At 45.5% G+C, this 282,974-nt stretch overlaps 2 protein-coding genes and 1 pseudogene across 16 annotated transcripts; 1 reads left to right on the top strand and 2 right to left on the bottom strand.

The window, feature by feature from the left end:
• Window positions 1-1,261: 1,261 nt before the first annotated feature.
• TRAF3 (TNF receptor associated factor 3) lies at window positions 1,262-122,467 on the bottom strand. Of its 10 annotated transcripts, XM_089908224.1 has the most exons (14): window positions 116,612-116,814; window positions 74,931-75,054; window positions 56,340-56,463; window positions 37,513-37,644; window positions 35,076-35,321; window positions 33,355-33,406; window positions 30,396-30,500; window positions 29,615-29,782; window positions 22,478-22,558; window positions 19,725-19,799; window positions 17,990-18,082; window positions 13,614-13,754; window positions 7,526-7,700; window positions 1,262-6,754 (listed from the first exon to the last, which is right to left on the bottom strand). In XM_089908224.1, exons 5-14 carry the CDS (start codon window positions 35,318-35,320, stop codon window positions 6,183-6,185), a joined length of 1,707 nt encoding a protein of 568 aa, XP_089764350.1. In that variant the 5' UTR covers window position 35,321; window positions 37,513-37,644; window positions 56,340-56,463; window positions 74,931-75,054; window positions 116,612-116,814; the 3' UTR covers window positions 1,262-6,182. The 10 variants fall into 10 exon arrangements, with proteins under 10 accessions (XP_089764350.1, XP_022431739.1, XP_089764344.1 ...); XM_022576031.3 differs by lacking the exons at window positions 37,513-37,644; window positions 116,612-116,814 and adding an exon at window positions 122,248-122,467; XM_089908218.1 differs by lacking the exon at window positions 37,513-37,644.
• Window positions 122,468-161,717: 39,250 nt separating this feature from the next.
• Window positions 161,718-282,191, bottom strand: RCOR1 (REST corepressor 1). Of its 6 annotated transcripts, none has more exons than XR_002644866.3 (14): window positions 281,639-282,191; window positions 281,504-281,563; window positions 204,956-205,039; window positions 186,638-186,690; window positions 185,012-185,173; window positions 183,891-184,009; window positions 181,442-181,520; window positions 177,673-177,867; window positions 171,987-172,034; window positions 171,364-171,441; window positions 171,080-171,137; window positions 170,223-170,452; window positions 163,439-166,519; window positions 161,718-161,986 (listed from the first exon to the last, which is right to left on the bottom strand). XR_002644866.3 is itself a non-coding variant. In XM_022576035.3 (13 exons), exons 1-13 carry the CDS (start codon window positions 281,922-281,924, stop codon window positions 166,478-166,480), a joined length of 1,494 nt encoding a protein of 497 aa, XP_022431743.1. In that variant the 5' UTR covers window positions 281,925-282,191; the 3' UTR covers window positions 161,718-166,477. The 6 variants fall into 6 exon arrangements, 4 of the variants coding, with proteins under 4 accessions (XP_022431743.1, XP_022431745.1, XP_089764354.1 ...); XR_016392281.1 differs by having other exon boundaries at window positions 161,718-165,827; window positions 166,141-166,519; XM_022576035.3 differs by having other exon boundaries at window positions 161,718-166,519.
• LOC115802900 (ribosome biogenesis protein NSA2 homolog pseudogene) lies at window positions 258,486-259,432 on the top strand (annotated as a pseudogene).
• Window positions 282,192-282,974: the final 783 nt, after the last annotated feature.

Here is a 282,974-nt window from a genome sequence, read left to right as displayed (position 1 = left end):
TCCGGCTTCCGAAATCCCAGCTGAGCGGCCCCTCCGGGGGTGCTGGAGACCCCACGGACACGGCCCCGCGCGCTGCCCGCCCACGGCGCCGTCCACACTGCGCGCTGCCACCCGCCAGGGGCTCCAGCTTCAGGGCTGAGGGCCCCCCAGGGGCCTCACTCAGCACCCGTGGTGGCATCAGGCCCGAGGTGGGGCGCCAGGCCTGAGCGCCCAGGGAGGAGGGTGGAGCGCAAGGGGTGTGTGGACTTGGGACGCCCCCCAGACGGAGGGACTGAATGTGGCCCCCTCTCTGGCAGCTCCTGTGTGTGGGGACCCCGTGTAGGAAGAGCTGGGGGCCACGGGCTCCCCTGCAGGGCTCCGGGTGCGGGGTGGGCAGGAACACTTGAGCCCCTGGGGCCCGGGCAGCACCCCTGGGCCAGGCCCTGAGCCCCTGGGTGGGAGCAGCCTTGGGGGCTGGTTCCTGCGCTGCCCCTTCCTGCTGCCCGGTGGGCACACGGGGAGGCCCGGGCCGCAAGCCGTGACTTAGAGAAGGGGTGAGGCCGAGCACGGGCTTCGGGGGCTGCGGCGGCGATACGTGGAGGACCAGGGCGAGTGGGGGAAGGGCTGAGCGGTCACCAGGGCCTTCGCGCTGCCTCGCGGTGCTGGAAAGCAGCCCGCACACCTGGTGATTCGGGGGAACACCGTGGGAGACGCAGGGCTTCCTGCTCCGGGGCCTGACCGCCCGGGGAGACCGGCCCGCTGGTGCTGAGCCGGGCAGGCGCCTATTGGCCCTGTGCCCCCAGTGTCCCCACTGCGGGTGGCTGCGTGGAAGGCGCCGCCTGGAGGCCCCACAACCACCCGCGGTGTCAGCACTGGCGGGGCTCACAGCCAGCCCCCTGGTTTCAGGAAGGAGGTAGACGCTGTCTTTCCCCTGACACGCGAGGAAACCGAGGCTCAAAGAGCTCAAAGTCCCATAGCTGATAAAGTGGCGGAAATGGGACAGGATCTCCGGGAGGATGAGGGCCCCCTGGCTTGCTCTGGACCAAGCCATGGACTTGAGCACAGCTGCTAGGTGCACAGGCCCCGGGGACCCCCTCAAGGTAAAGCCACCGCCTGAAGGGAAGGTCAGGAAGCCACGGCAGGACCGGTGGCACCCTCTGCAGGGGCCGGTGCAGAAAACGTGCACGCAGAGCCCAGGACAGTGACCGCAGGAGGGAGGGGCCCCCTCACGGGGCCCTGGGCCGCGCCTGGGCCTATGAGTCAGTGTGAGAGAAACCAAGACTCCTAGTCAGATTTATTTTCCTCTAATCAGACAGTTTAGCATTTCAAAGTTTTGCATTCTACACTCTTACAAACTTTAGTTATTAGCATCAGAAACACAAAAACGTTGCAAGACCTCCAAACACAAATAAATACCAAATAAAACCACACACAGTATACAGTAAACAAAAATATCAAACATAATAATGCTACCAGGAAGTCAGCCATGTTGCTAACCCACAGTAACAACATGAGTATTGCTGGGCAATAACTTACACTGTCCTTTTGTGTTTTTTTCTTAGAAGAGCAGAAGAACACGGGACGTGAATCACTGGTCACAATCACTTGGACTGTCGAGATGGGTCCTCACAGCGAGCGGTTATACAGATGCAATTTTTAAAACAGGCAGGTTAAAAATAGAGAGTCAAATGAGAGATTGGCCTTCTTTGGTCTTTGTTTTGGGTAAGAGAACTGAACGCAGAGGGTGCCATCAGAGAAAGAATCGATTCTGGAAATGCGACACAACTGTCTGCGTGGATTTACACACTTCCTTTACCACAGAGGTTATTCTACAGAGAATTCTTATAGAAATCCTTGAGAATCATGCCAGCGTTTGTGTTTACCGATTAAGTCGTTGAGTTTGCTGTGGAAGTTATCTCACTGGTCTAAGGGGACTGAGTTACGACCCGATCACCACGAACCGCAGGAGTGGTGCAGCCGTCCTGGACTCCACCTCTCTCTCGTCGTGAGTTCACAAGACAGACTCTAGACACAGCAGCAGTGGCAGAAATGAAATGCGAGCACTGCTTGGTGCCACTCGGGCCTCCGCAAACGGCACCAACCACCTGTGGCCTGGGTCACCCGAGGCCAGCAGAAAACGCCCCGGACGCCTCCAGGTCTGCGCCCTGCCCCCGCTGCGCCGGGGCCCTGGTGACAAGCAGCACCGCCCGACAGACAGCAGAGACGAACAACCGGGTCACCTGCCCTCGCTGGAGCCTCACGCCGACCTTGTCTGACCCGACCCTAGTGGACACGTTGTACTTTGGAAAAAACACAACTATCAAGATTTGCAAACAGAAGGCAGAACCATGGTCTTGGGCTGAGGAGGAGATTGGGTGACAGACCCCCCCCTTCATGTCACAGATGCAAAGGAACTCCCGGAATTCCCCCCAGCTCTCCTCGGCGGCCTGATCAGTAAAGATCTAGACTAGAAGTTAGAAAATAGTATTCTACGGCTCCGCCTGAGCCCTTTCCAGCACTGATAATCACTGCAAGCGAGGGATACGTTTTGGAGAGCAGAGGTGTGGGCAAGAGGCCCCACGAGGAATCTCATCTCCTGCCCAAGCCCGTGAAGACAGGCAGGGATGCTGGGGCCGGAGAGGTCTGCGTCCGGCACGGGATGATGGGCACTCCTCCACGTGCAGGCGGGAAGAAGGAGTGGGCCTGGACGGCTGGAGGGGCCAGCGCGCCCCCCAGGCTGCACTCGGGGTCCTGCCTCTCCCCCCACCCCCTCGGGGCCCTGCTGTGCCTAAGGGTTCGTCCAGCCGCCCTTTCCTCTGCCTGAAGTTGCCCCACGGGCTGCAGGATGCCGGGCCCACCGCGGGCGACCACCCCCATGACGCGGAGGGTCGACAGGGACGCGCGGCCCTGGGCGGCTGGGGACGCTGCAGGAGACGAGCTGCTGGGGAGAGGCTGCGCCGTCCTGGCCGGCGTCTGAGGGGACTGGTGGAGTCGGCCACCAGGACAGGGAGGTGACGGGCGGGGGCAGGAGGGCCGCCTGGCCGAGAGCCTGGCCTCAGCTGGCGGCTGCGCTCTGGGGCGGAGCCGGGGGGGGGGGCGGGGCCGGCGGCCCTTCTCGACGGCCGCTCGGCGACCGCGCCTGACTCACTCTTGGGGGCTGGTGCCACCCTCTCGTGTGACAGGTCTTGGAGCAATTTACCCGTCTCCTCTGCGTCACCACAAACCTGGGAAACTGAGAGCCCCAACCTGTAAAAAGAGGCCCAGGTGAGCCGCCCGGGCTGCTCCAGCCCCAGAGCCTGGCATTCGCTGGCGCCGCCGGCCCGACACCCTGGCCCCCCACCCCTGACCAGAGACCTGCAGGCAGGCAGACCCGGCCGGTCTTCATTTCCAGGACAGGCGACGACGGGGAAGCAGGGGCGCTAACCCTGCACGGGACTCGGCGTCGGTTCCTCTACGGCACCGGAGCGGTTTTGTTCTGTGCGGAATTTGTCACTCTCGGTACACGGGAAAAGTGCGTCCACACGCCGTGTCCGACACCATCACTTGTCGCTGTGGCCCTGGTGGCGGGAGGGCCCGCAGGCACCAGGGAGGCACGCGACCCGCTACCACCAACCGTCACCGAGCCACGGCCTGAGGCTCCCGCCGCGTCCCAGCCTCCCGCCGGGGGACAGTGAAGCTGGGTCTCTTGGGCTCCTGGGTGGCGGCCAGGGGCCTGGCATCTTGCACCGGGAGGAGCTGCTGGAAAAGTCCCCCCACCAAGGGACGGATGCTTCTGGGGCGCTGCCAGCGGCCCGCCCCCAACAGGATTCCAACCCAGGGGAGGGAAAGGATTTTTTTTTTTTTTTTTTTTTACCAGACCGAGATGTTGCTTATCCTGAATTTGTTAACATCGCCCATACTTTCCGTGAAGGGGAGGAAGTCCCTGTTGGTAACCCCTGGCCTCGGGAGAGCCATCTGAGGCCGGGTGGGGCCTGCCGGGCAGCCTCCCTCCCCTGGGTCTCCAGGGCAGAACCGGGCCCAGGCCTGGAGGAGGTCTGGGCACTTGGGGGGAACAGTGGTCCCACAGCACCTGCAGGAGGGCCCTCCTCTGTGAGCGGGGACACACAACTCCTTACTGGGCAGAACCGATGACACTGATTCGCCCTCAAAGCAATTCTGGGGTCAGGGGATGGGAAAGAAAAAGAGACGAAGACAACTGAGCATCTTAACTGCCGAAGGGCAGGGCAGGTGCTTGGAACCCGTGAGGTCACTTATGGAAGCCTGGGACGGCGGTGGCCAGGAGGTGCTTCCAGCAGGCACTGGGGCGAAGGCACACCCAGGGCGGAGGGCAGCACCAGAGACACGGGGGCCACCGGGCACCACCCCGCCGTCCCCCGCGTGGCCGTGGCCACGGGGAGCCCGGAGGCAGGCAGTCTGAGGTGCGCGGCCCAGCTGGCCAATCGTGGGCGCGTCTTTTGGATGAGTGGCACAGATGCGGCGGTTCACACACATTGGTTTTGCCTAAGAAGCACCCGTCACGTGTAGCACCCATCAGTGGTAAGAGCACCCATGGAGCGTGGTGCATAGCAGGGGGCACAGGAGCAGGGCCCCGCTCTGTCACAGTTGGACCATTGAGAGAAGGTAAACGGGGGTGAGAAATGCCGCCCGGACAGGCGCAGGCTGGGGCCGAAGACCCCAGGGCCACCCTTCCCAAGAGAGGGGCGGGCCCCAGGACGCCTGTGGATCAGCCTGGGCGGCCCCCGGGGAGCAGTCTCTGGGATGCTCAGAGGGCCCCGCGGCGGGTGGTGTGAGCACCCGCAGCCCGGGGACGCAGAGGCGCAGCTCCTGCCCTGTCCCTGCCTGCGTGTGGACTGCGCGGCTCGCTTTTGGGGCCTAGAGATTTGGAATCTGTGATAATGAAGCAGTGGAGGCTCCAGAAGCCGACGAGGGGGCCCGGCTTCCTCAGCAGGTACAGGGCTGTCTGAGGGCCCTCGAAGAGGCAAAAGGTCTAGTGATCAAGAGAAAGGTCTGGCTGAACTATCACCTTCTGGAATTACAGTGAACACAAAGCTGGGGTCGAGAAGCAGCATGTCACATCTAAGGCACATGTACAGTATGCCACCATCTCTACACAAACGCTGTTAACAAATGCAGCAACATGACAGGATGAAGAAACACATCTGCTGTGGCCTCCTTCAAGCACAAGTCACCTGCCCACCCCCGGACACTGGACACGGAAGGTCGGTGTTGTCAGCAATAGAGAGCTTGTCTGAACACGTGGGGCAGAATTTTAAAAACCTACAGGATTTTGTTTAGAACTCCAAAGTTCAACTAATGCCCTATTTTAGGGTGAAAACAATTATAAATCTGAAAATGATGCACAGCATCCATGAGCAATTTTCCTTTCATAATAACTTTGAAGTAGTGTCATTAACTACAACAGATATTGCAGGTTTACATTTCTAACGAGAAATAACAACAGACTGAATATTCTCTTTCCTATCACAAGTGATAACCAGTGTTTGATATTTTACATTTTCTTCCAAGAAATATCAGTCTATCAACGTTTTAAAATGAAATGTTTGCAGTAACAATTATCTTAGAACTTTAAATTAAAAAACGATTCTGAATTTAGAGACTTTCAAAAAAGACCCAGGTGCACTTCAGGGTCTTCTGACAGAGTACTGAAGCAGGGGCCAGATGAGGCCTTAAAACAGACAACAGGCTAAGTTCGAAACAGGACTGCACTCTTGAATCTTAGAATGAATATAGCAGAACTGCATGATGATTTCATAAATTCTCCTTTTACTTAACATGCTGACATGTCCAGCTATCCCCAGGTATGTGCATGTGTGTGTGTGTGTGTGTGTGTGTGTTCTTTTTTTGGTGTTTAAGGAAGAAAAATCATGGTTCTTTTCTTTAGCATATATGTTTTCCACCTTAATTAACTAGATCTTTAAAAATGAAAACGAAAACCTTCTCTGACAGCAGTATTTCTCTCGTCGAAGGATAAATAATTCTTCCAAGTGAAGTGTTGCTAGTCTATTAGAAAACGTGGTGTGTGTGTCCTGACGCGTGGCTCCTCCCGCCGGCCCGCGGCCACCTTCTGCCGCTTCCTCCGTTCCACAAGGTCCTTTTCTGGGCGTGAGGACCTCGGTGGAGACGGCCGGTTCAAACCCCCCAGAGGAGTTGCCTTCTGCTCAATCCGCCTCCCCAGAGACTCGTCAGGGGTCTGGCAGGTCCGAAGTATCCACTATGACTTTGATAAAAATGGTATCATCTTTAATGTACGTCCCGTTTTCCAGCACAGTCTGCGCCACGAAGACTGGGCAGCCGGAAGCGATGTTCATCTCGCCGGTGGGCTTCTTGAAGCTGCTGCTGTTGGGGTCCGGCTTGAAAGCGTCCCCCAAGTGTCGCCGGGAGGACCCCTGGTCCATCAGCATGAGCGTCACCTTCTGCTTGAACGGCCAGGGAAGGAGGGCGTCGTATTCTCCGCGCATGATGACGAAGAACAGCGACAGGTGCGTCCCCTTGCCCATGCCATCCCCGTTCAGGTAGACCCTGGCGCACATCTTGTAGCCGAAATAGCCGGTGTAGAAAGGCTGGCTGTAGAGGGACAGGGTCTTCCCCATGACGGCCTCCTGCTTCCGCCGCTTGTAATCCCGGATCTTCCAGATCAGCACACCGTTGTAGCTGGCGGTCTCCAGGACCTGGAACCGCAGGTCCATGTCGGCCAGGCGGATGTCGTGGACACTCAGCATCTGGTCGTGCCGGCTCAGCTGGGACTCCAGCAGGCCTGCGGCGGGCGGGAGAGATGGGCGCGGAGACACATGACTATCACAGGGGCTGGAGAAGCCGATCCCCACCAGCATCCGAGCAGAAGAGCCCAAACTCACTGCGGCTGCTGGGGGGTGGTTCATGCCCCGTGGAGGACCGGAAACGCAGGCCTCGGGATCCACAGCCTGCTGAGAGGCGACAGCCTGGGCTGCCTGCCCTCTGGCTCATGGCCCCTGCCTCCAGCCCCCACGCTCCGGGTAAGCTGTGCCCTATGAGGGCTTAAGCTGCTCCTCCCCCCCCCCCCCAACTCCACGTCCTTGGCTGGCTGGATCCAGCCCCACGTGCATCACGGTCATCCTTGTTCTTTCCCCCATTAATCCTCCTCGTGCAGATATATTCAGAATACTCGCTCAGCCCTTGAAGCAGCGGCCCCGGTGGCTTCTAGGTATCGGACACGCTGCTGGGCTCGCCGGGTCCCCTGCTGCCTCTGGTCACCTTCTGTCCCCCAGGCCTTCAGGAGCGGGTCTGGAGCACCCGACCCGCAGGCCGCCCCACGCCCACTCTGCCACGCAGGCCTCACTGCACGGAGGGGAGCGTCTGGGCCCCTGCTGTGGGCATCTCGGTAGGAAGCCAGCTGCCCCGGCAGGCGGCGCATCAGAAGCACCGGCCGTGACTGGACGGCGCCGGCCTAAGGCAGCACGCGCCTCGCCTACCCCAGCTCTGGCCTGGGGCCCCGGGACCCGGCCAGGCTCCCCTGTCCCGGGGCCTCCCGGACCCGCACGGCTCTCACCTGTGTTCCGAGCCGCCTGCCCCGCACTCTTGTCCACACTCTCCAGCTCGGTCACCCGGCTCTGGAGCGACTCCACGCTGCTCTTCATGCTGCCTGCCTCCTCCCAGCTCTGCCGGAAGGGGCGGATCTCCTTGTCGAGCTCCTTCAGTTTCTCCGCTTGGCTGTCTATTACTCGCTTCCACATCAAAGGTGTGAAAAAGGTAAAATACAGTTAGAGCTCGCTGCCAGCGCTGCGCCACTACCATCAGCCGCCCGCTGGTCAGGAACAGGGAGCCCGCATCAGCCCTCACAGGGCATCTTACCTTAGACCCACGGGCATCTCGGGGGACACAGGGACCCAGGCCCCTAGTTCCAGGAGGGCACCGAGGCCTCACCCACCAAGTGCAGGGCATGCGGCTCCCCCATCCCTCTGTCCTAGCGTCTCAGCTCAGGACCTGGAGTCACTCATCGGCCCCGTCTGAAGGCCTCCATCCCCTGCAGGGTCCAGCGACCAGCAGAGGCCAAACTATGTGGGCCTCCAGGGCTAGAGGGGCTGCCCTGTTTCTGTGGCGCAAAGAGCGCTCAGAACCCCGGCTGGGTCCCAGAAGAGAGAGCTGCCACCACACTGCCACCTGGCTCCAGAGACCTGGCTTCCAGCACAGGGCTGGCAGCAGGACAGGGCCCTGGAGACAGGTCCTCGGGGCCCCGGGTGAAGCCAAGGGGCCAGTGCCTATTGGCGGGGTGGGTGGGGGTCTGTTCCCACTGGGGCAGAGCAACCCTGCTGACAAACACGTGGCTGTCGACAGCGAGGCTTGATTTAAATAATTCAGAAACCCCCTTTTCCAGAAGCACATGACCAGCACGTCTGTAACAGTAACTGGAGGGGTGAGCCTGGCGTGCCAGCCATGGCTGCCCAGTTTGTCTGCAGGACTGGCCTGCCCACTTGTTAGGTGAAGCCAGGGACCCAAAGAGTTTTCACTTCTAAAAAGAATTTGCATTTTTGAAATAAAGCTCCTGAAGGCTGGGTGGTTCAGTCCCTGAAGCTGTGGAGTGGCTGGGCCGCCCTTGAGGCTGAGGCCACACAGGGGAGAGCCCCGGGGACCTGCCGAGCTCACTTCTCCTTTTGGGAGACTATTTTTAAACATCGAGGTTTCAGCACCTTTGCTGGCTCTTAATAACCGTGAAGGAACAAACATGTAGGCTTGGGTTACTTTTTCTGGGTAAAAATACAGTGTTAATCTTCTTCTTCTTTCCAAGAAACCCTGATATTGGCTAACATTTAAAAAGTAAAGAGGATTTCTCTAAAGAACACTTCTTTCTACACCGATACCACTTTATTTTAAAATATATATGGTGAGAAGCATAGTTCACAAAGTCTATTTTCTGGGGACAATCCTATTGACATGAATGAACGCCCATACCCATAATGAACAGCTGTAATTTTTCTCCTGTCCTCTACCTACTCAGGTGACAAAATGACAAACTAGGCTGATGTGGGTACTAGTGAGAATAAGAGGGGAGTTAATGGAAACCTAAACAATCAGTGGCAGTTCCTTGGTGGACCTCGTTGTAAACCATGAGGACAAGCTGCTCATCACTTCCAAGCCCCCCTCCCCAGCCCCGGGACTGGTGGCGCACACAGGACAGTGGCACGAACGCATGAGGCGCTCTCGAGAGGGAGCAGAGCCGTGGCGTCTGAAATGACAGCAAGGACCCCAACTACAAACCAGGAACATGGAGTCAGCAGGCGGGTGGCGGGCAGGAGGGAAGATGGGAGCGAGCACACATGTACATACACACACACACACACACACACACACAGACAAGGCCCAACCACTGTTTAAAAGGCACTCCTCACACAGCAAGGGAAAATGTGCTATTTTCAAACAGACCCTTCATTTGCAGAAAGGGTATGAGGTCAAAGCAGAATGCTGACCCAAACTAAGCTTTCTCTGTAAGATGCAGCAAACATGGTGTCATTCTTGAAGAGCAGTCTACACTCAGCCCCTGCAGTGTTTCTATAAAAAACAAATCTTAAATGCAGGTGAGGATTTTACTAGAAAAAAGGACTCAGGAGCTGAGAGAAACAGCACAGATCACACACTATGTGAATAAACCCTGATCAGGAGACCTGCTCACAGAGCATCAGTCTATCGGTCTCATGCTCGTGCACTTAGGGCTTAAATCGCCGTCTGTCACTTGGCACCATCTGGTCACCGAGCCGATGTGGGTGGGACTCCTGGGCCCAGCAAGGGGCCCGTGGACAGAGCGCTCTCGCTCCAGCCCGGCAGAGCCACTGACTGTGGGAGCGCCCGGGAGTACAGCTCCTGCTAACAATGCAACACGGGAATGAAGCTCACATCTAGGCTTTTTTTTTTTTTTTTTTTTTACATTTTTCTTTTAAGTTTATTTATTTTACTTATTTATTTTTGGCTGCGTTGGGTCTTTGTTGCTGTGTGCCGGTTTTCTCTAGTTGCGGCGAGCGGGGGCTACTCTTGGTTCTGGTGCGCGGGCTTCTCATTGTGGTGTCTTCTTTTTTTTTTTGCGGTATGCAGGCCTCTCACTGTTGTGGCCTCTCCTGTTGTGGAGCACAGGCTCCGGATGCACAGGCTCAGCGGCCATGGCTCACGGGCCCAGCCGCTCTGCGGCGTGCGGGATCCTCCCGGACCGGGGCACGAACCCACGTCCCCTGCATCGGCAGGCGGACTCCCAACACCACTGTGCCACCAGGGAAGCCCAGTGGTGTCTTCTTTTTTTTTAAAATAAATTAATTTACTTATTTTTAGCTGTGTCGGGTCTTTGTTGCTGTACGCGGGCTTTCTCTAGCTGCGGTGAGTGGGGTCTACTCTTCGTTGCAGTGCACGGGCTTCTCATTGCGGTGGCTTCTCTTGTTGCGGAGCACGGGCTCTAGGCACGCGGGCTCAGCAGTTGTGGCTCACGGGCTTAGTTGCTCCACGGCATGTGGGATCTTCCCGGACCAGGGCTCGAACCCGTGTCCCCTGCATTGGCAGGAGGATTCTTAACCACTGCACCACCAGGGAAGCCCTAGGCTGCCTTTTTAAATTGAGAAAAAAGGGACTTCCCTGGTGGTCCAGTGGTTAAGACTCCGCGCTTCCACTGCAGGGGGCACAGGTTCAATCCCTGGTCGGGGAACTAAGATCCCACGTGCTGCACGGCATGGCCAAAAAAAAAAAAGTTCTTTACAAAGTAAAATATTAAGAAACTACCCTTCCACGGCTGGCAAAAGCTAACCCACTCTTAAGTTCCACTTCCTTTGCACAACTCTGACTGCATCCCATCAGCCCTATCTGGGGCCGTCAGGAGCTCTGCACTCTGTGTGGACTCCTGTACAAGCCTGTCTTCAGGATTTAGGGTCGACTGGAGACTCAGACAAGGGAGGAGGTGACACAGAGAGGGATAGGTCTGTCACCATCCAGGTGGTCCAATGCACAGGGTGGGGAAGGCTCCCTGGAGAAGGTGGCATTTACAGTGCCGTCTGAGGCGCCTGAGGAAGTGGGGAGGGAAGGTCCATTCTGCCGCGGAGAGAGTGGCAAAGGCGGCAGTGAGGAACAGCGGCCAGTCACGGTGGCGGTGTCCTGAGCCACTGTACAGCGCTCAGGTAAACTGTCCTCCAGCAGCTGGAATTTCTAGGGCGAGGACCGAGGGGCAGGTCTGAGCCAGGCTCTGCTGAAATGGGGGATTGGCGGGGGGAGGTCGGGAGGGATGGGAGGGAGAGCCCCACCCAGAGCCGGCATCTCCAGCCCCAGCCCGCAGGGCCGCCATCAATGTTCACTCAGAGGCGGATGGTCCAGGCCGCCTCTCAGAGCTGGCAACCATAGTGACGAACATTACCGACCCTGAGATCATCCAGGGGACGCGGTTCCATGTAAACCATCGGGAAACGGTCAGCCGTCCGGAGGGGTTTCCAGCCCGTCAGCCCCTGCTCCTGACCTCTGTCCCTCTCTTGGAATGCAGCCTACTTTCCTCCGTGCCTGCCTTCCAAGGAGGAGGAGAAGAGCGCCGGCGCGGGTCACCGCCGCCTGCAGACATGGCACTGCTCAGCCTTCACCTCCCCGGGCTCCGCAGCTTGGAGCTGGATCTCTCTGACTTAGATCTCAGTGGTTTCTTCAATCGTGGAAGTTTTAAAACGTGAATCACTCACAGTGGAATGATTAAATTAAAGTAAATTCCAGCTTTTCATGCTGGAAGTGGGGAACGGAGGAGAGGAATGCATATAAAATCTCCAAGGTGTCGGGCGAGTGCATCCATGACCTCATTATGGACACTCTCATTTTTTTTGGTTATAAATGACCCCACTACTACATATATACAACGGAATACTACTCAGCCATAAAAAAGAATGAAATAATGCCATTTGTAGCAACACGGATGCAACTAGAGATTATCATACTAAGTGAAGTCAGAAAGAGAAAGACAAATACCATATGATACCACTTATCTGTGGAATCTAAAATATGACACAAACAAACATATCCACGAAACAGAAACAGACTCACAGACATAGAGAGCAGACTGGTGGTTGCCAAGGGGTAGGGGATGGGGGAGGGATGGACTGGGAGGTTGGGGTTAGTAGTTGCAAACCATTGTATACAGGATGGATAAACAAGGTCCTCCTGTAGAGCACAGGGAACTATATTCAGGATCCTGTGATCAACCATATGGAAAAGGCTATGAAGAAGAATGTGTGCGTGTATAACTGAGTCACTTTGCTGTACAGCAGCAATTGACACAACACTGTAAATCAACTCTACTTCAATTAAAAAAACGTTTGGAAACCACTACCTTAAAATAAGAATTAAATATAAGAAAAAACAACCACCCACTACTTCCAAAACCTTTGGAAACCACTACTTAAAATAAGAATTAAATATAAGGAAAAACAACAACCCACTGCTTACTCATTCTTCCTTCTGCTGTCAATATGCCGTAACAAGTGGCTCTCTAGCATAACATAATTTCCTCGGCCTTTCCACGCACCGCTCTGAGCCCTGGCCACCCTGCGCACAGCTGGACCTGCTTACCGGATGGCGGCATAGGCCTCTGTCCGGACACGCTGACCAGCACCTCCGAGGCCTCGGCAAAACGCCACAGACTTCCCGTAGGAGGCTTGTGGTGTTTTACGTGACACTGTACTTTTCTGACTTGCTTCAATACTTATGACTTGTATCTTTTCTACTACAATCTACTGGTTCATTGTGTTTTTCCTTGTCTCGGGACAACCACAGAGTTTAATACAAATGAAGTTAATTTAATAAATCCCTATGCAGTTCAAGGCACTATAACTAATAACATTAAAATGGGAGGAAAGACGATCTCAAAGATGCCGTGACTCTGAGCTGTTAGAAGTATTTTCTCTTCCAGATAATTTAGGGAGACACTGTAAGTACAAGCACTGAAAGACCCTTTCGGCAACATGTGACTCTCCCACGGGTGTGTGTGACACACACCAGAATTACCATCACCAAGGTACACTCTGCGTAAGCTGATGTGAAGACAGTGTCTAGAAGGATAATCTATATAACAAGCACCTAATGGAAGCCTGTGCTGGTAACAGAAACGAGCAGCCACATTGTCATCAGGCTTATTTATACACCACCTTTTTCGGGAGCAGCAAAGGTTTATGTGTTTATTTTGGAGGTACCTGTGGTTCACGGTGGTGAAATAAGGTGACTGTGTACGTGCATCGCTAGAAGATTCAGAACAAAATAGTTTGGCTTCAGTTCACTTTAGGAAGTGAAACTTTACACATAACTACTCACGAACAATATGAAATCTTAAATAATAATAATAAAACAGCTAATTTTTAGAAACGCAGGCTTTGAGTCTTATTTCACCAACAATGAACCAAAGGCACAGAGGAGAGGTGATGGGGCTGGACCCCGGGAAAAGGCGAGAGGAGAGGTGCCTACAGCCTCCCAGGTCGGCCCACAAACCCAGGCCACCTTCCCTGAGTTTCACTTAAGCGAGAGAAACAAGTTGCCTTGTTCGACAAAGGTCAGGGCTTTTGCTCAAATATCTCCCTGAGAAAGTCTTGGAGGGAAACGCAGATGCGTTCCCTTTTATCCAGACATAATCTTAAACTTCTTACCTGTAAATGAAGTATTTTGGATTCATTATTTCGAAGCATTTCCTTTTGTCTCTCAATTTCAATTTCAAAGCTGCATATCTGGTTGTGCAAACTCTGTATGCTCTTGTTTTTTTCTACGCTTTCATTCTGCAGCAAGGAAACCTGAAAAAGAAAGTCTTCAATTAAGCAAACAAAAAGTGATTTTAATATCAATTTATAACAATTATAATAATGGTAATTAAATGTTTACAATACAGGCCTTCTATCAGTTCAATGAAGGAGTTCCAGGAAAAAAAAAAAAAATCCCTTCACACAGGAAATGGGAGTCCTGGTAGTTTAACAGGGATCCTACAACTGCATTTCTCAGAATCTCTCCCAAGGATCAAATAAGATGAGGCAAACTGCAGCAAGGGCTGAATTTCAGAATGGATGCTTTTTAAAGTTTTTGCTGAAAACTAATAAATCTTTTATCAGAGTGGCTTTCAAACTTGGACAAGGAAACATAGTAGGAAACACATCCTTACACCCCACCTCTTCTGCACAGACACTTGTGTACGTGTGCATATCCCTAAAAACAGGGATCTCAAAACCACATCTGCCCTGATCACAGTGCACCCGGATATTTTCTCTTTTACTCTATTTTACTTTTGAAAATGCTAGCTGCAACCCACTAAATTATTTCACGCCCACCAGTGGGCCATACACACCCTTTGAAAAGCTCTCTGAACGGAACGAGGGAGCATGATGGGGACAGTCTCGCGCGCTGCAGTGAGTCCTGGGGCCAGCCTCCCAGCCTCCCCGCCCCCGCCACAGAGGAGCTGCCGACTGGGGGTGCCAGGAAGGGTCTGCTGGGGGGTGCCATTCCCAGCAGGGAACCCACCTTTGAGTTTTTCAAAGTTCCTTTCTGAAAAATAATTGGCTCCCAAGAGCCAATTTACACTGGTCTTACAAGCCCCAGGGTGAGGAGTTCAAGGGCGATCCTACCAGGCTTCTTTCTCACAGTGTTTCTACGAGGGGCATTTTGGTCCCTGGAAAGGTTCCCTCCGCCAACAGCTGTGTCCACGCGCAGATGCGGCCGCCACCCTGGAAGACGCGGAGCTCCGAGACGGATCGGAACAGGTCTACTCGCAGGTGCCTCTCTAACACCTCCAGCACCTGAGGACGGTCTGGCCGTGGGGATGGCCCACAGGCATCTCAGGACACATCTGGGTTCCTGACCTTGTCCCCTCTGAAGAACAACGAGCCTAAAGTGAGGCGTCCTTACGTTACTCAGTCTGCTCGGCAGGCAGCACCTCTGGGCGCTGTCTCAGTCTATTTTATTTATAACCAATGTATTTATGAAGGAATACAGAACTTGCAAGATATACTTCGCTCTCCTAGGATTTCACTCAGCACAAACAGACTTTCCTCCCTAAACTACACTGTCTCACAGGCCCACGACCTCCTCCAAGTGATCAGCCTGCAGCGCCCAGACTGGGGCACGGGCAGCAGGCAGCGGCATTTTTGTTTCTTCTGAAATTACAATTCACTCACTCCCATCTGTCAAAGATGGACACAATTCCCAGGCTCCTGATTCTCACACCCCAAAGAAGAAATATCATGCACACAGGCCAACCTTTCTGATAAAAATCTCAGTAATGTCTCCAAAACCAATGGCGATTTTTTCTGCAGCAAATCAAGCTACCTGAGGATGACGGAAATATCTCACACTGATGATCACACATCATGCCGCATCCAACTCTTAACTTCTTAATTTAGGGACTGCCCTTAGACTGACGTTTTATTTATTTACACATTTTAATCAAGGATCCCAGCCCCTGGGTGCCTGCAGACCCCTGCTTTCACCAGTCTACCAGGTATAGGAAAGTCTACCTGGCAGGAGTGTTTCCAAGAAGCACAGTGTGGCACCCACACAGCAGATGAAAACAGGGGCCCCCTCATCCTTCCTGAGACCCTCCTCACCAGGAACATCCTCCACCCCAGCCTGTTTTGGTGGGCACTCCACACTTCCCTTTGATTTAAGCTTTCCTAAAACATAAGATGGGTGTTTTTAAGCCTGGATTTTACAAAAAGTTTTTCTTTAGTTTGACTGTGAATATAATAATCAGTGTTTCTGAATCAACTCAGACGTTCTATTTTCTAGTATAGATGAACAAAATAACTCAGGAGATTCCAACTGACTAATTCTATGATGAGAAATAAATTCCCATTTTAAGAAAATACAAGTATCTCCATTCATTGTCCAGGTTTTGCTCTTGGGCCCAGTGAAGAGAAGCCAGCTTCTCATGAACACAAGCAAGGATGCGCAGGGCGGAGGCCCGGATGACCTGAGCAGTGGGCACGGAGTCAGGGAGAGGCTCACGCTCCAGCAAAACCAAGAGGACAGACGTTTCAAATGTATCAGCATCAACTCGGCCCCCTCTCAGCCGGTGTACAGAGGGAGAAGCTCTGGGGAGGGGTGATGGCTGTGCGGCTGTGTCCCAGAGCTTCCAGCGATGCAATGCGGATGCTCTGAGGGGGACAAGTGTGGAGGTAGCAGGGAAGGAGGATGCAAGTGACAGGATGACCCCCGCGTGCCCCACGGCGATGGCCCTGAGGACGACCGTCCTGAGAGCTGAGCGCACGGCAGCCCAGCCCCGCTCAATGGTTATATAACTAGCACAGCTGGAATAACCAATTCACTTTACATGAAAGGAAGAACCTTTCAGATAAACGAGGAGCCGTATCTGTGAGAGACCAAAAGCCCTGAGATCTATGCCTATAATTAAAAAAGGCAGAAACAATGCATTCTTCAAAAAGAGGGGAAAAAAAGATCCATAGGTAAACTGTCACTGAACTCAGAGCAAATATGTGCTCCTGGGAAAAGCGTAAATGATTCATGTAACAGATTTTATTTCACTGATAAACAGAAGGCTTCTCCTGCCCCACGTGTGTACACACAGCACGCAAACCCTTTCATTGGTTCTCATCTCCAGCTTAAGCATTTATATTAAAAAAACTATTTTATGTCAGATTTAATAAACATCTTTTGATTTGAAACTTTAGACTCTTTTAAGTACATTTACATTTTAAATTGCTTGGATTTAATACTCAAAAGAAGATATTCAAATCTTTACAAACCTTTAGAAAGCAAACATCAACACCCTGGCTGCACCCTAGTGTCCTCCCACTGCCAGTTCTCAACACATGTTTGTTGAATATCAAATTAATTTCTTATTTGTGTACATAAGCCACAAGCCACAGTGGGAGATCCTATAGCCTCCTTCTCTATCAAGTCTTGGAGGTTTTCATCTTTTCCTCAGGTAAGAAGGCCCGGAGGGCTGAGCACCACAGGACAAGCTCCCCAGGAAGGAGTGCTACCTGGGCGGGGGCCTGCTAAGGAGTCCAGACCCCACAGCTGGGGCCCCTCGAGGAGACACCCAGGAGAGCAGGTGTGTCCGGGAAGGGGCTGCGTGGTCCCCCAACACCCATGGTCAACAGTCACACTCGCGATGTGCAATTGTCCTCTCCTCGTCTCCAAGAAGACAGAGGGTGGTAAAGCAGGTGACACTGGTGACCTTCCAGATCGGGGGTCGGCAGGCTTTTTCTGTAAAGAGCCAGAGAACAGTTTTTGGGGCTGTGCGGGCCGTACAGTTTCTATCTCTGCTCATCCATGCTGCCGTCCTGGTGCAAAGCAGCCACGGATAATACGAAAATGAGTGTGTGTGGCCGTGTTCCAATAAAGCTTTATTTACAAAAAGAGGGGGTGCGGGGTGGACGGGGGTTGGAAGTGACAATCCCTGTCCTAGATCAATTCTAAGAGAAGCACAATGTGTTTTGTTTTTTTTTTTTTAAAAAAAGCACTTCATAGCTGCTTGGCAATTAAAAAACAAACAGCAAGGACTTCCCTGGTGGCACAGTAGTTGAGAATCCGCCTGCCTATGCAGGGAACACAGGTTCGAGCCCTGATCCGGGAGGATCCCACATGCTGTGGAGCAACTAAGCCCGTGCGCTACAACTACTGAGTCTGCGCTCTGGAGCCCGCGAGCCACAACTACTGAGCCCACGTGCCACAACTACTGAAGCCCACGCACCTAGAGCCCGTGCTCCCCAACAAGAGAAACCACCGCAATGAGAAGCCTGCTCACAGCAATGAAGACCCAATGCCGTCAAAACTAAAAATAAATAAGTAAATAAATTTATAAACAAACAAACAAAAAACCCAAAGAGCAAGCGAACAAAACCACACAGCTTCATTTATAAACTCAAGATCACTTGAAGAGAATTTACTTTTTTGACACTCTTGATGCTGTTTCTTTTATGCAAAATCCATTACTAACTATAAACAAGGTTTTCTTCTTTAAATAATTTGAAGAAAGTATTAAAAACCAACAAAAGCAGGAGGCGGTGCGTCGTACCTTTTTCTCTAGAGAGTTGCTCCATTCTTTGAGTAAGTTGACATGCTGCACCGCGGAGCTGGCCTCGTGGGCCTTAATCTGCTGGTTTGTCCCCTGCGAGAATAAAGAGGCAACGCGTTACCCAACCTCACTCCGCCGAAGTCAGAGAGACTCATAGCCGACCTCAATCCAGCACTACACGAGGCGGGGGTGACTTATTCATGGACGGTTCACAGGGGATGTCCAGCCTCAGGAGGGCTCAGTGGCCCCTGATCTACTGTGTGCAGGTGAGGAGGCTGTTTCGAGAAGAACGGAGCAGCTCAAAGCCGAGACACTGCGAATTCTACAACAACTATCTCGAGGCCGTGAGCTTCACTCCTCAAGCTTCTTATCAAGGGCCTTCTTACCTACGTTTCATACTGGTAACATCAAGAAACTAAATTTTAGATATATCGTTTTTGTTCCCTAAAATTTTTTTGCGTTAAAATATAAATGGAAAATGTTTAGACACCTGCAAGTCATAGCTAGAAGCTGCTATAATAGCCTAGCGAATATGTAATCAAAGTAAGATTCTAAATGGTTTATTAAAGTATTAACTTACCAGTGAAATACACTGTATTACTGTTCCTAACTGTCCTATGTATACTTAGAAAGTTACATACAGAACATAAACAACCTACAGAGTACATAAGATGCAGACCATCTTAGAGTCAGCAATAAGCGTGGGAAACAGTACCTCAGATATTTAACAAAGTAATTGGTGTAAGAATGTAATTTGTTTTGAAACTGGAATATTTAAAAGCCACAGAAAGCATTTTAATGATCTCCAAAACATATACTCTGTACATAGAATAGTCATATATATATGTTGATATAAGTATTGCTATATATAAACATATATATATACATACACAGAATGAATGATATATATGTACATACGACATAACAGTGGTGAGGGCTCAGTCTCATAAGAGACTGAAGCAAAGGGAAAGCTACAGTCATTCTTACTCTCAAGGCTTTTTACTTTCTAAGAAAATACTGAGATGCCAATATCTCTGTATTGATTTCACAATAATGTATTGATAATACATAAAAATCAAATACAAAATACTTTAATTAGAGTATATACTGCCCTTTGATAGTTCTAAGGTCAAGATATACATTTAAATGAAAACTAGTTCAAATTCACTAGCCATCTCAGATGTGTTAAAAAAACAGAAACAAAAACAAAAACCCAGGAACAGCTTTCTCACGGCCCAGGTGTGGCAGTGGCAGAGACCTCCTCTCCACATGGCCCTCCGGGCACGTGCATGTGGCGTGCACATGGAATGCACTCTGGACACACGCACGTGCGATCCTCACAACTGTGCACTGCTGCACACACTGCCGAAACCACGTCCAGTTTGCCAGTGACTTACATTCAAGTAACAGCTCAAATTCCATAACTATCTACCTAGACACCCCACCGAATGTCAGTCCTGCTTGTCCCATTCACTAACTGGTTTTGAATGTAATCGTTCTCCTAATGCATTAACTCCCCCTCAGCACAGGTGTCTACCTCAAGTCTCACGACACCCCCGGCCTGGAAAGCGAGCACCCACGTCCGCTGCACGTGGCTTTCGTCACCCGTGCGGCAGGTGACTCAGTTCCGTGGCAAAACTGAAAGCCCAGAGCTTGCATGTTAAAATGTTAATAGAAAAACTTTCTCTCATGGTGGAATGTCAGTGACTGGGAAGGACAAATGTCGGATACTGACCTGAAAAACGCAGCCATAGCGCTTAAAACTACAGGTGCTGGGGGCATTGACACACTCTGACAAGTGTGCACTCAACTGCAACGGGAAAGAGACGTGAGTTGTGGCACGAACGTTTGCATGAAAATGTTCAAACATATCAAGGGCACAGATAGCATCTGGGTTGTACTATTACGAATGGTGTTTATCAGCTACAGGTGTGTATATAGCATCTGCTTCCTGGACTTATATGCAGTAAATATACAGTATCATCACGTGTATACACATATATACACCAATATACAGAAATACATTTACGGTAACATTTCTTAAACTTGCAGTTTCTTTAGAACAAGTTGTTTTGCGACATGCTGTCTGCAGTGCCAGAATTTTAAAAAGAAAGGAAAAAAAACATAAACTGAAATGCACATTTAAAGACTATAAACAAAAATTGCATGAAACACAAAAAATAGAAAGCATTCAGGATGCAACTGGGTCACACACCTAATATACAGTACACAAAAATAAATATCTTTCCAAAGCAAGCTTACACAATGTACCATTACTCTCAGTACTTCTGAAAAGACTTTCTTCCCTCTGTAATGGCCAGAAATTCAAGTAGCTTTTCAAAGACCTCTAAGGTCATTCTAACAACATGAATCTTACGATGGTTACCTCCAGTTCATGGAGGACGATTAGGAGGGGCTGGGAGAGGATAACTCCCCTTGCAAGGAAAAACCCCTGTGTTCAGCTTAAATGTCAGCAAATCATCAAATAAAAACCACCTACGGTGCCCCCTCAAGAGTAAAGGGAATTGAAATATCTACATTTTAAAGACACAGTGTTTTGTGTTAGGCTAATACAATTTAAGGACAATTTCTTTCTTTACTGAAGAAATTCTCATCAGGAAACTCTAGGGATAGATCTTCTTTATAGAAAGCGATCAGACCCTGAATTGGGAGAGTGGCCAGTGAGCGTGGCGCACAGCGGCCCCGGGAACGCGCTTCCCTGCGAGCCAGCGCACACGCACTCCCGGAGGCTCGCGGGATGTGTCACTCCGGTGGGTGCAGGCGGCTTCTCCACCTTCTCCTCCTGTCCTCCAGGACAAAGACATTCCTCTCCCTTCAGGTCAGTATTGAGGACAAGAGTGAGCGGCTCACAGGACGGCCCTCCCGCCTGAGGGACCCACCTGACCACGGCCAAGGCCAGCCCTGCGGAAGGTCTGAGCCAGGGCGGGGTCGTGGTGGCCGCAGAGGCTCTGGCCTGCAACTGGAGGAAAGCACCCCAAGGGTACATTGCAGGTGACGGGCGCAGAAACCCAAAAGGACACCGTGTGCGTAGTAACATCAGTTTGAAAATTTTAAAACATATTCTTTCAGTGCCATCAATACAATCGTGAATCTAACCAGTTAACACTCCTAATGTTAAAATCAGGGTCATATCGAGTTTGACACTATTTTCAGTGCACTAACTGAAAGGGCTGTACTTTTTTCAAACTGGCTTTATCATCATTAATCTCAGAGCCCTACAGAATTTACCAGAGCTTGGGGATAAAAGCAAGAATCATCTGTAAACCAATAGCACCTTTCACCAGAAACCCAAGATAAATGCAGGCTTAAAGTTTTTTTTTTTTTTTTTAGGTTTAAAGATTTTTAAAAATAAAAATAACTTAGAGGCAAAATGGAGGCAGCTTTTGCCCCGAATATAGACAGCCCTGAGTGAGTAAAAATTTAGGAAGGTATATAAAACCCAGGAAATTATTTCAACAATACAGACTCTTCATACATTCACTTTAACAGAGGGACTTTCCAGTTGTGGAAACAATCTACGTGCGTTTCCCTGCCGCTCCCAGAGGCACGTTCAGGGGCCCAGAGACCACCGTCGCCAGTCCAGACCCTGCCCTTGCCCAGCAGAGTCAACGTCCAGGGAGGGTGCACCTCAGTGAGAGTGGCCTTCGGCCCACACGGGTCCTCTCGCTGTCATGGACGTGAGAGACTGAGCTCCCCTCCCCCATATCCAGGTGTAAAATTCCAGGCTGTTGAAAAGGCTGAGGTGAGCAGGCTCCTCAGATCAGAGAACCCAGGACCAAGGGAATCGGGCGTGGGGACCGGGGTGGGGGGTGGGGCACGCACCCACCGAGCCCATAGGAGCCCCAGACGGTTCCCAGAACACCGACCAGAGCGGGGGTCCAGGTCAGGATCAGATGCGAAAACATTAAGAATCCTTGGAATTGTTCCTTCTGGATATATCCTGATCAAAATGAGGTTACTGCAAAATCTACACTTGCCTTAAAGCAAGTGTGCCCGAGGGTAGCGTGATGTGCACAGCCTCTGGGGGAGGCTGCCCAGGTGCCTTCCCAGCGGCCCCTGAAGTGTGGGCACCACCCCTGCACCCACTTGGCCCCCAGCACAGGTCCTGTACAGCATGTGTGGCCTAAGTGGTTCAGGAGTATTTCTAAGTTAACTGATTTCCTTGAGATAATCTTAGAGTGACTCCTAGTTTACAGATTTAAACCTAAAAAGTGTCACCTTTGCTCGCATTGTAGATATTCCCATTTTCTCAATTCTTAATATTTTGCTCTGACTTTACCACTTTGTAGCTTTTAATTGTTTGTTTCTGAAATATCTGACTTCCAAAAACAGCATGAGGGTTTTCATTGTTTTTGTACTGTAAGTATCACTATCACAACCTGTGAAAACCGCTGACCTCGGCTTTAAGGGAGGAGCGGGGTCCTGAAGGATCCCCAGCTCCTGCACAGGCCCGGCCACGCCCCTTACCTCGCTCCTCAGAAGGGTCTGGACACTGCACTTATGAGGGCAGGACACCACCACGCAGGGACACTCGGTGTCTTCGTGTTTCTGAAGGAGAAAGAGAGAGTGTTGCCAACTCTGAAACACAGTCCACCTTCCCTCAGATCCCACCAGCGTTCCCAGCATCCCCACAATGACCCAAGGGAAGCCCTCTGCTCATGGTCATGTCCTTGAGTCACAAGACTCACATCACACTTGGATGGGTCGCTACGTTACACAAGTTTGAGTGCCGAAAAGAATGCATCTCCCAAGAGCTACTCAGATATGACTGGTCGGGGCCACTCATGGGAGCACAGCCCACCGGAGGGGCATCCTCACGGCAGCTTCCCTCTAGCTGTGTCCCCTCTGCTGATGCTTCCCTGACACCTGCGCCCAGGTAGGCTGGGCCTTGGCCTCCCTCACACAGCAGGTGGATGGCAGGGCCCAGCCTCTGCTGGTTGGAGAGAAGGACAGTTCTCCTCTGGCTTCTCAGTTTGGGGTCTGGAAATGATGCTTCTCAAGAGCCTGAAAACAATGTGATCTACTGGGTATTTAAATTACTGTCCTGATAGCTGATCTTCCTTTAGTGCGTGGTAAACGTGGATAAATTTTGGTGTAGCCCTTCTCTGGATGGCACAGATTTCAACACAGAGCCTGGATGACGGTGACTGTTCAACTCGGTGCCCCAGGCACCTGCTGGGCACCTGTCCGGTACACCTGTCCACAAGTGAAGCGCAGGCAAGAGCTCCCACGAGGAGAGCAAACCCAAGGCTCTGGAGAGCACCTCCAGACACATGACAAAGGGCCGCTGGAGGGAGACCGACACAGGCAGAGCCAGACCTGCCACGTAACACAACCGTGGGAGGCCAGGCTCCCGGAGGTGGCATCCCTCGGCAAGAAGAGAATGTGGCGGGTTTTCCTCCGAGGCCCTGGGACACTCCCAGTTCTCCTGGCTGGGCCTCCAGTTAGGCCGCTGTTGAGGTGTGTCTGGGGCAGCGCTGGCTGCCAGGCCGTCTGACCCTGCAGGCATGCAGGTCGAGGACACGGCGCCCGAGAGGACACTCCTCTCCTCCGGGGAGGCCTGGAGCCAGGTGCAACACCATCTGAAGTCCCTCGTCTGGACCAGCGCCCTGCGGGCTGTGCAGCGCGGAGAAGACACCTGGACGCGGCCGCTCTGCTCCGGGGCCTGGTCCCCAGAGGCCTGCAGGGCCCGCGGTGGGCGAGCCCACGGCTGTCCCGAACTCAGCAAAAATCACCTGACTGGACTGAGCCTGACCAGCACCTCCCAAGAGGGGGCCCCCGACGGATGCCTGGCCGCGCTCAGAATCCCTAAGAGTTCCCAGGTGCCATCACGCCTTTCAGGGGGAAACCTCGGCCAAACAGCTTCTCTCTGCCTCACCTGTAAGAGGGGGCGTGACCAGCCCTCCCTCAGAGGGCATCTGTGAGGACAGAATCCGTCACGGGCCCGGAGAACTAACGTGGCCGACACTCCACGGACGCCACGCCTCCCTCCTGAGCCTGCCCTCGACCCCGCCTTCATTCACCAGGCCAGGCCTGCCCTGGGTGTCAGGGGTGGCCTGACCAGGACAAACAGATAATCACCACTGCGGCAGGGAGGCCGGGAGCGAGCAGCGGGGGTGGTGGCCTGGGACGGCGCTCTGAGGAAGAACCAGGGGTGGGGGCAGTGTACCGGGGAGGGCAGAGCAGGGGGTAGCAGGGGGTGAGGCTGGGGGCCCGCAGGCCACTCCCATCAATAGCTTTGTGTATCTTCGCAGATCTGTGCAAGGACGTCCAAATGACGAATGTCTAGAAATGGGCTTCTTTACCCTTCTTTCAAAGGGTAGAGCATTTAAAATGGGATTTGGGGGCTTCCCTGGTGGCGCAGTGGTTGAGAGTCCGCCTGCCGATGCAGGGGACACGGGTTCGTGCCCCGGTCCGGGAAGATCCCACAGGCCGCGGAGCGGCTGGGCCCGTGAGCCATGGCCGCTGAGCCTGCACGTCCGGAGCCTGTGCTCCGCAACGGGAGAGGCCACAGCAGTGAGAGGCCCGCGTACCACAAAAAAACAAAAACAAAACAAAGGGATTTGGAGGGGTATTGCCAGCCTACCCTCCAATCAGCCTACACAAGCCCACCCTCACTGCAGTGAGAACGCACGGCCCCAATCGAATTCTATCAAACTTTCCCATCGCTGACAGTGACAGGTGAAAAACAATGAGTATGATTTGCAATTCTTTAATGATGTGTAGTTATTAGTATGTTTTTTATGTTAACCATTTATATTTCCCGTGAATTGCCTTTCATAGCTTTTGTCCACTGCAGTGGGTTGAACAGTGACCCCTGAAGTTCATGTCCCCCCGGAACCTCAGAACGTGACCCCGTTTAGGAAAGAGGGTCTCTGCAGATGTAACGAGTTAAGAGGCCACCCTGGATTAGGCTGGGCCCTGAACCTAGTGACACTGTCCATGTAAGAGGAGAAGACGTACAGCAGGAAGACTGCCATGGGGACATGCAGGCAGAGGTCGGAACGGTGCAGCCGCAAGTCTGGGAGCCCAAGGACTGCAACCCCCAGGAGGTGGGGAGGTGAAGGAGGGGTCTTCTCTAGAGCCTCTAGAGGGGCATGGCCCTGAGGCAACCCTGGATCCACACTTCTGCCTCTAGGACTGTGAGGGAACAAATTTCTGTTGTTTTAGGCCACCAACTTTGTGGTACTCTGTTATGACAGCCAAACAAAGATAATACACCTGTTTTCCAAAAAAAAAAAAAAAACCTGTTAATCTGTCGATATGTAAGAACTCTTCGCATATTAATGAAATTTGTCCTGCCTGTCAAAGCAAATGTGACTTTGATACACACACAGAACGGATATCACGCGTGTGTGGGCCATAAAGCATAAGTGCATAGTGAGCACCCACCAGGGACAAGGATGTAACCAACGCCCATCACCTGCAGGCTCCTCTTCTGCCTCGCCCCCGCCTTCTCCGACTAAAACCACAAGGCTGAATCTGCGCTTTTACTTCCTTTGCTTAAAAAAAGGTTTCATTACACGTGTATGTGTAACAGGTAAGATACTGTTTCGTCTTGACTGCTTTTGAATTTTGTTAACACGGAATTCCGCCTTTCGACCCTTCTGCGACCTGGCTCAACACCACGCTCCTCGGGCGGGCGAATCCACGAGTCGCATAAGTGGACTCGTGGATTCCACTGTCGCTGCTGTCATACAACCTTCCCTGCTGTGCACACTGTCCACGGGGTCCGCTACAAGTGATGTGTCTGTTCTCCAGCAGAGGGACGTTTGGATCGTTCCCAGATCCCTCTGCTCCTCTGGTTATGCTTGACATACTCTCTGCAGTGCATGTGCGACAGTTTCTCTTAAACATCTAGGAGAGGGACTGCTAGTTGAGAACATGAGTTTTCAACCTAATAAAATACTGCCACGTGTTTGCCAAAGTGGCTGTACCTGTACGTTACAGTACACAGTCGACCCTTGAACCCGGGTATGAACTGCGTGAGCCGACGTACACGCGGATTTTCTTCACTAGGTGTGCACTGCGGCACTACGCGACCCACGGTCGGCTGACGCTGTGGACGCGGGACCTCGGCTAGGAGGGCTGACTGTAACGTTATACTCGTGTTCGAGACTGCTCGGAGAGTCTGCGCCCAGCCCCTGTGTCATCCAAGGGCCAAATGTATACACGTTCCCATAAAACGAGATCTTTACAATTCTTGACTGTTCACAAATTAACAGAACTGTTTAAAGAGAATGATATTCGATAATTTCTGGGCTAAATGGAAAAGAAGAGATTTTTTCCTGACACTTTAAATTCTGCTATTAGATTAAACAAAACAACTTGAAAATAGCTGCCGGTACCATGGTTTAAAGATAGAAAAGAAATGCTCACATGAACTGCAACGGTCCAGAGGATCAGTGCGTTTTTTGATTTTTTTTGATGGGAACCATTTTTAAAGTCTGTGTTGAATTTTTTTTTAAAATTTATTTATTTTTGGCTGCATTGGGTCTTCATTGCTGCATGTGGGCTTTCTCTAGTTGCGGTGAGCAGGGGCTACACTTCATTGCGGTGCAAGGGCTTCTCACTGCGGTGGCTTCTCTTGTTGTGGAGCATGGGCTCTTGGTGCACGGGCTTCAGTAGTTGTGGCTCTCGGGCTCTAGAGCTCAGGCTCAGTAGTTGTGGCGCACGGGCTTAGTTGCTCCGTGGCATGTGGGATCTTCCCGGACCAGGGCTTGACCCCGTGTCCCCTGCATTAGCAGGCGGATTCTTAACCACTGTGCCACCAGGGAAGCCCTCTGTGTTGAATTTTGCCACAGCATTGCCTCTGTCTTCTGCTCTGGCCCCTTGGCCGCGAGGCCTGCGGGATCCTAGCTCCCCAACCAGGGACTGAACCGCACCTCCTGCGCTGGAAAGGCGAAGTCCCTGGAGTCTCGGCGCTTTATCAACCTACATTTTATCAACACTTGATATATCTGTCACACCACAAAATGCAGGACAGGGAGGAAAGTCAGGATGAACTGGGGCTTCAGGCCTAAGTTAAGCAACGGCTCTTTTTAAAAATAACCTTAAGGCCTGAGAGGATGAGACTGTGAGGGTTGAAAGAACAAGACTTGGGAGCCAGATCCCACCACTGCTAACAGGGCGGGGGCCCGGGGGGAGTCTTGGCCGCTTCCAGGTGGGTGAGCAAGGGCGGATGGGTGTGGCCGCCTGCCAGCGCCGAGGGCCCCAGGAGCCGGCGGCTGGTGCACAAGCAGCGAGCCCACGCAGGGCGCCTCTCACAGTTATCACAGGTGGACAGAAAGTAACATCTGCCCCAAGACATGCTGCAGCGTCAACACTGATAAAACAGTTTTAAAAGTTTTCATCACAAAAGCATAGTAAGATTTAATTTAATTTGCACAACTCAGGTCCCAAACTGGTAATTACCACTTTGTGCCTCTGCACCTGCTGTGTCTCTCTCTCCTGTTTGCAGTCAACAGATTGAAGACCCAGATCAGAGCAAACGCCACCTCCTCTCCAAAGCCCTCCTGGACCCTATCAGGCCATGTTTAACTGTCTCTTCCCGTACCACCATGTACATAATTGTATATCTGACTGTCTCCCCTACCAGACCGTGAAAGGAAGGGGAGAGACTGCAATCTACTTTTGTGTGTCCTGAGCAACTAGCTCAGGGTCTGGCGCCCAAGAGCAGTCAACAAACATTTCATGGCTCCATGTGTGATGCCGTTATTCCAAAACCAACCTCTTTAAGCCTCGGCTGGAGCCCAGAGCTGGTTACTCATAGGCTGTTTAACTGACATGCTTACAATTCTTTCTCAGATGAAAATTAATTCCTGGATTCTATCCTGCAAATAAAGGTAATTGATTTTGGGCAAGAAGCAAAGTGTAACTTTGATAGCAACATAGTAACGTGTAATGTCAGGAGTATTGCTCGTTGGGTGCACCGTCTCATTCACTTGAATTTAATTGCTGAAGAAATGAGAAACACTACTGCTAGTTTTCAAAGGGGAGGGCACAGCTGTTAAAGGTTACTAGTAACTGGAAACGACAAGAGAATCATACAGGGAACAGATTTCACGACGGAAGAATCCCAGGCAAAGGAAAATTATACAAGGTAAGGTAAAACGGAGACTGTAGAATACATCTCATTTCATACAGAATAACACAGAAAATTTCCTAAATTTTGGTCAAAGTACTCCCGAATATCCACCAGGAATTCGACTGTGGCCCTCACGCCTGGCTGCTCTGCCACGGTCCCCCCCCATCTGGTGACCCACCAGTCGCCATCCTGCCTCGGCCGGCAGCCAATTCCCAGCCCCTCCAAGCCCAGCCTCTCAGCAGCACCCGCGCCACACACCCTGCAGCTCCGCCTGCCTCTGGGACGTCACTCTCCTGACCCTTCCACGCCGGCCACGCCTTTGCTGGGCGACCTCCCCCTCTTAGTATGCTGTAAGCATCACGTGCCCCAGGCCTCTGTCCTCCGACTCTGGCCCTTCTCTCTACTCGCTCCAGTCCCAGAGCTGCAAGTACCACCTATTTACACATACCTACGGCCCAGACCACTCCCTATCCCCCCGAAAGCCTCCTCTCTTCCCCTGAGCCCCACTTCGGTAGGACACTCCGGTTGGTCCAGCTGCTCTAGTTACAAACGCTGGGCATCCTCCAAGCTCATACTCCATACTCGAGCCATCGGCTAATCCCACTGGCTCTGCGTTAACTATGACCGCATCTGTCCCTTGCTCAAGGCAGCCCCCCCGTCAACTTCGCACCTCGCCTCTGCTCTGTGCAAGGGGAAATCTACCTGCTGAGTCTGCTCCATCTTGGAGCCTGAGCCCCCCCGCTGCTGCTCCCTCTGCCCCAGTGCTCTTCCTGCATCGTCCTGACTGCCTCAGAAGGGCCCGCCCTGATCACCCCTCCTCCCCTGTTACCAGTTTGTCTTCATAGTACTTATGATCTCGTCCCACTGGAAGAGGAGGGTCACCACTGAACCTGCAGCTCCTAGAACAGTGCCCAGCACACAGTAGGTATGCAGTAAATACGTATTCAACAAACAGACAAATATCTGAGGGTCTCTACACCACTGGCTCTTTTTAAAGTTTGTCCTCCATCCCAACACCTGTTTCTCTTTGATTTACATATAAGTGATCGGGTTCTAACATGCGCACAATATAAAACCGTGCCAAAATAATGGAGGCGTGAAAACATTTTAAATTCTCATCTCTCTCCAGGAGAGACCGCTGCACTTCAATACTGCAGGATAAATTACCCTGCTGAAGTGATGGTTATGTCACAGAGCCGTAAAATGATTAAGCAATCCAACAAGATTTTAGAGGCTATTCCCTGGCACAAGTGAAAAATTCTACCTTTTTTGAATAATCGGTCTTCATTTTTTGGGCACCCCAAATGGCAGTCAATCTAGGCAATGGAAAATTAATTGCATAAATCAAAATGGGCAAAACAAATGAAGCTTAACTCTGAAATAAAGTCAGATGAAAATTGCTATTTACCCCTATCTTTTCTCTTTATTTCTGTTAGAATAGTCATTTAACAAGCTATCCTGCGGACAAACGACATCTGGATGGAGTAGAAGGTGGGTGAGACAAGAAAACACCGCACCTGCAGCGTTATCATCGGGACCTGGCTTCTGCAGTGGCCGCACGTGGCCTCACGGTATTTACAGGCCTTGTCCACGTGGTCACGCAGGTCCTTCCTCAGCACCTTCTCTTTGCAGTCGGCACGGACACACAAAAGTTCCTCAAACTGGCAATCATTCTTCAAATGCACCTGTGAGACAATTCAAAGTTCTTAATCGGCAAAACTCAAATCTGAAATACCAAATTCTAGCCTCTATGCAATTAAATCCCACAAAAATGTTTCTATCTGCTGCTAGATCAGCTTTTCACAGAGAAGAGTGACAAATGTATCTAGAGACACTGAATTTCATGTTCCATTTAATGATTACTCAAACTATATTGCTTTTGAAGAATTAAGTCAATTAACTTTTCTTCCTGGATAAATAAATGGTTATCTGCTAAGGACTTTGTTTTATCCCAATTCAAATATCTTTCCAGGATAAAATATGATACTAATCAGAAAAACATAAGAAGTTACGTGGAATTTCATGGTTATAAAAAGGAGAAGGTTTTAATGGGCCTTCTACAGTCAAAATTCAATTCAGATTTTTCTACTCTAAATAGGGTGGGGTGTTCAAAAACCAACTGACAATTCTGCCTATGATGTCATTAAAAATAACATTTCATACCTAAATGGCTCTGACTGCTTTCATAGTTGGTTGTGTCTGAAAGATTAATGCAGACATGATCTTAAGGGGCCACATCGTACTGACCAGGGACTCGTATTTCTGGATGTAAAGCCGACACATCACATCCCCACTTACCAGCAGGTGCCCCAGTGCTAACTGCTCTGCACAGCCTCTGCCTTCGTTCCTACAGTATATCTGAAGGGCCAGAATCTCTCTCTTGCAGCAATTATCCTTAAACACCTGAAATTGAAAGTTAGCTATTTTAGAGGATTAATATTTCTTAATCTCCACATGCTGCTACTTTAGACAAGGCAAAACCACTGTAAAAATACCATGAGAACATCCCTTAAGTGGGCCTCAGAAAGCATTAAGAACTATTTTAATCTAAGTAGAATGAAGGAGCCACCCCCACTAAGGGACACAATTTAAATAATAAAACCTTAACTACCACCTTTTATTAAATAAACCAAAAGTAAGCAAGTTATACGGAACAACTGAAGATCACTTTGGAGCAGCACACATTTTGGATTAACTCTGACACACTCAAGACGAGGACACACCAGGACCAAGTTCACATCTGGATCCTGGAGATTTCAGGCACCAGCACTGCCGCAGGTGGGACCTCCCACCAAGGGACCAGGGCAGAGCCCGCTACAACTTGATGCCTTTGTAGATCCTTGCCAGAGAAAGAGAGAAACTACTGTAAAAGATAATATTTTGCAGATGGTTTGTAAAACATTTATTTTGGTTCTTGCTCCTAAGGTTATGTCACTAATAACTCATTTTTCACCAAGAAGAAAGCATTAGCCTGCTACGTAAGAAACATTTTTAAAATTTTTATTTATTTATTTATTATTTATGGCTGTGTTGGGTCTTCGTTTCTGTGCAAGGGCTTTCTCTAGTTGTGGCAAGCAGGGGCCAGTCTTCATTGTGGTGCGCGGGCCTCTGGCTATCGCGGCCTCTCTTGTTGCAGAGCACAGGCTCCAGACGCGCAGGCTCAGTAATTGTGGCTCACGGGCCCAGTTGCTCCGGGGCATGTGGGATCCTCCCAGACCAGGGCTCGAACCTGTGTCCCCTGCATTGGCAGGCAGACTCTCAACCACTGCGCCACCAACGAAGCCCAAGAAACTTTAAAAATATATGTTGCAAAGACTGCGGTTAATCCAATAATGAAAATGTTTCCCTTTGAAAATGAAAACCTCCCTTTAATTTCATTTTTCCCTTGGAAAACAAATACTCTCACTCCTTCTAACAACACAAGCTACACCGTCCTCCTCCTCAGGCATTTCTAAGAAACGCCCACACGCTGACACAGTAACAGGGGGAACAGGGAGCTCAATAGGCCCTTCTAGACTCCACAAGAAAAGAAATAGAAACAACAGCTGTTAAGAGTTAAAAATAAACTAATTTGGAGTCAAATCTAATCTTTTGTAAACACGACTTTTTAAAAAAGGTCATAATTTTAGATATTAAAGTAAACAGAACAGGTATTTTTAACCAGTAATAAATAAGCTTCCTTTCTGTGCCATTAAGTTCCTTTCCTTTTTTTTTTTTTTTTTTTTTTTCTCCTTTGGCTATGCCTCACAGCTTGTGGGATCTTAGTTCCCCAACCAGGGATCGAACCTGGGTCCACGGCAGTGAAAGCACCAAGTCTTAACCAATGGACTGCCAGGGAATTCCCTAAGTTTCTTAAATCATTTACCTTTAGGGAGAAAAAACATAGAATGAAAATATCAGAATAATAAAAGTACAGAATTTTAGAACTGAAAAAGATCTAGTATCATTACTACAACTGTCCCATTTTACAGATGGGGAAGTGGAGGCCCCAGGGTGGCCACTATCCTCAGTGACCCGCCGAGGGGTTGATCTCGGTCTCCCGGGGCCCAACCAACCCCACATTTTCCCACGAGGATCCATGGCTTCAGTCAGTCTCATTTATGATTCTTCAACAAATCTAGTAATTCTTCTTCAGCTAGCAATGCCATTGAAAAATAAGGATAATAACTCCGAATAATGAAATGAGACACTAAAAAGTTCATCTTAGCCCATTGTTTCAACCTTTTCTCCTGGTCACATTGGTTAGATACATGTTAACAAGTTAACAGGTTGCCATGTTAAGACAAGAGGTAGAACTGAGTGATTTGTTTTTCTTAAAAACAACCCCTTCCAAGCTAAGTGAAGTCTTTAGTGGCAGGTAAATGCTAAGGAAGAACAGGTACACGGACGTTCGGCCAATTCTGTCTCTGAACCGCCCAGAGCAGGTGACACCAGATGCCCCGTCCTGGCAGCCCACGGGCACCTGTCACCAGCAACCCTCGAATCACCACACTCACCTGTGCTGCTTAACAACAAGGCCATGCGAAAAGCCCAGAGTGAGAATTTTACTGTACAATTTAATGACCTACATTTAAAAAACTGTTCGGTTCATTCATCAAAATTTCAGAACCACATATTTTTATTGATATTTTAAGTACTTCAAGAACGAGTCGTTTCAAACTAGAAGTGTGCCTGGCAGGGCCTGGCAGGGCCCGGATGGCCACAGGGATGGGTGACAAGGGCTCAGGGCCCACGGTTCGAAGCTGGTGGGCACCCAGGGCCCCCGCGTGCTCATCTGCAGGACCCTCGTGAGCCTTTCCTGGCACCTCAGCCACGTGGGGGAGGGAAGGGCTGAACTCTCACACGTGTCTTAATGACTTCGAGACGCTGCCTGGGGGCAGGGAGGGAGCAAATCCAATGGAACCCCTCAGACTAGCACTGCTTGAAGGTAGAGCGCAGGCATCTGGGATAAAGACCCGAGACGACAGTGCACATCTCTGCACTTTACTTACTCCTCACCCACCTGGGGGTCTTGGGAAGTGAACCCATTACCGACACAGGTGAGGAGACAGGCTCGGGGGTCACGCGGCTGGGGACCTGCCCAGCAGATCTGCCCCGTCCGTCCCGGTGCTTACATGACACAGTCCCCTGTCTCGACCCTGCTCCATCAGCTGTCAACTCAGAGAAACTCGGAACCAGGGCACTGGATGCAAACTACGCAGGAGGCACTACCCAGCGCAAAACGGTGACAAAATAATTTATTAAAAACCAAGAATACCTTGTCTTTGCTGATGCCTTCTCGACACGCAGTGCATTTCGGGCTGGAGGAGCTGAGGGGAAACACACAGTAAATGTGTTAGAGTGAAAGCCACCTTCTCATCTGAACCCACTGGATACGGTGAACTGTTCACTTTAGGGTCACATGTCTGCCATGCGAAGCTCAGAGCAGCCACCAGAGCTTCAGGATGCCCCAGCGAACTTGGTTTAAATACGGTTTAAATAGGAGAAAAGGGTTAAAATTCTTCTTTTAATAGTAATTTTTCATAAGGAAGTTTTTAAGCAGAACAGCCTAGATCAGTCCCTCTTGGAAAGTCCCTTTCAATTAAAGGTGAGATTTTATTTCAGAAACCAAAAGCAGCTCTCTGTGAAGGGGCTCTTCAGCTGAGTGTCCACAGCCATCGGGAAAGCCTCTGAACGGTTCTGCTCTATAAGCACAGTCAGGGCTTTCTCCACAGGCTATTTCCTTCACAGTGTACTGAAAGGATGATGCAATTCCGTGGACTTGAACAGTGTGGGGATTTAAAGCTGACCCTGTCTAAAGAAACCACTGGTCTCCTACATTATTCTTGTCCCCAAACTCAGGACATCAGCCACTGCTCCCACGCTGCCCTGTTTTGGACTTGATTCTCACCCCATCCCGGGCCTGGAAACCACCTCCTAGAGATTAAAAATAAAAACTAATTTTGAGCGCTCCCTACTGCCAGGGCCCCTAAAGGCGCCAGGAGTCCAGGCCAGGGAGCAGGAGCAGAGGCTTCAGGAGCAGGGGGCAGGTGGGCACGAGTGCACTGGGGCCCTGCGGAGGGGCAGGAGGGCCGAGGGTCAGTGCAGGAGGAAATTAACGCATTTTAAAATAAAAGCTCACTCATTCAGCCTACGTTAATATGGAGCTTGCGCCAAACTGTTTTAATCATGGGGATCTTTTCACACCCTTAGACCCTGGGGCTGAGTGGCATCTGGGCGGGATCCCCTGACACCTGCAGAACACAGAACAGGAGGAGCTCAAGAAGCAAAGAAGGGCCGAAACCAGGAGAGCAACAGCCCCCGGCCGCTTCCGCGGCGCCAGAGTGCAGGGAAATCAGGTGCTCTGAGCCTGCTCTGCCATCACTAAGCTCCAACCAAGAGTTATTTTACCCACTCAGCTGGCGAAGCTGAGTTCACTGTTGGGGATGAGTGGATAAGCGCACGGTGGGAAGTACCCAAAGGAGGGTGCCGGGAGAGAGGCTGCGCTCAGTGGTGGGTCTAGAGGAGCAGCGGGCAGCCTTGCCGGCCCTTGTCCGCTGCCGGGGACCCAGGCTGAGCACAGTGCCTGGCACCCCGCTCAGGAAATAACTGTGGGATGAACGAAGGTGCTCTCTCAGCCAACGTTAGCTCTGCTGTAAAACTCCAGCCTCTCTGACGCCCGTGATTCTAAATGGCATCAATGCCCAGCTGACAGGCCCGTGAGGGCTGCTGCGGGCTCCCTGACACTCACTGGATTCGGCCTGGCCCATCCCTCCCATCGCCCTGTCCCCCAATCCCAGCCCCCAGGCGCTCACCCCAAAGGGCCCCACCGTCATTTGCAGATGGGATGTCTCCTCCCCATACCGTGAGCGCCTCCAGCAAAACTTGGCCACGCAGATGGAGACCCGGGCACCAGGGCCGAGACCTCGCTGGAGAAGCTGGGGAGGGGCTCCCTGAGTCTGCGGGCCGGGCCCCGGTCCCCTGCGCTGGGGCACCCACCTGAGCAGGGCGCCCATGCAGGTCTCGCAGAAGCGGTGTCCGCACTCGGTCTGCTTGGGGTTGCAGAGCACCAGGCGGCACTTCTCACACTTGTACTTGTCCTCCACGGCCTTCACGAAGCGCTCCTTGTAGCCCCCCTGCTCGGGGACCAGGACGGCAGGCCCGGCGCCGCGGTCGGGGTGCAGCTTCAGTGGGGGGTTGGCTGGCAGGGTGCCGGCTGCGTCCAGCTTTTTACTCGGCTCCATCCTGCGGGGCGCGGGGGGGGGGCATCCATCAGAGACACACGCCGGGAGGCACAGGGTGCTGACGGGAGGCCCGGGAGAGCCAGTGCGAGCGCTCTCCTTCAGCCTCGAGGACACACGGGTGCCCCTTCCAGCCTCCAGCACCTGACGGAGCAGGACGCCGCCATCAGACACACCTCCCACCCAAGCACCTGCTACAAGGTACAAACTGCATTATCAAGGCTCTTTAACTTAAAACACAGATGATACTCTGCCGTAACTTTAAATTCTATGCATCATTCTGATGGCGTGGCTGGAGCCGCAGCTGCTCTCAGCCAATTTCATTTCCTTGTGAGCCTCGCTGCGCTGCCAGGTGATACGACCCGACCCAGGGCAGTGTCACCGTGGAGCCCAAGGCCGGACCCGCTCCTCTCACCAGCGATGGCACCTCCCTCGGGGTCCTTCGCACTCTGCCCGCCCAAGGGGCGGCACCCGCCCAGGCCCCTGCACCGAGCCTACGCCCGGCAGCCTTGGGAGGTGCTTCCTGGGTCTGTGGGGACCCCGTGCCCGGGGTGGGCCGGTGGAGGGGACACCGGGCTGGGTCTCCATGCCCTCTGCCTTCTGGGAGCGCACAGGTGGCTGGTCCCCACCTGCGAGTCCCCGTCGCCAGGCAAAGTAGGAGGTGCCTGGAGACCAGCCACAAAGACCCCAGGCCCAGCAGCCTCGGCAGCAGCGCATCTGGTGGCCCTGCAGAGAAGGCTCTTTCACAGCTCACCAGGCCTCTCAAGACTGCGCTGTGCTTCTGCTCAATTCATCTATTTCTGCTGCTGACAAAAATAAGGGCCAAATTCTTTCTCCTCACAAGGTTGTGGGCATCCGCCCGCGTCCCCACCCTGCCCTCCTCAGCCTGAGGCTCCTCGCCAGCCGGGCCCGGCCGGGCCGGGCCGCAGACTCGGGTTCTGCGGGAACCAGGGCGCACCCCACCCTAGACCCCAGGGTGCCCAGGCGGGCTGCGGGCAGAGCCCAGCTCCCCCAGCCTCATTCCTCACGCCACCTCTTCCTGCCTCTCCCTGGGGCTGTGGGAACGAACGTTTCGTAGCTGGGATGTGTAGGAACCACTCAGGCAGCAGTACATGTGACACGTAAATGACCTGGTGTTTCAGCCACACTTGGGTTACTTTTAACAAAATAGCACAGTATCGTGCAAAGTGTGGGAGCCTCCTATGAAATCTATTTGTGAAACCAAAACAAAGAAGATTTCAAAATGACCCCAAAAGGCCAGCAACCCTTTGCTCACCAACTTGTTGATTAGAATCCTGTTCATCAAGATGCTAAGTAGGAAGGTGACCGTCAGGGAAAAGGGTCAACCAGGAGCCGATCTGCTGCCACTGGCCGCCCCCCCGCCCTTCTGCAGAGGCTGACCCTGGCTCCACAGCTCCCCGCCGGGAACGCCCCTCCCACCTCCTCAGGGAGGCCCACCCTGGTCAGCCCACACACCCCACCCCTTGGTCCGTCCTCCTAAGACTGCTCGTTTATGGTTTATTCACTGCCTATCTCCCTGTGGCAGGACGCAAGCTCCCCAGCAACGTGGGTTTGGATCTGTTCTGTTGACTGACAAACACCAGGCACCCAGAATCGCTAGTGTCTGATGGGTATTAGGTTCTCATCTTTTCTCAACTCAAAAATACACATTTGTTGAGTTAACAAATAGAGGGAAAGGTGAGGTCTGAGCCACTCATACCAAACTGTGTTTCTGTGAAACCAGAAAAAAAAAAAAACAAAAAAACACAGGAAAAGAAAACTCTTCAGATTTCACATCTGATCTCATAGCTTCATATCTTGAAAACCCTTGCTTAGATTATAAGCTACTTGCAACTTTGGTTCAGTATTTTATCCTATAGTGCGTAAAGAAGCCGTGTGTTCAATAAAGTTTTTAGTGAGAAATGTTTGATTCTTTGGAGGTGAATTCCTAGTTCAAATATGAGAGACAATTACCCCAAGATCAAGTTAATGACAAATAATAAATGTTCCTTTACCTATAACATGTCATACTCTGTATAGACAAATGAAGAATATAGTTTTAGATCCTTGGTTTTATAGGCTGCTTAAGATAAGCGAACGGATGCAAGCATCCGAAGAACATAAGGAGAACGTCACAGCAGCCTGTCCTGAAAGGCAGAGCACAGCCTGCGGCCAGCAGGTGTGCCAGGACTCACCTGGAATGTGAGGCGCTGACGTGGGTAGCTCTGCAGCGGGCCCCAGGGGCCTCTCACAGTCCTGCTCAGGGTCCCGCATCCTGGCCCACGCACGGCCCACTCCTGAGCTAAGCTGCTGGCTGGAGAACGAGCCTTTGGGGAAGGAGGGAAAGAGGCCCTACAGTGCTTAGACAGCACGAACAAGAAAAATACCAGACCTCCTTTACCTAATATTCACAAGTAAGGACGGAGAAAACTATCTAAACGTGAAGTGTCCAGAATAGGCAAATCCACAGAGACACAAAGTAGATGCACGGTTGCCAGGGGCTGGGGGGAGTCGGTGCATCTACGAATGGGAACAGGGCTTCTTGGGGTGATCAAAGTGTTCCGGAATTGGATACTGGGGATGACGGCACATTCTGTGAATATACTAGAAACCACTGAACTGGACACTTTAAAGGGGTGAATTTTACGGTATGTGAATTATATTTCAATTTAAAATCTAACCAAGAATATTACCAAGTAACTGTTTAAGATGGGTACCATTTGGGTTTGGTTAATCCGTGACATTTATACATAGTGTCATACACTTTAAAATGTAAGACTAAAACCAAAAGTGGATATGCCTGATGCTGTGGGCAGTGCCTGACACATGAGGGGACAGTAAGATTTCTTTGTAACAACAGCACCCGCTCACAGAGAAAACAACAACTAGACGTGGGGGTAACGTGTAAAGAGTAAGTACCAGATTCCGGGACTGCAACCACCCAGAGGCAGACGCTCCCCTGGGTGTTCGGTGCGACTGTGCAGATGTCCAAAAACAGCAAATGCACACAGAGGAAAACGTGTCTCTACACAAGCTGTGCTGCACATGCAAACTAACCTACAGCTTTTCTTTCGTCACCTACAGTGTGTCCTGGGCACTTTTCCACATCAGCATGTAAAGATGCACCTCGTTATCGTGAAGGGCTGCACAGCACTCCACTGCGTGGTTTACCACCTCTACTCATGGCGAGCTAGGCTGGGTTTGGTTTATATTATAAACAAACTGCAGTGAGCACTCCTGAATGCATCTTTGTACATTTAGGCAAGCACACAGCGCAACCCAACTGCTGGGTCAAAGATGATGTGCGTTTTAAAATACATAATCACTGCTCGGGATTTCCCTGGTGGTGCAGTGGTTAAGAATCCGCCTGCAGAATCCGCCTGCAGGGAACACGGGTTTGAGTCCTGGTCCGGGAAGATCCCGCATGCCACAGAGCAACAAAGTCTGTGCGCCACAACTACTGAGCCTGCGCTCTAGAGCCTGCGAACCACAACTACTGAGCCTGCATGCTGCAACTACTGAAGCCCACGTGCCTAGAGCCCGTGCTCTGCAACAAGAGAAGCCACCGCAATGAGAAGCCCGTTCGCCGCAACTAGAGAAAGCCCGCGCACAGCAACAAAGACCCAACGCAGCCAAAAATAAATTAATTAAAGAAGTGTATATATATATATATATATATATATATATATATATATATACACACATATATATAAAATCACTACCAAACATCTTTCTAAAAAGGCTGTCCATTGTATACTTCCTCCAATGGTTAGTAAACTAATAAACATTATTTTAGAGGACAGTAGCTCATTTCACTCAAACACTGATGCTCCCGACTTTGTTTCGGCCACAGCCGGGTTTTCTGGAGGGCACTGCTGGCCTTGTTGGTGAGCACATCTCAGGTTCTTCTGCAGAGCTGTCGGCAGGCACCGCCATGCCACGCTGGAGGGCACAGCCGCCGGCCTCCTCCACGAGTGGGAGAGCCCTTCGTCAGGTGAGCAACTCTGCAGAGGTTTGCCAAGCCAACCACACTTTATTTCAACAGATAGCCGGGCACCTACAACACACACAGCTCTGTGCCTCGCGTGCAGGGCACGGGGATGAAGGAGACTGTCCCACCCTTAGAGGCCTCTGCGGGAGTCGTGAGGAAGGTGAGCACTCCAGGGTTAAAAGGTACGAGCGGCGGCAGACGCCGAGAAACGCCACCTGAGAGGTTACAAAGGGCTGCGGACCTTCAAAACAGGAGGCTAGCACCTCTGTTTGGGGGAGATGGGGGGTTTCCTGAGTGGGATTTGTGGTATGATTCCAATTCTAGCAGAGGAGGAGAGAAGGAGGGCAGGCAGACACAGCACCGTTAGCTGGTTGTGGAGGGGAACCGGGAACGGGGGGCTCTGGGGAAGGAGCCGGACAGGCAGGGCATCCAGCCCTGAGGGGTCTGGGTGGGAAGGACGGCCTGGTGCCCCTTCCCTGAGGCAGGTCCTTGGGCACAGCTTTTGTCCTCTGGGCCTCACTTTTTCTGTCCCCGTGAAAAAGTGAAAAAGAATTACTACCCCTAATTCTCATGGCATTACCAGGCGTCACTGATATATATTATACAGAGGATCCCTCTACAAACTCTGCGGCACTATACAGAGAAGATACACTCTCCTCCAGCTGGGGTCAGGAAGTCTGATGGGATCGCGCTGTTTCCTCATCTTAGACAGCTCAAAGCCTCTTTGAAAAGCCCCTTCTCAGCAATTAGGCGAGAAAAAAAGAAATAAATGGCATCCAGATTGGAAAGGAAGAAGTAAAACTATTTCTATTTTCAGATGACGTAATCTTGTGTATAGAACACACTAAGGAATCAACCAAAACCAAGCTGAACTAATAAACTTGTTCAGCAAGGTCGCAGAATACAGGATCAATATATAAAAACCAGCTCTATTGCTAGACACTAGCAATGAACAATCCAAAAATAAAATTAAGAAAATCCATTTAAAAGAGCACCAAAAAGAATAAAATATCTAGCAATAAATGTGACCAAAGAAGGGCACGATGTGTACTCTGGAAATCATAAAACGTTGTTGAAGACATTAAAGATGTAAATAACGGAAAGATACCCCATGTTTACGGACTGGAAGACTTAACATACTACTCGCACTGATCTACAGATTCATCTCAACCCCTATCAAAATCCTAGCTGGTTTTTTTTTTTTCTTGCAGAAATTAATAAGCTAAACCTAAAATTCATATGGAAGTACAAGAGCCCCAGAACAGAAAAAACAGTCTTGAAAAAGAAGAACAAAGTTGGAGGACTCACACTTCCTTATTTCAAAACTTACTACAAATTAATCGGGATACTATGGTACTGGAAGTAAGGACAGATATACGGCCAATGAAACAGAACTGAGAGTCTAGAGAGAAACGCTTACACTTATGGTCAACTGATTTCTGAGCAGGGCGCTGAGGCTGTGGACGGGGAAGGAAGAGGATGCGCAGGACAAAGCAGGCTCCACTCCTAGCCGTCCTTCTCACAGCTCGTTCAGTCTGTGCTGGCGGCCACCGCCCACCAGCTGCCGAGACTCCTCCCTCCTCCCTCCTCCCTCCTCCCTCCTCCCTCCCAGGTGATCAACTCAGCAGAGCTCGGGGACAGAAAGTACCGCTTCATGGAGCACAGGCTGGGGGGATCTAAGACCTCCCTGGCTGATATCCTTCCCTGCCTTTCAAAAAATGCACTATGTGATATCTGACACATAAAAGAGATTATGTGCAATATACATGCAAGGTAAGAATACAACAGCAAAACCCCAGAGCCCACTGCCCATTTAACGGTCACCGTCGACCTGTGTGCTCCTTCCTCAGCTGCCCTCCTGCCTCTCTCCAAAAGTAAATATCAGCCTGAACTTCGTATTTATAATCTTCTTACTAGCATATATTTTTCTTCTTAAACAACATACTTTTGCCCGTTTCTAACCCCATAAAAATGATATACCATATGTAGTCCTCTGCCATCAGTATTACATCTACCCATGTTTGCTGTGTATAGTAGACATACTTCATTCATTTTCACCGCAGTATAATATTCCATGATGTACTTATCTATTTTCTTACCACACTGCTTCCAGTTTTTGCTATTATGGACAGTGTGTTCTGAGGCTCTCATCGCATCTAAGTTTCCCTAGACCAGGGGATTGGGGTTCAGCAACTATAACCTATGGGTCAAAGATACTCAGTAGCCTATTTTTGTTAGGCCCTTGAGCTTAAAATGCTTTTTAGATTTTTAAAGAGTCGAACAAACAAATGAAACAAAGGCAGCTGTGTGACAAGACTGTGCGCTGCCCACAAAGCCTAGAACGTTTACCACCTTGCCCTTTACAGAAGGAATCTGCCAGTCTCTGCCCCGAACTCTACGTCTAGAGTGCAGAGGAACAGCTGGTTAGCAAGGTGCAGGCGCGGCCAATTTACAAGCTTCTCTTAACCCACACCCTCCCTCACCAACACTGGGTATCATCAGACATCTTAATTTCTGCCAACCTAGCAGGTACGATGGTCCCTTTTCTTCCTTACTCTGATTAATTAAATAGGTTTAGCATCTTTTTGTACACTCATGGGCCACTCGTGATTTTCCTTCTGTTGAAATGCCTGATTGCGTCTCTTTTGCACTATTTAATTGGGTTATTGGTCTTTTAAAATATTGATTTGTAGGCGTTATTCATATGTTCTGACTGCTAATCTTTTGTTAGTTATATGTATATGTTTTTCCCCTAGGTTGTGTCTTGACTTTATTTATGTATTTTAATGAAGAGAAATTCTTAATTTTAATGTAGTCAAATGTATCCTTTTAAAGGATAATCTTTATCTGTATCTCGGCCTTTTAAAAATATTCAGATTAGCTCATGGGTGAGGTGATGCTGATGAAAAAGGGATGACCTAGTATACAGGAAACCAAAATAGAAAACAGCTCTGATTCCACCACAGAATTATTTTCAAAAGAAGGATATTCTGCTCAAATAAAAGTAGCAAATGTGCCACCAACTATGTCAAATAGACTCATATCGCTCAAGGAAAAAAATATTCTTCCTAAACAAAAGATTATTCAAGACAGAGATGGACCCGAGCAGGGCCCAGTGGGCAGGCCTGGGCCCACGCCCTTCTGTATCAGTGAGGCGCTGATGTGGGCCTTAGCTGGACCGAGGAAAGCAGGGGCTTGACTCCTTGGTAGGTGCCAGGACTGGTGGACGAATGAACACTCTCAGGTTTACCGACAATCCCAGACTCTGCCAGCGATCAAGGTCACTACAAGAAGTCAGTTCTGATTTGAAGTGTAAGAATCACCTAATCATCTCCTGAAACAACTAAGGCGACAGGAACAATGTCTTAAAATAACACAATTACCCACCTATTGTGTCCTGAGGAAGAGGGAGTTCTGGATTTAGGAAAACCACCTTTGGAGGCAGATTTTTCACAATCAGCTCAGAGGAAGACAACAGTGAGCACTGCTATAGTTGGATGCTGATGGGGTGTATCACCTTAAGACCACATACAAAGTCATGCAGAAGGACAACCACTGAGGTGAATCTGCTTCAGATGTCCTCCCATCTATGCAACAGGGAGGGTGAAAACCTCAAGATCAGCAAGGGAAACAAAATTTCTATCCGCAGGACCAAAGTTTTCAACATCAACCAGGGAGGACACAATTTTTACTAGAATGCCCTCCAACCAACAGGCACACAAACCTTAATAATAATTTAGTTTATCCTTCATACTGTTTACCTTTGTAAGCCGTCGTACTTCCTTTTAGAAATCAGGTGGGGTGTACATAAATTAGGCAAACTCAAAATTGGTCACAACGTTAAGAACAGACTAGTGGACTGCCCTGGTGGCGCAGTGGTTAAGAATCCGCCTGCCAATGCAGGGCACATGGTTTGATCCCTGGCCAGGAAGATCCCACATGCCGTGGAGCAACTAAGCCCGCGAGCCACAGCTACTGAGCCCACGTGCCACAACTACTGAAGCCTGTGCGCCTAGAGCCCGTGCTCCATAACAAGAGAAGCCACTGCAATGAGAAGCCAGTGCACTGCAATAAAGAGTAGCCCCCGCTCGCCACAACTAGAGAAAGCCCGCGTGCAGCAATGAAGACCCAATGCAGCCAAAAAATAAATTAAAAAAAAAAGAACAGACTAGTGAGTGATGTCAGTGAAAAGGGCTCAGTAAGGAATTCCAAAAGTCCATCCTTCAATAAAAGCAAGAAAAAAGCTGGCAAAGTCTGTCAGAAACAACTTTTGTGGAACTCTAAAGACTAACCAAAAGCTTGCAACATTCAGAGGAACACTTAATCAAGCGAAGCCTTGGCAAGAACAAGTGAGCTCTGTGGCATTTTACCTTACCCTGGTCCCATCCCCCAAGAGGTAGTGGCCTGGAAGATAAAAGCCTGCAATCCCAGTACAGGTACTTGGTGGGGGGCTGGGGGTGGGTGGGTGGAGCAGAACAGATCTCATTTGCAAAGGATTTCAGTCGTAGGTTATGACCTGTCTGGTGGCTCCCAAGAAGACCAGCTCAAATGGCTTGCCTTCACTTCACCGAACTCAGGACTCTCCCAGTGCTGAGGCAGCTACTGGTAGGGGGCAGGGGGTGTATACTGAAAACCTCTACAGACAAATGTATTAGCTGCTGATGCCTGGGGCAACCAGTCACAGCTGAGGCAAATGATAGAGAAACCAACAGGCTGACAGGAAATGCCGGGAAATAAGGGCTTTGAGAAGCACCAGCATGTTCCTGGGGTTCTAAAAGGCCAAGCACATGCCCAGGGCTGTGTGCACACTCAGGGAAGGCCTGAGAAGACTCTAAGGTCTCACCCCTGGCTGACCTTCAGGTTCCGCACAAGCAGGAAGTGAATGCTAAGGCAAAGCTGTCCACTGCCTGGCCGAGTGCTGAAAACATACCCCAATACTCATACAGACCCTGTCTGAAGAGACTCAGAGATAACTCTGGTTCCAGGCACTTAAGGAAATCTCTTGTCTGATTACTAGCTGACTACTATACTATTACAAAATTAGGTCAAAGAAGTTATTATGCAAACAATAACAAGCAGCAACAAATACTGGGGAGAATCTAATTTCCAGATTTGCCGTATTATACTATTCAACATGTCCATTTTCAACAAGAAAACTACAAGTCAGGCAAAGAAATAAGGAAGTGTGGCCCAGGAAAAAAAGCAAGTATCAGGAACTGTGTAGGAGGAAACCCAGACATTAGACTTACAAAGACTTTGAATCATTGATTTTATGTGAGTTCAAAGAGATAAAGGAAACTTTGTCCAAAGAAGTAAAAGAAACCATCAGGGACTTCCCTGGTGGCGCAATGGATAAGACTCTGCACTCCCAATGCCCAGGTTTGACCCCACATGCATGCTGTAACTAAGAGTTTGCATGCCACAACTAGGGAGCCCACAAGCCGCAACTAAGGAGCCCACGTGCTGCAACTAAGGAGCTGGTGAGCTGCAACTAACGGGCCCACCTGCCACTATGAAGACCTGGCACAACCAAATAAATAAATAAATAAATATTTTTTTAGAAATTAAAAAAAAAAAAAGAAACCCATCAGAACAATGTCTCATGAAATAGAAAATATCAATAAAGAGAAAAATTTAAAAGGAACCAAATGGAGATTCTAGAGTTGAAAAGCACAATAAAAGAAATGAAAAATTCAATAAAGGGGCTCAACAGGAGAACCAAGCAGGCAGAAGAAAGAATTAGAGAACCTGAAGGCAGGTCAATTGAGATTTCAAGATAAGACAGTTGAGTTTATCCAGTCTAAGTAACAGAAGGAAAAAATAATAAAGAAAAATGAAAGGAGCTTTAAAGACCTGTGGGGCAACATCAATCATACCAACATATACATTATGGTAGTCCCAGAAAGGAGAGGAGGGAGAGAAAAAGGTGGAAAGAATACTTTAAAAGGTAATGGACAAAAATTTCCCATATTCGATGAAAAATGTTAATCTGCACATCCAGGAAGCTCAACAAACTCCACGCAGGATAAACTCCAAGAGATCTACACTAATGCACATTAGAATTGAATGGATGGAAGACAGAAAGAATTCTGAAAGCAGCAAGAGAAGTGACTCCTTACATAAAAGAATTTCCTCAATAAGATTAACAGTTGATACCTTATCAGAAACCATGGAGGACAGAAGACAATGGGATGATATATTTGAAGGGCTGAAAGAAAAAAAAATCCATTAAGGATCCTCTATCCAACAAAACTACGTTTCAAAAATGAAGGAGAGGGGCTTCCCTGGTGGCGCAGTGGTTGAGAGTCCGCCTGCCGATGCAGGGGACACGGGTTCGTGCCCCGGTCCGGGAACATCCCACATGCCGCAGAGCGGCTGGGCCCGTAAGCCATGGCCGCTGAGCCTGTGCATCCGGAGCCTGTGCTCCGCAACGGGAGAGGCCACAACAGTGAGAGGCCCGTGTACCACAAAAAAAAAAAAAATGAAGGAGACTCTCAACAAAATACTAGAAAACTAAACCCCAAAGCATATTAAATGTATTATACACCACAGCCAAGTGAGATTTGTCCAGGGAAGCAAGAGTGGTTTAATATAAGAAAAATCAATCAATGTAATATACCACAGAAATAGAGCAAGGGGAAAAAACTACATGATCATCTCAATTGGCGTAGAAAAAACATGTGACAAAACCAAACTCCCTTTCATTATAAAAACCCTTAGAAAACTAGGAATAAAAAGGAACTTCCTTGACATGATAAAGGATATCTATGAAAAACCCACCACATTTAATGGTGAAAGACTGAAGGCTTTTGCACTAAGATCAGGAAGAAGGGAAGGATGCATGCTTTCACCACTGCTATTTAATATTATACTCTGAAAGTTCTATTCAGAGCAATTAGGCAAGAAAAATAAATAAAGGCATCCAAATTAGAAAGAAGGAAATAAAACCATCTCTGTTCATGGATGATATGATCCTGGATTTAGAAAATCCCAAAGAATTCTCAAGAAAAGAAACTAGAACTAATAAATGAATTCATCAAAGTTGCAGGGTACAAAGACCAACAAAGAAACATCATTTGTGTTTCTATACAACAGGAACAAACAATCTGAAAAGTAAAGTTAAAAAGCAATTCCATACACAATAGCATCCAAACGAATAAATTACCTAGGAATAAATTTAACCAACAAGGGGAAATATGTGTTCACAATTGCTGAAAGAAATTAAAGAACACACCATTAAATGGCAAGATACTTGTTTGTTCCAAAACAAATCTATGTACATGGATTGGAAGATAATATTATTATGATGGCAATACTACTTGTGATGGTTAATTTTTTATGTCAACTTCTCTGGGCCACAGGGTGCCTAGATATTTGGTCAAGCATTATTCTGGATGTTTCTGTGAGAGTGCTGGATGAGATTAACATTTAAATTGGTAGACTAAGTAAAGCAGATTGCCCTCCCTAATGTGGGTGAGCCTCCTATTCAGTCAAAGGCCTGAATAGGAACAGAACAAAAAGGCTGACCCTCTCTCAAGTAAGGAAGATTCTTTCTGCCTGTCTTCAAACTGAGACACTGGCTTTTTTCCTGCCTTCAAACTCAAACTGATGTCAGCTCTTCCTGGATCTTGAGCCTGGCTTTTGGATAGGAACTATGCCTTTGTCTCGCTTGGTTTCAGGCCTTCAGACTCAGAATGGAACTAAGCCACTGGGTCTCCTGGTTGCCAACTTACTCTGCATATCTTGGGACTTGCCTGTCTCCATAATTGTGTGAGACCCAATTCCTTATAATAAATATGTCTACACACACACACACACACACACACACACACACACACACAAACACCCCTTATTGGTTCTGTTTCTCTGGAGAACGCTAACTAATATAGTACACAAAGCAATCTACAGATTCAGTGCAATCCCTATTAAAATTCCAGTGGCCTTCCTTTTACAGAAGTGAAAAACCTGATCCTAAAATTCACAAGGAACTGCAAAAGGGACCCCAAAGAGCAAAACAGTATTGAAAAAGAAAAAGAAAGTTGAATGACTCACACTTCTCAAACTTACTGCTTCAAAACTGCCTACAAAATGACAGTAATCAAAACAGTGTAATATTAGCATAAGGACAGGCATGTGGACCAATGGAATAGAACTGAGAGTCCAGAAGTAAACCCATACATCTATGGCCAAATGATTTTTGACAAGGATGTCAAGGCCATTTAGTTGGAAAAAAATAGTCTTTGAAACAACTGGGTAACCGGGCAGAAGAATGAACTTGGACCCCTATCTCACTCCATACACACAAACTAACTCAAAATGGATGAACGACTAAAATGTAAGAGCTAACACCCTAAAACTCTTAGAAGAAAACATAGGGGTAAATTTGAATGATGCTGAATTTGGCAAAGGATTTTTAGATATGACACCAAAAGCACAAGCAACAGAGAAAAAGTAAGATAAAAGTGGCCTCACCAAACTTGAAAACTTTTGTACATAAAAGGACACTATTAAGAATGAGAAAAGGGGCTTCCCTCATGGCACAGCGGTTAAGAATCCGCCTGCCAATGCAGGGGACACGGGTTCGATCCCTGGTCTGGGAAGACCCCACTGCCATGGAGCAGCTAAGCCCGAGCGCCACAACTACTGAGCCTGCGCTCTAGAGACCATGAGCCACAACTACTGAAACCACGAGCCTCAGCTACTGAAGCCCACGTGCCTAGAGCCCACGCTCCGCAAGAAGAGAAGCCACGACAATGAGAAGCCCGCGCACCAAAATGAAGAGTAGCCCCCGCTCACTGCAACTGGAGAAAGCCCATGCGCAGCAACGAAGACCCAATGTAGCCAAAAATAAATAAAACAAATTAAAAAAAAAAATTTTTAAGAATGAGAAAAGACAACCAAAAAAATGGGAGAAAATCTCCGCAAATTACATATCTGATAGGGGTCTAGTAGCCAGAATACACAAAGAACTCTGACAGCTCAACAACAATTAAAAAATGGGCAAATGATGTGAATAAACATTTCTCCAAGGAAAACACAGAAATAGCCAATAAGCACACGAAAAGATGTTTAACGTCATCCGTCACTAGGGAAATACAAATCAAAACCACAGTGAGTTACCACTTCAAGCCCACCAGGATGGGTATAATTTTTTTAAAAAAAGGTAAAATAAGAATTGGTGAGGATGTGGAGAAACTGGAACCTTATATATTGCTGGTGGAAACAAAATGGTTCAGTTTTTGTGGAAAACATTTTCGCAGTTCCTCAAAAAGTTAAACATGAAATTACCATATGACCCAGCAATTCCACTCTTAGGTATATACCCAAAAGAACTGAAAACAGGTACTCAAACCATACCCACACACATGGTTACAGTAGTACCATTCACAATACTCAAAAGACAGAAACAACCCAAATGTCCATCAACAGATGAATGGGTAAACAAAATATGAGATAAATATTACTCAGCCATAAAAAGAAATGAAGTGATGATAGAGGCTATAACATGGATGAACGTGGAAAACATTATGCTAAGTGAAAGATGTCAGAAACAAAAGGACACATACTGTATGACTCCATTTATCTGAAATATACAGAATAGGTAAATCCATAGAGACAGAAAGCAGCTTGGCGGCTGTCCAGGGGATAAGGAGAAGGACAATGAGGACTGCCTGCTCAATGGGTAAGGGGTTTCCTTTTGAGGAATGAGAACGTTTGGGACCATAGAGAGGTTGTGATTATACAACACTGTGAATGTACTATACGCCACTGAATTGTTCACTCTGAAATGGTTAATTTGGGACTTCCCTGGCGGTCCAGTGGTTAAGACTTTGCCTTCCGATGCAGGGGGTGAGGGTTCGATCCCCCTGGTCGGGGAGCTAAGACCCCACATCCCTCATGGCCAAAAAACCAAAACGTAAAACAGAAGTAATATTGTAACAAATTCAATAAAGACTTTTTAAAAATGGTCCACATCAAAAAATATTTAAAATGGTTAATTTTATGTTCTGTCAATTTTATGTCAATTTAAAAAATTACTATTAAAAAAACTGAGCATCATGAGATACTACTTCACAGCTATCAGGATGGCTGTGATTTAAAAAAATGGAAAATTACGTGCTGGTGAGGATATGAAGAAATTGGAACCCTCAAACATTTCTGAACATAAAATGTTCATCATCCATAGAAAACAATTTGGCAGTTCCTCAGAAAGCTAAACACAGAGTTACCATATGACCCAGCAATTCTCCTCTTGCGTATAAACCCAAGAGAAGTGAAAACATATGTTTACACGAAGACTTGTACATGAATGTTCATAGCAGCGATATTCATAATAGACAAAAAATATTAACATTCCAAATGTCCATCAAGAGATAGCTGGATAAACAAAATTTATAAGTATCTATACACTGTACTATTATTTAGCCATAAAAAAATGAAGTCCTGATACATGTTACAACATGAATGAACCTTGAAAACTGTTATGCTAAGTAACAAAAGTCAGAAACAAAAGGCCACATATCATATAATTCCATATGTGTGAAATGTCCACAACAAGCAAATCCACAGAGACGAAAAGTAAATAAGTGGTTGTCAGAGGCTGAGGCAAGGGGAGAATCATACAGAGTGACTGTATGGAGTTTCGTTTGGGGCGATGAAAATGTTCTAGAATTAGACAGTGGTGATGGCTGTATAGCCCTGTGAATATACACTAAATAAAAACCACTGAACTGTACATTTTGAATGGTTTAAATAATGAATTTTTTCATAATAAAAACTTTTTAATGAAAAATAAAATGTCTAAGGAGCTTAGACACTCCAATCTCTTTCTTCATCACAGAGCCTGATGACCACTCCTCACTAACCCCAGCCAAAAAATAATCATAGCAGTAACAACATAAAAAAATGGCTAGCACATTTAAACTTGATGTAATATAATTCTGTTCATATTTACATCCAAAGAATTTGACATCATCGCACGTATTTTAATAGAAAAATCAGAAGTGGAAAGGAGTAAAACTATTAGAAGACAATGAAAAGCTAATTAGTGGCCAAAGGAAAACTGCAAACACCAAACGTGGACCCCACTGAATGCCAGTGTAGACGGTAAGTGAGTGTCCACTGGAGTCAGCCACCTCTTGATCCTCGGCCGGAACAACAGTATCTGCTATACGTGCAGTGACAAGAGCTAATACCATGTTCAAAGACCCCCAAACTAAAAACCACTGTCAAAAAAAAAAAGTTCCTTGGTTCTCATTATAATTCTCTAAAACAAACATATAAAATTAAAATGCTAATTTTTCCTAAAATACCTGTGATGGATATTTCTAATCTACAACTGCATCTGGTCATTCACACCACCCTGGAGGTGGGCCAGGAATCACGCGCGTGCCCCACACGGAGGCCGATCGCCAGAAGGGGCGGTAAATAAGCAAAGCCACATCTTTGGAAGCTTCCAAAATGGGGGACTGTGGAAACCTTTGACTAGATTGCTTGATTAAAATATAAATACCTTTATTTCACTTATTTATATGTGGGTATAAAAATAGTTAAATTCTACCTTAATCCTAAAGTTTAGATGTAACAATTATAGGTTAATGAAATTCTATAATATTTATAATAATGATTGTGTTGATGAAGAAAAACTATGTGAACTCAGTCAAATGCCTTAAGGAGATGGTGGAGGGGGCAACTTTTAGGGACCTACAACAGACTGAATGTTTAACAGCCTGACTGCAGAAGCGGCTCAGAGGTTATGGCACCCACAGACTGGACACACATGCCTCTGGTTAGCACCCTGGGCCACTGCCAATACCTCACTTTCCCACCCTCATTCTAGCAGCAGGTTTGGAGAGAGGATGTCTGCTTCCACACCCATAAAGAAAAATGTTCTGCTGAATAGTAACAACAGATACACTAGGCAAAGAGAATGCAAAGGAAGCTACAGTGAAGGGAAAGTGTGCGACCAAGGAACAGCACCCGAGTCAGTGTGCTCTGAGGAACCGAACAGGAGGCAAGACCAGAAGCCCCAGGAAGCAGTGGCCTCGGAGCTGGTGTCCTGGGCCTGCACCACGGACCAGGGCCTGTCACAGAGTCTAGCGTACTCAGTTCTAGAATTCTGATTCTGCAGCTTCCAGTAGAGTAGAGTTATTACTCTATTATTGTATTATTTACTGTTTGCTACATGTTTAGGTATGGATTTACTGTATTTTGAGGCCATATTTTTACCCAAATGAAAAAAGTCTCTATTTGAGAAATTCGTTTCATAAAATTCTAGTTTCTAGCCAGCTACCCAGGAAGTCCTTCTCTCACAGTCGAGGCATATCTGTACTTGGAAATACAGCAAAGAATTGGACTAGATTCCTTTCACTTTCCTCTATGCCTTCATTACCCTAATGATTTATTTTATGTTCCCTACTTTTGTGATTTAAGTTGAGGTACATTTTACTTGGAGATTAGAAACTGGAAACAAATGTACATCTGCTGACAAAAGGGTGTTCCAAGAACTGGAAAGCCCGGGGAAAACCAAAAAAGGGAAGCATCAGATAAACAAAGAAAATGGCTCCTGCCAGCAAGAAAGTACTAAACACAACAAAGATGCAGAAGAACAAGCTCAACATCAAGCCCAGGAGGGAAATTAAAAGCATCATCCAAGCGATGCCAATAAAGGGAGAAGGGAGAAGACCACAGACAGACAGGTGTGCCCTGCTGATAAAAAAAAAGTGTTCTGGCAATCCATATTTATGCAAACATTTCAGCACACTGGCTCTTCTCGTGATACCTCATGCCAAACACTCTGCCGAGGGAGCGAGCGCGTGGCTAACCCGCTGGGAAAGCAAAGACAAGGGGAGACTAGATGCTCATCCAAACAAATAGGCATCTCATAATCACAGATGAAAAGCCCCACATAGGAGACAGAGAAAGGGAGAGAGACAGACGGACACAGGCATGCAGCTGGAAAAGACGCTGATTAAAACCACAGTATAAAACTTCGTCTTTCCTTTAGGAAAACAATAGCTATTTGAGGCCCAACACTGCCAACAGCGCTTGGTTCAAATGACTTAGGATTTTCAAAAAATCATTCATTCAACTCTGACTATGTGCAAAAAGGCTGTCCCTCTCCTGGCCAAGGGCCAGAGCCCTGCCATCTGGAAAGGAAGGCGGGAGAAGAGCTGAGGGCTCCGTCCACCTGACAAGCAACTAAGAGGGGTCCCGCACCTTTCCAAGTGGATGCTGCCCTGAGGCCATGCCCGGCCTGGAGGCTCCTGGGCTGCAGGTTGTGTGATAAGGTTCATTTTCCTGGAGCATTGACTTTACTGGGAAATATGAGTGAAAAGCATAAAACATGGCCACATTTAGGAGTGGATTACAATATTTAAACCACTTTTAGAATACAACATGGAAATTACAAAATCAGTGGCTCTTGGCTCTGTGCTCCTCCATCTCTTTCGCAGACTCTCCCATTCCTACCTGTGGTTGAAAGGCAGGAGCTGTTCAGGTGCTGATCTAGATCCCCTTCTTTCTCCTGCTGGGCAATCAGACCTGCACAGACGAGCCTCTGGCTCTGATCCCCACACTCACTGAGCTTTGAGACAACCCCTGTAACTTTGTCGTACTGCACAGGCGCCTCATGGTCAACACAGCCCAGATGGAATTTGTCGTCTTCAGTGCTTCCCATTCCTGTCCAGCTCACCTCTCTACCTACTCAGAAACAACCTGCTCCCATCTCAGGGAGCGACACCATCACCTGGTCAGCTGCCTAAGGCAGAACTGTCCCTACCTCCCTGATTCTGACATTCAACCATTCATCAAGACCTGTCGATTCCATGGCCTCCAACCTACTTCCCCATCACCACCGTGGCCTTGGTTACGGGGTGGTCATTCTGTCGCTAGTGAGATGCTCTCAGGCTCATTTTACTCATCTGTAGTCTCTGCCAGCTAAAACAGTCCATCCTGAGCTTCTAGTCCAAGTCTCTCATTTTACACATAAGGAAAACCAGGCCAAGACAAGTGATGCACTTGCAAGGAACGTCCCAAAATTACTGAGAAATCTGAAATTGGATAAAGAGCAAAATTGATGACATTTATATGCAGGAGAAACATATACTGATTAATGCCGACATATTTTTTAAAGTTAATTTTTCCCTATAGTACAGCCAACATGATGGAATACTATACAGCTGTAAAAAGGATGAGGAGAATCTCTATATACTGCTATGCTGTGAGCTCATGATATGTTGTTAAATTAAAAAAAAAAAAAGGTGGAGAGGGACTTCCTTGGTGGTCCAGTGGGTAAGACTTCGCACTCCCAATGAAGGGGCCCTCGGTTCAACCCCTGGTCAGGAACTAGATCCCGCATGCATGGCGCAACTAAGAGTTTGCATACCACAACTAAGAAGTCCGCATGCTGCAACTAAAGATCCCACGTGCCGCAACTAAGACCTGGCACAGCCTAAATAAATAAATAAAAAATTTTTTAAAAGATGGAGAAGAGCTTGTACTGTATACTACCATTTTCTAAGAAAGAGGGCTGTAGGTATACACACACACACACACACACACACACATACTTATATTACAAATAGATAAACTAAAAACAAAAAAAAAGTTAACTGTGGAGGAGGGAAGAAACAGGGTACAAAGATCAGGAATGAAAGCTAGATTTCTGAAAATACTTTATTTTGACTTGTAACCATGAAAATATTTTTTATAAACGTCTAACGCAAAATTTAAAAAGAAGCTATTCCTTAAAATAAAAATAAAATAAGTGAATCTAACTGTGTAGCAAGTTGGTGGCACACTGAGGAACTGGCTCAGGTGACGCTAAAACTTAACAATTCGGCAGAACATCCCTAGGGATCTACCCTGAGGACAAAAAGAACTGCAGAAAATCTCAAACAGTTTTCAGTAATCATACACTGGTTGGTAATATGTTGGTATTATTATTTTAAAACTATCACGTTTATTTTATAGGTTAAAACAAGTAAGTAATGATGTGAATGTCGTTAGGAACCAAGATTTTCAGCATAAGAGAAAAGACACATCAATACGGAATCAAAGAAGTAAAAACTATATAATCCTGAATTTGAAACAAAAATATCAGTATCGACTCATGATTAAAAAGTGTATTTCCTGGCTGTCCATCAAAAAGGCCCAGGACAATAACCAGCCTTACAGCAACGAGTATCCCTTGTGCCCAGTCTGTGGTCTCAAGGTACCGTTTTCTACAAGAGGGAACCAGAGCTGCTTAGAGAAATAGCCAATTCCTGGTCTGGGGTGAAAAAGTACAAAAGGAATCCGAAACATCTTACCATTTCAGAGACCAAGGAAAGGAAGGCTACGGGTCACGTCAAAGGACAAGAAGTCAACTTAAAGAGGCTCCACTGGCAAAAGTGGCACAATCCTAGCATCCATGAGAGTAATAACTGCAATGGATTAAACACACCACATATATTTAAATTCAGGAGTTTACACTGATACTTAATCCCTGGTCACTTTTGGAGCGGCTACGAGACCATCTCATTATTTTGAGAACCCATAAAGAGAAAGAATCAGGCATTTGTCCTACCTTTCCTATTTGAACTGTCCCTTAGGGTAACCAAACAGTTAGTATTTCAGTGAATCAAGGCAGGGAATTCCCTGGTGGCACAGTGGTTAAGAATCCGCTTGCCAATACAGGGGACACAGGTTCGCGCCCTGGTCTGGGAAGATCCCACATGCCGCAGAGCAACTAAGCCCATGCGCCACATCTACTGAGCCTGCGCTGTAGAGCCCGTGAGTCACAACTACTGAAGCCCGTGCGCTCTAGGGCCCGCGTGCCAGAACTACTGAGCCCACATGCTGCAACCACTGAGCCCGAGCTCCTAGAGCCTGCGCACCGCAACGAAGAGTAGCCCCCACTTGCCGCAACTAGAAAAAGCCCGCACGCAGCAACAAAGACCCAACGCAGCCAAATTAAAAAAACAAAAGGGCAGAGTAAAGGATGAAACTTATCATCGTTTACAACCCCTAATGACTGTGAATCCAAGTGCCTCCTGGTGAGGGGACACACCACCACCTCCGAGTGCACGTGCTCAAAGGCTGAGCCAGTCGAACTTCTAGATCTACCTACCACCTCCCAGGAAATAACGGGATAGAAGAATGCGTTCAATGGAAACGGCAAAAGTCAAAACAGGGACACCCCCGACTACAGAACAACCAGCATGGATTTTCCAAAAAAGAAAATGCAAGGAAGAAAAGGGATAGGGTGGAGCAATCAATTGATTAACAGAGACTTAAGAGACAGATCAGCTAAATGCAATTGTTTGGACCCTGCTTCAAACAAACTAAAAAAAATTGAGACTACTGGGGGAAATTGAATGGTACTGTGATTATGAATAAAATTTTAAATACCAGTTTTCTTGATACTCATGAATTTATCAAAAATAGCTAGGTATTAAATCTTACTTTGCATGCAAACATTTCAAACCTGTTTCATATTCATTTTTATGTTCTAACATATTAAAGAGTTCTTAATTTCAAGTATAAAATGCCACTCAATCACAAATTAGAGATTAAAACACAGGGTATTTTGTTTCCTTTCGAACTCCTAGAGAAAGACGGTTAAGGAGCAAGCAAAAGATGCAATACTCAGCTGGGCAGGCCTCCAGCCTCAAGCCACTGGCACCTTTACTGCAGTGGCATCCTCCGAGGGAAGGCTGGGCCTCAGGGCTTTCAGAGGGCAGGCAGAGATGCATGCCGCTAACCTTGGTTTTCAAACTCATTATCGTTACTAAGACATCAGGTGTAATGTCTATCACTTGCAAAGTTTAGTGCTGGTTTTAAAAAAAGAAAAAGTCAGATGCACACCAAAATACAGTGCCATGTAAGCAGAAGACAGTCCAATACACCTGTTACAGAATGAAACTGCTAAAGCCAAAAGTGAGGAAGTTCAGGATGTTTTTGAATTTAATTACTTCACTGTCATGCAAAGCAAACAAGTAACAGCTGAAGAAGGAAATCCACACAAATTAAAATTTTCTAGTGACGTACCTGTGTGTCATATGCTGTAAGAAGATGTATCTAAGCTTGATCAGGTGGGAAGAGATTTCAATAAAGCAAAAGCAAAGCAGCGTCAACCTTATCCTTCTTCAGATAATGTAGTGGAGTCCCTTACCTAGGAAGTAAGATACGTGGTTAACTCACATGTGGAAAATTTTAAAAACAGAATTTCAAAAATGGAAATTTCTAAAAAATTATAAAGTAAGAAGTTTAGGAGAAAACTTTTTTAACCATCTATATAAACATGTGCTTTGGATTTTCTGCATTTTTTGAGTTGAACATAAATTACAAAGTCTGGATAACTTCGGATTATTTACACATAGAAAAGCACAAGAAACATGTATGTACAGTTTCACAAGGTTATCATGCAAACACTAGTCCAACTACCACCAGACCAAGGAATGGTATACTGTTGCAACCAAAAAAAAGTTGGGTGCCTCTCTCTGATCCCAAACCCTTTCCTCCGCCTCTAAGTAACAACTACCCTAACTGTGGTTATCATTTCCTTGCTTTTCTTTAGATTTATCACCTAGGCACGAAGCTCTGACAGTTTATTTTTGCCAGCTTCTGAATTTTACATAAACACAATCATACAGCGTGTCTTCTTCTGTCTTGCTTTGTTTTTGCTCCATTGTTGTTGCTGGCTCTGTTGTTTGTTTTCATTGCTGTATAATATCCCATCATGCAATATACCACAATTTACTTATCCATTCTCCCGTCCCCTGGGTAATTTCTGCTCTGGAGCAAATATTCGCACTACTGAGATCTTTCTGGCACAACTATCTTAGGCATATAGGCATATATTCCTCTAGTGTATACACCTACAAGTGCGACTGCTACATTACTGGGTAAGTGTATATTCAACTTTGCTACATAAGGCCAAACAAACTACTTCCCCAGGCGGTTGTAACAATTTACACTCCCACAAGAAGGTATGAGAGAGTTTCTGTTGCTCAACGTTTTCAAAATTTGTCACACTATTTTTAATTCTTGCTAACTGAATGGCTATGCAGTGGTGTCCTAAGAATCCTTTATTATGTAAAATTTTATAATTATTTAGGAGAAAAACTCATGAAATTTGACAACATCTGACAATTGCTGCAATGGAGATTTAATTCTGCAACCAAGCATTCGTTCACTTTTCCGGTGGTTACTGCACGCCCATTTCTCACCAGGTGTAACCCCCCAACTCTCAGTCCACCAGCTTCCAGAGACACTGGTTCCAACACCCAGGCACAAGGGGACGGGTGTCAGGGTGGGGTGGGGGGCTGGCCAGTAAGAGCAGCCTATTCCCGGCCAGAGTTGTTTCATCTCTGTGGGCAGACAACCCAAGTCAAAATGAATCGAGTCTTTTCTTCCTCCTCTGGGACTTAAAGAGATTTTCATTCTTTCCCAAAGAACCTGAACATGAGCACATGGGAGTGAAGAGGCTCTCTGAGAATAGAGCAAAAATGGAGGAAGATGCTGGGGAAGAAGCTGACTCAGCTGCAGCCAGCCCTGAGGCTTTTCAATTAGGTGATCAATAAATCCCCCTTTGCTTGTAACAGCTAAGGTCCAGGTACATCAGAAATAGCCCTCACTGATATCACTCATTATAAAACACGTGTTTTGTTTTGTTTTGTTTTGCTTTGCGGTACGCAGGCCTCTCGCTGTTGTGGCCTCTCCCGTTGCGGAGCACAGGCTCCAGACGCAGAGGCTCAGCGGCCATGGCTCACGGGCCCAGCCGCTCTGCGGCATGTGGGATGTTCCCGGACCAGGGCACGAACCCGTGTCCCCTGCATCAGCAGGCGGACTCTCAACCACTGCGCCACCAGGGAAGCCCCGATACATGTGTTTTAATCTACTCAGTAAGCCGCAGAGATCAATTAAGGTAACACACGATAATACACACACACACACACACACACACACACACACACACACACACACACACACACACACACACACACACGGCCTCAATGTTATTTCAATCACATTTTGTAAGTCAAAACAGTTTATCACCCAAACTTGAACTACAGTTCTTGCCAAATGTTAACTCTGAATGTTTCTTTGGCAAGAGAATGAAAAATCAATAGCTGTAATTTATTTGTCCCTGTCTGCTATAAACACTTCACTAATTATACTATCCCTATTGGGTTTTAGTAACAAAGTTATGATAACCTCATAAAATAAATTAGGAGGTGTTCCCTGGTTTATCCTGAGGAAGTATTTGGATAAGATTGGAATTATTTCTTCCTTGAAAGTCTGGTGGAATTTAACAATGAAGCCATCTGTGCCTAAAAAATTTTAATTACTGATTCTATTTTTTTAATGGTTATAGGACTAGTGAAGGTTTCTATTTTTTCTGCAGCTACTTTTAGAAAGTTACATTTTTCAAGAAATTTGTTTATTTCATCTAAATTTCCAAATTTACTGACATGATGCTATTTCTAATAATGTTTTATGATTTTTTATAGTCTACTGAATCCAAATTAGCTTCTCTTTTTTCCTTTCTTTTCATTGATTGTGCCTCCTCTTTTTTCTCCCTTATCTCACCAGACGTTTGTCAATTTTACTAGACTATTCAAAGAACCAATCTGGGTGCTTTGTTGCTCTTTTCTACTGTAAAATTTCCATTTGCTGAATTCTGCTCTGATTTTCTTCCTTTGGGCTTTTTGGGGGTTTTTTTGGCTATTCTTTTTCCAATTTTTAATTAGAGTGATACTTAGCCTACTAATTTTCAGCTTTTCCACCTTTCTAAAGCTATAAAATCTCTCTCCATGGACAGAGAGATTTGGCTGCATTCTACAAGTTTTGATGTACAGTACGTTCATTTTCAGCCAGTTAAAAGCATGTTCTAACTTCCATTATGTCATCTTCTTAGAATATTTTTAAAATATTCCTTTATTTTTAAGCTCTTAGGGATTTTATAATTATCTTTTTGTTACTGATTTATAGCTCAATTCCACTGAGGTCAGAGATTATAATCTGTATTATTATAATCTTTGAAACGTATTGCACTATGGCCTAGTATTGGTCAATTTTTAGAAATTTCTTCTATGTGCCTGAAAATAAAGTATACGTTGCAGGTTTTGGATGGAATGTTATTTATACGTACATCAGACCAAGGGTATTGATCCTGTGTAAAACATCTGTGCTTACAGAATTTTTTAAATTTTTGGCCTACTTATTCTATCAGTTACTGAGACTTGTGTTGGAATCTCCACGATAACTGTAAATTTCTCAATTTTTTTCCTTGTACTTATGCAAAGTCTAGTTTGGATACTCTGAAGTCATATTATTAGGCTTCTCCACATTGAGAATTATTATGACTCTCTTTTGAATTGAACCTTTTACCATTACAAACCGCGACAGAGACTACAGGTTGACCGAACTTACTTCTACTTCCTGGGCACAAAGCTAGATTGTTATTTCCCAGCCTCCCCTGCAGTTTGGTTCTTACCAAAGTTTGGTTATACGACCTGGGCTCCCCCTAACAGAACGTGATCGTAATGTACCCCACTCTCAGGCCTAGCCCGTGAATACTGGTGTGAGTCTCCATACTCCCCCAAACGCAGAGGCTCCTGCAGAGTATTCCAAGTCCTAAGAGATGGCAGAGTCACAGGTAGAAGAAGCTGAATCCCCAAATGACCATCTGGAAAGCAATCTGTCAAACAGGACTATCGGTACTGGACTTTGTGTAAGAAACGAATTTGCTTATAATAAACTACTGAATGTTTTGTTATAGGAACTAGTTGCCAACTCTATTAAGTGAAATGACACTCATTATCTCTAGTACTGGTTTTTTTTGCCTTAAACTGTATTTTTTTCTGACACTATACAATCTTGCTTTTGCCTAGTGTTTGCATAGTTTATTTTTTTCATCATTTTTCTTTCAACATCTCTTAATCCTCATGTTTTAGGTGGGTCTCTTATGAACAGTATACAGTCGGATTTTTAAAATATCTTACTTGATACCCTTGTCTTTTAATTGGAACACTTAAATGCTATTTACGCTGGAAGCAACTACTCACATTTAGATTTAATTCTGTTATTTTACCAGGGTCTTCTATTTGCTTCTTTTGGATTACTTGTTATCATTCTAGCCCCCACTCCCCAGTAATCTGGAAATTACATATTGTTTCTATTCTTTTAGTAGTTGCTTTAGAAATTATAATGTACAGGTTCTTACCAAAGTCCAATGTTAATCAATATATTTACCCTTCCCTTGGACAGCAAGGGCCTCAAAATATTAACTCCATTCATCGTCTTTCCAACTTATATTCTACTGTTGTGTGTGTATGCATGTGTATATCTTTCCGTCATTATTAATGTTTTACACAATATTCATTCATTTTTCTAAAAAAGGTATAGAATTCTTTCTTCTAGTGTACTGAAGCTATTACCCCAAGTCTTTTTGGCTTTCACTGCCTGTGTTGAGAAGTCTGTTACTGTTCCTTTATAGGTAATCATGTGTTTCACTATGTGTTTGGGTGGATTTCTTTTTACTTATCCTGCCAGTCATTTGTTGAGCATCTTGGATCTGTGGTTTGGCTTCTTTCACAATCTGTGGAAAATTTTCAGCCATTATCTCTTCGAATACTGCTTCTGCACCATCCTCTCTCCTCAGAACCAATTATACATGTGCCAGAGCTCACTGTTTCCAGTCTCCTGCCTTCCCTTTGTGTTTTCCACATTCCCATCTCTGTGTTTCACTCTCGTTTTTCTTCTTTTGATCTATTACTGTGGTGGATTACATTGATTGATTTTCCAATGTTAAGCCAATCTTTCATTCTTGAGATAAATTTGAACATTACGTAACATCCTTTTTATATGTGGCCTAGCAGATTCTATTTGCTAAAATTTATGGAGGATGCTGTGTATATCACAAATACTGCTTGGTGGTTTTTCCTTTATTATAATGTCTCTGTCTGGTTTTGCTTTCAGGATAAGGCTGGCCTTACAGAATGAGACAGGAAGCATTCACTCCTCTTCTATTTTCTGAAAAAGTTTTTGTCAGATTTAGCATTCTCTCTTCTTTAAGTGTTTAATACTTATCAATGAAGCTATCTGCGCCTGAAGATTTCTTTGAGGTAAGGATTTTAACTACAAATTCTTTGATAAATATATAGTTATGCTATACATTTGTTCTTGAGTGAGCTTTGGTGGTTTATGTTTTTCAAGGGGTTTGTTCATTTTATTTAGGTTGTCAAATTTATTGGCATAAAATTCTTCACAATATTCCTTATTGCCCATTTAACGTCGGTAGGATCTGTAACAATGTCCTCTTACATCCCTGATACTGGCAATTACTGATGAGAGAATTTCCTAGATATAATATACATCTTCAACTCATCACAGCTTACCTTCAAGTAATATTATACCAGTTGAGACACAGTAATACTGTACTTCCATGTCTCCCCTCCCCACCTTTGTGCTATTGTTATTTATTTACCTCTACAAGTGTTATAAATCCCAAAATACATTGTTATTTTTGCTTTAAATAATCAATTTTAAAAAGATTAAAAGTGTGAATATCTGCCAATTATTGACCATTTTTGGTTCTTTTCGTTCCTTTGTGTAAAAATTTCCACCTGGTATCACACTGCTTCTACTTGAGCTTCCTTTAAAATGTCTTGTAGTTGTAGTTCTGCTGGCAATAAATTCTGTCAGCATTTCTTGGCCTAGAAATTTTGATTTCATTTCTGAAAGATATTTTCACTGGGTACAGAATTCTAAATTAGCAGGTTTCTTCCTTTCACTGCTTTAAAAACAGCACTGTTGTCTCCTGACTTACGCAAGTCCTGGCCAGAAGTCTTCTCATGTTAATTTGGTTCCTCTGTAACACGTCCTCTTTTCTTCTTGCTGCTTTTTAAGATTTTTTTCTCTTCGTCACTGGCTTTTCAGCAATTGGATTACGTGGCACCTTGGTATGATTTTCTCTGTTTGCTCTATTCGGGGTTTGTGAGCATCATGGTTTGCAGTCTTCGAAAAATCTGGACATTTTTCAACCACTATTTCTTCAAATACCATTTCCATCCTCTCCTCTTCTTCTAGAACTCCAGTTACACATGTCTTGAAACAGTTGATTTTCTCTCACAGGTCACTAATGCTCTGTTACTTTGTTCAATCTTCTTTATTCTTTGTACCATATTTTGGATAGTTTCTACTACTATGTCTTTTTTTAAAAATAAATTTATTTACCTTATTTATTTATTTTTGGCTGCGTTGGGTCTTCGTTGCTGCGCGCGGGCTTTCTCTGGTTGCAGCGAGTGGGGGCTACTCTTCGTTGCGGTGCACGGGCTTCTCATTGCGGTGGCTTCTCTTGTTGCGGAGAACGGGCTCTAAGCGCATGGGCTTCAGTAGCTGTGGCTTGTGGGCTCTAGAGCGCAGGCTCAGTAGTTGTGGTGCACGGGCTTAGCCGCTCTGCAGCACATGGGATCTTCTCGGACCAGGGATCAAACCCGTGTCCCCTGCGTTGGCAGAAGGATTCTTAACCACTGTACCACCAGGGAAGTCCTCTATTGCTATGTCTTGAAGTTCACTGATCTTTTCTTCAGTACAGCCAATTTGCTGTTAATCTATTGTATTTTTCACTTCTCTATTATATTTTTCATCTCTAGAAGTCCTAGTTCAGTCTTTTTCATATCACTCACTCATTACGCTCATTTTCCCCATGAATATGTACAGCTTATTTATAATAGTTATTTTAATGCCCCTGTCTGCTAATTTCATCATCTCTGTTATTTCTGGGTTTCTACTGATTGATTTTCCTCCTGGTTAATGTCATATTTTCTTGCTTCTTTGCATGCCTGGTAATTTTTATTAGATGCTGGACACAAACATTTTTACATTGTTGGGTGCTGGATTTTATCATATCCTTTTAAATATGGTTGGGGCTTTGTTCTGGGAACGCAGTTAAGTTACCTGGAATCAGTTAGGGCAGGTCTGCAGCAGTCTTTTAGTCCAGGGCTGAATCAGTCCCATTACGAAGGTGATACCCCTCTGAGGAATCTACCTGATGCCCTAAATGAAAAAGCTGCTCTGAACCCACCCTCACAAAGATTAAAAAGCAAGCTTTAAAAGGACTTAACTGATGCAGCCCTGGGTGGTGCGAACACAAACTATCTCAGCTCTGTGTGATGTCCACAAACTGTTGAGTCCACTCCCTGCTGGTGCTTCTTTTCCTGGCTTTGAGGTGTTTGCTCTGATGGACGCGTAGATCAGCACTCGGCCCAAATCTCAGGAGGTCCTTCTGCAGATCTCTGGAGTTCTCTAAGTAGCTCCCTACTCCCTATACTTTGCCCCTCAAATTCTAGCTGCCTTGTGCTCTCCAAACTCTGATCTCTGTTTTGCTACTTCAGTAAGGCTAGTGGACTCTGGTTTTGCTCTCCCTGTCCTCTAATGTAGAAACTGTCTCTAGACCAGGACTGGCAAACTATGGCCTGAGGACCAAATCCAACTTGCTACTATTTTTATAAATAAAGGTTTATTGGAACACGTCAATGGCCATTCATTTACATACTTAGTATGAAAGCAGCCACAGACAAGCCATGGTTAAAAGTTATAATTTTTATGAAGAAATAGTCCAGAGCTCATGAAACTCAAATTAATTTAACAATCCAACACACTGAAATTCACGAAGCACCCTCACACACTTGTCTCCCTACTCTGTGCTTCTGACCCGGCCTTGGGCGTGAGTCTACCTCCCCCAGCGTGGCTCAGCAGGCCCTCCTCTGCCGAGCGCCAGCCTCCCTCAACACCAGGGTGGCCTCGCAAGCTCTGCTCCACCAGTGCCCTTTCTCCTCCTGTGTTCATGCTCCTTCTCTCCCACCCCCTCCACTGTCCTGTCAGACACTCCATCCCCAAGACTACATTCACATGCCTTGAAATCTTCTATTCACACTAACCCTTAGCACTTAACGAGGTGCCAGGCACACACGGCAAGCACTTGCTTTTTGGGGAATTAAACTCCTTTTAATTAAAGTGGACTTAAACTCGCATATTTCTGTGAACCTTCCCTTCCCAGGGAAAGTGACCCTCCTCAAACCCTGGTCTGTACTGTACGAGGAGGACGCCCATCACAACACGTACAAGCCTGTACCAGCCTTGCTTCCTTCTTCCTCCCACCTGACTGTGAGCCTCCTGAAGACACAACTGTGTCTCCATCAGGTTTGTATCCTCAGCACTCAGAAAGTGCCTACCACACAGGAAGCACTCAATACACATTAGTCACAGTTTTTATTAGTTAGTATTAATTTAATCTTGTAGTTATTCATTTATTCCTCACAACTCTACAAATACCTTTCTCCTCTTTCCACTCCATTGTAGAGATGAGGAAATTGAAACACAAAGATTCAGCAACTTCGCAACATTACACATTAGCAAGTCGGGGATCAGTGCGCCCCTGGAACCCATGTGCTTAACAACCGTGTCTGTTACCAGATAGACTGCACCAACAAAGGTGTGCTCACTGACTCAGGGTGTCGTGGGAATCAATACAGATTTATGCTGCAAAATCGGATTTGCCATTTGCACACTCAAATTATCTTTAAAATGTTATCCAGGAGACAGCAGAAGCACGAAGAACTACAATCCTGCAGCCTGCGGAACAAAAACCACATTCACAGAAAGACAAGATGAAAAGGCAGACGGCTATGTACCAGATGAAGGAACCAGATTGGACTACAGAAAAACAACTAAATGAAGTGGAGATAGGCAACCTTCCAGAAAAAGAATTCAGAATAATGATAGTGAAGATGATCCAGGACTTTGGAAAAAGAATGGAGGCAAAGACCGAGAAGATGCAAGAAATGTTTAACAAAGACCTAGAAGAATTAAAGAACACACAAACAGAGATGAACAATACAATAACTGAAACGAAAACTACACTAGAAGGAATCAATAGCAGAATAAGTGAGGCAGAAGAATGGATAAGTGACCTGGAAGACAGAATGGTGGAATTCACTGCTGCAGAACAGAATAAAGAAAAAAGGATGAAAAGAAATGAAGACAGCCTAAGAGACCTCTGGGACAACATTAAAGGCAACAACATTCACATTTTAGGGGTCCCAGAAGGAGAAGAGAGAAAGGACCTGAGAGAATATTTGAAGAGATTATAGTTGAAAACTTCCCTAACATGGGAAAGGAAACAGCTACCCAAGTCCAGGAAGTGCAGAGAGTCGCATACAGGATAAACCCAAGGAGAAACATGCCGAGACACACAGCAATCAAACTGGCAAAAATTAAAGACAAAGAAAAATTATTGAAAGCAGCAAGGGAAAAACGACAAATAACATACAAGGGAACTCCCATAAGGTTAACAGCTGATTTCTCAGCAGAAACTCTACAAGCCAGAAGGGAGTGGCATGATATACTTAAAGTGATGAAAGGGAGGAAACTACAACCAAGATTACTCTACCCGGCAAGGATCTCATTCAGATTCGATGGAGAAATCAAAAGCTTTACAGACAAGCAAAAGCTAAGAGAGTTCAGCACCACCAAACCAGGTCTACAACAAATGCTAAAGGAACTTCTCTAAGTGGGAAACACAAGAGAAGAAAAGGACCTACAAAAACAAGCCCAAAACAATTAAGAAAATGGTCATAGGAACATACATATCGATAATTACCTTAAACGTGAATGCATTAAATGCTCCAACCAAAAGACACAGGCTTGCTGAATGGATACAAAAACAAGACCCATCTATATGCTGTCTACAAGAGACCCACTTCAGATCTAGGGACACATACAGACTGCAAGTGAGGGGATGGAAAAAGATATTCCATGCAAATGGAAATCAAAAGAAAGCTGGAGTAGCAATACTCTTATCAGATAAAATAGACTTTAAAATAAAGAATGTTACAAGAGACAAGGAAGGACACTACATAATGATCAAGGGATCAATCCAAGAAGAAGATATAACAATTATAAATATATATGCACCCAACATAGGAGCACCTCAATACATAAGGCAACTGCTAACAGCTATAAAAGAGGAAATCGACAGTAACACAGTAATAGTGGGGGACTTTAACACCTCACTTACACCAATGGACAGATCATCCAAAATGAAAATAAATAAGGAAACAGAAGCTTTAAATGACACAACAGACCAGAGAGATTTAACTGATATTTATAGGACATTCCATCCAAGAACAGCAGATTACACTTTCTTCTCAAGTGCGCACGGAACATTCTCCAGGATAGATCACATCTTGGGTCACAAATCAAGCCACAGTAAATTTAAGAACACTGAAATCATATCAAGCATCTTTTCTGACCACAACGCTATGAAATTAGAAATGAATTACAGGGGAAAAAAACACAAACACATGGAGGCTAAACAATACGTTACTAAATAACCAAGAGATCACTGAAGAAAGCAAAGAAGAAATCAAAAAATACCTAGAGAAAAATGACTACGAAAACGCGACGATCCAAAACCTATGGGATGCAGCAAAAGCAGTTCTAAGAGGGAACTTTATAGCTATACAAGCCTACCTCAAGAAACAAGAAAAATCTCAAGTAAACAATCTAACCTTACACCTAAAGGAACTAGAGAAAGAAGAACAAACAAAACCCAAAGTTAACAGAAGGAAAGAAATCATAAAGATCAGAGCAGAAATAAATGAAACAGAAACAAAGAAAACAATAGCAAAGATCAATAAAACTGAAAGCTGGTTCTTTGAGAAGATAAAATTGATAAACCATCAGCCAGAAAAAAAGGGAGAAGACTCAAATCAATAGAATTAGAAATGAAAAAGGAGAAGTTACAACAGACACCGCAGAAATACAAAGCATCCTAAGAGACTACTACAAGCAACTCTATGCCAATAAAATGGACAACGTGAAAGCAATGGACAAATTCTTAGAAAGGTATAACTTTCCAAGACTGAACCAGGAAGAAACAGAAAATATGAACAGACCAATCACAAGTAATGAAATTGAAACTGTGATTAAAAATCTTCCAACAAACAAAAGTCCAGAACCAGATGGCTTCACAGGTGAATTCCATCAAACATTTAGAGAAGAGCTAACACCCATCCTTCTCAAACTCTTCCAAAAAATTGCAGAGGAAGGAATACTCCCAAACTCATTCTATGAGGCCACCATCACCCTGATACCAAAACCAGACGAAGATATTACAAAAAAAGAAAATTACAGACCAATATCACTGATGAATATAGATGCAAAAATCCTCAACAAAATACTAACAAACAGAATCCAACAACACATTAAAAGGATCATACACCATGATCAAGTGGGATTTATCCCAGGGATGCAAGGATTCTTCAATACATGCAAATCAATCAATGTGACACACCATATTAACAAATTGAAGAATAAAAACCATATGATCATCTCAATAGATGCAGAAAAAGCTTTTGACAAAATTCAACACCCATTTATGATAAAAACTCTCCAGAAAGTGGGTACAGAGGGAACCTACCTCAACATAATAAAGGCCATTTAAAAAAAAAATGTTATCCAGTAGTCCAAATTCCTCCCTGGTCTCTTGAGGAACTAAAATAATGACGTTCAGCAACTTGTCCAAAGTCAGAGTCACCAGGACTGAAACCCAGGTCTCACGGACCAGCACTGCCTCCGTGGTAGCTTGTTCACAATGGCTCTGACACCTGTAAGCTCACACCCTGGGCAATCACCTAATACCTTAGCAATAAGCAAAATACACACCTCAAAATTCCCAAGACATCAGTAATGCCTAACAGATGCATTTGTCCTTTTTTTTTAAACCAAGCGTCTTTTTTCATTGCTTTGAATTTCAGCATTGACATCCTGGGTTGATGTATTCCCTTAGGACTAACAAATGACACTCACAACCAGATGCACCAAAAAAAAAGCACCTTTAGCTGAACCAAGTAAGGCCATTTCAGACTTCAAGGAAGGTTACTGAGACCTTGGCTAGGCTAAAATGAATTTTCTCACATCATTTAAATAATCATTTGCTTAGTTTCTAGCCACTTTAATATGAGAACTGACCAGAATTATTTTGCTTACTTTTGAAAAGCATTATCCAAATGGATTTGAACAAGGAGGAGGCAAGGAGCTACTTAAGAATGAAGTGACTACCCCACGCTACTGGGTAATAGAGTTAAAACTACCCTTGGGTAAAACACACCGTGGTTTGTAACTGCAAGGCAATGGTGAGTTTAGTTTCGTTTTTGGCCTTGTGATAGGTTTCTCTGAAGTCTTACTCACCTGAAATCATGATCAAACATCCATTACCACCGCATACTTACTTGAGTCTTAAAACACAAAATGTCAGAAATATTTTGACAGAGTCAAGTTGAAAATTTAAGATATCCAGTGATATCTTAAATATCACTATGATCTCTTTGAATTTAATATTCTTCATGCTACATAAACCCTCTAGAATAAATCTACTTCCTAATCAAATGTGACCCCTGCTGCTAAGATTGCTGGACCCACCAGTACAAAGTTTCCTATGTGGCATCTGACTGATCATATTATTTTAACTTAAGAGTTATACAGAAGCGTGAAACCTTTCCAGGTCACCTTGAAATTTTCATCTACTTGTTCTTTCAAATAAACTCTATTCTGCAGTGCTGGCTTTGGTTTAATACAGTTACGATTCACGGCAGTTTATTCAGTGAATTTAAATAGAGATTTGTTATGCAACATCAAATCCCTTAGGTTTCCCCCAAAATTAATCAATATTTTGAACACAAAATATTCTGTCAACACCTTTTATGCAAATAAAGTGCCTACATTAATACAATCTTCTATGGGAATAATACGAAAATAAATCTTTATTTGTAGGTTAAAGCACTGCTGCTAGGCGACGCCAGCGCAGACCCAGCAAGTTGAGAGCCCCTGACGAAGCGCAGGGAGCGAGCGCCTTCGTGCTGGGGCTCCGCAGCGCCCGGCACCACACCCTGCACACAGCACCCGGCTGAGTCCCAGGTGGTCCGGGGCAGCTGGGACAGAAGCTAGGCTTGTCTGACCCCAGGGGCCATGAATGCCTGATAAATATTTTTGAGTGGTAGGTCCCTTCTCACAGTCTAGCACCTGTCATGAGGAAAACGAAAGAGAATTTCCTATAAAGAATCCACAGCACCAGGGCAGGTTTTACTAGTTTCTCAAAACTTCCTCATTCTCCTCAAAAATCTCTATCCTTAAATTAGAAGGATCCATTTGAATCTGCTATCTCTACAATATATTCGTCCACTTACATGAATAAGAACTTGAGGGAAGAGCAAAAGAAGGAAGGACCCATACAAAGTCATCTGTTCTTAGTAGTTTCCAACTCCTTGGAGGAGGGAGAAAATAGAAGTATTCAATCATTTGAAAAAATAGGAAGTTAGTCATGGAAGAAAGATTTCTTGGTTGAATGAGAAAACACTTGAAAACTTCCAAGACTGCCCTACAAAGGAAAGGTTAATGCAGAGCACGACAACCCCCTCAGAGGAAAACTCTGGTGCCCAGTCTCACTTGGAACCCAGCATGCAGCCTAGAGCCGGGGTGGCGCAGGCACCGTGCCAGGAGCAGGGGACAAGGAGGGCAGGGCCCTGCCGCCCAGAGCTGCCGCCTGGGGGAGGGACACAAGTAACTGTGGGTGTGCGTGCACAAGACGTGAAAACTGCCCAAGGGAAGCACATGACGAATGCGCCAGCAACACCCCACGTGGGTGCAGGGAAGGCCTCCCTGAGGAGAGGGTGTCTAAGCCATAAGCTGAAGGATCGGTAGGAATTAACTATTTCTGAAATTCTCAGATTAAAAAGTGGCTCAGGGGGCTTCCCTGGTGGCGCAGTGGTTGAGAGTCCTCCTGCCGATGCAGGGGACACGGGTTCGTGCCCCGGTCCGGGAACATCCCACATGCCGCGGAGCGGCTGGGCCCGTGAGCCATGGCCGCTGAGCCTGCGCGTCAGGAGCCTGTGCTCCGCAACGGGAGAGGCCACAACAGCGGGAGGCCCGCGTACCGCAAAAAAAAAGAAAACAAAACTGGCTCATACTGAACATCAACTCAATAGCTCATTCTATAGGTTACAGGGGAAAAAAATCCCCTATAATTCTAGGGTATCTAACTTTTTGCTATACTTCTGCTTGATTTTAATGAGTGTGTACACGTATGTATATATAATTAGTGTGTATACATTTATGTATATAGTAAGTGTATAACATATACATAAACACACTAACATATATTTAGCACAAAGATGTAAATACATATACAAATATAATAAAATACTATACTGATAAATATTAGTGCTTGATAAATATTAATTGAACGAGTGGGTTGCTGGCCAGAGCTTAGAAAATGTGTTTGTTAAAAAGATACTTTTTGGACTTCCCTGGTGGTGCAGTGGTTAAGAATCCACCTACCAATGCAGGGGACACGGGTTCGTGCCCTGGTCCAGGAAGATCCCACATGCCGCGCAGCAACTAAGCCCGTGCGCCACAACTACTGAGCCTGCGCTCTAGAGCCCGTGAGCCACCACTACTGAAGCCCGCGCCAAGAGCCCGTGCTCTACAGCAAGATAAGCCATTGCTACGGGAAGCCCCCACACCACAACGAAGAGTAGCCCCCACTCGCCGCAACCAGAGAAAAGCCCGCTGGTGCAGCAACGAAGACCCAACGCAGCCAAAAATAAAAAATATTTAAAGAAATAAAAATAAAAAGAGATACTTCTCAGGAATTCCCTGGTGGTCTAGTGGTTAGGACCCCGCGCTCTCATTGCCGAGGGCCCGGGTTCAATGCCTGGTTGGGGAACTAAGATCCCACAAGCTGTGAGGTGCGGTCAAAAAACAAGAAGAGAAGATAAAAAAGATGCTTTTCTTCTCACACTTCTTTCCAAGCAACAAACTAAAACCTGAACAGTAATTCACTTACACACATTAAATTACATTTCAAAAATATCTTTATTAAAGGGGATACAGGACCTGTTTTTCCACAACTCATAACAGAAGCCTTGTTCTAAATTAATATTATAAACAGAATTTTTAGATGAGCAAATCTGAATGTGGAAAATGAATTTGCTCTCCAAGATCTGTAGCTGCAAGTTGTAATAAGCCACACTACTCATGATGATGAATGATAAAACTGTCCAGCGTTATTAGACGTTCTGAAAACCCCAGGCAGAATAAAAGAGGGAGCAATGTTCTTGTGGGTTTGGACTTAAGGTTCCAAGCTAAGAAAGATTCCTATACTCTGGGCAACCAAGACCCATGGCTGGCGTTGGAGGATGAAGGTCACCCCGGGAGGCTGGACAGGAGCCCAGGGGCCAGGGCTCAGACACTCCCCTCTGGGGTGGGTTTCAGTGAAACAGAGGGCTGGCAGGGAGGGACTGAACGAAATAATTTCTTGAGGTTTTAACATTTCACAATCCATGTCTTCCATCATCGAGAGTATCAAGGAGGCGTGTCTTCACGGTGCAGCAAACCCAAGCCCCATCCTAACCCTTTCTCTGTGAGCTGTGCATTCAGGGACAAAAGTGGTCACTCAGAAGACAGAAGTCACCTCGTTACGCAGATGTCCTACGGCCCAGCACAAGCCGCAAGGGAAGCATGTGAAAGGGGGGCTTCCTCCGATCTGAGGGTCTGAAGACCCTTGCAAAATAACCCCAATTAATGAATTTGCCTGTGAAATGCCATTTTGTAACATATGCAGGGCTGTGAAATTCTGTCATTTTTAATTGAATATCATTTTTTTGACAAGTCAAGATACTCTCTTTCTTCAATTGAAGTAATTTTTACTCTTCTAAGCCAAAGAACAATTTAAATGAGATTATACTGTTGAATTCATTGTTAGTCGATCACAGGCTTCCAACACCAGTGCCTGATGCACGTACCATAAATGAGCAGCTACTCCTCGTCTGGATGTGAACAGGGGTCAACAGTTCGAGAGTGTGTCGGCTTTTTCCTCTGGGGCTTTATCTCCTCTAAACTACCTGGGGAACTGAACACCTTGTTGTTTGCTAAGGCACTTGCTTTAGAGATCTGATTATTAGGCTCTTAGGTAAGGCACCTAGGTTACATGATTCCTCATTAAAAAAACCAAAAAAACCCCACAGTGTTTCCCAAGATTTAAAAGCAGGAATGTTCTCCACCTGAAAGGTTACTTCTAAGGCTCCTGATGCAGCTCTCTTGAAAGGTAATTTAATCTCACTTAAGTGGAATGATGCCTTGGGTCCTGGGCTCTTCATGCAGGGCCAAACCGTTCCAGATTTCCCCACATTCTACCACATGCCTCTAAGCAATGGGGTCCAGAAACTACTGGACCTACCCACTGGCTTTATTCCTTCTGTCCTCTTGGCTCACCACCTCCTCCCCCTCCCCAAACCCACGACAGCCCTATCACTTGTCAGGGGCTTCGGACACTGCTGAGCTCCTGCTGTGTATGTACCGAGTCAGAGATCCAACGCTGAGGGAGGTGCGGGCTGCCCTGCTGAAGCTCTCCATGCCGGGGCAGCAGCCGGGGGCCAAGAACTAGCTGTCCCGACGGCCTCGAAGCCTGAGCAGGAGACGGGAGGCACGAGCCACGTCTGCGCCAGGACCACTGACCAGGCAGGTGGATCAGATGGATTCGTGTAGGCCAGAGGCAGGCAAACTTGGGTCCACCATCTTGTAATTAGTTTTGCTGGAACACAGCCATGCTCATTGGTTTACGTATGTCTTACAACAGCAGAGGCCCAGGACTGGCCCACAAAGACTAAAACATTTACTATCTGGCCCACTACAGAAAAAGTGTGCTGACCCCTGGTCTAGGCTGTCAGCAGCCCTTTCCTCTTTGGGCCATGCCTCGGCTTCCTTCCGCCCAGGAGGTCAGCTTTTGCGTGTGCACGCACGAAAGGGAACAGCACACACCCACGGGAGGGCAGGCGGGAGCGCGAGTGTGTGTGTGTGGTACGCGCAGTGGGGGAGGAGCGCGCAGGCACAGCACGCGTCTGAACCTGCCCCCGCCCAGCAAACACCCTGTGCTCCATTCTCCTCTGACAGGGACCCAGCCAGAGATGTCCCTCCCACTGTAGCACAGTCTCTGTCCCTCAAACGCTTTCCTTACTTCCCCGCCATGAAAACCCAGTTCAAGGCTCACCTCTTACCAAACACCCAGGGTGAACTCCCGTGCACATAACAGATGCTCCAAGCGCTGCAGCCAAACCCAATTCAACCTGTCAGGTTATCATCTTCACGCTTCCATTTGAGTTCATGTATCAGCAAACATGGGCCTGAGTGCCTACTGGGTCCTAGACACCCAGCACCACCGTTTAACATAATGCATAGGAATCCTAAGCTTTCATTTGTCCTTGTCTGTTGAATAAATTATATTAAGAGTCTGATTATCATTTTGAGGTGATAAAAATTGTTCTGGATGAACAACTGGGAATGTACTAAAAACTACTGAACTGTGCACTATAACAGGGTAGAGTTTATGTTATGCAAAAAGCTGTTATTAAAATTTTTTTCTAAGGTTAATCATTTTTTCAAAAACAGTAATTTCTTAAGCTTTCTACACCCAGCATGTAATAAAATGTCATGTCTAATATCAATGAATGGAAACACTAAGGACTGCAGTAAGTAGGCTTCGTAATAAGTCACCCCAGCATGGAGTGGCCTAACCCCCACTCGTCACGTTCACAGGCTCTGCAGGCTGGGGCTCTGCTGGACCGGGCACAGCACGCCTCAGCTGGGAAGCGAGAAAAGTGGAACACCAGAGTCACCTGCCCGGCCACTCACTCGCCCGTCCCGGGAGGCTGCTGACAGGGGCCTCAGAATGGCTCCTTGCGGGCCTTGCCATGTGCTCCCCCCGCCCGAGCTAGCTGGGCTTCACAGCATGGCTTTCCCCACAGCAAGTGTCCCCGAAAGAGAAGCCAGGCAAAAACTGAACCTTTTTTTTAAGACCTAGCTTGGAAGTCACACAGCATCACTCCTGCCCTACTACTGGGTGAAGCAGGTCACACACCTGGCCCAGGTTCCTAGAGAAGGAACAGAGACCCACCTCCCGGCCAAAGTCCCACTGTGAGACAGTCCACAGGATAGGAGGTGTCACTGAGGCCATTTAGGAAAATACAGGCTGTAATACAAGCCCAATCTTCTTGAAGACTGGCAAATTAAAAACCCAGGTGAAGCGGCATCTGGCATACCAAGTTGTATTTCAAGCCCTGTGAGCTGAACCTCATTACTTGCTATAAGCTGTGACTTGTAAGCTGCACCTAACATTGCTATGTTGTTCTGTCTTAGTAAATACGGTATCGTGACCTTGATTCGATAGGTGATGATTCAGGTTCACCCATGGTGACTGCTGGGCACTTAGCTTCGCTGGAAAATACCGTAGGCAGGCGGAAGTGCAGCTGTGGAGGAAGGATTCATCTCGACACCCAGGCTGTGTGCTCCGGTGCACCCGCCACTAATCTCTCGGCACAGCACGCGGCCTGCCCTCCTCCACCCCCAGCCCCAAAGTCTGCAGCACAGTGAGCAGAAGCTGCTCAATGGCTGATGGAAGAAAGAAGGAAGGGAAGGCAGGAATGTTTTAAATTACAAATTAGAGGGTGCTAGTCCAGTTATTATGATAGGCCTCTTTTCTGTAAAAGGAAAGTAAAGAACGGTGAACTGAGAGCAAACCTCTTCTGTCAGGAACGCGATCCTGAGGAGGACAGAGAGCCAGGTTTCTGATCCTAGATCTGGTTCTCACCGCTTTGGGACCTTAACCAAGTGGCATAGCTTCTCTGGGCCTCAGTTTCCTCATCTGTAAAATAAAGGGAGTGAATTAGATGAAGATTCCTAACTGAGGCCTGTAGGTGAGTCACTGCAACACACCCACTGACGTGAGAGGTCAACTCTCCTTCAAGTTGAAAGTTCAAACTGTATGATCTGAATGTTTGTTAACCACAAAAATGAGCTCTCTGCAAGGGTGGACTGTCCTCCCGAACCAGTGGGGCTAAGCTCAGGAAAGAGAGCCTCAGCAGCCGTCCTCGTCCCCAGGGCTGCCCCAGACCTCAGCCCCCCAGGCGGCAGGCTGTCTGGGCGCCTTTTGCAAAATATTAGCCAACAGATACTTCAGTCCCACGCAATCAAGATATCAATACAGTTTACATGCACAGGGCAACTGGTTTTCAAGCAAACTATGCTACACATATTTCTAACAACCAGCAAACGATCCTTTGGTAATGAAGAGAACAGGCCTTCGTTTATTATTTTCACAAGTTTGGCCCTTTGAATGTGGGTCTTTCTAACTTGGGCCTCCCCCTCCAAAGCCAACCATCCTGATATCCTGGAAGCAGAAATAGGCGGGGCCCCCTCTCTGGAAGTCAGGCTCTCCTGGCGCCCTGGGGTGTGCTGCTGGAAAGAAGCTCTTCAAATGGAGAGAGCTCTGCCGGAACCTCACGAGCACACAGGGCTGCGACCATGCTTTGGGTATGTCGAGGACTGCCAGCCCCCAGGAGGCACGGACGTGCCAGCCCATTGTGTGCTGCCGCACACGGAGGGCTGGGATACTGCACGCACACAGGCTAGTCCCCAACCTCAAGCAGAAAACCATCTCTCAGCCACAGTCTGTTGCCAGGAACCAAGAGACCAAGGCAGATGTCACCAGAGGAAGAACTGGGCCGAAGTGACAACTCTGGTAAATGAAGAGAAAGGATGTGCTGCTCAAGGGAAGCTGAATTTATTTACACTGATCATGAATGTAGGCTCTCAGCTGGAACATCTCACTTAAAATGCCAGAAGGTTCAGAACCCATTCATAAGCTTTTCAGAAGGCATGCAGTCGCCATGGTAACCATGACATGGTATTTCTAGGCGTTGCACATATAAATTACCACCCGTAATGCATTTAGTACAGTTTGGGGCCACCAACTCATAGCAAAATAAATCTGAGTTCTGACTCTCAGTCTGCCTCTTAGATAAACAAAGCAGAACAGCTGGAGGTAGCATCCAACTCACTCCAGGATAAGGACAGGGCTGCACACACTGAAAATGCTCATCTGAAGGGAGATAAGGACTAAGGAAATCAGACTTCATCAGCCACCACCATATGGTTGAGATTTTATAAAACAAAATGTTCCACACCAGATTCATGAAACTGTCGTTGCTTCAGTTAAAGAAACAAACATACTACATCCATAGCTATATCTCTGGAATTCGACCATGTTTAGCAAGTCAAAGAGAAAGCAGATCTCTTTAAAGAACATCTTTAATTTATTTAGAGGGCATTTGTCAACACAAATAAGGTGGTTGTTCAAATGTCCAGACCCGTCTTTAATAAGAAATCAAAGTTTTATTTCTCAGGTTCAGGAGAGATCTACTCAGTCATAATTCTTTACCTTCATCAGGGACGTTGATAAACATTTAAAATACACATCATTCATGGTTTTTAAAGTCCCTTACCTTCTCATAATCCACCATGAACACAGAGAAGAAGACACATACCGTGCACAGCCTACAAAGGCATCGTCAGCCTCACGTCCCCAGGCAGCCCGCTGCATCGGGAGCTTAACAGAGCTGCTGCAGGACATGCCTGTGCTGGCACCGTGTCCACAAAGTTGCCTCTGTCCTTATCACTAAACGGCTAAGTCCAGGGGAGCACCACCTTCATTACCCCCTCCTTCAGACTGCAGGCCACAGGTAGCAGCTGTGAAGGGGAGCAAAAGACCTCCCCGCCGGTTGCTGCCATATTAACAGAGACTTTGGCAACCGCTGCATTGCAGTCTTTCTGCAAGCTACCAACCTCAGAAGCAAGAGCGCTGGAGAGAGACTCTCCAGCACAGAAAGCTGCCTTCTGAATTACAAAGATTTTGTGGAGATCTTTTTAAAAAATGCTGCAAAGACCTTGGGGGGAGCATTTCTAGATTTCCAACCTGTTTCCTAAAGGCTGACTAGTTTGTGGTTTTCACTGGAGGATTGCTTTGACAATGTCCTGTGCCGTGTGAAAATGCGGAAATTAATGAAATGTGCGTGATGACACACCATCCTTAATGCTCAAGCAGCCCCGGTGAGAATCCTGCACATCTGCTGCCTACCACCAGCTTCAGAGCCCGACGGAGGAGCTCCGGGGAACCAACCAGGACTTTCACTCCAGAAGATGCGAGCGCAGCAAGCACTTCTAGTGCCTCAGTGGCAGCAATCACCTTGAACGCTCAGCTACCTTCACAGACAGTGCACTTGAAATATTAAACCACTGCCCGTACAACCAAACTCAGAAAAAGACACTTAAGATAGTGGCATGCTTACTAAGTGACCTTTCATCTTCGTTGCTTTATTCCGTTTATTTAGTGAGCATTAATTAACCACGTGCTATCTGTGAAAGGACATGAGTAAGGCTGAGCTCGCTGTCCTGATGGTGAGGGGCTCTCCAGTGGGGTGACACACGGAGGACAAGTCATTCCAGGCTTGAGGGCTGGGATGCGGGGGAGGGCAGCGCAGCCGGGGAGACGGAACTGGAGCCGGTGTGGGGTTCCAGGGCAAGGTTCTACGAGGAAGAACATCTAACAGGAGCTAAAGGATGTGCCCCGCGTTGAGAAACGGGGAGACGAGGGGAGAACACCCTCAAAATGGTGCAGCGTTCCTCGGCACGTGCCAGTGAGTCCCCAGCGAAAGCGCGCACAGGCTCCGTCCAGAAGTCCGTCAGACCCTCACGGCCGCCCAGACAGACACCCGAGCACCTGGTCCCTGAAGCACACACTCGCCCTGGGCGCACGGCCACCAAGCGGACGTGGCAGATTCTGAACGGAACAGGGCGGCCCTGCACCAGGCCCCTCAGGACACAGCAGCGGACCCCCCGTGGCTCTAGCCACCACCTTCCGGAGGGGTTACCGTGGAAGCTGCCGAGCCCGACGCTGACCAGGTAACGGACCGAGTGAGGGAACCAGCAAATCAAGGACCCTACTACTGGCCACTCCCCCATCGAGCGGCAGGACCCGGCCCGGCCCATGGCTTCCCCACAAACAGCCCGCCCTCCTCTCGAGGGAGAACCCTGCTCTGCCTTCCCTCTGTCCCCCACTCCCCTCCTCAGGCTCCGGAATCTTCTCCTCCAGGAAGTCCTCACCGGCTCCCTTCCCACCCCCAGCAGCCAGGACCCTCCCGCTGGGCTCCCATCGCCCGAGTGGCGACCACACTGTAAGGAAGGGACGCTGCGGATCTGCAGCGCCCAGCACGCCACCGGCGCGGCCGGCGTCCGTGCAGGGGCCCCACGGGGCCGCCCCCTGCTCCACGCCGTGAGGCGCTCCCGCGTCCCCTCCTCCTGAGGCGCAGAGGATCTCAGCTACAGGACAGGTGGGAGGCCCAGGAGTCACACCACCCCGCTGGGCTCCACAGGCCACAGCCTCACCCCAGGCACCCCCTGGAGAGCAGGGCGCCTCCCTGGGGCTTCACTCAGGGGAGCAGGAGGGAGCACATGTATGGACATGCTGCAGCCCTCCCACCCCATCTCTCCCCGGAGAGGCGCGATGTGAATAAATGAATATCGCAGACCAAACCAGAGGCCACCTCGCGCAGGCATTCCTGACTGGCACGAGGTGGATGATCAGAAGGGAAGGCAGGAAGAGACAGCGCGAGGACATTCCTCGTTGCTTTACAGAGACCCACTAGAGTGGTTTAACGAACGCAGAGGAACTTCCAATGAAACGCCTCCCGGCACATTTAGGCGCTGGCCAGGCACTCCCCCCAGATGCCGCCTTTCAAATCGCGGCTCAAGGCGGCTCTCTGGGGCCGCTGTCAAACCACTCCTCAGCTCCTCGGAAACCTGAGCCTGGGTCGCCAGAACGCGGGGCTCCGGCCTGAGCGGGCTCTCCCAGGAGGGTCTGGGGGAGCTGGCAGGGGTCTGACCTCAAGACTCTGCGCTTCCCGGACAAGCAATCCTCGAGGTGCGGGAGGGGCGACAGCGACCCGGGGCTGAGACCCCAGGCCCAGCGCTGAGAGCTGCGTGGGGGGTGGGGTTTCGAGGACCAGCGGCGGCGGGCTGCGGGGGCGGCCGCTACGGGGCCACACAGCACCCGCCTCCCAGGTCCGCCATCTGAAAGCCAAGGGCAGCGAGCCAGGCCCAGCAGCGCGCACAGAGCCAGGCCCCGCCCGCCGGCCCGGCAGCGGCTTCCTACCGTCTCCACTGCACGCTGAGGCGGCCGGACTCAAAGACGAGGAGGAATTTTTCAGGTGCACCGCCGGGGCGCTCAAGCAGGGCCGCCTGGCTGTGGGCTCTGGACTTCGCACAGCCCTCCTGGTGGGGCAGGGCCCGCTCTCGCACACCCTGCTCCCTCTGACGCCGGCTCCCAACCGGCCGCTCTCTTTCCGAACCTGCAATCTCTTGTCTGTAGGAAAGGAGTAACACTCATCCTACAAACCTCACAGAGTTGAACTGATTAACTGCTTTTTTTTTTTTTTTTTTTTTTTTTTGCGGTACGCGGGCCTCTCACTGTTGTGGCCGCTCCCGTTGCAGAGCACAGGCTCCAGACCGCAGGCTCAGCGGCCATGGCTCACGGGCCCAGCCGCTCCGCGGCATGTGGGATCTTCCCGGACCGGGGCACGAACCCGTGTCCCCTGCATCGGCAGGCAGACTCTCAACCACTGCGCCACCAGGGAAGCCCTGATTAACTGCTTTAATGCATGCGTAAGGTTCCTGAAAGCATAAGATTCTCAAAATGTAAGGCACAACTGTCACAAAATAAAGCCAGTATCCACAAAGCACTCAATAATTATTTTTCCAAGCTTAACTCAGTTTAAATACATGATGAGAGACCTGAAGGGCTCTCCCCATTAATTGGAATGACCACGGCACAACCTGCTCCTTTATTAAAGAGCAGTAATGAAATTCATAACTAACTCAGGCAATTAGCTAATATTGCTAATGTACATTTACATAAATTTGATGCAAATTATGGAAACATCCCTATAGGTCTCATTTGGATACTTAACAAAATGCTCAAGAGTATCACTACCATCTTAAGGTGTTTACTACTTCAAAAATAGACACAACCCAGTTACCAAAGTTACCGTAAAAAAAAAGCCGAAGGAGTGAGTGTATACTGCCTGAAGGGAAAATACACAGACAGACAAATCACTCAGTCACTCCTTGTGCTGCTGGGGCCGAAGAACAAAGGGTGTCCCCAAGAAGAAGCAGGGAGAAGAATACAAGAAAAATATCAATATAAAATACAGACAAGAGTTAGCTGGCCTGGATGCAGAACAGGCTTAATTAGCTGCAAAAAAATCTAATGGGACACTTATTTGATAAGACCCTGTGATGGGATCTGATCTTAGGAAAGAAGGATATTGTATATTCTGGCTGCTTCTCCAGGCAACAGGGCCCAGGGCCTTCAAACATGAAACAGGAGCTACCAGGTCACCAATAAAGGCCCCAGTTACAAGAAGTAAAGCCTCTCTACAAATTTAAATGGGAACCTGAACAGTAAGTCAAAGCTGATGCAAACCCCTCTAGGTCTACACCCAAGAGAAACGAAAACATCTGTCCCACAAAACACCTGTACATGAATGTTCCGAGCTGGACTATTCATAACAGCCCAAAAGGGGAAACAACACAAATGTCTACCAATGGACTTAACGAATACATAAAATGTGGTGCATCCACACAAAGGAATACTATTCAGCCACAGAAGGGAACAGCCTGCTGACACGTGCTACAACACGGATGAAGCCTGAGAGCATGATGCTAGGTGAGAGAGCCAGACACAAAAGACCACATACTGCATGATCCAATTCATAGGAAATGTCCCAAATAGGCAATGGTTGCACAGTACTCTGTGAATATACTAAACGTCACTGAACTGGACGCTTAGGAGAGGTGAACTCCATGGTATGCGACTATCTCAATAAAGGTGTCTTTTAAAAAGAAGACACAGTCAAGCAAAAGGCTTGATAGTTAATTAACATCACTTAATGAGATGCAGCTCACCATCTCAATTAAAGAAACAAAAAAGGGAACACGTTATAACAAGTCTTCACTTTGCCCCCCCAAAATGCATTATTTTGGGGGTGCCCCTTCCAAATTATTGTAAATAAGCTTCTCATTGTTCAAAACAACTCATAACCATTTCTGGTAACTCTTTCTCTCCCCCAAATCTCACAGTTCACCCATTCCGTACCCAAAAAATTGATTTTAGATTTAATGTAAAATATAAATTACACCTATATACAAATATAGCACTTTTAAACACAAGGGTGTATGACCACTAGGGAAGCTACCAACCCCACCACCATCGTCGAACAGTACTCATTAGTTCTTTCTACTATGAAATAAATATGAGCACTTGGGTTTTTAAGGCCCAGAAATATTTACAAGACTTGAAGTCAATACACTCAAAGAAAACACACACAGTGGCAGTGACTGAACATAAAACTCATAAAAACAAAAACAAGCCTATGTACAAAATAACAGATTTATAGAAAGACTACATCCTCTACACCCAGCAAAAGGGCTCCCAACTCACTCCCGTTGCTGTGTGTCCATCTCAAAGTTTTCAACAACCCAACCAACAGAAGGCAACATAGCCACCTGAGCACAGTTCTGTAATTGGCTAAAATCGTCATTACAATAATGTGTGTTTCTATTTTCCGCAGGAAGAGAATCATGTCTACTCACAATTCACAATGAGTCAATCAGTGTGTAAAATATTTTACATAATGGGAAAATTTATTGTGACCCAAAAGTTCAGTGTGTTCTCATTGAGTTACCAGAAATTACAGATGTGAAGATACTTCTGTTAGCTTAACCAAAATCAAGAAAAGAAACTTCTTTAGATATGCACACATTTTCGGTTTGGTAGATCTAATTCTTTTTATGCTACTGTATTTCAAACTACTCAGGCTGGTAAATCCGTAGTTTAAATACTGAATAAAGAAAATGTGCGTGTTGACAACATAGGTAATTTTATACTGGTTTTGACACTGCGTCTCTTGCTACCTAAAGGGCTAAGCGATGTCAAAACCTGGCAGAGATGGCTTCGGTTTTTGCAAACACCCCTATGGTGAAATGGTTTTTCCAGAATTATGATACCATCTAATGTGTTAATTAATGGAGCCTTCCCATTGTGCCTCACTGTGAATAAAAACGTCTGTGGAAAATCTTACATGCAGTGTTGCATCCATTTAACATTTTCTCATATGTTACATTCAGTGGGTTTTGTTTTGTTTTGTTTTGTTTTTTTAACAACCCCAGGAGGAAAAAACACTTAAGTAATTAAAACACACACAACTTTTCTATTATGACCTTTTAAAAACCCTTAGTCTCCTATGATACTCTAAAGGCTACACTGGGAAACTGATATGTTTATATATGAAATACAGATGCAAACATTTTAAACTACATAATCTACTGATACACACACTCTAAGAAATCAACTATTTCCAATCCTATACACGTAACACATCTGTAGCAAAGATAATACCACAGGATACTTTTTATGTTATACATTGGTCCCCCCAAAAGGGTAACTATAAAACACAAGGAGTCCCTTTTAAACCCTGTTAAATAAATTATTTGCAAATATTAACCACAAAACTCTAGGTGATGCCACCATTAATCACTCATAAGACCCCAGAATGTGTCTTGAAGGAAATTTTTACAATACAAACGCTATTCTTAACTATCTTAAAATACATCGCAAAAGACCATTCTCACAAGTCTTTTTGAAAACTATAATATCTCATAACATCTGAAAGACTGCAAGTGTGTTTCTGATTCAGTGTCATGGCTCATTAAATCTGAAGTCCAGTACCTTGGACAAAACTAATTCTAAATCTTTTGGAAGAATAATCTTTAATGTATATGTTCAGATAAGAGTTAATACAATCTACGTAATTTATCAAGGACCACATAAAAACTTCAGATACACAGTGACACCTGCTTCAGGTACAAACGATTTCACCCCGTATCCTTTTCAAATGCCTGAAATCCACATGTCTAGACATATTTCAGTATTGGCTCTTTGGTTTCTAATTTGAAAAGGCAAGCTTTCCTGCAGCCTGGCAATTAAACAGTTTTTCAAAATGCAAAAGCACCATCTCAGAAAGCAGGTAAAGCTTTTTAAATTAAAGATTTCTATTTACGTCAAAAGCTCACCCTAAAAACATCAAAATAAAACTATACTCACATTTTAAAAGTCAGAAGACATATATTAAATCCACCCAATGTTGAAAACTTTTGGCTCAAGAGGGCAGAGTGTGAGAGTGCAGACAGGTCACCCCAGAGCTGAGGGCCTCAAAGTTCTCCACCCAGCCGTGAGGCTTGATTCGCAACCGTGGAGGGGACAGAGGTACACAGGGTCTGGAACGGAAGACCACGTGCCGTGCAGCACCTCGTCCGAGCCTCCCTCTTCCGCCCTGAACCTGTGGGCCAGGAGGCCAGGCTCGAGGGAAGGGACCCAGGATGACGCAGGACAGCCACCACCTACACGCCCCGCACCGCGGCACGGTGCCCCGCAGCCAGCGCCTCGGGGGGGGCACACTTCTCGAAAGCAAGGGCGGGGGATGACAGCCAAGCCAGTGACCGCCAGCGCTGCCCTCCCCATGTGTGCTCCGCACAGCACCCCAAGGGAGCACAGGCACTGTGTTTTCCTCTTTCCCAGCCCACTTGGCACAAATGCCCGAAAAACAGACATGCACCCAAACAGGTCCACGGTCCCTTATCTGTGATTCCGAAATCCCAAAAGCTCTGAAAACATGTTCATAACACGCCCTGGCGCGGTGTGGGGCTCCCACAGCCTCTGTCCCACTGGCCGCGAATGGTCACACACCTGCTGCAAAGATCTTAGTGTCTGATTACACGGTGCTGCCTAGGATGTTCCACGATGTGTGTGTGGTCTATTCACGCATTCCATTCTAAAATCTCCAAAATTCCCAACTCCAAAACACCCCAGCCCCCAAGAGTAGCAAAGGATTGTTAAATGACAACAGGACAAGCCCTGGCGGAAACAGGGACACGTGAGCCCCCTCGAATGGCCAGGAGACAACAGCAATCTGGATTAAAGGTCTAGATTTACATCCACGTTTGTTTGTTTTGCAAACTTTCTGGGCACGAGTGTGCCAGGCCCCTCAGCAGAGGCTGGATATATATAGCAGGCTGAAAACAGGCTGCAGTCCCTGCCTTCATGGAACTCGGGGAGTACCGAGCAAATGCTCCCCGTCGCACGTGGCAAACACTGCCGCGGTCAGAAGCTGAATGAAGGCCAGAAGGTGCCCGTGCAGACCCTCCAGCGGAGCCATGCGGAGGGCGGTCAGGGAAGGCCTCTCTTCCAGTGCCCGCAGGAAGCCAGCCTCGGGAATGGGAGCGCTGCTCTGGAATTCAAGACAGGGCGAGGGAAGGAGCAGGCTCCACACGGCTGTCCAGGAGGTCGTGGGAGAACTGGGAAGCAAGGGGCATGTGACCTAGTCATGCAAATAACCTCCAGTTACAAACCAAGCTCCCTCTAAGCCTCGGCCATCTCACCTGTCAACAAGGAGAGGGGCCAGGGCTCGGATGTCCCACACGCTCCCAGCCCCATGAAGCGAATCTGACTGCTCGCAGCACTTTCTACCAAGGAGGCTGAAGGACCTAAATGGGGAGGGGCTTAATTACACTGAGCCGGCATAGAGAGGAGAGAGAGCAGGCAACGCGATGACTAGGAAAGAAGATGAAGAGCTTTTCAGCAGTGCTGATTAAGTCCCGTAAAAGGCTGGCTGACAGCACTACACTCCCGCAAACCACTCTGCCAGAATGAAAAGATGCACAGCATAGCTGTTAATCGCTTTGTGAAAACAGGAAAAGGTTCACTCAAGTGTCCTTGGAAGGTGTGGCACTTCAGGGGCCCTGCCTTCCTCCACATCCTTACCTGGGAAAGGGGTGGAATCGAGGGCCGCGTTCCACCTACAGACACCCCGTGGCTTCCCGCGTGGCCTTCCCCGCCCAGAATGCAGTGCTTGCCGAGCAACTATTAAGATGCACCAACAGAGGGATATTTGGAGCAGCTGCAAAAGCTCTATTAAAGATAACAAAATGGGTAAGTGAATCCCGAACTCTTTAAGGTTAAATACTCACTTGGGTGAGATTTAACAACGTAACAATAGAATACAATAATGAAGTGGCTTCTCAAACTTTTCCACCAAAATACACCCAAAGGCACAGGAGAACCCCGAGGGTAAGCATTCTGAGGCAACTCGACTTACGTGAAGTCTCAGGTTTCACATTAAAAATTCATACAAATTTTACATTTAACCCCGCAACATCCTACAACACCCCTTCCCTCCTTGTCACTCTTAGCTTTTGGAAACAGAGGCAATCTTTTCTCATCCTCCCACGGCCAAGTGAAAGGCCTGCCGGTCTCCTTTGCCTTCTCTCCTGATCCTGTGGGCAAGGCCTCACCCTCCACCCTGGCCCTGGACCAAAGCCCCTGCCACCTCAGCCTCTCTCCAGGACCACTCCCACCAGTGCCCGAGGAAGAGGCAGTCTATCCCAGCTCCCCACCCCTATCTTTCTGTTCACCTAGAGCAAACTCTTTCTAGGAGTTGTCAATACACACATCCCATCCTCCCTTAACTTGTACCCGCCACGCTACAGCAGCCTCCCAACACCACGCTTGCCGAAGTCCTCAAAGACCTCCAGGTTCCCAAATCCAATGGTCAACCCTCACTCGACCTGCTTGATGTCCAAGTAGCTTTGCCTGACTCCAAAAATGTCTCTCCAGCCCCGCCTCCCCCGTGATTTCCAGGCGGGTACATCTCATTAACAACTCAACATCTCCACGTGAGTACCCGAAAGGCACTTCTGAACTCTTGGTGCCCCCTCCCCTCTGATCCACCTCTACCAATCCCTGGCTCCGTAAACGGCACCATACAATTGCTTAGGTCATAAAAGCCTCCCCTCCCTCACATGCCCCACACCCAGTCGTCAGCAAAGACTGTCAGCTCCATCTTCAAAACATATCCCAAATCCAACCACACTTCTCACCAAGCTCCAGCCACAGTGGCCTCCTTGCTGTTTCTAAAACACACACATTCCCACTTCAAGGTGTTTGAACTTCCTGACCCCTCTACCTAAAAACCTTCTTCTCCCAGATCTTTACATGGCTCCCTTCCTTCCTTCTGTTTCAGCCCCTACGTCAATGTTGCCTGCTCAGAAAGGCCTTCCCTGACCACGCTACTACACGCTAGCCCGTAAGCCTGCTTCTTTGTCCTCCTCACATCACTCTTTGGCATCCACTGATATAGTCAACGGTTTGTTGACTATCCCTCTCCCCCATTAGAATATAAACTTCGAGAGGGCTAGAATCTGGACTCACTCATCACTGTTTTCCCAACTCTTGGATCAGAACCCAACTTAAAGCAGGGGGCTCAATCAATGTCTGTTGAATCTGTTTGCAGCCTTACTGTGAAAGATTTTTCCGTTAATATGAAACATTCACTCACTTACTCAGCGCTGTAACACAAGGGTTTGCATATACCCTTGACTCAGAAGGACAGCAAACACATTCTCAAGTCCTCCTTATGAACCCTGTCCTGGCAACATCACAGGCGGGCAGGAAGACCCGGCTACGAGGTTACCCCTCACGACGCTGTAAATGGAGAAAACTGGAAACAACCCAAGTGTCCAACAACAGAGAACTGAATCAAGAAACTCTGACACAATCATACAACCACCAAATAATCAACCAAATTGGATGCCATTCTACTAAAAAGTACTTCCAACATAAATATGAGAATCAAATAATTTAAAATCTAGTAGCCAACTTAAAAAGGTAAAAAGAAATAGGTAAACTTACGTAATGTATATTATCTAACCCAATATAAAATTTTATAACTTCAATATGTAATCAATATAAAAATTATTAACGAGATATTTTGTGTTCTTTTTTTCCACACTAACTCTTGGAAATCTGTTGTCAGTTTATACCTACAGCACACCTCCATCTGGACTGGCCACATTTCATGTGCTCACTAGCCACACGTGACTCAGGGCTACTGTGTTATAGTACAATTATAGACTAAGAAAAAAGAAAATGTTCATGACATAATAAGTGAAACAAAGAAAGTTATATGTTGCAGAAATTGATCCTAAAATGCATAAGGGAATGCAAGGGACTCAGAACAGACGAAACAATCTTGAAAAAGAACAAATGTGGAGGATTCATGATACCCAATTTTAACAGACATATAGATCAAGAGCATAGAATTTAGAGTCCAGAAATAAGCCCTTACATTTGTGGTCAACTCGTCTTTTAAATCCTTTTAAAAATTATTTATTTATTTATTTTTAATCTTTATTTTTTCAGGGGGGCTGCGCTGTGTTGCATGTGGGATCCTAGTTCCCTGACCAGGGATCGAACCTGTGCCCCCTGAAGTGGAAGCACCGAGTTTTAACCAATGGACCACCAGGGAAGTCCCCTGTGGTCAATCAATTTTTGACAAGCGTACTGAGACTGTTCGATGGGGGAAAAGAATAGTCTTTTCAACTAATAGGCAATTGGATGTCCACATGCAAAAGAATGAAACTAGACCCCTACCTCACACCATACACAAAAACTAACTCAAAATGGATTCTAGGCTAAAGGTAAGAGCTAAAACTATATAACTCTTAGAAGAAAACAGGAATAAATCTTCCTCATCTTGGATTAGGCAATGGTTTCTTAGATATAACACCAAAGGCACAAGCAACCAAAGAAAAAATAGATAAACTGGATGTCATCAAAATTAAAGGACACCATCAAGAAAGTGAGAAGACACCTCACAGCATGGAGAAAATAGTTATATATCTGATAAAAGAATTGTGCTCAGAATATGTAAAGAACTCTTACACTCAATAACAAAAAGACAACCCAACTTTAAAAATGGGCAAAGAATAAACATTTTTCCAAGGTAGATACCTAAATGGTCAATAAGCACACAGAAGGATGTTTAACATAATTAGTCATCAGGGAAATGCAAACCAAAAACCACAATGAGATACCATTTCACACCCAATAAAAAAGATGAACAATAACAGTGTTTAGTGAAGATGTGGAGAAACTAGAACTTTCATACACTGCTGATGGTAATGGAAAATGTCCCAGCTGCTTTGAAAAACCGTCTTGCAGTCTTTCAAAATGTTAAACATAGAGTTACCACATGATCCAGCTTTGTTTACAACAGATACAAAAACTTAGGTTCTCACAAAAACTTTACAGGATTGTTCATAGCAGCGTTATTTATAATATCCAAAAAGGGGAAACAACCCAATGTCCATCAACTGATGAATGTATAAACAAAATGTGGTCTATCCATACAATGGAATATTATTTGCCTATAAACATGAACTACTCTTATGTGCTGCAACATGGATGAACCTTGAACACATGCTCCACGAACGAAATCAGACGCAAAGAACACATATTGTATGATCTCGTTTGGATGAAATTTCCAGAAATGGCAAATCAGTAGAGGCAGAAAACAGATTGAGTGCCTAGGGTTGGGGGTGGGGGAGAATGAGAAGTGACAGCAAACAGGTACAAGGTTTCTTTTGGGGATGATGAAAGTGTTCTAAAATTAGAAAGTGGTGATCATTGCAAATTACTGAATATACTAAAAATGACAGAATTGTACACTTTAAAATGGTGAATGTTATACGTGAATTACATCTCAATAAAGTTATTATTATTATTATTTTGCGGTACGCAGGCCTCTCACTGTTGTGGCCTCTCCCGTTGCGGAGCACAGGCTCCGGACGTGCAGGCTCAGCGGCCATGGCTCACGGGCCCAGCCGCTCCGCAGCATGTGGGATCTTCCCGGACCAGGGCACAAACCCGCGTACCCTGCATCGGCAGGCGGACTCCCAACCACTGCGCCACCAGGGAAGCCCTAAAGTTATTATTTTTAAAAGCATATTATAAAATGGTGTTATATAGAATAATTCTATCTTTATAAAAAGAAAATATATGTATGCCACAAAGACGGCTTAGAAAAGCACACACGGTAGTGATCTGAGTGGGCAGAATGAGATTTACGTTGTTCATCTTTTGGTTTTAATACATGATTTTCCTAGAACTGAATGGGCATTGCTTTTTGAATAAAAAGGGGTGTTTTTTAATTTTAAAAGAGTGTTTTTAAAAGCTAAAAATTATTTAACTATATTCCTATTTCTGTAAAAATGCGTTAAGATTATGCCCCCAAAGGAGGCATGAATGATATATACCAAAATATTAACAGTGGTGAGGCAATGGAAAATATCTACATTTTCTAAATATTCTACCATGACTACAATGGCTTTTTTCTTAAAGACACACACGCACACGCACACCTCTTTCAGGACGCCAAAATTCCAGTATGGGGGCAGTGTGGCTCTTGGGAAGCTCAGCAAGAGAGAGAGGGTGTAAGCAGATGGTGGTCGCGTGGATGAACCCCTTCTGAAGCGAAGTCCACAGGGACCCGTGTATTTGTTGCTAACTCCAAGGGGGCCAATTTCCCAGGCAAGGTGTCCTGGGGAAGGGCAGACTGAGTCACACAGCCCCACTAAGGGTGGTGGCTGCATCCCAAGACCATGGTAAATCTCAGGGGCACAGTGTGGAGGGAGGCTCTGGGTAGACAAGCCCAGGTGGGGGTGGAGCCTTGACCTCCCAGGACTGGTGAGGACTCCTCAGGGATAACCCTGGTGCAAACAAGACCTTTCTGAAGGGCTTGGTTCGGAAAAGCAACTGCTGTCTGGCTAGAGCAGCATATTCTTTACAATGTTAGCCCACCTGAGCAACTCTGGACAAAGCCAAGAATCCAATCAAGAGGTTAGAAGGAAGGCCTTCGTCAACTTCTCACTCTGAGACCAGGGTTCCGATTTCTGCAAAAAACAGTCCACATGCCAATGGTTCCCTGTTGGTGAGGGCTCAGAATCAATCAAGAGCACCCCTCCTTTGCTCAGAAGAGAACCAACAGAGAGCAAGCATGAAGGAGGCACCAGGGAGAGCCACAGAAACACAGCAATTCTAATAAGAACCTGCTGTATAAAAAAAAAGAAAAAAAGAAACACGGCAATTCAGCATCCCCCTTAACTATCAGGCCACACTGCACTCTACTGCAGGTAACAAAGTACAAGGTACAGGACGTGATTCTCACAAAATTATCTACGTGCACACGTACTGAAAAGGGAGTCAAAGACTGTATGTACTCCTATATGTTTATAGTGGGGGATAATGAGAAAATTTATTTTCTTTATTTTTATCTTCACGCATTTTCTCTGGGTACACACACTTATAAAGTTAGGATACCTCTACCCAGCTTTCCCCTGGGAGACCCCCTTCTGGAAACAGATAACTGTAAAGGTTCTGCCTTCAGAGAAGGTCCATCATTGGGAATCCAGACGTCCACCCTCATCAGGGCACCTTTTCTACTTTTTACCTCTCAGAGAATACAACCACACCTGGGCAGGCTGACAGAGCACAGAAAATTGAAATCCTCCATGCAGCAGTTTAACAGTGGAAATACACATCAACTTCAGCAAGAATTTTTCCACCTTTCTAGAGATTCTTTCAAGTTCCTCAATTTACGTGATCACTGAGACTTCACCAAGGTCTGCTGCTGATCAGGAAATGTCAACAAGTATGAAAGGCACATCAGCCAATCTTCAGCCTTAAACCAGGAATTCTGGACCCAAGTGCACATCAACTGCCACAGAGTCAGTGCCCTATTAAGCGATACAATCACCTCGAAAGAACTATTTTGCAGTTTAGGAGAGCATGACTCAGGGAAAAAAAGGACTGTTATTTCAAGTTCTCACAATTAACTCTAATTACAACACTGACATTCTCTTACTCAAAAGCTTTTGAGGGCTCACGACACACTTCAGAATTGAGTTCAAGCTTGTTGGTATTTAAGATAAGCCATGCCCTTTGCCCCCGCCCCTCCTGGCCCAGGTCCCAAGACATTCTTCGTCCACCCTAAGCTCCAACCACAGCCCACAGCGCCGTGTGTGATTTACGGTCCCTGTGCTCCCCACCCCGTCTTTTCTCTCACCTTTGGCCCTCTTGCAGCACAACATCCCTGCTGCCCTGAAAATCAAGGTATTATTTATCCTGTAAAACGCCTGCTCAGATTTTAGTCTTTATAAAGCATTTCCTGACCCTTAAACCAAGAGTCAGCAAACTCTTTTCTGTAAAGGGCCAGAAAATAAATACTTTAGGGCCTTCCCTGGTGGCGCAGTGGTTAAGAATCCGCCTGCCAATGCAGGGGACACAGGTTCGAGCCCTGGTCCGGGAAGATCCCACATGCCACGGAGCAACTAAGCCCGTGCGCCACAGCTACTGAGCCTGCGGCTCTAGAGCCCGCGAGCCACAACTACTGAGCCCACGAGCCGCAGCTACTGAAGCCCATGCACCCAGCGCCCGTGTTCCGCAACGAGAAGCCACTGCAATGAGAAGCCCGCACACCGCAACGAAGAGTAGCCCCCGCTCGCCGCAACTAGAGAAAGCCCATGCGCAGCAACAAAGACCCAACGCAGCCAAAAATAAATAAATAAATAAATAAATAAGATTATTATAAATAAATAAATATTTTAGGCTTTGTGGGCCACTGATGGTCTCTGTCACATACATATTCTTCTTGTTTATTTTTACAACCTTTTAAAAACCTAAAAACCATTTTCAAACGTGTAGTTTTCCAACCATGGTTCTAAGCACCATCACTCCCACGCTGTGCTCTGACGTCCCACACCGTGATGCCTCTGCCTCCGTCACTACCATGATTACTAATACTGTCCCTCTATCACACCCTGTGCACTGTTCTGCCTTGTCTAACTGTTCACACCGTCTGCGTGTCTGCCCCTCCTCAGACTACATGTTCTTTGGAGGCAAGAAAACTCTATTTTCTATCCCCCACAGCACCTACTATAAAATACTAGTACATATAAAGTGCTCTGTCCATGAATCTTTTAAAATGATCGTTTTTGAACAGAGTATGCTGAATTTTAAATTGCTCATTTAAGCATTTTCCACCACAAGTAGCCGAAGAACTTGTTTTTGGTAAAGCAGATTTCTAATGAGCTTCTTGAACACATGAAGATTGCCTGGGGTTTGATGTGAACCTCCTTAGCTTAATTTCAACTAAATGAACTTCTAAGCCAAACTGAGGTTTATTACCTTCAAAGAGCTGCTCCTGTCCTCAAAGGTCTTTAAAATTCTATGCTGTGAAAGATTTTATCATAAAACATAAAAATAACCCTCACGTGCTATACATAGTTTCCAGGAGATACGTAATCCTCAATCTTATTAACAAGGTCAAAACAATGCAAATTGAGACCAGGACTCGAATTTTTCTAAAAACAACAATCAGTTGTTAGAGGATGTATTTCTCCCTCAAGAGGACACTGTACCTTCAGTATTTCCAGCTTATTACTCCTTGTGAAATAGCTCCATGTCTGGGATCCACCTGCTACACAGATTCAGAAGTTTCTCTGTGACCAACAAATCATTTCACGTAACTTCTCAGACATTTCCTTTTCTCAGAGGCCACCTGGGAATCCCTCTAACTCCTGCCTAGTATGGGCCTTCTTTCATACTCATTTTCCATTTGGAAACTTTGGAATTCTCCAGCAGCAGCCTGTGGCACAGAAGGGACAAGGCCAACTGGCCCCTCTGTGCCCACTTCCCGCATCCTGCTCTTCCAAAAACCTGAGCCACTCTAATACGCTATTACTCGGTTAGGGACACCTGCAGCGTGCATTGTTTCATATCTAACAAAACAAGACTTCATCTACCTCACACACGTCTTAAGGACCAGTAGAGCATATACGTATACTACCTCAACTTCCTTCCAGCACCGATTTGCATGCTGGAGCAATTATGCCAAAACCGTGGCACTACTTTTCCATTTCCTTTTTTTGTAATAAGAAAGACCTACTAACTCACAATGCTTTACTTCAAAAGCTTAGCAACAGAGTCAGTACATGGCTATCTTTCTGTGCTGTGTGAACACAGGGTGGAAGGTAAGCCGGCTGCAGGGATCAGGGAACCCCCAGGAGGTGGGGGCACTGCCACCCCACACACCACTGCCTCGGCTCTTTTAATACTCCAGAAGGTGAGGAAAAAATAACTGACAGAAAAATCCCCTATGCAAAAACCCCAGCTCTGCGGGAAGGAGGGTGGGTACCTGTGCATCATCCACTCCTCCTCCAAGAGAACGTGGCCAGGTGAATGATTTCTCATCTAAATGTGGTCAACGTGAAGGACACAGCCCTGACAGCGGCACCTGCAGGACACAGGGCAACAGGAATCCAGGAGGCGGGGCAGGAAGGTGGGCTCTGAGGCCCCTGGAGGAAGGGGGACGAAGACACGGGCCAGGCAGGCAGAGTCCAGAGGAGAATGGATGGGGCCTCGGGCCAGGCAGGGAAGAGGCCTCTTTTGGGAAGAGGCCCACGGGAGGCTAGACTGTCCAGACTCGGGCAGGAAGGACGGTACAGGGCCTGGTGAGGAGGACACTGAATTTCCGGAGAGCAGTGGGAAGCCACTGGAGGGTTTTCAGTGAAGGGCAGGAGGCAGCATGTGCTTCTAAATGACCTCTCTGGCCACTGCACGGAGAAGGGCCCGGAGTGACCCAGCAGAACTAATCAGGGGCCATCAGCAAGAGGTCTGGAGCAGGCTAGGGACCAGGCAGGTGGAGAAAAGCAGGATGTAGGACTGAATGCCATGGACCAAACGGAAGGAAGGAAAGAGAGGGATCAAGGAATGCTCCCCAGCCTCCTGGCTTGAGCAGGTGGGGGGTAGGAAGGACTCGAGAGCTCTGCTGAGGACAGGTTAAGTAACATGCAAGTGAAAACACTAGGTAGCCTCAGGTGTGTCTGGTCACTCCCTCTCAGGGCTCAGGACAACACGCCTCCTCCTCCTGCAGGTGCTGGTCATCCAGCTCCTCCCAGACCAGCCACGTGAAGCGTTCTGCTCTTGCCCTACCCCGTGCCACCAATGCCGCACTCCTCTGGAAGCAGCATGTGGACTTCCCTCTCCGTCCTCCAGCGCTGCCTTACAGCACAGGCTCCACGACAACAGTGCCTGGCACACACTGAGGACTCAGTCATCAGTTGTTAACTAAATACTTGGGGCCAAATCTAAAGCTCAAAGAGAGCTGTGGGTTAAAGACACAAATTTGGGGAACTTGGGAACCACAGCTGGAAAATTATTTTATTTTTCTAATGGTACCTACGAAAAAATTCCCATTCAGCTGACCAAAGTTTCAATGCAAATTGTGTTACCTTAAAAAGGGTTTCCAAACTGACCTGATGGACATCTGGGCTTCTGTTCCCTCTGCTAAGTAAAATACACACTTCTAGTAGAACCTCACTATATTAAAAAGGTTTGTACAACACAGGCAATATAGCCAATATTTTATAATAACTATAAACGGAGTATAACCCTTAAAAATTTTAAATCTCTGTTGTACACCTGAAACTTATCTATAATACTGTACATCAAATATACCTCAATGAAATAAATAAATAAGGTTGTTTTAAATTCTTAAGATCTCATTTCATGGCTAAAGACTGAATTTTGGTAGAAAGCACCTCACCTTACAAAAATATTAAATCTTAACAGTCATACATCACTGGAAATCAAGAAAAGAACATCTCTGAAGAACTTCCACACCAGGGTTTCTCAGTCCTGGCGCTCCTGATAATTCTTTGCTGCAGGAGACATCCCGGGCACCGTGGGATGTCCATGGGCCCCTCCCTGTACTCACTAGATACCAGTAGCACTCCCCAACCACCCCCAGCAAATTTCCAGACACTGCCAAGTGTCTCCTGGGGGACAAAACTGCCACCCCCCCCAGCTGAGAATGACTATCCTATAGCCCAAATGGTCTTTCCATGTTATTGACATAACCAAGGAAACAGGGATAAAATTCTATTAAGTTTGAACCGCTCACTTAAAAACTGACCCAAATTACATCCTCTAGGGAAACTGAAAGCAAAACAGATACTTACACACACACACACACACACACACACACACAAACACACTGGTGAGGTTTTGAACCATGTCATCAAGAAATGCTGACATTTCCTTTGGAGAGTCTGAATCTAAATGCAAGAATCTTTGGAAGGGCTGCTCACACTCCGGGTGAGGGAACTCATCATCAAGCCTCTCTTTTTCTACAGGATGAAGATTCCCCGTGTCGGCCAAGGCCCTCTGAGACACACGTGAGAACATGGGCTTGTGGAGCTGTTCTCACAGATGTACAACTGGGTGGAAGCACGGCGGTGGCTGAATGCAAGCAGCTCCCTGGCACCTCTTGGGCCCTCCCTGCTCATCAGCCAGGAGCAGCCAGCAGGCAACTAGGCAGTACTGGCTCCAGGCCCCCGCGCATCGCATCCCCGAGGAGGGCTGTCTGCAGCCCAGGGGTGAGTCCCTCCTCAAGGGGCTTCCAGCACCCCGGAATCCATGGACGAGGGGCAGCGACAGTCTCACGTGGGCTTTCTCTCTACCTGTCATTGCTTTTACGCTCACTGCTCTCTATAAAAAAGTTAATAAGTCTTACACACTTTAAATCACTGGAGACATTGTAGTATCAGATTCCCACATCAGTTTACCACAGAGTTTTGAGGTTTTAACTTTTTCCTCCCATCTTAAAAGAGCATTCACACACACAGTAAGCACCCAGTGAGTCTCTCAACCTTCCAAATGAACCCCGGGTGTGACTGGTGATGGTGGTACCTAGCTCAAAGTTTTTAATAAGCTCAAAAGTGGTTGCCAATTACCTAAATTATCTAAATCAAAAGGCACCAGATATACATGGAGAACAAATAGTCCCTTAAGGGCCAAAAGAAAACTGAAGATAAGTAGTTAAGGGATTAACGATGTGTCAATCTCAACACAGACTCTGCTCTGCCCAAGGAAGGTCAAAATCTCTCCTCGTGCCTCTCAAAGTGCAGAGGTAGGTAAGGGGGCCTTGGGAACACTGGCACGTTTTCTTGTCCCAGAGGGTCAGTTTTGATACACAGGAGGATTTTTTTAGTGGTTTGTACCATTAGAACACATATTATATAGGAAAATGCATAGGCTGCTTTAGAATGCTGCACCTCGGCCCTCTCGTGACGCATGGTACATGTCACAGGTCCACTCTTCTGTCACTGAGGGGCCTCACGGTGGAGATTCTGGGACACGCTGATACTCATCATCCACCACTGGGCACCGAAAACGGCCCAAGTGTTTTCCTAGCCTGCGTCAGTCATGGATCAAAGGAATCCCGACGAACACACCAGAGAACCCAAGGTTCTAAATCTCCAGAGAGAAAAATCAGTAAAATGGGGAGGGGGAGCTGTTTACAAAGGCACATAAGTTAACATACTGTTTCTCTGAACGTTTAGCCAATTGTTTTAGCCAATTTCATAGGGTCACCTCCTCCAAGCCAAGAATTGTATTTGGGGCTTCCCTGGTGGCGCAGTGGTGAAGAATCCGCCTGGCAGTGCAGGAGACACGGGTTCAAGCCCTGGTCCATGAAGATCCCACATGCTACGGAGCAACTAAGCCCGTGCGCCACAACTACTGAGCCTGCGCTCTAGAGCCCGTGAGCCACAACTACTGAGACTGCGTGCTACAACTACTGAAGCCCGTGCACCTAGAGGCCATGCTCCGCAACAAGAGAAGCTACTGCGATGAGAAGCCCATGTACCGCAACGAAGAGTAGCCCCCCGTTTGCCACAACTAGAGAAAGCCCGCGCGCAGCAACGAAGACCCAACGCAGCCAAAAATAGATAAATTAATTTAAAAAAAAAAGAATTATATTTGTGCATGTTTCTGTGGTACATGCAGTGGTCATCAGACACTTCCCAAATGACAGGACAGGCTGAGAGAGATGGAGGCCAGCCAGCTCCAGGGTTCAGGCCCTTCACCACCACAGGGCCCGGCCCCAGGGGTCTCCTCAGGCACACAACACCTGCGGGAGACTCCATCAGTCAGAAGCGCACAGGTTTCTCGTGCCCAACAAGAATCCCCTTCCTCTAGAAAGGCTGCCTTCTGACACACCTTCTCCTCTTGGCTTGAAATGTTATTAAATAGGTGCTTTAAAAAAAAAACTTCCATGTTTTCTATTTCCAGGACTAATTCCTAAGCTTTCTGCCAGCAGGGACCATGTTACAGGCAGGTTTTTACTCTGCTGTGATATCTAGCCCAGATACATGCACAGAGTAAGTGATGGATACCCAGCTGCAGATTCAATTTACTTCTGATTTGTAGAAGATACTGAATTATCTGAAGAATAACGCCTGGAATACCAAATGTAAAGGTGCTGGGAAAACAAAGGAACCAAATGGGGGAAAGTATAAATCCATAAATGGCAGAATTACAAGAGCATTAATAGCTGTATCTGTTGGGTGCCTGCTAACTCTGCCAGGAGTTTTATATACATACTCACATATTAATATGATATATACTGACTCCCTATAACCACCTGTAAGCTGAGTCCCTGCAGCTCCACGATCCCTTACCCCAACCAAAGCTAGATGTGTTTCAGAGTTCAGAACTGTTTGGATTTTAGAAAGGAAATATTGCATATATTATATAACACTCCCAATGAAGTCTGGGACAGCAGCCATAAGAAAACACATTAACTAACCGTCTGCAGTGAAATACAGGAATATTCATACCAAGTGGAATAAAGATTATGAAAAGCATCAAAACAGTTCAGGCCAGGTTTTGGCACCAAACCTATGACAAAACCATTCCATTTTCAGAGGCTCTGTGGCTTCGGAATTGTGGCTGCGAAACTAAGCGCCCACATTATCGTCCTCACTGTATGTGCAGGGGCCCGACGCTCAGGAAGGTCAAGTGACTTGCTCAAGTTCACTCTCTGCACCAAAGCCTGTCCATCACCTGAACACCCTGCTGAGAAGCACCCTGGGACTCAGCAGGTGTGAGGGAGGGCCTGTGATCCTGCATTTCTAAGGACAGGAATCATCCTTTGGGGAGGGAGAAGTGAGCTCCTTCTACTAAACCACAGGCTCTCAGCCCTGCTGAGGGCACATCAGCATGATATCCAGGAAATCTGATTTCTGGAGTCTTAACTGACTGAAATAGTCTGAAGTAAGGCCCCCAGCTTTTGTGGTTCTTTCTAATAATTCTAATGTACAGCTGGGATGCAGAGTCACTGACATGAAACCATTAAGAGAAAAGAAAAGAAAGCACTAACAACAGAAGCCTCTGAGAAGGCAGCCGGCAGCTCAGTCAGGAGTTCCACTTCAGAGTGCCCACAGTCCATCAGAGGAGTCTGAGAGGCTTCCAGTAACGACCAGGAAATGTTATTAAATTCCTCAGGGATGGAATACCTCAACCATGCCAGGCTCTGTGGGTCAAAAGCATTCTTACCTCCTTTGAAACCAATGAAATCCGAGACATGCCACACTAAAGGCCGAGTCCTATGGGGCAACCACACATCAATTCAGAATCAAGAAGTACTGCTGCCCACCTGCCAGCAGCAACAGTTGGCAGAAAAGGATAAGAAACGAAGCTGTCGCGCTTAGGCTGCTGCTATACTATGGGTATGAACTCGTGAACTGAGTGCACACACCAGTCAAACAGTGGACTTTAAATTTCGTTCACGAACCCTCAGACTGAAAAGGACATCAGTGGTCCTGCAGCCTGCTTCTCCCTGCTCCTCCCTCTATCATGTGAGGACACAGTGAAAAGGTGACAACCTACAAGCCAGGAACAAAACGTTCACCTGGAAACTGAACTGCTTGGCACCTTAATCTTGGACCTTCAGCCTCCAGAACTGTGAGAAATAAGTTCTTGTTGCTTAAGCCACACAATCTATGATATTTTGTTAGGACAACCTGAGCTAATACGTGTCTCTTTCATAAAGCGTAACGTCCCAGGTTGAAATGAGCAGTCTGAATTTCTTGAGAACACAGAGAGTGTCTCAGTATTTATACACACACACATACACATATACACACTTACACACACACACACCCCTAGCATGTAATAGCATGACTGGCATCCATGAAGTGCTTTATAAAAGTTTGCTGACTCCAGAAAGCAGGCAGAGAGGGAACCTACCTCAACACAATAAAGGCCATATATGACAAACCCACAGCTACCACTATACACAACGGTGAAAAGCTGAAAGCATTTCCTCTAAGATCAGGAACAAGACAAGGATGCCCACCCTCACCACTTTTATTTAACATAGTTTTGGCCACAGCAATCAGAGATGAAAAAGAAATAAAAGGAATCCAAATTGGAAAAGAAGAAGTAAAACTGTCACTGTTTGCAGATGACATGATACTATACATAGGAAATCCTAAAGACACCACCAAAAAACTACTGGAGCTCATGAATGAATTTAGTAAAGTTGCAGGATACAAAATGAACATACAGAAATCTGCTGCATTTCTATACATTAACAACAAAAGATCAGACAGAGAAAGTAAGGAAACAACCCCATTTACCATTGCATCAAAAAGAAGAAAATACCTAGAAATAAACCTACCTAAGGAGGCGAAAGACCTTTACTCTGAAAACTGTAAGATACTGATGAAAGAAATTGAAGATGACACAATAGATGGAAAGATATATTGTGTTCTTGGATTGGAAGAATCAATATTGTTAAAATGACTGTACTACCCAAGGCAATCTATGGATTCAATGCAATCCCTATCAAATTACCAATGGCATTTTTCACAGAACTAGAACAAAAAATTTTCTCTTAATTTGTATGGAAACACAAAAGACCCCGAATAGCCAGAGCAATCTTGAGAAAGAAAAATAGAACTGGAGGAACCAGGCTCCCTGACTTCAGACTATACTACAAAGCTACAGTAATCAGAACAGTATGATACTGGCACAAAAAGAGATCTATAGACCAACTGAACAGGATAGAAAGACCAGAAATAAACCCACGCACCTATGGTCAATTAATCTACAACAAAGGAGGCAAGGATATACAATGGAAAAAAAGAGAGTCTCTTTGATAAGGGGTGCTGGGAAAACTGGACAGCTACATGTAAAAGAATGAAATTAGAACACTTCCTAACACCACACACAAAAATAAACTCAAAATGGATTAAAAACCTAAATGTAAGACCAGATACTATAAAACTCCTACAGGAAAACATACGTAGAACACTCTTTGACATAAATCACAGCAATATCTTTTTAGATCTGTCTACTAGAGTAATGGAAATAAAAACAAACAAAAGGTGGTACCTAATTAAACTTAAAAGCTTTTTCACAGCAAAGGAAACCATAAACAAAACGAAAATACAACCTACAGAATGGGAGAAAATATTTGCAAACAATGTGACCGACAAGAGATTAATTTCCAAAATATACAAACAGCTCATACAGCTCAATATCAAAAAAACAAACAACTCAATCAAAAAATGGGCAGATGACCTAGACATATCTCCAAAGAAGACATACAGATGGCCAACAAGCATGAGAAAAAATGCTCAGCATTGCTAACTGAGAAATGAAAATCAAAACCACAATGAGGTACTGCCTCACACCAGTCAAAATGGCCATCATCAAAAAGTCTACAAATAATAAATGCTGGAGAGGGTGTGGAGTAAAAGGAACTCTTCTGCACTGTTGGTGGGAATGTAAATTGGTGCAGCCACTATGGAGGGTTCTTAAAAAATTAAAAATAGAGTTGCCATATGATCCTGCAATCCCATTCCTGGGCATATATCCAGAGAAAACTATAATTCGAAAAGATACATGTGGGACTTCCCTGGTGGTCCACTGGTTAAGAATCTGCCTTCCAATGCAGAGTAGGTGGGTTCGATCCCTGCTTGGGGAGCTAAGATCCCACGTGCTGTGGGGCAACTAAGCCTGCGCGCCGCAACTACTGAGCCTGCGTGCCACAACTAGAGAGAAGCCTGTGTGCTGCAATGAAGAGCCTGCCCACTGCAACTAGAGATCCTGTGTGCCACAACTAAGACCCAACACAGCCAAAATAAATAAATAAATAAATGAAAAGATACATGCACCACAATATTCACAGCAGCACTATTTACAATAGCCAAGACATGGAAGCAACCTAAACGTCCATCAACAGACGAATGGATAAAGAAATGGAATACTACTCAGCCATAAAAAAAAGAATGAAATAATGCCATTTGCAGCAACATGGATGGACCTAGAGATTATCATACTAAGTGAAGTAAGAAAAAGACAGAGAAAGGTAAATATCATATGATATCGTTTATCTGTGGAATCTAAAAAAAAAAATAGATACAAATGAACTTATTTACAAAACAGAAACAGACCCACAGACATAGAAAACAAACTTATGGTTACCAAAGGGGAAAGGAGGAGGGAGGGATAAATTAGGAGGCTGGGATTAACACATACACACTACTATATATAAAATAGATAGGACTTCCCTGGTGGCACAATGGTTAAGAATCTGCCTGCCAATGCAGGAGACATGGGGTCCGTCTCTGGTCCGGGAAGATCCCACGTGCCACGGAGCAACTAAGCCTGTGTGCCACAACTACTGAGCCTGCACTCTAGAGCCCATGAGCCACAACTACTGAGCCCATGTGCTGCAACTACTGAAGCCCGAGCACCTAGAGCCCGTGCTCTGCAACAAGAGTAGCCCCTGCTCGCCACAACTAGAGAAAGCCCACGCGCAGCAACGAAGACCCAATGCAGCCCAAAATTAATTAACTAATTAATTTTAAAAATGAATAAAAAAACCAACAAGAACCTATCGTATAGCACAGGGAACTACACTCAATATTTTGTAATAACCTATAAGGGAAAAATATACATATGTACGTGTAAATAACTGAATCACTGTGCTAGACACCTGAAACTAACATGACGTAAATCAACTATACTTCAATACATTTTTTTTAAAAAGTTTGCTGAACTAAACAAAATTTGGTCAGTGTTCATTTAAATGTTGTTTTTCCTTATACACTTTACACGCCCACACACACACACACACACACACACACACACACACACACACAACTGAGCACTAAACTCAGCCAGGCACCCAGTAGATAAACATGTGCTGAAATGGTGAATGTTTGCTGGACATATCCTCTCTTTTCTCTTCCCTGGGCTGAAAAATGTCTGTTCCTTTAGCCTTAAATACCGTATTTCATTTCTCTGGTGAATTCATTTTTTAAGGCTTACTATTTTATTTTCACAACAACCACGACACTACTATTCCTATCTACCATGAAAGGAAACAGGAGTTTCAAAGGTTAAATAAGTTGCCAGAGGCCACAAAGAATGGTGGGTCTAGCTCGCTGGTCCCTATGCCTACTTGAATCTTGTCCTGCCACGGCAGGGCTTCTACTGGCGGGAGGCCACTATCCCCTCACCGCCACCAATCCAGCCCCTGGCCCGCCAACAGTGGTCTCCATGTAATTTAGAAACTTTTATGTCTGCAGTGTTATACTTAGAAGAATAGAATGTCAAAGCTTTAAGAGCTCTTCTCTGTCATTGTGAATGCCACTGCCCTCCTGAGCCCCATCCTCCCTGCCTTCGTTACCAGCCTTCCCAGTCCTCAAGTCTCACTACCCTTCTTTAGCCCCTGTGCTAGTCACCCCTGGGCCACAGTCACCACATTCTGGCAGAGAAAATCCTGAAGGTGAAAGTGAATGAAAAAGGTAAGTAGTATCAAAAGAAGCATCCCCCAAAACCTGCAGAGAGCAATTACTTTCTCCCTGATGAAATGGCAAAGGCCAGCAAATTTTGGGAATTCACAGAAAGGACAGAGTAAGAAATGGGCACCCCATACCAAAAAAAAAAATTGTGTGTGTGTGTGTGTGTGTGTGTGTATACACATAAAGTTTCACATAAAACTTTACTGTAAGAGGCCTCAGACCATCTAGACCAGAGGTTCTTACAACAGGCACGAAGGCAGGGGGTCCAGGAGCTCCCAGGACTCCCTGAAATTCCATGCATCAGTCAGTCACTCCAGCACATCAACCATGTAAAGTGGCTGACTCTCTTCATTCACATCTACTTCGGACAGAAGGTTACATGCCCAGGGGTGATGGGTATCTGGGAACAAAAGCAAGCCACATTTGGGAAACAGAGCTGGGCAGCTCCTGCTGTGCACCTCTGGGCCCCGAGGCCTCAGCGCAGCACTGTGTGTGAGTGGGGCTCTCTGCGCAGGGCGCAAGCAAAGGGCGCACGTGGGACATAGCTCTGCCCCCTCCGCCATATTAATCCCGATACCTGGTGGCTCCACTGGAACAAAGATGCAGATTCCTTGTTCATTATTTAATTCCACACCCTCAGTCCCCTCTGACCTCATCATATTTGCTCCCACTCAAAGAGTGTTGCAACAGTCCGCTGAGATAGGCGGAGAAGGTAGATTTACAGAAAATGAGATTTCCTGTTGAACCAGTGCATGCACACGTCTTGCACATGCTGTCAAATTATCCCACCCTTTTATACACCAACAGCTCCAACTTTATTCTATTACATCTCTAGGGGATTTACTAGGATGATCTAGGCTGAAAAAAGGAAATTTAGGATATATAAGCTTACTAATATATTCTCAATGAAACTTTAAGAACAGAGAGAATTACAGTACTCTTCAAAATGAAAGTGAAGTTTTCAAATAATTTTTTAAATGAACTAATAGGAAGGGAAAATTTACGGACTCAAAGTTATACTTGAAAAACTCCTGGCAAATAGATGATCAAGGATGCCTGATTAAATAAAGCACACATTTTATACAGACAATTACCATTTTATGAATGGGTGTCTTTCAAAAGTTTATTCATGAATTCTTGGTCCAGAATACAGAATGCACTTTCTCACAGAAAATGAGTAACACACAACAGTTGGTGTTTCCATTTTAGCCCACAACAGCCTCTCTTAAAAAGTATATACAATATGCATATTGCTGACAGCACTGTGGAATCTAACCACCATACATGTAGTGAATTAAAGACAGTCACAGATTCCTTGACACTCCTCTTATCAAGAGGTAGGCTCTATGTGCCCTCTGCTTAATCTGGGAGTACTCTGTGGGTTCGACTAACAGAATACGGCAAGAGTAACGCTACACTGGGACTTCCCTTGGTGGTGCAGTGGATAAGACTCCGCGCTCCCAATGCAGGGGGCCCGGGTTCGATCCCTGGTCGGGAACTGGATCCCCCATGCATGCCACAACTAAGGAGCCTGCCTGATGCACCTAAGACCCAGCACACCAAATAAATAAATATTAAAGAAAAAGAAAGAGTAATGCTACACTGATTTGTCATCCCCACTTACTCTCCTAGAGCAATCACTCTAGGAGTCTACAGCTGACATGTAAGAAGTCCAACCACCCAAGCAGAGAGGCCACACGATGAGGCCCTGACACTATGTGCAAAGTGAGGAACCACTAAGCCTGGCCTTCCAGCCATCCAAGCATGCGAGTATAGCCATTCTGGACCCTCCAGACCAGACCAGAGGCCAGATAAATACCAGTGAGAGCCCTCAGTTAATGCCACATACAGCAGAAGAATCATCCAGCTGAGCCCTGCCTGAACAACCCACAGAACCATACTATCTAATAACAAATTACTGTTTTAGGTCACAGACGCTTAGGATGGTTTGCTACTCAGCACTCATTATCTGGAACAATCTGTGGCTTTTTCAGGAAATGACAGAAGCTCCAGCACTGGCATCAGGAATAGAACCCCTTCCTCCATTCACCACTGGTGGACACAGAGTTACGGTGGTGATGTCAGCCAGGATTTTCCCAGGTATTAGCCATTGGGGCAGCCTCATTTAAGAAAGCAAGGAGGTATGTGGTATGATCATCACTGAAGAGTTGTCCTGTCTGCTTCAAAACCCTCCTAGAATTCTCTATACACTACTGAGGACAGGTTTCAAAATTCTGAAGAAACACAATGTATAGTCAAAATGCAGTTGGTACCTTGATACCAAAGCCAGACAAAGATACAAGAAAGGAAAACTAAAGACCAATATCCCATATGAACATAGATGCAAAAATTCTCAACAAAATAGCAAACCAAATCCAACAACACATTAAAAGGACTCTGCGCCATGATGAAGTGAGATACATCCCAGGAAAGCAAGGGAGGTTCAACATACAAAAATCAATTAATGAAACACACCACATTAATAGAAGATGGAGGAAAAAAACACATGATCATATCAATAGACACACAGAACGCATTTGACAAAATTCAACAACCTTTCATCACAAAACAATCAGTAAACTAGGAATTTAAGGGAACTTCCTTAACATGACAAAGGTCATTTATTTTTTTAAAGCCACACATAACTTCATAATCACACTGAAAAGCTTTCCCCTAAGATTAGGAACAAGACAAAGATGTCTGCTTTCACCACTGCTATTCAACACTGCAGTAGAAGTCCTAGCCAGAGCAATTAAGCAAGAAAAAGAAATAAAAGGCACCAACATTGCAAAGAAAGAAACACACTATCACTATTTGCCAATGACATGGTTCTATATATAGAAAATCCCATGGAAAACTAATAGAGGTAATAACTAAATTCAGCAAGATCGCAGGGTATATGATCAACACACAAAAATCAGTTGTGTTTTTATACACCAGCAATAAACAATTCAAAAAGAAAATTAAGGAAACAATTCCATTCATAATAGCATCCAAAAGAATAAAATACCCAGGTATAAATTTAACCAAGGAGGTAAAAAATTTATATACTGAACCTAAAAAATCTTGCTGAAAGAAATTAAAGGTGTTGGACTTCCCTGGCGGCACAGCGGTTAAGAATCCACCTGCCAATGCAGGGGACACGGGTTCGAGCCCTGGTCTGGGAAGATCCCACATGCCGCAGAGCAACTAAACCCACGTGCCACAACTACTGAGCCTGCGCTCTAGAGCCTGCGAGCCACAACTACTGAGCCTGTGAACCACAACTACTGAAGCCCACATGCCTAGAGCCCATGCTCCACAACAAGAGAAGCCACCGCAATGAGAAGCCCGCGCACCACAACGAAGAGCAGCCCCCACTCGCTGCAACTAGAGAAAGCCCACGCGCAGCAATGAAGACCCAACACAGCCAAAAATTTAGTTATTTATTTAAAACAAAGAAATTAAAGCTGTAAATAAATAGAAAGCCATCCCATAGTCATGAATTGGAAGACTTAGTACTACATGGCAATTCCCCAAAGCAGATTCAATGCAATCCCTGTCAAAATTCCAATGACCTTTTTACAGAAAGAGAAAAACTGATCCTCAAATTAATATGGAGCTACAAGAGGTGCCAAGTAGCCAAAGCAATACTGAAAAAGAAAAACAAAGTTGGAAGACTCACACTTCTCAAACTTACTACGTCAAAACTTTCTACAAAGCTACGATAATCAAAACAGTGTGCTACTGGCAGAAGGACAGGCATATAGACCAATGGAATAGAACTGAGAGTCCAGAAATAAATTCAAACACCCACGGCTAATTTATTTCCAACAAAGGTGCCAATACCATCCAACGGGGAAAGAATAGTCTCTTCAACAAACGGTGCTGGGACAAATGAATAATCAAACGCAAAAGAATGAAGTGGGACTCCTACTTCATTCCAAATACAAAAATTAACTCAAAATGGACCAAAGATCTAAATGTAAGAGCTGAAACTAAAATATAGGGGTAAATCTTCATGACCTTGGATTTGGCAATGGATTCTCAAGTTTGATGCCAAAAGCACAAGGAACAAAAACAACAAAATTAAAAACTTTTGTGCATCAAAGGACACTATCAAGAAGGTGAAAAAACAACCTACAGAATGGGAAAAAATATTTGTCAGTCATATATCTATTAAGGGTTTAATACCCAAAATATATAGAGAACTCTTACAACTCAACAAACATGTCAAAAAAAAAGACAAACAACCCAACTAAAACATGGGCAAAGGACTTGAAGGGACATTGTTCCAAAAAAGAGGTACAATGAAAAGATGTTCAATATCATTGGTCGGTCGCTAAGGAAATACCAAACGACAATGAGATACCATTTTATATCCACTAAAATAGCTTTAATCAAGACAAAACAAAACAAAATAAATGTTGGCAAAGATGTGCAGAAATTGGAACCCTCGTACATTGCAGGTGGGAACAAGTTAGACACAGAATGACCACATGGCCCAGCAATTCACTCCTAGGTATATCACCCAAGAGAAATGAAAACACTGTGTCTACATACAAACTTGTAAACATTATTCATAATAGCCAAAAGGTAAAAACGATCCAAATGTCCCACAGTGGATGAATGGATAAATAGTGATATATACAAACAATGGAATATTATTTGGCCAAAAAAAGGAACAAACTACTGATACATGCTACACCTTGGATGTACCTCAAAAATATTATGCTAAGTGAAAGAAGCTAGACACAAAAGGTCACGGACTGTATGATCCCTTTTATATGATATACTCAGAACAAGCAAATCTATAGCAACAGAATGCAGATTAGAGATTATCAGATTAGAAGAAAGGGGGGATGGGGAATGATTACTTAATGGGTACAGATTTTTTTACAGAGTGATGAAAAAGTTTTGAAACTAGAGCGAGCTGGTGGTTGCACAAAATTATGAATACACTACATACCACTGAACTATACACTTTAAAATAGTTAACTGAGCATTATGTGAATTTTGCCTCAATAAAAGAAAATCTGGTTGGACTGTAGTTTATTGATTGATTGATTCATACAAATACTTGGGTATCTAACATACTCCAGGCACTCTCCTGGTAACTGGGTTAAGGTGTTGAAAACAAATTTTCTGCTATGAATTAAGAAAGCAAGGTTAAGAGACTAGAGAGTGACAGCATGGGCTATTTTAACTAGGTTGTTCAGGGAAAACCTCCTAGAAGAGGTGATATTTGAACAGAGATTGGAATGAATTTAAGAATATTATTCTGCTAAATAATGGGAAAAAAGTACTAAAACGTAATTTTTTTTTTTTTCTTGCAGTACGCGGGCCTCACACTGTTGTAGCCTCTCCCGTTGTGGAGCACAGGCTCCGGACGCGCAGGCTCAGCGGCCATGGCTCACGGGCCCAGCCGTTCCGCGGCATGTGGGATCTTCCCAGACTGGGGCACGAACCCGCGTCCCCTGCATCGGCAGGCGGACTCTCAACCACTGCGCCACCAGGGAAGCCCTAAAATGTAAATTTTAATTTATCAAAAATCATATGTAAAATTTGTTTTTCTAAAAAAGTGAGGGCCTATCTATAGACATTTATTCCTTTTTTTGCAAATATACAGTGATTTTTAGTTTCCAGATATTTTATTCTTTGTTACAAATAATTTCTTGACAGTCCAATAATGTGCTTCTTCTACCCCTACTTGTCATCCAGGGCCAGGCCATACTCCCAAGAGAGCTCATCATTCACTTTGCTAACAAGGCATGTTCTCCCTTTAGGGAATCGCTCAGGAAAGGAAAGAGGGAAAGGAATTACCACTCATGCTATGCTAGGTTCTCACATTCGCTCACATTCTCACTTTCGGTCCTCACAACTACCTTTTCACAGATGAGAAAACTGAGGTTCGGAAAGGATAAAGAACTTACTGTCATAGTTAGCTAAAGGAAGGACCAGAATTCAAATTGGGTCTGACTTCAGACCCATACTCTTTTCACACATAAACTCGTCTAAGATGGCCTAAGTACATCTTAAGCCAGACTGTGAAAATACGATGAAGTGACCCTGTCCTTAAGAAGCTCGTCATCTAGGCCTCAGTGTCCAGCTGTGCCCCCTTACTCACAGCCCTCCCTGGAGCAGGTACAGATGGCTATGAAACAAGCCCCCTCACCTCAGTCCAGCCATCACGACCCTTCCTGGTTCCGTGTTCAAAACTTTACAGTGGTTCTAGCAGAAGAGCCATGTAAAATCTTCTCCAAAATAGCCAATGACATAATTTCCCTGCTAATTGTGGAGAAGGCTTCATTGCCTTTAACTCATATTCCCATAAGCAGTCCGCAGTTATAATTAAATTCCAGATGAACGGGTGGAAAGCTGCCTATGCTGGCTGTAACCAGCTCTCTACAGAGTGACCAGGCCTCCAGGACTCGTTCACCACTAACGAGCTAATATTTGTAAAACCCTGTAAAAATATAATGACTAAATGCTACCATTATTACTAGACTACCGGTTTAAATGTAAACTAAGAGAGAGAAAACACATTAGTAAATCAAGTTTGGGACCTTTCCTCGGCGAGAACCACAGGGTAAAGAACGCCTTAACTGAACTTATTAAAGGATGTGGAATGCAATGTTGCTGCTCTAAGAAAATAACTCAAAACAGAGAGAAGAAAGGGAGTACCACCTGGAAAAGTAAGTCGATACAGGCAAAACAGATGTTGGAGGAAAGGAAAGGCCGCATGAAAAATATATGCTGGGGCTTCCCTGGTGGCGCAGTGGTTGGGAGTCCGCCTGCCGATGCAGGGAACGTGGGTTCGTGCCCCAGTCCGGGAGGGTCCCACGTGCCGCGCAGCGGCTGGGCCCGTGAGCCATGGCCGCTGAGCCTGCGCGTCCGGAGCCTGTGCTCCGCAACGGGAGAGGCCACGGCAGTGAGAGGCCCGCGTACCACACACACACACACACACAAAATATATATATATGTGTATGTATGCTGGAAAAATACACAGTGTCTTTTAAAAAGCACTATATAGCAGCAAAACTAAAACATCTAGAATCTGAAAGCAAAACTAAAAAGTCTAGAATAAGAACAAAATCTAAAACCGGATTGTAATTCAGCTTAAACTGACCACAGAGCACAGTGATGACAACACGGACTCTATAATAGAGCCCAACAGGCCCGATGCTCTTCCTTCTCCTCATCTGTAAAACGGGGATGATTCTTCCCCCAAAAGTTAGGCTGGCACCAAGGTGGCACCCCAAGGCAGCCAGTTCCCTTCTCCGGAGCCCTGTCCCCTGAACGGCAGCCACAGGGAGCCTCTGCAGGCTCACAGGTCCCCTGACACGCTCCTTCCTTCCGCGCACGCTCACCCTCCCTTGGAAAACACCTCTGCGCTCCCACAGCGCCTCTGTCCTACCATCATGGCACCCACCACACTGTGCTGTAACCAAATGGTTCTTCTGGCTTTTACTCATCTCACAGAAGCTCCTTGAGGGTAGTGATCATACAGCATCTTACTTTACTTTTTTTAGCTTTGGCGACTAGCATAGCTCCTGGGTAAGTTCTCAAAAACATGTGTGTTGATTAAATAATTTTCAATTATCCCAAGTTGGAATTAGAGGCCAAGCAGCTTCCCTGGGGCCAATCTTGGAAAAAGGAAGACTGCAAGGGGAAAAAAAAAAAAAAACCAAAAAAACCACTACTCTGGGTGAACAGTCCCTGCTTTGCCAGGTAACGATCTGACGTGGGAGAGTTACTTACGCAAACACTCTGAGCCTCAGCTGCCTCCCATATAAAGAGGGAACTCAACTAGAAAATCTCTACAGCCCCCACCGAGATCTGACACGCTATGTTTATATTCTAAGACCTTAACGCTCTTACGCCATTACATCTCAGCCCTCTATTACTATGAAACTTGACATCAGTAGAAGGCTTTCTTGTCCATTTCATTCATAAGAAGCAAGTCTGTACCTGGTGCTATTCATCCCATTTTACAGATGGATAAACCAACTCAGAGAGGCCCAGCAGCCTTGCCCAGGGTTGTTCTGCTAGTGTGTACAGAGGGCAGGACTGGGATTCAGATCTTTAAAGCTGGTGCCTTCCACCATGCCCACACTTCTCAAGTGAGGGGGTGGACAGCCCCAAGGACACATGGTAGGAATGCCAGGGGACCCCTCACAGATCCTAGGGAAGCCAAGGATGAACACAATGCATCTTTTGGAGAATCGAATGTACTCAAAACCTGGGGGGGACATATTACTGAGTACAATGTAAAAGTCCTATTCAATTTTAAGATAAAATTTTAATGGGCTTAGACTCCTATCAAGGGTTTGAGACATACTGCACTAAAACCATGCCACGCCCTTTCGCACACAAAAAAGCCTTCTGAAACCAAAACACTTAATTTACCCTATAATAACATTTCAAACATCAGACTATGCACCCACGAAAGTTAAAATGTCAAATAAAGCCTCCCGTCTTACAAGCCCCCTGACGCAACAAACCAGGGAGCTAAGCACCATCAGAACAGGGGATGAGAGGTGGGGGGAGCGGAAGCACAGTCAAGGGAGGCCAGCTCCAGGGCACACCCACCTGCAGACACGTATGCCAAACCACATGGAGCCACTGTGTGGGCATCTGTCACACCCCTCTTCCTTCCCAAACTTGCAGATTCTGAACACAAACATTGATGGAGGGTCAGTCCACCATGTGCCAGGTCCTGGGGGGAAGTGGGGGCCTGACCAGCACCTCATCACCTCAAGCGTATGCAGGCCTCCTATTGGACATTAACCTTCCAGGGTACAAAGTTAGTCTCTGAAAACCTTCACTATAATTATGACTCCCGGAAACTAATGTTTTAGTATTTTGATGCTACTGTTGTCCTAAAGATGACATTATCCCAATCAGTTAGTCAATTTAGCTTTTCTCTCCACTTAAAGAAACGAAGTTTCCAACAAATACGCTTTTGGGTTTTGCCATAGAATCAGTGTTTTAATTGGAAAGGAAATCAGGATATCAGAACAGCAGGCATGATATCTTTCTTGGTAGAATGGCCTCATAAAAGTTACCAAATAACCTCCATTAAAAAAACATGGAGAAAAAAAAACATGGAGTCGGGAATTCCCTGGCGGTCCAGTGGTTAGGGCTCTGCGCTTTCACTGCCTAGGGCCCAGGGTTCAATCCCTGGTCAGGGAACTAAGATCCCACAAGCCTCGCGCCGAGGCCGGAAAAAAAAAAATGGAGTCAAAAACCACCATGGAGCAAACGCTAGGAAAAAGTAAACCATGAAATGAAATTACAGGGCACTTTTTTATTTCTTGCGAATTAAAGAGATTTAGGTCATTTCAGCATGGATGACACAGCAGTAGATTTGGGGGGAAATCTACATTTACACCCCTCCCCTCGCCACCACCTTTTTTTTTTTTTTTTTTTTTCCGGTACGCGGGCCCCTCACTGTTGTGCCCTCTCCTGTTGCGGATCACAGGCTCCGGACGCGCAGGCTCAGCGGCCATGGCTCACGGGCCCAGCCGCTCTGCGGCATGTGGGATCTTCCTGGAGCGGGGCACGAACCCGTGTCCCCTGCATCGGCAGGCGGACTCTCAACCACTGCGCCACCAGGGAAGCCCGCCACCACCTTTTGATACTTTCTACCTACAACGAGAAACATCAGGGACAGCAAAGTGCTGCTGCCCAGGTTGGGGCCCACTGCTCTGTTCCCCACCATAGACCAGGCCCATCGTGGGGCAGACCTCCCGACCCGCTTGAGCTCCTGGTCACAAAGGGCTTGGCAGGCGCCAGAGGACAGCACGGGAAACATCACGACCGGAAACCCACTGACCAGTAGCATCACCAGGACTGTATCTACTGGCAAGAAGCAACAGGACTGCACATGTCAGATGCCATGCTACCAAAACAAAGCCAGGAGGGGAGAAATCCTCTTCTTGCCATTCTCAGGGCCCTGCAAGAGGCCCCGGATGGGCCCATGGCACCTGCCTTCCCGACACTGGGTCTCAACGCCCACTTCCCAGAAGCCTTCCCTGGCTACCCCCGCCAGCCAGGAGCTGTCCTTCCCTTTTCTGAACTTCCACCATACTTCCAGTCCTCTGCACAACCCACCAATTCACGTTAGCCTACACTGTATGACTCTTCTAGCTTCTTCCTAGTGGGTCTTCACTCTCTGGCTGAGCAGCCAGCTCCCTGAGGGCAGGGTGGTGAAATCTTCATTCTTCCTCACCCTCCCTGGCACAGGCTTCAGTCCTGGTGCTACCTCAGTCCAATACCCACCGGTTTCTGGCATCTCCTTCACCACGCACAGGGGCCAAGATGCCCCGGACTTCTGCAGACCACGCCCTCAAAGGCAGGTGCAGTATCTCCCTCAACTTAGCACGATAACTAGAACATTATGAGAACTCAAGGCACATTCATTGAACATCAAATTAAATGAGAAAAAGACTCCCAAATCCCAGTTAACGATCTACTTATCTCGAAGGATACAGAATTCAGCAAGAGATTCCCACCTGATTTCCGGAGTTGACAGAAACCAACACAGTCACCTGCATTTATGACATCTCACCACCTGCCAGCCTCACCCCAAAGTGTCTGCATAGGGAGACAAGCAATTCTGGCCCCCAAGAGGTTTTCATGCTTAATGATAAAAAATCTCACCTTCTCCTTCCCAGACTGGTCAGTCCCCCAGCCCTCACTATGTGTAGAATAGTGCTGTGCAGACCACAGTTAGTAAAGGCCCTCCAAAACGGGAAAGCCATGTTGTAGTTTTTAGATTTTTTTATGAATAATAGATATTACCCAAGCACATACAATGTTTTCTGTTTAAAATTGCATTGTCTTCTACCTCCATGAGCTCCTTTGGACCCAAAGTCTGCTGCTATGGCACAAGACACCCCATCCCCATGCACCTCTCTCTCCTGCCCTCCTGCCCGCAGGCATCCGGCCCTCTCTCACACTAGCTTCGTTCCTTCTGCCCAGAACTAGTCTAAGCATCGTCTCCACATTTAGGCCTCGGCTGCCTCTCCCTGGTCGTCTTCCAAAGCCACTGGCCTCACCTCCTTCTTTCTCACTTTGTAGCTCTCTTCCTAGTTTCTCTCTGTATCTGAAGTCAGTATTATGACTCTCCTTCCCCAGCAAAAAATAATAATAATAATAATTTTTCTTCCTCTATAAACACTTGTAAAGAAGCCTGTGGGGGGGGGGGTCCTGATTCCACGGAACTGACGCAGAGGCCTTGGCCATAAGAGGTCTCCTCTGCTAAGTTAACAGTCTTAAACTGACCACTACAAGGAAACTCAGTTATTGCATAACATCTGATAGGTTAGACCACTTGCCGTTTGGAGAGTCTTGCTCTACAAAGATGAGAAAAGAGAGATGGGCAAATTTAACGCAATTTCCTTTGCTTGCTTGCGCTAGCCTAGACTTGCAACACCGCAGTGACAGTTTTTCTTGAAGTACAGCTTTAACATCATAAAAAAAGGACTTGAAGAGAGTGACAAATCATTCTCATCCTTCAGCTTACAATCCTTCAGCTGACACCGCCCACCCCCACCCCCACCCCAAGGCCCTTCTCGCTTTGCACAGTGAACAATTCAAGGGATTCTAGCAGGGCTGTTTCCAGAATCAAAATCCCAAACACAGGGGAGAACAGCAAGAAGCAGCTCAGATGTTTCAGTTAAACGAAGGACTCTCTTCAAGGCACGAACAAGAGTAGGAATATCTTGATGGTATTAACAGAAACAACTGGCCGCTGCTATTGCCTGTTTCCAGTGGAAGGTCTTTACACCCTTCTTTACAAGGAGTGAGGCCATCTTATTAATTCCAAAATTAATGGATAGCAACCAAGGAAAATCATTGGTCTTCCTCCCCTCACAGAAAAATTCACATGAACGTCTTAAAAAAAAAAAAAAAAAAAGCTGGAATTCTCCCTGCCAGCTCTCTGCTTGCCCCGCTTCTGCATTGTGACAGCTGGAACAGATGGCGTCTGGGTGAGACACCTTACATCTTAAACCTCATCCCTGATAAGGTCTGATTTTAACTAGTGATGTGGGAATCCCAGGTCTGTCAGGGGTTCTGTCCTGAGCACCTACTCACCAGATTTCCAATCTCATGTATTTTACAGTTTTCACACTGATAAGAATTTCTCACCTCGGACTAATTCTCAGTATACATATTGTCACCGCACGGTGACAACACAAGTATTTCCTTTCATCTGAAAAACGAACGTACACTATCTTGCCAGACATCCTACATATGATGCGGCCTTTTAAACAGGCCATTTTCCAAGATGTGAAAGAAGATTTTAGCACCAACTGATGGTCCACCTGGTCGTTTCTTTAGGTAAGGATTTTATAGACATAGACAAGATTACAGAAAACAACATTTCCAAAAGCTTCACCAGCAAACGCTGGGGGAAAAAAAAAATTATGGCTCCTCCTCAGTTGTATGCTGTGAATGTAAATTAAGAAGCGGCGACAACGCTACTCAATACAGCCTTTATGACTCCACAAAAATAAATGAATAAATAACACACACACACACACACACACACACACACACACACTCTCCCCATCTCATTCTGAAAACTGATTCACGGCTTAATACGAAAAACATGAAATAAAATTGCTTCCTTCAGACAGGAATAAAGACGCAGACGTAGAGAATGGACTTGAGGACACGGGGAGGGGGAAGGGTAAGCTGGGACGAAGTGAGAGAGTGGCATGGACATATACACACTACCAAATGTAAAACAGATAGCTAGTGGGAAGCAGCCGCATAGCACAGGGAGAGCAGCTCGGTGCTTTGTGACCACCTAGAGGGGTGGGATAGGGAGGGTGGGAGGGAGGGAGACGCAAGAGGGAGGGGACATATGTATACGTACAGCTGATTCACTTTGTTATAAAGCAGAATCACAACAATGTAAAGCAATTATACTCCAATACAGATGTTAAAAAAAAACTGCTTCCTTCAAATGGACAATTATATGAAGGCTTCTTAAATTTCAAAGCACGTCCACAACACACCATTCATTTCCATTTTGCTGCTATGTTTTCAAGTGAAAGGTAAAGAATTTTTTTCCACACGGAATTCTTTCTAAAGGTCTAAATATTAAATAGATGTCCCCAACGGGGTGACAGTGAAAACGTGGCAAAGTGTCCAGGAGCAATTAACCAAAGGCGGAATGTGTGCATTTCGCCCCAAACTGGATCCCAGTACCCGCCTGCCACCGAGGCCACTGCAGCTCTCCGATTATGAATCAGAGGTTCATCTGCAGAGGAATGACTCAGTATAAACTTTTAAATAATGGCTTTAAAAAAAAAAAAAAAAAAAAAAACTAAGCCAGCCCAGGGTGAACACGTTCGGCTATGTAGACACCCGAATCGGTCCGCTCCTCACCCCGCAACAAACAGCCTCGCAGGAGATGCTGATGTCTCGCCACCCCGAGGGGGGGTGGGGGTCACGTTTCCAAGAGGCCTCGGCGCCCCGTTTCCTGAAAAGCTGCGGGAGCCCCGGCCCGCGGGCCCCGGCCGGGCCGGGCCGGAGGACAAAGTTTCCCGAAGTTGAGGCGTCCGGGGGGCGGGCGGGCCCGGGCTGGGGCTGGGGCGAGGCGGCGCCGTACCGGGCACTCGCCGCCGGGCGCCGGGCCTGCGCCGCCCCGGCCCCGCGCCGACCGGCCCCGGGCCCGCCCGCCGCCGAGGGCGCGGGATGGAGCCGCCGGGGATGGAGCCGTCCGCCGCCCGCCACCCGCCACCCGCCGGGCCCCTTACCCGCGTCCGCGCCGCTCGGCCGGCTCAGGGGCGCTGGGCGCGTCCTCCGCCGCGGTCCGCAGCGTCCTGCTCCCCGGGCAGCCCCATGTCGGGGGGCGGGGAAGGGCCGGCGGCCGCCGCCGCCGCCGGCTGGAAAGTCCCTGCTGGGCTGCAACCCGGCTCGCGCACGCGGCGGCCGCGCCGCGCCGCGCTCCCTCGCCCTCACGCACCCTCTCGCAGGCACTTCCTCTCGCGCGCTGGAAATCCCCGCCGGCCGCTGGAGCGCGCCCCGGCGCGCGCCCGCCCCGCCCCCGCCGCCAGGCCCCGCGCGCGCGCGCGCGTGGGAGCTGCGGGAGCCCGCGAGCGCGGCCGGCCCCACGGGCCGCGGCCCCGCGCGCACCCGCCCGGCCCGCGCGCACCCGCCTCCCGTTGCTAAGCCCTCCAGCCCGGCGCCAGTCGGCCGGCCTTAGCAACGGCGCCACGGCGCGGGCGGGGGCGGCCTCGGGCGCCCCCAGCGCCGGCCGGCCGCCGCGCGCCCTCCCGCCGCCGGCCCCCCGCCGCCGCCAGGCTCCGCGCGGCCCTCACCCCGGGCCTCCACCCCTTTCCGGGTCGAAAAGCCACGCGAGCCTCGTGGGGGCCCGAAAGGTGCAGGTCCCCTCGCAGTCGGGAGCGATGGCGTCACCCGGTTCAGCAGGGCAGCCACTCTCGGTCACACGCACACGGACACACATTCAACACACAGTCTCACACAACTACTCACAGATACAGGCTCAGACACACTCAGCCAACATGCGTCCTTACACACTGTCCCTCACAGACACACATGCTCACAAGACATGCATACTCTCACAGACACATGTTCACAGGCTCTCGGAGACACACTTGGTCACAGACACGATCACGTGCTCTCACACTTGTACACGCATTCACACACCCATGCTCCCTCTCACCCATGCACACGGCACACTCACACATACATACACATTCGCTCCTACACTCGTTCCGTCTCGTCCGCACGAGCAGGTGGTGGAGCCGAAGGAGACTCGCGACATCTGGGCCCTGATCTCCTTCACTAAGCGGGGAGCTGTCTTAGCGTTGGTTTGGTTGGCATTTCCTTGCTCCCTGGGGTCCTCCCACACCCAGGAAGTTGTGTCTTGGTCAAGTGCGAAGAGTGTGGCCAGTTTGCCATAAGCTGGCCTGGGGACCCAGGACAGAGATCCTGCTGCCCCGCGCACCCCTCTCCTCCCTGGACCCCACGGCTTCAGGGGCGTGTGCAGCCTCCAGAGCCAGGGCACTTACTTCTCCAGGGGCCTCGGCCCTCTGCCCCCCAAATCATGAAGGATTCCCCATGGTCCTCTAAGACGGTGTCCAGTCCGGCTGGGCCTGGCAAGATGGGGCGCAACGGACGGTCTGTCTCTGCGAGGCTCCAGGCCACCCAAAGAGCAAGGCCACCTCTGCACGAGTTTACAAGTTAACACTGAGGAGATGGAATGATGTTTCCTTTTTCTCTGCTCAGGAAGGCTCATAAAGATCCCCAGACCAGCGCTGAGACCTGTGTGACCAGCTTAAGCCAGGCTCCCTTCTTATATTTCTCCAATGACTTGTTGAATAGAGGCAGGAAGTCCAGCATCTCCTCTGGAGACTTCCTCTGTGGAACATTCCAGAACCCTCGACAGTCCACGGCTCTGGCCCCATCAGCCCGACTGGTACTTGTTCTCCAGCCACAGAGGTGGGGACTCGGCCAGGCTACAGCAGCTCCCCTGCTTTGGCCACTGAAAGGGCACAGCTGAGTGCAGACAGAGAACCCAAGATGGCTGTTGTTCCCCCAGCACCCATGTCAGGGCGACAGGCCAGCCCCAGCCAACCCTCTCACACAGACTCCTGGGCTCCGACCCGAACCTAGGTCACCAGATGAGCGCCTCCTTCCTTCCCTCTCCGTGGCTTCCTCTCCAGAGCTTTGGATGTCCTTTCCTGCCTGTCAGAAGCCGTAAAGACCCTGCCCTCAAAGGGCAGGGTCCACACTGCTTCCCACACCCCCGGCTCCCAGGCCTCTGTGTATCCGCCCATCTCCTCCCAGGTCCCCAGGCCTGCTCAGGCCACAGCCCTGGGACACTCAGCCGGGTCACACTCCCACCTCCTGCCTCACACTATATTGGGATCTTTTTAAGACTTTGCCAAAATCAGAGTTTGCCAAAAATTCTCTAGGCTGCACTATTCTTGGTTCTTTTAAAATAAGCAACAAGGTAGAAGTTTCAAAGACCCGTCAGAGGGGTTTTCTACAACTCGTTTTATCCTCTACCAAAGCAGTATCGAGCAGCATTCAGAATGAATAGATTCAGGTACAAGCCGTGGTTGAGCCCTCTGCTGGGGAGTGAGGACCTGCTCCTTCTCTTCTTCCCCTTCCTCCCCCTTCTTTCTTTCCTCCAACCGTCTGAGCAGTTCTGGATCCCCTGCTTTGGGGAATTGGAGGGGGAGCAGCACAAAGAAGTTTGCCCCAAACAGGGCAACGGCTTTGGGGGCGGGCGTTCTGTCCTCCGCAGTTTCGGCCGCTGGGCAGCCGTGATGAGCAGCGAGGAGAGCCAATCACAGCTCTCCTCGCTGCATTTCAAAGGCAGAGCTCTCTGTTCCCTATGGCAACGTGTAACAACAAGCTGACACCATTTCTGGACAAAGAAATTTCTCGCAGGAATTTATGTAGCATTACGTGTTCTGTTTGCTGCATTTCTGGGAGAAGTGCACACAGATATTGGAGTGACTCAAGTACAATGGCTCAGAAGCCATTCCTGTCTGTCTTCCAGAGAGGAGGAGAAAGTATCCACTGTTTAGTGTAAGGGGTCTTCAGGCCTACGAGAGGGGTTTCATCAGATCTCTCCCCGAGTGTGATGATCAGACACGCAAGTGACACCTCCCCACTCTGAGACCATCAGCTCCCGTGGGTCTGTCTTGGGCTGAAAAGTGCTAGCAACTTCTCCCACTGAAACGTATGAAATACCACCTCAGGTGGGCCTCGGCACCTGGCAAAATCAAAAAGAGTTCCCACTAATTGTTCAGACAGGTGGCTTCCAAACTTTTTGAATACACTTTACGTTACAAACCCCTTGTGTATAACACATGTGCATTTATACACACACATATGTAACAATGCTTAATCTCAAACATGTGATGTACTCTGTTATTTTCTATTCCATTCCGTTTAGTTTTTAAATGCTGCTTGTGACTCTCTTAACTCACTGTTGGTTCATGACCTGAAGTTTGAGAACACTATCATAAACTAAAACAGCTGCTGACGACGGTGGACGTGGCCCAGCGTTTGGGGGGTGGTCGTCGTGGGAAAGCACCCCTCTCCCTCCTGCTCCATCATGAGTGTGCACTGCGGTGCTGCGCTGCAAAGCCAAGGACTCCAGCCCCCCTCCCCTGCCCAGCCCAGTCCTTCAAGTAGACCCTGGCTAACAGCAGAGGTGCCCCTTCTCCGGACAGGGATGGCCAAAAAAAAAATGCAGAGGAAATGGGGCCTGGAGAGGCCCCGGAGGCCTAAGGGTGGGTATGCAAACACAGCCACGGGTTTCGTGCAGGTGATGAGAGAAGGGAAGGCAAGGTGGGAGATTTGTGTAACTGGCCACAGGAAGTTTTAATTTTCTCTCATTTCTGTGGGCCTCTTGGGAAGATGAAGGTATCCTCATTTTAGGGAAACCTGGTTTGGGATTTGTGTGCACGCTCACACACACACACACACACACACACACACACACACACCCCACCACCACCACCACCACCACCAGCAGCACCTCTGGCATTTTCCCCCAGTCCTTCAGGAGTACATGAGCCCCAGGTAAAGGCCAGCTTCCCACGGGCAGCCTTGACTAGAACCCCACACCCACACTTCGCTTCCGAAAAATAAATTCAACTCCACCAAGAGAGGGGGACACTACTGCAGGCCTCATGGGAGACGGGGAGAGGGTTTGCAGCAAGCTCTCACAGCAAACTCATGAACCCCGTGAGAAGCTGAGCGCCTGCCTTACAATCCCATTCAGAGGCTCCACCTGCCTTTGCGGTCACCGTCCCTCTCCCCCAGGTGGGCTCCTCATAGCCTCTTTGTCCCCCCACAACTCAGCTCCGGCCTTAGCTGGCAGACCCTGCTCGGCACACAAAAGCCAGTGGCTGGTGGAGCAGTGCCCTCGGGAGACCCAGCTCCTCCCACCCCGGCAGCATCCAAAGTGAGCTCTGCTCCTCCCAACACATTAGAAATGAGGGAGAAGGTTATCGGGTCCAAATCAAGCCTTGGATTAACGAGACAAGCTGTTTGAAAAGTACAAGAGTTCTGAATCGTCCAAGTTGCAATATGCCATCTCACTACGAACACGCGCAACTGTGGTGCCCTTCCTCCTCTCTCCAGGCTGGTGAGGACAAGCCTGGAATGTCAAGTGATGCTGGATCAAAACAGCTTACTCCACCTTCCCCGGGTCCCTCAGTTCATTTGGTCAAGACCTGCTTGCTGAGCACGACCCCTGCCCAGCTCTCTGCTAGCATGAAACCGACGAACCGCTTGTCCTTTGGGAGTTTACCTTCTAGCAGGTGTAGACCAAATAAACAAATCACAAGCGAATCTATAACAAGAGCTGCGACCAAAGCTAGAGAAGAGGAGGGGAAGGAGGGAGGCCTGGAGCAAGTGGCCGAGGGCTGGCGGATCAGGTGCCATCTGAGCGCAGGCCCGAAGGAGGAGAGGAGGGTGCCATGCGGACATCTGTGGGCAAAGCATCCGGGCAGCGAGAACAGCATGGGTAGACACCCTGAGGTCAGTGAGCATTGGGGAGGCCGTTGTGGCTAGAGCCAGTGAGCAGGGGAGAGTCACAGAGGATGGAGGTGACGTGGGGCTTTGGGGAGGGGTGGAGACGCAGGGCCTTGTGGGTCATCACCAGGACTTTGATTTTGCTCCGAGGTAGGGGCCCTTGTAAAGTTGATTGATAGCTTGCGTTCTACCCCAACTAACCCTGCGTTTGATCATACTTCATTGTCCTTCAGCCAATAAACATGTGCTGGGCACTGGACAAATCCAAAGGGCGGGGCGGGGCTTTGCCGGGTGGTGGACGCGATCACAGCCAGGGACGCCCGGCTCTGGCAAATGCGCACACACACACAGGTGTGAGCCAGCAACCAGAAACACAAACCTCCTGGGCGCCGGGGTGGGCGTGTGGTGTGAGCCCTCGGGCCCAGTGACCCACATCCGGGACTCTTCCAAAGGAATAAGACCAAACGCCAGGAAACCATTAGGTACCTCCCACCTTCAAAGCCAGAGAAAGGGAGTGGGTATCACCCTTTGTCTGGTGGCCATCAGAGTGCCGCGTTTGCTATCGGATGGGGGCGAGAGCCCAGAGCACACTGCCCGTAGGCCAAGCACCGCTGTCCCGTAGGCCAGGGCTCTGGCCACAGCACTGTTGTCCCCACAGAGCGGCCTTTGCGGAGCTGCTCTCAGTGGCCGAGGCCCCAGGAGGAACCGAGGGGCCGTGGTTGTCACCTCAGACCCCATGGCTGCCCCTTGCTCACCTGTTCCACCCACACTGGTCTCCAGGGAGCCTCCGTGGACCCAGGCTGACTCACCCTCAAGGCCTTTGCCCACGCTGTTCCCTCAGCCCAGAATGCTCTTCCCCCCAGCTACTTACATGATTTACTCTCTCTTCCTTTGGGTCATAGACAGTTGAGGGGATTCCAGATCAAAGATTCGTTCCCAGGACTCACCACAGTGCACCTCCAAATGGGCCCCTGGCCTGACACGATGCCAGGGACAAGCTCCCCAAAATATCCCAGTGATGAGTTCCCTTGGAAAGGTGAACAGGAGGAATTCACTCGAGCAGGAGAATTCTAGAGCAGGAATCAAAAAAGCAGAACTCAGCTCATGACTAACTAGCTGTATGATCTTAGGAAGGCACTTTACCTCCCTGGCCCCGGGTTTCCCCTTTTGCAGAACGGAAATATGACTGCCTGCCCTACCCCAAGGGGGCTTTGAGAAGGCGGCTGAGGCCAGTGGGGACCATGCAGCCAGTGTGTCCCTGAGAGGTGTCAGAAGGCAGGCACAGGGCTGTGTTTCTGACGCTGTTGCCTCTATTACATAAAAAGGATTCACCCAGATCTCCGGGGAGGGAGGGATTGTTTTAATTTCAGGTGTCCGTGATCAACTGCCATGAGTAACCGTCACATCTGCCCCACTGTTTTTCAGGGACGTTACCTAATGCTTTCTCATCACACTGTCAGGGATGTTAAATTGACGACAAACTTGCTTATCAATTCCCTGAAAAGTATTTTCTGAGGGATTGGTCCTCAGACCTACATTGTGGATACGACAAGCTGTCAGAATTGTGCCAGCCCCTTTACCTGGGATGTGGTGTTTTCCAAACTGCAGTTTGTAATCTACGAATTGGTTGAAAACTCAGTTCAGTGGGTATGACCGCCATCTTTTTAAAAAATGAAATGAAATAAAATAAAATAGGAAATAGCAAAATGCTTCTTACTTACTAGGTCGGTGTCGTTTTGTGAAACTTTTGTTTTAGTTCTGCATGGGTATACACGGCTAAGTTTGTCTGTCCTGAGGTAAAATGTATTTCTCGTTGTTGGTTCTGGTGCAGATGTTCGAAAAGCCACTATGCTAATGGAAACATGAATCAAGTGTATGTAGTTTAAAAGTTATTTTCCTCACGTGTGCTGACACATCTGTCTCGTGTGCCCTGCCCGTTGGAATTTCCACCCACTCTGGGGTGAAATACTCAAAATTAGTAGCATCTGGGTTAATGAGGTTTGTTATATTCAAAAAATAAACGATGGTGCGGTTCACCTTGCATGTGTCCTTCTGAAGAGTCCTGAGTGGAGGACCCTGGGCCCGCTTCTCTGTCCACTTCACTGCCAGAGGCTTTGGTCCACTTGGCCAGTTCCCTCACTCTCTCCTTGGTGGAAAGCCCTGGGCAGCCCTTAAAACATGTGGCTAAGTGAATCAAGGCAGGAAGGAAGGGAGGGAGGCAGGGAGGAATGAGTGGACCATCTGCCCCAGGCCAAATCTTTCCCGTCCACTTCATGTACCTCCAGTTTTGCTTCATCAGTAAGCGGCCCCCCACTCGGGACTCTGGCCTGCAGGTGGGTTCGGGGCTGGGGCCACCTCCAAGCCTCCGCACAGGAGAGGTATACCGTGCGGTCGTCTGTCTAGAAGAGCGTCCGAGGGCTTATCTTGAATCCTCATTGCCAGCGCAAGCGCAAGTCCTCTGTTTAACGTGTGGATTTGGGGCAGATCTGGGGTTGTTGAAGGTTGGGGGTCTTTCGCCACCCCTTGGGCTCACCACTGAGGGCGGATTCAGAGGAAACCTGGGGCCTGGCATGCGCCTGCCCCAGGCCGATCAGGAACCCGCTCTAGAACCCTGCGGATTTCACGTTTGGGGGAGCTGCCACCCAAGCAGCTCTTTGCTCTTTCTTCCCAGGTTGTGTCTGGGGCAGCCCAGTTGTACTTGCGTCTTGTGATTCACTTCAAACATGTGAAAGCCAGCTGCAACCAAACTTGGGAGCATTTTAAGGCCTCGAGCGTAAGCTGAGGCCGCTGGTGGGTGAGCCGGTGTGAAGGAATACAGTCCAGCCCATCCTTCCACAGTTGGGATGGAGTTTCCAATCTGGAGGCCAGAAGGGATCTAATTAGCCCTGCACTGGCCATACCTCCTCTGTCCTGGGTGACAAGGATAAAACAGCAGATTAACAAATTCAGGCTCTCCTTACCGCTCTGGCTAATCTATTGCTCTAAGACGTTCATTTCCATGGATGATTTGCAACGTAGGTGATTTTTCAAACTACCAAGTTTGAATTTCCCTCTACTGTTTTTCAACGTGGACCCAAATAAGCTCATTTCACAGGGGGGAAGCTAACGTTGCTATGTGCTGATAGCTAAAATGACAGTCTTGGGGCTTCTTTAAGTAAATAATTACTCTCTTTGTAATTAGGAGGCTACCTCAACAACCTGCTTCATCCGTCTAACAAAAGCTTGCTAAACACCAGCTCTGTGGTACTTCCTAAAGCTGGGGAGGCAGAGCCTGCGTTAGGAGCCTTGAGGACATGACTAAAGGGACAGGACTGGTGCAGGTGTCCACCTGGGCTCTCTCCTGACCCTCTGGCCCAGGGCCCAGGTGTCTTGGGCCCATCCCTGCACCTCTTAGGTGGTGTTCTGGGGGCTAATAAGAGCCAGCAGCCAGTTTAAGTCAGTGGGCCAGAGCTCAGGTGAGACCTCCCCGTGAAGTTGCCCCGCGGAGGTGAGGCCCGCGGGGGTAGGGGACACTCAGGCGCTTGGGCCGTGAGGCAGGGCGGCTGCCCCAATGGCTGTGTTGACAGGAAAGGGCCTTTCCTCCCTTGCTGTTTCTTTTTGAGTATGAGGCAAACTAAAAAATTTCCCCACAGATGGTTAAGGAACCAAAATCGGACGCTCTAACTTTGGTTTGGGGATTTTATTCTTCTGACAGAGCACTTCATTCTGCAACTCCGAATGCAGAAACTGTGCAGCCAGGGCCCCCGAATCAAGGCTTTTCTGGGCAGTGGCTTCCAGGTCGCTCCCCGGAAAGGGTACCGTTGGACCCTGGGCTTCCCTTTGACCCCGTCCTCTCCGGGAAACAATTTGAATAGGCCTGCATCTGTCTCAAGTCACCTGGGTCGTCAGGAAATGGGACTCGGGTAAATGTGGTGTCTCTTGATTCCCCAAAGAAAACAAAAAGTTAGAAAAGGATTAAGGAAAAGTTCCCCAGTTTGTCCAGAGCCTTGATTCCACTTCTTCTCCCACCATTTTTAAGGATAAATAAGATGGATTTTGCCCCAGGGTCAGTAAAAAAATACCATCCACTTACGTATCTCTGAAATAGTCATTCACTCATCCACTTAAAATGTTTACTGGACACTTGAGGAATGGCATCTACCCCGAGTCTGTTCCACTTGTAAATCCCCAAAAGCTGCCCAGCCCTGCAGGGGGTGGGGGATTGCAGCACCCCACTCTGTGAGCCCAACTAATGCTGCTAGTAACTGCCTTTGAAGGCATCTCACCGAACCCCTCTTTAACCTCGCTCTGTGAGAGCTTCGAGCTTCATGATCCCTGGGATGGACTTGGAAACGAGGCAGCCATGAACTCGCTGAATGTGATTTCAGAATTGTGTATTGTGAGGTTTCTGCCCCTGGACAAGGGTCCAGCTGTCACCATATTGTCAGAAGACCTGAAACCCTAATAATGCAGTAGAATCTCTGACATTTGCCCAGAAAACAAGACATCCTAAACGTACAACTCTTAATACCATTTGTAATTAGGCCAAATCCAGTAGCATCATTCAGCTACACACATAGAAGTTGGGATCTTTCAAAAATGCTGGGATTGGGCTTCCCTGGTGGCGCAGTGGCTGAGAGTCCGCCTGCTGATGCAGGGGACACGGGTTCTTGCCCTGGTCCGGGAAGATCCCGCATGCCGCGGAGCGGCTGGGCCCGTGAGCCATGGCCGCTGAGCCTGTGCGTCCGGAGCCTGTGCTCCGCAACGGGAGAGGCCACAACAGTGAGAGGCCCGCGTACCGCAAAAAAAAAAAAAAAAAAAAAAAAAAAAGATTCAAAACTGCTGGGATTTCCTCCAAGCCATTCCCTGCCACTCACAACCCCTCACCACACCTTCCTATCGTCCGCCTGCCCCTCACCATCCCCACAACCCTCCCCTGCTCTTCCCCCCACCCCGTCCCTCCCACGCCTGCCACTCACCATTCCTCCCCCATCACTCCTCCACCCACCACCTCCAGCCTCCTGGGTGATGAAGGGTGTCACTCATCCCCCAGACCCAGCTGCTAAGCAAAGGCTAATGAGTGGGCAGCCTTTGTGGCTGGGAACCGATGCCAACGCCTCTAAACTGCATCCTAACTCTGAAGGCTCTGACCCCAGGAACCAGCTCTTTCCTGGCCCTTCCCCGCTCTCCCAGTCCTTGAAAACTCAAGGTCCTCTTGTCTTGCAGAGTTGCACTCCCAGGATTATGGATCTGCTCCAACAGGCTGGAGGGGCACACAGCAGGCGGAGAGCAAGTCCAGACAAATTTCGGGTCCTTTGGAAATGGGCGTGCTTCCAGAGTTTCCAACAGAGAAGACCTTTAACCGACCCCAGCACCGTCCCTTCCGCTGGGCAACCACAGAGGCACCTACTGTTCTGGAAGTTTCTCTCCTGCATCCTCTAGTGGAAAGGAGGTTAGAGGGGCAGAATGGCTTGCCGGAGACATGGAAGATCTGTCTGGCTAAAGACATGAGGGCCCTGAGGTGTAGGAACTTTCATGAACATTCATGGACACTACTGTGAGCCAAGCACTTTGAGAGGCTCTGGGGGTGGAAAGACAAATGAGACTAAAAGGCCACACACACACACACACACACACACACACACACACACACGGTGACATGTGCAGGAGTGAGAATGGAGGACCAGCAGTTTGGACACAGTAGCCCAAGTCCCGGGGAAACCCCGTCTTATCTGTGTTCCTCATGATAATAGGAAGACGGACACAGTCTAAGAAGATGAGTGCACAAAAAATTAGATAAAAACTTAGGGGTTAGACAACAACGATCATTTTATTATCTCTCACCGCTTCTGTGGGTAGGAATTCGGGAAAGGTTTAGCTGGGTAGGGTCTCTGTCGGGCTCAGTCAGACGATGGCAAAGCATGAACAGTGCAGGGCTGGCCGGGCATCACTCCAGGCGGGGCGCCTGGGCTCCCTCATGACTCAGCAGCCTCAGGGTCGATGGGCAGGCTGAGGGCTTCAAGAGCAGGCTTCCAGTCAGCACGGCAGGACCTGTATCGCCTTTGATAACCTTCCACTGGAAGTCACGTAGTGTCCCTTTCGCCATTCCCTGGTGGTTACAAGCTAGTCACCAGCCCACCCAGATTCAAGGGGAGGGGACATAGACCCCACCTCTCAACAGGAAGAGGGTCCAGGGCACACTGTGGAGAAACATGGACCCCTTGGCTGCGAGCCCCGCCCCCCAGGCAGAGCGGAAGAATATAAACTGGGATGCATGGCTCTCATGAGCTGAGGCCATTCTCCGGAGGAGAAGGCAGCTTCGTTCGTGGCCAGCACGCACAGCAGCTGGGGAATGGATACACCAGCCCTGTAAAGGTGGTCTGGGGGGACTCTGTGGTCGATTGCAGAACAGGCACAAATCCCACCTATCCCTGCATCCATGCCCTTTTGCACTTGACTTGGTTACTCTTTCCATCAAGAGGGGTCTATTCCCCATTCAGGTCTGGGCTTGGCCATGTGACTTTGTTTGGCCAATGGGACATGAGCAAACATGATGCACGCAGAGGTTTGAAAAGTGCTTGTGTATTGGTTTATGCTCTCCTGTGGCACTTGGAACCCTGAGACTGTGGGAACAAAAGCAAACTAACTCCCAAAGGGCCACATGGAAGGGAACCAAGGCATTCTGGCCAATGGCTTTCACCTGCCTTCGCCTGCCAGAAATGCGTGTCAGGCCGTCCTGAATCATCCAACCTCAGCTGAGCCACATGAGTGAGCCCAGGCAAGACCAGTAGAACCACCCGGCTGAGCCCAGCCCAAATTGCCAACACACGTAATCAAAGGCCAATAAGTGCTTGTTATTTTAAGTCACTAAGTTTCTGGGTTGTTTGTTATACATCAACGCTAACTAATACAGGCACCAATAGTGTCCACTACAACAAAAAAATTTTAAAAAGAAACATAAGGAACAGAGACTTCCCTGGCGGTCTAGTGGTTCAGACTCTGCGCTTCCATTGCTGGGGGCATGGGTTTGATCCCCGGCTGGGGAACTAATATCCCACATGCTGCATGGCACACCAAAACATTTTAAAAATTAAAAAAAAGAAAATAAACGTAGTGTCCACTACAGAAATCTAGCTGCCCTAAAGGCCCGCTAATCCCCTATAACTGCAGGGATGGAGAAAAAGAGGGATTTTCTCCTAGGTCTCATCCTTGGCCTTCTGACCCTCCAGCATGTGACTCACACTGACCTGCAGAGACGTCAACCAGGACTGTTCCCCGAAGAGTCAGAGCCCCCCACTCCATAAATGAGGCCTGTGGCCCAGTTAGAGACTCTGGAGCTCCTGAGGGTCCTGGAAGCAAATAGGAACCGGCCCTTGAGGAATTCCCAGAGCAATGCCTCCAAGCCCATGCTTTTTGCCTTTAGGTCTCTGACCTCTGGGGCCCCAAACTTCAGATTTGGGTAAAAGTCAGGGTCACTGGGTCATCTTTCCAGCTGCCACAGCTTCAAATTAGATCCAGGGAGCTATGTCAGCAGGTTTGGAAAACGCCAAGCTGCCCCTTGTAAAATATGTTTTGGGTTTCTTGGATAAAGATCTCAATATTAAACATTAAGATTTTGCTATGATTAAATTCTCAGTGGGCACAAGGAAAGAGCTGTAACTACATTTCAGTGTAGCACTGGATGGGATTTTGTGATTTTCCATTAATTTTTTTTAAATGTCAAGGGTATCTATCTTTTTTTTGTTGTTGGTCAGAAGGTGCTTTATTGAAGGGCAGGGGCTCCAACATCTTGCGGCAGCTACAACTGGATCTCGCGGAACGCCCGCTTCTCCACCAGCTTCACTTTGTACTTGCGCTTGAACTTGGCTCGCTCCCGAGGCTCCATCATGTTTCTCCTCTGGAAGCTCTTGAACCGGTCACGGAGGATGTTGCCCTCAAGGCTGTGAGACACGGACAGGGAGGCCTCAGCGGGTGCCAGGCAGAAAGGGGGTATCTATCTTCCTTCGAGGACTCAGCCTATGGCAAAGTTCAGGTTTAAAAAGACCCAGTGATGGACTTATGAGACCAAGAAGGAGAGGCAAAAATCTACACTTCAAAAATTATGAAACTGCTAAGTTTTCAGTTAATTCAAAAATCATCTCAGTGGAAAATTTTGTAAGCTTTCCATGCATAATCAAGGAGATCTGGTTTGGAATTGCAACTGAAATGAACCCTTGTAAGAGCTTGCTTTCTGAATAAAATGACCAACCTCAGATAAGGCTCTGGTGAGTGATCAGATCTCATTACAGAGAACCCAAACAAAGGACCAGCTTACGCTATAACAAGTAGGCAGGTCAAACCCTCCCCCTCCCCTTCCCAGCCCTGTCTGCCTCTCTCCCCGGCCCTGCCTCTCAGCCAAAAAAGCAGGCAGAAGGTGCAGTCTGCAATTTTATGGAGCAATGAGATTTGCAGTAAATATTTATTAGCTGTTTGGTAAATACAATTAAATTTCTGGCAGAGCTTTCCACGGCTATTTTATTAGAATTAGCTAAGGCTTACTTGCAAGTCTAAGTGGATACCACAGAGTAAAGCAGTGTAGACATTCAAGTGCAAATGAAAAACTGGTGCTGATCACAGCAGGAGGGCAGTGTCTTCCCACCTCTGGGAGAAAAGGGCCTGGTCAGGGAGCCAAAGCCACAGCAGATGCCCACACACAGTGCCTTCTATGCCCTCTGTGGGTGGGCACCATCATCTCTCACCAGCACGGTGGCAGGGAGGAAATGGGCCTGCAGGTACCCTCCCAGGGCAGGGCTGGGAGCACCTACTCCAGGACTCTTGTCGCCGTGATCTACCCAAGGTCCCAGAGCCTCTAGACAGCACAGCCAGAACCACGACCTCCTACCCCCCACTCCAGGGCTCGGAACACTCTGACCCCCCCACCCCCGGTTAACCCTTGCTTTCACCTCGTAAAAAGGACTTTCGCCCAGCGATGTCGCTCCTGGGTATCTACTCTAGAGGAATGAAAACTTCCGTCCGTGCAAAAACCTGTATATGACTGCTCCCTGCGGCATTAGTCACAGCAGCCAATAGCTGGAGGCAGCCCAACACCCCAGCAGCTGAGGACTGGATAAACACAGTGTGGTGTGCCCGCACCACGGGGTACTGTTTGGCAGTAAAAGGAGCAAAGCGCTGACGCTTGCTACACATGGATGGACCTCGAAATCACGATGTTAAGTGGAAGATGCCAGACACAAAGGTCTACGTACTGTAGGATTCCAGTATATAAAACGTCCAGAATCAGCAAATCTACGAGACGGAAAGTAAACCAGTGGTTGCCTGGGGCGGGCGGGAGGGAAACAGGGGGTGACCACTAAGGGTTAAGTGGTTTCTTTTGGTTGTAATGAACTTGTTCTAAAATTGATTGTGGTGATGGTTGCACAACCTCGTGAATATACCAACAACCACTGAATCGTACACTCCAGAAGAGGAGATTATATGGTATGCAAATTACATTCAAGTTTTTAAAAAGGCTTTCGCTGGCCGGGTGTGGGTGACAGTAGGAGCTCTGGGTCCGATCCCAGCTCCCCCACTTACCAGATGTGGAGCTTCGGGTGACTGGCCTCGGCCTCTGCCCTCCTGTCTCCCCAGCTCCGGAGCTGCCGTGGGGATTAAGTGAGCGACTCTGGGAGCTGCGTTTGGGTCGCACACAGCTTCTAGGCGAGGGGGCCTCAGGCAACATGCAGTGGAGGTCCTTCCAGTTTCCAGAAGGTTCTAGAAAGAGCCTTCTCCTCCCACAGGGACCTCAGACTGACCCAGACCCAGGCAGAGCACAGTGCCACCTGAGGGTTTTGCCACAAGTACAAATGGCTTTTATGACAGCCTGTGGCAGAACAAGCATGGGTACCTGAGTGACACACAGAGGGGGCCGTCCATGCTGACAGAGCCCACTTTTGTTCTGGGTACCAGGCCCTGCCCCGTGTGCCTCAGATGTAAACTCTGATTGGCTAAGCCAATGGTTCTCCTAGCCAATGACTGGCTTAGCATAGGGCATGTGACCCAATCCTAGCCAATGAGATGTGGGGGGCTGGCTTCTGAGGGATGCTGGGAAAGGTTTCTTGGCTGATAGAAGACAGAGCAAAGATGACTTTTTTTCTTCTGTTGGTTGGGTCTGCACGTGACACCCAGAATCGTGTCAGCTGCATCGCAGCCATTTGGGGACTCACCTGAGCACGGCAGGGCAAAAGGGTCGGAGAATGGCCCTTCAAGATGCCACTGAGGGGTGAACTGCTCAGCCCAGAGCTGCCCTTCCTGGGAAAGGACACATGGCTTTCCTTATCGTGTAATCCAGTTGGATCTGTTACTTGCAGTAAAGTGTCCTAGCTGACAGTGGATGAGGTGCAGAGGATCCCAATCTGTAATGAAGGGGGGGGGGGTTTCACCGATATACGGTGTCTGATGTCGGCAGAGGGATGGCAGGTAGGCATATTTTCCAAATAGGTTTCTGACTAAGCCACTGAGTTGTTTTCTCCTGGAGACACATGCTTCTCTTTCCAGGGCGTGGCTGCAGAGAGTGTATGTCTTCTCCTTCTGTGATTACTACCTGTGCTGGGCTCTAGGACTAGTTGCTAGAAAAGAAAAAAGACGCCTTGCTTATGTGGGAACTTTGCCGTATTCACTTGAAGTTTTCTTTGCGTACCTGATCCTCGACACTGAACAAGACAGCATGTCAATCCAGCGACACTGTGACCTTGGACTCTTCTCAGAGGCACCCGAGAGGTCTCCCTGGCTGGTCCCTCAGGGAGGAGCTGCCAGGGAGAAGGCTCCGATGAGGCCTTCGAGAGATGTTTGCTCTGGCCTGCAGCTCAGGGTGGTCCCGTTTAGGAGATTGTGGTCTTGCAGACCCTGGTCTGTCCTGGCAGTCAGGAGGCTGGGGCCAGTTCTACCTCTGCCTCAGTGTTTCCTTGTTTACGAAGAGGCTCAGAGGATTTCCACCTCCCTCTTATCACAGATGGGCTGTGATTCCACGATGGCAGTGGCAGGTAAGGAACAAAGGGCCACTTCTCCTTCTTTTGGAGAAGAATCCATTCATTCATTCCTTCATTTATCCTATGACATTAGTTGGGTTTCTTAGGCTCCACAAAGGCAGCAGTGGTTAAACTGCTTCTCAGGACCAGCTGGGGCCATCCAGACTGAGGAGGCCGTGAACCGGAGATGGGCTGGGGCAGAGGGACACCGGGGTGTCGTGCATTCAGGACACAGAGGAGCAGCAGGAACCCCCTGGGGTCGTCGCTAGCTGTGCTGGGAAGGTTGGGAGCAGGTCTGGATCCTGTCTGTGGGCTCCAGGCAAAGATGGCTGAGAGAGGAGTGACAGGATGCTCACATCCCTTTTAGGAAGGGAACCCTGGGCACAATGTGGACCGAGACAGCCACGGGCAGAGTGGCTGGCTGCTGTGACCGACCAGGCCTGGGGACAGCAGTGCTGAGGGTCTGCAGCTGGCAGGTGGGAGGCTGGGATTGATCTGAGGTGGGCTAGTCTCTGTCATCAGCAGGATTTGGTGACCAGCTGGCCATTGGAGGGAGAAGTCGCGGTGGATGCCGAGTCTCCAAGGGCTCCAGCCCAGGTGCCTGGGGCGGGAGGTGCGGGGAGGGTGGGGCTGGAGAGGAAGAGCTGTCACAGGCTTGGACGTGTGCAGTGTGCAGTCTGAGGCTCCTGTCCCAAGTCCCGGGAGACCTGCGGGAGCTGCGGGGATGCAGGGGTGGTGGAGCTCAGGGCTGGGAGCCTTTGAAGTGCGGACAGGGGACCCAAAGAGAAGGAAATGCACCCACAGGGCCCTGGCCAGGCATTCCTTCTCAGCAGGAAGCAGCGTTGTGGCCAGAGGCCTGGTGAGTCCTCGGGGCCCTGAGCCTCTGTCAGTTTCCATGAGCCTGAGCACCTCAGAGGAGGGAGGAGAGAATCAGGGGAGCAGAAATAGGTCCCGGTGATGCACACAGCCAGTGGACATGCATCCTTTCACTTGGGGCAGTAAAAATAACTCAGGCTCAGTGTCTCCCCTGGGTGCTGAAACTCCCCAATTTCAGAGTGGGGTAACTTCAGCAAGAGTGAGGGGAAGCCAGCTCGCTGGGCGAGCGTCCAGGTGCCCTCAGGCGGCCTCCTGGATTCTGGCAGCTGGTTCCACCCTGGCCTCAGTTTTCCCATTATCGACTGCTATTGTCAGAACTGCTCCCTCCCATGGTGTCACCCAGGGAGCAGTCCTCACCTTTGACCTTGAGGCCCCAGGTGGGAAAATGAGCCTCAGCCACTTTCAAGCCCCCGCTTTCCTCTCACTCCTGCCTCCGAAACCCGGCCTCCTCTCCAAGCTTCCAGCAGAGATTTATAAAGATTTAATAGCTGAGGGGTGTAACGAGAGCTTAGATTATTAAGATCTCTTTTCTCTTTGAAAATATCTCATGAAGTATTCTCTTAAATAAAACTAAATTCCACCTATCAAAATAAATGAAAAGGCGTGTTTGGCTCTGAGGTGTCCTCAAGTGACTTCTCGGGCCACCAGCCCTCTTCTGTGCACTCTGTCCTCAGAGGAATTGGCTTAAAGTCCTGGGCTTTGTAAATCCATTTTCCCCTTCTCTCAGGCCAGTGCTGTTCACGATGACACTGGCCAAGTTACTGACCTTCCCAACATACCACCGTCCTGAATATACACAGACAGGCCCAAAACATCATGCCGACATCAGATGTTGACATCAATTGTCCAGTCCTAAAGTAAGGATTTACACATATTCTGAGAAGGCGATTCTGTCTGTACTTAGGAGGTGGAATTCAGCCTCACTGGTTGACGGTGAGCTCATCACCTCCAAAAGCCAAGAGCTTGGAGAAACCAGACCCTAACCCCTGGGGCAAGCAACGCCCAGCTGAGTCCCGTTCTGGTACAGCAGGGGCAGCCGCTTCTGTGCGCAGCCTGCCGGCCTGGGACCCTCCCAGCACCCCGACGGCTGCGCAACTCAGTCCTTCCGAGAACCCGCCGCCCGCGTGTCACTCTGCCGCAGAACACGCAGAGCGGGTCCAAACGCCTGAGGAGGAAACTAAAGAGTGCCGGGGGGCTGTGTCTGCCAGCCGGAGGAGGGACGTCTGAGGGTGAATAAGACAAGGTCGCTACCCTTAAAGGGCTTCACTTTAGTGGGGAAACAGCCAACGTCCACAGTGTGGTCAGTACAGGTGGGGATCCGGTGCTGGGGGCCTGGGGCCATCACAGGGGCTCCCCAGTGGGGGGATGCCTGAGTGCAGTCAGCCGGCCGGGGATGTCCAGGCAGAGGGGAGGGCGTGGCAGGAGCAAGGGGCTGGAGGGGGCGCTGGTGAATGTCAGTGAGCAAAGGCGTGGAAGCTGGGGTTGATCCTGGGGGCCCGGGGGAGCCACAGAAGGGGAGGCACCTGGGCAGACGGACACTGCTGTGCATCCTGGAGAAGGTCCCTTGGGGGCCGGTATGGAGGACGCACTGGTGGGAAGGGAGCGGAGGGCGGGAGCAGCTGTGGGGGAGGCGTCTGAGGACCTGCCCTGGGGAGACCGCACATGGCGGCAAGCAGAAGGCTCGGGCCTGGGGAGGTGACGGAGGAAAAATAGACTGGGCCGATGGACGAGGGGCTGGCGAGCCAGGTGGTGCTCGGGGCTGGGGCCTGCTGAGATGGGGGCCCAGGGGAAGTCTAGGACTGTGGGAGAAGGGCCAGGTGGGGGCAGGTGCTGGGAAACAGCAGAAGAGCGAGTTTCCAGGACGGCGTGCTTAGTCATTCAACCGTTTCCCTCTCAGGGCATCCAGGGGTCAGGCTGTGTGCAGGGGGGTCCACGTGGGCCATCAGCACCCACGTGTCCCTGTAGCGCATCCAGACAGGAGACCTTCACTAAAGTATCCCACGAGCGAACATAAAACCACGAATGGGACAGGGTCAGGGCCCTCCAGGGAAGTCCAGGGGCCTGGCAGGGCTTTGCTGAGGTGAGCCGTGGCTGAGCCAGGAGGAGGGGGCGTCCCGGAGGAGGGGGCGGCGCCCGAAGACTGTGGGGAGGAACCTGGAGGTTATCCAGGGGTAATGGGGAGCCCCAGAAGGCACCCCATCAGGGCGCCAACAGGATCCAAATTTTGCACTGTGAAGAGAGCACCTACGTTGGATGCTTCTGACAGGCTGTGCACCGCACGACGTCAGACATCTAAGAAGGCACTGTTCTCAGTGCAGACGTCTCAGCCCTGGATACAGCAAAGGGGCGCGTTCTAACTAAGCAGAATTACGGCCGCTTTCCATTAGATGGAGGGAAGGGTCTAGAGGAAGGGGGGCCCCTTTCCAAATCATGCCTAGGGGTCACCGGGGGGCAGCACAACCACAGCCGCACTTGCCAAATGGGAGAGTCCAGAAGACCTTGGACAAAACCAGTTCTCTGGAGTGCGAGGGCCAGAACCCGCAGGGCAGGCAGCCAGCTCCTGGGAAGTGGGGAGGCGGGGCCGGGCCGGAGGACCCAGGACGGGCAGGGGCTTCGGCAGCATGGGGGTCTGTCTGGGGCGCGGAGGCCGTGGGCCTGGGCCCGGATTGGCAGGGAGAACACGGAGAAGACGGCTCTGCCGAGAGCGAGGGGTCCAAGGGGGGTGAACGTCTGGGTGTGGGACTGGGTGTTGGCTCCAGAAGGTCCCCAGGTGGCCTTGACCTCCAGCCCACACGTGACCCGGGAAGCAGGCCACATGGACGGCCCTCAGCCCCAGGGAACAGCTGAGGGCCCACCAAACTCTCAGTTATGAGAACGTTCCAGCGACGCGAAGCAGGCAGGCCGGTTTTTCTGGGAAATAATCTGGAGTACTGACTGTGAGGGTACAGGCGCACCTCGTTTTATCGCCCTTTGCAGGTACTGCGCTTTTTTTTACAAGCTGAAGGTTTGCGGCGACCGTGCGTCAGTCAAGTCTACAGGCACTACTTTTCCAACAACATTTGCTCACTTCATGTCTGCGTCACATTTCGCTAACTCTCACAATAGATCCCACTTTTTCATTATTGTTATGGTGACCTGTGATCAGTGATCTCTGAGGTGACTGCCATGACTCCCTAAAGGCTCAGATGATGGCTAGCGTGTTTTTAGCAATAAAGTATTTTAAAATTAAGGTATGTGCTTCTTTTAGACAAGGGCTATTTATGGCACAGTATTAACAGACTGTAGTATAGCGTAAACATAACTTTTAGATGCGCTGGGGAACCAAGAAGTTCATGCCGCTCACTTTATTGCGGTATTTGCGTCACGGTGGCGGTCTGGAACGGAACCCGCAGTATCTCTGAGGTCTGCCTGTATAATTTTTGTCTATGAGTCTCGATAAAGTTATCTTCATTTTGAATTGGGAGAAAAACCATGAACACTCATTTTTCCTGTGTTGTCTCTGGGTGAAAAGAACGCTTCCTGAGCCCTGGGTGTGCACTGGGTGCTCACCCCTGCCCCCAACCCCTGCGACCCTTGGGGCACCCCAACTCCCCTCCCACCTCAGCCCGTACCCCACCCTCCAGACCTGTCCCCAACCTCTGGACAAGGAAGGCGTGGCCCTCGGTTGTGGCCCCGGCCTCGGCCCAGCTGGCCCTTCCCGATTCAGACTCTTGTAGGGATAGAGGGGGGCAGGTAGTGAGGGGACACAGGAGCCCCTGAGTGTGGGTCATAAGAGAAGCCATAGAATGCATCTGAAAAGGAAGAGCATCTGTCCACTCGACACTGCTAATAATAATAATAATGATGCTGGTGGTGGTGGTAGCCCCTCCCCCAGCTCACTCTGCCCAGCTGAGTGCACCTCATCATCATCTCACTTGATCCTCACTACTGCCCCGTGGGAGGTTCCACCATCTCTGTTTTAGAGATGAGAACAGTGAGGCCCAGAGAGGGGAAGTAACCCACCCAGGGTCACACAGCCCCTGAGTGGTGGAGCTGAGATCTGAACGCAGCTGCGGGAGCCTGGGCCTCCCGCTCTCACATCACAGCAGCTCCACCAGTGAGCCCAGTTCTAGGAGAGGCTCATGGCTTAGCAAGTACACATGGCGCCAAAGCAGGCGCTTTCAGATGGGCTTGTCTGCATTCTCGGCCCCTGACAACCCTGTGGCGGCTCCCGGGGCCTCAGGGATGGCACTTAAGAGCCCCACCATGAGCCCCGGACTCCTCTCCCCCATCCAGGCCCTGATGGAGCTGCACTGGGATGTCTGTCCTCCTCCACGGAGGTCGCCCTGTGACCACTTCCTTGTTCCTGATCACAGGAGACCTGGTCTCGGGGTCTCTGAGCCCTGGGCAGGTGGCTCCCTGCAGAGTCCGTTCTGTGGGGTCCTGGACCGAATTGCTGCGGCTGAAAAGCAAAGGGTTTCGTGGATCTTTAAGTCTCTGGGCGTTTTGTAGGAGCAGACGTCTTTGTCAGCATCACCTTCTTTTCCAGGCCGCATGGCTGAAGCTTGCACCCGGCCAGGCCCCAAGGCCCAGATCTGATGCGCTCTCTGGGTGGCCCTGTCCCGAACCCCAACTTCTGCGCAGCCGTGCTGAACAGTGCTGGACGAGGCCGGGTCCCGTGTCAGGCCCGCCCCAGCTGAGCAGTCTTTCTGGCCCCAGGGATCACGGGTTTCTCTGAAGCCAGGAAGGCCGCCCAGCCCCTCCCAGCAGAAAGTGCCATAGTGTTATCGTCAGCCCCGGGGGCAACCCCCCCCCCCGCCCCCGCCCCGCCACACACAACTGGCTCAGGAGCCACTGGATGAGTACCAGCTTCCCCTCCTCTGATCGGCCATCCCAAGGTGTGTGATACACGATTTCTCAGCGTCCCCAGCAGACTGAGCCCGGGAGCCTGCACGGGTGACCAGCTCCATCACTCTGCCTGCCCCGGCTGCGTCCAGGCTCCTCCTTGCCTCCCGGGATCTGCTCAGATGAACTGCTTGGACCCAGGCTCTTATTCACTCTTTGCTTTCCGGGCACCTGACGGGCTGTGGGACCTCCAGAGCCTCAACTTCCTCACCCGCAGGGGGGCATAAGAGACCTCGTGGCCACCTCAGGAGGTTTGGGAACTGACTCCAGCGTGGCCTGGGCTGTGACCGCAGGGCTCCGGGCCCTGCAGACTCCAGGGAGGGGGACTTCCCTGGACGCAGGCCCGTCGTGTCTGCTTACGCTGGGCACGGTGCGGGGGTGGGGCCGTGGCAACGGTGGCAGCTCGGGGACGCGGGCAGCTGGCGCACAAGGCCCTGCTTTGCTCACGGCGACTCCGGGTTAGGAAGGCCTGTGGCACCTGCAGCCCCGCGGTGCAGCCTGGTCCAGACGTCGGCTCGGCCCTGCCGCCCAGCTCTGGGGAGAAGTCGCTGACCTGGGGAGCGGAGGGATGCAGGCCCGAGTCTGCAAGGACGAGAGTTCTGCGGGAAATCTCACAGGCTTTCCTCCAGGCCCTGCAGGGACCTGCAGTCCTGGCCATGCCGCCAGGGAGGGGAGGTCTCTGGGGCCCAGAGAGGCTGGGGCACAGTGCTGTACAGCGGCCTTGGAGCCGAAGGCACTAAAAATAGCTGGGGCCTTGCCCCTGAACCCACTCCACCTGGCCGCACGGCAGGTGGGGGGTTGGGAACAGGCCCCCAGCATGGCGGGCATGGGGAGCCTCCACCTCACGGGGGGCTCACCCTCCAGCTGCAGCCAAGGATGAGCCCGGCAGTGGGACCCTAGGTCCTGGAGCTGAGCTGCAGGGGGAACGAGGGAGGGGGGATCCGCCACCCTCAGGGACCCTTGTCCGGCAGGGCCTGGGAAGCAGGCCTCATATAATGAAGGGACAGGCCACCCCAGCTTGAGGGCCAACCACAGTCCCTGCAGCCCCAAGGCAACGCCCTGGACTTCAGAGCCAGAGCTGGGGTCCTGGTCCCTGTGTGACCGCGGTGTCCCTTAACTCTTGGGGTGCAGTGTCCTCTCCTGCACTCAGGGACCGTGAGTCTGCCCTCACAGGGAGACGGGAATGGGGGGGGCACAGGGAGCAGGTGGCTCAGGGGGGCCAGGGAGGACCCAGTCCCCTGTGGGCTACATTTCCGGGGCCAGGGCGGGGAAGGTGGACGTGAGCTGGGCCAGCGGATGGGTGAGCTGGGCATGAGCACCTCAGTCCCCTGCACAGAGGGGACAGGGGCCAGGCCCCCAGCCCCGGGCCGCCAGGCCCGCCCTGTGTTCCTGCACGGCTGATAAGAATAAGCTGCCGCCGGATGGGATTTCAATCCAAAGTTTCTAAGAAGCAACGTGTTCTGCAGGCTAAAATGGTTCGGTCACCAAAATACAGCAGCCGGGGCGCCAGACGTCCGGGGTAGAAGGCTGGCCTACAGTCTTTGCTGTCCAGCTCATGTCTTCAAAATATCACATCTTGTGGACTATTCCTGGCGTGGCCAGAGGGTACAGGGTTTGCGGTCGGCTTCCTTTTTGTTAGTAAGTGTGAGCAGCCGGCTCCCAGGCTGGGCTCGGGGCGCTGCAGCGCCGGGCACCTGGAAGCAGGGTGCAGGTGCTGTCCCCGTGCCCCCTCGAGAAGCCGGTGACTTGCAAGGCTAATCTGGTGTTGGAGAGAGTGACCACAGCCCAACCCTGTCCCTGACAAGACTGCTGCTCTCCCTCCAGGGTGGAGAATCCACTGAGCACCCACCACGGCACCTCCCTCGTCAGGTTCCCTGCCGGGGCCGCAGCATGCCACCTGTCACACAGGAAGCTCCCTGCCCGGCACAGCTGCCTGCAGGTGGGAGCACAGGCCCCAGGCTGCAGCCAGCAGGGGTGGGCACCTGGCTGGGCGTGGAGGGACGGACAGCTGGAGGGGAGGGCAGGGGAGGAGGCGGGAGAGCCAGCATTCCCCTGCCCACGGAGCCTCCCTGAAGGCCCTAGCCCCTAACTGATGGCATTCTGCCAGCTGGGCAGGACAGGGGATACAGCTGGCTCACCTTGGTCCTGGGCAGACTGTCGCCCCGCAGCCCCAAGCCGGCCAAGCAAACAGCCCCGCCCGCCTTCCCTGCCCCGGCGAAGGCCTTCTGAGCAGACCGGGGCGGCTCTGCCCTCCAGGCACGGCATGTCTGCTTGGCTGCTGTCATGAAGCATGAGTCTGGGGTAAAGGGCCCAGGGATGGGCAGGCGCCCCTTCTCTCGGGGCTCTTGGCGCAAGACTGCTGTCACCGCTCACCTCCTCGCCTGGTGCACAGGACGCCCTAAGAGACAGTGGCCCTGCCTTGCTGGTGACTGAGCACGCTCCCTGCGGTGGTCCAGCCAGCCTGCTGGGACGGCTGCCCTCTCCCCGCCTCCTGCCCGGCTCGGTCCCCGGCTACCCAGCTCTGCGGCATGGCAGGGGCCAGCCTCTGGGGCTTCCCCACCTCAGACCCATCTGAAGAGCCTGCTCCCCCCTCGGTCATCCTCCCTTTGTGGGAAACACAAACTTCCCTGGCTCCCGGGGCGGGTTTACTCCCCACCGGCTCTCCCAGGGAGCCTGCTTCCCAGGACAGGTCCCAATGGCGGGACAGCGTGCGGAGCAGCGCCCGCGTGCTGTGCAACCTCTTCCGCTGAAGCCTCCCCTGCCCCGGGGACCAGGCCCCACTAGTGAGTCACTGCCTGCAGGCCCAGGATCTAGGCTGCAAACGCTGACGGTCCAAGCGGGATGGAGGGTCCTCGGGGTCACCAAGGGCACGGCGGCCCACCGGAGGGGGGTACAGGGTGGGAGGGGCCGCTTGGGTTTCACCAATGGCTCTTCTCCTCGGCTTCCGGGGCTGCCACCTGCACCTGATGTCCCTCGAGAGTGGACTGAGGGCCAGGACAGGGATCTGCCCCCAGAATTCTCCTGAAATCCCTGTGCCCGGCCCCGAGAGCCACCACAATGGCTTCTTGGGGACTTTGTACCCCAAGCCTGCTAGGGAGTCCTGGGAATGGCAATGTCCCCAAAGGCACTGTGCCCCCTTCCCACTCCCCCTACACGCACGCAGGCCCTGGATACCTCCAAGGTTGCTTCTGGAAGTCCCTGGAGCCCAGGGCCTCAATGAGTTCACCCTCCAGCCAGGCAGCTCCCTGGAAGGCCGTATTCACTGTGTGGGCCTCGCTTCACCTCCCCAGGGAACAGGCTGGGGCAGGCATCTCTGCTGAAACCATGCTTGACTGAGGGGCCTGAGCTGCCCCTCCGCTGCCTGGGCCAACAGGGAGGGCCCTTCCACAGCTGGCCTCCCCACCCGTGGAGGAGAAGCCTGACGGCCCCTCATCCTGGCAACTCTTTCCCCCAGACCGGGAGTCCCAGCTGGGCCTGCGGTGGCCCAGGTGGCTCTGGCCACGTGGACGGGACCTGAGTGCCGGGGCCACACCTGCCGCTACCGTCCAAGCCCTTGGCCAGGCCATCGCTCCTCCGTCCCACAGACGCTCTCCGCTCCAACCCGGGCCCGCCTTGGAGACCCAGCAGGCTTCTGCCCCATGCACACTGCATCTACCCTGCCCCACGGCACTGACGGTTCCAGGGATGGGGTACCTCAGAGGCCCAGAGAGGCACCCGTCCTGATGGGTGTTGGCAGGGAGGGAGGCCTGGTGGGAGAGCCTCCAGATCACAGGCCCTGGAGTGACCCGGGGCTGCGCTGAAATCCTGCCGCGGCACTTCCTGCTGCAGGATTCTCCAAACCCCCATCTCATCAACAAATGGGAGAAATGACCGCTGTTGGGAGGAGGAAGCCACGTGAGATGACTTACCAGTCACCGCGCAGGCTCAGAGGATGGGCTCAGGAGATGGACCGGAAGCGGGTGGCAGGAAGAGCCGGGGCCGTGCAGTCGTGCTGTTGAGGTGTCAGGGCCCAGGTGGCCGTGGCTCCAGCTCCAGTGTCCAGCCTCAGTGGCAGGGGTGGGTGCAGCCTGCGGCGTCTGTGGCCAGGAGCCAAGGCAGCGGGGTTCTCGTGGAAGTGCGTCTAGGTTGCAATGTGGGGGGCTGTTCCCAGCAGCGGGGCCTCCGGACCTGCTTCTCATCCCTCCTCAGAGATTCTGTGGGCTTCCCCATCTTCTTTCCGGAGTCGTACATCATTTAGTTATCTAGCTGTTCCATCGGTATTGTGAGAGGTGGGTTAAAATCTCCAACTGCAGTTATGGATCTGTGTCCTCCCTCTAGCTGTCAGACTGCGTCATGCGTTTCGAAGCTGTTATGAGGTGCATACCCACTTATAACTTTATGTCTTCCTGATGAACTGACCCTTTTATCATTATGAATTGTCCCTCTTTGCCCCTAATAATATGCTTTGCCTTAAAGTTTATTTTGTGCGATATTAATATAATCTCTCCAGCTTTCCTAGGCTGTTTGCAAGGAATACCCACGTAATTGTGCTTCTCAGATATTTTACAAATTGAAGGTTTGCGGCAACCCAGTGTTGTCAGATGATGGATAGCATTCTCTTGGCAATAAGGCATTTTAAAATTAAGGTTATGTGCATTGTTTTCTAGACAATGCTATCGCACACTTAATAGACTGTAGTATAATGTGAATATAACTTTTATATGCACTGGAAAACCAAAAAACTCCTGTGACTTGCTTTATTGCAATCTTAGTTCTATTGCAGTTGGTCTGGAACTGAACCTGCAGTGTCTCCGAGGTTGGTCTGTATCTCTTTTTCCACACTTTTACTTACAAACTATCTGGGCCTTTGTGTATAAAGTGTGCCTCCTGTAGATGGCATAGAGTTGGATCTTGCTTTTTCATCGAGTACGATAACATTTACCTTGTAATTGGAGTTTTTATTCCATCTACATAGAATTTCGGTTGCAATCAGGTTAGATTTAGATCTGCCATTTTGCGATTTGTTTTGTCTCATCTCTTTTGGTTCCTCTTTCCCTGCCTTCTTTTGTGTTAATACAGTATTTCTTAGAATCCCATAATTTTCCCATTGGATTTCCAGCTATATGTCTTTGCATATATTATTTTTCAGTGGTTGCTCTAGAGATTAAAGTATGCATTTTAACGTATCCCAGTCTACGTGGAATTAGTATTGGATTCCTTCAGGTAAAATACAGCCACGTACACCTCCGTTCACTCTGCCATCTGTTACATCTTTGTTATAAACACAACAATACAGTGTTAGAATTTAAGAAAAAAAAATGTCATGAAGAACCTAGGGGCAGGACAGGAATAAAGACTCAGACCTACTAGAGAATGGACTTGAGGACATGGGGAGGGGGAAGGGTAAGCTGGGACGAAGTGAGAGAGTGGCATGGACATATATACACTAGCAAATGTAAAATAGATAGCTAGTGGGAAGCAGCCGCATAGCACAGGGAGATCAGCTCGGTGCTTTGTGACCGCCTGGAGGGGTGGGATAGGGAGGGTGGGAGGGAGGGAGACGCAAGCGGGAAGAGATATGGGAACATATGTATATGTATAACTGATTCATTTTGTTATAAAGCAGAAACTAACACACCATTGTAAAGCAATTATACTCCAATAAAGATGTAAAAAAAACCAAAACAATAGTGTTAGTACTTTTGCTTTAAATAGTAATGTCTTTTAAAGGAATTAAGAAAGCAGAAGTAATACAGCGTGCGAGTTAGTTTATTGCCTCTCAGCTCCAAATCTACCCTTCTTTGTCCTGCTTTGTGGAACTGGAGCTGGACCATGGAGATATCTTTTGCCTGCTGGACGATGCTCCAGCGTCGTCAGTAGAGGGCACTAGAGGGCCACTGCAAGGCCATAGTCAAGTCACAGCTTCCCTTCCTGGTTCCCAGGTGCTTTTCATCCACCTGTGCGGCGCAGCAGCCAGCAGCTGACAGGAGGCCCGCCAGTGCTCACTCTCCAACGAGTTTCCTGGGTAACCAGTGGGTCACTTCCTACGAACCAGCTTCAGCCAGCACTGTCCTGTCCTGTTTCTTCACCACTGCTAGGCTGCATATTCCATGGGGGGGGGGGGAGGTCTGAATTTCACCTTCTCACTTTATCCCCCTGAGCACTAGACAAAGCATGTTTTCTGCATTTGGTATTCCTGTAATCCTTAAAGTTCTCTTTTACCCACTTTAGTAGTTAACCATCTCTTACCAATTTATAATTGTTAACATTTCCCTGTTCACATTATGAGTGGTTCCTGTCTTCTGGCTGGACATTGAGTGATACATCTAGTCTTTTACCCACATGTTTACCACTTCCACTGCCATCCATTCCTACCCATAGATCAGAGGTGTCATCTGAGTTCATTTCCCTTTACCCTAAACAACTTGCTTCAGCATTTCTTATGGTGCAGATCTGCTTGTGACACATTTTCTCAATTTTTGTTTACAGAAAATGTCCTTATGTTGCCTTCACTTAGAAGATTTTGCTGGATATAGAGTTCTTGTTTGATCATTTTTAACTTTGGCACTTTGAATGACATTCCAAATTTTTCTGACTTCTATTGTTTCTTTTGAGAAGTCAGCTGTCAGTCGTAGAATTGGTCCCCGTCCATATAACCTGTTGTTTTTCTCTCACTGCTTTCACGGCTTTCTCCTTATCTTCGGCTTTCAGCAGTTGGACTATAATGTTCTGGGGAGTGGTTTCCATTGTTTCTATCCTGCTTTAGGTTCACCAAGATTCTTGGATTTTTAATTTAACGTTTTCCACAAAATTGGGGTGGTTTTGGCTTTATTTCTTCAAAAATGTCACCTGTCCCTTTCTCCATTTCCTCTCCTGCTGAGGCAATTACATATATGTCAGCTCCTTTACATTGTGCCCCATATCTGAGGCTCTGTTCGTTTTTCTTCAATCTTTTTTCTCTCCATTTTTGGGGTTAATTCCTATTGATCTGTCTTGAAATTCACTAATTCTTCTGCCATCTCTAATCCGCTATTCAAACCATCTAAAAAACCCCACAAATTTTTCATTTTAGTTTTCATACTGTTCAGCTCTAGAAATTCATTTTTAACAGTTTTTAACTTTTGAGTTTCCCTGTCTGTTCACTAATTAAGATAATTATACTTTAATTATCGATACATATTTATTTTAAAATTTATTTATTTATTTATTTTTGGCTGCATTGGGTCTGCGTTGCTGCGCGCGGGCTTTCTCTAGTTGCGGCGAGTGGGGGCTGCTCTTCGTTGTGGCGCGTGGGCTTCTCATTGCAGTAGCTTCTCTTGTTGCAGAGCATGGACTCTAGGTGCACGGGCTTCAGTAGTTGTGGCTCGCGGGCTCTATAGCACAGGCTCAACAGTTGTGGCGCACAGGCTTCACTTTTCCACGGCATGTGGGATCTTCCCGGACCAGGGCTCGAACCTGCATCCCTTGCATTGGCAGGAGGATTCTTAACCACTGCACCACCAGGGAAGTCCCTTGATACATATTTATAACAGGTGTTTTGATGTCTTTGCTAAATTGAACATCTGGATCCACGTGGAGTCAATTTCTATCGACTGTTTTTTCCTGACCATGAATCATATCTTCCCAATTCTTTGCATGTCCTAATTTTGGGTTGAAAATTGGATATTTCAGACAACATATTGTAGTGTCTCTGTTGTGTTCTTACGATGATTGTTTTGTTGTTGTTATTGCTTTAGAGGGAAGTTAACTTTCCTGTATTCAAACTACGAATTCTGTCTCCCACGGCTGGGTGCAGCTGCTGCTGTCTTTAGCTTGTAGCCCCAGCTTCCGTTCCTCTGTTCCGCTGGGGATATTCCTCTCTGCCTGCATAGTCCGGCAGTCAGTCAGGGATCTCAGTAAACTTTATACTCAGCAGCTCATCCTCTCCGTGGTTTCCTTGTTTCTGACGATTCCCTCCTAAATTCACAGCTTCTCCACCATCAAGTTATATCCTCTGATACCTCAAGCCAGTAAGGCTACAGCTTTCTACCACCCATGCTGTACACAGCTGGGGAATGCACTCAGATAAAAAGCAGTAAACTCATAAATCTCACCGTGTAGCTGCCTCTCCAGAGTAGATCCCTGTCTGTTCTTCACTGAGTCTGTAGCACATGCATAGATCTGTGGTCAGGCAGGGATTTGAGCAAAAGGTTGACTCAGATTTTGAGTGTCATCCCTTCTGTGGTTCTCTCACTTCCAGAGGTTTGCCCGGGTTTTTTTTTTTAATTATTATTTATTTTTGGCTGTGTTGGGTCTTCGGGGCTGCACACGGGCTTTCTCTAGTTGCAGAGTGGGGACTACTCTTTGTTGCGGTGTGTGGGCTTCTCATTGTGGAGCACGGGCTCTAGGTGCACGGGCTCAGTAGTTGTGGCTCACGGGCTTAGCTGCTCTGTGGCGTGTGCGATCTTCCCGGACCAGGGATTGAAGCTGTGTCGCCTGCACTGGCAGGCGGATTCTTAACTACTGCGCCACCAGGGAAGTCCCTGCCCGGGTGTTTTTTCAGCTCTGAACTCTGTTCTCTGCTACTTCAAGATGATAGGGATGTGGTGCCCTGCTGCTCTTTTCCTCCACTATGGCAAAGGGCATCATTGGGCAGCATCATCGGGGGAAAAACACAAACTCCCAATTCTTATCCCTTGTAGTTGCAGTTTTTCAAGAATACTCTTCTAGTTTCTCTCTGCTTGGGGGTGCTTTCCAGTTCTTTTAAATAGTTGGGATGCATTTGTTTCAGTATTTTGCTCAAATTTTATCATTGTTATCTGCCGATGGGGTGGCCTGACCACTTTATTCCACCATCAGTACTGGAAGTGTTCATTTAGTACCTCCAGTGGTAAAATACATATGACATAAAATTTACCATCTTAACCACTTTGAAGTGTACAGTTCAGTGGTATTAAGTATATTCACATTAACCATCACCACCAACCATCTCCAGAACTCTTTTCATCTTGCAAAACTGAAACATTGTACCCATGAAACAATAACTACCCCTCCCCCAGCCCCTGGCAGCCACCGTTCTACCTTCTGTCTCTGAATTTGCCTACTCTCGACACCTCATATAAGCGGAATCCTACAGTATTTGTCACTTTGCGGCTTATTTCACTTAGCATAGTGTCCTTGCTATAGACTGAATGTTTGTGTCCCTGTAAACTCATATTTTGAGACTTAACCACCCCCCGCACAGTGTGATGGTATTTGGAGGTGGGGCCTTTGGGAGGTAATTACGTCGTGAGGGTAGAACCCTCATGAATGAGATTAGTGCTCTTATAAAAGACATTTCAGGACTTCCCTGGTGGTGCAGTGGTTAAGAATCTGCCTGCCAATGCAGGGGACACGGGTTTGGGCCATGGTCCAGGAAGATCCCATATGCCATGGGGCAACTAAGCCCGTGCGCCACAACTACTGAGCCCGCGAGTCACAACTACTGAGCCCACGTGCCACAGCTACTGAAGCCCGCGCACCTAGAGCCCGTGCTCTGCAACAAGAGAAGCCACCGCAGTAAGAAGTCCGCGCACCACAAGGAAGAGTAGCCCTCGCTTACCACAACTAGAGAAAGCCTGCGTGCAGCAACGAAGACCCGATGCAGCCAAAAATAAATTTATTTTTTTTAAAAAAAAGACATTTCAGAGAGGTCCCTTGCCCCTTTTGTGAGGACACAGCAAAGACAGCCATCTGGAAACCAGGAAACAGGCCTTCATCAAACACCAAACCTGTTGATGCCTGGATGTTGGACTTCTCAGCTTCCAGAGACGTGAGAAATAAATTTCTTTTGTTTATAAGCTACCCAGTTTATGGTATTTTGCTATAGCAGCCTGAATGGACTAAGACAGCCCTCAAGATACAACCATGTTGTAGTATATATCAGATTCCCTTTCTTTTGAGACTGAATAATATTCATTATACACATATGCCACATTTTGTTTATCCATTCATCTGTCGGTGGACACTTGGGTTGTTTCCACCTTTTGGCTACTGTGAATAATGCTATTATAAACATGGGTGTACAAATATCTCTTCAAGACCTTGCTTTCAATTCTTTTGATATACACCCAGAAGTAGAATTACTGGGTCATACGATAATTCTATTTTTAACTTTTTGAGGAAACTAATGCCTTTCTAAGAAGTCCCTTCTTTTGCTTACATTGGCCAGAGTTTGTTTCTGTCACTAGCAAACTGAGTCCTGCCGATGTGCATCCTCACCCCCAGATTGTAGCGTGCTCACTAGAACGGCAAGTCAGAGGACTGCAGACTGCCAGCCTCCCTGGAAAACAGAGCCAGAGGAAAAAGCTCTTTATCAGCAAGTGCAATGCAAGGAAGAAGTGAGGAATAAAGGAAGCAGCAAGAGCAAATAAAAGAGGGTGCATTACTGAACCAGCTATAGCTTCCGGACAAACCAATTTGTTCAATCTCATGGTAAACTTTCAGAGAGGCTGTATGAAGCTACTACATCTCTGCAGAGTCCAGGGTGTGAGAGAGAAGAATTAATAGGCTGAGTCCCACCTCCCATGGCTGGAGTCCATGGAGGGCATCAACACCTGTTGCAGTGCCATGTGGCACATTCGTGGGTGCTGAGAAGATTCTGCTGTGTCTTGTACTTCAGCAGAGGCAGGGAAGTCCCAGGCCTGGAGGCAAGGGGTACAGAGTCTGGGTGTGAGGTGAAGCACTGATGGAGTGTGCCTTGAGCAGCAGTAGTTCAGGAGCAGTTGCTGCTGCACCACACCTGGATCCATGATCATGGTAACAAACAAGCCAATGCAAGGATGCAAGGACCGGAAAGCAGGGCATGTGGGCAGGTCTAGGGTGACGTGTGAAGTGAATGTAGTATGGGGGTGGAGGAAATGGGGAGATGGTGAAAGGGTACAAATATTCAGTTATAAGATTAATCAATTCTGAGGATCTAATGTACAGCATGGTGACTGTACTATAACAATTCTGTATTGCACACTTGAAATTTGTTGAGAGATCTTAAATGTTCTCACCACACACCTTAACAATATTAAGCCTTCCAATCCATGAACATGGGATACCTTTCCATTTATTTGTCTTCTTTAATTTCTTGCAGCAATCTTCTGTAGTTGCTGGTGTACAAACCTATTCCTTCCTTGGTTAAGTTTATTTCTAAGTATTTTATTCTTTTTGATGCCAATGTTAATGGAATTGTTTTCTTAATTTCAACTTTTCAGATTGTTCATTGTTAGTATATAAAAATTAAACTGATTTTTGTGTGCTGACTTTGTATCCTGCTACTTTACTGAACTTACTAGCTTTAAGTCTCTTTGTGGAATCTTTAGGATTTTCTATATATAAGATCATATCATCCATGAACAGAGATAATTTTACTTCTTCCTTTCCAATCTGGATACCTTTTATTTCTTTTCCTTGCCTAATTGCTCTGGCTAGGGCATCCAGTACTACACTGATAGAAGTAGTGAAAGCAGGCATCCTTGCCTTCTTCCTGATCTTAAAGGAAAGGCTTTAATTCTTTCACCATTGACTATGATGTTCACTGTGGGTTTTTCATATATGGTTTTTATTATGTTCATTTAGATTCCTTCTATTCCTAGTTTGTTGAGTGTTTTATCATGAAGGGATGTTGAATTTTGTCAAATGCATCTTCTGCATCAGTGAAGATGATCTTGTATTTTTTTCCTTCATTCTGTTAATGTGATATGTTGATTGATTTTTATATGTTGAACCACCCTTGCACTTCAGGAATTAATTCTCCTTGGTCATGTGTATAATCCTTTTAATATGCTGCTGAATTGTTTGCTAATATTTTGTTGAGGATTTTTGCATTAACGCTCATAAAAGATATCGGTTCATAGTTTTCTTTTCTCATAGTGTCTTTCTCTAGCTTTGGTATCAGGGTTACCGTGGTCTCATAAAGTGAATCAGGAAGTGTTCCCTCCTCAATTTTTTTGGAAAAGTTTGAGAAATACTGATGTTAACTCTTTAAATGTTTGATAGAATTCACTAGAGAAGCCATCAGGTCCAGGATTTTTCTTTGTTGGAAGATTTTTTTATTACTGACTCAATCTCCTTACCAGTTACAGTTCTAGTTAGATTTTCTATTTCTTCATGATTTAGTCTTGGTAGGTTTTATGGCTGTAGCAATTTGTCCATTTCATCCAAATTGTTGGTGTACAATTATTCATAGTCCTCTCACAATCCTTTTTATTTCTGAAGAGTCAGTAGTAATGACCCTACTTTCATTTCTAACTTTAGCAATTTGGGTCTTCTTTTCCTCTTAGTTCATCTAACTAAAGGCTCGTCAACTCTGTTGACCTTTCTGACAAACCAACTTTTGGGTCATTGATTTTCCATTCTCTATTTCATTTACCTCTGCTCTCATCTTTACTATTTCCTTCTTTCTGCTACCTTTAGGTTTGGTTTGTTCTTCTTCTAGTTCCTTAATTTGTAAAGTTCACTTGTTGATTTGAGATCTTTGTTTTTTAAAGTAAGCATTTATTGCTATAAATTTTCCCCACTGCACTGTTTTTGAGGCAATGCCTAATTTTTTTTTTTCCCGGTACGCGGGCCCCTCACTGTTGTGGCCTCTCCCGTTGCAGAGCACAGGCTCCGGACGCACAGGCCCAGCGGCCATGGCTCACGGGCCCAGCCGCTCCGCGGCATGTGGGATCTTCCTGGACCGGGGCACGAACCTGTGTCCCCTGCATCGGCAGGCAGACTCTCAATCACTGTGCCACCAGGGAAGCCCGCAATGCCTAATTTTGGTATGTTGTGTTTGTACTTTCATTCACCTCTAAGTATTTTCTAATTTCCTTTGTGATTTCTTCTTTGACCCATTGGTTAAGAATGTGTTAACTTCCACAGATTTGTGAATTTTCAGTTTTCCTTGTGTTATTGATTCCCACCTTTATCGTGTTGTGGTTGGAGAAGACACTTTGTATGATAGCTATCTTCTTAAATCTACCAAGACTTAATTTATGGCCTAACATATAGTCTATCCTGGAAAATGCCCCATGTGTACTTGAGAAGAATGTGTATGCTGTTATTGGGCAGAGTGTTCTGAATATGTCTGACAGACATAGTTTATTGTGTTGTTCAAGTCCTCTATATTCTTATCTTTTGCATGGTTGATCTATCCATTAAGATTGGGGAATGAAGTCTCCAACTATTATCACAGAACTACCTATTTTTGCTTCATATATATTAATGGTCTGTTGTCAGGTGTATGAATGCTTATAATTGTTTTATCTTCTTGCTGTATTTGAATGTTTTGTTACTGTATGTCCTTTTTTGTCTTTCGTAACTTGTTTTTAATTTAAAGTCTATCTTATCTGATATTAGTATAGCCACCCCTGCTCTCCTTTGACTACTATTTGCATGAAATATGTTTCCATCCTTTCACTTCCAACCTATTTATGTCCTTGGATCTAAAGTGATTCTCTTGTAGACAGCATATAGTTGGACCATTTTTTTAAAAAGAAATTCATTCTGCCAATCTCTGTCTTTTGATTGTAGAGTTTAATCCTTTTACGCTTAAATACTGATAAGGAGGGGCTTATTTATGTCGTCTATCTGTTTTCCATATTCCTTATTGGTATCGTCATCTCTCATTTCCCACATTACTGTCTTCTTTTGTGTTAAGTTGATTTTTCATAGTGAAATGCATCCTCTTCTTGTTTCCTTTAGCATCTATTCTACCACTATTTTCTTTGTGGTTACCATGGGGATTACATTTAACATTCTAACGTTGTATCACTCTAATTTGAATTTACACCAGTCTAACTTCAATAACATACAAAAACTCTGCTCCTTTACAGCTCCATCTCCATATCTTACAGTTCTTGATGTGACAAAATTACAACTTTATATGTTTTGTGTCCAGAAGCTTAAACTAACAATGGTTTTTCTGTTAGTCTTTGAAATTATGTAGAAAACAAAATATGTAGCTATAAATCAAGGCCAAAATATTATCTTTTAGATTACAACTGACACTTGAACGACAGGTCAAAAATCCGTGTATAACTTTACAGTTGGCCCTCTGCATCCAAGGGTCTGCATCTGCGGATTGTGTAGTACTGTAGTACATATTTATTGAACAGAATGTGCATATCAGTGGACCCACACAGTTCCAAAACCAAGTCGCTGGAGGGTCAACTGTAATTTGCTTTAAATATACTACTCTCAGAAAATAAAAGTGGAGTTATAAACCATTGTTACAATAATAGTAGCTTTTATAGGTGCCCCACGTTTACCTTTACTGAGGTCTTTATTTCTCCATACGACTTCAGGTTACTGTCTGATGTCCTTCCAAATCACTCTGCAGGACTCTCTTGAGCATTTCTTGCAGAATGGGTCTGGTGGTTACAAATTCCCTCAGCTTTTGTTTATCGTCTCTTAACTTCTCCCTCACTTCTGAAGGGCAGTTTTGCCAGATATGGGATTCTTTTTTTAAAAAAATTTATTTATTTATTTTTGGCTGTGCTGGGTCTTCGTAGCTGCACGGTCTTTCTCTAGTTTCAGCGAGCAAGGGCTACTCTTCATTGCAGTGTGCGGTCTTCTCATTGCAGTGGCTTCTCTTGTTGCAGAGCACGGGCTCTAGGTGCGCAGGCTTCAGTAGTTGTGGCACGTAGGCTCTAGAGCACAGGCTAGGTAGTTGTGGCGCACGGGCTTAGGTGCTCCACGGCATGTGGGATCTTCCTGGACCAGGGCACGAACCTGTGTCCCCTGCACTGGCAGGTGGATTCTTCACCACTGCGCCACCAGGGGAGCCCCAGATATGGGATTCTTGATTTTGGGGTTTTTTTTTTAGCTTATCAACCCACTGCCTTCTGGATGCCAATGTTTCTGGTGAGAAGTCTGCTCATTATCTTATTGAGGACCCCTTACATGTGCTGAGTTGCTTCTCTCTTGCTGCTTTCCAGATTTTCTTAGGCTTTTGATGGTTTCATTATCACGTGTCTTTGTGTGGGTCTCTGAGTTCATCTTACATGGAGTTTGTTGAGCTTCTTGGATGTTTATGTCTTTCGTAAAACTTGGGAAGTTTTTGGCCATTATTTCTTCACATATTCTCTCTGCCCCTTTCTCTCTTTTCCGTCTGGGGGTCTCACAATGTGTACATTGATCTGCTTGATGGTCTCACTGGTCCCTTGGGCTCTGTTCACTTTTCATCAATCTCTTTTCTTTCTGTTCCTCAGACTCGATAATTTCAAGTATTCTGCCTTCAAGATTTGAGCATTCTTCTGTCTGCTCAAATCTGCTGTTGAATCTCTTTGGTGAATCATTCATTTCCATCATTACTGTTTCCAACTTTAACATTGCTTCGAGTTTCCTGTTAGGTTTTCTAGCTCTATATTGCTATTTCCACTTGATTCACATATCGTTTTCTTGACTTTTCCCTCATCTTCCTTTAGTTCTTTGAGCATCTTTATAACAGTTGTTTTTAAACTTTGTCTAGTAGGTCTGCCATCTGGTATTTCTCAGGGAAAGTTTCTGTTGGTTTTTTTCCCTTTGAATAGGCCATTTCTTTGTATGCCTTGTGATTTTTGTTGCTGTTGAAACCAACATTTGAGTCTAATAATGTGGTAATTCTGAAAATCAGATTCTCCCCCTTCCCCAGCGTTTGCTGTTTGATTGTTACAGGCTATCTGTGTGTGAAGGATCAGCGTGAGGTGTAAATTTAAGGTTTTCTCCGACATTTTCTGAGTCTGTGCCTTCCCCTGGCTAATTTTGTCTGTAGTTGCTCTTGAATGCCCTTGTCTTCAATGTCTGGCTCCCAAAAGGGGAAAAGGAAAATGAGGGGGTGGGGAGGGTGGATCAAAAAAAAAAAAATCGTTGGCCCTTTAAATCCCCCAGTGTCGCTTCCGTTGAGGGGAAAGGGCTTGCAACGATGGTGGGGGTGTGCGATCCTGACTGCCTGCCTCTGTCTGCACCTCCACGATCAGAAGCAGTAACCAGGGCTCAGAACACAGATCCCAGTATTCAGAAAATAGGATCCTTGCTCCCACAAGCTGTGTGCAAGCTGCTCTAGGAACAGGCAACTGGCCGCCTGCCATGGGACTTGGTAACTGCTATATGTTATCAGCTGAAATTGATGGAGAGTACAGCTGACCCTCGAACAACATGGATTTCACTGCACGAGTCACTTATATCCAGATCTTTTTCAATAAATATGTACTACATTACTACACGATCTGCAGTTGGTTGAATCCGCAGATGCAGAACCGTGGGTATGGAGGGCCAACTGTAAAGTTACACGCGAATTTCCGACTTCACGGGAGGTCGGTGCCCCTAACCCCCATGTTGTTCAAGGGTCACCTGCAATAATTACAACTTACTGTCCAAGACTCGCCCTGGAAGTTGCAAGGCTTCACAGACTCCAGAATGCTGAGGGATGAAGAAGCTCACTTGAGATCACAGTGACTCAGGGACAGAATCCAAGCCCCCGATTCCTAGCTAGGCATGACTTGGCTTCACAGAGCTGGGAAATGCTCCAGCCAAACGCAGGCTGGAGCAGGAAGGCAAGGAGAAAGTGGGTTGAGGGAATGAGGAGAGGGAAAGCATTTCAATTCTGAATCTCCATCATGCAAAAAGCAGTCAGCCAATAGGACCCAGAGTAAACTAGCTTAGAAGGCTGTTTAGAGCAGGTGCCAAGAAAGCCCCAGCAACAACCCCCCACAAAACGTGCCCAATCCATTCTGTGCTGAAGTCCTGGGGCCTGTCTCAGGGACCTCAGGGGAACAGGCCCAAGGGGCTGCAAGTGCTTCTCTGCAGTGAGTGTCCCGCGGGGACCACATACCACCAGCCCCCCTGAGCCAGAAAAGGTGGCCTCCCAGGCAGGCAGGGAGCCTGCAGCTTCCTCCAAGCAGGGACACGCAGCCTTGCCTCTGAGAGCCGTGGACACAAGCAGACACCAGGCACCAGAGCCCGAGCGCTGCAGCCTGAGCCTTCTCGAGTTCCCCTGGTCGCACTCCTCTCCAGGTGCCTGTTATCAGCTCCTGCGTGGAAAATCACTCGAAACCTCAGTGCCAGGAACACAGTCATCCTTTACTTTGCTCACAATCCCGTGGGTCAGCAATGTGAACTGGGTCCATCCGGATGGTTCTCCTGCTGTCCTCTGGGCGGCCCCACCAGGGGTATATGGCTTCACGCACAGGTCTGGTGATCTGTGCTGGCTGTCACCTGGACCACCCGTCTCCAGAAGCTGGTCCCAAGCTTCTCCATCAGGTGGCAGAGCTCTCAGCAACCAGAGAAAGCCAGCCCGGATGCTCATGCCACGCTTGCTAAGGTTCCACAGGGAAAAGCAAGTCCATGAGCAAGCCCAGAGTCAGGGCGAGTGACAGCACGTGGCAGGCACGCCCGGAGGTGTCCCTCACTGGGCCGCTCCTCTAACAGCCTTTCCTACCAGAGGTGTGAGAGAGAGGAGGTCAGCAGGGCCAGCTCTGCGGTCAGGGCCAGACGGGGGCAGAATTATGTCCTGGCCCTGCTGTGAAGGCACAGAGGCCGGATGGAGGCTCGGGCCTCACGGTGCTGGTGGGCAGGATTCACTGGGCACCGCCAAGTACTGGGCTCAGTGTCCCGGAGCAGCAGAGGAGCTGGAGATTACCCTCTGGGGAGGAAGGGGCCGGTGGGACTGACGTCAGTAGCTGGGTGGCATTTCAACACAGGCCCGAAAAGGGACATGGTGGGAAAACTCCAGAGTCCTCTCCGGACAGCTCGGCGCCAGGGGTGGAAAGGTCGGGGACGTGGGGGAGGAGTGACCGGGCCTTAGCTGATGAGGGGGGCTGATGCCAGGTCGAGCCAGCCCGGGGCACCATCCAGGTTTCCAGGCAGGTGTTCTGCCACCGGCAGGGCAGCTGAGCCCCATCTGTCGTGACGGGTGCAGTGAGGAAACCGAGGCCTGTACGAGGGACTGCGCAGGCCCTGGAGACCCGAGTTCCCTTGCAGGAAGAGGGCACGCTCCCAGCCGGTGCTCGGCGGAGGCTGCAGACAGGGAAGGACACCCCAGCAGGGGCCCCGGGGCCTGGATCCGAGACGGGGACCTGGGCCATGCTTGCTGCAGCTGGCGATGGGGAGCTCGGGAGGGGCCCGGCCGTGGGCCACAGCCAAACCGAAGAGGCCCCACCTCGTCCTCCCCACGGCCACTCAGCCACTTGACAGCAGCCACGGCAGGAGGCCCGGAGAGGAGCTGTCTCAAGGCCAGCTGACCGGGGCCTCCAGCCCAACCCACCACCCACCACCCGACTGACCTTCAACGAGTCACTTCGGCGCTCCGGCCTCAGCTGCCTCGGACGAGTGGGGGACCCCCTATTTCACAGAGCAGGATTCCCAAGCCTCAGAGCAGTAACGGCAAGGGACTGTCAGTGTTAGTCGTCTACAAGAGTGGGAATAGGAAGAAAACGGCTTCTTGGATTTTTCTAGTTTTGAACGTACTAATCACAGGTACTGCCTGTATCCGGCATTATAAATGACTACACAAACACTGAGGTGCCCGGTCAGTAAATTCCTTCCGGATAGAGTGTGCCGCCAAGACCACTGGAGTATCATTGGTCTGGGGGTGAGACTGGAGGCAGGAATTCTGCAAGAGAAGTGAGGATTCTGCTTGAAGGCCCACGAGCTGTGAACAGCTTGGCTCTTCCCCTGCCCACAGGAGATGCGGCAACACACACTCTGATCTTTGTCGAGGGAAAGGATGAGCCACTTGTCGAGCATCTCTTCTCCACACAGCACCTGGGCTGGACGGAGGCATTTCCAGGCACTACCTCCGTTCAGCTAAATTGCTACCATCCTTGCTTTACAGATGAGGAAGCAGGCCAAGGGGGGCTAAGGGAGCGACCAAGATCCTAGCAGCTTTCATCACCGAGCGAGGCCTGAGTCCGTGTCCCGGGGCTTAAGCGGGGAGGCCGCACAGTGGAGCGGAGCCTCCGGCACATCCAGCCCTGACTCAGGCATTTTCTCCTTGCCACACTTGCGTAAGACGTTCTTCTCTTAGTCTTGGTTTCCTCTTCTATTAAAACTGGATGACAGTCCCTACTCGTAAGGCTGCTATGAGCATTACATCAAATAAGGTATGTTTGGTCCTTAGGGGCCAAGGCAGTCTTCAACAAATTAAGCGATTAATACTAAAACCCACAAATAATTTGCTATACACAATTATCCGGAGTATAAGACTTAATTGTTGAGCTTCCCTGGTGGCGCAGTGGTTGAGAGTCTGCCTGCCAATGCAGGGGACACGGGTTCGAGCCCTGGTCTGGGAGGATCCCACATGCCGCGGAGCAACTGGGCCCATGAGCCACAGCTACTGGGCCTGCGCATCTGGAGCCTGTGCTCCGCAACGAGAGGCCGCAACAGTGAGAGGCCCGCGCACCGTGATGAAGAGCGGCCCCTGCTCGCCGCAACTGGAGAAAAGCCCTCGCACAGAAACGAAGACCCAACACGGCCAAAAATAAATAAATAAATAAACAAACTTAAAAAAAGACTTAATTCTTGGGCTTCCCTGGTGGCACAGGGGTTAAGAATCCACCTGCCAATGCAGGGGACACAGGTTCGAGCCCTGGCCCGGGAAGATCCCACATGCTGCAGAGCAACTAAGCCCATGTGCCGCAACTACTGAGCCTGCGCTCGAGAGCCTGTGAGCCACAACTACGGGGCCCACGTGCCACAACTACTGAAGCCCGCGTGCCTAGAGCCCGTGCTCCGCAACAAGAGAAGCCACTGCAATGAGAAGCCCGCTCGCCACAACTAGAGAAAGCCTGCGCGCAGCAATGACGACCCAACGCAGCCAAAAAAGAAAAAAAAAAAAAAAAAGACTTAATTGTTGCTGAATTTACTTTTCAATCAATTAAGTGCCATGGTCCACCATATGCAAAATAACTTCGTTACACAAAGAGTCTTTGAAGGGGGACTAGGCGGCCCGCCAGCAAAGCTTTTCCTCAGGCCGAGCACCGGCCACAGGTCCAGGGACACCAGTGACGGCCCTGGCCTGCGGCCGGGGGTTCCTAACATACACCCCAGCTGGAGAGTCACCTGGGCGTGTTCAGCCCGCCTCCTGTCCTTGGACTCCCACCCAAACCCTCTGTCCCTGACTGCGAACAGGGGCGGCCTAGAGAAGGGAGCCTTTGGAGCAGCCCCTGTCTGCAGTGCCTCCCGGGGAACTTGGCTTCTCTAAGTTTCTGAGCAGCAGTGAACATTCACCAGGCCTTGGCCATGGGTGGGAAACCAGGTTGATGCAAGGATCACCATGGAACCACGTGAAATTCCAACACCCTCCGGTGGATGGTGAGGGAAAAACAGAGCCTCAACTTGACTGAAAGGGGCCTGGCCCGTCCCACGTAAACCACAGGGTCTGCTGCGGTACCTGGACTATAGCTGTCGCTCCCTCTTCAACTGTCACCTCCTCGGGGACACCTTCTCCAAGAGCGCCCCAGGCAACATGATCCCTGCCCCCAGATCACTCAGAGCTGAGAAGCACTGCCCAGCACAGGGCGTCTGAGCTGCAAGGTGTCTGCGCAGCGCCTCCAGGCCAGGACCCTGAACGTCTGTCTGCTCACACTTCAGTCACCCAGCTCACATGATGGGGCAGGGGCATGTGAGGAGCGGGGAGAAACGGAGGACCAGAAAACCAGAATCCGCAGAGCGCTCTTCAACCTCATTTCAAACGTACAAGCACCAGATCTTTAATTTGAATTCATTTCCCCCCCAGTACTTAGGCAATAAAAAATAGCAAATAGTTCAAGAAATAAGCCAAGAGCCCAGAAAACCCCAAACCTCAGCGCATCCATCTCTGGATGCCCAGGGACTGGCAGCTGCACATCCCTCCCACACCCCCTCCCCCAGGCGTCCATCATAAGCCATCATGGGGCCTTTCATCCTCAAGCACAAGGGCCAGCAGGCATTCATTTCTCTTCCTCAATGCACCAGACCTCCCCATTTCTTTATTCTATGTGGCTATTATCGCCAGTCGTGGGGACCGAGATGACTATGACAGTCCTGATCTCGTAAAAAGCTTATAAAACACCTCAGATCAAAACGGTTAGTTATCACAGTACTGCGAAGGGCACAGGGCAACAAGTTGCCTCATTCATGGCAGATGAAAGGAGAGATTGGTACTACCCCTCTGGAAGACAGAGAACAGTATGTGTCAAGTGTAAAAGCGAACAGACTTTTGGACCCAAATTCTAATCCTCTATATTTATTCTACAGCTACACTTGCATGTAGGCAAAATGACACAGTCTGTTCAGATTACAAACGGTACTTCAGTGACTATCGATCGAGGATGGTTTAAGTAAACTGTATCTAGTCATAACTAGATACCATAACTAGGATACCATGGAACCAATGCAAAGGAATGAAGCAACTTCGTATCCATGTCCTGATGCAGAAAGACTAAGATACTGGCAGGTGAAGTAAGAAAACGAGGTAAGGATGGTAAGGTAAGAAGGGCATACATAGTACAGTCAGCCCCCGTACCTGTAGACTTGGAACGCAAGGATACAGAGGGCTGACTGTTCCATTTCATATAAGTGACTTGAGCATCCTTGGATTCTGGTATCTGCAGGGGTCCTAGAACCAACCCCCCACAGATACCGAGGGGCGGCTGTATATTATTTGTATGAAAATGAGTCTCTGCACACGTGCAAGTGAGCATGCACGCCTGTGCGTGTACTGACCCTCTCTCGAAGGACGCGCCAGAGCAGCAACTACCCGTGGAGGGAGCCGGGGGGCTGGGGGACACGGATGGGGAATGTAGGTCTCTCACTGCTTGCCTTTTATGCCAAGTACACTGGTTACCTATTTAAAAGGATAGAAAACTTAAATCGTTTCTTTATAGTATAGTATGAAGAGGGAAGTGCATAGAGGTGTAGGTGGCAGAAGCCTTGAGGCCCATTCCCTCTGCTGAAGGTGGAGGCGTGAGGTCAGGACTTCAGAGAAGCAGCTGTGGCTGAGCCGCAGGGGGTAGGGCCACGTGGAAGGGGGAAGGCGTAGCGGCCGAGAAAAGCCCGGAGAACGGCCCTGCAGTAGGAATGTCACATGGCTTAAGACAGAATGAAGGGTTGTGTGTTTTTGTAGAAGGCAAATGGAGCGTTTTAAGCAGGAAAGGGCCCGAATTATGGTGGGGAGGTGAGGGGTGGGTGAGAGAAGGAAGATGGAACGTCGGGGACAAGATGCATTCGGAGCTTGCGTATCAGTCCAGGAGACTGGGAGGGGCCTGAGCGGTCACTGGGCGTCGTAATGGAGAAGGAGACTCGAGGGGGCTCTCAGAGGCAGGGGACACCCGTGTTTCTAGTTTGATGAGCTAAGGTATAGCAGTGCCACACAGCAGGGAAGAGAACTCAGAAACAGGAGTGGGGGAGGGAACTTAGTCTCAGACCTGTCATCTAGAGGTACTGACGGACACAGGAGTGAGCTCCGAGGGGCGGGGGCTCACAGTGTGACAGTTATCAGGCCACAGGTGAAGCAGAGGCCCCAGTGGGGGATGAGATGGTCCGGGGAGGGAGAGCTGAAAGAGGGGGAAGGCCAGGGGTTGCTTTAAGGCCTGCAACTGCAGGAAAGCAGACTTGGCAGGCTGCCCTGGGAGACTGGCTCCATCCAGCCCGGGGCCAAAGAGTAACTCAGGATCTCCCGTGAGCTCGTCTAGACTCTAATGATGCCCCAAGCACGAAGCAGCTGCAAGAGAGGAACAAGCACGGTCTTCAATCTGCCAAGAAGGAAAGGAATTCGATCACCTGGAATGCTTCATGCATCTCTCACTTCCAAGAGTCAGCACCTAGCATGGCCCTGGGAACACGGAAGCATGGAGAACAGGAAGTGCAGCATTTTCAGTACGTGCACTCGCCGGGTGGAGGCAGAGCGAGGCGCCAGGGAAGATCCGGAGTCCCCACCCGGGGCTGCCGCCCCTCTCCTGCCGCATAGGTTGGGATGTGCGCCTGTGCTCAGGCTCGGGATGACGAGAGATGTGGCACAGCAGGCGACCTGGATGCACCTGTACGTGGGAGTCCTTTCCCTCCTACTCGCCAGAAGGGGGCCTGGACCCCCGCTCCTCATGCACCCTCGATTCAGGACCCATGAGTTGACTCCCGCCGGTCCTACCCTGCGCTCCTACACGCGGGGCGGTCCACGCTGCTCTCTGGGAGCCTTCCCCACAGCTCCTCCATAACCCCTCATTTTACCCTGAGCTCACTATTCTTCTAAGTCAAGAAAGACCAAGCCCAGACAGCCCCCAACCCCGGGGCGCCTCCTAGCGGACGTCCAGTAGCACACGATGGCCACCTCCCAAGCCCCGCCCCTTCTCCTGGGCCCCTTCGGCTTCCCTTCTTCCTCCATCTCCTGGAGCAAAGCCCAGGGTTCTGGCCTTGGCACTTGCTCCCCCTTGTTCCGTACCAGGAGTCACCTCCACAAGGCACATTCTGAGGTCTCTGAGCCTTTGACCTCTTCTCCCAGGGGCCACCCTCAGGTCCCACCCTCCCTTCCACGCAGACCCTCTGGCAGCACTGGACACACTCTCCTGGGACACTGAGCGCCATGACCAAGTCTGCCAGGCGAGGGACTCCGAGAAGCGCCCCGTAAAGCCCGCCTATGCTACGTGAAGTCACACACACACGGAGAGGCCGGATCTACGTATTTTAAATGCTGTATTGGGCAAGGCTGGACCTGGAAGTCAGGTTTTTACATGGTAGTTATCTAACCAAATCCTACATTTCAGCTAAAAAAGGCCCTAGAGATGTCCAACGGATGCCGAAGGCGTTCTTCACGTTACTCCGAGAGGTGCTGAGATTTGGGCCGTGTCCACTGGGCTGACCAGAGGCAACAAGGGTGGTGGTCTCGCCTCTTCTCTGCCAGTTCCGAGGCTGTGCTGAGGCCAGGCAGCATCCACGTGCCCAAGCCTGGTCGGCCAGAAAAGAGAAAAATCACTAACGGGGAAAAAAATTCCTCTCATCCAACCTATAAATTTAAGCCCTCAACTACCACAAATGTTACAAACTTATGTACCTTGATTTGATCCCAACCATGAGCTTATCATATATTATAAAATACAAATGTAGTTCAGGTAGAGATAAAGGCTAAAAACAAAAGCACCCCTGGTTGTGTGCTCCCACAGGGCACAGCTCTGGGGAATTTACACTTTCAGAAATCCCAAGGCCCAGTGCAAAAAGGCAAGGAAAAACCCACTTTGTATCAGGGTGGGGTATTGCTTTGATGGAGGGTGGAGGGTCAGAAAATTCTTTTGTTTCCTATTTTATTACATCAATGGCTTGAAAATTTTTATTTAACTTCAGCAAATATTGGAAATAGAAAAATGAATTCTGCCGAATTTCACAAATAAAATTTTCAATCTCTACTAACAAATGTTATCGTTTGATGGCTAAGCAATTATAATGCTATGAACATTCACCACAATGAATGTGCTGAAATAGAAAACAGGCAAAAAGAGACATTAAAATATTACTTACAACAGCATTATTACAACATATTTTCTTTAAAATTCCAACATGGATTTTTATCACTTCAAAAGATATACAGCATTTCCATTATATTTGCAAACTTAACCTTATACATCTTTTAAAATCTTGAAAAATTCTTAAGCAGTCTAAAAAGCACTTAGCAGAGTTGGTAAGTCTACGTAATGGACTACTATCCCCTCCAGCATCCACGTGAGCTGAGGAGAGGGCTGTAAACACTCAGTACCACACAGCATGCATAGGCTATACTGGCCTTCCTTCTGCTGCACTGCGACGTTACTGCGCTTGCGCTTTACTGTAAGTAGGGAAAGCTGCAGAGATCCAGGGAGTGGCCGAAAGAGTATTTGTTTTTGAGCATTGCACAAGATCACTAGATTCCAATTAGCTAACCACCTTGAGTCAACTTGAGGCCAAGTTTCAGTTGGTTTTAAAAGCTTGAATCCTGGGTCACTTGATTTAGATCAGGCTAGACAAGAGACATGAGGCTCTCGTGTGGGCTGGCTCCATCCGTCCTCTGCTCATATAAGAAGGGATCCAGTTAGTGTAATGCACTATTTGGCTTATTTTTGGTCTGTAATTATACCAATAGTACATCTGATATTCAGAAGGACAAAAATAGGGCATAGTTGAAACTTAAAGTGACAACGAGCACACTTAGAGTGGTGTGTGATGGTTGAGAGAACTTTATACGCACAGAAAACTACTGCTTAATTAGTCCACCACAGTAAGCTTTTAAAACTCAACTATTTTTTCTTTTTCATCTTTTGATTAGAGGTTTATGACTATCAAAAGCCACCTTGAGGACCTGGTGTCTGGTAGGCACGAATGTACCAAGACGACACGGGGGAAGCGGGGCGCGGAGGGGGTCACACTAACCTCAGGCTCCTGCTGACACCAGCACCGACCTGCACCACTGCTCACCTGATCAGCACAACTGAGGCAGGGCTGCTTCCTGGTTAAAAGACCTATATTACAGAATCCATCACTGCTTATGACCAGTCAACACAATATTCAAGTAACAAGGTGTTTAAATGAATACGTGAAAAAAAATTTTACCTAACGCTTTACACATCTACATAAAATTAAATAAAACAAACTTTTAATGCATATGCAATACAACTTATATCTTTTAGGATTTCTAAACTAACAGTTAAACTACCATTTGCTTCAATGGTACTATATTTTGCACAATAACTTATACTTAGGAGAAATTTTCCACAAAAATATATATATAATTATGACATTCACATTGATAATTTTTAAGAAGACAAAGCTTAAGTGAACATTGCATCCAAAGCAGTTGTCACTGTGTACCCCTTACACATCCAAACACAGCCTGCTGACGCACCGAAGTCTTGATATGTTAAAAAGGGTCTTCCCATAAAATAAGACCAAATCACTTGGCTTCTAAAGCTAAGTGATTTCTTGCATTTACAACATCATTGCAAAGACAGTGTAATGAAACGGTTTAAAACACAGTGCTCTCTTACGCATGAGGCTACAATGAAGGCAGTCGGGCAAAGAAAACTGTCTGTTTTCCTTCTGGCAAATGAAAACGACATGCCCCTCCCCCTCGGAGAGAAAGCCGAAATTCAGCTGCTGTGATAGCAAGTACTCCAGCACGTGACTCTTCGGGACTGGGGCCCACTTGGTGCCAGGAACCAGGTAAGGGGATGTCTGAGCACAGACAGAGGCCTGGCACTGCCGGGATGCCTGCCGCGCCACACGGGACCCAGCACCAAACCTTCAAGCACTGCCAAAGGGGATCGATTCTTAAGGAAAATAGCCTGGGGGTGAAGAGAGGAACAGCAGCTCTACTGGCAGGGAAACCACTGCAGCAAATTGCCTACTGTTTCCGTTAAGAGGAAGGAGGTCTCGAGAAGAAGCAAGGAGAAGCGAAATCTTCTTTCAGGCCTAGTGTCCCCTTTAAGCGACGTGCAAAACTTATGCCGCCTCTTACCCACGTTTTTCCTGCCATTTTCCAATTACGCAGCAGGCTCACGATAAAAACAAAATGAGCCCTACGCTGTGACTAGTGTTACCGTGCCGGCCCGTGTAGGTGGGAGCCGCGAGCTGTGATGCCCCTAGCCCCTCTCACGCTCTTCTTCACCAGCTCCTGATCAACAGACACCTCTCGCAGGGACAAGTGTCGAAAACCGGCAAAGTCCCATTTCACTCCCCTTTCGAATGACCTTTCTCCAGATTTCAAAAAAAGAAGTACAATTCCAAACAATCTAGGTTTCTTGCTGACCCTCTTCCTAAAGAGAAAACCAGCTGACTTAAAAAAAAAAAAAAAAAAGCCAAAGGTGCTTGGGAGGCAAAACACATCAAATTTTAATTGCATATTTCCAATTCTTAAGAATTCTGTTTATGCCTTAAAGCATCTGCAATTTTTTTTCTTTTTGGTATTGAAAGCACGAAAAATATTTAGATGATGCAAAAACCAACAACAAGAAAAGCTCCTTCAACACATTTAGTGCAGGCTGAACCAACCGTGGGATGGGGAATGGGTCACATTAGAGCACACCTCGCAGTCTACCCTCAACCCCTCAAGAGCCCACGGTCTGGCAAGAGAATAAAAGTGATTATGGAAGTTTTAAACATTTATTAAACATTTGTAATTGTTCCCAGTCCAACCAAAGGCATTACATACCACTTCGCAGACTGTTTCTTTCCATCTTGGTCTCACTAGAGCCAATAACTGATCACGTCTCTGCTCTGTACTATCGATATAATATTGAGAGAGGATGGTGCTCATGTGCTCACATCAGTACACGACGGACACAGAGGCTATGTGGAGTGACATGTGAAAGGCCAGGCACACCAACAGGACGGGGAACAAACAGCATGTAGCTTTTATAAAACCATCACCAGCTATTCCAACGCCCTTTATTATTGCCCTAACCTGACATTTAAAATCTGCGCACTGGCAAGAACCTGCAGCAGGTTCTCCCCGTCTCCTAATCTCAGTGACGTCATCTTTGGCAAGCAATAAACTTTAAAGAAGAACTAAGACACCGAAACAGAAAAAGGGTTGAAAACATGGTTGCCAAAAGGAGAAGGCACCAATTCCAAATGTACAAGCACCAGGTACAGTGGTATAGACCAAATCTCTTGGAGTTGGGCGGTGGTACGGGTGGGGGGTCAGGAACAGACAGGGTGACGCCCATCCTGGGGTGACGATCTGCAGGTTGGCGGCACGAAGTGTTGAGTCCACGTTCCTCTGAGCTACAGTGTCCAAGGACAGTTGCTATGAATGAGCTTTCTACCTCGCGGGAAGGGAGAAGGGAGAAGGGAGAGACTGAAGTCAACTAAATTTATAAACCATAATTATACTGACATTTAGGGAAATATGAGTTGCGTCAGGCTGTTTGGCACGATAAGGGTTATAATGCAGTCTGCCAATATATTGTGATTTCCAAAGAAGCATGATATCACTTAGGTGGATGCCTCAGAAAAGAACAAAGGAAACTTCCTAGAAGGCCAATGGGGTCACAGTTACTCTGAAAATTACATTATGCACAAAGTAGAGCTTGCAGGCCATGCAGGAACAGAGTCACGCCTTCCGAGTCGACTACCTGTTCTGAAGCCGCCGACGGGGAAGAGCTGCTGTTGGTGGGCCGGGGCTCCGACTGAGGCGGTGGTCCCCAGGGTCACAGGAGGTGGGCAGGCCACGGGACCCCCCTCACTTAGGCAGAGCGAGAGACGCAAAGAGCTCTCCGGGAAGTGGCGCCAACACGGAGGAGCGAGCAGAGAATTAAGGCAGATGTAGCACAGGACTGGAAGTGTATGCCTTTTTGGTAATAGCTGCTTGTCCACAGAGATGTGATGCAGATGGCTAGGTGATGTCTTGTGATACCTGAATCCTGGATAACACAGTCGTCCATACCAAGTGCTCAAAGCCACCAGAGTTTCTCATGAGGCAGATGCGTATCTGACGTCAAGAACAGAAGCAGCCTGAGCAGAGGAGAAAAAGCAGAATCAAAGACAGGTAAACAATATAGGGGGCTTCCCTGGTGGCGCAGTGGTTAAGAATCCGCCTGCCAATGCAGGGGACATGGGTTCGATCCCTGGTCTGGGAGGATCCCACGTGCCGCAGAGCAACTAAGCCCGTGAGCCACAACTACCAAGCCCGTGCACGCACCTAGAGCCCGTTCTCTGCAACAGAAGCCACCACAATGAAAAGCCTGTGCACCGCAACGAAGAGTAGCCCTCGCTGGCTGCAGCTAGAGAAAGACCGCACACAGCAACAAAGACCCAACGCAGCCAAAAATAAATGAAAATAAAATAAATAAATTTATTTTAAAAAAAGACAGGTAAACAATATAAACTGCTAACTCCGGTCTGGTGCAGCCCAACCCACCCTGCCCCGCAAACACAGGGTCCCGAGGCAATGCCTGTGCTGAGGCCAGGCGGACGGACAGACGGAGGGCGAGAGTGTGGCCCCTGCGGCCACGTGTCTTGGGTTCAAATCCTGGCTCTGTCCTTTCTAGCTGTGTGTCCTTGGATGAGGTATCATTTCTCTTTGAGCTTCAGTTTCCTCATCGGCAAAATATACACAATAACGATGTCTACTTCACAGGATTAAATAAGAATCCCTGCAAAGGGCATATCGGCACAGTGCCTGGCAAACAGCAACACTCAGGTGTCCTAGGACCCGCCGGAGGGTACACCATGGTGCCTGCCCCGTTCAGCAAACAGCCACCAGAACACGCTGGGGTACAGACGATACCAAAGATCGCGGGATCTCCTTAGAAGCTTCAAAGGCATTTCTTAACTCTCTGCTCTCATTTTTTAAGACTGACTTCCAGACCCAAGCCTAAAAGTCATAGAGCTCACTGCTACCCCCGTGGTGTCTTACTTCTAAGGAAACAGCTGAGCTAAGAGTCCAGAATCTGAAAGCAGCTGCGCCTTCAGGTGAAATCCCAATTTATGAGAACGGTCATTAGTCAAATAAGATTTCTCCTCACTAGTAATACACTCAATCATCTATAATTTTAAGCGAGAATGTGTATCTCCAATTCAGTCACTTTTAGCATCCCTCTGTGCTTTTCTGACACCTCCCCGTACTCTATCCTTGGCCACCCCAGAGAACTCTGAGTCTCAAAAACTCAACCCTCTTGGGCTGCGGAGAGAGATCTCCCTCCTTAGCTCTAAAGGAAAAAAGCCCGCAGCTGACAGACCGCTATGTTTCCAGAACTTCTCAAATCTGATGGCCTCCTCCCTGTCTGTACTGCATAAATACATAAAACCCGAGGGCAGGCAGGACACCAGCAGACATCTTTCTCAGCAGCTGGATTCCAAAGGATAAACAAGAATGGGAAATTACAAGGACACTAAGTTCTGAGCACTGATTAGACAGACAATTAACCAGTTCCCTTAGGCCCTTGGTGGACACAGAGACGCAGCTGGTCCTTACAGATTAATTTCCTTCTGCAAACTAACATATGGAGAACAGAAAACCAGGGTGGTGAAGCAGGAGGACTGGTACCATAAGAAACATGAAAAGAAAGGGAGGGACTTCCCTGGTGGGTCAGTGGTTGAGAATCCGCCTGCCTGTGCAGGGAACATGGGTTTGATCCCTGGTCCAGGAAGATCTCACATGCTGCAGAGCAACGAAGCCCGTGCGCAACAACTACTGAGTCTGTGCTCTGGAGCCCGCGAGCCACAACTACTGAGCCTGCGAGCTACAACTACTGAAGCCTGCGTGCCTAGAGCCCGTGCTCCGCAGCAAGAGAAGCTGCCGCACTGAGAGGCCCACGCACCACAGGAAGAGGGGCCCCTGCTCGCCGCAACTAGAGAAAGCCCGCACGCAGCGACGAAGACCCAAGGCAGCCAAAAATAAAAATAAAATAAATGTATAAAATAAAAAAATAAATAAAAAGGGATAAAGAAAAGGAAATATAGGCATGCACGTGCGTGCACATCTGTGTGTGTGTGTGTGTGTGTGTGTCAGAGAGAGAGAGAGAGAGAGAGAGAGTGAGTTAGTTTTAAATGACTAAAGAAGTGAAAAAATTTTAAAGGAGCTATAAAGATTATATATTCGGGTTGAGTTAGATAATCCCATTCCTTCTGAAGAGAAGGCTGGGTAAACAGACACAGGGAACATCAACCATCAGAGAGAGAAGACGTGCTGCTGGGTGGGGGAGGTCAGCTATGGACGAGCCAGGCAGACAGGATGAGGGGACTCTGATGTGCCATCAGCACCGCAAGTGGACCATGAAGGATGGAACTTCTGGACTAACAAGAAACGAGGAAAATGTAGCTGACTTAACCTAAGCTAGTCAGTCAAAGAGCCAGGCCTAAGAAAATCATGACCCTGGGTCCTAAATCTACTATCTCATTTTTTATGCTAACCCTGCTGAAGCTGGCTTTGATTAAATTTGAGAGGCAGGAAATCTGAGTTTCCTATTATTTCTGCTTCCTGGGACTTAAGTCAGAAAACATACTTGGAAGAAAGCTTTCACTCTCGCAAATTCTGACATTCTTCCCCCAGTAATCCTCATCTTTTCAGCGCTTCCTAAATTGAGTCCAGGACTTCAGGGAAATTAATTTGTTGCTAAAGGGGAAATTAGCACACAGACAAAAATCACTGCCAACAGAGAAAAACACCTTTGTTGTACTCATGTGCTATCCTGCTCCATGGGCAGGCCGTGCCTGGGTGTGACGCGAGGACCCCACTCACATTGTCAGTACTATAGGTTTTGTACACTTAACTACAAAGATTTTCTGGTAGAAGGCTCTAAAGAGTCTAATTCTAACAGAACTAGTGTTTGTCTCCTGACAGGCCTCGCAAAGCCACTCGCTGGGTGCCCTCTTCACAAGGCTCTCCCCCGGGGGTGGGGGTGGGGGTGGGGGGAAGGGCAGCACGGGCAATGAGGTAACTCCAAATCACTCCTGCCTCATTTGGGGAAGATGCTGATGAGAAAGTGATAGCAAATTAACCCTTAAATTGCCATGTCAGTGAGCAAATGCAAATGTTAAAGGCAGCAGCAATGAACTCTTGGCTCCCAGCCCTGCCTCAGCATCCGTGGGCGGGGGGAGGGGGGAGGTAAATGTGCAGAGGGAGGGGCAGCCTCCACAATCTCCCCCATCCCGACCTCCGCTGCCCGGGCTGATGAAACCCGTGCCACCACCCAGGAGACGACCAGGATGCCAGCCTCCACGCAACCCAGGACCTACAAGTGTCGTCATCAGTACTCCAGCAGGTCAGCCCCAAGGAGCAGCACGGCAAGCGGATGTGGAGGCAGACACACCAGGAACCTGCAGGCTCCCCGGTGCGCTCGTAAACCTCACGGGAGATGACAGCACATTTCACACGACTGAGCTTTACTGATACTCAAGGCACTTCTAACTTACGGTTTTAGGGCAAAGCTGTCATTGTGTTTAAGGAAATATTGGTACTGTGGAATATTTTGTGGCCGGAGGAAACCAGGATGGAATTAAGAATTTGTCCAGAAATTAAAATGTGAATAATATACGTAGTGACCAAAAAGTGACTGAAGTCAACACATGTTATTATGGTATTTACAGGTAAAAGTCAAGTTACTGACATAGCTGAAACCTAAAAGTATTTCTACAGCTGGAAAAGGTCATCAATGAAGACACTAACCGGAGAACTGAGTATGAATCTGGCAGAGATCAACTGTTTCAGACTTACCTCGTCTTCCTCTTCAGGCATCTTGACAGAATTATCCGGGGACGTTACAGGTTTCTGGTTACTGGGACCATTGGTTTCTTCCTTCCCATGTTCTGCCTCCCATTCTTGTAAAACTTCATCTATGTTGAAGCGGCGTCGATAATTTACAAAAAAGTTTTTCACTTGTACCACTGATTTGTTCCCAATCACATCTGAGATTGCCTGAAAATCTCGGCCGTATTTCCTGATGGCTAAGGATGTAAGAAAGCATTTTTTTCAACACGAGAAAAATAATAAAAAACACACACACACAATTGAGACTTACCCCTTACCCCTGAAACACAGAGGCTTTCAACAGCAGGTACTATCTTAGCGCACTAATGGAAAAGAGTAGTATAGAGTCCAGTGTGGATGACTGGCAGAGACACTCCGTGTGACCCTGTCACGCAGGGTCTGTACCTCCCTGACGTATGTCGCATGGTAACTGAAGTCACCCAGCAGTTACCCTATGCCATGGACATCCTACACTGGCCTCTTCAGGGTCCCCAGGACTAGAACACCTCCAACCATACAACCCCAACACGCGAGCTGTACTTCCTGACTACTCAGAACCCAACGAGGAGCTGCTAAAGTGAAATACACCTTTAAACACGGAGGCTCCCAGATTAATTTTTACATCTTGTGAGACATGGGAAAGGAAAAAAGTAAAGCCCAAAGAGAATGCAGTAATTTAGCTAAAATGATGCCCACTAGAAGGACGTAATCCTCCAAGAATTTGTTTCCACATGAATGATGTGCTGGGAGCAGGATGGGGTATAATTTTTTCCTGAAAGCGACTGCTGTTCCTAAACCTTTATTTTATAAGAACTTCCTCCTACCTTGTACGGCGAGAAGCTGCTCCTCTGTGGTCCAACGTGCGTTACATTTCTGAATGACCTGGGTATCCAAATGAGTCCTATTAGCATACTACCTTTAGAGATGAGTATGTCCTTATGAGGATTAATGAATCTTTTTCTCATATCATAATTTTAACATCAACTAGGTTTATAAAGTTATATCTACACCTTCCCTTCTAAGAGATGTGTACTGGAGACACAGACAGTAAATTCTTAAACACGTAAACTCAGGTGTGACTTCAAAGATGATGTTAACATAATCCTACCTCTGGAAGTCGATATGGTTCTATTCCACCATCAAGTTTTTCTTTTAGAGCACTGTTCGTCTGTTTAATATTCTGAATCTAAGGGAAAGAAGATTTTCATTTTTAAAATGAAACACTTTTATAAAGGTATGAAAAGAAGAGAGAACTGAGAAAGCTAAAAGAAACAAAAAACCAAGAGGAAAGAAGTTCCTAACCTGTAAGGTAGCCCAAATTTGAGGTCCCTATGGTATCCTTTGAGAGCAGCTAACTAAGTTCTTTAATTGACTTGCTTAGGGCACCGGACAAGAGACAACCAAGACGGAAGGGATGGTGGTAAAAAGGTGCCTGCGCACACAATCCTAATGCACCAGCTCGGCACAGGCGACCGGGGCCACAGAATGCACAACTGCAGTCTGACACAGAAGACAATGCCTGGGTTCCCACCACACAGAGCTGAGCTGAAGAAAGAGAGCAGGCAGAGTGAAGGCAGGACAGCCTCACAGCCCCGAGCCCCGCACGGACGCTACAAAGGGCAGAAGCCCCACCTGCAGGCTTCTTTAACGGGGAGGAGAAAAGAAAGCAGTATGTCAGTTTTCCACAAGTCTAATTCTGAGCAACAGTAACTTCATTTTCTCACAAATTACCTTTCCCACATTCTTGCTTTGATTCAGTGGACCTTTCACTGTCCTTGCCTAATCAAAAGAAAGACACAAACAATAAATACAAACCACTCAATCACTCCACAGCTGCTCTTTAATTCTGCACTCGCTCCTGAACAAGCTGGGTCACAGGAGGGGGCCCTTCTCTCTCAATTCTAAGCAGAGGGGCATTTCTGTGCCTAGCACTAGCCCTATCATTTTTCATTCTTCAATAATCACTTGAGCAAATAAGAAAGCAAGCAGAGGAACACATTCATTTTCCCAAGTAAAACACCAAAAATATTCATGAGCAGAAGGTGCCCTTGAAAGCAGAAATCCTATTAAGGCAAAGGAAGAAAAGCAGACATTTTAGAGATAGGGAAGGGGTGGGAGACGAGTGGAGATGGTGGTTCACTTTTTTAGTAAATCTCTCTCCTCTTCAAAAAAAACTTTTTATACTTATACAGTTTTTTAAAACCCCACTTTCGACGACTTACATTTCATAGATTTCCAGTTTCACAGATCCTTTCCTCCTTTGTTTTACTTCTTCTAAAAGGTTTAAGGGGTCGGGGGGTGGTACAGGAAAAATTTTCTATGCTATGGGACCAGTGGGCAAGTAAATAAGACCAGCACTTTTAAGAACCAGAAATTGACCCTGTCTGCCCTTACCAAGGGCCTCAAAGTCTGCCAGAAATACAGTCTACTCCAAATCTTTTGTAACGATGCCACATCAGAACATAAAAACAACTGAAAAGAAAAATACTGGAAACATGCACAAAATTCACTCTACAGTAAAACCAAAAACCAGGACCTTGCTTTACTGAAATTTGTTTTAGTTTATTTTGAAAAGGTACAGATCAGAAGAAAATACTTGAAATTTACTCACAGTAAGTAATTCCAAGCTCTCAGACCAGCATAAGCTGACAGAACTCTCTCTGATAATGAAAATATTCTAAACTTGGGCTGCCTGACAGGGCGGCCACCTGCCACACGCTGCTACTAAGCACCTGAAAAGTGGCTTATCCAACCGAGGAGTCACATTTTTAATTTTTCCAATTTTAATTAATCCGAACTAAAATCTAAAGACCACACGTGGCTACCACACTGAACAGCACAATCTTAGACTCTTCTCAGAGCTCACAGTTACCAACAACCCACAAAATACCCATAAAATACTGCAAGGCACTCGGATTATGCTCCCTGAATTCCGAAAACTAGGCCTAGAAACTTGACAGGGAATGAGCAAATTCTCAAAAGTCAGGGATCTAGACATAACTGAGCTTCATAATTATTATTCATGGTAAACCTTGTTTCATTTATAGCAGGGGTTGGGAAACTATGACCTACATACCAAATCCAGCCTACTGGCTATTTTTATAAATAAAGTTTTATTAGAACACACACACAAAAAAGTCAGGGGTATGTCCACTAGAACATATATTCAATTTCATGCCCCCCCACCCTCTCCCCCCTGGCATTCCAGTTACTCTTATATGTTAGAAAGCTGGGCGTGTGTGTGTGTGTGTGTGTGTGCGTGCGTGTGTGTATCGCATTGTGATTAAGTGATTAAGTAACAGGCATTTTCCAACCTGTTTAACACATACATTTTCCCTCTAAAATCAATGGATAAAGAAGCATTGAGATTAAATGAGTGGCTACAAGGTGAAACACCCACAAATCCTGAACTAAAAGTTAGCTCTATATTTTCATTTACCTACGTGTCTGCTCCTAATCATTTTCCAAATTAGCAAATGTCCAATGTTTACTAATCAGAATAAGAATAGGGATTAGTTGCCAGCATCATGCCAATCGGAAAGAAGCCAGAGTGGCAACAAGCTGGATAAGAAACAGGATACAAAAAGTAACCAGCATTTAAAGAAAAAACAAAAAAAGCAGTTGACTTGGCCTGGTGCCTTACCTAGAGCTCCTGGCTGAACACAACTTTCTTTTTCTTATTTTATTGGGTATTTAGTGATTCTTCTCTAAGGTCAGACCACTTCATTCTCTCCACCGGGAAAGACCTGATGCAACCAGCAGTGTCTGCTGGCTAACCTGACGGCCGTTCCCAGCCCCCTTCTCACTTGTATCTTTGACAGCGGCTGACGATTTCCTCAGTGCTAGGAGGAGCCGGGCTGCAAAGCCCTGCCACACAAAGTCCAGGAGGTTCTGGGAAAGCAAAAGCTTTTCCTCCACTCCCTCTTCTTACTGCCCTGAATGCAGACACGAAGGTGACAAAATGGCTTCTGCAGCGTCCAGTGTGAGGCAACAAGCAAGATGAAAAGCCTAAAAGCTAAGAATGGTGGAGCAGGAGAATCTGAAAGAATCTGGGTCCCCAAGAGCATCACTGAACAGAGGAACTAACGCCAGCAATCACTGATGTTGGAATTTCTTGTTATTTGTTAAAAATAAACCCTTCGCTGTCTGAGCTGCTGTTAGTCAGGATTCCTGTCCTCATCGGATGACGGTTTCCCTGGCAAACAACCAGACATGGGGGCATCCAGAATAGCATGCCCACTGTGGGACTGACCGCCATGTGCATCTGAAGGGCAGCTGGCAGAAGCCCTAAAGGCGGTGGAAAAGTAAACAGCTGACCTCACCTCTTAGTAAGTCAGCCTCTGAGCCTTCTCTCCAACAATGTCAACTCTGAGCAGCTACCTTCAAATAAAAAATTCCTGCTCTTGACCCTGGCTCTGAAAACCAAAGCCTCTTTATCTATCATACTACAAAGTCAGTAACACCTCTGTAGAAGAAAGGGTCTCTTTCCTTCTTTGACATATTGACACCGAACAGCAAGCGTCAGGAACTCACTCAGCAGAGGGGATTGAGGCCCCTCGGAGAGGAAGGTGAAATGCACAGAGGAGCTCCCAGCCCCAGTCACAGAGCTCTCCCAGCGCAGATGCAGCTTACTACGACGCCCTCACACATCCTGTAAGATCAGGCAGGCAAGGATTAATCTCATTTGAAAAAAGAGGCCCAGGAAGATTAAGTGATTCTCCTAAGATTAGAATGCAGCTGTGGCAGCCGCAAGCCCGCAACTCCGAGGGGCGCGCCGGGTCCTGGTCTGTGCAGCCTCCTTCACCAGGGGACAGCCGGGGCCACAGACCCCACCCTTCTCTTCTCAGCCCTGCCAAGGCAGCCATCAAGACTGACAAATCAAAGGCGGCACGAACTGAAAGTGAACCACCAGTCCATAATTCATCTTGCATTTGGGGTCGGGGGGAGGTGACTAACGGAAGGGCAGCACTGGGCTGCTCGGCTAACTTTTGGGTTTGACTTTTACACAAAATCAGACGAAAAGACAAGGAGGAGCCATCTCTCACACGAAGCACGAATGATCAGGAAAGGATGCGTTTTAAAAACAATACTCTTGGGGCTTCCCTGGTGGCGGAGTGGTTGAGGGTCCGCCTGCCGATGCAGGGGACGCGGGTTCGTGCCCCGGTCCGGGAAGATCCCACATGCCGCGAAGCGGCTGGGCCCGTGAGCCATGGCCGCTGGCCCTGCGCGTCCGGAGCCTGTGCTCCGCAACGGGAGAGGCCACAGCAGTGAGAGGCCCGCGTACCGCAAAAAAAACCCAGAAAAACAAACAGAAAAACCAATATTCTTTACAAGAGCACCAGAAATGTACCAAACATGTAGGAATAACACTAGTAAAGGAAATACAAGGCTTATTCATAGAGAATGACAAAATACTGGAAGAAACTAAACATCTAGAGAAGTGCAGGGATATATCATGTTCATGGATCATAAGATGTTAATTCTCTATATTGATCTATACATTCAACACAACCCCAATCAAAATTCTAGCAGAATTACTATTCTGGAAATTGAGAAGGTGATTCTAAACTTTATATGAAAATACAAGGGCCAGGAATAGCCACCTTGGAGGACTTCTCCTACCACACATATCCATTCATGATTATGTATTATTAAGACCATATAGTACCGGTGAAGAATGGACAAACAGAACTCCAAACCTGACCGATACACATAATGGACACCGGATTTAAGACAAAGGTCCCACAGCCTTACAACAGGGAAAGGGTAGTCTTTTTTAATGAATAATACTGGGTAAACTAGATATCCGTATGAAAAAAAAAAAAATTTGACCCTACATGTAACAACATACAAACAAAAACACTGCCAGGTAGACTGAAGATCAAAATGTAAAAGGCAAAACAACACTTTTAAGATAGTGTGTAAGAGTATCTTCGTGACCTCAGGAAAGGTTCTTAACAGAACTCAAAGAGCACTAACCGTAAAAGACAAGAATGAGAAACTGGACTACCTTAAAACTAAGAATTTCTGTTCATTAAAAGATACCACTAAGAGGGCTTCCCTGGTGGTGCAGTGGTTAGGAATCCACCTGCCAATGCAGGGGACGAGGGTTCGAGCCCTGGTCCCGGAAGATCCCACGTGCCGCGAAGCAGCTAAGCCCATGCGCCACAACCACTGAGCCTGCGCTCTAGAGCCACAACTACTGAGCCTGCGCGCCTACAGCCCGTGCTCTGCAACAAAGACAAGCCACTGCAATGAGAAGCCCGCGCACCGCAACAAAGAGTAGCCCCCGCTCGTCGCAACTAGAGAAAGCCCACGTGCAGCAACGAAGACCCAACACAGCCATAAATAAATAAATAAATGATAGATAGATAGATAGATACCACTAAGAGAGTGAAAAAGAACCCCTCAGAATGGGAAACATGAGACCATTCCCCCAGCGCCCCCGTAAGTCCACCATGAGGTCACACAGCATGGTGGAGGGGAGGGCGCTACTGGCATCCAGTGGGTCGAGGCCAGAGATGCTGCTAAACATCCTACAAGCAGCAGAACAACCCCCAGAGCAAAGCAATTATCCAGCCCAAAATGTCAACAGTGCTACAACTGTTGGAAATCCTGATGTGGTGCAACCAAAACTCACGTAAAGTGACATGACCACTTTGGGAAACTGTCTGGCATTGTTTTCTAATGTCGGTCATATGCACACTCGATAACCCAACAACTGCACTCTTAGGTGTTATCTCCAACAAAGATGCACCCACAACACACCCAGAGGCACATAAAACAACGTTCCTATCAGTATCATGTGTAAGAGTCAAAAACGGGAAACAACCCAAATGTCCACTCAAAGTAAAATGGATCATCTGTTGGGTATTTATACAGCAATGAGAAAGAACAAGAAGTATGGCTGTTACCTGGATAGATCTCACACGCTGAGTAAGAGCCAGGCACACACACACACACACACCCCTACTTTATCATTCTGTTTATATAAAATCAAAAACAAGATAAAAATAACATGGTTTTAAGTCAGAACAGTAGCCACCCACCGGGAGAAGGTGGGTAATGAACAGGGGGCATGAGTGAGGCTTCTGAGGCAACGACGCATTTCTCAAGGGTAGATAAAGGGGCTGTGGAGGCGATGCTCCACGTCTTCATCCAGACAGAGGTTACTTGGGTGTGTTCATATTATGACAAGTCATTGAAATCTGTATCTATATCGATATCTGTATAAAATTTCAACTTCACAGTTAATTTAAGGGAAAAAAAAATCAACGGGCCTAAGATCTTCTGTCCAATTCCTTAGAAACAAAATGCGCTTTTGAGATTTGGGGAAAGAGAACATCCAAGTGAGTGAGAAGTAAGAACACGTCTAAAGTGCAGTTAACTCTTCACCCAGGACTGGGCTCACGGGTACCTGTCGTTTGATTGACACCAGCTCCATGTCCAGTTGTCTCAGCACCGTGGTAGCAGCAGTGGCATTCGCAGAAACAGCCTCCACGTCTTCTTGAGAAAGAAACATTCCTTTCGGAGGTTTCCTTTTTGCTCTATTTTTAGCTTGTGTACTATGTTTTTCTTTTTTGATCTGAGGAACTGTCTCAGTAGGGGGCACCTGCATGACACACATATTTGATAAATGAGAAACTAAAAAAACTAAAATGCCAAATGAACAGTAATAAGCATATTTTCTTAACATGGCTCCAAACAATCTAAGACAAATACCACGCCATATCATAATTACCATCTACAAGTTCTAATACACAGTTAACAGACAAAAACACTGGCTACTGAACTTTGGCTAAATAAACACTTCAAAGTGGACTCCATCCATTTCCTTCCTATACAGATACATCCTTATTCTATAAACCTCTGACAAGAAGGATTCCCAGCTTCCTGCAGGAACACAGGAAGAAAAAATAACCTGTCTTCCCTTCTGGTGAGCTTTGTATTTATGAATAAGGAGTTATTTTACCCAAACAGTCCCTAGCAAATGTAGATGGACATACGACCACAGACAGAGAAAAGAAAAAAAAATGATTCAGCACATGTATAAGGATCCACTTAAATTCTTTAAATCTTTATAGATGGTTATAAAAATAAAAACTTCAATATGAAACTTGTTTATACACCTTTTCGGTTTCTTTCTTTGGATGACACAACTTTTAGGGCAACTGCGTAACTTGCTTCAAAAACTATATGCTGTCATTTAAAAATGCATGACTGCTGCTTATTTTTTTAAATGCTTTCTCTAAAACCAAAACCTCTGGAAAGAAATGAAATGCAGTAATATCTTGGCAAGGAAAGGATAACATCCTAGTGGCAACCATTTTAAGAACAAGAAGTTTTGGTTAACTGTTTATAATTTCATCTTGTCAGTGTATTAACACTGGCTGGTAAAGCTAAAAATACATTCAGCTTTTTGCTTCATATTTTAAAAGACTGAGATAAAAAGGCAATGCAAACCACGATGGTAGCAATAAGCTCTCAAACAAGTGGTAATAAACAACACATAAAAATATAAGTAGACAATAAACTATGTTCTGCAATAGCGCTATGCTTTCAGTAAAGATCACCTATTGACCATGTGTCTGTTTTTTTTTTTTTAACATCTTTATTGGAGTATAATTGCTTTACAATGGCGTGTTAGTTTCTGCTTTACAACAAAATGAATCAGTTATATATATACGTATGTTCCCATATCTCTTCCCTCTTGCGTCTCCCTCCCTCCCACTATGTGTCCGTTTTAATAACATTTTAGTAGGTAAAGAAACTGAGATTTAACCATTTTTTTTTTTAAATTAGAAACTGCTATATAAATAACAATTACAGAAATTAACATAAAACCAAGCCTCTTTCATTTAAAATGTTCCGTTGAAGAACCTAATAAATAACAATGCATCAAAACAAAGCTTACTAAAAATTGCAAGTACAATTTGATTTCCCAAAAAGCAATGTAATTTAGCTAATCCTTAAAATGATCTTGTTATTTGGGCACTCATATAAATCACTGGTAAGAGTGCTATCCAGAAAGAATTACCAGTTTCCTATTTGATAATATATACCATACCAAAAGAAGCCTTAAGAATATATCTAGAACACTTTGACTCAATAATTCAACTTCCAGAAATTAATTCTAATGGGAAAAATTAAGTGCACAAATATGTAGTCATGAGATCAGCATTTCAGCATTACTTACAGGGAAAAAGACTGTAAAAACCCGTATAAGATTAATTAACTCAGTTATAAAAGATCTGTAATGATGGAATAACATACAGCTATGCATACAAATATGTTTGACATAAAAATATGTTCAAGGTTCCGTATTGACGTTCCTCAAGAAACTAAAAATAGAGTTGCCATAAGATCCAGCAATACCACTCCTGGGCATATATCTGGACAAAACTATAATTCGAAAAGATACAGGCAGCACCCCTATGTTCACAGCAGCACTATTTACAATAGCCAAGACATGGAAACAACTTGAATGTCCATTGACAGATGAATGGATAAAGAAGGTGTGGTACATGTATACAATGGAATATTACTCAGCCATAAAAAAGAATGAACTAATGCCATCTGCAGCTACATGGATGGACCTAGAGATTATCATACTAAGTGAAGTAAATCACAAAGAGAAAGACAAATACCACGTGATACCGCTTACATGTGGAATCTAAAATAGAACACAGAAGAACTTATCTACAAAACAGAAACAGACTCAGACACAGAGATCAGACTTGTGGTTGCCAGAGGGAAGGGGGTTGGGGGAGGGATGGACTGGGAGTTTGGGATTAGCAGATGCAAACTATTATATACAGAATGGACAAACAACAAGGTCCTACTGTACAGCACAGGGAACTATATTCAATATCCTGTGATAAACCATAATGGAAAAGACTATATACATAAAACTGAATCACTCTGCCATATACCAGAAACTAACACAACATTGTAAATCAACTATACTTCCATTTAAAAACATGTTCAAGGCAGAGTAAATTTAAAAGGTTATAAAATTATATATTAAGATCCGATTTTATATTTTTTAAGCATACAGATTCAGAATTATGTATAGGCATATATATTTTACAGAGGAGGTCGTCTGGAAAGAGTCACCAAAATGTTAATAGTGATATGGGTGATGAAATGATAAATCATTTTCATTTTTCCCTTTTGTTTAGCTGTATTTCCTACATGTCTATAAAATCATATATTATTGGTGTAATTTTAAAGTTTAGGTATGTCTAGACCCTTTCGTTTTTCTCATACTTTAGTACCTTTTGAGATAGAAAACCTTTTCAGATTTTACTGAAACTACAGACTCTGTCTTTAGAAAAACACTTATGTGAACACATGTAAAAGTCATGCCCATGCTGGGATTCCATACTCCACCCTGAATGAGGGGCTGATGGGCACCAATGGGCTGAGGCCCTCTTTCCTCAGCTGTGGTGGTGGCACCCATCAGGGAACTGCTGCAGGCAGCTCTGTACCGTGGGGGTACCCAACTAGGCCACAGAACCCTGGTCTACCCGGAGGGCCCTCGGGGACCCCACATATGCTTTATTCAATTTTTATGAATGGGCAAAATAATGCAAGACTCTAACCCCCATTTCAAAAGGCTAAGACCGTCCAGACACCCCATTGTTCTCAGTGGACAATTTACAATAAGTAAATGTTATAGATATACCCCCCCCAAAGTCATGTATAATTGTAGGGATTCGTGGACCTCTTGGATCCAGAGACTATAAACCCTTGGCATAATGATTTTTAAAACGTGAGAGATTAAAACTTCACCATGATCCAGAGGGTGCAGGCCCCGGGCACATACAGAAGGAAGGCGGCCACCAGAGCCGAGAGGAGGGGCCGAGCTCGAGCCCGGTCCTAACAAGGCCCCTATGTAACCTGCTGAGCGAAGGGCCCAGGAAAGAAGGCAGTGAGAACTGTTACCCTACATAAAAACTTTCCTCGTTGATGCCATTTTTTCCTTTAAGGCTTCCTTTCTCGTATTTCTTAGCAAACAAAATTCTAAGTTCTACAAAGCAAAGTTAGTATTGTTTAAAGAGCCATACCATGATGCCTTGTACACAGCACTTAATATATTAAGTAGAATGAGAAAAAGGAATGTTTTACTTATGAAACTAGTAATGAAATTTATTTGTCTTAACAGTACTGGGGGAAAAAAATACCTCCTTTTTGCTTTCCTTGTTTTGATCAATCTCAATGTCAATGGCATTATTTCCATTTGTTTCTTCCAGTTCATCCTCACTGGAAGACAAAAACAAGTTACTGAAAGATTATTTTCTACTAATTCTATTTAATACACAAATATAAGCAATATATTGATTTAATGACAGATGTAATACAAAATTAGTATATGTTTTCAGAATGCTGAGATAAATACATTTTTACAATTCAAATAAAATACCAATTCCATAGCTCTTTTAGTCTAAATGATTAAAAAAGCTATTAAAATGGGTTTCTAACTCCCAAACCAGGCCTAAAACATTGTCGCTTTATTATTTGTCAAGTGTTTTCTCTCAACTAAAAATGTCAAATTTAAGACATTTACTTTAATTCTCCATAAGTAGCTAATGGAGGACCAGGACATGATCATTAGACATAACTGAGAAATTATTCAGGAATAAAGCCTGTCGTATTGGGAATAAATTCACCAACAAGTAAAAATCCATGTTCAGGTCCCACCTGTCTACTCACAACTACACAAGTCTGAGAATGGGAGAGGCTTTTTGGTGGCCCGAATAACTGGTATTTTAAGTTAATTTTAAAAAGAACGCTCGCAAAAAACAAACAAACAAAAAAGAACGCTCGCATTGATATGGTGCATGCTTTTGTTTATATCCTTCCATGCAGTATTTCTTACTTAAAAAGAAAAAAAAGGGCTTCCCTGGTGGCGCAGTGGTTGAGAGTCCGCCTCCTTTTGCTTAAAAAAAATGTGAAAGCGAAGGCCCACAGCAGCCAGGCAGCCTGCCCCAGTCTGCCTGCAGCTAAAGCCAGCTGAGCAGTGGTGGCAGCAGAACACTCAGGGTTTCAAATGTCAACACCCACTTTGTCTCAGGAACCCATCCCACGTGACGCACCCACTGTGCTCTCCTTCTCCCCCAACCCACCCCCAAGGCCCACAGTGGTAAGAAGTTCTGGCTGAGGAAAGCATGTCTGAGAGGAGAAAGAGCCAGGGGTGGAGGGAATTTTCCCAGGCCCTGCCGTTCCTTTCACAGGGAGGTCCCGTTAGAAAGACAACAATCTCTCAGGTGCTTCTGCCGTGGCCAGGGTGCCCCTCCTCTGTTTGCATCCTGACGGCGTGAAGGTGCACCGGGAAGGCAGGAGCACCCTTGTGCAGATGCAAAGTGAGAACAATGCCCTTATCGCTTCATCCTCAAGGATAACAAATCCCAATCTTCTTTTTTTTAAATTTAATTCTGATTTCAGCTTAGTAAACCGCACTTGTTTGTAGTAACAGACTTAGTTTATAAACAGTAAACTAGACCTAACATATAAAGGAAACAAGGAATTTTAATCAAAAATTGCTATAACACTAAAAACAAATTCAGTAGAGTTTGCTACTTTTCTTTGGTCACAAAGAGTACTGATCCATAAATAGACCCACTAGTTATGTATGTTGCAAACTAAAAAATATGCAGATGTGTCAAGGTCAACAATTTTATAGAATCTTATGGTTGCAAAGAGCTTCGCAGGTGTCTCCAAAAGTGATAATTCTCAATCTGTCCCCACAGGTTATTCTCTTTCATTTGAAATCATAAGATACTCTCCTAACACAGGGCCACAGAGATCATATAGTTTATACTTCTTCATTTTATTTTGTATTGTTAATTTATAAAAATAATATATTATAGAAAATATAATTTTTAAAAGCCACCTATATTCCCACTACCATAAAACCCACTATGTTTGTGTGCTGCCTTCTAGACCTGAAGCATCTTCATTTTAGAGCTGAGGAAATAGAGGCCTGGAAAGGAGTGACCCAACCTGCCTGTGAGACCATCAGCAGACCCTTCAGTTGAGACCAGAACCCACTTCTGCGGGTGAGCAAAGGCTGCTTCCCTGACTCTGCTGTATGTAAGGCTGAGGGCGTGATGGTTAAGGTGCGTCCTATGCACTAAGCTGTCCTTAAAACTAACCTCCTTATTAAGAAGTCATAAAATGTTCCCCTCTCACTCACTCACATACACAAAATGGATGGAAAAAAAAGGAAGAAGGAAATCTAAACTGTAGATTTTAACATACCAAACATAAAAATGTCAACTGAATCCTGCAGAAGCACACCAAGTAAATTTCAACATAAGAAGAGATTCCTTTTTACTAAAAGAAGACACCCTTAAGGGGCACAGAGGAATGTGTTGGAAAGTTCACTCATTCAGAACAAAGTGTGCTGACTGCAGAGTGGTGAGAAAAGACACCTTTAGAAGGTAGCACTCATGCATTAACACAGCTCATGAGCATGGAGCTGAAGAATATTTGTGTATGTTCTGGTTCCACCAGGAAGGAACTGGGGGAAATCCGGTCCCTCTACCTTTCCTTTGTGTACCCACCAGCTCTTAGAAATGCCGGTGCAAAGATCTCCAAAGGGGTGAGGCACCACCCCGCGTGCATACTGACCTTTCCTCCCGCTCCCGTTTCTGTTTCCGAGCGTGGCGATCCATCACGCTGGTTTTAGTCCTCGTCTTCTTCCAGGAGTAGTAAAATTTCACCAGGCTTGCTATAGATTTATCAGGAAGCTAAATACAAAAAATGAGTTGGCTTAGATTTAAAGCTAATCTTTAAAAATCAAATGTGTGTAGATATATTTCATAAGGATCACTCTCATGTATTCAGAAATGTCCTAAGTCACAGCCATTTTTCTCTGAATTCACAAAAGAACTCTCATCGATACATTTTCAAATTACTGAAGTGTGACTGTAAGTGAAACTTAGCCCATGAAAGACTGCAGTCAGCTTAAGATGAATCAGAGTTTTCACACGACTACAGCTTCTACCATAACTTCTAGGTTATTTTTTTTTAAATTCATTTTAGCACTAATGTAACCGTCAGTAAGCTTTCACAGTAGGAGTCCACCAAATACCTTTCTAGAAGTGACAGGTCAGCAAAACTCCCCAGGGAGACAGGGGCCCCATGATGTTTGGCCTCATCCACCATCAGAGACCCTTTCTATCAGAACACTCTGGGGGGACTTCCCTGGTGGCACAGTGGTTAAGGATCCACCTGCCAATGCAGGGGACATGGGTTCAATCCCTGGTCCAGGAAGATCCCACATGCCACGGAGCAACTAAGCCCATGCGCCACAACTGCTGAGCCCACGCGCCGCAACTACTGAAGCCCGCACACCTAGAGCCCGTGCTCTACAACAAGAGAAGCCACTGCAAAATGAGAAGCCCGCGCACTGCAACGAAGAGGAGCCCCTGCTCGCTGCAACTAAAGAGAAAGCCCGCGTGCAGCAATGAAGACCCAACGCAGCCAAAAAAAAAAAAAGGACACTCAGGGTCGTCCCGACAAGAGGGGTGGGGTGGGGTGGGCTGAGGTACAGCTATCAAGCTGGGAGGTGCTAGGGAATAGCTCACTCTTGTAATGTGAAGCCTCTCACGCACCCAGTAGCTTGCAGTGAGCTGCTTTATTAAAAACGGGAACACTCATGCTCGAGGATGACAGCCCTAACCCTTCAGGTACATTGCGGGGCCGGGGGGGTTGGGGGGGGCACACAGTGAATGGTCTCACCTACTCACCATTTGTTGGATTCTATGAAAAGTTTTCCCGTGAAAACTAAAGGCTTGCTCAAATAAGACTTTATCTTCCACAGTCCACTCATCTGGGAAGGGGGTAAAGTTGGGCAAATCAGCCAATGATTTTTCAATATTATGCTTATGCCAAAAGAGCATCCCAAGAGCCTAGAAAAATAGTATCAGTGAAATTTTTAGACCAACAACATGACTGACATGACTGAAACATTAAAGTGGAAATGAGGCTGGCACAAGAAGAGCAAGTATTTCTTCATACCCAGACAAATTCACAAATGGTGAACCCACGTACACTGCTAAGTGGCAGACGCTGATCCGTGCCCTTTTGTACACTAACTCATTTGTCTCAAGCCCTATGAGATAAGTTCCATTATTCTCAATTCTCAAGTTGGAATATGGAGGCCCTGAGAAATTCAGTAACTTGCCAATGGTCACAGCTAGTGAACAGCAGAAGCAGTGGGACTCTGGAATCTGTGCTCGTACAGGGTCACACTCTAAAGCCACTGGATATGAAGGAGAAAGTAACTCAAAAAGCACACAATTGTTTGTTATTCTTTTGCCAAAAAATTTCAAATCTAAAGAGTTTTTTCCAGCTCAGAAAGGAAAAAAAATACAAATGGGTAAGGAACAAATTAGAAACAAGAGAATTCAGGAATAGTTTCCAAAGAAAACTCCCTGTATGTCAGTTTTAAAGTGGAAATGATCGTACTTTTGAAGACCAAAATCCTTAACACTTCATACAAGTGTGATCAGCGGTCACCCCGTATGACCGCACTTTCTAAACAGAAAAACAATCGATTTTCTGAGCAGCTCGTGAAGTTCACAAGTAGGGTTTGGAGAAAGAGAAGCATACACTTCTTGCTTTGAAAGATTCTGAAACTACCTTATTGTAATTGGTTTTCCTGACAGTTCTACCAGGGTAGAATGACTAAAAGTAAGGCCAAGGCTAAAAGAAAGGGTCCAAGTCTATATAACCAAAATCAGTGGTATCCTCAGGCATTAGGGTAAATGAAAAATTTTGGTAATTTACAGGCTGTAAAATCTAGATCAGTACAAAGGAAAGCACTAATCCAATTTAATGTGATTACCTAAAAGAATCGTAATTAGAAATAAGGCTGAAATAAGATATCATCACACTTTGGGAGAAAAATTAATCTTGTGGATTTCTCATTAATTGGCTCCAAACAATTTTTTAAAAACCTTAGTAAAATTTTACAACCAGAAAGTGATTCAAAGCAATTAATATTAAAACAGGTTTGAGTAGGTTTGAGTGTGACACCATGAGTCAGGAAAAAAACCATCACACAACCACAAGAATGATAAATCCCATATTCAAATACGAAAGCATTATGCCCAAGTATCCAGCACCTAAGAGCCACTGCTCCCCTAAACAGTGCAGACTGGCAGGAACACATACATGCTTTTCCAATCAAAGGGTCTTCTACCACTTATCTCAAGCAGTAGAAAAGGGGACTAGAGCCTTGTATAATACTGCTAGTGACTACAAAGAAAGGCTAATGAGCAAACAGTGCTACCCAACACAGAGAACAGAAAAAAATTAACAGGTCAACTATAAACCCCATTTGTAACAACAAAAGAAAACCATGCCATTACCTGTTCCATGTTGTACCCATGCTTCTCTTTGGCAATGGCAATGTATTCATCCACTGAAAAACAAGACAAGAGGCCAGTAAACAAACTGAGGGACAGGGCATAGTCTACGGGCACCAGAATTGACATCGACGTATATATATTTCAGGCCGGCCATGCACAAGAATAAAAATAAAGACTAGACAGGAACAAAATAGAGCTGAATAATATGATCTCATTATGGGTCCTACATATATAAATCCCACAGAGAAATGGCTGAAAAAATACTCACAGTACTTATTTCTGGATGGTGAGATTATAATTCTGTTTTTGTTTTTAACAAGGTTCTACTTAAATTTTCTATGATAAATATTACTTTGGTACTTTGAAAAATAATTATTTAGAAATAAAAAGAAATATTAAATAGGGGTTTGCTTTTAAGTCTCAGGTGAGGTTGAAGAACAAGCAACCCACTTTTATGTTAAAAAAAATCTAAGAGATAAATTACATGTACCACCGCCTAGTATTTGCTCTCAAACTCCCAAACAAGGTGGCTAATGCCAGCTCTCAAGCACTAAGGAAACACCCAGGAAAACTCACAGCCTCAAGCCCCGGAGGCTGCCACCCGCAGTGACAAACCTCCCTCCTCTCCACGCTTTCTAGCCTTTCTTCCAGAAAAATACGAGACTACTAATAAACAGCACTTCCTTGTTCATGTATGACTTTCTTCATAAACTACAAAAATAACACAAGCTTGAAAACCAAATAGCACAGAATTGTACGAAACAAACACTAAATCCTACTAGCCCCTATTGCCCTTCCCGCAAAACTCACTCTCCAGGTGCAACGACCAGACTTAGAGTCGAGAAAACAAGGCTGAGTGTTACAGCAGACACCTAATAAAAGTCAGTGCTTCTAAGCTTCAGAATGCTATTCAATTCTATCACAACCATCCTTCCCAATTTTGGTATAACTGACAACTAACTAGGAAAAAGAAATCAATTTTGAAAAAGAATTCAAACTCATTAGCATATATTCTAATATAAGGGGAAAATTTCTTCCACTGACAAGAGTCAATTAAGACACTAATTTTCTATTTTCTTTTTTACATCTAAAATACTCACAAACTGACTGGTTACTCCACTCAGAAGAGAGTAAAATTCCAATTTACCTGAGAGTCAGTGAATGACAAAGGCCCTTGTTTGTCCCCAAAGTTGACACTGGTGATTTTTATTTATTTTTAAAATATTCATTCATTCATTCATTTTGTTGTGCCAGGTCTTAGGCACATGGGCTCCTTGGTTGCTGCCAGTGTGCTCCTTAGTTGTGGCATGCAAACTTAGTTGCGGCATGCATGTGGGATCTAGTTCCCTGACCAGGGATTGAACCTGGACCCCCTGCATGAGGAGTGCGGAGTCTTAACCACTGCGCCACCAGGGAAGTCCCGTAACTGGTGATTTTTAAACTGGGGGCGTAAATATTCCGAAGTGTGTCCCTTGTTTTACTTCACAATAGGGTAGATTATGCCAAATAAGAGAAAAATGCTCAAACGTTCAAAAAGAAACAAAGGGCTTCCCTGGTGGCGCAGTGGTTGGGAGTCCGCCTGCCAATGCAGGGGAGGCAGGTTTGTGCCCTGGTCCGGGAAGATCCCACATGCCGCGGAGTGGCTGGGCCCGTGAGCCATGGCCGCTGAGCCTGCGCGTCCGGAGCCTGTGCTCGAGGCTACAACAGTGAGAGGCCTGCGTACAGCAAAGAAAACAAACAAACAAAAAAGTAAGGCTGCAGAGCGGGTGGCTGTGCACACCTGGCCGGAGATAACTCTTCTGAGAGGTGCCTAGATGCTGCCAGCGGCACCTAGAGCCTGGGGCTGGACCGCAGGTCAGAGGACAAAGACCAGGTAATGAGATGTGCTCAAGTCAAGAACACGTGAGAGAGGAAGAGAGAAAAACAATGTACAGTGAACTGAGGGTCAACCCTGGAGGTCTGCTTTAAAGGTTCCTTCTTTTAATAAATATTTAGTGAACAAACAATAAACGAACCTCAAACATCTGCTATATAATCTCAACTCTGCGAGCATACAGGTTCCCAGATGCTGTTATTCACCTTAGCTGAGTAAGCAATGTGTGACGTGTGCACACATTCAGTCATGTGATCACCAGTCAGTCAAATGATCTTTAAGCAAATAATGCACAGGCTGGATGCGATGCAGGAGGCCCTCGAGAACCTGTCCTGCCCACAGCTCTCGCTCCCGGGGCAGAACCAGAATCTGCTACATGAGTAACAGGGTCCATTAAACCTGTCCCCATTGTCTCTTACCAGATTTACCTTAAAAATTACAAGGGAAACAAAAGCATTCTTTAGATGCTTTTTCTATTTTCATCTGTTCTTTTGTTTTAACACAAAAATTAGCTGGTGGTAGGGCCAGGAAAACAGACTAACACAGTGGATTCCAGCTGCTGCAGCTAAGGGTAAATGTAACATTTGCCACATTGTAAACTGCAAGGTGCTCTTATACGGTGGCTTTTCAAGTCACTCATCTTTTAGGTTTTCTTGAAGACCACCCTGTGGACTCAAATCTAAAGCAAAGGAAGAATGCTGTCACAGCTACTTAAGTAAAGTCACCTGGTATGTCTACCAGGCGCCTTGAAGGTGTGATGAAATAAGTTAATATATGGGGAGCCTTACAACTTGTAAAAGAATTACCATCTGATACCCACTAGCAAAAATACAATTTTTCATTCTTTTCATTGCTCAATGTCCAATAAAGGTTAGACAAACATTTGCTGAATGAATGCTGGGGGACCTGTGATATGTACAATGTCAACATTTTCGGTTCTTTTTCTAGCAAGTTGAAAGGCAGCACGTATCATTAAAAAGCCTACAGATAACAAATGCTGGAGAGGGTGTTGAGAAAAGGGGACCCTCCTACACTGTTGGTGGGAATGTAAACTGGTGCAGCCACTGTGGAAAACAGCATGGAGGTTCCTTAAAAAACTCAAAATAGACGCTTCCCTGGTGGCACAGTGGTTGAGAGTCCGCCTGCCGAGGCAGGGTACACAGGTTCGTGCCCCGGTCTGGGAAGATCCCACATGCCGCGGAGCGGCTGGGCCCGTGAGCCATGGCCGCTGAGCCTGCGGGTCCGGAGCCTGTGCTCCGCAATGGGAGAGGCCACAGCAGTGAGAAGCCCGCATACCGCAAAAAACAAAACAAAAACAAAAGCTAAAAATTGAGCTACCATATGATCCAGCGATCCCACTCCTGGGCATATATCTGGAAAAGATACATGCACCCCAATGTTCACAGCAGCACTATTTACAATAGCCAAGACATGGGAACAACCCAAGTGCTCATTAACAGATGACTGGCTTAAGAAGATGGGGTGTATTTATACAATGGAGTATTATTCAGCCATGAAAAAGAATGAAATATTGCCATTTGCAGCAACATGGATGGACCTAGAGATTATCATACTAAGTGAAGTAAGTTGGACAGAGAAAGACCAATATCTGACATCACGCATCCATGGAATCTAAAAAATAATATAAATCAATTTAAATACAAAACAGAAACAGACTCATACTTATGGTTATTACCAAAGTGGAAAGGGGGAGGGGTAGATAAATTAGGGGTATGGGATTAACAGATCCAAACTACTATACATAAAATAGGCAACAAAGATTTACTGTATAGTACAGGGAACTATAGTCAATATCTTGTATAACCCTGTAATGGAAAATAATCTAAAAATATATATATGTAAAAAACGGAATCACTTTGCTGTTCACCTGAAACTAACATAATATTGTAAATCAACTGTACCTCAATTTAAAAAGAAAGGAAGGAAGGGAGGGAGGGAGGGAGAGAGAGAGAGAGAGAGAAAGGAAGGAAGGAAGAAAGAAAGAAAGGAGGGAGGGAGGGAGGCAGGGAGGAGGAAAGGCAGCACAGGTCAGGTATGGGGTAAGAAAGACTCAGGTCAGATCTTGGCTCTGTCTCTTGATAAAACGAGTTCACAGCTAGCGGTGCCTGGCGCCTAGTAAGCCCCATATTTGAGACTGTGTTACCCTTAGCAACTTCCTAAACCTTCGTAGGAAGTTGCTCTCCCCGGAAAAGCTGGGTTACAGCACCTGACTGAAAACTACAGCACAGCAGGAACCCCTCCTCTCCCCTCCTCCTCACACAATGTTTCGGACTAGAGTTAATTCAGAATACAGCCATTGGCACAAACAATGCTGCGGACAGGGCTTGTCTCTTACTACCTTCCCACCCTGTATAGTCCCCAGCCCTCATTCCCTTTCATCATCAGAGGGCATGGCCACCCATCACAGTTTCTGGACTCCCGATGCCCTCCCCACCACCTGCCTGACACAGCCTGCCAGGAACTATGGGTAAGTCATGAAGAAAATGGAAAGTGTACATTTTTCAAAACCTCCCATGTGCTTTCCTTAAGCAAAAGTGAGCTTTCAACCTAAGAAAACAAAATCCACTCCCAACTGCCTTGTCTGTGGACAAAAGATGAAACAGGAAGGGAAGCAAGAGAAGTACAAGCTGCCTGAGACAAAGAAAGCCGGGGTCCGTGGGGTCATTTCCAACACTTTCTTTTATCTGGCAACAATAATCTTGACTTTGCCTGTAGAAGACTGAAGGTTAACCAGAGTCCATCCCAATCTGGGGCGAGGGGCCACTGCGGGCAGAGTCACTGAATGAGCTGTGATCAGGACATCCCAAGGTCCGTGGCCCGGGCATCTGCACCCACCAGCCTTCCCCAAGGCACAGGCCAGAAGCACGTGTCTCTTGTGCAGCTGAGCTAACAGTCTAATCCGTCGTCAGCAGCAGAAGAATCAGACACAGAGTTAAGTGTACTCTGCTTTAAAAACAATTTACAAAGAAATACTGCAATGTTTTTAAAAACGTGAAAACTCCTATAGGAACAACCAGGGAGAACTGTCTCATCTTAAATTATGACGGATAAAGACACCTGCACCACTCTGATCCTTTAAGAAGTACACGGACTATACAAACCACGGCTTTTTTTGACAAGACCTTACCATTATGGAAAGCATAGGTGAATGAATTATGTTTTCGGGGTAACATCACTTAAAGGTAGAAGGTGTGAGAGACTTCCCTAGTTGTGCAGTGGTTAAGAATCCGCCTGCCAATGCAGGGGACACGGGTTCGAGCCCTAGTCTGGAAAGATCCCACATGCTGCGGAGCAACTAAGCCCACGAGCCACAACTACTGAGCCCGTGCCACACTACTGAAGCCTGTGCGCCTAGAGCCCGTGCTCCGCAACGGGAGAAGCCACCACAATGAGAAGCCCGCGCACCTCAATGAAGAGTAGCCCCCGCTCGCCACAACTAGAGAGAGAACCCGTGGGCAGCAATGAAGACCCGATGAGGCCATAAATAAATAAATAAACAAGTAAACGTATTTATTTTAAAAAAGGTAGAATGTGTGAGATTCATCAAAAAAATTTACAAAATTCGTAAAGCTCAGTCAAACGTTTATTGAACTACCCTTACTATGTACTGAACACTCTTACTAAGTAGGCCAAAATACAAAAGAAAAATGATTTATTGCAGTAGCTTGAAACAACACACAGGTGGCAGAGGAGAACGTAAATACACAAAATAACAGTGTAGATGCAGGATAATGTGAGAATGCAAAACACTCAGTAACTAGTGACGGCGATGATGATAACTCAAGGAAAGCTTCCTAAAGATTCAACAGCTATACTGACTAATAAGAGCCACTAACATTTGAGAATTTACTATGTTCGGGCCACTGCTCTAAGCTCTCTACCAGGATTATCTTTTTAATCCTCTCTGATAATTCTATTATCACTCCCATTGACAAACGAAGAAACTGAGGCGCAGAGAAGTTAGACCATTTGGGCAGGGTCACACAGCTGGTAGTAGCAGTGCTAGGACTCATGTACACCAAGTGTCTGGCCCCAGGACCCATGGCATTAAACCTCCATTCACTATCCCATCTCTTGAGTAAGGGAGACGGGGGGAAGGGCATGTCAGATAAGAACAGTCTCCACAGTAGAGAGAACTGAGCAAGGCACATCAACACGATCTATTCAGTTTGAATGAAGTTAAGAAAACAGAACTGTGGCTGATGAAGGAAGGGACAGAAACTGAGGGTAACAGGCAAATGGCTGCCTCCTGCGAGGCTTCACTGGTTTCTATATTCATGTTTTAACCCAATGACCTAAATGCTCCCAGTACCATTAGTAAGAATCTCAAATTCAATTGCAAAAAGGGGAAGAATGCAGATGAAAACAGCCCCCTTAACCTTAACTCACCCTTCCCTCCCCCAGATACTGCAGCGATTTGGAATACCTTGTGATCTTGCATAGTCTATGCAGAGCAAGAGGCTGACACCATAAGGTGTGCTGAGGACAAAGCTACAGCCTTAATACAGCTTTTAAAAATTTTTACCATCATAACATTTACAGTAGCTTTAGGTGCTGCAAAGGAAATACGGTACCAATTTCTCTCTCCTAACTCAAAATGAGCATGCTAAGTTTTCTTCAAGAATATGGTAACAAATTTCGTGGTACCTCTTTTTATTATTAAATAAGAAATGAGTTATCACTGTAACTCGCTGAGAATCAAAATGAGCTTAAATCATTTAGGTAGAGCAACTATGCCACCTGGTGGGCACAAACATTACTACAGCTAATATTTCAGCGATCCCTCTGAATATCTTGAGGTGGGGGATAGAGGGCTTAAGAAATAAGCCACAGAGACTCAGCCAGAGCACAATGTAATGTAATGAACTAGTCCTTCCTAGTCAATGATGAAACACATCTTCTTCATGACAATGCTATTTCGTAATGTAGTTTTGTTAAAATCCCACTCTAAAGAAAAAGCTCCTCCCACCCTCTGGCACCCCAGTAAATACTACAAAATCCAGCCCAGTCTCATAGACAATCTGATCAAGTGGAAATAAGAAATATGAATACTCTACTAAGCCATACACGCTGAAATTCAGCTTCTGGCATCCGTTCCTACCTAATCCACCCAGAATCAACGTACACAACTCTGAACAAGTCCTACCCCTGACTCTGTGCCACAGTTTCCTCATCACGTAAGAATGGATTGACCCTTATGTCTTCCAGGGCTAAGATTTTAAGAGTAATTTTTAAAACATCTAAATGTTAAATTTAAACGTTTTTTGTGTGCTGCATTAAACATTTTTTCCAAGAAAAGGATAAGAGCATCCCTCCCCCTTTACTCTAGTATTCATACATTTGTGTATTCTCCAGAAAGGCATACGCAGAATCTCCCATATTTTAAAAACTGATCATCACTAGAATGAATGACATTTAGTTGTGACTAATCAAAACAATAACCACCTTTTTCCTTAAAAATGCCCAAAGTCTACGGTAAAGAGTAAGATCAACGCAGTGACACACTATCCTCTTGCATCTCTGTCACACCAAGTCAACTTACTTGATGACTGAGTCCCTCACAGCAGGCAGCCGTGCACTCAGAATAATCTTGTTTGCCGTCCTGTGCTTTGCTTTGTGTACATGAGCTGAAGGAAGGAACCATGCTCACAACAAGGTCTGCATCTCCCTCAATTGAGGCAACATTCCCTGACATTAAAAGAGGGGGAAAAAGGGCTTCCCTGGTGGCTCAGTGGTTGAGAGTCCACCTGCCGATGCAGGGGACACGGGTTCGTGCCCCGGTCCGGGAGGATCCCACATGCCGCGGAGCGGCTGGGCCCGTGAGCCATGGCCGCTGAGCCTGCGCGTCTGGAGCCTATGCTCCGCAATGGGAGAGGCCACAACAGTGAGAGGCCCGCGTACCGCAAAAAAAAAAAAAACGGGGGTGGGGGGAGACTAACAGTTGTTTCACCTATAACCTCATAGCGGACTCTAGTGGAAAGAGCCCTAGACCATGAGTCAAAGTCCTTAGTTTCCATCAGGAACTTGCAGGCTAAGCCCATTTCATCACTTGTAAAATAAGTATTCTATAAATACTTTGTATAAAAATACACATATATAAATATATATACACATATAAATGCTTTGCATACTTTGTATAAAAATAAAAAATAGAAGAGTCGAAATATACAGATGAAAAGTATTAAAATTAATTCCTTCATAAACATTTGTGAGATTCAACCAGAAGGAAGGGATGCAACAGTTTACAACCACAGAATTAGTTTAGCAAGAGAACCTGCCCAGTCCTTGAACTCCGTCCATCAGAGCTGTGCTCCAATTCAACAGTTCCTAATCCCGTCTGCTAAGAATCATCTGACAAACGTCTTTAAAATACTGACTCTTGGGCTCCACCCTGTTTTGTAAATGTATGTGTATACGCATGTATGTGTGTTCATGTCTATGTCTGTATATATGTGTGTGCATGGATGTGTATGTATACTTTATGCATAGAGTTTTTAGTAAAGTATGATGTGCGTAGAGAGAAGCACTTATATAAGGGTACAGCAAGGTGAATTCTCAGAAAATGAATATACACTTAGATCACGGAAGGAATCTAACACACTCTTGATGTTTTTGGTTTGTTTTTACAATATTCCCAGGTGATTATGATGGGCCAGTTTTGAGAATCAATGAATTAGAGCATAAAGTTAATGCGTAAAGGCCATTCCCTATTTTAATGTGATAAAAACCCTCTCAATAAACACAAAATTTCAAGGTTTTGGCATTTAAAAGAATACGACAATATCAGAACCACAGAAATGAGAAGAAATGTTCCTGCTATATAAAATAAGGTTTTTGAATTTGTGAGTTGTGAATTTCAACTATGCAAAAAAAACCCTCCTGCTTGTGGGGTTCTGAGCAGGGGAGGAAGGAGGTGGTCAGAAGAAGGGTTTAAAAGTCTGTAAATCCTGGTGACTCCCTATAACTTGTATACAAACCTCACTTCATAGGGACATTTGTCCTTTAACCCTGCCTCTTCCAAACTCTATATACAATGCTCCTCCCTCCAGTACAATCCATCTGTATACAAGACACTGGAAAGAGGGATCCTAAAAGAGACTTCAAGTGGCCAAGGGAAACTCAGAGGGAGGCTAGGTTACAGGAAGGTGACAAAAGGCTCTGCCCATCACAAACTTTAGACAAGTCCCTTCTCTGTGGGCCTGGTTTCTTCAGCTCTAATAACAAAAGCTAGACTGCAGAGTGGGACAGTGAGATCACGGGGGGCATGTTTGTTGGGAGGCGGCAGGTATTCCCACTGCCGATGCTTGAATCTTGTGGGGGAGGGGGAGCATCTTCATCCACTAAAGAAATCTAAGCTTTCAAAGTAGGCTGCAGAAGAGTGATATTTTATAATAAACTAATCTGTTTTACATTTAATTATTCCCCACTGATTCAATACATCTTTTAGGCCTACTGTGTGCCCGGTACTGCTTATATATCCATGATTAAAAAGGAGAGTCTCTGCCTTCATAGAGCTCACAGCCTGGCCAGAGAGAGAAATAATTACACAAGTAATTAATTCCAATTGTCATAAGTGCCAGAGAAAAAGAACTATGAATGCACTTAACTGGGAAACGTGATCTGCAGAATCCTTTTCTGCTGGAAAAGGACATTATAAATTCCTGCTTACTCATATGTTATTTATAGTAGGGAAAAAATTGAAAAAATATAAATGTCCAAGAATAGGGACATGGTTAAGTAAACTAAGCTATTTGATGGGATATTATTCAGGACCAAACCTCAGTGTAACTTTTAATCATAGGAAAACTAAAATTGGAAAACTATTATATTAGTATGATCCATTTGTGCTTAAAATCAGAGTATACACAAGCTCAGAGAAAAGACATGAAAGCAAAATTTTAGTAGTGGTTATAGCCAATGTGATGAGATGAAGGAATTACAGGCTACTTTTAATAATAAAAACAAGCTTGTACGTATACTCGTAATTACTTTTCTGAACCATTTGAGAGTGTCATATAATATATGCTGAGTATTACTCTTAAATACTCAGCATATATTTTCTAAGAGTAGTGCTCTTATGTAACGACAGAACAGTAAATTTAACACTGAAACAATACTTTAATCTGTATTCCGATCTGGCCAACCAACCCAAAATGTGCTTTACATTTGCTAAAGAATTTTAAAGTGAATCCCAGTTATTTCATATATATATATCAGTATTCATCTTTTTAAAAATGTGGATATATTTTTTGCAGAACCATAATGTCATTATCACACCTAACAAAAATAGCAAAATTCCCTGGTATGAGAAACAAAGCCATACTCACTGGATAGTCTAAAATGTAGAAGTCCAACAATAACAAACATGGGAGAGAACACTGAGCAAATAAGTTGTGTGTTTCATTGGTAGCAGTATAAACCAGCTTGACCACTTTGGAAAATAATTTGGCATTGATCTAAATATCTATATTCCAAACAGATACCAGAAATAAGTCAAAGAATGTTCCCAGTAGTAATAGTTGGCAGTAATAAAAAACTGAGATGTCCATTGTGAACAGAAAGGATAAATAAATTACAACTTAACTGAAAAATTTTAAGCTTAAAAGGATGAAGATAAGACACACTGATATGATTGAAGGGTAAGGGAGGACTAACGGAGGGCTCCCACTATCGTTCATAAATTCAGCTCTTTGTCTCTTCTAATAAGTTTTACACATTTTAGTTAACTCTAGAGCACTTAGAAGAATAAAAACGATTTTTAAAAAGTAGTTTTCACACCCTGAAAAACATCACAAACTTCAACTTTATTTATTTATAAATGGCTGAAAACCAAGGCCAGTATTAGCTTACCTGACCCCTCCCTGACTCACTCCGGTCCCAGACGTAACCGATGAGAACTCTAAGTACACTCTTCCCTCTTGTCAACGCACCATACCTTTTACCAGGGCAGTTTCCCAACAGACTGTAAGCTACACGTGGGCAGACTTGCCAGATCGTTCGTTCTTGTATTCCTCCAGGACCTGACACATAAACAGTCACTCAAATATTTACTGAGTAAATAAATGGACACCACAAGGTGAGTGGCAAAGAAGAAAATGTTAGAGGGCTCCAAGTGACCCAAGTTACAGAGCAAATAGCCAAAACGCCTATTTTCGCAAACCTCCATACGAGGAGTGTCCACACCCCATCATCTTCTCATTGGACAAGTATTGATCCACCACATGCCAAGAGAGGACTGACAGAGAGCTGAACAAACATACCAAGTTCCTCTGCTCGTTCATTTTAGCACAGAGGAGGGACATAAAGTAAGTAATACTACGCCAGGTGATGACAAGTGGAATAAAGGGAACGAAGATAAGGCAGTAGTGGTCTCTGTCCCTACTTTGTAGTGTAGTCAAGAAGGGCCCCCTCCACTATAGTGACCAGGAGAAACTGAGGGAGAGAACGCCATGCGGACATTTGGGAGAAGAGTGATCCAGACAAAGGGAACGGAAAAGGCTCTGGACAGCGTGCTCGGGATGAGTTCCAGAGGGCAGAAGTGGGGTCAGACTACCGAGAGCCTTGTGGCAACTGTCAGGTCTTTTGACTTCAATCTGCAGTGAGTTAGAAAGTCCTGAATATAGACTCCCGACATTTACTATATATTTCTATGAAAGTTTAGACATTCACTACATACCTGTGAAGATCTCACTCACCATATAATCTTGAAAATGTGTACTGAAGTCAAATGACTTAATGCAGAAACAACTTTTGCAAATACTGCAGGTCTAAGAAGGGTTCTCATTCCAAGAAAGCTAAAACTTATTTTAAAATCTCTAATTTGACTTGCCTTTTGACACAATTTTAAATTCTATATGTCTATCACGTTATATGTGTTATTTTTTTTTCTTTAAAGTTAATAGTTCGGCCAGCCTAAAAAAAAAAAAAGCCTTCCAGCCCGGCTGTCTTTGGCATAGCTAATGATGTCCATCTTTGTCTACTTTAACACTGAGACCAGTGCTTCGTACCATTGTTCCAGTTTCTCCTCATTTTTATAAAATAAAAACAAAGAGCAATCAATCACTTAAATAACTGCAAAAGTAATGATTATATATAACCTATACAATATGTAATGTATAAATGAGCAAAACCATCTGTTTTACTGATTCCCAATAGCCAAAAGTGACCTCGCTAACTTCTACGCCCAAGGCAACCGCAGCCGAGTCTAAGGTACCTGCTTCTTCAGGAAACTATCAACAGCGTGCAGGGCTGTGTACTGGCATCCCCCTTCCAGCTCCAATTCACCTCTTTCAAGCCCTACCTTAAAAAGAATCAAACAATAAAAAAAAATCATCCTCAGATCACTCCCTTTCTTAACCTGTCCTCTCTTCTAAAACTCCCTTCTAAGAATTCTCCCAGGCCACAGTTTTGTATTACATTTGACCATACATGCTCTGATAAACTTTTTTGTTTTCCTAAAAACAGTAAAGTGAAACAGACTGGGAATAAGATCTGGCCTAACTCTCTATATATGTCAAAGAAGACAAGACTACCTACTAAAATAACCTTTTGAAATTTCTTGCAACTAACATGTCCACTTTGTTCTGCTAACTTTCAAGTGCTTCTCTGACACAAAGCCCAAACCTTGGGTGGGTCTATGTATAAGGGTAGGGACCAGAGGGGCTGCACCCAGGGCAGCAGCATCCCACTGAGAGAAGACTGCCCTAAAGCCATTAGGGGCAAGCAAGGTGGACATCTAGGGTGCAGACCAAGTGAGACGAGGAGGGAGGACAGCCTGGAATAGGGTGGGGAGGGTGCCCACAGGTGAGAGGAGAGGAACGCATCCAGGTAGGAGGGCAGCAGTACACATCTCAACGGGGACTTGGGGAGCAGACCATCCGGGAGATGATATCCTATCACAGAAACAGAGTGCCTAGTAGGTATGTCAATGAAAATGTGGGGAATAAACGGTGAAACAATGCAGACGACCTAGATGTAAGAAGTATCCCGCTTTAAAGGCATGTGAAGGCCACCTGGGCCACCCAGCTAACCCACACTCCTCTCATCTCATTTCCTTTGAGCACTCCCAACGTTCATGTTTTGACTTCCTAAATCTCCATCAAGCCTCCTTTTAACAGCAATGGCCCAGAGAGGCATCAACATCCCTCCCCTGCAAGTGCAACAGCAGGTACCGCCTCTAGCCCCAGCTCTCTTCTAAACCACAGGGCCGTCAAGAGCTTTCTAATGTGCACAATACTGCTTCTAGCTAAAAATCCCTCCAAAATCCTCATCCCTTTAAGAACTGGGCCTGTCTTTCCAGCTTCATTGCTTCCCACTTCCCCAGGGACAACGTGCGTCACAGCCCGGCAGGTCTCTAAATGCTGTGCAAACGCCAACGCTATCTCCTCTTCTTAGAGCGCATGTGTGCCCCTCATCCAGCCAGTGCACTTACTCCTTCCTCATCGTCCTACCCAAATGCCATCTGTTTCCATTGCTTGTTTCTACCTAGGAAAACAGAGTGCTTTCTGCTGGGTCCCAAGGGGCGCGTCCAAATACTAAGAGCACGCGGGAGATGCCTGATGCTAAAATAATGTAAGAATCAGCTGCCCTCTCTTCCAATTAGTGAGCGTTTTTCAGTCTCTCTCACTGTCTGTCCAACCTCCAGATTCCACCACATGATTTAACCTTCATTCACACCTTTGTCCCCTTAGTATCATGTCATCATTTAATCATGTAACTTTCCACAATAATTTTTATAATACTATCTAAATTCTATTGTTCTCATCTGTGCTACTTGGAATTATTTACATTTCCTCTACATGAAATATGTCTCTACAAGGCACATTTTTTCTAGGCATACTCCAAAGGTCGTATCTCTCCTTAAGGAAGTTTTACTTAGACACAGCCAGAGCAACTTATGTAGTACCAGTAATGCTTTAAGTATTTTGGTTTATTAAATCAAACAGTACACCAAGGCAGATGTGTGTAATAAATGCAGTCTGGAGACCACAGATCTAGCCCAAACTTGGCTACTAACTAGCTGAGGGACCTTAAGCATTTGACCTAACTTCTCTAGACCTCAATTTTTCACAAAGAAGAAACAGTTGGACTAAAGGAAATACATATAATTTATATCTGTTTACACATTCATTTTCCCCTTCTATCTCCATTAGAATATAAACTTCCTGAATCTCTCAGTCCTGGTACACTACCAGGCACACAAAACTGCTCAATAAAAATGTGAATGAGGGCTTCCCTGGTGGCGCAGTGGTTGAGAGTCCGCCTGCCGATGCAGGGGACATGGGTTCGTGCCTGGTCTGGGAGGATCCCACATGGAGGATCCCACATGCCGCGGAGTGGGTGGGCCCGTGAGCCATGGCCGCTGAGCCTGCGCATCCGGAGCCTGTGCTCCGCAACGGCAGAGGCCACAGCAGTGAGAGGCCCGCGTACCGCAAAAAAAAAAAAAAAATCTGAATGAAACCAATTCTCACTAAATAAACCCAAACTCAATATAACCCTAACTGAGATACTTTTGGAGGAAAATTTGTTTAAAAATAAATAAATAAATAAATAAAAAGAAAAGAGTAAATTATGGTGGACCCATACTTGGTAGTTTAAAACTAGGTAATTGTATTGGGTTGGCCAAAAAGTTCGTTTGGGGTTTTCCATAACATGGTACAGAAAAATCTGAATGATCTTTTTGGCCAATCCAATAAATGTATTCAAACAGAACAAAGTCCCACATGTGTTGTTAACAGCAAATTGCTAAACAGCTCATATATGTGATTTAAAAGTCATCTACTTATTAAGATATATAAAAATATTAGGAGAAGTATATATATTGTAAATAGTGACTATAAGAGGGCTTTTTTTAAAAGAAGGTTATTTATTCATTCACTCATCATTCAATCATTTATTTATTTATGGCTGCGTTGGGTCTTCGTTGCTGCGAGCAGGCTTTCTCTAGTTGCGTCGAGCGGGGGCTACTCTTCATTGAGTTGCGGAGCACGGGCTCTAGGCACACGGGCTTCAGTAGTTGTGACACACGGGCTCAGCAGTTGTGACACACAGGCTCAGTAGTTGTGACACACGGGCTCAGTAGTTGTGGCTCACGGGCTTAGTTGCTCCGCGGCATGTGGGATCTTCCCGGACCAGGGCTCAAACCCATGTCCCCTGCGTTGGCAGGCGGATTCTTAACCACTGCGCCACCAGGGAAGTCTCAAGAGGGCTTTCTTTAATTGTCTACATTATACATTCTATATTGTTTGAAATTTCTACAAGAGTATTTATTTCTACAACCACAAAATAATTTTGTAAACTTGCAGTAACCCTAAGAGGCAGAACTCTAAACATTTACCTGAGAGGAAAGAAACCAACCCAGGAAAAGCCAGGGATCTACAGACATCCTTACACATGGGGACATCTACTAGAAGTCTACAGATGTCCCAAATCTCCTATTTCTGCATCAAGTCAGAATCAATTGTTGGACAACCAAGACTTCCATATTCTTTCAAAATAAATTAGAAAGGCAAGTAGAAAATACTTCTTTTTTGTCTATGTACTGGGAGGGAGAGAAGCTGAGGGGGAAATGATAGATGGCAAAGAGAACAAATTATGTATACTTGTCCCCAGTGACACTATGGCCACATTTCAAGGCATAACTACGATTAGACTACTCGTCAAAGAATATGATTCCCAAAGCTCCACAAATGGAACCTAACTCACATCAACAACTGTGTTCACATCGTCACACTGGAGCAGTTAAGCAAACTCTCATCGATCCACAATTCCATTCCGAGGGATGTATCTTAAGAAAGTACTAAAAACACAACAATAACAACAAAAGAGAACAAAGCTCTGATTCCGTTTTTCACCACCGCCTTCTTTTACAATAGCAACAATTAGAAACAACCTAAATTTTCAATAGAAGAATGCTTAAATACACTGATACATCCATTAAACATTATTTTAAATATTTACAAGGGGTTTAGCAAGGTAACGAATGCTTAGGTCATTGTTCAGGAAGACAATACACACTCACATACATAGAAATACCAACATCTCACTTATAAAAATATGCACAGAGGAAAAAAAGGGATTGGGAAAACATCCAAAATGTTTAACAGTTATCTCTGGGTAATGAAATAATGGGTGAACTGTTTCTTCTTTATATTTTTCTGTGCCTTCTGAACTTTCAACAATATATAAATGTTACTTTTAGATTGGTTTTAAGAGTTTAAAGTTTTAATCAATACTGTCAGGACTTACATTAAAACTGCAAATTTATTTTAGGCAATACCATTGCTTAAAAATCTATTAACTTTTCATATTCTGTTCTTTTCTTGCAGGTCTAGGAAAAATAAGATAATATTAAAATTAAATTCTGACTCCCAAGATTCCAAAGGTAACACATTAACAGCAAGAGGTACTAATACAATCTTCACTGTAATAACAGCAGGAAGTGACTGAAATGAAGAGAGGACTGAGACCTGACGAACTCGACCTGAGGGACACGTTTAGAGCATAAGCCAGGGTGAAGAGTCAGCAAACCTGGATACTACTGGCTCCACCACTGACTCTTTGTCTTAGTTTCACAACCTCTTTGGATTGTGGAATGCCACCTGCAAAATGGGGACAAAAACGTCTTCTTGGTTTACAGTAGAGACTGAATGACATAGGAACATGGAAAGCATTTCAGTACAGTGCTCAACAAATGCTCACTATTTTTAATACTCAGTTCCAGGCACCATAATTGAAGATGGGCACCATGACCAAACGGAATCTATCCAGGAGTACAACAGAGATGAAAAAGACCCCAAAATCAGGCCATCTGAAAACACTTGAGGCAACCAGGCAGGTTTAACTTGAACTGGGACAGCAAAGAAGGTAGGAGAACTGAACACCTAAAAGACTCATAAGGAAGCAGACTTATTTAACAGAGTTCAGGAAAACAAAGCTTTAAAAATTACACAGATGCAGATTTTCAGCTGTTAGAAGGAACAACATGTTCAAAAATGGAATAGATTGCTTTTTTAAGTGCAAATCCTCAAAGGGAAAAAACAACCAGGAAATACTTAAAAGGTCTTCCCCGGCACAGTAAAGGCATCAGAATTGCCAATATACTTCCTTTTGCTATTCTGTTCTCCATTATAAACTCATCAAGCAGCAGGCTGGCAAAATTAAGATACTATGAAAATCAGATTAGACTGAGATTATTTTATTCTTGCTAAATTAAGCATTACTAAGAGTAGTTGAATTTCCTGTGTTCCATGGAAGGTACTGTATTTTTAAAAAGGGTCCTTCTTGGTCAAAATCAAATGTTTCTTGACCATCCGAGCTCTTTGCACCTTAATGCAAACATGAATGTTAAATATATAAGAGGAGGATATTTAATATGCATCATCTCTAACCCTTACTTGACAGTGTAAACCTGTTAACACCTACTTTAATACTGCAAAACACAATCTGGAAAATCCTGATCAAAGCCTGAGAGTTCCAGCCTTTATTCACAACTTATGTTTCCTGGCCAACATTTACCACTGAAGGCTTTCTAAGCCCTACCACATTTTAGAGCATTGATTCTTATCCTATTTTTGTCAAAGAGCCCTTTAAAAATCCAATTTTCTGCAGGAAAACGTACATACACCAAAAAAAGTTTGCCTGTGATTCACGAGTTCACAAATGGCCGTAAATTCCATCCATGGATCACCCACCCCCACCACTGAAAAATTCTCGAAAGGGGGAATTTATTTTTTCTTCTCTCTTTAAAGTTATGAAGAAAACAAAAACTTTGAAAATGGCAAAGACTTACGGCAATATATCAAATATAAAATTATTCTTGCACGGTATCACCTGAGCAGAAAACTTTTCAAAGCAAACTCTGAAAATACAATTAATCTTTCTAATAACTCTAGGACCCCTACCGGCCCCCCCAAAAGAAAACCCAAAGTAGCTCAGAATATTCATTCTAACAAAAATGTAAACACAAAACAAAGAGCCAATTCAAAAGTTCTACTTCTAGCTAGGATGAGGTCTCACAGTATAAAACCTTTTTCCAGTAACATACATTTGCCCTTTGTAATCCTTCCAATTAGAGATTTGTTAAACTCCTCATCTTTATATCAATAAATCTATAAATTCCCAGCTGAAGGAGTTATACACTACATTATAATTTTCTTTCCGCTCTGAACCCTTCCTCCTAGTTACTTCAGAATATTAGCTGGTACAGCATTTTGAATAAAAAGTAGATTATGAAACCACAGCTTAAGGATCTTTAAATCACTATGACAGGCCACAATAAAGAACACACTTTCAAATTCTTCAAAATTTTACTTTAAAAAGGTAAAATAAATGTAATACATAGAGAGATTTTTACCTACAAAGGTAACTTTAAAAGTTTGCAGTTAAATAAGAAAGGTGGAAAATAAAAGTGCTCTAAAACTTACATTTTGCTTCTGATAGATTCTGATTAGGTGACCAGACCAGCATGCCAAGATTGTCTCGTTCTTGACTGCGTCTTGCTACTTTGGCTTGGTAGAAATAAAAAAAGAAAATTCTTATTATAATTTAACAGACATTAACAAGCGACAATTAACACCACCACTCTGCAGGGCTCGAACCCACGTCCCCCGCATTGGAAGGTGGATGCTTTACCACTGAGCCACCAGGGAAGTCCCACAAATTAAGTTTTTCAACACATTAACATGGTATCTCTCTCCATTTATTTAGATTCTCTTTAACTTAGCACCATCAACACAATGTTGAATAGAAGTGGTGAGAGCAGATCCATTCTTGTATTGTTTTGAGTCAAACAAAAGATACTGTATAATTTCATCTGTAATTATGACTGTGTATATTTGTAAAAGAAAAAGGATAAAACCCCACAAACTATTCATAATACATCTAAATTAATGTCTTTAATTATAATAAAATATTCATTTATGTATAAATTTTCAAAAAACCACACCGCTCTGGTCTTCTTTAGACCTCGGAAGATGATGTTATCACCCCCCCTCGACTGGAGTCGGCCCCAATGGAACCCGCACATTTAACACAGGGTGAGGGTGAGGGTGCGGGTGGGGAGGCTCTGAATTTGCTGAAATATTTCTACTTTTAAGTCTTTTTCTACCTAACTTTTTACTTATTTCACAAACAGGTCATATGAGGTAGGTATGATTACTATTCTCACTTGCTAGGTGAGGAAACTAAACAGGTCATTAGTAGCCACTAGGAGGCAGACCTGGACCGACGTTAGGCAGGGTGGTTACAGGGCCCGAGGGTTTAGGCACCATACACTCTGCTGCTCTGCTCCCAGATGGGGACACACAAAAAGGAAGCTGCATGTGGCAAGCTGCTCAAATATTCTTTTAAACTACGAATTCTTCATGTGTGCTTTGAATAACCTTACCCTTCACTACCATTAGTGACTGGGTATTTTAGTGACTTGACAGCAGGAATCCAAAGATTCTTTTAACAACTTTAATAAAGAGTACCATTAAAAAGATTTAACCTGAAAGGAAACATCTGAAGTGCATTCAAATTCTTAAAAATGTGTGATACAAAACAGTAGGTCAAAAGGTTTACAAGTGCCGGGTGTTGAGTTGACTGTACTACTGGATGAACCACAAACAAGTCACATATTACACAGAGCCAATTAAAACATTATCTTCCAAAGGTACATACAACAGGCTGAAGAGAGAAGCTCACTAACCAGCCTTTAGACTGCTTAGACCCAAACTCATTCATCCTAAAGGCATTCTCTTTCTTTTTTTTCCCTTTAAACAAATTCCTCTGAAACACGATCAAAGTTATGGAATCTACTTCCAGAAAAAAAAAATTCAACTAAACATAAACATACACACCAATATAAACATACTTTTATAAAATTCATAAAGCCTAGTTTAAGAATTCCTGCTTTTATGAAATTGCCAGACCTTTTATTTAATTTTGTATATCAATGTGTTCTAGACTTTATAAAGAAAGAATTTCTACACTTTTGCTCAAATCTGTGGGGCAGCTACTTTAAAGAAAAATGATGGAATGGTGGGAGGGAAAGACCCAAAGTGCAAACACTATGAATTAGGCAAGACTGAAGGTGGAATTTACATGCTGGGTGGGAACAAGGTGTAATAAACAGGAGGGAGACAGAAATATGATGAAAAGATGGGAGTGACTACCTTTGAGTACACACCTTTTTATACGGTTCTGACTTTTAGAACAATGTTAATGCCACACATAGTCTAAAAGTAAAATAAAGTCAACAAATACGTGTGGGGGAGGGACCACACACGGAATACAGGCTTGCTGTATTTCAAATAAAAGTCAAAACAGAAATAAAAGAATCTACATTGGGAAAGTAGAATTAAAACTGTCTTTACTCACAGATGACATGATCATCTGTGTAGAAAATCTACACTACCTACAAAAAGTTGCTAGAATAAATGAATTTCAGCACAGTTGCAGGAAACAAGATCAACAGTAAAAAAATCAATTCAATTTCTATATACAAGCAATCAAAACTTAAAACGAAAGAATACCCCTATTTAGGGATAGATGTGATAAGACGTATACACTGAAAAACTGTAAAACATTTGAGAGAAACTAAAGATCTAAGTAAATGAAGAGATATACCATGTATATGGATCAAAAGACTTAAATATTATTAAGATAGCATTCTCTCCCCAAATTGCTCTACAGATTCAACATAATCCCAATCAAAACCCCAGTATACTTTCTTGTAGGAATTGACAAACATTCTAAAATTCATACAGGAATGCAAAGTACCTAAAATAGCCAAAACAACTTTGAAAAAAACCAAGTTGGAAAACATATACTGCCTGAATCGAAACTAATTGATTACAAAGATCCAGTAATCAAGACAGTGTGGGGCTTCCCTGGTGGCGCAGTGGTTGAGAGTCCGCCTGCTGATGCAGGGGACACGGGTTCGTGCCCCGGTCCGGGAAGATCCCACATGCCGCAGAGCGGCTGGGCCCGTGAGCCATGGCCGCTGAGCCTGCGCGTCCGGAGCCTGTGCTCCGCAACGGGAGAGGCCACGACAGTGAGAGGCCCGTGAACCGCAAAAAAAAAAAAAAAAGACAGTGTGGTACTGGCACACAGAGAAAGAAATGGAATAGAGTGGAGTTCAAAAACAGAACCACACGTATAGGATCAACTGATTTTTCCACAAAAGTGCAAAGGTAAAATTCAGTGGAGATAATCTTTTCAACAAATGATGCCTGAACAAATGGATATTCATATTTTTTTTTAATTAATGGAGATCTATATACCTCATACCATATACAAAAATTTATTCAAGGGCTTCCCTGGTGGCGCAGTGGTTGAGAGTCCACCTGCCGATGCAGGGGACACGGGTTCATGCCCCGGTCTGGGAAGATCCCACATGCCGCGGAGCGGCTAGGCCTGTGAGCCATGGCCGTTGAGACTGTGCGTCTGGAGCCTGTGCTCCGCAATGGGAGAGGCCACAATAGTGAGAGGCCCACATACTGCAAAAAAAAAAAAAATTTATTGAAGATTAATGACAGGACTAAATATAAAACCCCAAATTATGAAACTTGTAAAAGAAAACATGAGAAAATTCTTTTTGATCTTAGGTTTAGAAAGATCTTATTAGATATAACACCAAAAAATCCATAAAACTTCAAAAATTGGACTTCATCAAAGGTAAAAATTTCTTTTCAAATAACACTACTGAAGAGATGAAAAGCTAAGCCAAAGACTGAGAGAAAATAATTATAAACCACAGATCTGATAAAGACTTGTATCCAGAATATATAAAGAACTCTCAGAACTCAACAATAGGAAATAACCCATTTGTTAACAAATGGGCAAAAGATTTGAATAAATACCAAAGATGGTATATGGATAGCAAATAAACACATGGAAAGATACTAAAAATCAACAGTCATTAGGGAAAGCCACATTAAAACCACAAGAGATATCACCACGTACCTATTACAAAGTATAAAGTTAAAAAGACTGACAATACCCACAGTTTGGCGATAATGTGGAGAAACCAGAACTTTCTTAAGCTGCTGGTGGGAATGTAAAATTGTACTATCACTTTGGGGGGAAAGCCTGGCAATTTCCTAAAATTGTGGTATATCCATTTAATGGAATGAAACTCAACAATAAAAAGGAATGAACTATTTAGGCACACAATATGAATGGAGCTCAAAATAATTATGCTGAGTGAAAGAGTTACAGATACAGAAGGGGGAGGATAGAAAGAATTCTGAGGTGCTAGACAGAAATAGATGGTTACAGTAAGAGCTCATCATTTTCAGTATAAATAGAAATACAGATGTGTGTATACCTGTATACTTGCACACATAAATACATTTATTTATCCCAGCTTTGTCCACTGCAAGGGTCTAGATACAATGACAACCCAGCAAAAAATGAGCACATTTAGCTCCCAGACGTTGGTCTCTGAATGCCATTCTACAATAAAAGAAACTAGGTCTCCTTGGGAAAATGGTTGATTCCAGGGCTAGGACAGGAAAAGTGCAAGAGACCCTAGAATATTTTGTTATGCCAGGAGGTAGGAAAGTGTTCAAAGAACGATGGAATCTATCTCCCATTGGTCAGATCTGCGATAACTTGAGCAACAAAATAAATGGCAGTAATAAAATAATAATCCATAAAGCCATGAAGTAATAAAATAATAATCTGTGAGTCCATACTGACATAGACAAAAGGATAATGTAAAAGGGGAAGCCAAATGAGCCCAGAATAGCCAGGTCAGAGTTGGAAAACTTACACCACTCTACTTTAAAGACTTACTATAGAAAAGTACAGTATTCAAGACAGTGTGGTACTGGTAAAAGAACAGACACACAGACCAATGGAACAGATGGCAGTCCAGAAATAAACCCATATAAATATGGTCAACTGATTTGCAACAAAGATGCAAAAGTAACTCAATGGAGAAAGGATATTATTCTCAACAAGGCAGCGGTCCCCAACCTTTTTGGCACCAGGGACCTGTTTCCTGGAAGACAATGTTTTCCCCCAGAGGGGGGCGGGGGACGGTTCAGGCAGTCTGCGCTCACCTCCTGCTGTGCGGCGCTGGGGGGCTGGGGGACTCCTGCAACAAAGAGTATTTCAACAATTGGAGGCACTTCCCTGGCAGTCCAGTGGTTAACATTCTGCACTTCCACTGCAGGGGGCGCAGGTTCAATCCCTGGTTGGGGAACTAAGATCCTGCATGCCCTGCGGTGCAGCCAAAAAGTAAAACAAACAAACAAACAAAAAATTGGATCTCCATATGCAAACGAAGTGAAACTCAACCTATACCTCATACCTTACAAAAATTCAACTCAAAATGGATCTCAAATATAAATGTAAAACCTAAAACTACAAAATCTTTTAGGAAAAAACATGAGAAAATCTTCATGAACTTGGTTGAGGAAAGAGTTCTTAGATATAACACCAAAAGCACAATCCATAAAAGTTAAAAAATGGTAAATTGAGCTTAATAAAAGTTTAGACTGTGAGAAAACATCTGCAAATCACTGTATCTGACAAAGGACTTGTATCCAGAATATATAAAAGATGTTTAAAGTACAATAAGAAAATAACTCAATATTTTAAAAAGTGGGCAAAAGATGTGAATAACTATTTCACCAAAGACGGCATATAAGCATATGAGAAGCAACATCATTAGCCATCAGGGAAATGCAAATTAAAGCCACAGTGAGAAACCAATGTATACCTATTAGAACTCCTAAAATAAAAGGAATAGATAATACCAAGTACTGACAAGAATAAGGAGAAACTGAAGCTTTCATGCAGTGCTGGATCGTGGATAATGATAAAGTCACTCAAGAAACGTTTCGCAGTTTTAATTAAAGATATAATTATATTTAACAAATGACTGAATCGACAATCCCACTTAGCTATATACCCTAAAGAGTTAACCTATGTTCACAATAAAACTTGCACATAATTATATATAGTGGCTTTATTCACAATCGTCAAAACCTTGGGAAAAAACCCCAAATGTCCTTCAAGGAGTAAAAGGTTAAACTGGGAAGATTAATACACTGCAATACTACCCAGCATTCAAAATAAATGAACAAAATAAATGAACTATTGATATATGCAGCAACATGGCCGTATCTCAAAAGAATATGCTCAGTGCCAGTCTCAAAAGGTTACATACTGTATGATTCCATTTATATGACATTCTGGAACAGGTGAAACTATAATGGTAGGGAACAGATCAATGCGGTTAGGAGGGGGAGGAAGGCTACGAGCTGTACGAGGTACTTGTTTGAGGAGATGGAACTGTTCTGTATCCCAGTTGTGCGTGGTGGTTATATGAAACTACACATGCCTTAACACTCACAAATACAGACACCAAAAACCAGTCCATTCTGCTGTATGCAAATTGAAGAACACAAATACAATGAAAACAAAGCAATGTCATTCATTTCTGGACAGACACTGGTGTCTGCTGAAGGTGTCAGTAACTCTGCAGCTGCTCTCCTTGTTTAATATAGTTTTTATTGAGGTGTCATTGATGTACAATATTATATAAGTTACAGTTGTACAACATAGTGATTCACAACACTCTTCTTGTTTAAAGTTGATTACCAAGTGTTAAATACCTTCCCTATCTGGAAGGAAGCAGAAGAACGACAAAGAAACTGAAATTACCAATTGCCATCAAGGGCAAAATGAAAGAGAATTCGCACTACCTGTGGGAACGTACAACTACTTCAGGCAGCGCTGGCAGTGTGTAAGAAAGTTGAAGTATGGATACCCTGCAACCCAGCAATCCATTTCTAGATATAATACGTATACCAATAGCAATGTGTTTCAAATTGCAGGTCAGACCGATTTAAATTAATTTATTGGGCCCTAACCAGCATTAAAAAAAAAAAAAAAGAATAAGAATAGAAAACACCAGCATACTGTTTCATTAAGTATGTGTATAAATCACCGGGGGAGACTTTTTTAAAGTTCGTTAAGTACCTGCCCTAGAGATTCCTTAAGATAGGTGTCAACCTGGCTAGGTCATAGCACCCAGTCATTTAATCAAACACTAATCTAGGTGTTGCCGTGAAGGTATTTAGTAGTTGTGGTTAACATCTACATCAGCTGACTTTAAGTAAAGAAGATAACCCTCCATCTTGTGGGTGGGTTGCATCCACTCAATTAAAAGGCCTTAAGAGGAAAACTTGAGATTTCCCAGAAGAAACTGTGCCTCAAGACTGAAGCCCCAGCTTCTCCTTGTAGGACCTGACCTACAAATTTCACACTGGCTGGGCACCCAGTCACATAAGCCAACAGCTTAAAATAAATGTCTGCACACATACCCCTACACACCTGGCTCTGTTTCTCTGGAGAACTCTAAGATGGATGCTCACTACAGCGCTGTTTATGGTACTGTGATACAGCAAAATCTTCAAAGTCCATCAACAGGAATTAGCTAAATCACAGTATGGATATTCAAAGAAATCAAATACAGAAAATACAACAGTCTAGGGACTTCCCTGGTGGGCCAGTGGCTAAGACTCTGTGCTCCCAATGCAGGGGGCCCGGGTTCGATCCCTGGTCAGGGGATGATGCCGCAACTAAGAGTTTGAATGCTGCAACTAAAAAACGATCCCGCACGTGGCAATGAAGATTCTGCATTCCGCAGCTAAGACCCGGCACAGCCAAATAAATAAATATTTGAAAAAAGAAAAAGAAAGAGAGAAAGAGAGAAAGGAAGAAGGAAGGAAGGAAGGAAGGAAGGAAGGAAGGAAAGAGAAAATACAACAGTCTAGCAGTTCTTCAAAAGGTTAAACACAGTTACCATAACCCAGTAATTCCATTCCTATGTATATAGCCCAGCGAAATGAAAACATATGTCCATATAAAAACTTGTATATAGGGACTTCCCTGGTGGCACAGTGGTTAAGAATCCGCCTGCCAATGCAGGGGACACGGGTTCGAGCCCTGGTCTGGAAGATCCCAAATGCCATGCAGCAACTAAGCCCATGCTCACAACTACTGAAGCCCGGGCGACTAGAGCCCGTGCTCCACAACAAGAGAAGCCACTGCAATGAGAAGCCCGCATACCACAACGAAGAGTAGCCCCCGCTCGCTGCAACTAGAGAAAGCCCGTGGGCAGCCACGAAGACCCAACACGGCCAATAAAAAAATAAACAAATAAATAAATGAAACTTGTATACAAATGTTCATAGTACTACTCATAAGCGCCAAAAGGTGGAAACAATCCAAATGTACATCAACTGAATAAGCAAAATTTAGTATATCCATATAATGAAATATTATATTGCCATAAAAAGGAATGAAGTTATTAATCCATGCTCGGCATGGATAAAACCTGAAATCATCATGTTAAGTGAAAGCAGCCCTGTCACACACACAAAAAAGACATATTATACAATTTCATTTATATGAAATGTCCAGAATAGGCAATTCTATACACACAGAAAGTAAATTAGTGGTCGCTAGAGGGTGTGGGTTAATGTGACTGTTAATGGGTAGAGAATTTCTTTATGGGATGATAAGAATGGTCGAAAACTGATTGTAGTGATAGCTGCACAACTCTGTGAATATACTGAAAACAACCGAATCGTACATTTTAAACAAGTGAATCGTACATTTTGTGAATTATATCTCGGTAAAGCCATTATTAAACACGTGAGAACACCTGTTTTGTTTCTAGCATGTGTATTTCTTTATGAGTAAATGAATTAAAAAGCAAAAATATCAAACTGTAGGTAAGAAAAACCACCCAGTAAATTTAAATAGTGGATAAACCCTAGGAAAGAAGTGGGAGCACTGAATTGAGAGGAAAAAATGAAATTTGTGCTTTTTGCTCCACATACTTCCTTATTGTTTGGATTTTCTTCATAAGAATGCATTCATTCAAGCCCTGGTCCGGGAAGATCCCACATGCCGCGGAGCAAACTAAGCCTGTGCGCCACAACTGCTGAGCCTGCGCTCTAGAGCCCGCGAGCCACAACTGCTGAGCCCACGTGCCACAACTACTGAAGCCCGGGCGACTAGAGCCCGTGCTCTGCAACAAGAGAAGCAATAAGAAGGCGGCGCACCGCAACAAAGAGCAGCTCCTGCTTGCCACAACTAGAGAAAGCCCGTGTGCAACAACGAAGACCCAACGCAGGCAAAAATAAATAAATAAAATAAATTTATTTCAAAAAAAAAAAAGAATACGTTCAAATACTACTTACACGATTAAATTCTCTTTTAAAGAAAAACAGTAAGGGAATTTATTTAAAACTTGTGAAGAATTATTTCATGATTACAATTTTATATCTCTTATGCTCATTTCCTAAAAAAGTGGAAAACCTGCACAGATTACTTACAAAGAGTAAACTGAATATATCTTCAGAATTAAAGAACTCAGCTCTTACAATGACATCCACTATAATGGAAATAAAGGAAAGCAAAAATCACACTCAGTTTCAGCAAATCTGATCTCACTCTTACAACTTCATAGTATTGGGTTAGACAAAAAGTTCGTTCTGTGTTTTCCGTTACGATGGCTCTAGTAGCGCTTACTTGTCTTTAACTTCATCCGAAACAATTTTGTTAGATTGTATTGTGACAGCTATCATATCAGTGTGCATTTAAAAAGAAAAATCAAAATTGGTGAATTTTTGTGTAGCCATTTTAATCTTGAAGATGGAAGAAAAAAAAAGTTTTTGGCATATCATGTTTTATTATTTCAAGAAAGGTAAAAACACAACTGAAATGCAAAAAAAGATTTGTGCAGTGTATGGAGAAGGTGCTGTGACTGATCAAACGTGTGAGAAGTAGTGTGTGAAGTTTCGTGCTGGAGATTTCTCCCTAGATGATGCTCCACGGTCGGGTAGACCAGTTGACGTTCACAGCGATCAAATCGAGACATTAACTGAGAACAACCAACATTATACCACGCGGGAGATGGCCGCCATACTCAAAATATCCAAATCAAGCACTGAAAATCATGTGCACCAGCTTGGTTATGTTCATCACTTTGATGTTTGGGTTCCACATAAGTTAAGCGAAAAAATCCTTCTTGAGCATATTTTCTGCATGCGATTCTCTACTTAAATGTAATGAAAACGTTCCATTTTTAAAACAAATTGTGACGGGCAATGAAAAGTGGATACTGTACAACAATGTGGAATGGAAGAGATCGTGGGTCAAACGAAATGAACCACCACCAACCACACCAAAGGCCGGTCTTCACCCAAAGAAGGTGATGTTCTGTATATGGTGGGATTGGAAGGGAGTCCTCTACTATGAGCTCCTTCCGGAAAACCAAATGATTAATTCCAACAAGCACTGCTCCCAATTAGACCAACTGAAAGCAGCACTCGACGAAAATCGTCCAGAAATAGTCAACAGAGAACACATAATCTTCTATCAGGATACCGTAAGACTGCATGTTTCTTTGATGACCAGGCAAAACCTGTTACAGCTTGGCTGGGAAGTTCTGATTCATCTGCCGTATTCACCAGACATTGCACCTTTGGATTTCCATTTATTTCGGTTTTTACAAAATTCTCTTAAAGGAAAAAATGTTAATTCCCTGGAAGACTGTAAAAGTCACCTGGAACAGTTCTTTGCTCAAACAGGTAAAAAGTTTTGGGAAGATGGAACTATGAAGTTGCCTCAAAAACGGCAGAAGGTAGTGGAACAAAACGGTGAATACACCGTGCAATAAAGTTCTTGGTGAAAATAAAAAATGTGTCTTTTATTTTTACTTAAAAACCAAAGGAATTTTTTGGCTAACCCAATATAATTATAGTGAGGCACATCACCACAGATCTAGTGCCTAAAAACACTTGGGCAACAAACAAGCAACTTAAAAAATCCATAACTGGGACTTCCCTGGTGATGCAGTGGTTAAGAATCCACCTGCCAATGCAGGGGACACGGGTTCAAGCCCTGGTCCGGGAAGATCCCACATGCCGCGGAGCAACTAAGCCCGTGCACCACAACTACTGAGCCTGTGCTCTGGAGCCCGCGAGCCACAACTACTGAGCCCATGCACCACAACTACTGAAGCCCGCACGCACCTGGAGCCCGTGCTCCGCAACAAGATAAGCCACCACAATGTGAAGCCCATGCACCACAATGAAGACCCAACACACACATAAATAAATAAGTTAAAAAAAATAAATGGTGTTGGAAATATTGGACAGCTGTATGCAAAAGGATCAAACTGGACTACTCTCTCAAACCATGCACAAAAACAAATTCAAAATGGATTAAAGACTTAAATGTAAGACCTGAAACCATAAAAATCCTAGAAGAAAACACAGGCAGTAAGCTCTCTGACATCAATTGACCTTAGTAATTTTTTTGATATGTCGCCTCAGGCAACGGAAACAGAAACAAAAATAAATGGGACTACACTCAACTAAAAAGCTTTTGCACAGCGAAGGAAACTATCAACAATTTTTTTAAAAGGCCACCTGCTGAATGGGAGAATATATTTGCAAATGATCTATCTGATGAGGAATTAATACCCAAAATATACAAAGAACTCATACAACTCAACATCCAAATAACAGTGGACTTCCCTGGTGGCACAGTGGTTAAGACTCTGCACTCCCAATGCCTGGGGCCCGGGTTCAATCCCTGGTCAGGGAACTAGATCCCATATGCATGCCACAACTAAGAGTTCACATGCCACAACTAAGGAGCCAGCAAGCCACAACTAAGGAGCCCACGTGCTGCAACTAAGACTCAGCGGAACCAAATAAAAATCAATCAATCAATAAATAAAAATAAAGACCTTTTTAAAAAAATCCAGAAAACAAACAACCCAATCAACAGGTGGGCAGAGGATGTGAATAGACACTTTTCTAAAGAAAACATACAGATGGCCAACAGGCACATGAAAGGATGATCAACATCACTAATCCATCAGGGAAATGTAAATCAAAATCACAGCGAGATATCACCTCACACTTATCAGAATTGCTATTTATCAAAAAGACAACAAATAAAAACTACTGGTGAGAATGTGGAGAAAAGGGAACACTCATGCACTGTTGCTGGGAATGTAAATTGGTGTGGCTGCTATGGAACAGTATGGAAATTCCTCAAAAACTTAAAAATAGAACTACCATATGATCCAGCAACTCCACTTCTGGGTATTTATCCAAAGAAAATAAACACACTAATCAGAAAAGATATATGCACCTCTATGTTCACTGCAGCATTATTTACAATAGCCAAGATATGGAAGTACCTAAGTGCCCATGAATAGATGAAAGCATAAAGAAGATGTGCTGTATATACACAATGGAGTACTATTCAGTCATCAAAAAAAGAATTAAATCTTGCCAGTTGCAACAACATGGATGGACCTAGGGGATATTATGCTAAATTAAATAAGTCAGACAGAGAAGGACAAATACTGTATGATTTCACTTATACGTGGAGTCTAAAAAACAAATGAACAAACAGAACAAAACAGAAGAGAGTTATAGATTCAGAGAACAAACAGGCAGTTCCAAGAGGTGGGGTGAGGAGGAAAGAAACAGATGATGGAGAATAAGGTACAAACTTCCAGTTGCAAAATGAGTCAGTCACGGGTATGAAATGTACAGTGTGGGGAATACAGTCAGTAATTATGTAATATCGTTGTATGGTGACACTGTAATTACTAGACTTGCTGCGGTGATCATTTTGAAATGTACAGAAATATTGAGTCACGATGCTGTGTAACAGGAACTAATATAGTATTGTAGGTCAATTATTCAAAAACAAACTTACAGAAAAAGAGATCAGGTTTGGGGTTATGGGGTTGGGGGGAGGGAGGGACTGGATGCAGGCAGTCAAAAGGTAAAAACTTCCATGTGTAAGACAAGTAAGTGCCAGGGACTAAGCGTGATCCAGATAATGCGCGCTGCTGCACGGTGTAACTGAAAGCTGCTCAGAGAGGAAAGCCTAGTTCTCATCACAAGGAAAAATGTTTTTCTATTTCTTTAATTTTGTATCTATATGAGATAATCGATGCTCACTAAACTTATTGTGTAAGTCAAATCATTATGCAGTACACCTTAAGCTTATACTGTTCTGCATGTCAATCATATCTCAATAACACTGGAAGAAACCAAACAAAAAAGCAACCAAAAAACCTCAAGAATAGGACAAGATAAAGTAAAATGACATCACAATTATAATTTTATATGTACCTAAATAAAGAAGTTTCAAAATAAAAATTGATGGAAGAATGGAAATATGACAAATACATCATCATACTGGGAGAGTAAAACATTTCTGTTGACAGTCCAAACAAAAAAGATATATAAGATCTAAAAACAGGGCTTCCCAGGTGGCGCAGTGGTTGAGAGTCCGCCTGCCGATGCAGGGATGTTGGCTTCGTGCCCCGGTCCGAGAGGATCCCACATGCCGTGGAGCGGCTGGGCCCCTGAGCCATGGATGCTGAGCCTGTGCGTCCGGAGCCTATGCTCCGCAACGGGAGAGGCCACAACAGTGAGAGGCCCGCGTACCGCAAAAAAAAAAAAAAAGAAAAATCTAAAAGCAATGAGCAAGTTTTATTTATTGGACATACTTTGAAGGATACATCTAATAATTAGGGTATAAACATTCTTCATAAGCAAATTCACAAAATATTTACAAAAATGACCATGTATGTACAAGGCTATAAAGCAACTCTAAGCACATTTCAAAGAATAGGTAACATACAGATTATACTTTCTAACCACAATCCAATTAAAAGCCAATAATTTAAAAATAAACCAAAAATCTTCATACATTCAAAAATGATAAAATACTCTTCAATAACCCTGGGTCAAAGATGAAATCTTGACAAAAAATAAATAAAATTGGGCTTCCCTGGTGGCACAGTGGCTGAGAGTCCGCCTGCCGATGATGCAGGGGACACGGGTTCGTGCCCCGGTCCGGGAAGATCCCACATGCTGCGTAGCAGCTGGGCCCATGAGCCATGGCCGCTGAGCCTGCGCGTCCGGAGCCTGTGCTCCACAATGGGAGAGGCCACAATAGTGAGAGGCCCACGTACCGCAAAAAAAAAAATAAATAAATAAAATTAAATTAAATTACTTAAAATTCAACAGTAAGAGTACAAACTTATGCAAAACAATGAAAGAGGTAGCTTACAAAAAAAATGTATACCTGTAAATGCATAAAATCAGGGAGGCTAAAAATTACTTCGCTAAGCATACAACTTAAGAACATGGAAGGAACAGCAGAATAAATCCAAGGAAAGCAGAAGTCAGGCAATGAACAGCAGAAATGAAAGAAACAGGAAACAAAGATATAAAAAGGGGATTAACAAAGCCAAAAAAAAACCCCTAAGAGACTAATCTCTGCAGAATCTGATAAAGAAAAATAAGAGAAGGTATAAATAATTTTAGGAATCAAAAAAGTGGACACAGGACTTCCCTGGCAGTCCAGTGGTTAGGACTCGGTGCTCTCACTGCCGAGGGCCCAGGTTCAATCCCTACCTGGGTAACTAAGATCCTGCAAGCCACACGGCATGGCCAAAAAAAAAAAAAAAAGAAAGAAAATGGCAGTAATGGCATAATAAGCTACCTTATCAACCAAATGCTACCTACCAATCAATCAAATGCTACCTCCTTGCTCAAGTTCCTGACAAGAAAACTGAAGTTAAAAAATTATAATCCTGGGACTTCCCTGGCAGTCCAGTGTTTAAGAGTCCGTGCTTCCACAACAAGGGGTGTGGGTTCATCCCCAGTCGGGGAACTAAGATCCCGAATGCCACGTGGTGTGGGGAAAAAAAAAAAGACTCCCCCAAAACGATCGGGGAGTTCAGGGTTTAAAAAAAATTATAATCCTGTACAGAGTGCTATAGGGTCATTATATCCACACTAATATCTCCATATTATCAAACCACCTTAATCTCAAATTAGCTCTCATAAATAAGATGGCTGCTTTGTTTGCTTTAAAAGTTAAATTCGGGGGCCTCCCTGGTGGCGCAGTGGTTGAGAGTCCGCCTGCCGATGCAGGGGACACGGGTTCGTGCCCCGGTCCGGGAGGATCCCACATGCCGCGGAGCGGCTGGGCCCGTGAGCCATGGCCGCCGAGCCTGCGCGTCCGGAGCCTGTGATCCGCAACCAGAGAGGCCACAACAGTGAGAGGCCCGCGTACCGCAAAAAAAAAAAAAAAAGTTAAATTCGGGAATTCCCTAGCGGTCCAGCGGTTAGGACTCTATGCTTTCACTGCCATGGCCCAGGTTCAATCCCTGGTCGGGGAACTAAAATCCCACAAGCCACATGGCGCAGCCAAAAAAAAAAAAAAGTTAAATTCTATCTCCCTATGGCTGTCACTGTCGTACCCGAATACCTACATTAAAAAGTCACATGGGGGCTTCCCTGGTGGCACAGTAGTTGAGAGGCCGCCTGCCGATGCAGGGGACACAGGTTCGTGCCCCGGTCCAGGAAGATCCCACATGCCGTGGAGCGGCTGGGCCCGTGAGCCATGGCCGCTGAGCCTGCGCGTCCAGAGCCTGTGCTCTGCAACGGGAGAGTCCACAAGAGTGAGAGGCCCAAAAAAGTCACACGGAATCCAAATACACGGTAGGATAGATTACTCATCAGTGGAAGGAAGAAAGTAACAAAGGAATAAAGCTTTAAATATTGGTAGTTCTTATTTCTAAATGTACTGATTTGCCATCCATACTTTCACTATATCCTGAGAAGCTAAGCATCCACAAATGTAACCTTATGTTAAATTTAGGTTAGGGACCAAAAATAATTTTGTGAGTCCAAAATTTTTGGCTTCTGATTTGGGGCATTCAGAAAGAAATGTAATCAACCTGAAAAGCAACAGTATAATATCATCACTGTCGTTATAACTGACATGTATGCTTACTATGTACCAGGCACTGTGCACTTTTACTTGCATTAGCTCGTTTAATCTTCCTAACAACCTTCTGAGGTAGGTACTATCACCATTCCCATGTTACAGATGAGAAAATTAAGGCAGAGAAAGATGAAGTAACTTGCCCAAGATCACACCTGTGACCAGTGGAGCTGCGAGTCAAACCTGAGCAAGAGATTCCAGGGCCATGATGTGAGCCCGTATGGACACTGCCCAGAGTTTAGAGACACCATAAATTATCAGAAGTATAAAGACAGATCAAAAGCTAGAGTAAAAAGTACATTTTTCCGCGAGTTCCCTGCTGGCCTAGTGGTTAGGATTCTAGGCTTTCACTGCCGTGGCCTGGGTTCAATCCCTGGTTGCGGAACTGAGATACCACAAGCCAAAAAAAAAAAGGAACATTTTTCCTCCTCATAATATTCTCCCATTAAGTATTTTAACGCTTAAGTTAAAGGCTTGAGAATTCTCAAATGACAACGGTTTGTCCTATATAAAGCAAAGAAGTCAGAAACAATTTTGGTATTTAAATACTTGTATCTTTCTCCCATTGAAGTATATACTTCTTTGTCTGGCTCTCTCTCCCCTAGGCTCTTCCTTTTTAAATGCTGCAAGTTTAAACTGGAATAAATAAATATATAATTTTCACTCAGCTCTCTGGAATTAAAATCTACAATAAGCATAGGAACGTAATAAACCCCTTAAAAACTCAAACTTTGCACAAGTTCTCCTAAATTTGATGAGAAACCTGACAAACCTTCTTCAGCCAGGTGATGAAAGTCAACTTCAACAAGTATAAGTCATGTAGACAGTGTGTGCCCTTGATGAGTCGCCAACCCCCAGCCAGATCCCTGCACACCCATCCCCTCTACCAGTTCCCCACTGAACCTCCTCAACTTTTCTCAAATCAATCACTCCCTCTCCAACTCCACTGCCACTGCCATAAGTTCAGGCCTTCATCTTGTCTTGTCTTGTCTTGTCTTAAGGGATCCAGCTAACCAAGACCCAACACACAGACCTATCCTCAAATTCAGTCTCTCCAGTCTCTGGCTAGATCAATCTTTCTACATCAAATCAGAGCAAATCACTCCAGTGTTTAAAATCCTTCCATAGTGATGGATCACAAGTCTCCAATCCTTAAGTGTGGACTGCACATAGTGCCTTCCTTCAAAAGAGGACAGTATGGAAGGGGTGGGGAGGGTGACGAACTTCACAGTGGAGAACCCTGGCAAGCACTACCTCAGCCAGGGACAAAGTCAACAGCAACAGCAACTAGGTCGTGTTCACAGTATGTGCCCTCTATGATGTGAGGTGATGAGAATGGCCTTTTACCTCTGGGTCTTCCTCCCAAAATCATTAGAAAAACATCAGGCAAATCCCAACCGAGGAACATTTTACCAAAATCCTGACTAGTACTCCCCAAAACTACCAGTCACCAAAAACAAGAAAGTCTTAAGAAACCGTCACAAATGAACTTATTTACAAAACAGAAACAGACTTAGAGATGTCAAAAACAAACCTATGATTACCAAAGGGGAAACATGGCAGCGGGCGGGGGGGGGTGTGTAGGAAAAAATCAGGAGCTTGGGATTAACACACACACACTACTATATATAAGACAGATAACCAACCAGCACCTACTGTATAATAGCACAGGGAACTCTACTCAAGAACTACTCAACATTCTGTGATAACCTATACGAGAAAAGAATCTGAAAAAAAATGAGTATCTGTAAATGTATAACAATCACTGTGCTGTACACCTGAAACTAACACAACATTGGAAATCAACTATACTCCAACAAAATTTAAAAAAGAAAAAGAGGGACTTCCCTGGTGGTGCAGTGGATAAGGCTACGCGTTCCCAATGCAGGGGGCCCGGGTTCGATCCCTGGTCAGGGAACTAGATCCCACATGCATTCCGCAACTAAGACCTGGCACAAACAGATAAATAAATAAATAAAATTGGGCTTCCCTGGTGGCGCAGTGGTTGAGAGCCCGTCTGCCGATGCAGGGGACACGGGTTCACGCCCCGGTCCGGGAAGATTCCACATGCCGCGGAGCGGCCGGGCCCGTGAGCCATGGGCGCTGAGCCTGCGCGTCTACGGGAGAGGCCACAACAGTGAGAGGCCCGCGTACCACAAAAAAGAAAAAAAGAAAAAGAAACCATCACAGCCAAGGGGAGTCTAAGGAGACATCGCAACTAGATGTAATGTGGTATCTTGGATGGGATCTTGGAACAGAAAAAGTAAAATTAAGGAAGTAAAAACAAGGAAATCTGAATAAATGATGGACTTCAGGTAATAATAATGAATCAATACTGGTTCATTAATTGTAACAAATGTACCATACTAATGTAACACAGTAACAGTGGAAATGGGGTGTTGGGTATGTGGGAACTCTCTGTACTATCTTTGTAACTTCTGTAAATCTGAAACTATTCTTAAGTAAAAACTTTACTTTGAAAAAAAAAATCCTTCCACAGCTTCCCCATTGTCTTTAGGCTAAAACCCATGGCATTCCAAGGCCTTGCACAGTCTGGCCAGCCTATCTTTCTAATCCCATGTCCCATTCTCACGATTCATCATTGCCCACGTGGTACCTGCATTACTGTGCCTTTCTACTTTCCCACGTCTTTCCTCTTACCACTTCCTTCTCACTGCCATGTCCCTCCCTATCTTTTCCCACCAGCTAACTGCTACTAATCCTGTAAGACAGCCCCAGGGTCACCATCTTCGGGAAGTTTGCTCTAACTCTCCCAGGCCGGTTAGCGGTCCACCCCCTCACCACTCCCATTAACTTTGGGGACAGCCTCTATCACAGCTTAGACTCTTATTAATGGTTTGCATAAAGATGCATGCTGCTGTAGACTTTGTACGTAAAACTCAATTATTACTGGTAGTAATTATTACTAGTGGTTTTGGGATCAGTAAGATCTAATTATTACCTATTACTATGTGCCGGAAACAGGGCTAAAGTACTTTACATGTCTGTGTCATATAATGCACAAAACAACCCTATGAGATAAGAATTGTTTTACCTTATGTTTGAATCTTTTCATACGAGGGCCATTATCTGAGCTCCCATCTGAGACTGAATCCCCACTTAGCCACTGTGCTGCTGGGTGATGATGAACTCAGCTTCACGGAGCCATGTGGAAAATGGAGAGGATGTGCATACCTAGAGCCTGGGCTTCTCTGAGGATTTGGAAGGGCACATGTTAAGTACCTGGTGCACACTTAATAATAATAAATAATAGCAATTATTCTCTTCGGTGACCTCTGTGTCTTCACTGTCTGGCACATGACTGGTGCTTCATAAAAGCTGAATAAATTAGTATGCATAAAGTAACAAGTTAGGTGGCCAACTAATGGAAAGTTTTAGAAGGGAGTGGTATGTTGACCTCTGGCCTCTAGAGCGCAAGACCTCCCCTCCCTCTCCTGTACCTCTCCTCAGAACAGAGGGGACGAGAGTATAGCCCGACAGGAAGGCCATTTCAAAACATACAATGATGTACAATGTTCCAAGCTGACGACGCTGGGTGAATACTTTCCTCAGAACTGGTTGCATCCCTGTCCAGTAGCCTGAGTCCAGCCAATCCTGATCTCTGTCCCTCTCCTGATTCCTCAAGGAATTTAGGTTCTTATCAACGCTACTGAAGTAAACTCTACACTAGAAACTCCACTTGTGTACTTGGTTCCTTTCTGATTAAAAACATCATGTTTTCTCTCATTCTCTCTGACCTACATGTGTCTTGAACTCAGAATCAGTCTCTAGAGGAAACAGACTTTCCTTCCATGCTTCAACCTAACAAACACATTATTTAACACCAATGTCACAATATATATAATCCTTAATCTGAAACAGAGAGGGACAAAACACTTCAAACACCAATTAATTTCACAGTGAAAAGTTTTGTGCTCTGGGCCCCCCTATTTCTCTTAAACTCAATGTCACAAAGGCACACTCATTAGAATGGGCAGGACTACTGATGTTGCACCACTAAGCACTCCAAGAAGGAAAAAACCCTCTAGCCACATCCTGACTAATGGTGATACACCACCATCATGAGAAATACACAGGGATGGTTTATCCTACAACACGATGTTCCCAGCATCATCCCCACTTCTCCACGGCCCAAGGAAAACTTCAATCACTGAACCGCTAGCTGAGCACATATCTTTAACATTATACCCATGTTTTTGTTTTTTTTTCCCAATAACATGGATGAATCTATTTATTTATTTATAAATATTTATTTTATTTATTGCCCGCCCACAGCAATAAAGACCCAATGCAGCCAAAAATAAATAAATAACTTTATAAAATAAAAAAAGAAGTTTTTTAAAAAGTACATTTAATGACATGGGGAAACAATACATGAAGTAAAACAGAGCAGACTACAAGAAGCACTGCATGTTACTGAATCATCCAATACAAAACAACGCATGTCCAATTAAGATTATGTTTCCATAAACATTACTACATGTATACTAAAACCCTGATACAGCTGATTATCTTCTTCTGCCTTACCTGCCTCTCCTGTGCTTACTTCTAACAAGAGCACCCTCTGTCCCTGGAGGTGCTCTCTCCCCAGTGCTTTTCCCACAGCTTAACACTTAATAAATGATTAAATCGTTTACTAAATTTTTCTTAATGAGAAATTATTTCCTTCCATCTGATGTCTTATGAGGTTAGGGGATGCTGAGAGTATAAAGCCACTGACGTAGTTTAATGAAAGAAAAAAGAATGAATATCCAGTCTTTTGGTGGAATTGAAAAACAGCACTATGGATCAAAGTTTTAAAAACCTTTAAAATTATTACCAACTATTCCATAACTAATCCAGATTTGTGAGGACTTTATTAGATTCCTGCCTCCGCAATCTCTCTTTACAGTGCTTTATCCCTTTGAAAAAAATATGGACATTCCTGGTCCCACAGAGAGTCTAAAAAAAAAAGCACTGCTAGAAATATAACATATGTAAAGTAGACATAATTTCTATGACTATAATGTCATTAATCTAATTGGACCCAAGAGCAGGGCAAAAGCGCTTTGCACCCAAAAGGTTAAACATCTACACTTAAAACAAGCTAGGTTCCAGAATGCATGAAACCAAATTAAAAATAAGACTTTTCACTGTGGTTTTATTTTTTTTTAATTTACTATTATTTTTTTTTTATTGTTGGCTGCGTTGGGTCTTTGTTGCTGCGCACGAGCTTACTCTAGTTGCAGTGAGAGGGGGCTACTCTTCGTTGCAGTGTGCGGGCTTCTCATTGCGGTGGCTTCTCTTGTTGCAGAGCACGGACTCTAGGCAAGCAGGCTTCAGTAGTTGTGGTCCTTGGGCTCAGTAGTTGTGGCTCGCGGGCTTAGTTGCTCCATGGCATGTGGGATCTTCCTAGACCAGGGCTCAAACCCGTGTCTCCTGCATTGGCAGGCGGATTCTTAATCACTGCGCCACCAGGGACGTCCTTCACTGTGGTTTTAAATAGAAATTAGGGAATTCCTCTCTTTTTGATATACAATGATATGCAAACAACTTAATAACAAACTTTTGGGGGGTACCATCTCATTCCTGTAAGCAATGATCTTACATTGGACATATAGTCTGAAGGTACAACTATTACTATTCTAATTCAAATAGTAACGTATATATACAAAAATAAACTACATCGTATCCCAGAAGAGTTTAGCAATACCACAATATACAATTTTACTGGTCGTTTTCTTTTAAAAACAAATCTAAGCCAATATTATACAAGTCACACCATATTAAGGAAACCTCTATCCTTAATATTATAGTTGAAACTGAAAACTGTCATACAATCTTCATTAGCATACTAATCTGGTAATATCACACACTTTAACAATGTTGGAAAACCAGATGCCCTCAATTTCTTAACTCTAGTCATAGAAAAGGCGCATCTTAATTTAGAACAGATTGAAAAGTTAATTTTACTATACAAGATATGAAAAGAAACTTATTTTTGCCCAAAAAAGTAATCTATGCAAAAGTATCTGTTCAGATTTTCATATTTGTTAGGGAAATCACAAATCACAACAAATATCACTTACACTGTATATCAAATTCACAGAACTATTTTACTAAAAAGCAGCAAAATGTTAACGTTCACCAGAACACATGAACCACACAAACTCTGGTTCACATCCACAGAGAAACCACTAAGATGAACTGGTTAAACAGATGGGCTCAAACCTCAAATTACCATAGGTTAGAATTCCACGTCTGTCACCTACAAAGTTAAGACACTGGAAAAGTTCCTTAGAAGGAAGCCTTTATTTTCTCAACTGAAAAATTGATTATTCTTACTATGAAAGCCAGTGTTTGGAGCAAGACAAGCAAAAAGAACCACCTGAAAATAACTGAACATAACTTCCTTCACGCTTCTCAGCTATAGCTCTCTTCTCCAACATTCCAGACCACTGGTCTAGGCCCTCAGTGGCTTGTCCAGGTCCCAGTAACATCCTTACCAAACTTTCTGCCTCTTCCCCTTGCCTCCAAATCCAAATCTACTCCATAAACAGCAGCAAGAAATATCTGTCCTGTATGGTCTATGTAATACTACTTCACATCACCTTGCAAGAATTTCTCCAAAATTCATGCCAGCTCAGAAACTGACTCATAATATTACAGCTACAAAGAGCTTCAGAGTTTGCCTAATTTACAAGTGAGGAAACCATACTCTAGACATGAAATGTCTTGCCCAAGGTGATACAGTGCCAAGGCTAATAAGTCTTTAATGCAGGCTCCCACCAGTTTCAGCCCACGGCTCTCAATCAAACTGGATCGCATCCCGTCCAGACTTTCGTGTTTAAGAAACGAGCGTGGTTCCTTGTGTCCTGGTATTCTGTGGCACTTCACAGGAATTTCTGGTAAAACAAGGTAATTTTTGTTGTTGTTTTTGTTAATATTATGTTCCCTGTCACCAGAATAGCCAAAATAAAAATAGAAGACTTACGGACTGTGATGATTCTGGTACCTAGCTGCCTGCTTATAAATGCTGATGAGAAGAAGATACATTTGTTTTGATAGTAGAGATCTAATAACTTTCTATCAACAAAACAAACAACTTGTTTACATGCAAATAGCTAAGTTCAATAATTTATCCAAATATTTATGAAGATCCTATGTAAAGCACTTCTTTTAAAAGTCAAATTAAAAACCCAAAAAGCCAACAGAAAAATGGGCAAAGAAGCCATTTCCTAGAAAAAGTGGCTTCCCTGCAGAATTTCAAATAATTTACGGAAATACTCCCTTTCTCCAGGAGGTGGAGCTTGATTCCCCACCACTTGCATGTGGGCTGGACTTAGTGACTTGATTCCAAAGAATAGAGCAGGAAAGAGGATGGGAGTAACTTCACCGGAGAGATACCTGGTTAACATTACCTTGGCCAGGCAATCAAGGTTAACTCTGCATGTTTCATCGCATGATTCTAGCATGTACACCACCATCCCCCTCTCCAATACGATGAGATGTGAAGGGCACTTTGCCTCTGCAGATCCTTCCCCAAACCCATAACCCCAGCCTAATTGTAGAAAAACGTCAGGTAAGTTCAGGGATATTCTATAAAACTCCTCAAAACTCTCAAGATAGTGAATAACAAGGAAAGACTGAGAAACTGTCACAGACCAGAGGAGACTGCGGAGGCAGGACAATTCAATGCAGTGTGGAGACCTGGACTAGATGCTGGAACAGAAAAAGCACATTAATGGGAAAACTCGTGAAACCTGAATAAAGGATACAGCTTAGTTAACAGTAATGTACCAGTGTTGGCTTCTTAGTTTTGATACTGTGATATAATGTATGATTATATACATATAATGTAAGAGGTTAACATTAAGGAAAACTGGGTGAGGGATCTGATAATCTATAGTGTACAGGAAGGGGAGAAGGATTGGGTAGCCACTCTGTTTCTGAGAAAGTAACTCCCAGAATTAGTGCAATAAACATAAGAAAACGTCAAAACTACAGTTTGCAGCTCATTTTTAAAAAGATCACTCATCAGAAAGAAAAACCTTGCATTTGTTTCAGAGAAGCAATGCAATGGCAAACTGCCTAGTTAAAATTTTATCCTTGGGACTTCCCTGGTGGTCCAGTGGTTAAGACTCTGCGCTCCCAATGCAGGGGGCCCGGGTTCGATCCCTGGTCAGGGAACTAGATCCCGTATCCTGCAGCTAAAGATCCCGTGTGCTGGGCTTCCCTGGTGGCGCAGTGGTTAAGACTCTGCGCTCCCAATGCAGGGGGCCCGGGTTTAATCCCTGGTCCGGGAAGATCCCACATGCTGAGGAGCAACTAAGCCCGTGTGCCACAACTACTGAGCCTGTGCTCTAGAGCCCGTGAATCACAACTACTGAAGCCCACGCACCTAGAGCCCGTGCTCCGCAACAAGAGAAGCCACCGCAATGAGAAGCCCGCGCACAGCAACGAAGACCCAAGGCAGCCAAAAATAAAATAAATTTATATTAAAAGAAAACGATCCTGTGTGCCGTAACAAAGATCCCGCGCAGCCAAATACATGAATTAATAAATAAATGTTGTTTTTTAAATAATTTATCCTTAATAACAGATCTTATGGGCAAACATGTAATGTTTAAAATCCCACTAGATAAATAAATCAAATTTTCTAATATCAAAAAGGATGGGTAAGATTGAAAGTTTTGTTTTATACTCCAGATAGCTTTTCCAGGGTGATGACAGACATTTTAATTATATACCAATTATGAAAATCCTTTTCATCTTCAGAAGCCATTAACTAACTAATCCTCACAACACCTCTGTGTTATACAATCTTATCCTGAAGCAAAGACAACCTCCCTAGAAAGTTTAATATAAATTAGCTCCAAGTGGAAGTAAACCAGTCCTAGATTAGGATTAAAATACTTGGGTTTTTTTAACGCACCTAACAAAAAGCCACTATGTCTGTATGCCTTAACCACGAGGACATGAAGTCACCTAAGAGGACTCGCTGTAAGAACAGCACAGGTGAGAAATCCTAAGTCCAGACCCAGGGCACACATCAGTATCCACCACGGCGATGAGCAACATTCTGCAAAGATATGTTCAAAAAGCTTTCTTACAAGTTTCTACCCTGTATGTTTGGGTTTACATAGTCAACCTAACAAAACTACATTAGGGAAAAAACCAAGTCTAGACTTGAAGAATTTTTTTTAATAGCTGAGGCAAAGTGAATTAAAAGAATGAAAATAATTTATTTCTACTCAAATGAATGGGTTCACCAAGAAATATTACAACTCACACAAGCTTAATCTTAATTTTGGAATCCACTGCATTGTCTGGTTCACAAATTTTTTTTTGTCTTATTTTTTGTTTTATACACACCAAGTGGGAGGGAGAGAAGGGACAAGATAAAAGGAAATATTTATTGACCGACTATTATGTGCCAGACACTTTCACAAACATTAGCTTGTAATCATCTCTAAAACAGATATCAAAGCCAGTTCTTAAAAACTGAAAGAGCATAAAAACATAGGAAAATGTCATGATAAAGTAAAAAAAGCAAATTACGAGACGTGCCACAGGAAAGGTCCTGAGAAGATGGAATGCCAAAGCTTCACGAAAGGAAAAAAGAAATGTCTGAAAGTGAGTCATTCAGCTTCCTGCCATTCTAAAGCACGACAGGTCAGATACTCCTTTGGAAGCTAGTGTCATCACACACAGAAGAAACTAGTAAAAATGGTTGTCTCCAGGGAGGGGGAAATGGAAGGCTACGAAGGCAGGAGAACTCTTTTTATACTACATACCCTTTTGCATCTTTTAATCTTGTACCACACGCCTATATTACCTATCCAAATACTCAATAAAATTTTACTTAAGAAGAAAAAAAGTTAACTACAGGAAAGAGGTGTGGCCATGACCACCAATTCTAAATCACAGAGATTAGCCTCGATCACCTCCCTCTGCCAGGGAATACCGTGGTTCCAAGAAACATCCTTCTCTCCAGGCCTTCCACATCACAGAAAGGGGGTATGTTGTCAGAACCCCACAGCCATTGTAAGGCATCACTCAATAACTAAATGACTAGCTCAAATCAGAACTAAATCTTGTCTTTACTTACTCCTCAGCTTTACGCAAGTGCCCAACTCAAAATGGAATCCACATTTTACTTGATGGTTATAAACATGTAATAGGAACCTTTTAAGAATTATTAAGGGGGACTTCCCTGGCGGTCCAGTGGTTAAGACTCCTCACTTCAAATGCAGGGGGCGCGCATTCGATCCCTGGTCAGGGAACTAAGATCCCTGCAAGGGGCAGCCAAAAAAAAGAAAGAAGAAAAAATTAAAAATAAAAAAGAATTATTAAGGAATAACACTATAAAATTCAACAGCTGTCTATTCAAATAGACACACACCCTTCCCATTTTATGTGTATAGTTATACATTCTAAGTACATTCATTATTTATCAATAGTAATATTTTTGTCGACTAGAAGAAAATGTTAAAAGTAGATGGTTGTTATGTTTCTAAGCAAAAAAATCTCAGCTGGGAGGCTGGTTCTAGGTTGATAAAAACAGAATACGCTAGAAAGAAATGCAGTTTGGAGAATTTTCACCCAAATTAGGGTCTCAATGAAAGGACACAATAAAATACTTAAATACTAATGTGGGTGGATGGTACAATACTTGAAGGGAAATGTTCAGAGGAAGAAGCAGATAGGCAAGCTTACTATGAGGAAGAAACAAATAATATCACATAAAACACTTGGTTTGAGGACACAAGAATTAGGCAAAGCTCTGAGAAATCTGATCACTGCCAGAAGAAGACAGAGGAGGCAAGAGGGTGCCCACAGGGCACTTGTCAGCATCCTTCTTCCATCCCCGTCAGCCATTCTCTGATGCAGCATTTATGTGGTTTAGTGGAACAGTTCTGGAATGGAACCCAACTCTGCCTAGATTGAAGGAGAGTTGCCTAATATCTCTGAGCCTCAGTTTTCTCTTCTGTAAAAATGGAAGAAGAAATTTCTTCCTCAGAGAGATTAAATAAGACAGCATTTCAAAACAAGCAGCAAAGGTTTTAGCACCTTTGCTAAAGGCTTTATGAGGGACTTAAAATAATCGATCCAGACATCAGAACTAGATTCAATCATAAAGATGTTTCTAAGAGACTTGGTTACAATGCTCTCACCTAAAGCAGACCTAACAGTTCCTACTTATTCCAGCCAACTCAGCATAAAGATCCTCTAGTATAAATTTCCTTTTATTTAAAAGGCCTACTAATAATCAACTCAGACAACTCTCAGCCACAAGATATCAGAGACATGCAACTACCTAAATAATTAGGGAATCCATTTATTTTGCAAGTACGCTTACTCATATCAAGCATTTCTACTCCAGTCTCTTAAACTATTTTTAATTCTATAACCCTAATAAATGGCAATACTCAAAACTTACTGTCAAATTATTCTACCCAATCACAGTCAACAACGTGCAGTGCAACGAGAGTTCTATCAGCTGCTAGCAAATTAGGAGTTAACTTTAAAAATGAGAACAGTCTCACTAAGATATGTTGATTCTACTGTGAGTCCAAGTCTTGCTGCCCATACAGTAGTTATTGGTGAGAAAACAAACTATTCAGTACCCGGCAAACAATCCAACATTTAGTAACTAAGATTAAGTACTCTAAAGTGAGTCCCATGTTTAAAATATCAGGGAAATCAGTTCCAAACTCAGCTGTAAAGAGCACTCATAATATCAATAAGAAGAAACAGAGTCCAATAACCCCAGGGTTTATTCCTTCATATACAACAATTGCAGAATGACCAAACTCCTGCAAAAATAGAGAAATTTCAGAAAGTATCTGGGACTGTCTCCCCATCAGTAAAATAAGAGAACTGGACTTGACCTCTAGACTCCACTTAACAGACAAATGAAATGGCAGCATCCTGTCTGCTACACTTTGAAGTCTGACCCCCTCTTCCCATTATCCAAGGAAATCCTGTTTTGTTTTATTTTGCTTTGTTTTACCGATGGGTGTGGTGAGGTTTGTGAAGTTTGTGGGTGTTTTTCACTCACTTCCTCCTGAAGTTTTATTAACGCACTGACTTCACAATAATCTCAGTCATTACCGTTGCTGATCACTACGATTCTTCCAGCTCTCTCCTTGCTTCACTGCCTTCACATACAGCCAGGCTAGAGAACCAATCCATTTTCTTGTAGATCCTGCTCCGAATGCCAGTTTCTCCACCAGTCAGACTTTTTTTTTTTACTGTAGACAGAACTCATTCTACAGTTCTCATTCTTCTTTTTTTCTTTTTAATGTTTATTTATTTATTTGGTTGCACCCAGTCTTAGTTGCAGCAGGCGGGCTCCTTAGTTGTGGCATGCGAACTCTTAGTTGCAGCATGTGTGTGGGATCTAGTTCCAAGGCTAGGGATCGAACCGGGGCCCCCTGCATTGCGAGCGCAGAGTCTTATCCACTGCGCCACCAGGGAAGTCCCTACAGTTCCCATTCTAACCCTAACCCCAGACTGGATGGTGGATGTAGACAGAACTCATTCTAAGCCAGCAGCTCAGTGGCTCACACAATCCCTAGGAGGGTCAGAAAATCAGCATTAGAGGGCATACAGCCAGTATAACACCAAAACCATCCCACAGAACTGCTTCAGGGGAGATCTTACTACCACAACTGCTCCACACAACAAGGTCACCGGCAGCGAACACCAGCCCTAGAACCTGCTGCCTAGAGGCTGGTATCCTTCAGCCCTCCTGGCTCCCTCACATCACTTGCTTCCCAATCTCAGTCTTGTCCTGGTTCATGGAGCAGAAGTCACACGCCTATAGCTAACTACAAGGAACGGTGGGAAAGCATAGTAACAGTTTCAATTTTAGGATGAACAGTGTGGGAAATTCCCCCCAAAGACAGTGTTCAAAAGGTGCTGGTGGGACATCCCTGGTGGTGCAGTGGTTAAGCATCCACCTGCCAATGCAGGGGACACAGGTTGGATCCCTGGTCCGGGAAGATCCCACATGCTGCGGAGCAACAACTACTGAGCCTGAGCCTAGAGCCCATGCTCCGCAACAAGAGAAGCCACCGCAATGAGGAGCCCGCGCACCGCAACGAAGAGCAGCCGCCGCAACGAAGAGCAGCCGCCGCTCACCGCAACTAGAGAAAGCCCACGTGCAGCAACGAAGACCCAACGCAGCCAAAAAGAAAAAAAAGTGTTGGTGGCCAAAAAGCATAACATATACCCACAAATGACACCATTCTAGTCGCTTACCTCCCAAGGCCTGGGCCCATTTTTTTTCTCAGCTTATTCCCTAAATTGCTCCCTGGAGTTCAGTGTGATGGCTCCTCCCGCCTCGCTCTGTAGAGTGGAATCATTCTCAACTTTATTAGCTGTTTCCAGTATTTCTAAACAATATACTTAAGCTGCTACTGATCCCCCCACCCCCTGTTTCAATACTATTCACTACCTTATATAAAAGAAGAGGATTTGGCTTTCTTTCACAACCAACCTCTCCCTTCCTCCAATCATCCTACGATATGCTTAACAGGTGTTGACTAAATCAATATTTTTATTTTTCACAGCTATGTAAATACTATTCACAGCTGAATCATTAATAATTGTCTTTTTTTGTTTGCTCAGTTTTCTGTATACTTTTCATGATCCCTCCCACCCCAACTTCCACTAGAAGTACAAATCTCAACACACGGGTAATTATCAGTTGTCTATTCCTTGAGGCCGTTCCTTTGGAGCCCTGTCTGCACTCACCAGTCTGGACTGTCTGGTTGATGCCTCCACAGCTATTATCCCAAAATTTCTCTTTACCATCACTCTAGAAATTCCCTTCAGCTTACCCCCTTGTGGAATTCCCCATTTCCTGGATCCCATGTCTGAGCGAAGCTTTCAGGGAGATTAAGCAAATGGTTAAATATATTGAGAATAATGAGAGCCAGGACTCTCACTGTCAAAGAAGGGAGTTCAGAAAGAGGAAACGAGGAAGGCCAGAATGCACCTACAGTGCTGGAAGCAAAATGGTGGCATTGGTATGAATTCACGGTTTCTAATACAAATACATGTATAGATCTAGAAATAGATACTAGAGGTGTGTAGTAAACACATGGATCTACTTCCTAGTTCTGCCCACTGAGAGGCCTAGAAGCAATGATACCCTGGCAGCAATGTGCAGATATACCACCCAGACCTTGGTTTCTACAATACTATTCCCTCTACTAAAAGAAATCAGTGCTCCTTGAAGAAAGAGTTCACTCAAGCATGGCGCAGGGAAAATACAAGATGAACGTGGAATATTTTGATATATCAGCAAGCAAAGAAGTACTTAAAGAATGATGGAAATTTGTCAAAAGGACACAGAAACTCACCTGAAGGGGCTCTCACTGGCCAAATCTGGAATAATTTGAGCATCAAATAAATAATGATAGTTATGAATTTTAACTTTGAATAAAATGGAAAACCATGAGTCCACATTGACTATAAATAAAGAAATAAATGGCAGAGAAGTAGAAGCCACACACTATTTCCTCACAAAATACTTATTACACATTAATAAGTATAAAAATACTTCTTAAATAATTTTACAGTGGAAAATCCTGGCAGACACCAACTTATGTCAAGAGATAAAGAACAAACCTCTATCATGCACCTCCTGCATGATATGCTAAGAAGGGCACAGCACCCTTCTGTGGGATCCCCGCCCAAAACTCAAAACTGGAATCTAATCATGAAAACATCAGACAAACTTGATTTATTGCACATTCTGTAAAGTAACTAGCTGTACTATCCAAAGGTATCAAGGTCATGAGAGACAAGGAAAGACCAAGGAACAATTATGGACAGAAGGAAACTAAAGGTACATGACAACTAAATACAACACATAATCCAGGATTGTATTCCAGACCCTTAAAGAACATTATTGGGACAAATGATGAAATTTAAATGGGTCTGTGGATTAGAGGTATTACAGGATCAATGTTCCAATTTCCTGATTTTGATACGTGATTATAAAGGAGAATGCCTTTATTTATAGGAAATACACAATGACATACTGAAAAATAATGGAGGACTTCCCTGGTGGCACAGTGGTTAAGAATCCACCTGCCAATGCAGGGGACAGGGGTTCGATCCCTGGTCCGGAAAGATCCCACATGCCGTGGAGCAAACTAAGCCCGTGCACCACAACTACTGAGCCTGAGCTCTAGAGCCTGAGCACCACAACTACTGTGCCTGCACACTGCAACTACTGAGCCCACTCGCCACAACTACTGAGCCCGCGTGCTGCAACTACTGAAGACCGCACGCCTAAAGCCCGTGCTCTGCAACAAGAGAGGCCACCGCAGTGAGAAGCCCGCGCACTGCAACAAAGAGTAGCCTCCACTTGCCACAGCTAGAGAAAGCCCGCGAGCAACAACAAAGACCCAACGCAGCCAAAAATAATAATGATGGAGTCAACAACTCGATAATAAAAAAGACAAATAACCCAATTAAAATAAAAAGACATTCGTCCACATAAGCACATGAAAAGATACTCAACATCATCAGCTATCAGGAAAATGCAAATCAAAACCACAATGAGGGAAACTCCCCGTCTATCCAATGGTTAGGACTCGATGCTTTCACTGCGGTGGCCCAAGTTCCATCCCTGGTCGGGCAACTAAGATCCCGCAAGCTGAGTGGCATGGCCAAAAAAGAGAAAGAAAAAGAAAAAACAAAGAAGAACAAAAAACAACACAGTGAGATATCACTTCACACCACTAGAATGGTTATAATTTAAAAGACAGGCAATAACAAGTATAGACAAAAATGTGGAAAAATTGCAACCCTCATTATACTGCCAGGGGGAACGTGAAATGATGCAGCCACTTCGGAATGGAAAACAGCTTGGTGTAGAATCCTAGACTGGAAGCAATACTCCTAGAATCTGAGGGCACTATTCCACTGCCACTGAGATTCCAGAGTCACGCAGATTCTCAATCCATTCTTGTAAGTTGATTTGTTCCCTCTGGAAGATTTTGGGATCCTCACTATTCTCAACATTCTGAAATCTCATTAACTTATTTTTTTTTAATTCACTGTGCTGGGCACTTGATGGATCTGTTCAACCTAGAGATTTATGACCTTCCATTCTGGAAAAATTTTAAGTGCTGATTTAATCACTGTACCCTTTCAATTTTCTTTTTTCCCCTCTCTCTAGTAATTCAGATGTTGGCTCTCCTGAATTGATCCATTAAGTGTGATATTTTGCTTCTGTATTTATCATTAATTATTAACACAATGTCACAACTGCTTTAATTATCTCTTTCTCTTGGTGTGGCCTCTCTCTCCTCTACACACACACACACACACACACACACACACACACACACACACACGATAAATGCAGACGTCATAACGCATCCTTTGGTATGCTTCTCCTAGGAATAAGATGTTCTCCTACATTACCTCAGTACCATTATCACACTTAAAGAAAATTAACACTAATTCATTATCACTTAATATACAGTCCATATTAACATTTCCACACTTCTTCCTCTCACCTCAAACTATTTTTCAATCAATGATCCAATCAACGCTCAGGCACTGTCCATTCCCTTTTTCATCTGTCTCTGCCTAATACTTCCCAGAAGATTTTTTCAGTTTCCTATTGAAAATTTTCCAAGAGCTCTTTCTTACTCTCTGAATGGTTCCCTATTTTGTATAATCCCTTTTTTTTCGGGGGGGGGGTGCTGCACAGTATGCAGGATCTCAGTTCCCCGACCAGGGATCGAACCCGCACCCCCTGCAATGGAAGTGTGGAGTCCTAACCACTGGACCACCAGGGAAGTCCCTGTATAATCCTATTTTTGCATCATGAATTTAACGTTTTCTTTAGTTCTTTAAGCCTTCTGTTTTTGAAGTTTGAACTTCCTTTCTGCAACTTACATTTTCTTTCTTTATTCAGTTTCTTTTTATCTGTTTGCATGAGGCTGTTAGAGCCTTTCTTCACGTTTACGATGATCCTTGCCTGTTCGGTCATAGGAAGTCCTAACTAAAAACTAGGTTTTAATTTCATGTGCACAGATGAGGCTTCTTAGTAGCAAGGCTTGCCTGCAGGGTGATCAGACAGGGATCTAACTGTTTCACTAAGACCCATGGTGGACTGTATTTTCTAAAGCTGACCACATTATCTCCTACCTCGCGTGATCTTCTTACGTTGTGACCAACTGTAACTCTTGCCTTCAAGAGGTGAGGTCTATGCTCCCTCCCCCTTGAACTTGGGCAAGTTTGTAACTACAGCAGAAATGACATGAAATGCCTTCCAAGACTACATCATAGAGATGAAACAGACTCTGCCTGTTTCTCCTGAGACACATACCTTTGGAAAGTATGTGTCTGTGTAAGCGATCCGAGTGCTTGAAGCAGGGGCACAAACTAGTCCACACGCAGAGATCTCATGGAGAGGCCGTGAGACTACATCAGAGACAGGCGCCCAGCCACGGCCCCGCCACACACCCAGACTCGCCTGCCTGTGCCCACGACTCTTCCAGCTCCACCTATTGACTGCAGCCACAGAAATTACCTGAGCCAGAATCGGCCAGCAAAGCTCCCCCAAATTCATGACCCATAGAAACCAGTCAAGTATTCAGTCATTTAATTTGGGGGTGGGGGGTAATTTTTTAGGCAGGAAAAGTAAGTGAAGCAGATCTTGGCACCTGGAAGTGAGAGGCCACTGCAACCAAAACCTAGAACGTGTGGTAGTGGCTTCGAGACGGGGTGGCAGGTGGAGGCTGGGAGGCCTTGGGGAGACTGCTACTGAAAGCCTGAAGGGCTTCGACCAGGAGGCTATTGGTAAAGGCTTAGTGGAAAGTAAGAAAAATATTACTATACATTGGAGAAAAGGGGACCTGTTATGTGGTGGTGTGAAATGCAGCCTGTAGTCACGTGGAATCTTTTATCTGATCAGCTCAGTGACCTATCAAAGGAGATTCCCAGGTGTAACACGTGAAAGCGCCACCCCACTGCTTCACGGTGCCTGTGATAACATGAGGGGTGGGGAGGCTGAGGAAAACCAACTGTTAAAAGTAAGGGGTCAGAGCTTGCTGGGTTCAAAAACAAAGCTAATGGGAGTTCCCTGGGGGCCTAATGGTTAGGATCCAGCACTTCAACTGCAGAGGCCGGGGTTCGAGCCCTGGTTGGGGAACCATCCCGCACGCTGCGGAGTGCAGTCAAAATGCAAAACAATAAAAAAATAAAAAATAAAGCCACTGCTTATCCCCAGCCTCTCCTGAAGGCAAAATGATTCTCAAACTAGGAAATGGCTACAGCAGGGAAGACTGAATCCAGGCTATGGTTGAAAAACTTTTTAAAATACCTCAGAAAGATCCAAGAAGGTTCCAAACTGGCATTTTAAACAGACCAAGGGTCTTCTAAAAATCTTAAGGGCTGACTCTAAACAGCCTCTCCATTAAAACAGTGGAGCTCCTCAGACTGCTAGCAGAGGCCGTTCCACAGCAGACTTACAAGGAGTCGGAGGAAGTGAAGGACCTAAGAGTGCGGCTGGGGAGATGGGCTGTGGGAATGGGGAGTTCGTGTCTAGCGGTCATGGAGTTTCAGTTTCACTCTACAGATGCAAAGCGTTCTGGAGGAGGATTTCTGCTGATGGCTGCACAACGTCATAAATGTGTTTAATACCACTGAACTGTTCGCTTGAAAATGGTTAAGATGGAACGACAAGGTCCTACTGTACAGCACAGGGAACTGTATCCAATCTCCTGGGATAAACCATAATGGAAAAGAATATTAGGAGCTTCCCTGGTGGCACAGTGGTTAAGAATCCGCCTGCAAATGCAGGGGACATAGGTTCGAGCCCTGGTCTGGGAAGATCCCACATGTCGCGGAGCAACTAAGCCCATGCGCCACAGCTACTGAGCCTGTGCTCTAGAGGCCGCGAGCTACAACTACTGAGCCCGTGTGCCACAACTACTGAAGCCCGCGCGCCTAGAGCCTCTGCTCCACAACAAGAGAAGCCACTGCAGTGAGAAGCCCGTGCACCGCAACGAGAGTAGCCCCCGCTCACCACAACTAGAGAAAGCCCACGCACAGCAACGAAGACCTGATGCAGCCAAAAATTTAAAAAATAAAAGAGTATTAAGGGCTTCCCTGGTGGTGCAGTGGTTGGGAGTCCGTCTGCCGATGCAGGGGACACGGGTTCGTGCCCCGGTCCGGGAGGATCCCACGTGCCACGGAGCGGCTGAGCCCATGAGCCGTGGCTACTGGGCCTGCGCGTCCGGAGCCTGTGCTCCGCAGCGGGAGAGGCCACGGCAGTGAGGGGCCCGCATACCGCAAAAAAAAAAAAAAGAATATTAAAAAAAGAACGTATGTGTATAAAACTGCGTCACTGTGCTGTACAGCAGAGACTGCCACAACACTGTGAATCAACTACACTTCAACTAAAAAGTGGTTAAGATGGTAAATTTTATGTTATGTGTATTTTAACACAGGTGTAAAAAATCAGACATGACTTATGGAAAAGGATAACTCAGAAAGCAAAACAAAACTCTCACCGTAGAGCCAAGAGCCTTGGAGAACCATTCCCAGATAAGAGAAATGAGTCCTCATCAAGGACTGGCAACCTGTGCCTGGCTGGATTTCACAAAAGCTTTGGACCAGTGACTGTTATGCCTGTTCTCTCCTTTTCTGGACAGATGCGTCTACGGCAATTATCCTAAGTCTGACCCACCATTTTAAGTTGGAGAGAATGGCAGTTTACTTGTCTCTTAAGTTCACATGTGTCCAGATCCAGAACCATGCCTGAGGAAACTCATCGGGCCACAGCTGGGCCTGATTTAGATGACAAGATCCTGAACTTGGGGCTAATGCCATAACTGGAAGAGAGCTGGGGGAGGGCATGAATATAATTTGCATGTAATAGGAACATCTTATAACTAAAGGGTGAACTGTGGTAAATCATATTTTCCAAAGATGGCCACAACATCATCCTACACATTCTCCTCATAATCAGACTTTGACTCAACTTCTCTCAAGAGATGGAATCTATGCTGCCTCCCTTTGAAGCTGAACAGACGTGTGACTATGGCAGAAATGATGCTGTGTGGCTCCTGAGGCTAGGTCATAAAGGCCATATGACTTACACTTGGTTCTCCCGCTATGTGCCCATGCTAAGACCACATGAAGAAAGGTGCTTGGCCAGCCCAAGCTGCTTCAGCACCCCTGCAGATCTGTGTGCAGCCACCATGTGACCACAACCTAAAGAGAAATCCAAGCCAAAACTGCCCACCTGAGCCCTTCCTAAATCCTGACCACCAGAAACTGTGCGAGATAATAAAATGACTGCTGTTGTTTTCAGGCAACAGTCATGAAAACAGTAATGCAAACAGTTAACTGGAATACAGACAGTGTGACAACTGTCAGACGCTGCAGACCTTTACATCTGGGCCAGTTTCTCTCCAAGAAGAATCTTCTAATCTGCTGCAAGAATTCTGGGATGTTCTGAGGTTCTCACCATTCAATAGGCAAACTTTCATTTAACCTACGCACCTACCACCCTCCCATATCTAGGCATCCATTCTCCGGCCCTCAAATCCAGCGTCCCTTTGGTTCAAACTCTACGAAGAGTAAATCTGTCCTCTGCTGGGACAGGAAAGAGGCAGTTGCTGGGCTGCGGGAGTGAAGCCAGACTCTAGAGGGCTTCCTACAGACTTCTGGTCAGCCCTGCGGTTGAGCCCGGCCCACACCGCACTTCAGCCTTTGGAGACACCTGGTACTTCTACTCCCCAGCCCTTTCGGAGGTTCTGCAGCAGCAATCTGCTTGCTTCCCTACTGGCGTCACTACCTCTCCCTCTGGTTCAGCTTTCTCAGTTCTGCCAAGGTAATTATTTTACATTAACCTATTTTTCAGTGTCCAAAACATTAGTGATATCTCCATACTGCTCTACTGTTTATAGTATCCCATTACCCAAGGCATCAAAACTCAGTCTTCTTACCTCCCTGCCTTTCTGCCAGCCCTATATGCTTTCTTCACATCCCCTCAAATCTAATCTCTTTTCCATTTCTAATGCTTAGTTCAGCCTTCACTCTCACTTCAATACCACTGTGAAATCTTCTGAATGGCCGTCCTGACTCTGTTCTCCTATACTCCACCCAGTCCTTCCTATAACGTCTCAGAATACTTTTCTGGCCCATATTATGCTAGCACATACAAAGTGTTCAGCAAGTTTAACAATTAGTATTATCATTAAATTATCAACCCAAGACTTTTATAAGGATTATCTCTTAATCCTCATATCAACCCTATGAGATAAATATCATCCTACCTTAACAAAGAAAGTAATTCAACAATTACCTATGGAATTGAACTGTCCCTCATTTTCCTCTTGCCAAATAATCTCAATAATCTTACCCAAGCTCTAAAATTTTATTCTCTACAATGCCTCTACTGGAAGCACTACATACAACTTACACTAAACACAGATTTTCAAGATCACAGACACGTGTTAATGTTGGCATTTAACAAAGGAGTTTATTCCTTCTAGTTGACTCCTTCTATTCCTACTTATTCCTTCTCTTAGACCATGAAACTACAATGACACTGGGCCAAGATATAGCTGGGGCAGGCGTGGAGGAAAGGGGGTAAAAACTAAACACACCCAAAAGGAATGGAGTCACAATTATATTAATCCCTATGTTAACCACCCTCATCCCCAAATACTGGACCTTATCCAATCACAAGGGAGGTTCTCCCAAATGTTCCCAGCATGAAATCCAGAAATATAAGGTTCCCTTCATAAATATTCAGATGCAATGCTGCTCCAATCCTCAATGTGACTTCTCTACAAAGAGAAGTCTGAGTCACAGCTACACAAATTCAAAGCCAATAAATGAGGATACAACCACCTTTGTAAAACCAGCCTTCATACTACGTTTGACACACTAGCAAATCCCACAGGAACTATATTTGATACAGGGGGATAAAGCAGAAATAAAACATGGCCCCCACTTTCTTGGAGCATATAATCTAGTGGGCAAGAAATATTAAACCTTGTGCAAGTTATTTAACTTCTCTAAGCCTTAGAGAAGGTTTCCATATCTGTAAAATGGAGTGAATAGTAACTACTTCCTAGGTTATCCTGTAATGCACTGATCACAGTGGCTGGCACACAAAACGTATAAATGTTACCTATTTTCTATTACTACTGAATAACTACTCAAATAATTCTTTAAATTATAATCAGACAAGGAGTTAGTAAGCATGGTGGCCTCTGGGGAACTGTGTGACTTAAGAGGACATAGGTAAGAAACCAATTACATTGCACTCTATACCTTTTTCAAATTTAGTTGTTTTATACCAATGACACATTACCTATTAAAAATTTTTAATTAAAAAAAATGAAAACTTCAGCCAAAATAAGAGACAGGTATATTAATCTCCACAAGGCCTCCTTCATTAGTCCGCCGAGTCTGAGAGTCAGAAGGACTACCTTAAAATACCTGTTGTCATTCTGGGATTTGATATATATTCTAGGATGGATCGGGTGGTCCACATCTAGTCCCTACACATCTGAATACCGACCTTTTTTTTTTTCTTTTTCTTTTTTGCAGTATACGGGCCTCTCACTGTTGTGGCCTCTCCCATTGCGGAGCACAGGCTCTGGAAGCGCAGGCTCAGTGGCCATGGTTCACGGGCCCAGCCGCTCTGCAGCATGTGGGATCTTCCCGGACCGGGGCACGAACCCGTGTCCCCTGCATCAGCAGGCGGACTCTCAACCACTGCGCCACCAGGGAAGCCTCCTGAATACCGACCTTTTAAACCTAAAAGGCCAAGCTTATAGCACACAGTTATCTCATCTTATTCTCTTCAATTTCAAACATTCAACTAATTAAAAACATGACCTGTCCTTTCCACTCTAAAAGGTTTTACAATTTCACAGTTTTAATTCCAGACTATTCTGTTTCATTACCTTCCCCCACAGAAGGTAAAACATCCAAACACTTTTTAATGAGGAAATTTTATTACATTTCGAGCTACATCTGCCTAGCAACAAATTATAAACTTATGTCATCCTACTTATGTTTCCATGGATACAGTCATGAACAGTACAGTGGCAGCTCTACAAATCAAGAAAAGAATCCCAAGAGAATCATATTTAAAACTTGGATAGAAAACAATACTATAAAGGTAGGAATAATGTCTAGTACGCTTCCCATTAAAATTCATCTCTCCATTACCTACAAGTCCCAAACAGCCTTCTATTAGAATCTCCCTCCTTAAACCTACCCTCAACCAGTATTTCTAAAAACAACTGTTGGACTTCCCTGGCAGTCCAGTGGTTAAGACTCTGCGCTTCCAATGCAGGGGGTGCAGGTTCAATCCCTGGTTGGGGAACTAAGATCCCACATGCTGCGTGGCACAGCCAAAAAAATAAATAAATAAAAATTTAAAAATAAAATAAAAACAACTGTTAAGAAGAATTCAGCTGGGACTTCCCTGGTGGTGCAGTGGTTAAGAATCCGCCTGCCAAAGCAGGGTATACGGGTTCGATCCCTGGTCTGGGAAGATCCCAGATGCCGTGGAGCAAATAAACCCATGTGCCACAACTACTGAGTCTGTGCTCTAGAGCCCACGAGCCACAACTACTGAGCCCACGTGCCACAACTACTGAAGCCCGTGCGCCTAGAGCCAGTGCTCCGCAACAACAGAAGCCACTGCAATGAGAAGCCTGCATACCTCAACGAAGAGTAGCCCCGATCTCCACAACTAGAGAAATCCCGCACGCAGCAACGAAGACCCAACACAGCCAAAAATAAATAAGTAAATAAATTTATTTTTTTTTAAAAAGGCAAGTTCCGGGGCTTCCCTGGTGGTGCAGTGGTTGAGAGTCCGCCTGCCGATGCAGGGGACACGGGTTCGTGCCCCGGTCTGGGAGGATCCCACATGCCGCAGAGCAGCTGGGCCCGTGAGCCATGGCCGCTGAGCCTGCGCATCCAGAGCCTGTGCACCGCAACGGTAGAGGCCACAAGAGTGAGAGGCCCGTGTACCACAAAAAAAAAAAAAAAAAAAAAAGGCAAGTTCCTTTAACATACAGAGAGTCATCCTAAATCAATCAGAAAGTAAAATGGGCAAAGGTCACAAACTGCACACAGAAAGAAAAAACCAAATTCTCTATAAATATATGAAAAGTTAAGTTCACTAGTTAAAAGGACAATTACTCTTAAAATAAGGACATTTTCAAAATCTACAGGGAAAACAGCCTTTGCAGAAGGCAATTTGGAAGTTTAAATCTAAATTTTGATCCAACTGTTCCACTTCTAGGAATCTACTGCACAGAAAAGTTAACCCAAGTGAGCAGAGATTATATGTAGCAAGACGATCATGCAGAATTTGTTGTAATAGAGAATATTAGAAACAAGAAAATGTGGTACATATATACAATGGAATATTACTCAGCCATAAAAAGGAACGAAATTGGGTCATCTGTAGTAACGTGGATGAACCTAGAGTCTGTCATACAGAGTGAAGTAAGTCAGAAAGAGAAAAACAAATATCGCACGTTAATGCATATATATGTAATCTAGAAAAACTGTACAAATGAACCTATTTGCAGGGCAGGAAAAGAGACAGAGACATAGTGAATGGACTTGTGGACACAGTGGGGGAAGGGGAGGGTGGGACGAATGAAGAGAGTAGCATAGACATATGCACACTACCATGTGTAAAACAGATAGCTAGTGGGAAGCTGCTGCCTAGCAAAGGGAGCTCAGCTCGGTGCTCTGTGATGACCTAGATGGGTGGGATGGGGGCGGTGGGGGTGGGGGGTGAGGGTGGGAGGGAGGCTCAAGAGGGAGGGGATATGAGGATATATGTATACATATAGCTGATTCACTTTGTTCTACAGCAGAAACTAACACGACATTGTAAAGCAATTTTATTCCAATTAAAAAAATAATTTAAAAAAAATTTTTAAAAAGAAAATGGCTATCAATAGGGTCAAATCATGATTAAATCCATATAAACACTCTACACAATCATTATGAAGAAAAACAGCTGCTCATTTTTACATATAAATATATACAATCTAATAAATATATGTTGCTTCAGTATTTCTCCATATAGGAGATTTTAGAAGTTTATATGGAGGAAAATTTTAAAGTTTGCATGAGAAAAACCAGGAGAAATGGGAAAGGGAAGGAGGACCTAGAAATTATAAACAATAGAAGCACACGCAAAAAAAACCCCAGATTTTACTAAAAAAAACAAAAAAAAAGAAAGAAAACCTCTAAATATTTCAAAGGCAAGCAATCTGAGAACACATATTTGCAGCAGGTGACTAAGTGTTAACATCTCAAAATGATAAGAAAACCATAAAAACCCTATTTAATGAGAAAAGGACATGAGGACAATTCACAAAAGAGTACGCAGAAAATGTTCCACCTCTGGAAGCTGGAAAAATTTTCATTAAACAAGGCAATCTTTTGCATATTAATTAATATGCAATTAATTTCATCTATTTGTCTAGTGCAGGCAAGAGTATATATAGCAAAACAGACTGCAATATACTGCTGCTATGCACTAGTATGTGCCTTCTGGAAAGCAATCTGCAATATGTCTAAAGATCTTCAAAATGTTCATACATTTTGACCTAGTAATTTCGCTTTGGGGAATCCACAGAAATAATCCAAAATACAGGGAACCATTTTAAATACATGGAGATTCATCTCAAACTGCTTGTAAGAAAAAAACAATTGTTTTTAAGCCCAAATATTGCCAACAATAAGCAGTGGTATTCTACTCCATGGACTGTTACCCAATTATTAAAAGTTTTGACAGCCATGCACATAAAAACTGTTAGCGTCGTAACAACACTAATAGTGAACTTGCTTCTTGTCAGGCACTGTTCTAAGCACTTTATGTATATTAATTCATTTAATAAGTGTTGGGAGAATACTAATGGCATAAAGCCGTGGTTCTTGGGGTTAGTTTTTTCTTTTATTTGAGTCAGAAACCACTGAGAATTTCGTGAGAGCTATCGATGCTGACATTTTCCGCAAAAAAAGCACAACATTTTGCACACAACTTCAGAGGGTTCCTAGGTCCCAGGTTAAAAACACCGTATGGTCAGCATGTTTACAACAGTGTAAGAAACAAGCGTATGGAAGATGCGAGGCAATATAGCCAAATGGAACCACTTTTCCTAGGGATGTGGATCTATGAAAGTACGGACAGTGTCTAGCTGGGAAGGATCTTTGTTTAAGTAACCAAAATGGGGGGGCGGCAGGTAGGTGGGGGAGTGAGCCACGAGAATTTTTAAGGCAAACAAACCTGAGCTCAAATCCAAGCTCTGACGATTACTAACTATGTAACACTGGCAGGTCAGTCTTAGCTCCTTCCTGTGTAAAAGGCCAGTGTTCTTCACAAGACTGCTATAAGCGTGCATATAAAAGGTGTTCTATAAATGATAATCCTCTCCCGAGGTGATTACTTAATGATTTGAAAAATTAACATCACCTACGCCAAAGTCATCTTAAAAGTAAACAAACTAACATTTTCCCTGAATCTCAATATATATGAGCCTGTCAAACAAATACAAAGTTCACTAGTCATCCTAGTTACCAACATACCTTCCTCCCCTTCCTAGAAGCAGACAATAGACAAACAGCAACATATAAAGTTAGCCTTTATCATTACTATAAACATAACTAGTGTTAGAGATGCTGCATCATTAAAAATGTAATACGAAACATGCTGTGGAAAAGATGTTATAAATATACAGAATATTTATGTGGTATATACTTCCTGAAACCAATGTTAGTGGGAACCCTCTGCCCCCAGTGGCAGAAAGCATAGTGCTTCACTTGACTACAGTCACATTAGCAACTTGTTTAGTGAAAAAGAGATCTCCCAAATATTCAAACCTGCAGACACCCAGTTTGGAGAGGTTTGTTTTGTTTTGTTTTGTTTTTTTATACAGTAGTCAGGGTTAATAAAGAGGCTATCACACCACATTCAAGCCTAGAATTTTCACTGACCCTACCTCTCACCAGCTGGGGAAAGATACCAAAGGACCTCAGGCAAGCATTCCATAGGAACTGCATCCTCTCCCCGCCACTGAGCTGCAGGAAAGACAAAATGGACCCTCATCCCACATTCCTGAAGCACAATTACGTGGGGTGCACAAACACGTAGGTGTGAGACACTCTGGAGGCACTTCACATCAAAATGGGATGTTAAAGGTCATGCCTCAGAAGTCTACCTTCTATTATATAGAAAAATAGGATTTTTAATTTTAGAATTTTGTTTTACAGTCAACTTTTCAAGACTTAATATTCAACTGAGAACAAATTCCATTTTGGATTGCAAACTAACATTCCTTCAAAGTATAGAGTAAAAAGGACTCTACCCCATAAAGATTTCTGGATCCCACCTGGCCCCATTTCACATAGGAGCTGTGACAGCCTTTATTATAGCTTTCCAGTTGTCCTGTGGCCACCTGTAACAACTTTCTACAAGATTAGAGAGAATTTTAGAGCTGGAAGAGACCTTCTGAGATCATCTGATTAACTGCAGAATGGAGCTATATCTTACAAGAGGACTAGGTTCCAAGTTATCAGGTAACGTGAAAATGGCACACAGTCAAAATCAATCTTGAAAAATACCTCAGGAAAGTTCCCTTCTGGAGGCCAACAAACAAAATCATTTCAGGAAGCTCAAATCCTCCACTGCCAAAATAAGTAACTCCTGTACTCACTGAGCACCCAAATAAAGTTGCTGGGTTGTTATTTAAAAGTCATGGGCTTCCCTGGTGGCGCAGTGGTTAAGAATCCGCCTGCCAATGCAGGGGACACGGGTCCGGAAAGATCCCACATGCTGTGGAGCAACTAAGCCCGTGCACCACAACTACTGAGCCCGCATGCTGCAACTACTGAAGCCCGCATGCCTAGAGCCTGTGCTCCGCAACAAGGGAAGCCACCGCAATGAGAAGCCTGCACACCGCAACGAAGAGTGGCCCCTGCTTGCCACAATTAGAGAAAGCCCGTGCGCTGCAACGAAGACCCAACACAGCCAAAAATAAATAAATTTATACAAAAAAAAATTAAAATTTTATTAAAATGTTTATTAAATGTTCAATTTAAAACATGAGACCCATACTTAACATGGTCATAGCTTCACAATGAGAGAATCACAAGAAAAGATTCAAGGTAATACCTAGCTCTTGCTTCCTCCAGGGCACAAGTATGACTATGATGACCAATGTCCAAGTGGGTCCTAGACAGTTCTGGTTTATACCCACCAACCCAGCATAATTTTTAATAGGCCCCTGTTCACTTTCAAAAGTAGTTTGGACTAGTCTACTACCAACGGACCTGCTCCACGCCTAGTTACCAGCACACCTCACAACACATCTGTGTAGTAAAACTCACAACACATCTGGGCTGGTCCTTGACTCATGTTAACCAAGGGAATGTGACAGGAGTGATAATATGCCAGTTCTGGGCCTACACTTTAAAAGGACTATCAATTTCTGGGACTTCTCTGGCGGTCCAGTGGTTAAGACTCCGCGCTCCCAATGCATTTTTTTTATAATGTTAAAAAAAAAAAAAAGACTAGCAGTTTCCACTTCCTCCTTCTTGGAATGCTTGCCTAGGGGAGCCCTGAGCCACTACATAAGAAATCTGACTATCCCAGTGGACACCTTGCCCACTGGAAAAAGGATAGGTCCTGAGACTACACAGAGAAGAAAATAGGTCCAGCTGTCCCAGCATCTCAGTGAGGCCACTAGATGACACCAACCCCCGCTACTCCCAGACAGCCACCACATGAGACACCCCAAGTAAGCCCAGCAGAACAGCTATCCAGCTCAGCAAGAACCATGAAATAAGAGTTGTTATCTAAGGCCATGAAGTTTGAGTGGTTTGTTACACTTTCCTTTGAGGCAGAAGGGGACTCCTATAATTCCTCATGGAATACTCCAGTGGTAGGTAGAGCTGATTTGATAACCTGAGCCAGAAAGGGCCAGCTCTTTCGTGATGGCAGTCACCATTACCCTTCTAATCTCCTGGACAAGGTATGGACCTCAGATCCAGGAACCTAACAGGTAGACTGACCCAAGAAGACCTGGGGAGGCTAAAGCTGAGAAAGGCTTGAGGTTCAGTTATTACTGCACTGATATTAGAGAGGATTCCTGACTTTGAACGGTTGCTTTGTATTCTAAGCACCTTGAATATTTATCACCATTATGGCTGAAAGGCGACAAACAGCCTGCCCAAGATTTCCAAGCTCCTGCATGCCACAAAACAAGATGACATCTCTATATCTAGAAGGCAGCATATAATGTACTAACAGTCAAGAATATAGGATCTAGATCAAGTTACCCCAAGTTGGGTTCTGCCACTCACCAACTGAGACCTCAGGCAAGCTGCTTAAGCTCTCTAAATCTCAGTTTCATCGTCTGTACAATGGGGGTGATACAATTTGTGTTGCAGGATTGTTTTAAGGATTAAATAAGATCATGTTTGTAAAGGGCTTCAAGAGTGCTGGTTCTTTTTTCTTTCTGATGTGGGCCATTTTTGAAGTCTTCACTGAACTCGTTACAATATTGCTTCTGCTTTATGTTTTGGTTTTTTGACCCTGAGGCGTGTGGGATCTTAGCTCCTTGACCAGGGATGGAACCCAAACCCCCTGCATTGTAAGGCGAAGTCTTAACCACTGGACCACCAGGGAAATCCCGCAGCAGTGTTGGTTCTTACACACACACACACACACACACACACACGGAGCTAGAAAGAAAGGAGGTGAGAAAGCTGGTAATGTGCCTTCAGAATTACGTCAGCTCATCCATAGTTAACTATCGAAGACATATCTAAGAAAAGACATATACAAAAGGCATCTATAAGCCAATAAAGGTATTCACTGCTGAGAACTCCAGGCTAGAAACCTGTATTTTGTAAACTTCCTGGGAAGAGTTTCTGTCCATGTTTTTAAACAAAAAGAAAGCTGTTACTGAGAGACAAATTTGTACCAGGCGCTATCTCAGAAGTTGGGGGTATGAAAGGCAACAAGATTGAAAAGCCCTCACCTCACAAAGCTTACCTTCTAGTTGGAGGAGTCAGACAACAGACAAAATAAATAAGCAAGTATGTTGGATTGATAAGAGTGAATAAGAAAAAAATAAATAAAGCAAGGAGAGGGAACAGGAAGCACCAGGGATGCAGCTGAAATTTTTAGATAGCAGAGACCCTAAGGCAGGAGCACGTCTGACAGTGGTCAAGAAAGAGCAAGGAGGCATCTGTGACTAGAGTGCAGAAAAGTGGGAGCTAAGGTCAGGGGTGACAGGGACCAGATCCTGTAGGGACTAAATAGGCATCTTGTTCTAGATGTCACAAGAAAGGGTTTGTGATGGTTAATTTTATGTGTTAACTTGACCAGGCCAGAGGGTGCCCAGATACTGGTCAAACATTATTCTGGGTTTGTCACTGAGGGTGTTTTTGGATGAGATTAACATTTGAATTGGTAGCCTGAGTAAAGCAGATTGCCCTTCATAAAGTAAGTGGCCCTCATCCAATCAGTTGAAGGCCTGAATTGAACAAAAAGGCTGAGTAAGAGGGAACTTCTCCAACCTGACCACTTGAGCTGGTTTCTCAGGCCTTTGAACTCAAACTAGAACTAGAATCTCTCCTGGGTCTCCAGGTTGCTGGTGGCAGATTTTGGAACTTCTAAGCCTCCAGAGCCTCATGAGCTAATTCCTTGTAATAAATCACACAGATATAGATATAGACATAGACAGAGATGTATCTCCTATTGATTCTGTTTCTCTGGAGAACCCTGCCTAATCAGGCTTCAGAGAGGAGTAATCTACAGGGTCTCTGGGGGTAAACAGGTCAAATAAGGTGAGGACTGCAAAGTGACCACTGCATTTAGCAACATGGAAGTCACTAGTGATGTTATGAGCAATTTTAGAGGAGCGGGGCCTAAATGGAATGTGTTCAAGAAAGAATAAGAGAACAGGAAAGAAGAGAAAACAGACAATTAATTATGAGAGGAATTTTTTTAAAAAACAAGGGAGAAATAACAGCATTTTATATGCTACTGAGAATGATACAATAGAGAAGAAAAATTTGATGATGCAAATAAAGGATGAATTACTGGAGTGATGTCTTTGAGCAGGTAGAAGGTGATGGGGTCGAATGCACATGAAAAGACGGTGGCCTCAGCCAGGAGCATAAACACAGAAGATGAGGCAGAGGGTCAAGCACAGAAGTGGGAAGGTGCCATATGCCAGTAGGAACCTGTGGAAGTTTTCTTCCAATTGCTTCAGTTTTTTTCCCAGTGAAATAAAGGAAGGATGGGGAAGGAAGAATTCAAGGTTTAAAGTGAGATATTTAAATACTGTCCAGGAGAGTAACTGGAATGAGAAAACAGAATATAACCAGTAACAGGCCTACTTGATTTTGGTGATCATGACTCTAAAGTGAGACTAGTCAGTACGGTTTCTCCAGCCACATTTCAGCTATACTGACCCAAGCAAAAAATAAGCAAGAGGCTGGATTAAACAGGCCAGAACAGATGCAGTTCATGCGCCCCCTCCAAATCCACCCAGACTCGCCTGCTGCTCCACCTCCCAGCTAGAGCTGCCCCACCAGGCCTAGCCAAAGCTCGCAAGATTCACATGATCACAGAGCCCCAGCCCATGACCCGTGTGTCCTTTCCTAACACCGCCAGCTGTCCCTTCCTCCCCCCAGGGGTGAGGGTCGGGCTTTGGCGGGCTTTGTTTTGCCCACTGTGGCAGAAGCCACAGCAGCTCCAATGCCCAAATTCAGCTGCTTCTCCAGCAGGTACCTGGAGAGCCCAAGTAACAAACCCGAAAGCACAGAACAGTTAAGACCCTGTGGGGCAACTCTGACCATTAAGAGGCAGGAAACAGGAAGGAGCCAACACATTTCTCAGCTGTCCTCCCCACACACCTGCCCCCTGGGAGTGTTCTGAGAGGTGCCATGATTCTCTGGAGGTTTCCAGCATTGCCTAGCAACCAGCTAAGGTTCTTGTGAAACTGTGGCCAGCTTGATAACATACCACTCGCTTTGTATATGCTTTCTCTCCTTCTCCGCCTAACTTTCTTCTTTCCCCCCTCACTCTAACTTCACATAAAGTATTAGCAATATAAGCTTTGTCTTACGCTCTTTTCTGGAGAATCCAGGCTAAGACACAGGTGGGGGCTTAGCCAAGACTATAGATGAAACTAGAGGAAAACAAGGTAATAGGAGCAGAGGATGTATTATAACGACTGACTGTGGAACTCAAAGTGAACAAAAACATGAGAATGCTCAGGGGAAGAGGTGGTAGGATCAATGAACTGAAGGTCACGATGGGGCTGAAGACTGTAGGAAATGGGATGGTGGAAGGTGCGAGCTAAAAAGTTCAGGAAGAAGCAGTCAGAGCGCTAAGTTTGAAATTAAGATGACAGGGGTGTTTCAGATAATGGTAATTCAAGGGAATGGGTATACAAGGTAGGGTAGAGAACAGGATACCTGGGAGAGAGGTCAAGGAACTAAGAAGCCAAGGTATTTAAGGACCGGGGTCACTGTTGTTTAACTGTTGTCCAGTCATTCACAGTTGCTCTGGGATCAACTATCTTCAGGGATACTGAAATCATAGAAGACTACAGACACTGTACTGTACTAAGTGACAGAAAGGTAGAAGCTACTTCTGTTCTAGTAACTCAGACCCCTCCCTGAGAACCTGAACAAAATATTTAAAACATCTGCTTGAAGGAATCAGACAACTGACAAGATAAGGCCAGAATGCAGGAGAGACTGAAGCTTAGGAAGGGACGTCCAGCTACTGAGGTCACTCTTCCCCTCAAGGATGTTTGCCAATTTCATAGGGGACCATCAAGAGATGGAGTAATGTATCTGACAGGCTTCTGGAGTTGGGGCAAAGACACTGGACTCCACCAGTATGGCCACTGGGGAGAGGAGAAAAGGACAGCAGCTAGTGAGCGCCCGTTTCTTGGCTGACACTCCAAAAGGCTATATACACTAGGAGTTAAGGATGAAGCTGAAGTAAACAGACCCTCAAAGGGACTGCAGTTCAGCTTTGAATCATTTCAACTGGGTCATCTGAAACTGGACTAAGGTGATTCCAGAGTGCTAGTGTAAATAAATCCTCTCTAGAAGAAGATATTATCCTGGGCCTCAAAACATTTTTATAACCAATTTTGTAAATTGCAAGTTTGATATAAAACATGCGATAAAAAATGACCAGGCATATGAGGAAACAATACAACACGAACAAAAGACAGAAGAAATATAAAATGGAAACATCCACAAGCATTCCACATATTAAGAGTTACCAGATTTTAAAATAACTATACTTACAATGTTCCAGGAGATAAAAGACAAGACATACAATTTTAGCAGAGAACTAGGAACTATAAAAAAAGAACCAAATGAAAGCTCTAAAACTAAAAAAAGACTATACAAACTGAAACTAGGAACTCAATGGATGGATTTAAAAGCAGATAGAGAAAGACAACTTAGAATAAAATAAGTCAAATGAAGCCCAAAGATATTAAAACTTGAAAAACACAGACTAGAGGCTAAGAGACAGAGATACAGAACATATATGAAATTGAAGTTTCAAAAAGGAATGGAACAGATGCAATAACTGAACAGTGACTGAGAAGTTCCTAAAATTAATGAAAAGACAGCAAGCCACAGGTTCAAGAAGCCCTAAGAATCCTAAACAAACTTAAAAAAAAAAAAATTCATACCTAGGGACATCACAATAAAATAGTTGAAACAAAGACAAAGAGAAAAAAATTGTAAACCACCTGAAAAAAAAAACCAGGCAGGTTACAATAATACTACTTTACTAAAAAAGAAAAGAAGACAATATATGTATATGTATAGCTGATTCACTTTGTTATAAAGCAGAAACTAACACACCATTGTAAAGCAATTATACTCCAATAAAGATATTAAAAAACAAAACACAATGAAATACTTCTGAAGTGCTCAAAGAATATAACTGTGGCCTAGAATTCTATACCCAGTAAAACTAACCTTCAAGAATAAACCTGACATATGGGCTTCCCTGGTGGCACAGTGGTCGAGAGTCTGCCTGCCAATGCAGGGGATACGGGTTCGTGCCCCGGTCTGGGAAGATCCCACATGCCGTGGAGCAGCTGGGCCCGTGAGCCATGGCCACTGAGCCTGCGCGTCCGGAGCCTGTGCTCCGCAATGGGAGAGGCCACAACAGTGAGAGGCCCGCGTACCGCAAAAAAAAAAAAAAAAAAGAATAAACCTGACATAAAAACATTTTCAGATAGATTTATCAATAGCAGGCTTACCCCAGAAGAAATATCACAGGATATTCTGCAAGCAGAAGAAAAATAAACCCAGATAGAAAATTATGAGGGGCACAAAGGAACGAAGGGCAACAAAAAGGGTAAACATGCAAATAAACCCTAATGAAATAATTGTGTAAGATAATTGTTTCTAATAGGAATTAAAACACTTAAGACAAAATATAAAACAACAAGGCACACAGGGAGCACAAAGGGTAACTGAAGGGTTCTATGCTCCTTGCACTGCCCTTTAAGAGGGTAAAAGCACCTAGTTTACATCAGACTGATAAATCAAGGATGTAAATTATAATCTCTAAAGGAGAAGATTCTGGGAAAATGGTGGAATAAGAAACACCCGAAATCTGTCTCCCCACCTAGACAACAACTGCACTGGCAGAATCTGTTGATGTAACTACTGAGTAACTCTGGGGTCTACTGAAGGCTTGCAACTTCCAGAAAAAGGGTTGGAATGTAAACTGCGTTAATTTCAACTTCAGCTTTTATACATGCACTCCTATGTTCATAGCAGCATATTCATAGTAGTCAAGACATGGAATCAACCTAAATGTCTATCGACAAATGGATGGATGAAAAAGATGTAGTATAGGGCTTCCCTGGTGGCGCAGTGGTTGAGAGTCCGCCTGCCGATGCAGGGGACACGGATTCGTGCCCCGGTCCAGGAGGATCCCACATGCCGCGGAGCGGCTGGGCCCATGAGCCGTGGCCGCTGAGCCTGCGCGTCCAGAGCCTGTGCTCCGCAACGGGAGAGGCCACAACAGTGAGAGGCCCGCGTACCGAAAAAAAAAAGATGTAGTATATGTATGAGTGGAATATTACTCAGCCATAAAAAAGAATGGAATAATGTCATTTGCAGTAACATAGACGGACCTAGAGATTATCATACCAAGCAAAGTAAGTCAGAAAGAGAAAGATAAATACCATATGATATCACTTATATGTGGAATCTAAAATACAACACATATGTAGAACATATCTACAAACATAAACAGACTCACAGACCTAGAGAACAGACTTGTGGTTGCGGGGCGAGGCAGGGGGCATTGGATGGAGTGGGAGGTTGGGATTAGCAGACGCAAACTATTATATACAGAATGGATAAACAATAAAGTCCTACCGTACAGCACAGAGAACTATACTGAATATCCTGTGATAAATCATAATGGAAAACAATATGAAAAAGAACATATATATATGTATAACTGAATCACTCTGCTGTACAGCAGAAACAATCAAACTTTGTGAAAGTCAAAGACAGAATCTTGAAAGCAAGAGAGAAATTACTCGTCACATTCTAAGGATCCTCAATAAGATTATAAGCAGATTTCTCATCAGAAACTTTGGAGGCCAGAAGACAGTAAGTCAATATATTCAAAGTGCTAAAAGGAAAAAACCATCAACCAAAAAATCTTGTATCTGGCAAAACTGCTCTTTAAACAGCCTTAAAAAGGAAGGAAATTCTGACATATACTACAACATGGATGAATCTTGAGGACATTATGCCAAAGGAATTAAAAAAAAAAACAACAACTGTATGATTCCATTTATATGAGGTACTTAGAGCAGTCAAATTCAGAGAGACAGAAGGTAGAAGGGTGGGTGCCAGGGGCTGGGAGAGGAGGGAATGGAGCGTGTTTAATGGGTATAGAGTTTCAATTTTACAAGATGAAAAGAGTTCTGGAGATGGAGGGCGGTGATGGTTGCACAACATCATGAATGTGTTTAATACCCCGAACTGTGCACTTAAAAATGATTAAAGATGGTAAATTTTCTGTGTATTTTACCACAATAAAAAAAATTTGCAAACCAAAATAAAACCATTAAGAGAACAGTATTTTGAAAAAGAGCACATAACTACCAAGCTAAGGAGACAGGGTAAATAATAAACACTAAATGCAAAAGAAGATCAAAGGAACAAGAAAGAAACAGAACAGGTGGGTCAAATAAATAGAAAGCTTTCAATCAGTAGATCTAACTACAAATATATGAGCAAATACTTAAAAGAAACTGTAAACGGTACTAAATGTCCTACATAAAAGCAAAAATTTCCTTTTAAGATTTGGATAAAAATGTGTACAGACATACCTAAAACATAAGAATAAAGAAAGACTGAAAGCACAAAGATGAAAAGTCACTACGCAAACAGTAACAAAAAGAAACTGGCGTAACTATATTGATATGAGGTAAGAAGCATTACAAGAGATACAGAGTGACTCCGTAATAAGGGGTTCAATCCTCCACAGCTACCTTTGGAGAAGCTTCAAAAAGCAGTAGTGAGTGGTATAATCTGATGACATCATATTCACTGTGGGTGTTTTTATGGAAGAGAAAAAAATGGTACAGGAGTGGCAATACAGAACAAGGAAGACATCCCACTTCCAAGCACAGTGATATGAGGAATGTAGGGGAAAAGGCATGTACCACGTGAGAGGGCTGCAGGGAAAATAGTGCCATCAGGAGACAACGAATTTGCAGTAAGAACAAGAATGTGAGGAACATTCACAAAAGAAATTGAGGATTAGGGGGATTCTGCTGGTGTACCCTGAGTTCCAGAAGGCTCAGGTGTCAAGAGAAGGTCAAGAGAAGGTCAGGGGTGCGAGATGCGATCAGAAAAAAAATGTACAGTGTCTTAGAGATTAAAGCCTATGGAACAAGGGGATGACCTAGGAATCCTGGCCTTCTTGGTGACTGATAACCAAGAAAAAAGAACATATGGGACTTCCCTGGTGGCCTAGTGGTTAGGATTCCAGGCTTTCACACCATGGCCCAGGTTCGATCCCTGGTCGGGGAACTGAGATCCCACAAGCCACACTGCACGGCCAAAAAGAAAAAGAAAATTAAAAAGCACATAACGAGATCAATACCAATGGCAGAGAGCGACAGAGAAGCTAGGAGTGCTGAGGGAGGGGAAGGTGGGGTGAGGACCTCGCCAGGAACATCTGAAGTTCGGGGGCTTCCTTTCAACTTCTGTTGAAGCCTCTAGGCTGGCAGAGTAGCAGTCTCACTCTGAGCAGAGGAACACTTTCCTGATCCCCTGAAAAAGGCTGCGCGACTCTGAGCTCGGACTTTAAAGAGCCAATAAATCTCTGCTAGCTACCAAAAGGAGGGTTATTCTCAGAGAAAGAAGTAGAGCTGGTTACACAGCCCTCCTCCAAAGTCCACCTCTGGAGTTCCTAACTGCCCCAGTTCCAGAAGATTTTACATTGTCTTTAATAGTGTTGTTAAGCACAATTATTCTAACAAAAGAAAATGTTACTTTTCTATGAATGGTAATGAGGGTAATGAGAGTTCACCAGTTCTGTGCCTTTGTATTTCATTCATTTATTCGTTCAAAAGATTTTTACTTTGTGCCAACTACGTGCTGCACAATGTTCTAGACTCTGGGAATACAGCATAAACAAAAACCTGTGCCTTTATGGAGGTTACGTTTTAGAACAGATATTAAACAAATACGTACATTTATATTACGTTAGTAGGTGCTATGAAATTAAGAAACAGTATACCAGGATAAGCGGGACTGGAGTGCAATGGAGGTTTTCATTTAAATAGGATGGGCAAAATATCTCCTCTGAATTATTCTTGCCCAAAATAATTTTAATCAGAAATTGATCAATCCTCTAAATTTAACCACCAGTTTATAGAAAACATAAAGGATAAAGGAACATGTTAAAAACAGTACAGGGGGTGGGTCTCTAAGACCAGAAAATTGAGAGCTTCTTCGCGCCCTGGCGGCTGCACCCAGTGGCTCGGCCACCGTCAGCATGCCACAAAATGAATATATCGAGTTACACTGTAAGCGGTATGGATATCGTTTGGATTACCATGAGAAAAAGAGAAAGAAGGAAGATCTAGAGGCTTATGAACGTTCAAAGAAGGCAAAAAAAATGACTGGTCGGAAAGCTAAGCTCTACCATAAACCGCCATGCTGAGAAAATACAAATGAAAAAGACTATTAAGATGCATGAAAAAAGAAACACCAAACAGAAGAACGATGAAAAGACTCCACAAGGAGCAGTACCTGCATATCTACTGGACAGAGAGGGACAGTCTCGAGCTAAAGTACTTTCCAATATGATCAAACAAAAACGAAAAGAGAAGGCGGGAAAATGGGAAGTCCCACTGCCCAAAGTTCGTGCCCAGGGAGAAACAGAAGTATTAAAAGTTATTCGAACAGGAAAGAGAAAGAAGAAAGCCTGGAAGAGGATGGTTACTAAAGTTTGCTTTGTTGGAGATGGCTTTACTCGAAAACCACCTAAATATGAAAGATTCATATTAGGCCAATGAGATTACGTTTTAAGAAGGCCCATGTAACACATCCTGAACTGAAAGCCACCTTCTGCCTGCCAATACTTGGTGTGAAGAAGAATCCCTCATCCCCACTATATACAACTTTGGGTGTTATTACCAAAGGTACTGTCATTGAGGTGAACGTGAGCGAGTTGGGCCTAGTGACACAAGGAGGCAAGGTCATCTGGGGAAAATATGCCCAGGTTACCAACAATTCTGAAAATGACAGATGCATAAATGCAGTCTTACTGGTTTGACAGCAGATACATACAAATAACTCCTTATAATTATTGAAGACTACACACCAATCAGGAAACCATTACTCTGATATTTCTGAATACTACCAATCAGCCTTACATGTCTACAGTCATCAAGAAAACTATTGTTTAAAAAAAAAAATTTTAATGGCCTAGTTTAAAAAAAAAACCAGTACAGGGATGCAATCAGAAAATCCAGAATGAGGGAAACTCAACCAATCTAGTGGTTTTCTACAACTAAATTACGAGGGAAATCAAAAACAAAGATGGGAAAATCTACAAATTAAGATTTATGTGTGTGCTTTTGGCCAAGATGGTAGCAGAGACCAGATTTACCCTCCTCCCTGAAAAATCCAGACAAACAAACAAAATATAAGAAACAATGGTCTTCCAGACAACGCACATCAGTGATCCTTGAAAGATGGGAAACAAGGGACTTCTCTGGTGGTCCAGTGGTTAAGAATCCACCTTCCAATGCAGGGGACGCGGGTTGGATCCCTGGTGGAAGAATTAAGATCCCACATGCTGCGGGGCAACTAAACCCGTGCACCACAAGGAGAGAGAAGCCTAGAAGCCCGCTTGGCGTAACTAGAGAGAAGCCCACAATGAAGAGCCCACACAGCCCAAAAAAAAAGAAAAAAGGGAAACAAAGGAGATCAGCCCTACTGCTGTCCCAGCTTCCTGCTTCGAGAGAGCTTCCAGGCCACGGAGCCAGGACAGTGAAGTGAACCTTTATAAGCAGCAATGGGGATGACAAATAAGCATATTTTTTAAGCGTTCAATATCATTTGTCAGTAGGCAAATGTAAGTTAAAACCACAATATGGGGCTTCCCTGGTGGCGCAGTCGTTGAGAGTCCGCCTGCCGATGCAGGGCACACGGGTTCGCGCCCCGGTCCGGGAAGATTCCAAATGCCACGGAACAGGTGGGCCCGTGAGCCATGGCCGCTGAGCCTGCGCGTCCGGAGCCTGTGCTCCGCAACGGGAGAGGCCACGGCAGTGAGAGGCCCGCGTACCGCAAAAAGAAAAAAAAAAAAAAAAAAAACCACAATATGATACCACTACACACATATTAGAATGTCTAAAATTGAAAAGACTGACCATGGCACGTGTTAGTAAGGTTGTGGAGCAACTGGAACTCTCATACACGGCTGGTAAGAAGGTAAAATTATAAAACCACTTTGGGAAAGTCTGCAGTTTCTTAAAAAAATTAAGTATACAACTACTATATGATTCCATTCCTGAGCATTTACCCACAAGAGAAGGAAATATATGTTCACACACAGACCTGTACACAAATATTATTCACAGCAGCTTTATCTGTCATAGCCAAACAATGGAAATAACTCAAATGTCCCTCAAGAGGTGAATGAATAAAAAATTTCTGGTGTATCCATACAAGGTAATACTACTGAGCAATAAAAAAGAATAATCAAATGACACATGCAACAATGTGGATGAGTCTCAAATTAATTATGCTGAAAGAAGCCAGACAAGATAGTACATAATTTAAGATTCCATTTATATAAAACTCTACAAAATGCAAACTAACCTACAGTGACAGAAAGCAAATCAGCGGTTGCTTGCAGGAAGAGACAAAGGTAGGAGGAGTCACAAAGAGGCATGAGGAAATCTGGGGGTGGGGGGTGATGAATATATTCAGTATCTTGATTGTGGCGATAATTTCACAGGTGTATACATATGTCAAAACTAATCAAACTGGGACTTCCCTGGTGGTACAGTGGTTAAGAATCCGCCTGCCAATGCAGGGGACACAGGTTCGAGCCCTGATCCGGGAAGATCCCACATGCCACGGAGCAACTAAGCCCGTGCGCCACAACTACTGAGCCTGCGCTCTAGAGCCCACAACTACTGAAGTCCGCATGCCTAGAGCCCATGTGCCGCAACGAGAAGCTACTGCAATGAGAAGCCCGCACACCACAATGAAGAGTAGCCCCCACTCACCACAACTAGAGAAAGCCTGCACGCAGCAACGAAGACCCAATGCAGCCAAAAATAAATTCATTTTAAAAAAAACTAATCAAACTGTACACTTTAAATATGACATTTATTGAATGTCAATTATACCTCAATAAAGCTATTTTTTAATATTTTATTTATCAATTTATTTTGGCTGTACCAGGTCTTAGTTGCAGCACTTGGGATCTTAGTTACAGAGTGCAGGCCCTTAGTTGTGGCATGTGGACTTCTCAGTTGTGGCATGCATGTGGGATCTAGTTCCCCGACCAGGGATCGAACCCAGGCCCCCTGCATTGGGAACTCGGAGTCTTAACCACTGGACCACGAGGGAAGTCCCAATAAATCTTTTTTAAAAAAATAAATAAATTTATTTATTTATTTTTGGCTGTGTTTGGTCTTCGTTGCTGCAAGCAGGGGCTACTCTTCGCTGCGGTGCGCAGGCTTCTCATTGCGGCGGCTTCTCTTGTTGTAGAGCACAGGCTCTAGGCACTCGTGCTTCAATAGTTGTGGCACGTGGGCTTCAGTAGTTGTGGCTTGTGGGCGCATGGGCTTGGTTGCTCCGTGGCATGTGGGATCTTCCCAGACCAGGGCTCGAACCCATGTCCCCTGCACTGGCAGGAGGATTCCTAACCACTACGCCACCAGGGAAGTCCCAATAAACCTATTTTTTTAATGCAACATGTGCATCATGTTTGAATGCTGATCTAAACAACTATTTAAAAAGAGACGACTGGAGATTTAATTATACTAAGGAACAAATATTAATTTTATTTAATTGTGCTACCTGTGGTTAGATTTTTTGTTGTTATTGTTGTTTTTTATATTTAAAGACTTAATTGTTTTAGAGCAGCTCTAAGTTTACAGCAAAATCAAGAGGAAATTACAGAGATTTCCCATATACTTTCTGCCCCTACACACGAATAGCTTCTCCCATTATCAACATCCCCACCAGAGTGGGACATTTGTTACCACTGACGAACCTATGTTGACACATCATAATCACACAGAGTCCACAGCACACTAGGGTTCACTTTTGGTGGTGTACATTCTATGAGTCTGGACAAACGTACAATGACGTGTATCCATTACTATGGTATCCCAGAGTATTTTCCCTGCCCTAAAAATCCTCTGTGTTCTGCCTAATCATTCCTCCTCCTCCTCTAACCTCTGGCAACCACTGTTCTTTTTACTGTCTATGTAGTTTTGCTTTTTCCAGAATATCACATAGTTGAAAGAATACAGTATGATGCTAGACTGTCTGTATTTTAGGGATAACATACTTACAGATGGATAGGTAGGTAGGTCAAGACAGGCCTCATTGAGAAGGTAACACTTAAGCAAAGATTTGTAAGAAGGAAAGGAGATAAAAGTCATAAAAGTAATACAAGAACCAGACTAAGTAGGTCTTGTAAGACCGTTGTGAAGTCTTTCACTTTTACCCTAAATGAAACACGGGCCACTGTGAGGTTCTTAGCAGTAGAGAAACATACTGACTTACATTTTAACATGTGGAAGCAGAAGACTTACTAGAAGGCAACCTCAGTAATTAAAGTTATAGATGATGATGGCTTACAGGAGGACAGCTGCAGTGGAGGCAAATAAGAAGCAATCATATTCTCCAAGCTAGCAGAGATGGTCTGTAGGCAGGGATACGAAAATGATATAGGCAGTTCCCACCCTCAATGGGCAGTGGCGAAGACACAGAAGCTAATACTTACCTAAAGATAGAGAAGTCCTATGACAGAAGTAAGTAACAAGGTACAACAAGAAGACAGACGAGGTGGACGCAACTTAGAGGCGAGATGGGAGAAGAGTCCATGACAATTCTCCATAAATGTTGCCTGAATTATTATGTGCAGGTATCTCAACCTCAAAACTGCTACATCCCCTATTCAGTGGATGGCACCACCAATCACCAAGTCACTTAAGCCAAAATCCTAGGAGTTGTCGACACCTCCTTGTACCCCACATTAAATCTATCATTACAGTCTGTCTACTGTAACTGCTTAAGAGCTTTCCAACACATCCTCATTTCCCTCCTACCCCCACGGCATCCCCTCACCAGAACTTGACTCCATGAGGGCTGGTATGTCTAGTCTGTTCACAGTGCCTACAAAGGTGTCTGGCACATAGTACATGCTCATTTACAAGTTTCTAAATAAATAAGTAGTCTTCTCTACCTTCCGTTAATTCATTCCCACAAGCTCTCCTCATCACAACAACGAATGATCTTTCCAATCACATTCACAGCACTCTGTGGCTTAAAACTCTCCAGCCTTGCTCAATGAAGAGCAATGACTCTCCTAAGTGGGGCAGTGTAGCTTTAAAACACATGGTCAGTATGGCAGGTAGTATTTCACAAAAATATTACACTATTGCTTCCATAACACAGACATTAATGTGTCATTTTTAAGAGACATAAGTCTTAAACGGTTATTAAAGCTCGTTTAATTTTGCACAGCAATGGGAACCACTGACAAATGGTTATTAAAAATCACTTAGGGCTTCCCTGGTGGCGCAGTGGTTGAGAGTCCGCCTGCTGATGCAGGGGATACAGGTTCGCGCCCCGGTCCGGGAAGATCCCACATTTCGCGGAGTGGCTGGGCACGTGAGCCATGGCCGCTGAGCCTGCGCGTCCGGAGCCTGTGCTCCGCAACGGGAGAGGTCACAACAGTGAGAGGTCCGCGTACAGCAAAAAAAAAATCACTTAATTTTGCAGAGCAAAGGGAACCATTGAAAAAACGAAACAAGAACCTACAAAATGGGAGAAAATATCTACAAGTGATGCGACCAAAAAGGGGTTAATATCCAAAATATACAAACATCTCATACAACTCAGTATCAAAAAAAACCAAACAACCCAAGCAAAAAATGGGCAGAAGACCTGAATAGACATTTTTCCAAAGAAGACATACAGATGGCCAACAGGCACACGAAAAGATGCTCAACATCACTAATTATTAAAGAAATGCAAATCAAAACCACAGTGAGGTAACTCCTCACACCAGTCAGAATGATCAACAAAAAGTCTACAAACAACAAATGCTGGAGAGGGTAGACAGAAAAGGGAACCCTGGTGCACTGTTGGTGGGAATGTAAATTGGTGCAGCCACTATGGAAAACAGTATGGAGGGTCCTTAAAAAGCTAAAAATAGAACCACCACATGATTCAGCAATTCCACTCCAGGGTATATCTCCAAAAGCACAGAAAACACTAATTCAAAAAGATACATGAAAAAAAAAAATATATATATATATGCATCCAGTGTTCCTAGAATCACTATTTACAATAGTCAACACTTGGAAGCAACCCAACTGCCCATCAACAGACAATATGATTAAGATTTGTCAAACTCTCTCTCTCTCTCTCTCACACACACACACACACACACAGGAATATTACTCAACCATAAAGAATGAAATACTGCCATTTGCGGAAACATGATGGACCTAGATAATACTATGCTTAGTGAAATAAATCAGAGAAAGACACACTATAATATCACTTACATATGGAATCGAAAAAATAATACAAATGAATGTATATGAGAAACAGACTCACAGATATAGAAAACAAACTCATGGTTACCAAAGGGGAGAGGGAAGGGGGGAGGGAAAAATTAGAGGTATGGAATTAACAGATACAAAATACTATATATAAAATAGATAAGCAACAAGGAGTTACTGAGAGCACAAAGCATTATAACCATTATCTTGTAACAACTCACAATGTAGTATAATGTGCAAAAATACTGAATCACTATGCTGTACACCTGAAACTAACACAATATTGTAAATCAACTATACTCTAATTAAAATATAATAGGGGCCTTCCCTGGGGGTGCAGTGGTTAAGAATCCGCTTGCCAATGCACGGGACACGGGTTCGAGCCCTGGTCCAGGAAGATCCCACATGCCACAGAGCAACTAAACCCGTGCGCCACAACTACTGAGCCTGCGGTCTAGAGCCCACAAGCCACAACTACTGAAGCCCATGTGCCTAGGGCCCGTGCTCTGCAACAAGAGAAGCCACCGCAATGAGAAGCCCGCGCACTGCAACGAAGAATAGCCCCTGCTCGCCACAACTAGAGAAAGCCTGCGTGCAGCAATGAAGACCCAACGCAGCCAAAAAATAAATAAAGTAAAATAAAATAAAAATAGAGAGTCCCCTGGTGGCCTAGTGGTTAGGACTCCACACTTTCACTGCTGTGGCCCAGGTTCAAACCCTGGTCAGGGAACTGAGATCCCACAAGCCACACGACATGGCCAAAAAATAAATAAAAACATTTAAACAACATTTAAAATAAATTCCAAATGGAGGATGACTGCTAGTTGAGTAGAGGGTTTCTTTGGGGGTGATGAAAATGAAATTAGACAGTGGTAACAGTTGCACAACTGTGTGAATATACTAAAAACTGCCAAACTGTACACTTAAAAGAGAGTGAATTTTATGGTGTGTGAATTGTATCTTAGTAAAGCTATTATTTAAAAATAAAATAAGCTCCTTAGCTTGGCACACAAGGCCCTTGTGATCTGTCATGTGCCTACCTCTATAGTCTCACCTTCCACCACTTTCCTGATTGCTTCCCCAAGCCTCAATTATATCAAATTTCCTCAAAAATGTCACATCCTCTCTACCCACAGGATCTAAACATATGGATCCCTCAGCCTGGAGAGCTTCCCTTCATATGCCCTTCAAGACCTACCTAAGGGTCACCTCGGGAAAGCCCTCCCATCCAATTTCAACCACCTCACCTCATCCCACCATGCCCCCAGGCTGTCAGAGCACAGGCATACTTTATCACACGGCACTCACGTACACCAGACAAGACATTTTATGACTACTGGATATAGTAAGTATTCAATAAATAAGTCTAATATACAACTTCATTTTCTGTAATGTGGAAAAGCAAATTTACTAAACTTTAGCCAAAAAGGTTTTTTTTGGCTAAAGCAAAGATGACAAAAATCTTACAATTATAGGGACTTCCCTGGTGGCCCACCGGTTAAGAATCCGCCTACCAATGCAGGGGACACAGGTTCGAGCACTGGTCCAGGAAGATCCCACATGCTGCAGAGCAACTAAGCCCGTGCGCCACAACTACTGAGCCCACGTGCCACAACTACTGAAGCCTGCGCGCCTAGAGCCTGTGCTCCGCAACAAGAGAAGCCACCGCAATGAGAAGTCCGTGCACCGCAACAAAGAGTAGCCCCCATTCGCTGCAGCTAGAGAAAGCCTGCATGTGGCAACGAAGACCCAACGCAGCCAGAAATTAAAAAATACAATAAGTAAAAAAAAAATCTTACAATTATTAAATCTGGTTGCCAGACATACAGGACTCATTAAATTTTTTTTTTTTTTTTTTTTGCGGTACGTGGGCCTCTCACTGTTGTGGCCTTTCCCATTGCGGAGCACAGGCTCCGGACGCGCAGGCTTAGCGGCCATGGCTCACGGGCCCAGCCGCTCCGCAGCATGTGGGATCTTCCCGGACCGGGGCACGAACCCGTGTCCCCTGCATCGGCAGGCGGACTCTCAACCACTGCGCCACCAGGGAAGCCCCGACTCATTAATATTTCTATTGTTTTCTACATGTTCAAATTCTTCATAAGCAAAAAAGCAAACTCATTAATGTTTAGGAAAACTATATAAGTGTAAAATTCTGTAACAGAGAGAAAAATTAGTGTTCTTAGACCACCATAAGTAAAAGGAGTCCATCGTTTTCTCACACGAGTTCCTAAAAGTATGTACAAAAGTGCAATGTGTAAAAAGCAAGACAATAGATGTGTCAGAGGGGAATTACGTTCCTGAAAAGCTAAAACTAAAAAACACCTAATTACATCTCATCTTACTTTTTCCAGAGCATAACTGCAATTTCATACATGTTCTTAAATTGGTTTTTTCCTTCACAATTAAACACAGTCCACCAATGAGTGTGTCTAATTGAGGCAAAAGTTGCATGCTTATAGAATGCCTAATGATTATTAGCTTTGTCTTAACTGCATTAAAGTCTGCAGAACTTAAACTTCAAATCATTGGTATCAACACTTTCACTTTGCTACTGCTACTTGTTCTTAATAAGATAGAAAGTGTGGTTTCAAAACTTTTTTACAGCAATACAACTCTTACTTTAAAAATTATCTAGAAACTTAAAATGCAAAACTAAATAAAAGCTCAGCTACTCCAGCTTCTACCCTGCTTTAGCAGGGTGAGAGGCCTGCATGCCCACCCCCAACCTCTCTGCTCCACTAACAATACTGTACAAAAATGGCAATGCCATGGAAACTGACCCATTGCCAAGCAAGCAGATCACCAGCAAGGACTCAAAATGATAGTTCATCAGTTATATAAAACCCTAATTCAGTTTAGGAGGATCAATATATGGCATATGAAAGCGCCAGATGTTCAAAATCTAAAAGGCATCAAGCTGAAAATGACTAGGAAACAATAAAAATTCTGTAAGAAGTGCTTCAAAAGGAACACACACACACAAATACTTATTACATCTCAGCAAGATGGAAGTCTAAGACAGTCCAAGAATGAGATATTTCCTAAATTATACTTTTCAAAGAGAAAAGTATACTTTTCTCTGAAAAAGTATTAGTTCTTATTAGAACGAATAATTTTTAAATAATATATTTTATAAAGAATAGTGAACTCAAAAAAAAAATCCTGCTTTGGAAAATTCTGGCTAGAATCATCAGATTTCAATGAGTAGGCAGACTAAGCACTCTATCATGAACACTGAAATGAATAGTGGCTATATGAAAACATAAAATTTGATATTCTGGTTTCTAAAAGCATTATTATTATTCTATTTACAGAATGCTTCCATGAACATAAAACCCAAACTTAAAAGTTTAAAAGCCACAACAAGCCAAAGCAATTTGCAGAAGAAACAACAAAGCTGAGGGTTATCATGTTCCCTGATTTCAAACTACATTACAAAGCTACAGTAATCAAAAGAGTATGGTACTGGCCCCAAAACAGGGACATAGATAAATGGAACAGAATAGAGAGCCCAGAAATAAGCCTACATTTATACAATCAATTAATCCACAACAAAGGAGACAAGAATATGTAATAGGGAAAAGACAGCCTCTTCAATAAATGGTGTTGGAAAAATCATGCAGCTACATGCCAAAGAATCAAACTGGACCACTTTCTCACACCACATACAAAAATAAACTCAAAAATGGATTAAAGACTTAAATGTAAGACCTGAAACCATACAACTCCTAGAAAAAAACACAGGCAGTACACTCTGGTTGCCAGAAGGGATGGGGTGGGGGGGGGGGTGAAATAGGTGACAGGGATTAACAGGTACAAACCTCCAGTCATGGGGATGTAATATACAGCATAAGGAATATGGTCAATAATATTGTAATAACTTTGTATGGGGAAAGATGGTTACTAGACTTATCCTGGTGATCATTTCATAATGCGTGCAAATATCAAATCATTATGTAGTATTCCTGAAACTAACATAACACTGTACATTAACTATATTTCAATTAAAAAAAAAAAAAAAGCCCTAACAGCTTCAAGAAGAAACTAAATAGATTAGGGGTAAATGACAACATGTAAATGTGTACTAATGTTTTCTTTAAAAAAGGAAATATAACCAATTCCTCTACTTTTCTTTTTTAAAAAATCTAGACTTCTGCTTCCAGTCAAGGTGGGGTGACATGAACCAGATTTACCCTGTCATTATGAACAACTAAAAACGAACATACAAAGCAACAGTCTTCAAGACACTGGACACCAAGCAACAGAGTACAACGATCCCTGAGAGATAGGAAACGAACGAAGTAAATCCCGGTTTATTGCCTGGAGAGAGTTTCCAACTGGCAGCACAGGGAGAGAGAACCCAGGGAAAGTCAGGCAATCTCCCCAAGTTTAGGAGGCAAACTTAGGCCAAGGAAGCCAGGGCAGCTAGAGTTTGTAGGGCAGGATACCAGAAAAGAGACAGCTGCACAGAAAGAGAACTCCAGAGATCTCCTCTTTGTGTATTCAGCATAGTACTGACCAGCACATGCCTCTGAAGAAAATACTTGAGGTATCTGGATAAAGAACTACTCAAAAGAATAAAAAGAATAATCCATGAGGCTCACACAGGGCCAAGAAGAGTGCCTATTCCCAACAGCCAGAGTGGAAAACCTCAGAATTAAAGGACTATTGGGTAGAGTAAGTACTCAGAAGGGTTTTGGCTCAGTAGTGGGAAATAATTAGCCCTAGACTAAATGCTGCTCTGATCCCACCTAACAAAGCTTAAAAGCAAGATCTGAAATGAACAAACCATGTCTAAGGAACTTAACCATGTTCCAGAACAAAGCGCAAGAATATTTATAGGAATATAAAGATACCCAGCATCCAAAGTAAAATGCATAATGTCTGGCATCCAAACAAAAATTACCAAACAAGCAAAGAAACAGGAAAAGACAACCCATAATGAGGAAGAAAATCAATCAGTTGACACCAACTCAGAAATGAGATGGATGGGAGAATTAGTAGACCAGGGCATTAAAACAATTACAACTGTACTGCAAAGTGTTTGAGAAGTTTGAGGCAAGGCTGAGTATGCTCAGGAGACCTGAAATACATTTTAAAAGTCCAAATCACACCTGAAACTATCACAACACTGTTAGTCAATTATACTTCAATAAAAAAATGAAAAATTTTTTAAAAGACCCAAATCAAACTTCTAGATATGAAACCTGGAAGATGAAAAAAATACATGTATTAACAGCACATTAGACGCTACAAAAGAAAGACTGGCAAACTTAAAGATATAGCAATAGAAAGCATTCAAAATGAAAGAGAGGGGCTTCCCTGGCGGTGCAGTGGTTAAGAATCTGCCTGCTAATGCGGGCAACATGGGTTTGAGCCCTGGCCCGGGAAGATCCCACATGCTGCGGAGCAACTGAGCCCGTGCGCCACAACTACTGACCCTGAGCTCTAGAGCCCGTGCGCCACAACTACTGAAGCCCGCACACCTAGAGCCTGTGCTCCACAACAAGAGAAGCCACCACAATGAGAAGCCTGCACACTGCAGCGAAGAGTAGCCCCAGCTCGCTGCAACTAGAGAAAAGCCCGTGCGCAGCAACAAAGACCCTACGCAACCAAAAATAAATAAAATAAACAAATTTATTTTAAAAAAAGAAAGAAAAAGACTGAACAGAGCATCAGTAAGCAGTGGGACTTCAAACAGCCTAATATATGCACACCTGTGTATGTGTAAATATGTATAGTTTATGTCAATTAAACCTCAATAAAGCTGTTTTAAAAACCTAACCTTTTCAGGGCTTCCCTGGTGGCAAAGTAGCTAAGAATTCACCTGCCAATGCAGGGGACACAGGTTCGAGCCCTGGTCTGGGAGGATCCCACATGCCGCAGAGCAACTAAGCCCATGCTCCACAACTGCTGAGCCTGCGCTATAGAGCCCAAGAGCCACAACTACTGAGCCCTCGTACCACAACTACTGAAGCCCACACGCTGCAACTACTGAGCCTACATGCTGCAACTACTGAAGCCTGCGTGCCTAGAGCCCGTGCTCCGCAACAAGAGAAGCCACCACAATGAGAAGCCCGTGCACCGCAATGAAGAGTAGCCCCCGCTCACGACGACTAAAGAAAGCCCGTGCAGCAAGGAAGACCCAACGCAGCCATAAATAAATAAATGAAAATAAAGATCCCTTTAAAAACTAAAAAAAAAAAAGGCTGAGCCTTCATATTGTTGATTTTTTAAGTCCTACATTTATCTTCAATATAGCCATATATCTTAATCATCCTTTTGGTTTAATTAGGTACTAAATAACCACCTCAAAAAACAAACCTCTCCAAGCTTTCAATTTCTACTTGCTTTCCCAAGAAGCCTGTTTGGAATACCTTAATAGCAATATTTTAACAAATACTCCACTAGAGGAATTCAGTACACAGCCATCATAATATTTATCGGCTGTTCCAATATTACATTTCATCATGCACCTTGATTAAAGGGACAAAACTACTGAACTAATTATAAAAAACAAAGCTTTCATCAGAACCTCTAGATCAGTGCTGTCCAACAGCACTTTCTGGGATAATGGAAATGTCCTACTCGGCGCTGTCCAATACAGCAGCCAACAGCTACAAACTTGAAATGTTGCTAGTGTGACAGAACTGAATTTTAAATTTTATTTGATTTTAATAAATTTAAATAATTATAGATCGGGGCTTCCCTGGTGGCGCAGTGGTTATGAGTCCGCCTGCCAATGCAGGGGACACGGGTTCGTGCCCCGGTCCGGGAAGATCCCACATGCCGCGGAGCGGCTGGGCCCGCGAGCCATGGCCGCTGAGCCTGCGCGTCAGGAGCCTGTGCTCCGCAACGGGAGAGGCCACAACAGTGAGAGGCCCGCGTACCGCAAAAAAAAAAAAAAAAAAAAAATTATAGATCACTAGTGGCTATATTACTGGACAGCACAGCTCAAGACAATTTAAAAGAAAATCTAGATTGAAATTCTTAAGAAAGATTAGCATTTTCAAAATAATTTTTTAACATTTACAGCTTATATATATTAATTTTTAAATTAATAAACATCATAAAATCATAAACACAGAAAAACTCCTATTTTTAAGGCTTGGCTCAAAGGACCACTTCACCTAAAACTTCTTCCTGGTTTCTTCAATGCCCCTCCTCCACCCCAGGGTCAGGTGACCCCGCCACATCATGCCTCATAGCACCCTCTGTGTGCTGTCATCAGTGACGGGGTGGGGGAGGGGAAGCAGGCGCTTAAGGGAGATGAGGTTTTCTCTTGGGGTGATGAAAACACTTTGGAACTGGGTGGTGTGGGTGGTAGGTGCACACAATGTAAATGTACTAAAGGCCACTGGATTCTTCACGTTAAAATGGTTAATTTTATGTCATATGAATTCACCTTGATAAAAATAAATTTTTAAGAATGCATCTAAGATGTGTATCTCTAATTCATACAAATTCATTACTAAAAAGGCACAGAAAACAGGGAAAACCAGCTTTTAAATGCAACTTTAAAGCTCATTTTTTTCCCTTGGGTTTCCATTTTTTAACTAAACTTGGTGCTTAATTATCAACTGTCCATTACAAAGTGCCTATTCAAGGTAAGTCAGTCAGTGCACACAAATGTTCTTATTAAATGCAGAACCACATTCAGCTACATCAAGTGAGAAGAGAAACCTTTAGATATTTAAACCGAATTGGTGGCTCAAAAAACTAAGAAAGCAGAAGCACATGACACCACCAAGACTTTATGGAACCAAGTAAGACCAGACTAGCCAAGTACTTCCCCTACTCTTCTTACCATCCTGATCGCCCTATATCCACACTAAGTCTGAAAGCAGAACTAGCCCAAGCCCAGAAGCTTCTATGTCAGTAAAGCAGGATCTGCAATCTTCAGTAAGAGTACGTATGTGTGTAAAACAGCACAGTTTAAGTGAACAGAATGTTTAACCAATGCCCAAAATTTTAATTAACCTTTTCAGGCATAAATAGGGCCATCAGGTAGTATTTCTTAGTCACTAGATGAAACTGCTGAAAAGGATAACCATGGCCAAACTTGAGGAGCAGAGACTCACCCAAGTGCCCTCGGTAAATGTACAAGGCAAACCTTGGGGTTCTGGGCAGACAAAAACTAGTCCTTAGTTAACTTACACTACGATCAAATCAAACATGGCAAACTTCACAAACAGAATAAAGCTTACAATTTTCTTTAAGTATACTCTGGTCTTTGAAAAATAGAATACAATTCACTAATATATACTTTGGGGATTTGGGGGGAGGCGGGGCAGGGTTAGTTTGTTTTTTGTTTTTTTGATGGGGGAGGAAGGATGGGAATAATATGCAAGGGAGGAAAATTAGTTGTTGAACAATACTAACCAGATAGCTGTACGGGTGAAACCAAGGGGCTTTTTTAAAATGCTCTCTTAGATATTTTAATTTGTGTATCTTTTCACACTTTATTAAGACCTGGTTCTTAAATTCATTCCACAGCTCAAGTTCAATGCAAATCTGCAGAAAAACATATGCGGGGGGGGATAGATATTTAAAAGTTATACTCAGCTGTTAAACTAAAGGGTAACCAACATAACAGGGTCCATTGTAACCTTATGTCATCCAATCGCAAGAAATCGCTCCCCTCAAAAAAACAATTGTATTTTACACTCTGAAAATGACTATTTCAACATACATGGAGTGAAGCAATTCATTCCAATTTGCCCCAGTCAACCAAGCCAGATACCTCCCATTTCATTTGTGTTTTCACTTCCAGGAAGAGGAGGAATGTAATTGGACATGAAGCAGGCTCTGGCAACCCTAAACATAAAACTCCACAATACCTGGGACCACATGGAAATGACTAAGCAATTGATCCAATAAAGTATTGCTCCTAAGTGTTTTTTCTTAAAGAGGATTTCTGGCTGGCTCTCCCTGAAATACACTAGATTGAAATCTGACAGCAACTTACACTTAATGCGATCTTGGTGTTTTTCCTTTCTTAGTGACATATAAAATAATGGTGCTTCTGACAACAGCTGGCATCTTAGAATGGGTTACCTTGGGCAAGTTACTAGGTTGAACCATAACAATAAGCCTCTCCATGCCTCTGTTTCCTCATATGGAAAACGGTGATAACAACTTTACCTGATATGACTGTTTTGATCGTTGTGTTAAATCATTAATAGGTATAAAGTGTTCAAACCAGTCTGGCACACAGCCAGCACTACACTAACGTGGCACTGACAAATCAGTCCTTCAAGGGTCTTCTATTAGCTGCACCTCCCCATGCACACACTCGCCCACTCGCTTATCATCAGTGACAAACCCATAAGACAGCTGAATTTGGTTTTAGTCCACAGCACGTTAACCTGTTATAGGAAGCTAACTGACCATCGGGGAAACTAAAGCTATAACTTTAACCTCTAATTGGTATGCTGTTATAACTAGATGCTGGACAGAAATTAAATCAGAGCTTTTCAAGTCATCTGGTACTGAAATTTAGGTCAATCGGTTAATAATTAGTACACCAAATGAACTGAATAAAGTTGAAACATAACAAAAAAAGATGTGTCAATTCTCAGTGACATTCATCTTAAACCGAGAGTCCTAGTGACAATTATAATAGGAGCTATGTACCAAGTCCAGTCTCTGAGCAGAAACATATCCAACCAGGGATATATTTTTATTCCTTCCTGAAAAGAAACTCAATCAACCCCAATACTAGAGAGAAAACAAAAAACTCTACATATGTAACCCTAATAAAGGATCAGTATCCAAATATATAAAGAACTCCCACAAATTAGTAAGAAAAAGAACACCCTACAGAAAAAGAGCAAAAGGTATATTCACAGAAGGAAACCAAGTAGCCAAAAAAACATATAATAAAAGCACACTTAACCTCACCAGTAATTTAGAAAAATGCCAACATAAACCACAAAAAGACAGTACTGCAAAAAGTTAATAAACCTAACACCTTAGTGAAAATTGGGTGAAGGAAAGGAATTTTCTGTGCCTGTTAGTGAATGTACTTGTTTGGAAAACACCAAAGCAAATGAATATGCACAAATAATTCCATTTACAAAAAGACTTTGACAATAACAAAACATTTTGCTTTTCACACATAAGTACGTACTGAAGTACAAAAACACACATGGGCATTCTGCCGGCCTTGAGAGCGTGCCACTCAGATCTCCCTTCAAGAGAGAAAGAGCTGAGAGAAGTGTAATTAGCTGACAGCCCCAGCTGCCCAGCACCTTTGGGGTCCACTGCAGCCTTCATACCAACGCCAGGCCAATGACTGAACACAGCCGGCATTCTAGGGCAGGCCCTTTCCTGCCCAATGCACTCTAACGACCTGTGCTCTGGCTGCACTGCACTCTTAGGCTCCTGGGTCCAATAATCAATCATCCTTCTTTCTGTTTTCCTTCACAGGTGTCACACCTGCACCCATTCTGAAGGCTTTGCCACCTAACCTTCTTCCTCTCCTATCTTCACAGGCGTTTACCCCTGACACTCTTGCACGGCTGATTCTATCTTGGCATCTGCTTCATAGAGGATGCAAACTATCACAGGGATAACAAAAATCAACTTCCAATTAGTGAAGGCAGGAGTGGAAGAATTAGCCTCTACCTGCACCTGACGCAAATATGCCCTAATATCAACAGTGTTTAATCACAGTGGTGGGCATGTAACTGTAGATATTCTTTTTTATTTGAATGGGTTTTTTAAATAACTCTATCTTTACAATGCTATCCTACCTTATGATAATTTGCAAAGACATTCCAACATCTAACCACTATCTAATCACTTCAATTTTAGAAATTTAACCTTACTCCTGGTTCTAAAATCATGCACCCGTATTACCGTTCCCAATTACTGTATGCAGTAACAATGCTCTAAAACATTAAGAGTTTTAAGTTTGGCTTCATTGGCCTCAAGTCTACCTGGAGATACGTTTAATGACTGAAAGACAAATACAAGTCACTTTGTCTCCGCAGGCCTTACTTTCCTCATCTAGAACACAGGAAGGCTGGACTGGGCGGACACTACAGTTTTCTCTCTCATTACCCCAAGGAAGGGAAAATCCAGAAATTTCCAAGAATTATGTCTACTGTGCGATTTTTACTAAGATCACCATGTTTAAAGAATTTGACTAATTTGAAAAAAAATAGTTTTAGGGTTTACTGTCAACATTTCATTTAAATGACATTTTTAATGTTATTTTAAAATATGTCTCAAACATTTTAGCAAAACACCTTTTGTCACCTTAAACCATTCTATTTTTTAAATACTTTTTTTTAAAATCAACAACAGAAAACATAAAGCTCAACCAGAAGACAGATATATGTACTAGAAGAATTTCCATAACACAAAACAGAAGGAATTGTTAAATTACAATTATTACCCCTTATCATTTCTAGGGTCACAAGTATTTTCCATAATTGCTATTTAAAGCTGTAGGAATTAACTCACTCCAAATCACTGAATCAGCATTCAATCCCCAATTCCTACCTTATTCAGACTTTTACTGTGCTGCTACAGAGACTCCCTCCACAAAAGGGATTTCCAGTTCTGTTTTAAATATAAAAACCAATACAAGCCTTATTTCTTACTTTTACATTATGCATGGAACCTCTAAAGAAAGGCTCAGAAGAAAGTGAGGGCTAAATTACAAATTAATTACAACAATCTATATAGCAGAGAGTAAAATATAAAAAGTAAAATAAACTGGGGGAGAATACAGTAACTTGGATAGACTCTAATGTTTCATCTCCAAAGACTAAGAAGTTAGTTGCAACTAAATTGCCCCATAGAACTTTATAACACCAAGGAAAATAGCTTTTTAAGAGTAAGCCTAAATTTCTTCAGTACCAAGGACTTTCAACACTGCTTTTAAAACAGCTCTGCTCTGATCAGCCTCAACCAGCTAACCTTTGAATCACACTCATCACCCACAGAAGGGAACACTGTGGCAGAAGAACCTCACCTCGAAAACATTAACTCTCAAAGACAAGAACTTGAAAGTTTAGAGCAAAAACTCCCTAACTCAGAACACAGTTAATGTGTACTTCACTTTGGCCCAGGGATGGATTCAAGGTCTCTTTTGTACTATCCAGAAACTTGATCTGAACAGGTTTGCCTATCCTCTCTGGATCTCAGTGTACTTTTCTGCTATATAAAAGTATTGGACTAGTTCTCCCTCTTCCAGGAAAGAATATTTACCTAAATTGCAGCAGGTAACTTAAAAGTAATCTTCTTCAACTATCTCAGTGCATGATTCACATTCAAATCTACGGCTTCGTTATAATTCAGTCTTACCTCTGCAGTAAAGCAGGCAATGCGGGGACCACTGCTTGGCAACTTAAGTCCCACAATCGATAATTAGAATAAGATAGCAGACAATGTTTACTTAACACTCACTGTGCCAAGCACTGCGCTGGACATTTTACATGTATTAGCTCAGTTAATTTCTTCTCTTGAGGAAGAAGTTCCACTACCTCTACTTCACAGGTGAAAGCAAAAATAAAGTAACTTGCCCAGGGGCAACACACAGTTGTCAAGAGGCACTGCCAAGATCTGAACTTGGGTTTGGCGATTCTCATAGCCCAAGCTCTCACAGTCTACTCTATACTGCTTCTGAAAGAAGCCGGAAATTAAAAAGATGACTATAACTGACACAATCACAGGCCACAAGTGAGGGAAAGATCCCTGATTCATAATGGAGGGAACTGAGGCTCCAGAGATAAAATGACCAGCTCGACCTTAAACCACCTTCTTAACCACAGAGACAGGGCATTCAGCCTCCCGACAACCAGTTTTAAGTGTCTCCTACTTCACTACATCATGAAGGTGATCACTCACGGGGTTTATCATTACCCTGACCTCTCATTTGGGTAAACACTACCTCAAAGTACATCTACATCACAAAGCATTCACTGTAGCTTATGAATTTTGGGGTATCTTTAAAATTGATTTTTACAATGAAACTAAAGCATAGCAAATAATGTGTTCAAAGAGGTACATAGAACCACCAGTAAGAAGAAATGAAAAGCAGGTCAAGACACCCTGTTCAGAAAAATTATTCCACGTTAAAGCATAACACATTTTATTAATACAAGTCAACTCTGAAGTGACAGTTGAGCCAATGACAACCACAAATTTTCTAATCTGATTAAATATACTGGATTCAATGTTCCAAATACAGGGTGCATGTTTAAAGGGCTATTACCTCAAAAATATTTACCATTAACATTTCCTCTTCTGTAAGAGTCTTAGTTTTACTATTAGTGAACTGTGATACTGAAAACCAGCACAGACAGACGTTGACAGTAATAACACATGTTGGGACTTCCCTGGTGGCACAGTGGTTAAGAATCCGCCTGCCAATGCAGGGGACGCAGGTTCAAGCCCTGGTCCAGGAAGATCTCACACGACATGGGGCAACTAAGCCTGTGTGCCACAACTACTGAGCCCGCATGCTGCAACTACTGAAGCCCATGCGCTTAGATGTAGCCTGTGCTCCGCAACGAGAAGCCACCACAATGAGTAGCCCCCACTCACCACAACTAAAGAAAGCCTGCATGCAGCAACGAAGACCCAACACAGCCAAAAATAAATAAATATTTTAAAAAATAAAAAATAAAAATAAATAAAAGAAACCAAAGACGACTCAGCATACACTACGGCACTGAGTATGGAAAGACGGTCTGGACCCCACATGAGAACAAAGACTAAGGTAAAGATATGGAACTGCATTCTGGTCTTGTTTTTAAATCTAACTGATAAAACTTGTTCCATCATTATAAACACAGATGTTATTTTAACTACCAAGTTCTGATCCAGTGATCCAGTTTAGGTCTTCGTTAGATAATAAGAACTGAATCAGCACTTTAGGATGGCAGTGCTCTATCCACTTCACTCACTACTTGTGAGGGATGACGAATCTTCTTTGGGCTATACAGGGAGTATCAGGTGGATCTAGTTTCAACCATTCGCTTTTAAAGCTAAATAGGGTCAAGTTGGGATACTGTGGGTAAATAAAATCTGATCTTAAAAAAAATTAAAATCAACTTCTTCCACTCATACATCTTTACAGAGACAGTTTTTTAAAAAAGCAGTTTCCTGATGAGTTTCACACTTACCGGTCTGTTCAAATTTGTAAAAATAAATAAATAAATAAACAAACAAATATTCAAAACTCAGGCAGGGAAAAAAAGGAAACTAACAACCACAATCTCAATTCCATATTATTCCTAACTTGTACTCATGGAAGGAAACTGTCTTAAGTCTAAAGACCGAAACAAAAATTTTTTGCCATGAAACAAAATTGGTGTATCATTTCTATGCCAAAATGGAAGTCTCCCCATCCCTTAGATTTTTTTAAAATTAATTAATTATATTTTTGGCTGCGTTGGGTCTTCGTTGCAGTGCACCTGCTTCTCATTGCAGTGGCTTCTCTTGTTGCAGAGCACGGGCGCTAGGCGTGAGGGCTTCAGTAGTTGTGGCTCACAGGCTCTAGAGCACAGGCTCAGTAGTTGCGGTGCACGGGCTTAGCTGCTCCACAGCATGTGGGATCTTCCTGGACCAGGGCTTGAATCCCTGTCCCCTGCATTGGCAGGCGGATTCTTAACCACTGCGCCACCAAGGAAGCCCCGTCCCTTAGGTTTTTTTTTTTTTTTCTTAGGTTTTAAGTTAAATGAGAACACACCTAAAAAAATAAATCAGTAGGAAACAGTAAAGTCCTACAATTTCCAGCCATACCTAGGAATTCATCCCACTGCTCAGATTGGCAAAACAGGGTTTCAAATTATTTCATATCAGTTGGATTCCTTTCCAGATTAAAACAAACACAAAATACGAAATGTTAATGCCAAGACCCAATCAACTGGCAGTAAGACCATGCAGCAAAACATTTACAGTGTTTTACTTTTTAGAATGGCAGGTCTCTAGCAAATTTATGCTTGCATCTATTCCATCGAAACTGCAAGGACAGCTCAAAATATGATCCTATTACATGTGCTGTTTCAAAGAGAACAACTCCAAAGAAATCAGGCTCATTCCTAACAATGCTGAGCTAGACATCAATATTTAGAAGAATGTCAGAATTCTAATTCTTGCTGTTGCCATCAAATATGCCCTTTTCTTTAGTCACATCCAACAGATTTAAATAAAGCTTTCAAAACGAATATAAACAAAATGTACCAAAAAACTGACCAACTTACTAAAACTAAAAGATATATACAAGTTGATTTTTTTAAATATGTGGGGGAAACCTGGTGACAAGCTTTGCTTTATGTTCTGTGTATTAAAACAAAGATGGACTTGACCTACAAAATGAAGATAGGGTCAACTGTAACCAAAAAACAGTATGCTTCCCCTGGTGGCCAACCATGGAATGGAGAAGGCATGCACAGAAGAGAAAAAGCCTTGTCTCGGAGTTCCATCCTGTCACTCTTATAAATGAGAAGTGACTACCAAAAAAGGAAGACGCGGGGGAAGGGGAAACTATCAAAAAGACTAACATAAGTTAAAAGGAATACAAACCTGGGCGGTAGACTACATATACTTTAAGAGATTTAAATCATCAACAGACTAAAATGTAGAAGGCAAATACGGGAAAGGTCATTTATTTCCAGAATGCCCAAGAGCTCACTCAGGGATCCCTAAGTATTTTCACTTCAAACAACACCCAGAGTTTCATACCTAAATAACAGCTTAAGAGCAATCGCCTTTTTCAAGGGCTAGATCCTTGCAATTTTCTGCAGTCTTGTTTCCAAGGAAAAGCATTTATGCATTTATCTTCTCAAACTCGTGGTATAACCTACATAGAGAACCTTCAGTTCTAAAGCCCTCCAACCAGGAGGACTGTTAACTCCAGTTCCACAAGGTTCTCTTTTGAGTTTTATTTCTGAAAGAAAACCCACGTCCTTTCAAACATTTTCCATGCCAACAATCTTTTAAAGATAATCTTATACGGAGACAGGCTAGAATCTCACTGACGAATTCCTTTGTCTGATTGGATTTTTCTGGTACTTTAAATCTGCTTCCACACAGAAGAGCAGCAAGAGTAGCAAATGTTCCAAGCTAGGGGGTAGGGATTTCTTGGAGGCGGACATCATTTGTTAGGCTAAAGCTTCTGAAGGTTCTAATCTTTCACAACCCGTTCCTTTAAAAAAAAAAATGGGGGGGGGGGGAATACACACACACATTTACAAATAGGTCCTAAAATCAAACTGCCACCAGCCAGTCTCTCTTCCCCGGGCAGGCGCCCTCTGGGAAGCACACTTCTTTTATTAACTGGTTTTGGGAGATCTCAAGACGGGAGGGGAGTCGGGGCCAGGCAGGAGTCCAGGGGCGGGCAGGACGAGGAAAGGGCATGCGGGACAACCCTCCGCAGGGGAGAAACGGGTCCGAGGACGTCCCAAGCCCAGGCGCTCGCAGGACACTAACTCTCCGGCGCGGCCGCCCCTGCCCGGCCCCGGCGCGGCTCGTGCCGACCCGGGGACGCCGGAGCCCCCGGGCCAGGTGGCCAGGTGTGGCTGCGCGCCGCCGCCTCCAATCCGACCCGCCGCGGCGACCGGGGCCTCCCCGGGGGCAGGCACGCCAGCAGGACACCCTTGCGCGGGTGTCTCCCCGCGGACAGGAGGACCCACACAGGCAAAAAGAAAGTTGTCCGAGGCCGTCCGCCCCCTCCGGTCGCCGGCCGGCCGGCCGGGCTGGGGCGCTACTCACCGGGGTCGAAGTCGGGCACCACCGCCTGGTACTGGGGTCCGACCCGCATGCCGCCGCCACCTGCGGGGAAGCAGAGAGGAGGTCAGCGGGCGGGCGGGCGAGCGGGCGGGGGCGGCGCGGGCGGCTGCCACTTACCGTGTTCCTCGTCGCTGGACGAGCCCGAGCTGCCTTCCTCCCAGGAGTTGCTGCTGCTGTTGCCATTGGGCGCCGCCGCCGCCAAACTTTTATTCTGCCCATTATTGGGGGCGGCGGCGGCCGAGGCGGAGGCGGCGGTGGCCGAGGAGGCGGCGGCGGCCGAGGAGGCGGCGGCGGCGGCCGAGGCGGCCGAGGCGGCGGCGGCCGAGGCGGCCGCGTTGGCCGCGTTGTTCCTCCCTCTCCGCTTCCCTGAGACCTCGGGGCCCTTCTCCACCATGGCCGGCATCGGCGGGGGCCCGGACCGGGCGAAAGTGGCGGGGACCCGCGGCTCCTGAGGAGGGGGCGCCGGGCCGGGGGAGGGAATGAGAGCGGGCGCGGAGGCGGGCGGGCGCGGCCGGAGCTCGCGGGCGCGAGTTGGGGCTGGGGCGGCCCTAGCGGGCGGAGAGCGGAGCCGCTTCAAGCCCCCAGCGCCGAGCCGAGCGCAACTTTCGCTCTCATCGCCGCCCGCACTTCACTGGCACTAACTACTCCAGGAGCAGCGAGCGGGAGGGGAGGGGGGCGGGGCCTGGGCGAGCGGGGGAAGCCGCGCGCAGCCCAACCCGGCGTGGGGTGGCTCCGCCCCCGGCGTGCTCCCATTGGCTCTTGTGGGATTTGGACGGCGAGCGACAGCCAGATTGGCTCCGCGTACCAGTCTGTCCAACGGGCCGGGGCGGGAGAGCGGGGAGGGGGAGGCTCCGAGCTTCCGTTGGTCAGGTTCGGTTGACGCGTATCGCCCGCTGTACGTGGTTTGAGGTTTGCAATCTCTCTACGCCCCATGATCCATCTCTCTAGGCAATAGCGAGGAGTTAGCTGTCCTCCCCGCCCCCTCCTTCTGCCGGTCCCCCCCTTCACCTGCGCGCGCCCCCCGCGGCCTCTGCCCCCACGTTCCCCGAAGGGCTCCACTGAGGATCCCATCGGTTTCCAAAAGTAAAATATACGCGACACGAGAACAGAAATTGAATGCAAGGTTGGGACTACTTTCCCCCTCGCGCGGAGGATTACACCTCACAGTTTGAATGGTTCTATACAAAGAGGGGAAACTAATTGGAAGAAACTAATTGCGCCCCCACCTTTCCCAAGGGATTTGGGGGTTACTCAGCGCCGGGGGAACCCTGGTGCAGGGGACAGGCTTCCCAGGTGACAGTCACCCCCGGAGTAGAAGAAAGCAGTGTAGGAGCTCAGGGGGTTTAGTGGAGCTTTCTGCTAATTTGGTGGGGGGAGGTTGGAAGTCGCCGCGATTGCCCGAGTTTCGGGGCGCGCCGCGCCTGCGAGGCCGGAGGAGAGGGTCCTCTGCCCC

Source organism: Delphinapterus leucas, chromosome 2 (assembly GCF_059928025.1).
Source record: "Delphinapterus leucas isolate spDelLeu-1000000601 "Yukka" chromosome 2, BTC_Dleu_Yukka2, whole genome shotgun sequence".
NCBI classification, from domain to species: Eukaryota; Metazoa; Chordata; class Mammalia; order Artiodactyla; family Monodontidae; genus Delphinapterus; species Delphinapterus leucas.
The sequence above is the reverse complement of the archived record's forward strand: the minus strand, read 5'-3'. Positions and strand labels throughout refer to the sequence as shown.

What these genes read in the sequence shown, in the direction of transcription:
- TRAF3 (XM_022576031.3), bottom strand. An exon ending in AGACCCTTCTGAGGAGCGAG is followed by an intron (nt 19,800 to 22,477) that starts GTAAGGGGCGTG and finishes TTCCCGTTGCAG; the next exon opens with TTGAGTGCACACTTGTCAGA. An exon ending in GCAACTCTCTAGAGAAAAAG is followed by an intron (nt 13,755 to 17,989) that starts GTACGACGCACC and finishes TTTCTTTTTCAG; the next exon opens with GTTTCCTTGCTGCAGAATGA.
- RCOR1 (XM_022576035.3), bottom strand. Translation starts at nt 281,924, where the DNA reads ATGCCGGCCATGGTGGAGAAGGGCCCCGAGGTCTCAGGGAAGCGGAGA. An exon ending in GTCCAGCGACGAGGAACACG is followed by an intron (nt 281,564 to 281,638) that starts GTAAGTGGCAGC and finishes GCTTCCCCGCAG; the next exon opens with GTGGCGGCGGCATGCGGGTC. An exon ending in AAACGGGAGCGGGAGGAAAG is followed by an intron (nt 181,521 to 183,890) that starts GTCAGTATGCAC and finishes TTTGTCTTCCAG; the next exon opens with TGAGGATGAACTGGAAGAAA.